This window comes from Hypomesus nipponensis, chromosome 6 (genome assembly GCF_054491055.1).
Source record: "Hypomesus nipponensis isolate SF chromosome 6, ASM5449105v1, whole genome shotgun sequence".
In the NCBI taxonomy this organism is placed as follows: domain Eukaryota; kingdom Metazoa; phylum Chordata; class Actinopteri; order Osmeriformes; family Osmeridae; genus Hypomesus; species Hypomesus nipponensis.
In genome coordinates, this window is record NC_140366.1 from 11,438,195 (window position 1) to 11,718,861 (window position 280,667).

The window sequence follows — 280,667 nt, forward strand, 5'->3', positions numbered from 1 at the left end:
CGGTGTCCCTGAGCGTGGCGTCGGAGCAGAGGAAACACCCCAGCTGGCCCCGGCTGGACCGCTCCAGCAGCAAGGGCTACATGAGGCTGGAGGACCGGGAGGAACCAGGGGACCGGCTGCTGGCGCCCCCTGTGGCTGTGCAGAGGGACTACACCAAGAAGGAGAAGCTGCTGATGATCTCACGCTCACACAACAACCTGAGCTTCGAACATGACGACCTGCGGGGCAGCCACCTAAAGAGGGGAACCTCAGAGACCCGGTTCTGACCCGCTGGACCTCTAGAACATGGAACAAACGAACCCCAGTCATGCAAAAGGGGACCACAGTCATGATTCAATGTCTAATATGGAACACTAAAATGTAACCTTATACAAAGGATAGTTACATCTTATATTGACATGGATCATTCTAACAGAACATAGAAACCATACCTGGCAATGGAACTCTGTGATGGAATGTTAGAGCGTGAGGTTCTAGAATGGCCCAAGTTGGTAGGCTACAGGTGTCAATAGGTTCTCTATGTCCACTATGTTTGTCAGATGGACACTCAGGTAGACTCACAAGTTTGATGGGAGACAAGCCACAGAGGTCTTAAAGGTGTGTGTGTGTGTGTATGTGTGTGTGTATACCTGGATGTGTGCAAGTGTGTGCAAGCATTTGTGCATCTGTGTGTGTTTAAAGAATTGTGTTACAGATATGTGGGGGAGCTGATGTGAATTCACTAGCCCACGTTGACAGTAGTTTCAGGGGCAGTTGAGGTGGGGCTCACAGCCCTGGTGTTGTATCAGTGTATTTACCTGTCCTGTTGTGTTGTTCCAGCATCGTGCGACAGGTAGTTGTTTGTTTTCAATGCTCAGTGTACACTTTTGAGAGTTAGCTAGATGTTTTGTTGCTTTAAAAATATTTATTGTTCTCCAAACACATTGTTATGTTTGGAAAGGCAAGAAAGGAGTCTAAATGTACATCAAAATAATTTATCAGAATAAAACCAATTTTTTTCAGTTAAGAGTGTCTGTGAGGACACCTCCTCTCTCTATGCTGTGAAAGTAGATAACATGTTTCTGTTATTCTAGCCACTGATGTGTAACCCAGCCTTCTGTGTGTTAGCAGAACTTGTCAGAGTCATTATCACATTGTGAACACTTCCAGTCCAACTGACCTCCAGCTCTGCTCACCTCCAGCTCAACTCACTTGCATCCCTCCTCACCTCCTGCTCTCTTCACTTACAGCACTCCTCACCTCCTGCCCTCCTCACCTCCTGCCCTCCTCACCTCAAGCACTCCTCACCTCAAGCCCTCCTCACCTCCTGCCCTCCTCACCTCAAGCACTCCTCACCTCCTGCCCTCCTCACCTCAAGCACTCCTCACCTCCTGCCCTCCTCACCTCAAGCACTCCTCACCTCCTGCCCTCTTCACTTACAGCACTCCTCACCTCAAGCCCTCCTCACCTCCTGCCCTCCTCTCCTCCTGCCCTCTTCACTTACAGCACACCTCACCTCAAGCCCTCCTCACCTCCAGCCCTCCTCACCTCCTGCCTCCTCACCTCCTGCCCTCTTCACTTACAGCACTCCTCACCTCAAGCCCTCCTCACCTCCAGCCCTCCTCACCTCCTGCCCTCCTTACCTCCTGCCCTCCTCACCTCCTGCCCTCCACACATCCAGCCCTCCTCACCTCCAGCCCTCCTCACCTCCAGCCCTCCTCACCTCCTGCCCTCCTCACCTCCAGCCCTCCTCACCTCCAGCCCTCCTCACCTCCTGCCCTCCTCACCTCCAGCCTTCCTCACCTCCTGCCCTCCTCACCTCCAGCCTTCCTCACCTCCAGTGCTCCTCACCTCCTGCTCAGTTCACATGCAGCTCAGCTGACTTCCAGCCATCCTCACCTCCATCCCTTCACACCTTGGACCCATCTGTGCGGAGGTTTAGTATCAGGCGGAGAGAGGGCAGATTAACCCTTGGCCCTTGGTCTGATGGTAACCTAGGTAACCGGGGGGTTTGGGAAGGTTGGAGGAGAGTTGGAGACTGTGGTTCAATCTCTGTTAAGATGTGTTGGACTCAATCAAAACGCCTGTTACTGCCAGAATGATGGTATTGACTCTTTGATTGAACAGTGTTGACCATCATGGTGTGTGTCACCAGAGATGTATGTGTTAGAGGAACTTGTATATACATGTTGGGTATTGAACATGTAGGTGTCTGGCGTCTTTTGTTACTTCAGTTTCAACAGACGTCAAGGATAACATTATTTCACAAGAGCAACACCGCAAACTACCAAGAACACTAACAAAAACATACCCTCCCACTCTTTCTCGTTTTTCATCACTCTCCTCTCCTCACTTTCATGTGCACACAAAGTAGAGAGCTACCATACAGAACATGGGTATTGCAGGGCATATAAGAAGGGATATAAAAAACTGCTATTGTAATATTTTTTTCCCTCTATTTAGCACTTTCGATATATGTCTCTTTCCACTCCACATCACCAACCCAATTCTCCTGCATTAGTCTATAAAGCATCTTTTTATCCTATCTCCCTCCTGTCTCTCATTTGTCTGAGTGGTTTCTCTTTTACCCTTCAGCCTCTTTTAAAAGAATCAGCTTGTCGGCATGAATCACTGGGTAATCCTGGTGAGACCCTCTCCCTTAGCGAGTTGACAGGAAGGCCCAGAGAAACCTGCAGAGCACTTCCATGCAAATCCGGAAGATAATAGGAGTAGAGATATCTCTGATCTTCTAAGATAGTAGAGTTTTCCCTCATCCTCTGTGTTGTACAGTTACCACTAATCCTCCACGGTAGATTGGTTATCTCTATTATCTCTGATCCTCTAAGGTAGTATAGTTATATCTGGAGGATCCAAATAAAATCTACAACATGTGGTTGCTTAAACCCAGCTGGGATCTCTGAGAGGGCCTGAGAAGATTACAGTTGGGGTTTTAGAAAGAGAGGATAGGGTTGTTTGTTGAACACCCAATAAAATTGCTCTAGAATAACAATTCACCAATGATAGGTTTAAAGCATTATGAGTCACACCACACACAATGCTGATGACAAGATCCAGTCAAACCATGTGAAGCCCCAGCTGCTGGGGAGGTATCTGTCTGTCCTTGGTTACAGCATGTTCACCTCAATGCCTCCAGACTCCAGTAAGCTAAGGGATTATTTGACCCCTGTTTCCTAATTAGCAAACTCTCCCCAGAGATCACTCAACCCCATCCCACAGAACGCTATCCTCTTTGACCTGTGTGTGTGTGTGTGTGTGTGCATGAGCATGTGTGTGTAACGGTAAGCTGTCCCCAGGGGAACACAGGGATTCCTCTAATGATGTCTGGAAGGACGCCCACACTCTAACCCTTTCCCCGGGCTTCTACCGGAGCTCATTATAGATTGACTTTCACACGCTTCCACACACACAAACACACTTGGACACACACACACACCTGCTGACACATACAGACACACATATCTTGGGGACACCTGACCACAAGAATATGAAGCCCCTCTATGGTAGCATGCAGCCGGGATCTGGAGCTTCCAGTACCCCAACACACCAGCTCAGAGGATGAGCCACCACTGTTAATATTTCATCCTGCTGGTCAATATTGTAGTGATGGAGAGAGGTCTGCCATGGCCTGTCTGTAGGCTGGCTGTACTGCAGGCCACCTGGGAGCTCTCTGAGACTGGGGGGTTATTGGGAAGTGTTGACCACTCAGATATGAGATGTGTGTGTGTGTCTTTCTAGAAAGTCTGGGAAACACATTTTTCATTTCTCTCTCTCTCCCTTCTCCCTCTCTCTCTCTCTCTCTCTTTCTCTCTCTCTCTCTCTCTCTCTCTCTCTCTCTCTCTCTCTCTCTCTCTCTCTCTCTCTCTCTCTCCCTCCCTCTGTCTCCCTCTCGCTCTCACTCTCTCCTGACAGTCTACATCTGTTTACATGTTCCTCTCCTGTCACTGCCTCTGTACTTGCATGTTAACCTCTGACTTAATGGTACCTTCTAGAAATAGTTACTTTTGTCACCTTGCCCAGCTTCAGCCTCCAAGCCTCTCTCCTCTCAGCCTCTAATCCTCTCCTTTCAGCCTCTCTCCTCTCTGCATCTCTCCTCTCAACCTCTGCATCTTTCCTCTTAACCTCTCTCCATAGCCTCACTCCTTTCAGCCTCTCTCCTCTCTGCATCTCTCCTCTCAACCTCTGCATCTCTCCTCTTAGCGTCTCTCCATAGCCTCACTCCTTTCAGCCTCTCTCCTCTCTGCATCTCTCCTCTCAACCTCTGCATCTCTCCTCTTAGCCTCTCTCCATAGCCTCACTCCTTTCAGCCTCTCTCCTCTCTGCATCTCTCCTCTCAACCTCTGCATCTTTCCTCTTAGCCTCTCTCCATAGCCTCACTCCTTTCAGCCTCTCTCCTCTCAGCGTCTATCTGCAGCTTTTAGCTCTCAGGTCTCAATCTGTCAGGTCAAAACTATGGTGTAGTTTCTGTTGGCTGGCTGGCTCTGCTCTGCTCTGCCTGTTGGGTGTTATGTTTCCCAAAGCTAAAAGGTTAGTTCTATGGACTTTCTGTCAGGTTTTGGAATAGATGGTTATAACTGCTATCTGCTTGTTATAATGTGGTGTCCTTCAAGCAGTGGAGGTGATGTAGTTAGGTATCAGTCAGGCAGAAGCAACCAGAGAGAAGCAGTCAGAATAATCCATCCAAAAGCAGCCTTTCCTTAAACAGTCAATAACAGCTCACTCTCTGATCAGCTTCAAACACTGCATGACTCACAGAGCATGTGTGCTAATACCCTGGTATGCTAAACCATCCGGAGACATCTAGAGATCAAGGGACTTTTTTAATGTGTGTGTGTGTGTGTGTGTGTTTGATTGTGTATGTGTGTTGGGAGGGATCTTGTCAGTCTTTAAATACATTTAAAATGTATATGCATGTGTTTTTGTGTGTGTGTCTGCTCACGTATGTGTGTGTGAACATTCTGCACTGTAACCATCAGAATGAGAAAGAAATGATCTCTTCATCTAGCGAGCCATTCAGAATGCAGCTCTGCTCCCTCTTAGCCTCCTGGGAAATTAGTCTGGTGATCACTGTTCAGGTGCAGCGTGGGTAGGATGTAATATACCACAATCCGACTTCACCTGGGACTCCTTATCAAAACAGACCACTTCCTGTCACACATTCTCTTAGTTTGAGCTTCCTGAATAAACACCAATCGTATAGGTCTTTTCACGCAAATTGAATCAACAGTCCACATTTGAGATCTCAAGTACAAATTGAGAGTGAAACTGTGTTCATCTTTACCCACCACTAATGCAGATTGTGTGAATGTTTATGTATTTATGTGTGTGTGTGTCCACATGTGCATTTGTGTGCGTGTGCGTTCTGCATTCCTTAAGGCATGGTCTGTGTTGACGTCAGAGCCTTGTCATGTGAGTGGAGATGAAACATATCATAGACAACCAGTGACAAACAGTTCATCTGCAGAGTAGTTTCTCATATAACGATGAACGAGGAACACACAGCATATGACTACTGCGGACTGTATACAAACATATACAGCTGTGAATACTGTATATAAACAAATACAGTGGTTCAGGCTGTATATTAATAGGCACAGACGTGCATACTGTAAACAGACAGATAGTGACTCATACAAGAGTGACTGTCATGGTGGCTGCTCATAATAGGATAAGTGTCCCAGCTCAACTCAATGATTTATACGTGACTCTCTTTCACTTGGCCAGGGGAGAAGCTGAACAAGGAGCAGGGCTGGGTGGACTAACACGCTGTGTGTGTGTGTGTGCGTGCGTGAATGTGGATGGAGAAGGACTATAAACTTGAGCCAAGATAAAAACAGTTTTACATACTAACCCTATTCTATTGTACTCCACATGGAAGTGTTACTAGTCAATCGGAACGTGTAGCTGTAGTTTATCAGGGGTAGCTCTGAGAGGGTAACGACCACCTGGGGGGCCGTCGATGTCCTACCAGGGGGGTTGAGTCACAGACCCACTTCCTCTCTTCCTGCCCGAGCTGACATCAGCCGCCAACACGTCCAATCACAGGGGAGGAGGTTTCTGACAACCCTTACACTAACAAGCTCATTAAAGTTTGGAGGAAGAGAGAGAGAATGGGAAAAGAGAGAAGTGAGAGAGAGGGGAGAGTGCCACAGACCGCGTCTCACCCACCCTCCTCGGCCTCACCCCGCTCACTTCCCCATCTCACCCCTTAGCCATCGTTCCCCACCCTCCACTATCTCTCACCCCACTTCTTTCTCCCATCACCCCCTCCCCTCCCTCCCTCCCTCCCTCTCACCCCGCCCTCCGTCCTCAAACCCTAGATGCATCATCCTCCATCCCCCATGGAGGTATCTCCCCTCTGCAACTATCCAACTATCTGACTTGGTACACCCACACACACACCCACACCAGCTCATCATCCTCTTCCTCATTCATGTGAAGGAGCTGTACTGAGTGGCTAAGTGCGTGTCCTCCATGCCCAGTCCCTGCCACAGCCATCCGTTGTGACACACATCTGTGACATGCCTGATGATAAAGTCAAACGCTGGAGGGGAGAGGCAGGAAGCAAGTAACAGGATGGTTGCTCCCTGAGAAGCGCTGTCCCTGCCAGCCCTGCAGAGTAATACATGCTCCATTACTGGTGGAGTCCAATATCTAACCAGCGCAGTGCTGCTGGCAGCCAGGCAGATGGATCCATCTCTCCACCCATCTCATTTTAGGAAACCATTTGTGAGACGGAGGTGACGGAGGGAGGCAGAAACCATGAAGACTCTGATTGGTTGTAATTGGTTCATTTCGACAACTGGCCCCATCCTCCTGGTGAGAACACAGCCATCCACCGGAGCACTGGGAAACACACACACACATTCACACATACAACCACACTGATGTATCTATCTCATCCTACCCCATCCTTACAGACCTCTCCACTCTTGGCAGACCATTCACATGTCTCCATGGTGATGGTTGCCATTCCAACACCACGTCTTTGGTATTTTGATGATCAATAGGAACAGAACCATACACGTTTCAAAGGTGACTGTCTTTTCCAACTCTCTCGGAGAGTTGGTATTCACATACAAATACTGTACACATGTACAAACATACACACACAAACATGTCCATACGCACATACGTACAGACAGGTTCTCTGTTTTTATTAAAGTACAGTTGAGCTTGGCACACCAGCAGCCCTCCCAATGTCTCCCTTTCACTCCTTTTTCTCTCTTCACACTTCACTGACTTTTCTTTCTCTCATCATGATTATATAAATATTTCATTATTCGATGATGCACACCCATGGAATGAATAATGTAGAGCCTGAGCATCAACATGCCTCTGCAACTGCTTCTGTGTGTGTGTGTGTGTGTGTGTATGAGAGAGAGAGATACGGGGGGGGGGGCAAGATTCAGAGGTCAGCTTAGTTGAGGTTTGGTTTCTCTGACTCACAGTCATTGGCTGAATATGTTTGAGTTCAATCTGATCTCACAAACTAAATTGCCTTGCCATGTGTGTATGAGAAAGAGAGAGAGTCTAATCATCTCTGGCCAATAAGGTGTAGGTAAAGTGTAGCTTTATTGACCCTTAAAACACATGAATTGTATGTATTGCTGGCCTTTCCTTGACTTCACTTTACCTCACTCCTCTCCTTCCCTCTCATCCACTCTCCTCCGCTTTCCATTATCTTCCTCTCCTCTACCTCAGTCTCTGTAGGGGTGGTCATGCCCTCCAGGAGTATCACAGTAATGAAGCTCTAAATTAGAAAGTTTAAGAGGATTAATACCATAGTAACCTTCATATAGTACACCTTTTAATCCTAAGAGATGGGAGTGGGGAGGAGTAGAAGAGAGAAGACCGATGAAGAGAGGAGGTTTATCGATTCATCCTTTTTGGTGACCCCACTTGAAAACATAACACCAGAAATGTGGGCAGGATTACACTTTCATTATATTTAAATATATTAAATAGTAGTGATTTGAAGATCAACACTGAATGGTTGAGAACCCCATGACAGCTGAGGACAGTGGGACCTGAACAGTTGCCTTTCAAACAGAGCCGAGCTGCTCTGATGCGCATGCCGTTTCTATAGCAATGCTCTTTGCTGCTGGAACCCCCCACAACCTCAATCACACCCACACTCACACAAACACCCGCCCCTCCTTCTCCTCCTCCAACAAAGCACAACCAGCAGATTAATTGCCAATTATCCCATTTGTTTTTTTCTTCTTCTCTGTGTCATTGAATAGACATGACAGATGTGGTGCTGTGTGTTTTATACTAATAATATACTGGACATCTGATGGTATATAGCTTTTTTTGAATTCACAAAGCTCTTTTTCAGATACTGTTGTCTTGAGGATGACGAGTGCGTCCTGGGTAATTCAACAGTTTTCTTTATCTTATCAGTTTGACAGAACCTGGTCAGCTTGTTTCAGAAGAGGTGCTGTCCAGCTTGTGTTTTGGACGTGTCTGTTCTGAGCAGGTTATAAAGGAGCTGTGGGAGGAGGACAGGGTAACATATACAACACAGGGGAAGATAGGCCATCTGCCTGCATTGGTCAGTAGAGGATCATTGGAAAGAAGACTGCCTCACTACATAAACAAGTCTGATAGATAGAGAGCTGTGCTGCCCAACCTCACAGCCACATCCCTGTTCTGGAGTTAGTTACTGGTAGTGGGAGTCGGGAGAGAGAGAAGAGGGAGGTATGGAGAGAGAGGGGAGGAGAGACATGAGAGATGGAAGTCGAGAGAGGTAGAGATAGGGAGAGCTGGAGAGAGACAGCTGAGCAGGAGAATGAGAGATAGAAAGGACTGAGAAAAAGATACATTTGACAAAAGAGAGAAGAAAAAATGAACCTTCTAATGCATCTGTTCTGAGTTATTAAAACACATGCCTTCTCTAATCAGTTCCGTCCCTGGCTGGGTTTGTCACTGAAGCAGGGAGGAGTTCTGAGTCTCAGTGGGCCTGGATCCCCAGGGCACAAGTAGATAGATCCAAGATGAAGAGACCTCAGCTGGCAACTGCTAATCTCTGATTGGCTCCTCTCCACAGTCACCAGCCAATTGAGACAGCAGAGCGGCCAGCTGGAACACTGTTCTGTCCTCTGGTGTTGACTCGTTGGATCTGTTTTCCTGGCATTCTCCTCTTCAAATGTCTGGCTCTGTTCTTGTGGTCAGAAGCAAGGGCTTGAAGAGACCTCGCACTCCTTCATACACTATCTTTTCGTGTTCTCTATTGCTTTCTGTTCCTCTCTAACTTCCCCCTTTCTCTCCTGCTAGGACGAAGGCTGAGACAACAGAGAGGCTTGCATCATCAGAGGTCTCCTCAGGCAGCCCATCACAAAGGTCCCGAACCTTAAACAGACAACAACAATCACAACATCACACCCATGATTACAGACAAGACATACATCTTTGGCTCCCTAAAACACACACACACGTACATGCACGTACACGTGCTCCCATGCACATACACACCTACACTGTTGCGTTTCTGGGACGTGGCTGCATGCGGTGCTGGTGGTTCTGTGTACAGCGTATGCAGACTGACAGGCATGTGTGAGACGTGAGAGAGAGGGCAGATGGCGTGATGAGACGCTGCAGAGAGACAGAGACAGAGAGTGGTGACAGAATCAGAAAATGGTGACAGATAGACAGCCCTGTGTGATGTGAGAGGGTGGAGTGACATGCTGAGAGGCACAGAAAGAAAAAATGAGAGACACCGAAAGAAAGAGAGAGGGCTGGACATAGGAGGGGGAAAGAAGCAGGAAAAAGAAAGGAAGAGAGAGAGAAAGGAGGAGAAAGAGATGCAAAGAGAGAAAGAGAGGTATTTATTTAGGGTTGACAAAAAGTGTGTGTGGCTTGCCTAATTACAAGCTCTGGTTGGTTAACAATGTTTTCTAGCGCAACAGGAACTTCCTGTCGTTCTGATTAAGACCTCTGATTGGCTATCAGCCCTCCAGAGAGTTATATTTAATCCTGATGATGATGATCATTAACAACGCTTTGGTGATTAAGACACTGATTACAGGGAGGGCAGAATCGCAGATCACATATAAAATATATTATTAATACACAGACTGCTAGGCAGTCCTCTACAGATGTGCGCATGAAATTCTTAATCCCTGATCAATCAGTGAAGAGGCGTATCTATAATCTGCTAAATCTTGTTGATCACCTCTCAGCTTCCCAAGACTGTAACTTTGACTTCAGTTGCTAGGGCCCATGGAGTGACTGCACGTGGGCATTAACAAAGATCTAATATTTCTGACATACATGCCAAAAAAATTGAAAAAAAGGAGAGATGTCTGGAATGAACACATAAAGCTAGGAGTCTAAAGACCTACAAACACAATACAGGTTTCACTTTTTATCTGAACAATGTTTCTGATCAGATCACTTCACTTCAACAGCCAAACAATCACTCAACAGTCAACCACACTTTCAGAAGATCTGATCCATCAACGGCCAATGACGCCCTCACAAGATTCCAACAACCAATCACACACCTTCACAAGAGCCAATCTCAGTGACTCTTGAGAGATTACATAATCATCATGCATTAATGATCATACTCATACGGTTAAGAGGTCAACGACCCTCCAGCCCTCCTCCCTCTTCCCCTCTGGGGTAACCATTAACCCTCTTGGTCAATCCTCTTAGTAATCATGGGGTTGGTTTAGCTGAACAAAGTCCACAACATCATCATTAGCTGTCTGTGGCAGTGCTGCTATTTCTACAGCAGAATACTTGGCGACAGAGACAGACAGAGTATTGAGAGAACATCGAGACACATCAACTCCTACCAGTTAGACCAGCAGAATAGGCTTCCTGCTACTTGGTTAGCCCAGCACTACAGTTAGCTCACTGCTAAAGAGTAAGCCTAGCACTACAATAGAGGTAACATAGCACAACAGTTAGCCCGCGGCTAAGAGTTAGCAGCCTTCACAGCTATAGTCAGAAGGTGACCTAGTATCTCCATCTTTCTCCAGACCGACCAGGCTGCCAGAGGAACCTCCAAACCTGCCTTCACGTTCTACTGTGGGACACATTTCTCTGACCAGGACCTACCTTGCACCGTTCTATGGTGGGACACGTCCCAACACTGCTGCTGTGACCTACCCTGCAGTTTCCTACCAGACACAGCTCTCCAGTAGCAGCCGGGTTGCCCTCTGACCCAGCATGGCCCTGGCCTCCCTGACCCTGCTGCTGAGAGAGGCCCCTGGCTGGCTGCTGTGGGCTGGCATCTTCCTGCCTGTCACTCTGCTGCTACTGATGCTGCTGCTCTTCCTCTGCTGGAGGCTCAAGCTGGGTGAGACACACACACACACTCACAAGCACACACACTCACAAGCGCACACACACACACACACACACACACACACAAACACCTACACTCCAAACCAAGGTGAGACACACAGAAACACAGCTAGTGGCTTTGCACACTTCATGATCCAAGCTGATCCACGCTACTTAAAAGTCTAACACTGGAGAGAAAGTTTGTCCGAAAAAAAAAGCCTGTGTGGGTGGAGGCTGACTGGTCGATGCTCCTCTTCAGTTCTTCAGTATTGATGCAGTTACTGAAAGAGGTCCAACTCTGCTGGGAGGAAACAAACACACACACTTCTCTCCAGCCTCCGAACACACCTCTCTTTAGTCTCACCACAAACACACACCTGTCTTTAGTCTCACCACAAACACACACCTGGTGTAACATACACAATATCTCTCCACAGTTGAAGAGGAGCTAGACTCCGCCCCCAACCCCAGGACCACTGCCTATAGCCTGGCCTACGGACATCTGCCTCCTAGGAATAGATGGAGGGCGGGGACACAGACACACACCTGAGACCTCTCTCTCACCCCCCCCCCCCCCCCTCACACACACACACACACAGAACATACACGTTCACTGAAGAGACCGTTTCTCACTATTAGAGTTCTGATCAGTAATCAAAGTGACATGTTAATCCCGTACCATGACGATAGACACTGCTATTGATCTGTGATTAATGTGAGAACCGGAAACACAATCAGGCCAGTCAGAGAGGTCTGAGTAGAGAATAACAACCCTTTATTCCAACAGTGTTACAGAGAGAGGGGGGGGGGGGTGCAGGGGGGACGACACACGACACAATCTTCAAGCTGCTAAAAAACTATGATTGTATGGTCTACACAGGGTTCAGGTCACATGGGGGGTGGGGGTGAGGCTGGTCAAGTAGAAGATCGCCATAGCAACAAGCTCCTCCATCGTCTAGTGGTAAACTAATATGGTGGCAGTTCAATTTATCATGTGTTTCTTTTTTTAGTTGGAAAAAAAACTTCTGAAATATATTAAAAATATTTAAAAGTGGGAACTAGAACTCAGCTCTAAAATCAGCTTACAGATGAGAGAAATAAAAGATTGAAAACAAACAAAAAACAAATTATAAGAATGTTTCTCTACGAATATGTTTCTTACTTATGGTCCAGAAAAGTTTTGGAAAAGTAAATACGATCCCAAGCTGCCCAGTGTTAAAATGATCTTTATTTATTTGTGTTTGTGTGAGGGAAGTAGAGGGATAGTAACTGCCTCTAGTGGAATGTTCAGACTGCATAGTAGAATGCTGAGTGTGTGTGTGTGTGCGTGTGTTTGTTGGCACTGTTCTGTAAATGTACAAGATGACACAGTGCCCCATCGTCACCTCCATTGGTCCCTAGGAAACTCTCCTCCAATTACAATTGATCTTCCTGCTTCCTCACCCCCGGTAAACTGATTAACGTGTTACCATGACAACACGGCACGCCAGTGGGTTCCGAGCTCCGCCATGCCGTCCTACTGGCCGGCTGACTGAATGCCATGGGCGCAGGTAGATGATGTCACTGGACTGTTCCCTCACTCTAAGAGCATCTGTACATAGGGAAGGTGGTATACAGGACCATGTTCTATCCTAATCCTGGCCTCTCTCATTCTCAATATGGTAGACATTTCTTCTTTTTGCAAAAAGCACTAAAAAAAATAAAAAATAAAGACAAGCTACGAATGTTAGCTAAGTGGTTCTCTTCAGAATTATGAAACAGGAAGGTGTGAGATGCACAGACACAAAGGAGGGTCAGTCTCTCCTCCTCTTTCCTCTTCTCCTCCTCCTCTTCTCCAGACAGACTCTCTGACACTGATGTGGGAGTGACAACATACATCCATATATGGACCTGACAGGCTCTTCAACTCTGGGATAGAGAGAGGTTGGTAGAATGGTAGAGGGGGAGAAAGGAAGGGGGAGGGGGTAGAGAGAGGCAAAGGGTTAAACCTGCATCAGCCAACAGTGGAGCTGGACCAAGCTGGTGAATATCCCCCTGGTCAGCTACGGAGACGTTCTCTTCACCCTAGTCCTCCCCCCTCCCCCCTCCCCCTCACCTCAATCCTCCCCTCTTCCTCACCTCAGTTTTCCCCTCCTTCCCCCTCCTCCGCCAGTTCCGTCTCCTTGTGAACTACCACCCTGGTCACTGACATGTCAGGGTGCTGCTCTTTGGCCTCCTTGATGGCCTGGGCCAGGGCCTGCAGTGGGACACCACCACCACAGGGGGGCAGCATGGCCGGGGAGAGACGGGACACCAGGGAGTTAACAGAAATAAAGGAGTGCGGCAACAAAGGCAACCAACAAACAAACAACAACAACAACAAAAACTGAGAAGCAAACGAGCAAACCAACTAAAGATGGATGTGGGGTTGGAGGAGCAGGGAGGGAGTGAGGAGGTCACATGGTAGAGCTGGACGCCTGCCCATGCAGGACCCTGGCGGAGGGGGAGGGGGGGCTACACCAGGGACGTGTGCTGGTACCTCATGTATAGATTCTGATATCTGCATACCAGCTGTGTTTTTTTTTTGGGGGGGGGGGGATCTTCTATGACATGATGCATACCAGCAAATGGTATGGTGCAGGGTTGCTATAGCAACTGTCTCTAGGGTTAGGGTTCAGCCCGGATCTGAGGATGTTTCATCGCCTGCGTGAATGCAGCAGTGTATGACAGACCTTGTAGTTCCTACAGAGGGAGTAGTGTTGTTCCCCCTGAAAGGCTTAGAGGTGATCTCTGTGTGTGTGTGTGTGTGTGTGTGTGTGTGTGTGTGTTTGAAAGAGAGAAACAGAGAGAGAGACTGCTAAGACTCCTAAGAGCTAGAGTGTGTGTGTGTGTGTCTCACCTGATCATGGTCAATGTCAGAGTCTCCGGTTATGACAATGCGTTTCTCAATCCTGGTCTCTGATAGGCCGCCCTTTAGTGTCTAGAAACGACAACAGGTTCTTATTGGTCAAACCAAGAACCAATAACATGCTCTCAGTTTTTAATTGATGGAATAATTATTATTCCATTGCGGTCAGCCATAGATAACAACCAGGCATGATTCCTATTACAGCACTATAGCTAAAATTTCTCTCCCTCAAGCATGTGCATCATGAAACATCTTGTTCTCGAGATAGGCATGTGGTGTATATTTGGATTTCCTTTTCAATAATAAACAATAAATCACCAGAAAAACATTGTTTTTCGTTTCTATTTTCTCTCTGGTCTAGTGGAGTCAATTCAATCTTTACACTGTAGGACAGTCACCAAGCAACCGCTACCAAAGCAACATTACTGTGGATGCTGGTAGATATTTGTTGAACATGAGATTAAATTGTTATAGATCCAGATGGGGTTTTCTCCTCCTATCCTCTCCACTCCTGTCCTCTCCTTCTCTCCTCCTATCCTCTCCACTCATGTCCTCTCCTTCTCTCCTCCTCTCCTCTCCTCTCCTTCTCTCCTCCTATCCTCTCCACTCCTGTCCTCTCCTTCTCTCCTCCTATCCTCTCCACTCCTGTCCTCTCCTTCTCTCCTCCTATCCTCTCCTTCTCTCCTCCTGAATCCTACTGTATACGTTAGGCCTGAAGGGTGCAGAGGCCAGAATACCTTATGAACAACACACACACACACAGAAAACCCTACAGACCAGGGAGAGAGCTAGTCTGTTACCATGGAGATGTGCAGTTACCACGGTGATTTATGTTGTTACCATGGTGACATGCATGTGTTTATCCTGGCGGTGTCACTGTACAAATGTGTACCTTCAAGATATGAATAATGATCATTTGTGAGTGTATCTTAAGGAAGTGTGTGTGCGTATATCTTGGATATCTATGTGTTTGCGTATGTACTTTGTTGATGAGTGTGTGTACCTTGGTGATGTGTGTTGTGGTTGTGGTACAGAGAGATTCAGAGGTGATGGTCTGGGCTGTCATCAGAACACCTGGCTCCCCATCGGCTCCCCCGTCCAACTGACGAGACACACACACACACACACACACACAGTTACATTACACAAAGAACTCCCCACTGAAGGTGGCAAATCAGTGCATGAATGCAAATAAATAGACAGTAGACAGTAGAAACATATAGCTTGGACTTAATCTAAGACAACCACAAGCACATACACACTGCAGAGTGTGCACATACACGCTGACATCACGAGAGGACATGTGGTAGAGGGGCGGTATGTTTCTCTCCAGGAGAGGCGACCATGCCACAAGATGGCTGACGGGAGAACTACGCTTCCCAGAATGCACCACGCAGACAGGTGCAAATGCCTCAGCCCTCTGATTGAAGCGGGAGCTCAGGTGTGGGAGAGAGAGTACAAAAGAGGGGACCCACACACAAAGTGGGGGGCAGCGTACCTGGCACAAACTTTGAGTTTGATGCCAGAAGAACTTCTTGCGTATACCGTTGGTAGGATCCAAATGAGGAGCAACTTTATGAAGCCTCTGCTTTGCTTTAACTTATGTTTGCTTCCGGAAATACTTTTTTGTTGGTGAATAAACCGGTTTCTTTGTTTGAACACACTTTTGCCCACTCGGTCGGGTTGTGACGCACTGCCCTACACCCCGACCCCGCTCAGTGGTCCAGCCTCTCATGATACCACAACACTGCAGAGTGCACACACAGTGCAAGGCTACCTGTGCAGCTTCGTAGGTGATGGTCTTGGTCTCTGTGTGGACGATAGGGACCTCCTTGGTGGCGATCTCGGTCTTCTGAGCAGCAAAGGTGTCGGAGATGGTCACCATCTCAGTCTTCACCACGGGGGGCTGGGGGAGAGAGCAGGAGTTAGGTTGGCACACATACACACACACACACACACAAAGAGCCCCATGCATAAAGCGTGTTCTACCACAGTAATACCACATGCAGGGAGAGGCAGGGTCACCACATGTCATCTCAGCTTTTACCAGGACCACAACATGAATACACACAACAAGCAAAGCTCCAATCTAGCCACCCAAACACCACTTTGGCTCGAGCCGACAGCCTATCGCGTGCAAGCCGTCTTGAGCGAAACCACATGCAGATGACACGAACAATGCTTCTTGCATTACTGATAGACATGAGGAAATGAACTGAAAACCGACATCACTGAACACACACACATGCAGTTATTGAACCCAGGGATGAGCCAATGATCACAGAGATGACCCCCGGGATGAGCAAACCATCACAGAGCAGTTTCAGGAAGTGGTTGGGAGAATGATGTTCTTGAAAAGGCTGTTGTCATGGTGATTTAGACCCAATAGTACCCATCATCACCCCAAACACTTAATGAAGACACGCACACACTATCAACAAACCACTGTTCACAAGTAGTTGCACACACACAGCATGCAGTAAAAAACACTTCTACTGCCATGCATTTCTATGTAGCATTTAAACACAGGAGAACCCCAAGGAGATCCCCAGAGGAACCCAGGAAGAACACCAGAGGAACAAGAGGGGGTATGGAGGCTATGTCACACAGTGATGGAGACAGTAACAGTAGAGTCGAACGAAGCAACAGAGGAGATGGTAGACTGAGACCAGGCGACCCTAAGGCAGGGCTGAGAGCAGGACTGCCCTGCTCGGGAGCTGTTCTGGAGCTGGGAAACTGAGGGGGGAGGCGGAACGACTGGAGCAGCAGAGCGGCAGGAACAGCATGTACTGAGGAGGGGGGAGGCAGCGGAACTGGAAGAGCCAGTGTGTATGAAAGTGGGTGTTTGGAGCAGATACACGAGACGGTGGGAAAGGTGTGAAGATGTGCATGTGGGTAGGTCGCGGGGTGGGAGGAGCTACAGGTGCGTAGGCAGTAGGAAGGGGGCAGGACTTTGCACTATGCAGCTCTGGGATTGGCCAATTACCTCAGAGCAACATATAACCTGGGGTTGGTGGCGTTCCGTCTCTCCATTTACTCTCGGCTCCACCTCTTCCTCTTCCAGCGCAACCAATCCGGGCAGGCCCTCAGAGTGGGCAGGGTCTTGGGGGTGGGCGTGGCCATTGGGGGCCTCTGCAGGGGTCATCATGGGGTCATCGGTGCTCCCTTCCTCCTCTGCTACAGGCACCGCCTCTGACACCAGAACAACTGCGGGGGATTGGTCTGTCTCAACAATGGGGGGCTGGGACTCAGGGAGCTCACATGCTTGTGGTTCTACTTCATTTTTCTCCTTTTTCTCCTCCTCTTCCTTCTGTTCCTCCTGTTTCAGCTCCTCTTGATCTTCCTCCTGTTCCTCCTTTTTCAGTTCCTCTTGATCTTCCTCCTGTTTCAGCTCCTCTTGATCTTCTTTCTCCTCTCTCTCCTCCTCCTCAGGCTCCTCCTTGATCTGGTTGACGGAGGTGTTGACTGTGACCTGAGGATGATACTCTGCCTCGTCCTCGTCCTCGCTCTCACTCTCAGACGACATGCTTGCCCTCCTCGTCTCCTCTTTCACTTCCGGGTTGGCTTCCTCATGTACTTCCTGGTTCACTTCCGGTTCCACTTCCTGTATTGTTTCCTGGTTCACTTCCGGTGGCACTTCCTCTCGAGGCTGCTCAGTCTCCACGGCAGCGGTAACCACTAGCTCGGGGGTAGGACATGGCAGCTTGTGGGTCTTCCTGACTTCCTGGATGACCACTGTCTCCTCTACCTCTACCTCAGCCTGCTGTCACCATGGCAACACACACACACGCATGGAGAGAAAAACAACAAAACCGAAATAAACACCACAGAACTCAAAAAACAGCAATTACAGCAACTTAAAGACAAAACGACACGATGGCTGATATGAGCGCTGCAACGGAGATGACGCACGAGAGGTCACTGCCTCCAGAGAGAGATCAAGAGGGAGGGATGTAGAAAGAGTGAGACAAAGAGAGAGAGAGAGAGAGAGAGAGAGAGAGAGGGGGGGGGGGCTGCAGAAAGAGAGACAAGTAAGTGCTGGCAGGTAGGATGGCTGTAATGAGAAGGATAGATGATCTGAAGGTTAGGGATGGAGGAGGTGTGGAGGGGTTAGAGGATGGGGTGGGGGGGGGCAGTGAGGACCACCTTGCTGACGTCTTTGAGGTCAGGGAGAGTCAAGTCCGTTCTGGGTGGAGTTTTCTGTAGAGGAAGAGAGGTAACCGTGGCAATTGTTACTCAAGTTAAACATGACCTCTACCATCACAAACACACACACAGACAAACAACTCTCACGCAAACACATACGTAAACGTACACACACACAAAGCAGGCAGAAAACAGGCAGTCAGAAAAAGAGAAAGATACAGATAAGTGTGAATGGAAGAAATCAGCCATGCAGTAGTTACTGGTCAGCCTGGTGGGATGTAATAGGTCATCACCACCATAAATGAGGTAGCATGTTATTTAGCAGTTAGCATTGCAATTTAGCATTAATATCAGAACACTAAGGTTAGAATGGTAAGCTGCACCTCAGCAGTGAGCTGGGTTAGATCGCCCCCTGCTGTCTGTCTAGAAGTACTGCAGGAGGTCGCCAGACCAGAGCAAACGCTAGCCGGGTTATTGAACAAGAGGGAGTTGATCTCCTCTTCAAAGCTCTATACAGGGCAGAGGCACACAGAGCAGACAGGTCAGAGCCAAACAAAGACGGCCAAACAGACACAGCGAAGAGAACAGAATGAAGAGATGGAAAAGCACGAAGGAAGAAAGATTACGAAGATTTGAGTGAAAAAAAAAAGAGCAGAGGTTGTCACTTTCACGATCAAGCAAAGAGAGCACTGGAAAGATGTTCACTCACACGCACACATACACTTGATCTCATATCCCCAACTGGCAGTGTGTGTGTGTGTGTGTGTTTATGTGAACCTGTTACTCGTTTAGCAAGGTGGAGAGCTCAGATGTGCACACATGCACATGTGACACCCCTACACAGTGTGCATGTGAACATGTACCACTAGACCACAGCAAACACAGCGCAACTGAAACTGAGGCGAGTCCTGCTGAAAGGAGAGGGAGGTGTTACATTGGTGCACGACAGGAAGTGAGCAAGCACAGGAAGTGAGGTGAGCACAGGAAGTGAGGTGAGCACAGGAAGTGAGGTGAGCACGGATCTAAAATACAGCAGTGAACGATCAGACAGCGAACACGCCGACAGGGGCAGTCCCGGAGAACAGTGGAACATCACTTCCTGTGTGAGGTGAAGAAAACAGACATGGCTGCACCGTCACACACACAGTCTCTCAGAGCAGAGGCAACAACCAATCAGACAGCAGAGAGAAGCTTAGTCATTGGTTGAATGTTCACAGATGTGAGCAGTCGTTGGAGGACTGTTCAGAGGTGAACATTCGTTGGCAGAGAGCCGAGACAGAACCTCTGGTCGTTGGCTAGTAGGTGAGAAGCAAGACAGAGGTTCCATCCCAGTTGGGATTGTTGGTCTATAAAACTCTACATCTATACAAAGACAGGCACAGACACACAGGCAGACATCCAGTCAGTCAATCAGTCAGTTGATCCGATAGACATCCAATCAGTCAGTCATGCTAAGTCCTTACATCCCAACGGCCACAGTGCACATAAACACAGCTCCTAGAAACACAGCAGAGATGCAGTGGAGATATTGTACATTCTAGAACAGCATAGACGTGGCTAAAGGGGAGGATCCACATCCCACCCTGCCACACACACACACAGAGAGAGAGACGTGCAGACGGCTCAGGGGGAGCACACAGGTTCCGTACACTGACAGATACACACTAACAGTACGGGCGTGCGTGTGCGGCTGAGGGGCGGGCGGGCGACAGACGGACGTACCCCTGGTCCCTGCAGCCTCAGGCTGGTGGCCGGGCTGGCCGTGAGGCGCTTCTCCCATTGGCTGGGACGAGGCTCCGGCGTGGCCTCCATGAAACTGCGTTTTAACTCGCTAATGCTAGCCTGGTGCTTCAACACCTCGTCCTGAGTCTTATCCAGATCCTAGCCCCCCAGGAGAGGAGGAGAGACCCCCAGGACAGGACACCCACCGCAGGCCAGGGGAGGAGGAGAGGGGGAGGGGTGGGGGTTGACACGGGGAAACAGGGGACATTAAAAGTACATTAGTCTGTCAACCAGGAAGACATCATGGCCGCCTGGCCTCACTGAGCCATAGATGGAACTAGTTATATTTTGGGATGATGTTGATGCTGCTACAATGGTTTGGGATCAAGTGGGATTGTGGAGAGTGACTATGACCCCTAGGGGGCGATGCAGAACTACAGATGAGTGTATGGCGCGTGTGTGTGTTTGTGTGTGTGTGTCAGGCAACAGTGAGACAAGGCACAGCCACCATTTGAACCCTTCAGTTCAGTAGGACAGTGGACACCCTCTGTAGACCAGACACTGAGTAACCCTAGAGACCTGGAACCCTCAACTCTTACAACCCTGAAACAAAACTCTTAGAACCCTGGAACCCAGATCCAGAGACCATGGAACCCTGGAACCCAGGTTGTAGTCCAGCTGGTTCTATTCTAGCCTAGCTTGTTCTACCCAGCTGTTTGGAGCCGAGCTGTGCTGCCTCAGGAGAGAACTGACCCAGCAGGATGACAGGATGAAGCAGATACTAATCTGAAAAGGGGCCAGGAGCCATGGTGACGAGGTGTCGCTGTGCCCCTCCTCCATGGTGGAGCCTGAGCGGCAGCAGGGGGGGGGGGGAACCTTTTCCCAGTTCACAGGCCAGCAGGCCCTTGATTCCTCAGTGTCAGGTCTCTGGCAGGGGGCCAACGCTGGTGTATTTAGTGTGTTAACATCAAACCACACGGACTGACACAGAAGATCACTCCAAGCCAACCAGAGCAGAAACCCCCCCCCCGGGGAGGGGAGGGGGGTGAGCAGGAGAACTGGGTTAGTCTGGTTAGACTCTGTTAACACCCTGGGAGATCAATACAACCAATTACCTGATCAATGGAATCAATACAACACAGAGGACGATGGCTGTGAGCTAGACAAGCTCCACCTGACCCCCTCCCCCCCGACAGCGGGTCAAACACATGCACCCCAACCCCTCCACCCCCCGCCCCATCACACACATGCACCCACCCCGACCGAGAACACCCCGAACCCCACACGACACGCCATCATGCAGGGCTTCCCAACACACACACACCTCACACACATGCGGACACACACAGAGCCTGAGAGAGTGAGAGCAAGCAGCCTGGCAGAGAGAGGTAGAGGTTGGGATCATTGTCTCCCAGCAACAGCGCGGTACCAACCTCCAACATTAAATTGCTATGTCTGACATAAATATTGTCCCCCTGCACTCTCAGCTTGCTCTGTGGATCAGAAGGAGGGACACGTGAGGGGGAGGCGGGGCAGCTCAGTGTTCAACCAATCAGCAGGCAGAGGTCACAGGTCAAGGGTCACCGTGACCTTGACCTTGAGGTAGCGCCATGATGCTCTAACCAGGGTCACCTGTCCAGGGCCAGTGTTGTAGCTGTGGAGGGGGTGAGTACCAGCACTGCTGTGTTCAAGTCGGACAGAGCCAATCAAATTGTCTCAGGAATAGGCTCATAGTGAACAAATCGTATTCCTGGTTATGTCATGTGACACTAAGGTGTGATTGGACAGGACAGCAGTGCTTGGTACCCATGTTCCCATGACAACCAACACACACACAAACAAAACTTGCTTTTATGACTGCAAACAAACAGCATCAGAAAACAACAGCAGAACCCAGCGGCAAAACAAAATCCCAGAGAACGAATCACAACACAGACAGGATGAGAAAATCATAAACCCCCAAATGATTGACAAGCCAATACACCAACAGATACTCAGTCACTCGACTGGTTAATCAATCAACCTGGAGCTGTGCGGAGTTTGTCTGTCCTGTCTTCTGAGCGCGTGCGGGAGAGAATGATAGGTTAGTCAGTTACCTGCCCTACCCAGACATCTGTACGCTAGCTTAAAGGCATGATGGGAAAGAGGGCATTGCCCTGACAGACCTCACTGGTCCCAGTGGGAGTGGCCGCAGCCCCAGGCTCCGCCTCCTCTACCTGCATGATCGTTGTCAAGGGGATGATCGTGGGGAGAAAAAAAACGGTGAAATGGATGACGGGAAATGTGCCGTTTCTCTTTCAGCCAAAGAGTCATGTGACTGATGGGAGTCGCATCAGACTCCTCCCACAGCAGAGTGAGGCATGATGGGACGCGACGATGGCACATGCTGGTCTTGGGGCAAACCGGGGGCGTGGCTAGTCTCGGAAGCCTGATCTCATTAGGGGATTGAATCCAATAACAAGTGTGCTTTCTGTCACCAATGCCAGGGTGTACTGTGCCAGGGTTGAGTAGCTGAGGGGCGCTGCAGTGTGACCTGAACAGGGACACTCCATCCTTCAGACAGGTACGTTAGAACAGAGGACATCTACGTGCTGCTTACAGGACGCCGGGAGGCTGACAAACAAGCTCTCTGTACATGGGGAGGGACTCTCAGGTGAGGGGTTAGACAATATAAAGAATTTCGGTCAAACCTAACCAGGGCTCAGGGGTGGAAGAGGGGAGAGAAGAGGAGGTGCAGCACATTCAGCATTACAGGAAGAGCACGCAGGGGGCAGAGAGGTGTGTGGGGGGGTGGGGGCAAGGGGGGTGGGTATAGTATAGGGGACAGTGGAGGCGGACAGGTGTGAGAGGAGGAGGGGGAGGGCGGGTGAGGGGCGGGTGGGGGGGGGGATACTTTACGCAGCAGGGTCACACAGCTCAAGCTGCTGGTAGCACTGAAGAGGGCTGAGCGTGTGCGTGTGAGGGTAGTGGTGAAGAGGGCTGAGTGCGTGTGTGGGTATGACATCATCCACATCAGGGAAAGGGCTCGAGCAATCTGCTTGCAACTCTGAGCAAGCCCTCAGACGATTGGATGCCCTGATCTCCAAGTAGCAGAGAGTCAGCGCAAGAGGCGGGGCCAAGAGCAGAGCCAAGACAGGTGAATGGCTTGCAGATAAGAGAACAGCCAATAGGAGCAAGAGGCAGGGCAGGAGTGAGGAGGTCGAGTTGGGGAGGTGGCACTGCAGGGCTGCAGGCAGACTCAGGCTGGAGAGACGGAGACAGCCATCTTTAACCACACCCTTCAGAGAGAAGCCACCCCCCCACTGGGAGGCTGCATCTGGTGGTTGGTCAGCAGGCTCTGCCTCTGGCTCTGGACTGAAAGCCTGGGGGAACAGGGTGGGGTTCATGGAAAGGGGAGGAGCCTCTAGAGGCAGGGGGAAGAACTGTGCAGCAGTCATGGAGTCTGCAAGCGGCAGCTGGTGGAAGGGGGAGGAGTCAGAGCTGCCCAGGAAGTCTGAGTCCGGGGGGTCTGGCCAGGAGGGGGCGTCGTCCTCCGAGATATCTGATAGGACATCGAGCTCCGAGATGGTGTCGAGGGCGGGGGGAGGGAGGAGAGGGAGGAGGAGGAGAAGGAGAGAGGGAACATGAAAATAGACTGTGGGGGTGAGGTGTACACACACACACACACACGTATGCGCACGCACGCACGCACACACACATGCCAGGTGCAGGTGCATGCAACATTGGGAAGAAAGCATAGAGGACCACAAACCCAGAGAAAGAAAGGATGAGTGTGGTAAACCATAGGGAGAGGAAAGGGAAAAGAGGAGAGGAGAGAAACACAGCATTAGTCAGTGAGACACAAGGCCACCAGGTCAGGAGTCAGCATAGTGGGGTCAGACAGAGGGAAGGGGGCAGGTGGGGGGAGTATAGGGTGTGGTACTACAGTGCAACAGAGAGTGATATCACCAGTAGGCATGCAGAGTGCAGAAACAGAGAGAAAGAGGATCTATAACAAGACCTGCTATTGGACGAAGGCATCCGTAACCTGCCCTGCTATTGGATGAGAACATTGTTACCCTGAGCTGCTATTGGACAAGGACATCTGCAAGCTGACCTGCTATTGGATGAGGAGCTTTGTGTGATGAAGCCTTTTCAGCACAATGTCTCTGTCAGAAATGTCTCTGTCAGAATCAGTCATCTGACAGCCAATCACAGCTGAGCTTCATTAAAGGTAACGTGGTAATAGGCAGAGTATAACCCATGATGTCACAAAACCTGGGAGCTGGACACGTGATCATGAGGTAGCAGCAGCTGTAGGTGGTCTGCTATTCCTGGGGGGAGGAATGTGTTTGAGAGTGTGTGTGTGTATGTGTGTGTGTGTGTGAGAGAGAGTGTATGTCTGTGTGTGTGTGAGAGAGGTTAGTTGGTCCCAGCAGCCTGCTCTTTCTCACCTTGGAGTCAGAGTTGAGTTCGAGGGCGGGGTCATGTCCGTTCTCCCCAGGGGTGGAGGAGAAGGTGGGGCCGGAGTCTGCGTCTGTCACATTAATCACTGGAGCTGGAAGGAGGAGAGAGAGCACACACACACACACACACACACACTGTCAGGTTATCATGTTCAGACACATCTCAAGCAGTAGCACTGACTGTCCAGCAGAGGGCAGTCTACCACCGGGAAAGTCTCAGTGTTGTTTATCTTCATCTTCTCTCCATGACTGAAGGATGGATACACATTCAGGGTTTGTACAGTGTACTCTACAGATAGAGTAGCCATTCCTAGCTTGTAAAGTAACTTGGCCTACATGTACAGCATATTCTGCATGTACAACAAGCTACACTTAGAATTAGAACATCTATCACTATAGAACAGTGTTTGACACCTCAGCTGTGGAGCGGCTCTGAAAACAGTCAGAATTAGGAAGCTGTTATTCCTATCAGATGGTGTTTATGTTACAACTAGAGCATCTTCATGCACATGCCCCTGTGTCTGTGTGTGTATTGAGCATGTGTGTGTGTGTACATGGCAGACTGTATGAGAGTGTGTGTGTTGTGTGTGAAGTGTGACCACCCACGGCGTGATAAGACTACACTGGACGTAGCCATATGGTCGTCATGGATTCCTGGGGCTTAGCTGTGATTGGATGATGCAGCAAGAATGCAACCTGATATCGTCATTACGGGCTGGAGCAGCTACGCTCTATGCATGCACATGCACTCTACAAACACACACTACACACACACACACTGCCCCCCCCCGCCTCCCTTCAATGTACACAACCACTCCCACACCTCCACACCCCCATGTCTACTGTACGCCCTCCAAAAGCTCTCCTAACCTACACAAACACAGCCTCTCCTGTTGGTGTAGTGAACCCTCTCCAGCAGGCCTCTCTCCTGTTAGTGTAGTGAACCCTCTCCAGCAGGCCTCTCTCCTGTTGGTGTAGTGAACCCTCTCCACCAGGCCTCTCTCCTGTTGGTGTAGTGAACCCTCTCCACCAGGCCTCTCTCCTGTTGGTGTAGTGAACCCTCTCGAGCAGGCCTCTCTCCTGTTGGTGTAGTGAACCCTCTACAGCAGGCCTCTGTCCCGTCTGGACACGCTGAGCCTCCCCAAGCAGCTCTCATTTCCTGGTTCTGACCCAGTCCCCCCTTTCCCCACCCCCCAGACAGGAAACAGATGCTGCTGCTATTTCCTGTATCTAACCCTGACACACTGTGAGGGACGGGCTGCTGTCGCTGGGACACTCCGCCGCTCCGCTCCACCAGACTGAGCATGCTCAGACACGCTGAGCGTGCTCATGCAAGAGATTCTTTCCCTTTGATCGACACTTCTGTTGCGCTCGCCCGCTTTCCTCTTTTCTTTCTACTCTCACCTATAGCTCTGCCCCCCATTCCATACTTTACCCAGCGGGTCTACGCTTCACCTATCTTGTAGTGCCATTCCCTACATGTGTGAGTGCGTGTGTGTGTATGTGTGTTATCGACTGTTATCAGCTGTCCAAGGCTATGGACCAGGTATGCAAATACTACCAACCTAGGGAACCACAATGGTGTAACTGTGGCGTGTACCGTGAGAGAAAGACATGTGTGTGTTCCTCTAAGCATTGGTGTGCAGAGCATGTTCATGTCTACAGAGAGTGTGTGTGTGTGTGTGTGGCAACATGTGTGTCTACAGTGTGTGTGTGTGTGTGTGCAAGTGTGTCTCTCTGCAGTGCACGTTTCTACAGTGTTTGTGTGTGTCTGCAGTGTGTGTGTGCGTGTGTGAGTGAGTGAGTGTGTCCCACCTCCATCCAGGCTGCGGGAGATGCGTTTGCTGGAGGTGCGTTGGAAGTAGGGGGCGGGCCGGTCTATGAGGGAGCTGGCCTGGCGGCTCTGGGCCTGGGTGCGCCCGCTGTACCGGAACTTAGAACCCAGGGTGAGGAACTTGGCCTTGGGGGGCTGCTCTGGAGCCGTCAACCTGAGAGACAGAGAGAGAGGACGGGAGGAGGGGGGGGTCGTGTTAGTACAGAACACACACAGGCGTGCACGTACATGCAAACTCACGTTTTATTTACTAGACAGACGATGTTGGACGCACACAGCTTCCCAAAAGAGAAGGTCACTGAAGCCAACCAGACTCATGTGTCTGTGTGTGTGTGCAAGCGTGTATGCTCATTCAGGCCAAGTCAAGAGGAAACAGGTACATCCTTATCAGTCCTATCGTCAGTGTCTGTCTACTACAGTGAGTGAACCCTTAGTCCTACTTCCCAGATGCCCCTATCCTCTATAGTTTTAACCCTATCCTCATACCATTTGACACAGCAGCAGCAGGGCCTCCTTACATGTAGAACAAGAGAGAGAGAGAGAGAGAGAGAGAGAGAGAGAGAGAGAGAGAGAGAGGGAGAGAGAGAGACAGACAGAGAGAGAGAGAGAGAGGTACAGACAAAGGGGGAAGGGTCTCAGGCCAGATGTGTGCTGATATCTCTACGAGTCTCTCCAGTAGTATCAGGTTTCCACCCTCCTCCAGATCATCCCAGTAACCAGTATGTTTTAACATTGTTAGCATTGACAGTCCATGGACCAGACCATTAGCAGATGGAAGGGTGGGTGGACACTTGAGGGTTTCTGGCAGTGATTGGCTGGGCAGTGCCGAAGATGTCACTAGTGTGTGGAGGGGCTGGGTCTTGGTCTTGGTTGCCGTGCCAACAACAACAGGCAAGATTAAACTGTGGAGATCACGGAGTCGTGTCTGCTTTCTATTTGGACTGGGCCAACACAAACACACACACACATACATGCACAAACACACTCCAGGTGGAACCTATTTGACAGAGGCGTCGCCAAGGGCTTGTTGGGCTGGTAGGACCGGAGGGACTTTCATCACTCTGCCTGTCTGCAGTGTGGAGGTCTGTGTCTTCAACAGACACAGAGAAATGACTTCCTGCAGGATACGACATGTCTGTGTGTGTGTGTGTGTGTGTGTACACGCTGCTCTGATTAGGTGGGAGACATGGCTGGAAACCCTGCCTCCTTAGAGACCAACCAATTACACACTAGACTGAGAACACACTCCAGATAACACACAGCTTAGCATGCTTCATAACAGAGATGGAGGGAGGGAGGGAGGGAGGGAGGGAGGGAGGGAGGGAGGGAGGGAGGGAGGGAGGGAGGGAGGGAGGGAGGGAGGGAGGGAGGGAGGGAGGGAGGGAGGGAGGGAGGGAGGGAGGGAGGGAGGGAGGGAGGGAGGGAGGGAGGGAGGGAGGGAGGGAGGGAGGGAGGGAGGGAGGGAGGGAGGGATAAGGAGAGAAAGAGGTTCAGAGTGACGGAAAAGGAGGCCAGAGGGAGGAGAGAAAAAGAAAGCTCGATAGAAGGAGAGAAATAAAGAGAGTAGGACTAAATAAAGAGAGGGAGAGCGAGATTGAGAGAAAAAGGGAGATTAAAGAAAGAGGAGTCGATAGAGAGATTGAGGGAGACAGACTCAAGAGAGAGTAGGAATACAGTGTTTCCAACAGATTAGAAAGCAATTTGTGGCGGGGGGGGCATTCTGTTTCATGTCAGACTGGGGGGGGTCAAAATAATTCCTTAGTTAATAATTTGTTACACAGAACTTTATTATATTAAATATTAATCCAAAATGATTCACACCTTCACAAAATTAACAACAAACAAATAATTTCTGAATATGCAGGTAGCAACGCAAGTGCTAAATAAATATTTAACTGGTCGGCTCCATGACGCCAGTAGCTAGCTCCTGAGACTTCGCACCAAAAGAACAAAGGGGAACCTTTAATTAAGACATGTTCATAGCTACCTAGCGAAAAGTAGCCTCAACTTTCCTAGACCTTTAGCTACGGCACTAATGCTGAAGGCTCGCTGATATAGCTGTCTGTCTAGAAAGGCGTATGTATGCTTCGTTGCTAACGTGTGCAGACGTTGTGACGGTGCGTATGTGAGAACGACGCGTGAGTGACAGAGAGACGGAGGGAGAGCAGGGAAAGGAAATGCAGCTGAACGAATACGCTGTGTGTTTTAACCTAAATAGTTTTAGTTTTTTTTTATGTGCCGGCTGGTGTTGATTCTGTGGCGCACCGCCACTAATTAGTCTATGTGTGGGAAACACTGGAGTGGATAAAGCGAGGGCCAGCAAGAGAGAGAAAGAGAGGCTGAGAGAGACATAGGGAGAGACGGAGGGAAGGGCAGTTACCTAAAGAAGGTGTGGTGTTCCACGCAGACCTTCCACACCCTCTTGGCAGCACGGTGGTTGGGGAGCTTGAACCCCACGGTGCTCTCAAACTGCTCCATCTGGAACCCACAGGAGAGGGTGGGGTGACCATGACAACAACAACCTCCCCCCCCCCCCCTTCAACAGCTCCCCCTCCTCCTCCCCTCCTCCCTACCTCTCCGGGGCGGATCTTGATGTAGAAGTTGTTCCTCTTGTAGGAGATCTTGAGGATCTTGGGCCAGGCGAAGCGGTTGATCCTCAGGCGGTCCTTGTAGATCAGCAGCCCGCTGGAACACACACCCAGCATGATGTCCACGCCCTCAGAGTCCTGCCCACACACATACACACACCAGGCAGAGACACATGGTTAGATCAAGGCCCGGAGCAGGGACAGACAGTACTACATCACAGTCCAGAGACAGGCCGGGTTACATTATGGAACAGGCAGTCAATACTAAGTCAGTTAGTCGGATGACATGATATTGTAAAAGGGGTTCGAGTAGCAGCCTTCTAGGCTTGAGAGATAAGTGAGTGTGTGTGTGTGTGTGAGAGAGTGTGTGTGTGTGTGTGAATGTGTGTGAGTGTGCATGTGTGTTAAAAGCAGTGAAATGTATTCTGCTGATGACCAGACAGGCAGGCGCCATTCCAGACACCCATCTTTAATCTCATTATCTAACTCATCTCTCCCAGTCTACACGGTCCTAAAAGCCTGTACAATTATGCTAGCATTTTATAACATGATATGATGCTAGCATGTTATAACATGATATGATGCTAGCATGTTATAACATGATATGATGCTAGCATGTTATAACATGATATGAAGTTAGCACGAGGACAGAACCAGGCCTGGTATGAGGTCATTGGCGAGAGCGGGCGCATGGCTGATGATGTCACCTTGGCATGGTGCAGGTCCACTCCATACATTGAGAGCTTCTTGGCGTTTTCTAGAAACTGGGCGTCGGCCTGCGCTGGCGTCATCCCCCTGGAGAGCAACAAGTGAACAACAACAGATGAAGAGGACAGAAACAAACAGAGCACGGAGACATGCACGCCTGGTCAGCGGCTCCAGTGCTCTGGTCATGACGTGTTCCACACTGGATGCGTCTGATGTCTTTCTGTCGCACTCTCTCTGTGTGTCTGCATGGCTGACCTCTACACTGTGTGTACATGTGTGTACATGTGTTTGTGCACGAGTGTGTTTACCTGTGGGTCTTGTGCAGCTCCACCACCTTCTCCTCCATCTCCTTGCCCTGGGCCGAGCCGAAGGTGAAGTCGCTGACGTAGTCCAGGGGGCGGGACTCGTCGCTGTCATGGTCACCGAGCTCGGCCTGCAGCGAATAAGACCCCAGGAGGGCGTGGGTGACGAAGGAGCAGGGGAGGCGGCCTGACGAGATGTCCTCTCGCAGCTGGAGGCACAGCAGGTATCTGGAGGGCGGACAGAGGGTGAACAGCTGTGGCTGAGTCATGTTATACACCTCCCCGTCCTGGCTTCTACCATGATCGACCATGCATGAGAAACCTGGGGGTGGTATGTGTGTGTGTGTGTATGACATGAGCAGAAAACCCTGCAGTGTCTATCCAGTGTAGCGGCAGCCATCAAGCAGAGCACTTCCACGGCCAATTACACTCTCTGGCCTGGGGCTCTGGGACATCCAGAACAGGATGTGTGTGTATAAGTGTGTGTGTGTGTGTGTGAGAGAGAGTGTGTTCCCCAGTGGGGGTCTGTGTGCCTTATCGACTAGCTGTGTCAGGGTTAATAGATGTATCTGCAGCCAAAGCAAAGACCTCCACTCCTACCCAGAACCAAGGTCACTCAGAGAGAGAGTGTGTGTGTGTGTGTGCAGATGTGTGTGTGTACCTGGTTATATCCTCAGTAAGCTGAGAAGGGTCTGGAGGATAGAACTTGACATTGAAGGAAAACTGCCAGTTGTTGTCTGGAGAGAGAGAGAGAGAGAGAGAGAGAGAGAGAGAGAGAGAGAGAGAGAGAGAGAGAGAGAGAGAGAGAGAGAGAGAGAGAGAGAGAGAGAGAGAGAGAGAGAGAGAGAGAGAGAGAGAGAGAGAGAGAGAGAGAGAGAGAGAGAGAGAGAGAGAGAGAGAGAGAGAGAGAGAGAGAGAGAGAGAGAGAGAGAGAGAGAAAATACATTCCATGTCAGACAGAGTGAGTGACGTGTTAGTAATTATTCACCAGATAGACACGTGGATCAGCTTTGATCTTCACAACTTCTCCAATTGGTCCAGCTGTGCATCGGACAGTCAGACACACACGCACACACACTCTCCCTGGTTTGGTTATATCATTAGAGACGAAATATCTTGCCTGAAGCAGACTTCAACATTTCGCCCCTGTATTCCTCTCTCACCTCACCAACTTCTCTCTCTCTCTTTCTTGCTTCCTCTCTCTTTATTAGCATCACATGACTCGACTTGTGAGATGCCTTAGAGTCAGAACCAACACACACGCACACCTCACCTGTGGAACACACGTTGTGCTAACAGCCCAGGCTGTAACCTTGCAACAATAGACCAGCACAGCTGATCGCTAGGATGATTAAGCGCTTGCGGAGAGGAAGACTGTGAGGATGGATGAAGGCTATCCCTCGTCCTCTGGGACCAGACACAGGAGGTTATGTAACGACCGGACACATGTTTCATGTAAGAGACTCTGGGCTTTACTGGGTTGTCCAGTAGGGTTAGAGGTGGGTCCACATAGATACTGGGTTGTTGTTGATAGGTTTGGTGGAGTGATTTCGGATTGGACACTGGACTCCCTCACGCTCTGTCCTCTCATGTCTGCAGAGCATGAGAATGAGACAGACCATAACACAACTCTGACCTTTCCAGTTTCCATTCAGATAAAAACACATTCACACAAACTCAGTGGGCCTGTTGCCAGGGGATGCGGGAGATAAGTCATTAAGGAGGAATTCCAGAAACAAGCCGCTCCTCCCCTGAACCGAGCCTGTGTGTCCTGATGAGACACTGGGCCCACTGTGCCCCCCCCCCCACCCCACACCCTGAGGACCTGGGGGGTCAGTGAGGCCAGAAAAAGGCTGGTTCTGGTCCACATTAAGAGAGCTGGAATGTGGCCTTGATAGCAGCTGTTCCACATTGTAAGATGTCCTTTAGATCATTCTAGAACAGAGTCTATGTCAATGGACTCATAAAGATCAGAATAGAGCAAAGATTTGACTGTCCTGGAATGATCTGTTCATTACAGATCAGGGCACTCAAGAATGAGACCTTTCTAGAACAGAGACTATGTCATTGGTCTCAGGAAGATCATTCTAGAACAGAAGGGAATGTGTTCATGAGCTCCCAGGATCTATCACGGCCTCCCCTCGTTCTCTCTCAGACACAGGACAGGCAGATAGATGGGCAGACAGACAGGCAGACAGATAGATGGGCAGGCAGACAGACAGCAGGTTTATCTGTCTGTAGGTCTAACACTCCAGCCTCTACACCGCAGCCCTTGACTAACATGAACCAACAATGAGAACACTCATTCAGAGAAAGAAAAATACAAATCTGCTACATTCCTTCTTGCTTCCCTCAATTCCTCCTTTTTTTGTCTCTCTCCAGTCCCTCTTTCTCTACTCCTCCCACTTTCCTTCTCTGTTTAGATCCCTTCTCAACCCTTCCACTCTCTGTCCTTCTCTCTCTGCCCCCCTCATCTCTCTATCCCCCCCCCCTTCCCCTCTTTCTCTCTCTGACGGGATCCACAGTGCTGCCGATTATTTGGAAAATTCCAACCCAGAGACGACATCACAGCAAGACCATTTCCTTTTCTCTCTTCAGTCTGCCCCCAGGAGACCAGATCAGATGTTCTCCAGCCCCCAACTCTGTAACCCTCCAGCCCCCAACTCTGTAACCCTCCAGCCCCCAACTCTGTAACCCTCCAGTCTCCAACTCTGTAACCCTCCAGCCCCCAACTCTGTAACCCTCCAGTCTCCAACTCTGTAACCCTCCAGCCCCCAACTCTGTAACCCTCCAGTCTCCAACTCTGTAACCCTCCAGCCCCCAACTCTGTAACCCTCCAGCCCCCAACTCTGTAACCCTCCAGCCCCCAACTCTGTAACCCTCCAGCCCCCAACTCTGTAACCCTCCAGTCTCCAACTCTGTAACCCTCCAGCCCCCAACTCTGTAACCCTCCAGCCCCCAAATCTGTAACCCTCCAGCCCCCAACTCTGTAACCCTCCAGCCCCCAACTCTGTAACCCTCCAGCCCCCAACTCTGTAACCCTCCAGTCTCCAACTCTGTAACCCTCCAGCCCCCAACTCTGTAACCCTCCAGTCTCCAACTCTGTAACCCTCCAGCCCCCAACTCTGTAACCCTCCAGCCCCCAACTCTGTAACCCTCCAGCCCCCAACTCTGTAACCCTCCAGCCCCCAACTCTGTAACCCTCCAGTCTCCAACTCTGTAACCCTCCAGCCCCCAACTCTGTAACCCTCCAGCCCCCAACTCTGTAACCCTCCAGCCCCCAACTCTGTAACCCTCCAGTCTCCAACTCTGTAACCCTCCAGCCCCCAACTCTGTAACCCTCCAGTCTCCAACTCTGTAACCCTCCAGCCCCCAACTCTGTAACCCTCCAGCCCCCAACTCTGTAACCCTCCAGCCCCCAACGCTGTAACCCTCCAGCCCCCAACTCTGTAACCCTCCAGCCCCCAACTCTGTAACCGTTCAGCCCCCAACTGTAACCCTCCTGCAAACATTTGCATCCTTCCTGCTCTCAATCCCTCTCCCTCCCTCATGATAAAAATGTAAATGGCCTTAGTGGTCGACAAGCCAATAAGAACTCAGCTGGTGAAGCACGCAAACCAATCACAGCTGACATTAAGGTGTTTAGACCAATCAGAGCCGGGCGTGTGAGCCACAGCAGGCATGGATTGGTGGGTGTGAGGTTGGGGCGAATTACAGGGTGGGGAGGTGTAGAGCTCTAATTAGAATGGTATGTAGGGTAATGTAATTGTAGGCATGCACACATACACACATACACACACACACACACACAGAGAGAGAGAACTCACTGCGGATCTGGCGTTTGATCTCCTTGGTAGGGTCCAGCCAGCACTACAGGAAGGAAGCACAAACATGGTGACTTCAACTTTGACAGGTGAAAAACACACACGTTCACATTTGCACTCACAATAAAATGATTTCTAGTTGTTTCTGTTGAGTCGGCATGACTATTGGCAGGTCTTAATATACAAACAGTTTGATTCTGTAAAAGTCTGTATTACAAATGACACTGTGTTGAAAGAGAGAGAAAGACAGAGAAAGGCCAACTTGGGGTGAGAGAAAGTTAAAAGAAAATCTCCAGTCCAGTCCAGCTTCATCCAGTCGAGTCTAGTCCAGCCCAGCCCAGTTTAGTTGAATCCAGTCTCGTGTAGACTAGTTCAGTCCTAACCCTGTGGCCAGCTGCAGCTCTGGCCCTCCTCCAGCAGACAGACATGGCTGTTATTATCACTGTGGCCTACCAATCCTCACTGTAAACACACACCCACAGACACGCACACACAAGTGCAGACACACACAGACCCATTCCACACTTGGCACACCACAAACACGCCGCTCTCCCTTCTTTTCTCTCTCTTTTGACTTCTTCTCTCCTCCCCCTCGGTTGGTTCCTCTGGGTTAGGGCTCCTCTCCACAACAGGGTCATTGGGAGGGTACTGTCTCCTGCCTCAGGTTGACAGATATGAGCAGAACTTATGGTCAGGAGAGGAGCAGGTCTGTACCTTCTGGTCAGCGTTGTCTCTGTAGCTCAGGCCGAAGTAGTCCTTCTCCAGCAGGTTAAGATGCTCACACACCTTGAAGAACAGGAACTGGCCCTTGGCTCGTTTCTGGAGGACAGAGAGAGGAGGGGTCAGAACCTGGTCATAACCTTGGAATTCTGCTTAACTAGCACACCAGCATAGAACATAGCTCAGCCTGAGATGACAGGGGGATTGAGAAAGAGAGAAATAGGAGAGAGTGAGAAAGATGGGCGAGGGAGAACGATAAAGAACACAGAGATGGGAGAAGACAGAGAGAAAGATATATGGAGAGAGGAAGAAAGATCTGTGGGCAAGAAGAAAAAGAGAGATGGGTGGAGGAGAAAAAGAGATGGGGAGAGCAGGAGGCACTTTAACACATCATTCACAGTTATTTTGAACGGCAGAGATGGTAAGGAACACAGTGTTCACCCAAAAGGTGTGTGTTGTGTGTATGTGTGTGTGTCAGGCTAACAGGAGGTAACTGGCTGAAAGTTCCAGTAAACTCTGGAGAATGCACACCCACAGGGCAAGGGAGGGGTGTGAGCTGACATTTACTCTGTAGACGCACACACACACACACACACACACACACATATACACACAGGCACACAGGCATGCACACAAACACGCAAGCACACACACACACACACACACACATATACACAGGCATGCACACAAACACGCAAGCACACACACACACACACACATATACACACAGGCACACAGGCATGCACACAAACACGCAAGCACACACACACATATACACGCACACATACACACACAGGCACACACACACATAGGCACGCACACATGCGGACAGGCTAACAGGCAGACAGAGAGACAGACAGTGTGCCAGTGTAGCAGGCCCGTGGCCTGGGCGCTGGGCAGTATTAGCGGGCGCAGCAGAACTGGACCAGCCTGGTATTACAGGACAATCAGAACAAAAGCCTGTGGATCTGCTGGGCTGGGTCTGGTCCTGATGGTATTTGGGCTGAATGGCAACAGGGACAAAGAAAGAACTGATCTGACCTGACCCCCCCCCCCCCTCCCTCACCACCACCTCCTCCTCAGGGACACATTCCCCAGTCTAGCCTGGAGGGCAATAAACCCCCCCAGTTCTGACCCTGACCTATAGACAGGCTGAAGAGAGGACCCAAGACTGCTTCTCACCAGCCCACTCTGAGATCTGCTCTCTGTCTGACTGTACAATGTTACTAAGGCTCTGGGGTCAAATTCACATTCTATTTGATCTTACCACTAAGAGGTCTCCCAAATAGTAGCCAACAGCTTACTTACTACGCCAACAGTGATTGGCTGATAGAGGATGCGTCTCTATCAGTAGTGTTTTTCAAAGAAGTACAATAGAAGGAGGTATCAGGATGCCAGATTCAAATAAATATGTTAGGTGGCCATAAATAGGCCAAGTCTCGATGATTTATGAAACCAAGAATAATATTCTGAGAAGTCATGTACAAGTTTAGCATCTAAACTTTTGTGAAAAAAAAAAAAAAAAAAGAGTCAAACTTCATGCAAGAACAGCTTTTACTTCTTGCCCAACTTATGCATGGGGAAATATGCCTGCAAAGAAGTTCAACTTTCCCACTTCTGCCGTTTTAGGATTGTTTGTGATTTGGTTTTAGTCACATAGGAGTCCTATTGACTACACCTAACTTTTCAAAGATTTAGGAGCTGGTTTTTAACGTTAAAATGCTTTGAGTAATTCCCAAAGATTTAATAGTCCTAAAACTAGGACTGACACGCCCATTATTTTTGAGTTTCTCCTAAATCAAGTTAGGAGCTGCTTTTAGCTCTAACATGTTTTGGAAAGTCAGTCCCTACTGATCTGCTTGGGTGTTAGTGTGTGTCTTTGTGTGTTAGCGTGATTGGGACTTGTGATAGTTTGTCAACACTATGTTTACACCTTTAGTACACATGCAGACACGAACAAATGCACACACACCCTTCTGACCTGTTTGGATGAGCGAAAATCCACTCACTTAATGGATTGTATTGATCTTATAAAAGCCATGTGCTGTTCCAGGACTGTTGCTGATTGTTGCCGGACTGTTACTGGTTATTGCTAGGCTGTTCGGGTGTAACTAGGCTTGGTAATAGGTGCACTAGGTGCTACACTAGGTGTTAGAGATGGGTGCAGGTGCAGGAAGGGTGTAGCTGGGCTAGATGCTACGCTAAGTTTTAGAGAAGGGTGCAGGTGCAGGAAGGCTGAAGCTAGGCTAGATGCTACGCTAGGTGTTAGAGAAGGGTGCAGGTGCAGGAAGGGTGTAGCTAGGCTAGATGCTACCTTGATGCTATCCTAATTGTTAAAGAAGGATGCAGGTACAGGAAGGGTGTAGCTAGGCTAGATGCTACCTTGATGGTACGCTAATTGTTAGAGAAGGATGCAGGTACAGGAAGGTGTAGTTAGACTATGTGTTACCTAAATGCTATGCTAGGGGTTAGCCTCATTAAGATTCTTCCAGTGGTCCCTGTAACCCAGTGCAGGTTGTTAGTGCTGAGGACCAAGGGCAGCTAAGGATAACACACACACTGTAGTGTGGCTTTATGCTGGATGCAGCACCATAACCAGAGGGACTAGTCTGCAGGGTTACATGGAAAGTAGGTCAGCTGAGATTGCTGGCATTTTACTACTGAGCACACACACAGACAGACACACAGACACACTTCCTCCCAGATGGTGCAGGGTGCTCGGATATGTGAGGTGGTGTGATAGGTGTGGCTCTCTAGGCCAGCTTCATGAGGGGGGGTTGTCCTGGTAACACATTTAGGGATGAATAATGCAGTAGGTCGGGGCAATGGTGCCACACACGTCCACACACACACACACACACCTGGCCAGACCCAGGATAAAAACAACCAGTCAGACTGTGATCACACTGACACTTTCTTTCCTCCTCCTCCTCTCCCTTCTCTGGGGCTGACCCTGGGTCTGGGTCTGGGTCTGGGGTGGAGCTGGAGCTGTGGGGTTAGGGAGGGGAGACTGAGACCGGGTCTGGGGTGGAGCTGTGGGGTTAGGGAGGGGAGACTGAGACCGGGTCTGGGGTGGAGCTGTGGGGTTAGGGAGGGGAGACTGAGACCGGGTCTGGGGTGGAGCTGTGGGGTTAGGGAGGGGAGACTGAGACCGGGTCTGGGGTGGAGCTGTGGGGTTAGGGAGGGGGACAGGCCTCGGGGGACGGGGGTTGGTTTGCTAAAATAAAGTTTCCTCTGTGGAATGCTTTGTTGTTCCCTGTCTGTTTGTGAACGCTCCCATGGCACTGAGAGGGGAGAGAGAGAGAGAGAGAATGAGAGAGAGAATGAGAGAGAGAATGAGAGAGAGAATGAGAGAGAGAGAGAGAGAGAGAGAGAGAGAGAGAGAGAGAGAGAGAGAGAGAAAGAGAGCGAGAGAGAGGGGGGGAAATGGTAAAAGAGCGACGGAGGTATGCAGAGGGAAAATTGGAAGAGAAAAATGGAAAGAAGGAGCAGAAGGGAAAGATGAAGAGATCGATGAAGAGAAAGGACATAACATGCCATTATAAATATGCCCATGGCTTCTGGATGAATTCACTTCAACAATGGCTGATAATGATTCTGAGCCTTACTGAGGAGGACAAAGCAGGGCCTGTTCAAACACCAGAGCAGAACAGAGTATTGTAGAGCAGAGTATTGTAGAGGAGAGTATTATAGAGCAGAGTATTGTAGAGCAGAGTATTGTAGAGGAGAGTATTGTGGAGCAGGGTATTGTAGAGGACAGTATATGTAGAGCAGAGTAGTGTAGAGGAGAGTATAGTAGAGGTATGTATGGTAGAGTACAGCAGAGTAGAGCAGAGGAGAACAGAGAAGAGGAAAACAGAACAGAGGAGAAGAGAGTTAGGCCCAAGTACAGTAGACTAGTGCACAGCAGAGCAGAGCGGTATAAGCAGAGCAGAGCTGTATAAAGTACAGACTAACAGAGTCAGGAATAGAGAATAGAGATGACAGCAGATGCTGCGGGTCTAATCTGACAGGAGGGGGAGGGGGGGGCAGCTCAGTTAGGATCCCCCTTTAATACCCTGGGGGGTACACACCCACCCCTGCACCCCCACCCCACCCGCCACCAGACAACCCCCTGCAGAGCGTGCTCTGCCTTTACCCAGGACATCCCTTCATCACACATCACTGACGAATCAGGAACTGAGGAGGACTTTTGATTACCTCGTTACATCTCCTAGGGAACCAGTATAAACATGGCAAGTATGGAAGTCCCCTCACGCTACACTCCTTCAGCTGAGGACACGACACAGAGAGGTGAGAGGAGGCCAACACCCAGCAGCCACGCCCTCTCAGCCCTCGTCCTGTGCAAAACAACATTATCTAGAATGTGATCTCTCCAATATTGACAGCATGTGTGCATGTGTCCATGTTCTCAATTTCATCAATAAGACATTAGCTGCCACTGGTTCAGCTCCCCCACAGCAGTAACACACACACACACTTCTGACCATTATGCTCCATCACAGGAAGACAATTATGAATCTGACAGCAATAACAATAACAACAACAACGTCACTAATGTAATGTAACCTAGGGCAACGACACAACATCCACAACCACACATCAACATCCACAACCAACATGCTAGTCGCAAGTATTCCAGAAGTTCCAATCACACTCACGAATCCCTTAGTAGCTTGTTCAGCGACGGTAGCTGTGTTGCTGGAGTTGTCTGTGTCCCTAGGCTTCCACTCACCTCCACCTCGCAGGGGAACTGGGTTCCGTCCAGCATCGTCACGTGACACATGGCCACCTTCATCTTCTTGGTGAGCTTGAGAGGAGACTTGAGGATGGAGTGGCCCTCCGGCTTGCAGCTTTTGTCCTCCTCCTTCTTCTCCTCCTTCTCTTCCTCCTCCTTTTCTTGCTCCCCCTCCTCAAGTGGCTTGCTCTCCTCCGCTCCCTTCTCTACACACTCCTCTTTCTCCTCCTTGGCAGGCTGCACACACAAACACAAGGATCAAGAGAGATAAGAGATATAACCGACCTTCAACATGAACAGAGAGCTCCGAGTCACCAGATCTGCAGTAGTTATACTATCAGAACCAAGTCCTTGCTTTGTCCATCCCTCAGTGTGTGTGTGTGTGTGTGTGTGTGTGTGTCTACATGTCTGTGTGGATGTTTTAGTGAGTTGAACCCTCAGAGAGTTCTATCAAAGAACAAGAGTTTCCATTGGCCAGATGTCTGGGGGTGATGATGTCATGGGAGGAGAGGAGGGCGGAGGCCTAACCGGGCCAGGATGATGACCTCAATGCTCAGGATCCCTCTGATCGGGTCACAATACTGACCACCACACATAGCAGCTCAGAGACAGGCTCTGGATGGAAGTCGGATTGGACACATCAGGGCGGGTAAGTAACATGGTGTGTGTGTGTGTGTGTGAGTGAGTGCTTGATGAAGTCACTCTGGATAGGAGCATCTGTTAAGCAGTTATGTTTTATTCATTTCAGCTCAGACTGTTCCAAGATTTAGCAGAAATGGGTTCTACAACCCTAGAACAGCCATCTTCTCTTTCTCTAATGGAGCAGCCATCTTCTCTCCCTCTCTCTCTCTCTAGAAGAGCAGTCATCTTATCGCTCGCTTTAACAGAGGATCCATCTTATGTCTCTAACAGAGCAGGGCCCAGCTTGTCAGTATGAGCTGATAGCTTTTGACCTTGGTGAGAGAGGGAGAGAGAGAGAGAGAGAGAGAGAGAGAGAGAGAGACAGAGAGAGAGAGAGGGAGGAGGTAGAAGAAGAAAGACAGAGAAAGAGAGGGTACGAAATAGAACTGGTCCCACAGGAGGAGGAGTCAGGAATCAGGTCATGTGACTACAAGAACTACAAAATCAGGCGTTCACCGACAGATGACTGACAGCTATATCAGATAGAAAGAGCACAATAGACAGTTTGTGGATGATCAAAAATAGATCAGAATGTTCTAGAATGTGTTTCCATAACAACGGCATAGTACCTGAGTGTCTGCACTGCCTGTGGAGTGGCTCTCCTCCTTCTCTCCTTCCTCTGACTTCACTTCCTCCTTCTCTTCCACTTCCACTCCGTTCACTTCCTGGTTTTCCACTGGGGGTTCTACCGGAGGAGAGGTCTCTCCCACTTCCTGCTCTGCCTCCGCCTTCTCCTCCTCCCCTTCTACTGTGGCCACCCCCCCGTCTGTGGGCGTGGTCTCCAGAGGCGTGGCTTCCTTGGGAGTCACTTGGGTCTGGGACTTCTGCTTCTTAAGCCATGGAGGCAGGAAACGAGAGATTCCCTTCTCCTTCACAGGTCCCTCCTTTTCCTTCTCCTCCTCCTTCTTCTTCTCTGGTGTGGTAGCTTCAGGAGCTTCCGGGGTGGTGTTCTCAGAGGGCGCTGGGACTTCCTGGTTTTCCTGCTCAGGGGCGGGGCTGTCGGTGGATTGGGCGTCAGCTGATGGAGCGGGCTCCTCCCCTTTCTCCTTCTCGGGCTCCTTCTTCACCTCAGTTTCGGATCCCACCTCTGTTGTCATGGCGACCGTTTACACTGGTAAGGGAGGGAGAGAAAGGTTGTGTTACGCTGGATGTGTACATAAACAGATATCACAATAGTCGTATGATAATAGCAGTATCGGGTGCAGCACTAACTGTCTCCTGTTACACTCTACAGAATCCCTTTATGCATCTCCATGGTAACCTGAGAGGTATAGGACATCATTTAACTACTGGAGCAGAGGTGGGAAAACACGAGTGTGTTTTCACACACAGCACGCGCACACAGGCTCAGCCATAGCCAGTCTTCAACCCAAATATCAGTGACACTGCTAGGTCCTCCTGACACTCATTTGCCATGACAACAGGGCTGGGGGTTTGGTCCATCCTCAGTCTCCCTGCTTCAGGTCAGTGTCGCCATGACAACGTCGTCTGAACACAGTTAGGTCACCATGATGAAGTGATACGCCACATGCAAATGAGGATTTCCATGACAAGTGTTGACACTATCAAGCCTGGGTTAGAGACTCACTTTAATTCAACACTCAGTCAACGTGTGTGTGTGTGTATGGGTGTGTGTATGTGGGGTAATGAGAGGATTACACAGCTCCCTAGAGAACTATATTCTGTTTCCATTCAGGGGTCTATTAATAGAGCAAGATTTTCATGCATGAGAGGAGTGGGTGGGAGAGGAGATGAGAGAAAAGAGGATGTGTGTCTGTGCGTCTACTTCCGACAGCCTTCAAACTCCCACCTCAGCCTGTACTGACCACGCCTACACCGTAGCAACATGCTATTGCAACCTCACTCACCCCTAGTAACAGGCTGTCCTAGCTCCACCCACCCAGGCAGCCTAGCACTGCCCAACTTGTGCAACAGACTAATCCCGCGGCTGTAGATGAAACAGCACCAACTGTCACAACCAATCACACTCCAGCTCACAAAATGGCTTCCTATTACAGACCCTGACTCATGCTGACACACCCTCCTCTGTGGCAATATCATTAACCATATCAAACAAACATGCTTAAATAGACACACTCACATACACATAAGCAGAGCGAGACATACACACTCACAAACAAAACAAATATACTGGTGACAGTGGTGTGAGCTTTACAGTGGACAATCCTTTAGTTCAAAATCTCCTGAGATCATGTGACCTGCTTGGGTCATGTGACTGCATTTGTACCTGATAGTTTGTCAGGGTGTAGGTCGTGATCCAGCACCTTCAGCTGATCGTGCCTGTGGGGGTGTGTGGGGGTGTGTTTGTGTTAAGTGATGAGGGACAAGAGATTTGGGATTATCCTTAGTCGGATCAAACACCTTTCAACCCTGCTGTACGCACATGCACACACGTCCACACATGCACGTGCACACACACTTCACAACTACACAGAATTACTGATGACCCCACAACTGTCGATTCAAACCGAGATGTTCTGAGAACAAATGCTCTCCTAAAGAACAAGGAGTCCTTCCTTGTTTTCATCAATGAAAGAGAGAGAGAGAGAGAGAGAGAGAGAGAGAGAGAGAGAGAGAGAGAGAGAGAGAGAGAAAGAGAGAGAGAGAGCGCAGGTCAGAGTTAGTCACGCTCTGCCTTGGCTCTCTCTCAACCAAACATAGGGCAGCCTCTCCCTCTCTCTTTTTCTCTCCCTAACCTTCTGTCACCCCCTCCCATGGCCCCTTCTCTCTTTTTCTCCTCTATCTCTCTCTCTCCTCTCTCTCTCTGCTCAGTCTCCTCCCACCTCCTCTCCCTCCAGTTCCCACAGCGCTCCAGGACAATAGGACTACCATGCTCTCACAGTCTCTCACTGGCTAGAAAACACTCCTCCAGCCTGTGTGTGTGACTGTGCATGTGTGTGTATGTGTGTGTGTGTGTGTGAAGGGACTGGGAATGGACATTTCCATGCCCCTGTTCTCTGTAGCCAACAGTACCCCCCCCCCCCTCCCGTCAGTCTATGTAGGTTAGGCTATAAAGTGAAGTGTTTTTGTGTGAGTGTGTGTGAATGTTTATTGGGTGTCCTCTCTATGTACGGTATAAGTGAAATGTTTATGAGGCTGGTTACGTAAGGCTGTTGTACCATCTGTAGCCTATCCCACTAGCTTCCTGCTTGATAAGGAATCTCCAGCTTATACAATCCTCATCCTCTCCAACAGCACCCTGCCCTGGGTGCTGTCCCCTCCCCTCATCTTCTCCAACAGCACCCTGCCCTGGGTGCTGTCCCCTCTCCCCTCATCCTCTCCAACAGCACCCTGCTCTGGGTGCTGTTCCCTCTCCCCTCATCATCTCCAACAGCACCCTGCCCTGGGTGCTGTCCCCTCTCCCCTCATCCTCTCCAACAGCACCCTGCTCTGGGTGCTGTCCCCTCCCCTCATCTTCTCCAACAGCACCCTGCCCTGGGTGCTGTCCCCTCTCCCCTCATCCTCTCCAACAGCACCCTGCTCTGGGTACTGTCCCCTCTCCCCTCATCATCTCCAACAGCACCCTGCCCTGGGTGCTGTCCCCTCTCCCCTCATCCTCTCCAACAGCACCCTGCTCTGGGTACTGTCCCCTCTCCCCTCATCCTCTCCGACAGCACCCTGCTCTGGGTGCTGTCCCCTCTCCCCTCATCGTCTCCGACAGCACCCTGCTCTGGGTGCTGTTCCCTCTCCCCTAATCATCTCCGACAGCACCCTGCCCTGGGTGCTGTTCCCTCTCCCCTCATCATCTCCGACAGCACCCTGCTCTGGGTGCTGTCCCCTCTCCCCTCATCCCTCCAAGGCCACCCCGTGCTGGGATACACTTTCTCAACACCTTCTCACACTGTTGTTTTTAAGCCTACTGGGCCTAATTAAACTACTGTCTACCCAGTCTCCTTCCGCTGGCAATGAACCTGTCTCCTGCTAAGTGATGGATGACTACGCGAGCTCACAAGCATTGCGGTAACTGAGGGGATGGCTATGGTAAACAACATGCACTAGTTTGCATAGCTAGCTCCTCTAGTTAGCACTCCAGCTTATTAGCTCTTCAAGTTAATATAGTTAGGTCCTGCATACAGCACAGATTGCTTCTAGAGCACACATGGCTAGTTCCTAGAGTTAGCATAGCTAGGTTCTTTAACACACACACACCTAAGTCTGGATATTGCCTGCTTGGTGAGAACTCGCAAGGGAGTAGAGAGGGCTTGTTTTTCTAACCGTCTGTGTGTGTGTGTCTGTGAGTTGTTTTGCTAGCTCTCTGTGTGTGTGTGTGTGTGTGTGTGTGTGTGTGTGTGTGTATGTGTGTGTGTGTGTGTGTGTGTGTGCATGTGTGCATGTGTCTCTCTTCTAAAGGATCCACTACAGACAATCTCTACCCCACCCGGCACAACCTAATAAAAACACAAACACGCACACATCAGAGATATCACTAGATTAGTTGTATGTGTGTGCGTGCAAGCTAAAGTACAGGGTAAACATAATTCACAGCAACACCACACGTGTAATCCTGTCTGCATGCACACACACACACTTACAGATGAAAGGCATGCAGTGAGTGAGCTGTCACCTGAAACAGGCCACATAAAACAGCCATAACCTGACAATGACACGCCATAAAGAGGCAGCGAGCACACCCTCGTCACACTGCTGGTGGAGTTCCACTGAGCACCAGCTCCCCTCACCAGCTCCCAGTCTACAGACCACTGTTGGACAATATGGATCCAAACATTACTGAACTTTATCAAATCATATATAAATCTGTGGCCCCTGTTGCTTTAGAGAACGCTACAGCCAGGTCTACAGTCTCTCCCCTATCTCTCTCTCCATCTCTCAAACAAGAGAAGAAGACAGGCACCTTATTCAACACCTATTGAAATCAGCTGACAACACATTCTGTAATATATAACATAATCACATTTGACATAAAACCCATGAGCCAATCTTAAAAACAGACAGGCAACTACACAGAAGAACAGCTAGACAGGCAGGCAGCTAGACAGGCAGGCAGCTAGACAGGCGGACAAGCAGACAGACAGGCAGCTAGACAGACAAGCAGCTGGGGCCTGTCTGTGTGAAGGGCTCTGGTCCGACTAGCTCAGTGATCCTGCAGCCCTAGCCCTTCTTGCTGCTATTCTATGTCTGTGTCGGAGACATACCTTACCGTGATCTCTCTCCCCCTGCCGCTCGGTCTTGTCCTCCACAACCTTCCCTCTTCACCTCTCCTTCCTGCTCTCCCTCTCCCCCCCTCCTCTCTCTCCTGCACTCGCTCAGCCTCCTGCTGTTTTACACACTGTCATTACCACTCTGTCTCTCTACAGCCCTGCAGAATGAGGCCAGGGCCAAGAGAGAGCGAGGGGAAGGGAGGAGAGACTGGTGGAGATGGGAGAGGGGATTGTGAGAAAGAGAGGGATGAAAAAATAGTTCAATAGAGACAGTGAGAGAGAGAGAGAGAGAGAGAGAGAGAGAGAGAGAGAGAGAGAGAGGGGGGGGAGGAGAAGAAGGAGAAGAAGAAGAAAAACGTGAGAATCAGGGGAGTGAATGAGGGCTACGGAAAAAGGGGCATAGAGGTATGATGAAAGAGAACGGGAGAGGGAGAGAGGAAAGAGAGGAGAGGAAGAGGAGAGGAGGAGCAGCCGATCCCTACAGCTTGTGAATGTGCCTAGACATGGTACAGCCACACTCCAGATGAGGCTGGTGGTGGCTTCAAAGCACAGGACGCTCATTCATTCATGACCTGGGCCAATCCTCCTGGTCTAGTCAGAGAGCAAGACCCCCGCCCCCTTACAGACCACTGCTGTCCGGGTTTTAGAGGGCGTTGCTAAGCAACCTCAAGTCCCTGGTGGAGCATGTGGTTACCTGGGCGATGGGATCTAGAGGAAGAGGAGGAGGAGCAGGCCAGCCTTACTGCTGTTGCTGTTGGTACAACCTAGTTTATACTACTAAACCTACATGGTGGGTTTACAGGATCACTCGCTGACAGTGCGATGCCTGGTAGTGTTGATATACTGTGCAGGAGCATAAGTAAAGCAGGAGGTTAAGTGGTCACTGTTTACTGGTCTGTTACACAAAGTGATGCTTTTTCTAATGGCCTACTGTCAGTCAACAGTACATCCTCCCCAGAACTCTTACAAAACCAACCATGACCATAACCCCAAACGTTTAGAATACTGGTCCTTAAAACCCTTTACTTAAATCCCAACTTTCCTAAACTATCCCCACACTGGCCTCCCCTCCCCCTAGCTAACCCTGCATGGCAGCTTGCTGAGGTCATGTAGAGGGTGCTGTTACCATGTTAACATGCTCACATTCTGTTGGTCTCCGAAATGACTCTCATAGGCCCCATTCATTGCTGTGGCAACAGGCTCCACCCCGTGTGATGACCTCTGACCTGCAGTCAGCAGTCAGGATCTCCGGACCCTGCACCCCCACCAGACACCCACCGTAGGACACCATGACACCAAGAACTGTCTGTGCTGGCCATGGGAGAGATGTGTGGTGGGATCAGGTCAGCCTGTGTCTGTCTGTGTGTGTGTGTGTGTGTGTGTGTGTGTGTATGGGGGGTGGGGGGGTTAAAGGGAGGGTCTGAGTGAAGATGATGTCATGCTTGGTGCTTCAGTTGACGGGCGGTTCCCTGTTCTCTCTCCGCTGAGTTAGAACCCCCCCTGGGAGAACATCACAGCTGGGTTCTAGTTTGAACCCTGACCGGTATCGCCTGGCTCCAACCCCACCTTAAGCCCAATGGGGGCTCTGGTTCTGGTCCAACTCTGGGCTGGACCTCAAAATGCCTCAGCTCTCTGGGGACAAGGAGGGGAGGGATGGAGACAGACAGAGATGTGGAGAAAAACACAGAGAGAGAGGCCTGCTTGACCAGAACTCCAGGTGAACCAACTAGCCCTAGTCAACTACTAACCACACCCAGGCAGGAAGGGGAGCATTGAGGGATAGAGAGAGCTATGGAGGACGGGGCGGTGGGGAGGGAGAGCGGGGGGGGGGGGGGGGGGGGGGTTGTGGGTCGATTTCTAATGGCCTCTCGCTACACAGATGCAAAGCTGTTCCCTTGGTAACAGGAGCTACAAGACTCACATCCCTATACAGTTCAAACAGCCTCCGTCCAAAACAAACAAACCTAACAACAAAACAAAAAGAACACCGCATGAACCTTCACTAAAGCGGCTGTTTGGCTTCATGTTTGATCAGACAAAAGATGGAGAAATTCAAAGAGCTTTTGATACCTGTCCTGTCCTCCCAGTTGTCTTTAGACAGAGAGACCCGCCCTTTCATACCCCAGTCCACACAGCTACACAGCAGAGATAGATAGAAAGAGAAGAAGGAAGAAAGAATGAAGAATGAAGGACAGCGTGAAGAATGAAGAGACGGAGGGTGGGAGGAAGATTGATAGAACATGAGAAAGAGAGAGATGGAGGTAGCAGAACAATCCAGTAGCGGAAACTACTATAAAACAGCCTTTATTACTGAAGAGTATATTTGTGTGTGTCCGTGTGTGTGTGCACATTAGGGGCATAGAAGGGACATATATTATTGATTATAATAGATATTATTATCAGCCAGTACAATGACAGTGGACATGTGTGTGTGTCCCAACCAATTAGAGATCAGTTATCCTGGTATCAGCCACTCACTGCCCCCCCAGACCCCTGGGGAAACAGGAAGTCCTGCCACACAGTGACACGCTTCATCCTTCCCTTTCAGGCCCCTCATTTCCTCCTCTATCTCCTCTCCTCTCTCCCTAATCCCTGTCATCCATCCTCTCCCTCCCTCTCTGTCGCTCCCTCTAGTAGTAACACTGAGCCTCTTTGTCTAAATCACTTCAAAACAAGGGCTTGTTGCTCACACCAAACATCCCTTATCCATGAGAGGAGGACAGGAGAGGAGGAGGACAGGAGAGGAGGAGGACAGGAGAGCAGGGAGAGGAGAGAGAACAGGAGGAGGACAGGAGAGGAGAGGAGAGGAGAGAGAACAGGAGGAGGACAGGAGAGGAGAGGAGAGGAGAGAGAACAGGAGGAGGACAGGAGAGGAGGGAGAGGAGAGGGGGAAGAGGACAGGAGGAGGACAGGAGAGGAGAGGGGGAAGAGGACAGGAGGAGGACAGGAGAGGAGAGGGGGAAGAGAACAGGAGGAGGACAGGAGAGGAGAGGGGGAAGAGAACAGGAGGAGGACAGGAGAGGAGAGGAGAGGAGAGGGGGAAGAGGACAGGAGGAGGATGGGAGAGGAGAGAGGACAGGAGAGCAGGGAGAGGAGAGAGAACAGGAGGAGGACAGGAGAGGAGAGGGGGAAGAGGACAGGAGGAGGACAGGAGAGGAGAGGGGGAAGAGGACAGGAGGAGGACAGGAGAGGAGAGGGGGAAGAGGACAGGAGGAGGACAGGAGAGGAGAGAGAACAGGAGGAGGACAGGAGAGGAGAGGGGGAAGAGGACAGGAGAGCAGGGAGAGGAGAGAGAACAGGAGGAGGACAGGAGAGGAGAGGGGGAAGAGGACAGGAGGAGGATGGGAGAGGAGAGAGAACAGGAGGAGGACAGGAGAGGAGAGGGGGAAGAGGACAGGAGGAGGATGGGAGAGGAGAGAGAACAGGAGGAGGACAGGAGAGGAGAGGGGGAAGAGGACAGGAGGAGGATGGGAGAGGAGAGAGAACAGGAGGAGGACAGGAGAGGAGAGGGGGAAGAGGACAGGAGAGCAGGGAGAGGAGAGAGAACAGGAGGAGGACAGGAGAGGAGAGGGGGAAGAGGACAGGAGGAGGATGGGAGAGGAGAGAGAACAGGAGGAGGACAGGAGAGGAGAGGGGGAAGAGGACAGGAGGAGGACAGGAGAGGAGAGAGAACAGGAGGAGGACAGGAGAGGAGAGGGGGAGAGGACAGGAGGAGGACAGGAGAGGAGAGAGAACAGGAGGAGGACAGGAGAGGAGAGGGGGGAGAGGACAGGAGAGGGGGGAGCGGAGAGGAGGGAGAGGAGGACAGGAGAGGGTTAGTCCCACTGTTGCTACTCCACTAACCAATCAGAGAATGAAGAAACCATCTTGTTGACACAGCTTGAGTTGAAGGGAATTATCCCCCCCACACCCACACACACAGAATAGTATGACCTTCCAATAGAGAAACCCATCTCTGCAGACAGGGTCACCTGATTTTCTAACGGTCCTGCATACTGTCCTGCCTGGTCTAGTCTATCCTACCTGGTCCAGTCTGTCCACCTGGTCCAGTCTGTCCTATCTGGTCCAGTCTATCCTACCTGGTCCAGTCTGTCCACCTGGTCCAGTCTGTCCTATCTGGTCCAGTCTATCCTACCTGGTCCAGTCTGTCCACCTGGTCCAGTCTGTCCTATCTGGTCCAGTCTATCCTACCTGGTCCAGTCTGTCCTATCTGGTCCAGTCTATCCTACTTCGTCCAGTCTATCCTACCTGGTCCAGTCTGTCCACCTGGTCCAGTCTGTCCTATCTGGTCCAGTCTATCCTACTTCGTCCAGTCTATCCTACCTGGTCCAGTCTGTCCTACCTGGTCCAGTCTATCTTGCCTGGTCCAGTCTGCCTGTGCTGTTCCTGCTACCCTGCCTGGCACATGACCTGGTAAATAAAATAATCTGTTTTTCACTGGGTCGGATGCCCAGCCAAATCAGGCTCCCAAATTAGTGCCACATTCCCTTTCTGCTGTTATCTGTCTTCTACTCTCACTGTGAGATCCCTGCCAACCAACCCCCTCCTCCACCAGAAGCAAGTCCCTGACAGTGTGTGTGTGTGTGAGTGTGTGTGTGTGTGTGTGTGTGTGTGTGTGTGTGTGTGTGTGTGTGTGTGTGTGTGTGTGTGTGTGTGTGTGCGTGCGTGTGTGTAATCAATAGTCATGTTTTACTGTGGCTTTTGTCAGTGCTGCAAATGAACAATGAAAGCAGCTTGTAGAGAACACGTTTAGATGACAGACCAGTTCTGTATGGAAGGAGACTAACTAACAAGAGAAGGGGTGAACATCTCAAAAAGAGAAAGACAGAGAAAGAGGGGAAGAGAGATTATCAGATAAGCAGCCAGGACAGATGCACACAAAAAGTGGTGACATTCAAGCCTGGTTTGTTTTCTCTGTGCTGAGGATCTATGTGTTGTTCTGTGTTATCTTTGCATGTGTGTGGCGTGTGTGTGTGTGGTGCGTGTGTATGTTTGTGTGTGTAGTGTGTGTGTGTGTGTGTGTGTGTGTGTGTGTGTGTGAGAGTCCTGGCCAACCTAAAATGATGTGACAGTTAGTGTGACCAGCAAAGGCCAGGCAGGAAGAGCAGCCCTCCAAACTGGATGTTCCCATAGCCCTTCCGAATGGTTGGGCAATGACACACACACACACACACAGCTCAGCAGATCAGGATCCATGAGGAGACACAGCGACATGGTGGCTGGCCCCGCCCGCTCTGACAGGAAGTTCACGGTGGGAGCCAATGGCAGACTAAATGCTCTCATCCCCTTGTCCAATCGCAGGCTGACGTTGTTACCTGGAGCGACAGGTGGGCTGAGTGTTGGTATGTCTGCCTCCTTAGATGTAATTTAGACTTGGCCCATCAGGGTCCAGCTGACAGCCTGGCCAGAGCACCTACCCTCAGCTAGTCCCACCTTCTGGACCCTGGAGAACACTGCCATGGAAATGTAGGATGCGTCACAAGTCAATCAAAATGACTTATCTATCCAAAACCGCATTTACCAAAGACAAATTGCATCATGGCCACATAGTAGGTTTTTGTCTAGTGCTCACTGCCACACTAACAGGAACTACAGGTGTAAAGGTTTCTATTTGCATGGAACAATGTAGTAGTGTTAATGAAGTCCCCTTTGGCCTACGGTAGCAGCAGGAGACACTTGCTGGCAGGGTTACAAACAACAACACCCATACAAAGGTAGCTACAGTTTGATAAGAGGAAGTCACTCTTATTTTTCTCCCTGCCAACTTTCGCTCTTCTCCTCCTACTAAATTATTTTCCTGTCTCATCCACTGTATATATTTATCTCTCTAAGATAGAAAGAAAGAAAGAAAGAAAGAAAGAGAAGGACAAGCACACAGGGACACGTGCCCCAACCTCATTGGCTGCTATCTGCTTTAAAACTGGGGAGATAAGAGCAACCGTTCTGCCTCCAACAGATCCAGTTCATGCAGGATTGTTAGAGGCTTTGTGGTGATTTCTGTACAATCAAATGATTTGGTTACAGAATGACAGCAGTGTTGAAGGAGGATCTATGTCCAATGTTTGGACAGATCTAAGACGGATGTCATTGGGAAAGGGACCACGGGGCCATGAGACAGCATGTCCCCCTGACAGAACCAGAGCTGGACCTGTCCTGTTCGTCACCTCAAAGATAACCCTCTGACCCTCGCACCCAACTCCACTGACCACCTATCAGAGGCCAGCGCCTCGCAGAATCACACAATACAGCCCTGTCCCCGGCCAGTCCGGCCCACCATGCTGCCTGCTGTAATTAGGACAGCTCCGCACCAAACAATCAAGCTAACCCTCATTAGTCACTACGACACAGACAACAACAAAGGGACTTCTGTTCCGGTAAACCCTCTCTCCCCCCAGGGAAGGATACAGGACCTGTGCCATGTCAGCTTAGTAAGACTGGGTCTGACACAGGTTGAACCCCGTTCAGAACTACAGCCTGAAGCCCAGGTGTGTAACTCACCAGTCGCTCTGCACACCTGCCCTCGCAGCCAAAGACTGAATGATTCCTCTGAACTCTGCAGTGGCACCGTCTAATCCATGATCTAATTAACTGTAATCACAGACCACTCTCATCACCACCACCTGTTCTGCTGCCAGGAGGCCAGGAATGTGACCTTATCTAGCTTTAGGTGATCCAGCCGTGTGATGCTCCATTCGGAGCCAGCAGCACTCCCCTGCACTCCTGTGTCTCAGCATGATGACATCACAGCCATGCCTCAAAGAGGATTAGACCTAAGTCTGGACGGGATAGCCATTGTCTCAATATGACTCATCCATGCCAGCTTCACATAATAATAACCCAGACCATGACAGAAACCATGAAACTACATCTGCAACAGTTAGTTTTCCCACTGGAGATGTTGATGATGTAGCAGGCTCTACCAACCCAGCCATCTGGCCCAACCTCACTTCTCAAGTAAGGTCCTTTGACCATCTCTCTGGTCTGGTTAATTTAAGAAAGTTGAGTTTAATTTAGTGGGAGAGCAGAGCTGTGATATAAACGCATGGATCTCCTCTCCCCTCCAGACCACACACCACTCTTGACTACATAGCATGACAAAAACACGGGGATTATGGGTTAGGTTTGGGGGAGGGGAGGGGGGTGCAGCCTCTTTGGTTATGCTATATGGGTTTACTGCCAGGCTGGTCTCTTGCGGGTCCCGCTACGACTCAACCATCTGTCAGTACATTGGACAATCCTATGGATTTGGTTTGAAGTCCAAAAATGCACACCAACACACACAAACAAACAAACGCAATGAACAGGTGGCTAAATATTTGGAATCATTAAAAAATTCTGCGGGTTAATTAACCAAATAGGCTATCTCAATTCTGACTTGACATGCCCATAATGTTGTTACAAGTGGTCAGCATCCCAGTACGCGTCACACGGGATCTTAAGATGGCGCCAGGGAGTCGAGACCACTCTGATCGCTGTTCAACAAAAGAGCAGTAAGCCTACGGAATTACCTCATAGAATTGGACACTATATACAAATCATTTGCATAACGGTGTGATGAAAAGCTAGAGTGCTACTTTGTTTTAGTGTTGACTGTAGACACATTTACACTAGCAATTTGCCTATTGCTGACTAACTAACGACACGTGCTATTTGTAAACCAGACCTTAGTAAAGCACCTCATGAGGTCATTGGAAAACAACTTTAAAACGTCTGGATACTACTGAATAACATATTTGACTGAATTCTGTATTTTAACAATAAAATGAATAAGGTAACATTGGATAACGTTAAAAAGCGCCATAAATGCGCATCATTGACGCTAAAGGCGTTAGCAGATGTTGCAGATGTGCCGCGCTGAGAGGAACACTACTGGACGCTCGTGCTAGGAGCGACATCCTGTTTGCAGTCATCTAAACCAGTAACTCCATGACTTCAATAACTTTACGCAAGCATGTAATACATTCCATGCGTTGCTTATAAATCATGATGCCATCGAACAGCTAGCCCAGTGCTAAAAAGAAGGGAAATCTATAGTGGCTATAAACAGGTTGTGCCATGCTAAAGAGTAGATAGCGGATCACCAGAGAACAGCTAACGTTGGCATTTACACCGAACCACATTTAAGAGATTTTTGCTTTTTTACCTTTAAATGCACTGATTTGTTTACAAGATAACCCAGTTACGAGTGTAATTAACGGTGTTTTGTCTCCAGCGAAATTATCTTACCAGCGGTAGTTCCGTTGAAGATAAAATCGAACTTTCTGGACGTGGTCAGCCAAAAATGCGTCCCTCACAACCTGAATGTCCCAGGTCTCAAATTGAAATTCCCAGACCTGGGTCTAGCTGGGAACGAAGCCAACTCTGTCCATCACACATTGGCCCGCCCAGTTTAGGAAAAAAAACTATATTCTCCATTTTCATTGGCTGCGGCGTTTCCGACGTCGAATAAATAGCAATATGACTGGTTACTGAACGTGTCTTTCTTATTGGTGGTTTGCATCTACACATCAATGGGGATCACTGGAAAATGTGTTGAATTAGCGCCTACTGCTGGCAGTGTTGAGTAATTGCAACATGTGGGTCACTAGAGGGAAGCTTATTCATAGCCTTAGGTACAAAATTACGGACATGATTTTAAAATGTCTTGCTTGTTTTACTACTCTGTTTACACCACAACATTTGAAGGCAAGGAATATTCCAAAGGGCTTACAATAACAATGTTTGGTCTATAAGTTATTATTTGGGTCTGGTACCGTTAAAGGATTCAGCAATCAGACCCCAGGCCCGAGACTGCACTGACCTCACTGATCTGGATGAATGATCACAGAATAGTTGATGGCACTGTGTTGTCACGTTCCACTCAGTAAGTAGGGTATGGGTTTAATCATGACTTTAGGAGCACTGACGACTTAATAAAGGCTTTAGTAATTATCTTGAGGACGTAGTAATTGTAAAACTATGCATGTCAGTGCAAAAAGTGAAACACAAATTGACCACAGTTATACTGGTTATGGGATCAAGCATCACACATATGCACACACGCATGCACAAGATGCACACACACACACACAAACACCCAACACAAGCATACTAAATGAATATGATAAGAGTATTATAATGCACAGACACAGAATTTGTACTTCCTTGACACACAGACAAACCCACGGTGTAAATGGTAATTGAACTCATTGCATGGTTGTAAACAGGAGCATGTTGGAGAGCATTAAGGTATTATAGCATCATGTGATTGTGGATCATTATGTCAACACAACAGCCTTATATCTCATACATCACACCCACCTCTTTCTCACACACAAGCACACACACAGCACACACACAGCACAGCACAGCATGCAGACACACACACACACACACACAACTTGCCAATACCGAGTTCACGTACACACATAAGTTCACTAAACACATACACAGTTGGCAAACACACAGCTCGCAGATACAACCAACTATCACAGACATACCAAAACACACGTATGGTAACGTGTGTGTGTGTGTTTGTAAAACATGGTAACACATGGTAAAGACATTATTCTAAAGAGCAGAGATTATGAACCTGACCTGTACAGGCACCCAGAGGGGATCATCACTAGATGAATACAGCATCATGTCACCGCAACGCTGCACAAGCCACTAATTATTCATACACTCACTGCTCTGGACAATCCTCAGACTCAACCCTGCAGCCTGCACAGTGTTGTGTTTGAGGAGAGAGTGATACTATAATAATATGAGAGGGGTATGACCTCCTCCTACAGTAAACTCACCAGCAGGGCATGTCCAAGTCCAGGTGAAGGAGACAGGTGTAGAAGACAGGTAGGTTCCATTAGGACAGTCCATGAAGTGCATGAGAAGAAGAACAAAGAGGAGTTAGAGAGGCATCTTTATCTATCACACCATGACACTCACTCTGACAGGCTATAACAGGTTAACCCGTTTCATCATAGGACACCTACACCATCAGGAAGCCAAATAAGTCATACACCTACACTGGTCTCTGCTCAAGCCACCAAAGAGCAAAGGCAGTCAGACAGGTCTCTTCCCGTGCTCCAGTGACGGTGGTCAGGCTCCTCGGTGGCAGGTCAGTCCCAGAGACTCTGCTCCTTCCTTTCTGGACGCTCAGTGAACACAGGCTTCTCCCGCCGGATTAAGACCAAGAATTATCACAATCCACCATCTGGCTGGCCGTTCACATCAAACGCAATGCATCAGCTAGCACGGTACTGCCTGGATGCTGGGCTGGGGCTGGGTACTGGGGTTATTGTTGGGTCGGGACTGGTTGATGTGGTTAGGCACGGACCAGGAACTGAAAATAGACCTGATGCTAGCCAATAAGGGAGCTGGTTTTAAAGACATGGGATTAGGGACTGGGGGAGGGGGGGTGAGAAAGACAGACAAATAGGGGAAGAGAAAAAAAGGTAAAGAAAGGGAGAGAGTAAGTGCAAGAGAGGATGAGAAAGAGAGCAAGAAACGGAGAAAGAGGGAGAGAGAGACAAAGAGGGAGAAGGAGGAAGGGAAGGTTATAATGGTCATTCCTGCAGTGACTCCTGGGATGTTAAATCCTCTAGTGGTGACCTGTATATGTCCAAACTGGACAGCACAGCTACAGGTCACAGAGACCACATCCTACCAATCAAGGATTTGTTATGTGGTTATGTAAATCTTGATAAGTAGATCAGCTATTGCCTTATTATCTATTTGTATTTTTTGTAATATTTGTATTTTTTGTTTTTATATTGTACATTACAGCAACTTTTTTTTATTGTACATTTTATTTAATTCTAATTCCACTTAGTACTGCTAGTTTATGTACCCTTAGTATAAATAGTCCACATATTTACATTTTAGGTTCCTATATGTTTATTGTATGCACCTTCCTGCCAAAGCAAATTCCTTGTCTGCACAAACTTTCATGGCGAATAAATCCCATTCTGATTCTGATCTGTTCATGGATTTTGTCTACTTATTAATCCAAATGTAAGTGTTCCTACTGTAACAATATTGTGTTCTGACAGTCGCCGGTCTAGGATAAATTAGTAGTATGCGCCTGATTTAATAACAGACAGCTATTGGTATATGTTATCTTTGTTTTCCTTTTCTGACTTAATGTCTAAGAAGACGTTGCTATGCTTTGCTGTGTCTGAAATTGTCATTTTTTAAGTTGAGGTGTTTATTAAACTCTCTGTCAAATCAGCTGGTTGTCAATACTTACACACCCCGGACTGAACTAAACTGACAGTCACATCATTCTAGTGTGTTCTAACTATCCCTAACTAATCTCCAACCATTATCAACTACTACTTTTGACTGTACTACACAGGTAGAACTTCACCTGTATTACACAGCTGTACAACACAGGTATTACCCCACCCGCACTGCACTCACCCATACTACACAGGTACTACCTCACGTATATTGCAGGTACTATCATACCTGTCTTACACACGTGCACTACAACCTCCCCTGGACTACCCACCTGTACAAGACAGGTATTACATCCTCTCTCACTCACCTGACTAGGTAGCATGATGGATATGGAGAAACACAGGCCACCGGTATTATTTTAAACCCAACTGGTCCAACCACTGCACCTGGAACAATGCACAGCATTCTCTGTAACCTGAACCAGCAAGAACGCTTAGAACGCACACAATGGAGCCTGGGGTTGAAGTTGTTTGTTCAACACACAATACTACTGATACCTGAGATGAGAGAGAGAGAGAGAGAGAGAGAGAGAGAGAGAGAGAGAGAGAGAGAGAGAGAGAGAGAGAGAGAGAGAGAGAGATAATAACAGGTGTGGTGCTGCACTTTTCAAGGAAATGTAATTAATGATTTAACTTATATATTTAGAAGATTTTAGAAGGGTTTTGCATTTAGAACACCTTTAGTTTGTAGCAGCCTACTGCTATTAATAGAAGGAGGAACTATTTTGACTGAGTCACCAAAGATTTCAACCAGTTTATTTATTAAGTCCTGTCTCTGGGACACTGGGAACAGTTATTAAGTCTAATGGACCGGTCGAATTTGTACACTTGAAAGCTATATTTACACACACAACACCCAGGATACTCTGTTCCTGTCTCTTTTCTCCAAATGCTCACAAGCACCTTGAACTTGTAATCTGAGTTTCGGCTAAAAGGTGTGGTAATGTGTGCTCTCCCGTAAGATACCCAGTGTGGATAATGTTCCTGGCATTATCCTGGCCGCATATGTTGAGAGCTCCCCCTAAGGTAATGTCCTAACATTTTATCCAGGCTTGTTGCCCATGCGCAAGCATAGCCCTAACCTTAACCCCAGAAAAAGCTTGCGGGACAAACTAACACAGCTCCTACTCTGTACTTCCTGTAAGTGTGAACGGACTATAAAAAAGTATCACAGAGCAGAAGGAACTAACCAAAGTAACTGTATTTATTACGAATGGTAATAGACTAATATTAAACATTATATTTTGAATCTCCTGGTAAGGTACCAAAGTGCGCCACGTAGAACACATTAAGTCAGCCACAAGAAACGAAGAACTGATTGGAGATGATCTGGGTCTGGAATGTGCCATCAAAGTAATGCTGATGATTCCAACATCCTTGCCGATGCATGTGACATATTTCATATGACTAGTTCAATAAAACATGAGAACAGGACAAACGAATAGAAAACCATTAAAAAGACGTGTCACAGTACCAGTAATGTCCTCACAGCTGGATCAAAATGCCTGAGAATGTCATATGACATTGACTTTTATATTTGCTTAAAGCATGTGTGTTTTGATCCTTTGGAGTGTCCGTAGTAATATAATGCTTAGTTTGAAGATATAGAGGTTGCCAGATTATTTAATAACCCTCATAATTCTTGCATGTAGAATTGTGTCATGGTGCTACTAGAGGGTGAAAAAACATGGCAACAAAGTATTGCTATCCGCTAGAAGTATGGCTTGTATTTATGGTTTGTTGCTGTTCTCACAGCTAACATAAAACATATATATTTTATATATTTGATTAAAGGCGTTGTCAGTGCATGTTCAGTCAACGGAACGTGCTGGTTAGTTGTGAAGAAAGCAGCCAACGAGCAAGTTACTTACGACCAGTACAATCAAAGATCGGTGTGTTAAAGCATCGCCAGACAGCGGTATAATGCTAATGACTCACAGCTGGCTGGCCAACTTGAGTTTGGGTGTTTTTAACAGGTGGTCATTCGTTTGTAATATTATCTTGGACCGACAGATTATCAAGAGTGAAATGACACGACACCTAATGCTGCATTACCTCATTCCTAATGTGATCTAATCCCGTTTAGGTTGACATGTTCGCACGTCACAGCATCATCATATCAGTCAGAGGGATTTGTGCACTGCGAAGAGGATTCGCTGCAGCCTGCATAGTTGAAAGAGTTGCTCAAAGAGTTGCTCAAAACGCCACAAACAGGGTGAATTCAACCACAACCACTTGTCAAAATACCTTCTTAATCTCAGTGTTCGCCGGGAGACGGGTCAAACTGACCGACATGCTTCCCGCCAGCATTGGCGGGGCAGGTAGCGACGCTGGGGGTCTGGAGACTGGCACGGTGCACGACTGTGGCCCGCTGTCAGTGTCAACAGGGGGAACTGAACCGCTCCTATCCGGACCAGGAGACAGTCATCTGCAGCACAGAATCAAGGAGGCAAGCGCCACAGGTGAGAACTCTCCTATTGCAAATCCGTTTCAGTCAGACGCAGTATCAAAATAGATAAACCATTACTACACATACAACTCATGGCTTTGACATGTAGACTGGTTGATTTTTTTAAATTAAAAGCATATTTGATCCATGGTTATTTTATAATACAGTTATATGTAAGTGACATTATTGTCTACCTAGTACTGGAAACTGCTACACTACTTTTACTAATGTAATACTAAGTCATGTAGGATGCATGAGAGAAGCTGGGTAGAGACAGCAACATGGCCTGGAGATAGAGGGCTCTTTGTCTAGTGTCTGTTGCTGCCAAGGTAATTGTCTGTGTCATGGGTGAATAATAGGAACACTACACCCTCACACACACTCATACACACCCACTGTATCACAAGGTACTGCTTTGTGTGAAGTAAAGACTGGAGGGGGTCTTACGGTCATAAACACATTCTGAGAGAGAGAGAGAGAGAGAGAGAGAGAGAGAGAGAGAGAGAGAGAGAGAGAGAGAGAGAGAGAGAGAGAGAGAGAGAGAGAGAGAGAACAGCCTCAAAAGAATGTTCGGTTTACACAACATATGATTAGTGCTTGAATCACACATACAAGCACACTCACACACCTAGACACATTTACACAAACCCAATGAACAGACAGACCCTCCCAGCGCTTCTTGTGTTTTATTCTGTTCATTGGTCAGATGGCAAGGTGAAGAGGACCAATCCTAGAGCCAGGAGGGCTTGGGGCCGGAGACAAAAAGAATCAGATTGTGACAGTGTGATGTCCGAGCTGCCATTTAGCTCCGCCTCTTCCTGGAAGGATCTTGGATGTGAGTGTCGTTCAGCATTCTAGGACTGGACACTTGCTTTCTCATAGGTGTCTGCAGCACTAGCCCATGCCTAGCCCCAGAGTAACCCAGTCCCAACCAATAGCTAGGTTTGGGCTAACCATAGTCCCAGTCTATATTTAACTGCAAACTAACCCAAAGCTATCTCTAGGCTTACTATAGCCCCAGTCTATAATCTGAGGCTAACCCTGTAGTCCCAGCCTATGTATAGCTCTTGGGTAACCCTAGTTATAGAAAGACACTCTGTATAACTCCCCCCCCCCCCCCTCATAGTCACCGGCCCCGAGGAGAAGCAGAGGAAGAGGAGGAGAGGAGAGAGTGGCCGAGTGGAAAGTGAGGAGGATGCTGAGAAGAAGAGACTGAAGAAGGAGACTCTGAGGCCAAACTATTTTGTGTCCATCCCCATCACTAACAGCAAGGTACCCCTAATCACCTTCTCTTTCTCTGAGAGGGTTAGCTGGGTAAATATAGCATGGTGGTTGCCAGGTTTGTCACAGTAGTGGTTTTACTGATCTCTCTGCTCTCTTATCCCTGGGTCGCCAGGTTCACAGTATGACCATCTGTGCTGCTTACTGGGATCACCAGGTTCTGAGTGCTGTCCTTTTGTGCTCGTGTAGATCAGCGAGGGTGTAGCTGATGTCCAGGAGGCGGTGCTTGAGAAAGACCCTAGGCTGGCGCGCGTCATGATACCAATAGGAACTCTCCACCTCACTCTGCTGGTCACGCACCTGGCCAATCAGGACCAAGTAGACCTGTGAGTGACTCCACTTTCCTGGTGTTGTTTCCCATTAACAGGCAGACAGGCAGACAGGAAGGCAGAGTGACAGGCAGGTTGTTAGACTGACAGAGAGGCAGTTAGGGTGACAGACAGACAGACATACAGACAGGCAGGCTGTAATTAGACAAGGCTTTTCCTGTTTCCTGTCATGCTGTACTGATGCTTTATCGTAAGACCCTGCAACAGGTCACCCTATCATCCAATGAGGAGGGGGGCGGGAGAGATATGGAAGGCTTGTGTGTGCATATGTGTCTTTTTGTGTATGTGTGAGTGGGGTAGGCTTATGTGTGTGTATTAAAAAAAAAGAGGCTTACGTGTGAGGAGAGCCAGGAAGCAAGCACAGCAAGGATTAACAAGGTTATCTGTTTCCCGCCAGAGCGGCGTCCGCCTTGACCCACATGGAGGCGGGGCTAGCGGGGTTGCTGGGGGGGCGGGACCTTGTCCTGCCATTCTCTGGCATCGGAACCTTCAGGAACGAGGTGGCCTTTGTGGAGCTGGCACCTGGAGGCCACACACACACCCTGGCACAGCTAGCTGGTGGGTATTAAGGCTCTGCTCTTTTACTACCTCTCCTCTTCTTCTCTCCTTCCCTCACCTCTGTATTGATTAGATGCCAGTCTGACAGCAGGATAGGGTTGCTCTGCAAATAGCTGACTGTGACCACAGTGCTTGTGTGTGTGATTGGCTGAAGACTTGACGAGGACGGCGTTTGAGGAGAAGGGTTTGTCTGCAGGAGACAGCCGAGATTTCAAACCTCACCTGACCTTCATGAAGCTGTCCAGAGCTCCAAAACTACGATCCCAGGTACCTCTACCTTCCTGTCCGTCTCCCTGCTTAACTGTCAGTCTCTCTGTTTAAACATTTGTCTCTCTGTTTAACCATCTGTCTCTCTGTTTAACCTGTCTGTCCATCTGTATTCTATCTGAGTCCCTTAATATTCTGGTTGTCTATAGTCCTGGCTCCCTGTCAGAAAATGGTCTCTGACTGACTCAAGACATGTCCTGTGTGTGCGTGCGTGTGTGTGTGTTTCCTGTTTTCCCTGAGTGATGGTCCTATGGAGACAGACAGATGAGAGGAGGGTCAGAGAGGAAGACAGTTTCATCTGGTCTCTGGCGGTGGATGATGGGTCCTGTTTCCTGTTGTAGTTATCGTCTTTGCCAGATGCCCAGGACCCTGGAGACTGTGTGTGTGAGCGCGTGAGTGTGTGTGCGTGTGCGAGTGTGCTAGTCTCTTTGTAAACCAGTCCAAATCTGAGGTCAAACATGAGCATCCTCACGTCTCTGCTGTTCCGTGAGTGTGTGTGTGTGTGTGAGGGCTGGGCTCTGTGAACACATTCACATCTGAGGTCAAACATGAGCATCCTCACGTCTCCTCACTTCCTACTGTGTGTGTGTGTGTGTGTGTGCAGGGTGTTAAGAAGCTGGATCCAGGGCTCTACTCGTGCTTTTCCCAGCAGTGTTTTGGAGAGGAGAGAGTGGTCAGGCTGGACCTGTGCTCCATGTTGAAGAAGAAGACCCTCGATGGATACTACCACACCGACGGCTGCCTCCACCTCAGTGAGTCTCTCTCTCTTTCTGCCTGTCTCCCTTTTCCTCTGCCTCATCCCCAGTCTCTATCTCTCCCTTCTCTGAATGATACCTCCTATTTATCTCGCAGTTCTTTATCCAAAGAGCTATCTCAGAGGCCATAATCACAAATCTGATTATATAATATGATAATATTATAATTCTTTACTATGTTCTGTGAAGCTGCCAGGGGCGTGGACGTGATTGTCACGTTTGAATAATTTTCCAGTTTGGCCATCAGAGGGGGCTATGGCCTCCTTTTGTGTTCCCTGGTCCACTGGTAAAATAGAGACCTCTGGTGGCAGGGTGAGGAACTGCAGCCGGTTTCAGCTGACTGCTACACAGCAAATAGCCTATGTTATTTTCAAATGTTATAGATAAACCTTATTTTTGCTGACCTGTTGTTATAGTTGATGAGCATTGCAGCCAGAATGCTCAACAGTAGGACAGCCTTTATCTTAGGTATTAAGGCTTTTAGTCTTGTCTGAGCTTGACTACAGCACAATATCCTAACATTGTGTGTGCTGTGTGTTGGACAGGATGCTGTGATGTGGCTGGAAGCCTCATGGCCTGGTTTCTACCGGCATGATTAGACAAGATATGAGAATCAGCCATGCGCATACTGACACATACACCATAAGCACACACACTGCAATGGCACAAACGCACACACTGTCAACACACACACAAATAGACACTGTCCACGCACAAGCCTCTATGACTTGTCTCGTTACTCCCTGACTGCTCTGTAGGCAGGTCCTAGAGCTGTGTGTGTGTGTGTGTGTGTGTACGGTCCTATGTGTCTGTATAAATGTTTGGCGACTTTGTCCATGTGTCAGTTTACTGGTCTCTGATTGGATTACAAAATCCACGAATCATTCTGCTGGTAAATAATTCAGTCATTGCCGTCTGAGGATAATAATGTTCATGTAAAAATCAATGTCATGCTGCCTCAATAACTGTCTAGAGGACAGTTATCGATCTCCGGCTTGGTATGTGTCCTGCATCCTTTCTGCTCTCTTCATTTCGGGTCCCTCTCTCTTTGTCCCCTTCATCATGTCTTCCTTTCCAGCTTTTTTCTCTTTCTCTTGCCCTCTTCCATTCCTCTCCTCTCCCTCCTCCCCTGTCCTGTTCTTCCCTCCACCCTCTCATATACTCCTTGCATGACCTTGTTATGTTGTCACCTGCTGGTTGGTAATGCTGGCAATTCTCGGGAGGCAAACAGTCACGCACGCGCAGGGACATACCTCTAAGACAGATCTTAAGCCTTGTCTGTGGTTCCATGATGTCACACCCAGGTTGTGTGCGTGTGTGTGTGCGTGCACGTGCGTGTGTGTGAACCTCTGTTACCATCAGTAATCTAACATTGTGGAAATCTAAGTTTCCCCTCTGGCTGCAGTGCTGATTGCTGGGTAATCCAGCTGTGATCTCAGGGCTGTAATTTACTGCTGTGACATCAGAAAGGATCAGCTGACAGATGTGATCCGGCTGGATCATTTGATCTCTGGATCTCCCTCAGCACAGCATCCTAACATGGGATCAACACTAGGAATAGGATGGAATTAAACAAACAAGGTGAGCTAGAAAAGGAAGGAAAGAGAGAGTCTGCTTTTATACTGTCAGACTAAGGGCTGATTGAAGAACAGCATGCACACACAGAGAGTACTGTGTAGATATCCCACTCACAATGAAAAGGCCAGCAAGATGTAGGTCAGAGAAACAGTTTTTTTCTAGACCTCCCCTCTCTCTCCATCTCTCTCTCACCCCCTCCCCCCTCTACTCTGTCTATCTCTCCTCTTTCTGTGTTTTTATACGGGCCCCACATTAGTGATGGAGAAGACCTAACCTTGGGGGATTTACCTGAACCAACCCGAATTCTGACTAGCTACCCTAGAGAAAGGAGAGAGTGAGAGAGAGAAAAGGGGGGAGGTAGAGAGATAAAGATGTAGAATAGGCTGTGGTTCATCTCAAATTATGGTTTTCTCCCTCTCCCCAATCCCTCTCTCTGTGTTGTGTTTGCAGTATAACTATACTACGTGGGTGTGTGTGTGTGTGTGTGCCATTGGCTATCTGCTACTGCGTTCTAAAGATAGGAGCATCTCCTCTCTTCCCTGCCTGCAGGGCTAGCAGCACCACATGATGTTGTTGTTCTTGTGGTGGACAAGGTGTAGCCTGTGTGCCTTGTCAGCAACACTGATGTGTCTGACCCCGTGTCCACAGTCACAGAAGGATCATCAGTAGCTGACACAACTTTCTGATGCATTCTGCTGATGTCACAGCATGGTAGTTTACCAGTGTGTTTCATTCTGATGATGTCACAGCATGGTAGTTTACCAGTGTGTTTCATTCTGATGATGTCACAGCATGGTAGTTTATCATTGTGTTTCATTCTAATGATGTCACAACATGGTAGTTAACCAGTGTGTTTCATTCTGATGATGTCATAACATGGTAGTTTACCAGTGTGTTTCAGTCTGATGATTTTATAGAGTGGTGGGTTCTGAAGATGTCATAGCATGCTAGCTGTGTGTGAGGTGAGCTAGCCATCATGAGGAGGAATGAACTTCAGCACTATCTTCTGTGCACAGCTGCTTATCTGTGTTTGAGTGTGTACCTGCCTTGTGACGAGATTTGACGGCACCATACTGAGTTGACCTTCACAGAATCAGAGTGTCGTTTCCGAAGACGCCATGTAAAAACACGTACACACACACACTTTAAAGACTCCTTAGAAGTAGTGGAGTTAAGCCCATGAAAATAAAGCTTGACTGATGCTGCCTCAAACAGCTCCTCTGGTATAGTGCACCAATAGTCTCGGGTACAAACCTCTATTCTAGTCCATATTACAGTTGTAGTCTATAGTACACCTCTAGTCTCTGGTGCAGACATCTCCTCTAGTGTATACTGCTTTAGTCTTTAGAACATAGGCTACATCTCATCTAGTGTACAGCTCTCCTCTCTAGTACAGACAGCTGCTGTAGTCTCTTGTACAGACACCAACACTGGGTAGATATCACTACAGTATAAAACACCCTCCATGTGACCAACACATGTGTTGACTTCCACCACAAGCTGTATGTGTTCTGTAGCAGCAGCCTTTGCCATGTTGATGAAACCTGTAATTACACTCAATAGCTATTGATGTGCTGCAAATGCCATCGTTTTACCACAATAGGGCGTGTGTGTGTGTGTTTTGAGAATAGCAGCTGTGTGATGGGTGCCACTGTTGGAGTCTGGGAACTGTAGTCCTACCGCACAGATGGTCCACCTGTGTGTGAGTGTGTGTGTTTGTGATGCCAGTATTGCAGTACTGAAGGTGAGTTGTAGTATTGAGAAGTTCAGAAGGCAGTTCTGTGTCACTGGGCATCAGACAGGCATCACATTGACACGGGTGACAAGACTGCTGGAGTTACAGAGGAAGAAGGAGAGAAAGGAGCTGGGATTCTGTTTCTGGTGTGTCTTTCTTAGAATGTTGACCAGCCAACCAGATGGCAGCTCATAACTCTGGGGAATGTTGGCCATCCAACCAGATGACATGTCCTAGCTCCGTGGAATGTTGGCTAGCCAACCAGATGACAGCTCCTAGCTTTTTGGAATGTTTCCCAGCCAACCAGACTAGAGCCTTCTCAGTTATGTCAGTCCCATAGCCTTCATAAGGAGATGTTATTCTCTTAGAAACACATGAAAACAGCTGATGAACAGGTTGAAGCTCTATAAATCATTAGACTGTTGAACATCCTGTCCCCTTATACATTCAGCCCTTGTAGTTAGTGTTGGTTTGTTCTGGGTTAGCACAGGGTAATGGCTAAAATAGGATTAGGGATAGAAGGGTTACGACAAGGCTAGAATGAGCTAGTTTATAGTACATGGGAAGGGTTAGTTAAGGACTAGTGTTAGTTTGGGGTTAATACATGGTCAGGGTTGGGCTGCGTTAAGTGTTAAAACAGGGTAAGTGGTAGTAAATCAATAACCTTTAGTCCTCTGGTTCATTCAGTCATGTAGTGTTCCCTCATTTGCATGCATTACTGCTGCTGTCTGAATGAATATAGCATAATCATTATTAAACCCTGTCTCCAGGACAAGAGATGAAGAAGAGAGAGAGAGAGAGAGAGAGAGAGAAGGAGAGAGAGAGATAGATGAAAGGACAGGAGGAGAGACAGGAAAGAGGAAGAGGAGGGGCAAGAGGGGAGCACACCAGATGTTGAGGATTCTCCACAGAGGTGTCTACACAGATTCCCAACCCTGCACACACAGTAGTAGCAATATAAAGCCATTCACAGGCAGTCGCCCAGTTGCAGGCACCCATCGCACACGCAGAGACACACACGCAGACACAAAACATACATGCACACACACAGCAAGCTGCCTGCTGGCCATTCCAAAGCAATTATACAAGGCAGCGAGAGGGAGGTGGGGCTTGAGCCCCCCCTCCACCCCCTCTCTCTCCACGCACACCCACACACCCTCCTCTGTGTGTCGGAGCAGAGCAGAGCAGAGAGCGAGATCAGCCCTGGGTGGTTTGTTCATCTGGCACTGTGAGCCGGCTGGAGAGGACTGCTCTGACCAGGACGGAGAGCGGGAGCGAGACAGAGAGCAAACACACGAGAGGAAGAGGATAACGAGGGAGTAGTGAGAGGAGAGCTGAGGAGAAGTGCAACCATGGGCCAGCTATGCTGCTTTCCTTTTTCCCGACCAGAGGACAAAATCAGTAAGTGGCTGGCTGGCTGGCTGGTTTGCATGGGGATTCAATCAGAAGTGACAAATTTCCAGGATGATTCATGTTGCGAATGATCTTTACGGAAGTAGGTGTGTGTGTGTGTGTGTAGCTGTGTCTGTTCTAGTACTTTGTATCCACGGTATGTTATGTGTCAGGAGTGTATCAGCTGAAGGTTGGGTTCCTAGCTGTAAATCACGCCATAAACATGCTTGTTAAGATACACGGTTGGACCTTGCTACCATACCAACTATTTGGACTCACATCTGTGTACATGGGAAAGGAATACAGTGTTAATGTGCCCCAGAGCTGTTGATTACCAAGAGCTCTCTATCTCTCTCTCTCTCTCTCTCTCTCTCTCTCTGCATGGTCTCTCTCTCTCTCTGCCTGGTCTCTCTCCCTCTCTCTCTGCCTGGTATATCTTAAGCCCTTTCTGTCGACATTGTTTTAAACTCTGTGCAGCCTGCTTCTCTGACGAAACACTAACACTGCAGCTAGTCTCACACACACACACACACACACACACTCACCAACACACACACACACATCACGCTGGCTGCCCTACTTCTGGCTGGGGGATGGAGCGGAGCGAGAGAGAGAGAGAGAGGAGAGAGAGACGGGAATGAGGGATAGGGGAGGAGGGGAGAGAAAGGACAAGAGGGAAAGGAAGGGGAGAGATAAAAAAAAAAAGAGAGGGAGGGAGGGATGGAGCATGATGAAGGGATGGGGCGAGAGGGACTGGATGAAAGGGGAAGAGAGAAAGAAAGGATGAGGGGAGGAGTGTGAAAGGGTTAGTCGTTCAAGTCAGATGTTTCACTGGGTATGTGACAACAGTTGCCCCTCGCGGGCAGCTCTGTGATGATGTGTGTTAGCCTGCTGATAGCATGTGTGTGTGTTGTTCTAGCAGCAGCAGTAGATGTGCTGTGGCTCAGACAGCCAGACACTAGGATTCACAGGAGACGGGGGGGGGGGGGGGGGGGGGTACTAGCAGCCAGGGGAGTCGGGGGAATATGAAGTAGCAATGTTGTAGCAGAGCATGCTGGGTAGTTCCGGTCTGTCTCACCATGTGTGTTTCTGCCGCATCCTTTGTTCGTCTCTATCTACCTCATCATTCTCCTCCCTCTCTCTTTCTCTCCCCCCCGACCTCTCGTTTCCTCCTTATCCTCCACCTCGCTCTCTTTCCCATCTCTTTTTCTCTCCTTCCTTCTCTCTTCTCATCCTCCCTTTTTCTCCTTTTTACTCTCCCTCTTGTCCTCCTGTCTCTCCTTTTGTTGCTCTCCTCCTTATCTTCCCTCTCTTCCCTTCTGAAACTTTCTCACCCTTTTCATTTTTGTTTTTGTTTCTCTATTGATTTGTTTTAGTTTATACTCTACTGATTTTTCTCGCTTGCTTCGCGAGAAAAATCTGACACACACACAGACTTTGTTGTGCGTATTCAAGGCCAGAAGTGTTGTGAGTATTCAAGGCCAGAAGTGAGTATGTGTAAGCCTAGTCCCTATGGTGACAGAACTCTGGTACTTTAGCACTCCAGATTCAGTATGAAACACACAGGTCCACAGCTCCACTGTAGGGTTGGACTGAACACCAGCTGACGAGGCCATAACAGGAGATTCTTCTCTCTCTTTTTCCTTCCTCCCTCTTTACCATCCATGCTTCCCTCTCTCACTTCTTCCTCTGTTTCTCCGTCCCATCTGGTGACCTGTCGGTGTCTGTCCGTCATGCGGGGGGGACGGGGGGGGAGGTCGTGTGTCAGGATCTCACAACATGGAAACTCCTTTCGTGAGGAAATACCAGCGCTCCTCCATCCCACCCCCTACGTCATGACCTTCTCCTCTCTCTCCTCCCTCTCCTCTCTCCCCTCCTTCTCCTCTCTCTCCTCCTTCTCCTCTCTCCTCCTCCTCTCTCCCCTTCTGCTTCCCCCCGTCCTCTGCCTCAGAACCCCTCCCTCCGCCCTTGCAAACAGAAAACAGCTCTTCATTGACACTGTCAACCAGGGAGCCAGAGGAGGGAGAATATGTGGACGGGAGATTTAAGGGGGGAAGAGCGAGAGGGAGCGAGAAAGGACAGGAGAGAGAGACAAAGGGTCATAGTGTCATGTCTGATACTTGGATAGTTTAAGTTAAAGCCCCTTGATGTGTGGCTATCACCATGGCAACCAGACCTAAGTCTCTTAGGATGTGAAGTCTCAGTCTGGCTTTTTGCATGTCCATCAGTCTGTCTGAGTTGTACTGTACAGCAAGGTTTGGCTGTTTGGACAAGACACCCCCCTATTGTGAAAGATGTTGAAGGCTGTTTAACTAGCCTCCAGCCTTATCTTGTGTACTGTGTGTATGTAGTCCTGATTTGTGTGTGGGTGTGTGGGTGTGTGTGTGGTATAACAGCAGGGTTGTATATTCATGTCAGTGTATTATCTGGGTGGAGTGATAATAATGATTCTTCATCATAAAGCTGCAATCAACATTACCTGTGGGAAACAAGTGTCTCTAGCTGCCGATGACCTGTCAGATACGGTGAGCGTTTGCTTTGGTCTGGGTGGAGAGCCATGCAGGGTTAGCTCCTGCTGTGTGCCAGGACAGATTAATCAACCCAGATCCTAACCTTACTGTAACTCAGCAGGAGTTTTAACAATCTGTCACTGGCTGCTGAGATTAGTGTATGCTCTCAATCTTCCAATCATAATCACTCTCAAATGTGTACCTGTGGACCAATGAAAATGCTGAAACAATAAACGGTTTAGACCTGTGCCCCTGATTGGGTGAGATGGAGTGTGATGTCATAACTGTTCATCCTTTTGCCAAAAAGCTTGTTTTTAGTTGTTTATTGTTTATTTATTGTTTTTATTTTGCAGATCTATTTCACACCACTCCTCGCGCTCGTTCAAGTACGTGTCTACTCTGCTCTCCTCTTTTAACTCTCTCCCTTCCTCTGTCTATTCTCTATGACTCTCTTAGTCTATTTCCCACTTTCATCTCTCTCCACACCCCCTTTCTCTCTTTCTTTCACTATATCTCTCTGTCTTACATCCCACCTATACAGCCTACCTCCTTCACCTGACCTCCTACCTTCCTTCGTGGAGGTCAAGCTAGGGTAGGGAGGTTTCACTCCACTTTGACCTTCACCAGGGCCAAAGGGTCAGAGGTCAGGGTATAGGTTGTAGCTTGATGTTAGCAACCCATATCTGGTTTGTTTTGCTGTGTCTCTAGCCTTGCCCCTTTCTTTGTTAATGTCCCTGTGCTATTATGACATCCCCAACACACCTGTCACACTGACCAATCACAAAATAACAGTGGGCACTGAGAAAAAACTGTCCAATCCCAGACCAATTTCAGATTTCTTATAGACCACACCCTTGATATGTTCAGTGAATGTTCACCCAGTCACTTTGCCTTGATACAGCTGAGTTTAAGGTGTGATAGTCTGATCCCATGGCCATCTGGCTCCTGTGTGTGTGTGAGAGTGTTGACCGCCCTGTGGTCTTTCTGCTCCAGGTGGGAAGAAGGGGGCGGAGCCAGATGATGCAGAGCTGCAGCGAATCAGCAGGAAGTTGGTGGAGGAGGCGGTGTTAAAGGCTGTGCAGCAATACAAGGAGGAAGCGCATCATCAGAACGGGGGCGGTCCCACAGAACATGCCACCCCCCCCGCAGCTGACAACCTAAACACTAATGTTGTTGCTATGACAACAACAGACACGAACCCAAGCAAGTGACCGTGGGTCATCCAGCCAGCCAGACCCGGAGGCTTAAACAGCCAGCAAGCAAGCCAGCTAACCAGTCATCCAGCTAACCAGCCAGCCAGCTAACTAGCCAGCCAAATCTATACTCTAAGGCTTGACAAGTTTACTAACAGCTTACTAGTCAGCTGGCTGATCAGTCTGTCAGTTAACCAGTCACCCAGCTAACTAGTCAGCCAGGTAGTCAGTCAGCCATCTAAGTAGTTGAGTTGACAGGAAGAGTGGGAGTGCCCAGCGTAGGAGGAGTTGAAGGAGAACTGAAGACCTTTTGGATTACTGACCCTTCCATACAGCTCTACAATCTTTGTTTCTCTGACTGCACACTACCTCCCTCAATCCCTCTGTTTTATTGGGCTGACCCCAGACCAGACACCCCAGACCAGGCACCACACCCCAGACCAGGCACCACACCCCAGACCAGGCACCACACCCCAGACCAGGCACCACACCCCAGACCAGACACCACACCCCAGACCAGACACCCCAGACCAGGCACCACACCCCAGACCAGACACCACACCCCAGACCAGACACCCCAGACCAGACACCCCAGACCAGACACCCCAGACCCGACACCCCAGACCCGACACCCCAGACCCGACACCCCAGACCAGACACCCCAGACCAGACACCCCAGACCAGACACCCCAGACCCGACACCCCAGACCAGACACCCCAGACCAGACACCCCAGACCAGACACCCCAGACCAGACACCCCAGACCCGACACCCCAGACCAGACACCCCAGACCAGACACCCCAGACCCGACACCCCAGACCCGACACCCCAGACCAGACACCCCAGACCCGACACCCCAGACCAGACACCCCAGACCAGACACCCCAGACCAGACACCCCAGACCAGACACTCCAACCTGACCCCAGACCAGACACCCAAGACCAAACCCTGGGGCTGGAGGAACAGCAGATTCCTCTCCAGGTCAGAGGTTAGTGTACATCTACATCCACCTTATGCTGTGCTAAGACAATCACCTAGCTACAACAGCTAAAACCCTGACTCCTGACCTCTAACCCCTTACATCCTAACCTTTCACTACATAATAGTACTGTGTGCGTCAGACCTGAAGCTGTACCCACTGTCTGATCATGCACACTCTAAAAATATAACACGCTGTGAGCCATGTTTACATCCTTTCTTACTCCTGTATCCTCCTGGGCTGAGCTGTCATGAGGAGGATGACCATGGTGACAAGGATGAGAGTTTGGTGTGTGTTTGTTTATCTTTTGTGGGACAAACTGTATTTCTTATTCTCTAAAAGACTAGAGGAAAGACAGGGTTTTTTTTCCACACTTTGAAGAATTAGTCTGGAGATTTCTGGGTAATGGAGTTGATTGCTCCTTGCTGGACTCACTCCACCATTACAATGGTCAGCACAAGGTGAGCAGAGCTATAACTAGCAAGAACACTACACACACGACAAGCTACAGACAATGCTGTTGAATTAAGAGGAAGGCTTTAGTACCACAAACTGTAAAGTACATTTTATATTTACCAAAAGAGTGATTTTTAACACACAAAAAAAAATGTTTCTGTGCAAAACAAGAGCAGCATTTAATGCATTTTGGTTTTTATTAATTTTTATATGATTTCATTTCTGAAGAAACCAAGGTTAAAATAACCACTAGGGAAGTGGCCTTAATCTTGGGTTATGAGACAGTGCTGGGTGTCAGACCTGGCTGGAAGGTCCTTTCAGTTCCTCCCTGTACTATCACCACCAGAACCTTAATCTGTCTGCCCACCCTGACACATGCTGTGTGTGTGCCTGTGCGTGTTAGTGCTCGAATGTTAGTCATTTTATGTAAGTGTGTGTGTGTGTGTGTGTGTGTGTGTTGCTTGGGTGGGTGTCATTGTGTGGAAGGGTGTGGATCTAAGCATGTGTGTATTAAGGTGTGTGCATCATTTTGTGTGTATTATGTTTAGCCACATTGACAAATAAAATCAGGAAATGAAGTTGGAGCCAATATCCTTTGGAGTCTGTCTTGTTTCTTCTGAGTCACTGGTGTGTGTGTATGTGTGTGTGTGTGTGTGTGTGTGTGTGTGTGTGTGTGTGTGTGTTTGGGACTGTCAGTGTGTAGACAACACCACTAACCCTTGACTGAAATACCACTAACCCTGGAGCTTTTATTTTTACTCTGTGGTTCTATTTAGAGAATTGTCATCATCCAAACTGCACCCCATCTGCCCTGCTGAGAAGCTATAGGTGTGTGCATGCAGGCGTGGATGGAAGTGTAATATGGGGACTTGGGAAAATGATGGGGAGATAACATCACATGGGGAATGATAACATACTTATCATGGTATAGATCTGCTTCTGTCTGCTTCAATCCTGACTCCTCTCTCCTGTATCTTGTCTCCAGACTCTTCTCTTCCTGTCCTTCTTGACTTTGGGTTCAGGTCCCCTGTGTGTGTGTATTCCAGTCATGACATATTCATAAACAAACTCCATTATTTAAACCACTGCTCCTTCACTATGACATTATGAAGTCTATTTTTGATGTTTTATAAAGGAACAACTATGCTCCTGTTGCCAACACCCACTCCCTCCCCTCTGTCATCCCCTCACCCCTTCTCTAACTCACCCATCTTCGTCTTCTCCCTCACCTCCTCTCATCCTCTTCTTCATCCTTCCTTCTTACCCAACAGACAGTGAAGACATTTCCCTGAAGTCCCTCTGACAGCAGAGAGACAACAGGCTATTTATGTAATGTGTTTGTGAGTCCAATCCCTTCCAGATCGGTCATGTGTCTATCTCATGATCCCATGAGGTTACACACACACTCACTGTTGATTCTCACACTCACTCACTCTCTCTCTCTCAAACACAGTGGTGTCAGTGGTTAGGGGATAACTGGAGGAGGTAAATAAACAACACAAGTAAAAGATGTGTCAAGTCATGAGGGACATAGAAGTTAGAAAGTAAGAGCAAGGCAGAAGGGGTAGAGGGAGTCACAAAGTGAGAGTGAGAGATAGATGGAGGGAAAGTTCTAGTCTTGTGTGGTCATCCTCTGCTATTTCCCAACCACAGGAGATACTAGCAGGCCACTGAGCAGAGATATGTGTAGACACCAATAAGTAGAGACCAGAGGATAAACCACAGAGTAGATTTCAGACCAATATGCAGTGGCTACTGAGTCATTCATACTCAAGGGAGACAGTGTAAACTCTTAGATATATATAAAAAAAAGAGAGACTGTAATAATCTGGTATAATCAGCTATAATCCAGCATAGGTTAATGTAATCTAGATCCAACCCCTCAACCTCTAATCAACCTGGTCACAATGACAGTGCTTCATTACTGGAGCTCCTGCTCAGCTAATCACTTAACCTCCAACCCCCTGAGGGCAGCATCGCGCCTGTTAGGCTGCCACACCACGCCACACACACACTTCAACTCCTCTCATCTACTCTGCTTCAGAAGAAGAGAGATGGGGAGGTAGAGAGACTGCGGAAGATGAGAGGAAAAAGAGAGAGAAGGGGAGGGAGAGACGGAGATGAGGGGGTAGGTAGAGGGACTCACACAATCCTCTCCCAAACTAAGTCTTTTTAAAACGGGTTTTGTTCCAGATCAGACTAAATGTTAATGTAAGCAGAATTTGTGTAGATTTGCAGAGGAATGACAGTAGAATGACAGGGGAATTGGAACTCAACTACACCCAGTCCGCTCATGTGAGGTTGTCATGGCAACAAGCGCCACCAAATCAACACGATTAAGTGGGTGGCCCACCAGAATAAATGGACCCACTCAGCAAACAGATTCCCTCTCTCTCATGTCACATCAGGTGATGCCATCGCACAGCAGCATGTCACATTACCCGAGCCAGCGCTCTGTCTGTCTGTGTGTCTGTCTGTCTGTCTCCTTCCTCCATATCCCTTCACTCCTCACTGGTCCTTCTCTGTAGAGCCTCTGTGGCACATGGCCATGTGTTAACACACAAACACATTCATTACCTTGATGTCATGTCCCTAAGGCTTGGCCTTCATGTGGGCCTTCACTGTCTGATATGATAATGGCTGTGGAGAGCTGTGTGTCTGTGTGTGTCTGTGTGTCTGCGTGTATCTGTGTGTGTCTGTGTGTGCCTTACTTCACCATAAGTCAAACAATAACTGGCTGACTCTGAAGGATGATTGGTACTATAGCTGTTCAACAACTGATTAGGTGACACCCCACGTCCTTCAAAACGTATTACACATCCCATAATAATGATTATGACCTCCTCCTGTACTGCTCCTGACAAGAAAAGAGAAAAGGAGAGGTTGACACATAATTTACAAAGTGCAGTGCCAGGCCAGAGCAGCACTTACAGGGAATAGGACTTTGCGATAATGGTGTCACTAAGCTTCACAAGGTTGGCTGTGTGGAGGATTACTAGCAAATGCAAGTCCTGCTGAAGCTCACACATGTCTGACAGGCAAAGTGGCCCATGTTAGGTAGATGTCCAGATGTTCCTGTTACCATAGCAACACTCGCTGGCAAGAGGTTGAAGAATTTGTGTGTAGAAGAGGGTTCCTTTCAGCCATTAACAAGCGTGGAGCGCTGACTGACTGACAGGGTTTATTTCAGTGGGAAATCCCTTTGTTGCTACCGTCAACTGTTCCTTCCGTCAACCTCTCTACACCTCCCTCCTTCTCCCCCTCTACTGTGTCCCTCGCTTCCCTCCATCACCTTTACATCTCCTTCCCTGTCTGTGAAATGCTCTGGTTGGGTATGCTGATACACACACACACACAGATCCACAAAGTCCTTGTCACACTATTTCCCTCCTCTCATACACAGTTAATACTGGAGCCAGCAGAATAGGACAATAATGAGCTTTATTATAAAATGTGTTTATTGGTTACTATAGTAACGTCCATCATGATTGGCAGTGGGGTCAGAAGGCACCTGACTGTCTTTTTCTCGACCAATCGCACACCATAGATGCGTGTGATAACAAAGACCAGTCCACCAATGAGGGACCAGAAATCAGCTACGCTGACCTCTCTAACAGTCTTTATACAACAAAAACACTTTGTGACCAGCAATAGAAAATACACTCTAACATTAGAAAGCTACAGGTTATACAAAGCAGTCAGTCAACCAGTAAATCAGACAGCCAGAAAACCAGCCAGTCAGTCGGCTAGCCAGCCAACCAGCCAGTAAACCGGCCAGCCAGCCTCACTGGGCCACAGACAGGGGGACATTGGAGGCTCCGGGGGGCGTGGCCTGTGTGGAGGGGGAGGAGACAGTGGTGGGGGCGGGGGCAGCAGGCTCCATCTTGCTGCTGTGGGTGATGAACCTCAAACGCAACATCATGGCGGGACGCAGCGTCAGGATGATCTTCTCCACCTGTCACACACACACACATCAGCAGGGCTCTCATTCAACAGACGCTGGACCAGACTGACATCACAGTAAGATCTCGGCCAGGGGGAGGGTGGTACCTGGTCTTTGACGCTGTCTCCAGTGAACATGTATTTGATGTGGTAGAGGAAGTCACAGATGGGATCCATGTAGGAGAGGTGATCACTGTGCTGGTCCACCGCCTGGAGCATCTCATAGAACGCCACTCCGATCTACACACACACACACACACACACTCTCTCTGTTATGTGTGTGTGTTCGCAGGTGTATGTCTGTGAGAGTCTGTGTGCATGTGCGCGTGCATTCAAGTGTGTGTGGGAGAGAATTTGTGTGCGAGCGAGCGTACATGCAGGTGTATGGGTGCGCGAGTGGGTTTGTGTGCATTCAGATGCGTGTGTCCGTCCGTGTGTGTGTGTGTGTGTGTGTGTGTACCTCCAGCATGCAGCGCGTCCTCTCCTGTTGGAAGCGTTGCAGGAAGGGCCCCACCAGGTGGTACACGTACAGCAGCTGGAACTCTGTCTTCACCAGCGGCTTCAGCACCTCCGACAGGAACCTGCAGAGAGGCTGGGTCAGAGGCCGTGTGCGCCAGTCCCAGAAGAGTCAGTGTGGGTGGACACACCCCACTGCCCCCGTCTCCTCATTAGGTGTTCTGAGCCTGCCTACACACACACACACACACAGATAGACAGAGCTGACAGCCTAGGGACTGGAGCATGCTTGTCACTGTCACACTGAGCTTAGACACACACACACACACACACTCTCCTACCCTAAGCCCTCCACAGATTGGCTGAACGAGTGTGTGTGCAGTGAAGGCTGTGTGAGACAGGTGCAGTTAAAAAGGGGGGTGGAGCAGCAGAGGAGAAGGATGGAGGGGTAGGTCGAGGGCTCAGGTCCTACTTGGGGATGAGTGACAGCTGTCCTATGGAGGAGTGGTGCCAGACAGCATGGGCCAGGGCCAGCACGTAGCTGCAGTACATCTCAGAGTAGGACTGGTGGCAGGCTGTGAAGTCCAGCAGCTGGAAGGGGTAGCCCACCCACTCGGACTCTGCCGTCAGGGCCGGGGAGCCTATCACGCTGACCAGACGGTCGTGGAGCACGATCCAGTAGGGCTCCTGGAGACACACACACACACACACACAGCTTTAGTTGAGACTATTTTTCTGTTGAGTGCTGCAGCTTCATGTTTATCTCTGGTCACCAAGGAAACAGACTGATGTGGATTTATGCTGTGTGTGTGTGTGTGTGTGTGTGCATTCTTACCGGCAGGGCAGTAATGACCAGTCCTATGGCGTTCATCCAGGCTGTGATGTTCTCACGAGGCACCAGTGGCTGGCTGACAACACACAGACAGACACCCACACACAGACACACACAAGAGCTGCCAAGTAAGAAGATGTATTCTGACAGAGAGAAGAGCCTGACCAGTCAGTGGGTGTTAGGAACAGGATAATGATAATAATCATCCAGATGGTGTGTGTGTGTGTGTGTGTGTGTTTCTGTGTGTTTCTGTGTATGTACCGTATGGGTGTCTCTGTATGTATGTTTGCTTGTGTGAGTGAGTGACCTCTGACCTCTTGAGGACCACAGCCAGCAGGGCGTTGCCCACGTCCTTGCCCGGTACGGCCAGCGCCATCAGCTCCACGCAGGTCACATGGAGCGCGTGAGCCGCCGGGTTGGGGAACTCGTTAAACCGCCAATCACAGTTGGGGAACGGACCAGGTGACTTGCCGGCCATGGGTGGGAGGAGTCAAGGAGGGTAAACACAAGTGACAGCAAGGAGGGTGTAAAACAGTTTTACTGAAGTGCTGGTCAACGGTGCAACCGTTCAGAACGCGACCTTCACTTTGCGGCCACCTCTAAACCAATCTCTTTCTACTCTACTCTCCTGTGGACCGGGAGGGAAGGATATTGTCGACGAGCCGTCCAATCAGCTTGCAATAGTAGGTGTCGTCGGGGATCCAGACGTTGTCGTCTCGGGGGTTGACGCCGCACTTGAGGTAGGTCTCGCTCAGGCACCAGCCGGGGGTGCGGTTGTCCTTGAGGGAGGACATGATGGCGTGCACCAGCTTCCTCTTCAGGTTGGTGCGCTCACGCAGGTGCCGCTCGTAGTAGTGGAGCGTGTTGTACAGGTAGGTGACCGGACGGTCTGGGAGGGGAGGGAGGGGAGGGGGGAGGGAGAAAGAGAGGGAGGGGAGGGAGGGAGAGGGGGAAGAGAAGGAGGGGAGGGGGAGGGAGGTAGAGGAAGGGGAGGAGGGAGGGAGCGAGGGAGGGAGGGAGGGAGAGGGGGAGGGAGGAAGAGAGGGAGGGAGGGAGAAAGAGAGGGAGGGGAGGGAGGGAGAGGGGGAAGAGAGGGAGGGGAGGGGGAGGGGGAGGGGGAGGGGGAGGGGGAGGGGGAGGGGGAGGGGGAGGGGGAGGGGGAGGGGGAGGGGGAGGGGGAGGGGGAGGGGGAGAGAGGGAGGGAGGGAGGGAGGGAGGGAGGGAGGGAGGGAGGGAGGGAGGGAGGGAGGGAGGGGGAGGAAGAGAGGGAGGAACAGAGGGAGGAAGAGAGGGAGGGAGGGAGAAAGAGAGGGAGGGAGGGAGGGAGAAAGAGAGGGGGAGGGAGACAGAAAGAGAGAGCGAGAGCGAGAGAGATTAGAACTACTGGACTCTACTGTACAGGACTGACTCTACTGCTCTGTGGTATAGCATGCTGTGTCGTTCCCACCCCCTCCTGGAGTGTGCTCTGCTCACCGTGGAACTTGTAGAGGCCTCCCAGGTGGTCCAGCAGGGTCTCCAGGGACTTGGAGACGGGAAGCAGCTCCAGGAAGCGGTGGATGACGATGTCGAACACGGGGAGGAAGCGCAGACACACGTTCCCAAAGTAGATGGGCAGGTACTGGGGCTGCACCTGCATGGGCGGGCTCACCTGCTCCGCCAGACCCTCAAAGTACAGCTTCTCTGGGTACTTCTGCACGCCACCAAACACACACACACAGTTAGAAGAAACACACACACACAAGGGTCCAGCACACACACACACTGCCATACATGGCATAAACACTGTGTTTGAGAGTGCTGGGCCACACACACTCAGCCTGTTTGAGGTAGACCTGCAGCAGTGTGTGTAAATGTCATGCTGCTCCAGCAGGCCAGAGGTGAACTGGGAGCAGAGATCTGACATTTACTACACTGTCTCCTGGAGCACCAGCAGCCAGACCTCCCACAAACTCTCTCTCTCTCTCTCTCTCTCTCTCTCTCTCTCTCTCTGCCTCTCTCTCTCTCTCTCTCCTTCCGCCCCTCTGTATTTACCAGCCTGACCCCCCTTTCTTTCGCTTTACCGGCCTAACCTCTAGCTCTCTCTTTGCCACCCTGTCTCTCTCTCCTCTCGCTCTCTATGATCCCATTGTCATCCTGTGTTATGACTGGCCCCGTGATTAGTCCACAGCCTGTACATGCTGTAATGGTATTGGTCCATATGATTAGTCCACAGCCTGGACATGCGGTCACATGACTGGATTCGGCCGTACCTTGTGGTAGGTCATGTGCTTGGTGTGCCAGTCACTCTGCAGCCAGTGTTCCGGGGCATTCTCCTTCACAAAGTCACTGACTCGGTTCCTGAAGTCGTTGGGTTTGAGGAGCAGCAGCTGGATGATGAAGTAGCACACCTGGGCCTCGTTCCCCTCGTGACTCCTCATCGCCTGCGGGGGGGGGGGGGGGGGGGGGTGAACATGGGCGCTTGTGTGGATGTTGGTTAGGGGGTGAACATGTGTGTGTGTGTGGGGGAGGGGTGAATATGTCCTCGGGGGCTGAAGCGCTGGCCTTACAAACTTCTGGTTCATAGCTTACAAATGAGTTTTTTGGACAGAGATGTAGCGTGCGTGTGCAGAGTGAACGTGCGCGTGTCTGTGACTTTGTGTGGGTATAAGTGTCTGTGTGTGTGTGTGTGTCTGAGTGTGTATGTGTGTGTGTGAGAGCGGATGAGTGTGTGCGAGAGACCCTGCGGGGCTGTGCTCCTACCAGGCAGAGGATCAGCCTGTCCAGAGTGACGATGTTGTACTTCCACACCATGTCGTTGAGGATCTCGATACACTTGTTGAGCTGCTGGCCCCCGGCGGACGTGGAGAACTCGTACACCAGGAAGTCTGCAAACGTCCGCACGTGGGCCACCAGCGCCCTGGCCCCGATCCGCTCCAACACCCTGGGCAGCAGGGAGGGACGGGGTTAGTGCCCGCGCACGCGCTCACACACACACGACAGTGTGGCGCTTTGCTGTTTATCCTGAGTCAGATGGTAGTATTGCTGTGAAGACAGAGGCCATCTGTCTCTCTGTTACACATCGTCATTAGGATTCAACAGCAAGCTGCTGCTGTAAACACACACACACACACACACAACTTGCTCACTCCCACAAACACATGTCGTACACCACCTGCTTTGGGACCAGCCTAACATGCCTGCCAGCCTTTTAAAGGTCTGTCCTTCCTCCAGTCCTGCTAGTCACCTGCATACCAGCCACTGCACCAGCATCCCCAGTCTAGCATCAGTCTAGCACCAATGGAGCGTGGCCTTGCACCGGCCAAGTCTGACTTATATCTCCCTTTCTTTCTCTTCAGGAACAGAGCGAGGGAGGGACAGATGGAGAGGAAGAAAAGGGGATAGAGAGACAGAGACAAAGAGGCTTAAGAGAGTGGGAAGGAGAGACCGCTGGAGAGCGGTGGATGATGATTAGATGATGCAGAGTGGGGGAGAGAGAGATGGGGGCCACCAGGGAGTGATTGCAGTGTTTAGCGGGAACATAAAGCATCTCTGGAGGGTTATATAAACATCAGACTGTGATAATGACGCTCTTACGGCTGACACAAGGATTAGCTGAGCTCTCCATTCCTCTCTGGCCCACTCTGCCTCTCCCTCTCTAACTTTCCTCCCTGCCCTGCAACCTCACCTCGTGAATTGGAGGCGGGTGGGACAGAGTGGCCTGTCTGGCTACACACGTTCTCAGATCCCCCAGGAGAACCGTCACCCTGTCACTGGGAGGCTGACACGAGCCCCAACAGCTACTGACACACACACACACACACACACAACCCTCAGCTCAGCACCAGAATGACAAGTAGGGTGTGTGTGTGTTTGTGGGGAGACAAAACTGGCCTTTGTCTGCTCGGGGCCCAGCTGCACCCTGGGAGAACAAGCTCCGATCCCACACCAACTTAACATTCAGATCAGCCAATCAGAGACGAGCACACTGTCAAGAGGACTGCATTGATATGACAGACATGTGTACATCCCTCTCCCGCAGGTCAACATGCACATGAAGCCTCTCCAGTATGTCTGGTTTGTCCTTACCCACCATTAGCATATCTAGAAGGTGTATTATTTACTACAGCCCATCTAGTAGGTGTTCATACCTGAAGCCTATCTGTTAGGTCTGTATCAGCCTGCCGCATACCTAGTGAACCCTATCTGGTAAGTGTATATCTACCTGAACCCTATCTGGTAGATGTATATCTACCTGAAGCCTATCTGGTATGTGTTTATCTACCTGAAGCCTATCTGGTAGGTGTATATCTACCTGAAGCCTATCTGGTAGATGTATATCTACCTGAAGCCTATCTGGTAGGTGTTTATCTACCTGAAGCCTATCTGGTAGATTTATATCTACCTGAAGCCTATCTGGTAGATGTATATCTACCTGAAGCCTATCTGGTAGATGTATATCTACCTGAAGCCTATCTGGTAGGTGTTTATCTACCTGAAGCCTATCTGGTAGGTGTTTATCTACCTGAAGCCTATCTGGTAGGTGTATATCTACCTGAAGCCTATCTGGTAGGTGTTTATCTACCTGAAGCCTATCTGGTAGGTGTATATCTACCTGAAGCCTATCTGGTATGTGTATATCTACCTGAAGCCTATCTGGTAGGTGTATATCTACCTGAAGCCAATCTGGTAGGTGTATATCTACCTGAAGCCTATCTGGTAGGTGTATATCTACCTGAAGCCTATCTGGTAGGTGTATATCTACCTGAAGCCTATCTGGTAGGTGTTTATCTACCTGAAGCCTATCTGGTAGGTGTATATCTACCTGAAGCCTATCTGGTTGATGTGGTCTGTCTCCAGCAGCATCTTCCAAAGCAGACACAGGAAGAGGGGGGGGGACCCCTGCATGGAGAAGTGTGTGATGATGTCATTCTCGTTGGTCATGGACTTCCACTTCCTGTACTCCTCCTCCACGTTCTTCTTCAGGTTGAAGCGGCTCTCCTGGGGAACATTGTTCTGCTTGAAGAACGCCTGGGAACACACACAGGAGAACATGTCAGGACACCAGGAATGGATATTAGCACCCACCACCCACCACCAGCGGGTGATTTTGTGTTGTGGCGGGTAAACTCGCTTCACCTACCGGCCACCGTGGCGGGTAAATAAAATGATTACACAGCTGTTCTTAATGCTGTAGAATGCCCCATTCACTTGCATGGGGCTTCCCAACGTTATTTATTATTTTTCGATAACAGACCGTTGCTATGTATTACTGACCGCTGTCAAGAGAAGTGGCCTTTTGCCTCAGATTCACGTCTTTCGTAACACTCCACAAGTAGTCCGTTAACTTTTCAACCCCAGCGTACTCCGTTGCTTAGCGACGTCAACTGATTTGAAGCCTCAAGAATGTTCAATGTCTATGAAGTTCAACGTCTTTGGTGAACTATTTCTCTGCTGATCAACACTATGAATGGTAACATATAAATTGTAAAAAGACACTGTGTTCAGTCATTGTTTTGGCAAGTAGCCGTGTAATAAGCAGGATAATGTATAGAACGCTGTTGTCATTATCGGGAAAATAAGCCCCTTCACAGCGAAGCTACACCCCTCTGCTTCGTGTCAGGGTGCTGTTCGCCCGTTGTGGAAGAAGAACGCTCAGGAAAGCACCTCTGATTCTGATGAGCTGAAGTAAATTGTACAGGGAATGAGGAGGATGGGTGGAGGAATGTTAGTTTGTTGTTTAATCTGCCCTACATTAAAATTCCCTTCCGCTGTTGGCCTCCTCAACAAGGCCAACATTTAATAAAATGTATATCAGTTCGTGGTTTGTGAATGTATAAGAGAGAAAGAGAACGTGTCAGTGTTTCATTGAGACTTGAGATGAAATAAACTGCTTAAGTATTGTAGATCTTGCAGTATTAATTTCCACATGCAGTTACACATTGTCAGTTAAAAACAAGAAAGGGGCTGGTAAAAACATTGAGTGGCCGGTAGATTGTGAAATCCACCAGCCACAGTGGCCAGTGGCCAAAAACCTTCATTTGCATCCCTGCAGGACACACAGGGGAACATGACAAGGGAACCGTGTCACTGGGGACAAGGGTCAGAGGTGGGCAGCCAGGGTGTACCTGCAGAGGTGCTGGGAAGCAGCTAAGCGTGTGTGAGGCCCAGTTGTGAGGAGTGAAGTTCATGATGGTCTGGAGGATGTCCTTGCACCAAGTGCCCTGGATGGAGTCTGACCCTGTGAAGAAGTCTGGACAACAGAGAGAGCTCAGCTCAGGTCCAGCCAGGACAAACTTCCGGAACACCAGCGTACAATCAAACATGAGAAGTTTGAACACAGGCATTAAATTAAAGTGCACCCCAAATTACAATCCAACAACAGATTAAAATTGACTCCGGGTAATAAACGTAGAGTAGAAATGACTAACATTTGAATAGCGGTTAACATAAGAGCCAGGTTAATCCAGGGTTCTAATCCCACCTGTGACATGAGTGGCCCTGGCCAGCGTGAGGATGAGCGCTCTGTTAAGCTCCTCCGACTCAGCTGACAGGACGGTCTTGGGGTCGCTAAGGAAACGGGTAAACTGAGGCTGCACCTCCGAGCTGCCCAGAGCCGTGATCAACCTGAGTGCCGTGCTCTCAACACTAGGAAAACACACACATACACACACACACCATGTTCATGTATGGCTGTCATGTGGCTATATTGTGGACATGCATGGTCATCCTACATCATCCTGGTTGCACCTCGCCACGATGGTGGTTGTAACATGGTCACATTCTGAGAGTGTTCGTAGCGGTTGTGGGTGGAGGGTGTTTGGGGTGCTGGTGTCGTGGTGGGGTCGCGGTCGGGCGGCGGCGGCACTCACCACAGATGGAGCTGGTTCTGGTTGGTCTGCGGCACGGCTGCCAGGGAGTGCAGGTGAGACAGCAGCTGGACGCGGTAGTGGGGCTGGATGTGGTGCATGCGGTAGCTGAACATCTCCAGCAGCGTATGGAGGATGCCCCACGCGTGGGACTTAAACACATTGGGCAGCAGCTGACCTGGGAGGAGAGCGGGAGGGAGGAGGAGGTGCAGGGAGAGGAGAGGAGGTGGAAGAACACTTTCAGAATATAATAACACAATAACGGACTTCAGGAAACATCTGCGTGCGTGCGTGCGTGCGTGCACACTCACTGATGAATCCCTTGATGCCCAGAGACTCGATCTCCATGTAGACCAGCAGTCTGCTGTAGGTCTCCACCAGGGCTGGGGCCAGGGCCACGCTGGACTTGGCATGGGCCAGCTTGATGACCCGCGTGGCGATGCTGTGGATCAGACTGGAGGAGGAGGCCGAGTTAGAGGAGACACACTCACACACTCGCTCTGATACACACATCTCACACAACCACACGCGCCTCACACACCCATATACACACTGGTTCACACCTGAACGCACGCACACACACACGTAAAACAGGGAAGCAGAAGGCACACCTCATCTTGGCGTGCACAGTGAGGGAGTCGAGCAGGTTCATGGGCAGCGGCGTGACGGAGCCCGAGGCGGTGCAGTTGGTGCCGGGCAGACTGATCCTCATGGTGCCGTTACCGTAGATGGTCTCCACCAGGACGCCCATGGGCAGGGTGAAGCACTCCGAGTTGGTGGAGTAGGCGTTACACAGCAGGGCGATCTTGTAGTCCGTCATGCCCAGAGACTTGCTGCGAAGACTCTGCTGGAGGAACCTGGGGGGGGAGGCAGGGGACACTATGTAAGTCTGCCAGTAGAGAGGTATTTACACAGGTGTATACAGGGGGAGGCTAGGTATAGAGATATATTGAAAGGTAAATATAGGTGTAGGTAGAATTTTGTAGACTGGTACTGTAGGTAGGTATATAATGGGGTGGGTAGAGAGGTGTAGAGAGGTGCTTACTCATGGTGCAGTTTGAGAGAGTGGGGGATGGGGATCTGGAGTTTGGAGTTGTCATTCTGGGCCTTGCGGTTCAAGTGGATCCAGATGCAAGTCATTGCAAAGGAGTGGGTGGACTGGGGCTTGTTGATGTCTGGTACAGGGATACACTTGAGACACATATACACACATTAGGTCATTTGGACACATTCCTCGCATCAACTCATCCTTAGAGTATCTCCGTTCCAGCCAAACAGACACACACAAACACACACACACAGCTACCTCTTTCTCTGGGTAGAGCAGGTCAAACAGTTTCATGACGGGCAGGAAGTCGGCCAGCGCGTTCTTCTGGATGCTTCCTGAGATGAACTGCAGGAGGACCCACATCAGGTGGTCCCGCCCCTTGATTAGGCCCCGCCCAGCCAGCTGGGAAAAAAACAGCACAAGTCACCTCCTGTCACCATCATAATGGCCTACTTGTGCAGGAATGTGTGTGTGTGCGTGTATCTAACCTTCTGGTGCAGAGACAGCACCATGTGGGGGAAGCTGGCGAACTGGAACAGCACGAAGAAGATGAGCTGGGAGGAGAGGTGTTGCCATAGCAACTGGCTGGTGCCGCCGTCGTCGAACTGCTCCTCGGTCTCGGAGCGCTCCATGGCGTACACCACCAGGTCCACCAGCTGGTCCTCCAGGACCGGGCAGCGCTGTTTGTGCTGGGGGGGGTCAGGGGTCACAGAGGGTCAGGGTGCCCTTAGGGTTAGCCCTCCTAACAGGGACCATGTTCGGATTCTCTGGAAAGTCAACCTTCCCTTGAGGCATCAGTGACCTGACAGGATGGGTGTCAGCGGAGAGTGCTGCCACCACCCCTTCATGTTAGATCTGAGATCCCCGTCCAGTAACAGGAGGAGGAAGGAGGCTTCAGAGAGAATGGAAACACGGCCCAAACACAGGCTCACACACTGGCCCAAAACACCGGCCCAAACACCCCCAGAACACGCCAGGGGAAGACGAGAGCAAGACCATGAACAGGATCGCTGCAAACACAGCTGACATCTCACACACAGCTCAACAACATCATACTACTCACACGGCAGTGCTGGAGCTGGACGCCACTCACACACACACACACACACACACACAGTGTGATAGGAAAACAGCACAGCACCACTGCCATAGAAAGCCCTGATCCCAGAGAAGCACCAGAGCACAGAGACTGTTCTGTGCAGAACACTGACGTTCATATGAGAGGAGCTGTTGAGACAAGCTGGGGTAGGATTGACAAACATGTTCCCTCCAGAAGACATCTTGAAGTATTCAACAGTTCAACGGTTGCTGCTTCTCTAGTTCATCTCAAGTCAGCTTTTATAAAGCGGCGGTCTGCCGCCCTCTAGGGGGCAGAGTGCAGACTACGGGTGAAAGCCGAGGCGCGTGCCAGTGTTCTGGTGCGAGTCAGGCTGTGTGCTCCAGTGTCGCCTCTCTGTGGGGGAGGAAAGGGATGAAGGGGGGGGGGGACATGCAGGGAGGGGCACACGGCCATTCATATCAGCAACACTGGCCATGAGCAGAGCAGCAGAGAGAAGCCCTCTCTTCTCTGTCTGGACATGTGGACAGGAGGCTTTATCTAAAGCAGCCCAGCCAACAGTACGTCCCAGCAGATCCTGATAAGTCAGGTGAGACCCGAGGTCAAACAGCCTTCACTGACTCATTCTGGAGACGGTGGCGTCCACAGCGCTAGAGATCACTTGTCCAACCTTTTCGTTCTTTCATGTTAACAATGGATACCGAAACCTCATGGCCAGTTCTTTGCATTCCCCATAAGGCATCTGATTCTCTCATTGTAAATAACACACACACACACAAACACACAAACACGTGCCTGGAGGAGAGACATTGAGGCATGCAGCAGATCAGGGCTTGAAATTAACAGCTCTGTTCATTCTCAGGTACGCCTTGACAGGTCTCCATGACAACGTCACTGGCTCAGGATTTGAAAACAGCCAAACAGATATGAGATAACCAGGAACCAGATCTGATATGAGATAGCCTCCAGGAACCAGAGCTTCAACATGGAAGATGCTGCTCCTCTTGATACCTGAGCAGCTAGAATCCAGACTACAGATTCTAGATTCATGCAACAGCATTCTACAGGTTCAAAGCAGGTAGGGTGGAAGGAGAGGGTTTTGTTGTGTCTCCATTTGACAAAAGTGTGGGAGGGAGAGGAGCTGGGAAAAAAAAACAGAGACAGAACAAAAGTTGTTTTTCCAAGTGTGTCCACTGCAGTGAGGCTCCTCCACTGAACAGGTGAGACTGGGGGGCTGGGGGGAGGTTTGGACACGGTACAGCCTGTGAGAGCTGCGGATCTTAGGCTGTGTGGACAGACAGCAGCAGATAGCAGGACAGGTGTGGACAGCAGGGACCACACCAGGAGGTCAACAGCAGCACAGCTGGACTGCTGACCTCGACACAGAGCTGTACCTGTCTGTCTGTCTGTCTGTCTGTCTGTCGATCAGACCCCTGTCTGCCTGCAGCGCCAGCTGAAGTAATTTCAAGCCCTAGGGTTTGACTCTAGGAGGAACTCCAATCATGTGGTTAGTCACAAACAAGAGTAGGGCTGAGTCATTGTGAACATACCTGAGCAATGTTCAAGGTCTAGAGCAGGGAGGGTGGCAGGGCAGGACAGAAGTAGAAGAAACAAGAAGAGACACACAGTGACTAGGAGGCCAGGTCCCAGACGACCTGGAGATCAGCACGCCCTGACTGACCATCAGCCTGCTCAGCCAGTCAGCTGGATCCCTGACAAGTGGAGGTCAGAATCAGGCAGCAATTCAGTCAGCCAATCAGTGGTCCTCTATATCGGTGAGGAGGGAGGAGGATGAAATAGTCATCCAGCTAGTTAACCAATCAGTCAGGGCGCACCGATTTGAGAGATCTGGGGTCTGGTCCGGCAGAATCAGTTAACTGGCCTGCTAGCCAGTCAGAAAAGAAGTATTCTGGTAAAACAGTCACATAACAAGCCAGGCAGAGCATACTGAGGATGAACGAGTCTCGCTGGCATATAGTCAGAAAGGCATTCAGTCAGGGCTATGGAGGTTATGGGAGCAGTCTGGCCTGGTAAAAAACAGTCATCCAGCCAGTGAAGCAGTCAGTCAGGGCATACTGAGGTGAGACAGCTAGGGTCTGGCCTGGTAGGAACAGAGCAGTGGTGCTACATACCTCAGGGTTTGGCCCACTACCACCAACTATAGGAAAACGTGTTTGATTGGCTGGCCCTCCTGAACTTCCTGGTTGTACTACTATGCCCATGTTACCATGGTGAAAGAGGAAGAGAAAAGAAGAGGAGGAAGAAAAAAAGGAGGTAGGAATGGGGGAGGAAGATAAGAGGGAAGAGGAGGAGAGGAGAAAGAGCAGGAGAGGGGGGTGTTGGAGGAGGAGGAGAGGAGGTGTTGGAGGATGAAGAGGAGGATGAGTACCTGCTTGTTGAGGCCCAGCATGTTGCAGACCATCTCTCTGGAGTAGGGCTGTTCTAGAACATAGCGCAGCAGTCCTGTCTGGGGCTCAAACAGGTCCTACACACACACACACACACACACACACATAGTATCATAAGAAATTGTAATATATAAGAAAGTATATGTATTAATAATGTGTTGTAGTTGCGTTATTATCATTGCAGCACCGTGCCTGGTAGCTGGAATGAGGGTATTTTGTACTGTGCCTGGTTCCTTGACTCTAATCACTATAATAGTTAAAACTATACACTACGCACTATATCTATCAATCAGTCAGTCAGTGAGTGTGTGTGTTGTTTCCAACCTTGTCAAAGGGCAGATTGCCACGCAGTGGGAAGCGGAGGGTTGTGGGGTCCAGCTTCCAGGAGTTACAGATGGCTCCAGAGTTGTTGACCACTGGAAGCAGACTGCATCTGCCTACAGGCACACATGGAGACATACACTTTAGTAGACACGCGTACACACAAAAACAAGGTGGCGCACAAGCGCACAGACATACACAGACAAACACACCGTAAAAGTCCATTAGATGAGCTTGGTATCTGCTTACCACAGATGGAGTTGATCCTGGCTGTGGGTCTGAAGCTGTCCACAAAGTCTGACAGGAGACTGCCCAGGAGCTGGAGGAGGAGAGTTGGGGATGGTGAGAAGAGGAGTAGGAAGAGGAGAGGAGAAGAAGGGTTGGGGATGGTGAGAGAGGATGTAGGAGAAATGTTTTGCAAGGACATAGTGTCATAACTGTTCCATGGTAGTGTTCACATGCTGTCAGGTTGTGAGAATGCGGTGAAGCAGTGGAGGTACCCAGTGTGACAGTGTGCCTTCAGGGTACAGCTTCCTGATCTCAGTGATGGCAAAGTAGGCAGGAAGCAGACAAGCATTCCTGTCCAGAATATACTCTACCACCTGAGAGAGAAACGACAGGTCAGGACACGACACCTCCCGTATCTCGACATGTTATTTACACAGCTAACATATAACAACATGTTATTACACAACCCCTCCTGTATCACAACACAGTATTACACAACACCTAGAGGGTGGCAGCTGTGTGTCAGGCTGAGTGTTACCTCTCTGGCAGCCAGAAGCTGTTGGACCACAGCAGAGCTGACGGTGTTGGGGATGGTCTGGATCTTATCCAGCACTGCCTTCAGCAGGTCCCTGACTCCCTGTTGACACACACACACAATACTTGTCACCTGGCATGGGATGAACAGCACAATTCCAACTGGACGATCAATCCTCGTTCTCAGCTTTAAAGGTCCAACCGACCCTATATATTGATGTCATTGGCAGAAGGCTCACATGTGATCAAACTATGGATCAAGAGGCACGCTTCTCTTTCCAAAGCTGTGTGTGCTTGAGAGTCTGACCTTGTAGTCCACCCCTCCAATGATCTTGCGGATCAGTCTGAAGGTGAGCGCCCACAGTTGGGTTCTCTCCCACTCCAGACTGTCTGAGCTTATCAGAGCCACACACACCATCCTGAAACACACAACAGGCACTTTTAACACAGACACACACACACACACACACAATCTCCTGCAGCCTCAGAAGCCCTAGTGCGGGTGCAGGTAGGAGCCGAAGCAGCTGACAGCATGCAGCCGCCATCACATGTTCTTGCCTGGGAGTCAGCAGACTGGTCTGCACAGCGTTCACCAGGCAGTCGTACAGGAAGGAGATGCGCTTGGGGCTGTGCTGCCCATGGATGAATCTGACGATCCACTGCACACACTGGTCATGTGAGTCCTGGGGGTGGGGGGGAGGGGTAAAACACACAACAGAACCAGCAACAAGGTCAACCACTGAGATAAAACCTCACTTAAAAATATAAATATATTAACATAGTATTGTCGGTCTATAACAGGAGATAAGGTGTATGTGGTGGGTAACTGTCTATGGTAGGGCTAAAGGGAGGCTTAGATCTGCCTGTGGTTAGGGTTAGGCTGAATGTTTGGATCAGACTCACCTGTGGTAGTGTGCCCCAGTAATGCCTGAAAGCTCCAAGGCAGGTGGAGAGTTTGGTGTTTTCATCCTCCGGCGTGTCAGTAAACATGCTAAAGAGATGGGCAGTGAACAAGGGAAATGGAGAGAAGGAAAGGGGAGAGATGGATAGGGAAGAAGAGAGGTGGAGGAGAGATGGAGAATGGAGAAAAGAGGAGTGGAGATAGTGAGAAAGGAAAGCAGAGAGATGGAAGAGTCAGATACCTCTCCAGAGACAGGACTGGGTCAATTCAACAGGGTCAATGCCTGTTCATTCGTTAGCTCACTAATATTGGCTTGAGCCGTCTTACCCCGCAAAAACTTCTTCAATTGCCTCCGTTTTCTGAGAAAAAGAGAATAACCATGTTTATTCACGTGTTACTACACAGTGAGCACCATCAAAAACTATGAATAACAATCCATGTATTCAACGCTCCCATCAGTGCAAACAATAGTTCAGTATATGTGCGCAGATGTCAAGCTTTCTAGCTTGAAAGATAATACAGCTATCGTGCGAAATGAAATGCATGCGGTTGACGAAATAATGCGCTCGTGTTCAATGTGAACGCCTGTCAAGTTATTTTGATTGATAAACAGGCTAACCAACCCCCTGTTTAATAGATGGATGTGGGCTAACGTCAGCTACAGCTAGCAAGCTTGTCCATTATTAATGGCTCTGTTGTACAAAAAGTGAACGTACCACTACATCCTCAAATATGCTTTGAAGCTGGGTTTCCATTGAGATAGACATGTTTTAACCGCGTAAAGCAAATTTCAGTACAACATGTCATAAATCACTTTGTTTCATAGCTCCTTGATATCCTACATACACTTGCTTGCAGACTAACAACGGCTCACTCAATGGGCCGGAAATCATGTGTTGCCACCTGATCAACAAAACGACTAGACACAAAATGTAGGACTACATGGTTCCGCTTAGTGCAAGTTGGCATACCGGCCACAGGATGGCATTAATTTGCGGGAAGAACGGCTAAACATGACAAACCGGTTGACGAAGTATTTACTGTCGTCAAGAATGTTGATGGACTAGAACATCTATGTTATTTCTTTATTATGTGAACAACCAAACGTTGCCATTTTGGTAATAGATATGCTGTGGGCCCACCAGTAAGCACTGCTGTAATGTTAAATGTCTTTAACATTACAGCAGAGGCCCACAAAATAGTTAATTCATACTTTGTGACTTTTCAGAGGCAGCCACATATATCAGACCTGTTGGTTTCACATTCCAGCTACGTCGTCTATAGCTACGTACAGTAAGTAATTAACCCCGCCTTTTGACGCTTGCCCCACAGGCTACCTGTCCCAGGTTTTGTCAGATTCCAGAGTCTGCCGCGACACGAGACGCAGGAAGGTATCCTCTAGTCTATGTGAATAATTTAGGCTTAGGCTATTTGTAAAGTTGCGTCTTTAGTTTAGGCTTGGCGTCGAGATGTCAGACAACAAGATCGTAACAACGTGTTTGTGGTGGTTTCATGTTTGAGGCATAATGTTGCAAAATAATTTAATCTGTGTTCTCCTCTTCACCATCGTCCAGACGGCAGGTGGGCTTTTCTAACCACATCAACATTGTAAAACATGTATTTATTTGGGGCATTATGGGTTAAATATTATAGACATTACTCAAAATAATTTATTTGAAAATAAACTATTGTTTATTGTTGTTAAAGTTTTAAACCTTTTAGCGTAACACTCGCTGCAGTGTTTAGGCATGCTGTTGAAACCGGGCAATTATTTCTTACTTGTCCTTCGGTGGAACTCTGTTATAATTGGCATTATATTAATCAAATTATGTCAGAATGATGTTCATTGTTTTAGCTAGAATTAAACAGAGCTAAATACCTGAAAAAAAAAAAAATGTTCATTAGACACTGTTTCACTAGTGGTTAATTTGTAACCAGTGCCCCAGAACCAAATGCTGAACTGAACACGTGCAGGTGTGAGGCAAACAGGAAGCAGAGGTGTTGTGGTCTTCAGCAGGAAAGAGAGAATAATCTAATTTTGGGTTTACTGTAGGATTGACAAAACTGTTTCAAAAAATCTTCAATCACTGTGGCTTCCTGTTTGTCTCCTGTGTTCGTCTGTCTCCATCTCTGAGAGCACAGGGAGGATCTTAGAGACCTACTGAGTAAGTGAAGAGATTCCATGCCCTCTAGATTCTGGCTGTGGGAGAGGAGATGGGACCTCTATCTTCTTTCTGTAGATGATGTCAGAATAAAAAGATGGCGACTGGCCTAGTAGAGGTTGCCTGAGAGAGAGGAAAATATGAGATCTGCCCTCTTGGCTTTATAGCAGGGCTTCCAATGTCGCCAACATAGGAAGGGAAGCAAAAAAATGATTCAAATGACAGTTTGGTTTCTTGCTTCTGTGCATGTGTGTGTGTGCAGCAGTCTCTCCCCGGTCCTCTCTCCCCGAGCCTGTGAACCTCACATTCACCTCCATCAACCTCAGGAATGTGCTCCGATGGCGTCCAGGAGAGAAGTCCCCCGACAACACCCATTACTCTGTGGATTACGCCATGTAAGCTCATCTGGACTTGCAGCTTCGCTGTTAACCTCTGCCTGTCTAGGGTTGGGTAGCATAGTGTCAACAAGGAACAGTGTGTGACGAGAGAGCGTGTGTGTGTCACCTTGTGGAATGTGGAATCATCTGACGAAGGACTAACCACCATCTGGCTCTATTTTCTGTCCCCCAGCTATGGTGACAAGGAGAGCGGAAAAAAACGATTGAACTGGAGGGTGGCGAGGCTGTGTAGGAATATTGCCAGGACCTGGTGTGATCTGACCAATGAGACAAGTGACCTGGAGGAGGGCTACTTCGCCAGGGTCAAGGCGACAGCCACCAACACCTCCTCTAAATGGATCATCATCCAGAGGAGGTTTGACCCCAAACATGACAGTAAGCAACAACAAAAAAGAAAGCGATTGAGAGAATGTGTGTGAATGAGTGAGAGGGAGAATGTGTGTGAAAAAGAGAGAGCATGGGGGGCAGCATGGTATCCTAGGTATCATCCATCATGTGCCCTTCTCCCCCCAGCTGTGTTGGGTCCACCGCTGGTGTCAGTGAAGGTCCAGGACACCAAGGCCAAAGTCTGGCTGAGCGGTCCGATGAGGTGGCCTGTCCAGAACCAGACCCCCCAAGTACCCATGAGCCGGATCTTTCCTCAGATGACCTTTAACCTCTCTGTCTACCACCAGGACAGCAACCGGACGGTCAGCTCTCTTCCTGTTGACCTCAGAATGGATTTTGTGCACAATGCTGTTTAACACAACTCATGTTGCTGTAGTATGATCTAATAAGATGAAAACATGTAGACAATCAGGGAATCCTAAATGTCTCAATATATGCTAAATTGTACCTTCCTGTGTGTACTGTAACCTTTCCCCCTCGGTTTACTCAATGTATGTGTGTGTGTGTATTCCAGCGCCACTTCCTCATCTCCCTTCAAAGCCTGTTCTATGAGTATCCTCTGCTAGAGTATGACAAAGAATACTGCTTCTCTGCCAAGGCTAACTTCTTATCACTTCCTTTGGTGTGTCTGGCTTCAGAGTGGCACTGCATACACACACCCCCAGGTATGACCTACACAGTCACCTACACACCTACCCGTGTATTGCAAACCACATTGACACCTAGAAAATCTACACCTACACAAGGCTTGGTTTGTGCTTCGAACCTTGATGCTAGCAACCTTTCCTCTAACATTTGAGTCAGCCCAGGAATTCAAACTGATCCAGTTTCATTTACCAGGTATCATTGAACTATAACCTAGCCATATTGCAGGCCTGTTTCCTACAGGGCAACATTCCTTTTATTGTACTCATTCCTCAGGGGTGCGTGTGAAAGAGCAAGAGACAGAAAGAGAAAGAGAGGGGAGAGATAGAGAGTATGTGTATATCTGTACCCCTTCCTCTGTATGTGCTGTATGTTCTAACCTCTCTACCTCTCCCTCTAGACCCTGTGGTTGGTCAGATACTGCGGCTGCTGCTGGGAGTTGTAGTCCCATCCGTCTGCCTCTTCTTGCTGCTCCTGACTGGCTGGATGCTATACCGTTCTGTGCAGGGCAAGGAGCACAAGAGTCCTCACACTCTGGTGAGACACACACATATACATCCATACATTTATCAATTAATTCATGTATTCATTACTTTATTGATGTATTCATGCCTCATGAATGTCCTGTTCCCCCCGACCCCGCTTTGCACCCACAGGAGATGTCCCATCTACAGACCCCCCCTCGCACCTTCAGCCCAGAGACAGTCAACATTATGATCTTCCACCTGCCTACTGAGAGCACCATGGAGATGCCAGTCGCCCCCAAGCCTGCCCCCCTCTTCCCCACCCTGCCCACCCCACCTGGCCAGAGTGACACACTGTCTCTGCCCTCCTTTCCAGGCCAGCGGCCTCCCTGCACACCAGCCCCAGATGCATTCTGGGAGGTAGAGGTTCCGGAGCACAAGAAGGAAGAGGTAGACTATGGCCTTGTAGGGTTTACCTCAGAGCAGGAGGGCCAGAATCAAGGTCAGTACCGGAGTCAGGATCAAGGCCAAGGCCAGGGTCAGGCACAGAGCCAAGGTCAGAGTCAGTACCGGTGTCAGGATCAAGGCCAAGGCCAGGGCCAGAGTCAGGGTCAGTACCGGAGTCAGCATCAAAGCCAGAGCCAAGGCCAGGGCCAGGGTCAGTACCGTAGTCAGCATCAAAGCCAGGGCCAGGGCCAGGGTCAGTACCGGAGTCAGCATCAAAGCCAGAGCCAAGGCCAGGGTCAGAGTGTAGAGAAGCCAGACGTGGAGAGTATCAGGGCTGGGGTACACCTGGAGAGAGACCTCCGCACAGGACTCTTCCATATCCCCCTGCCTGGCTCTCAACTGGGGCTGGAAAGATGGAGGGAGAGAGAGGGGGAGAGTAAAACTCTTCTCCCCTATGCCCCCCAGCTAGGCTCTACGGTATTGAGCTCAAATGCTCAACAACGGCAGGGCAGCGTCTGGAGATTGCCTCCTCAAAGCCAGGAGCGGGATGGGAACAGTAAAAGGGAGGAGTCACAACCTTTGCTGCAGACCAGGGTCAACTTGTCACTGTCCCCAGCCCAGACACACAGTAGAGTCAAGGAGGAGGAGGTCAAGGAGGAGGAAAGGTTGGAGCAGGAGGAGGAGGAGGGAGGACACTGTGTTGACTGGAGCCCTGAGACTAGAAAGCTACACATCCCATTCCTCCCTTTTTCCTGGGACAAAGTGGAGGCGGAGATAGGCACAGAGAACAGGATGGAGGGAGGGATGGAGAGAGGGATAGAGAGATGGATCGTTGGAGGGATAAAAGCAGAGGGTGCTCTGGGACAGATAGACCCAGGAGAGATCCTCCCCAGTGTGATTGTGCGCCAGGCATCACAGGAGAGCGAGCCAGAGAGTGACATCACCAATCTCCAGAACACCTGGAGTCTCCAGATCAATATAGACTAAAAGCACGACAGGTCAAGCTACATGGACCAATGGAAAATCAGATAGCATCTACAGTACATAGACAAAGAGGACACCAAATAACCTCAATATCAGAAACAGGAATAGGAATAGGAAAACAAAAACACAATGTCATGATGCCAGCTGACTTCAACATTGAACAATGTGAGATTGGATAACTTATTTTGTATACTACACTTTAGATAATAATCATGTTGAGTTGGTTCAGCCGCCAAAAGAGATGAAGCAATTATGTTTACTCTCTGTGATATTCATGTTACTGTTTAATTGTATTTATCTAATCTATCTAAGCACTTTAACTGTTGCTGTCTAATTACCTCTGTTAAAGTCTGCTGATGGCTTGAATTTAAAATCGTAATATAAACTCCATTTTATGATAATGTATTAACATAATATTGTAGCGTGAAGGAAATGCTGAAGGTGCCTACAGCCACACACCTGAACACAGCCACTGTAATGAAGGAACACACCGTATGAGTAGTAAAAAAATGTATTATATAAGAATGTCGTTTTATTATGTTTTATGAAGCACTAAATCTTCCCATGGCGCGAACAGTCTGAATGCACATAGGCAAGCTTCGGCCCTTTGATGAGATACAATTGAAAAAAACAACTAAAACAATTGAAATTAAAGCAATTGAATGAAACAATTAATGAACTAATTTGAAAAAAACTGTTAATTTGTTTAGAAAGTGACTTTCAGAACTTTTAAACAAAATACAACATGTTAATGAATGCTGAATTAGATTTCCAACTTGATTAAAGAAGCGTAAGGACAATGATTATTGCCCCCCAAATAGCCGATCATGATTATTCGATTCTCCAGTAAATTTGAATTGACAGTCTAGTCTGCTCTGTCCTCTGGGTTTGTCAAGTCAAACAGATGCATGGCTGCTTTGGCAGGGGGAATGTTTTTAATGGAATCACTTCCTTATTTTAACTGTTAACAATTTATTTCCAGAAAGCTTCACTGTTACTGTGTATGCTTGTGTTTTTTTAAAGATTGTTTTTATATGCAAGTTATGATTTCCACCCTCAAATGGTTAATAAAGGTTTATTTGAACTGAATTTCATCAAGTTGTGTTTACATACAGGACATAAACAAGTCATGTGAGTTTGATCAGGAAGACAAACTAAACACAAATGTTTGTCCCTGCAAGTTGCCCTCTCTTCCTCATGCTCTCGTCTCCTAGCTGCAGAACAAAAGCCTCTTGTTTGACGGTCTTTGACAATCACCTTAGAGAGAGGAAGTGTGTGTGGGGGGGGAGTGGTGTGTGTGTTTATGGGAACCAGCAGAAACTTGATCTGCTCCAACAGCAGGTTGTGTTCAAGTGTGTTTTTGAGGAGGGGCAAGAGAGCATCTCTGATATGAGTGTGTGGTGTGTTTGGCTGCGAGGTGGATGCAGCCAAATGTGTTCAGCTTTTAATGAGGCAATCACCCCTTCCCTTATTCGCTTCCTTTATATAATAGGAATGTGGGAGCAGGGGTGGTGGAACGGGTATGAACTAGACCACAGCATCTGTACAGACCACAGCACCTGTACAGACCACAGCACCTGTACAGACCACAGTACCTGTACAGACCACAGTACCTGTACAGACCAGAGTACCTGTACAGACCACAGCACCTGTACAGACCACAGCACCTGTACAGACCACAGTACCTGTACAGACCAGAGTACCTGTACAGACCACAGCACCTGTACAGACCACAGCACCTGTACAGACCAGAGCACCTGTACAGACCACAGCACCTGTACAGACCACAGCACCTGTACAGACCAGAGCACCTGTACAGACCACAGTACCTGTACAGACCACAGCACCTGTACAGACCAGAGCACCTGTACAGACCACAGTACCTGTACAGATCACAGTACCTGTACAGACCAGAGTACCTGTACAGACCACAGCACCTGTACAGACCACAGCACCTGTACAGACCACAGTACCTGTACAGACCACAGTACCTGTACAGACCACAGCACCTGTACAGACCAGAGTACCTGTACAGACCACAGTACCTGTACAGACCACAGCACCTGTACAGACCAGAGTACCTGTACAGACCACAGCACCTGTACAGACCACAGTACCTGTACAGACCACAGCACCTGTACAGACCAGAGTACCTGTACAGACCACAGCACCTGTACAGACCAGAGCACCTGTACAGACCAGAGCACCTCTACAGACCACTTCAGATAAAACAGAGTGTGTCTCTTGTCCTACAGAGACTCACATTCAGCATGAATGAATATGTGTAGTATAATACTTCTCCAATCAAATGATGTCACTATCACGCTGTGGTCAACAGGGGCCATGGGTGTCCTGTGGTGAAAGCACAGCTCTGAGGAGATGAGCTGGCACCCGATACCAGATGAAAATCATAAACAATAAAACTGGTTCAAATTATATATTGAGGGCTGTATGCGTGGTTGCGGGTGTTTGAGTATGTATGTGTGAGTATGTGCAGGTGTATGTGTGTGTACACAAGTTTGTTTCAAAAACGTTTAAACAAGGAATCCCTGAACTTTATTGAGAGCTCCAGGTTAGGAAATTGTCACATTGTCTGTCTGTTCTTTGTTGTGTGAACCTGTCAGGTATTTCCTCTATTGTATTGTACCTCTGCAGTTCCCAGAACGAGTCTGAACATGTTCCCAATCTGAGGTCAAAGGATATGATGGCACACAATACAGAAAAAGCTGTTTAGAATGACGGGACAAATTAGGGAGGACAATAGAGGAGAGGAGGAAGAAAGGAGGGGAAACGAGAGGAGGGTGAGAGAGGGGAGGAGATTCAGGGATTGTGAATAAGAGAGGAACTCTGTTCATGCTTTGAGAATGCCCCACACGATGCAATTATATGATTTTTTACTTATTTAATATCACATAAATTTGCCCAGAATATTCCTATTGATCCAATTGATGATAGGCCCATCATCTTTATTTATCTTGCCCTCTAAGGAAGCAAGTACATCTATATCATACACTATATGAAACACTGTACACTCATTTAACCACTAGAGAGCGCTGTATTCCTATTCCTCAGCCACCTCCTCTCCGCTCCTCTCTCTGAACAGGCTGTGGGAGAGCAGATATGGACTTTAGTTGCTGAGAGACGATTTCATGCTCAAACAAGTGTCATTTCTGTTGAGATGTGATAGCAGGGAAGGCAGCTTATCTGCAGTCTTTCTGTCCAAACTCAACATCTGTCTGCTGTTCTGTTATGCATTCATCCTGACAGAGGAGGAGAAATCTTGCTGGTCGCTGTGCTGCTGATTAAGCTCAGCTATGCAATTTTTATGCAGTGAGCCTGGAAGTCGAGGATATGGAGAATTACACAGAGACTCCGTCATTCAAAACTGTAGGCTTCGCTTTAAACCAGCCCACCCGCACCAACATACCATCAAAGTAAAGTCATCACACACACACGTGCATACACATACACACATGCACACACACACACCCACACACACACACTCCTCAGAGGAAGATGAAGGAGCTTACAGTATTAAGTCAGATTACTTATTTAATTTCAAAAGAGGTGAGAAAGAGTGTGTTTGTGTATTTGTGTGAATGAGTGTGTGAGCGTTTGTGTAGCTCTGTGTTATCTTTCTAAATGAGTGTTTTTATGTTTTACTGAGTGAAGATATAAAACTGGGCATGGACTGTGCTCACATGCATTTGTGTGTGTGTGTGTGTGTGTGTGTGTGGAGGTGGGGTGGTGGAAGGGGACATACTACTGTAACAGCCTCTGTCAATTCCTATGGACATACATGCGCACACACACACACACACACACACACAGACACACACACACATGTACACATCCCTCCCCCCCAGGTCTTTTACAGAGGCTGAGTGATCATAGTGATCATATCCCCAACAGGAAGTCCAACACAGGATCATCCAGCTGTCACACTCCTCAGAAGAACCACATGGACCCCCCTCTCCCCTAAGCCACCCCTCCCAGTGCTGTGGAAATCCAGCGTACAGGCTGTGTACAGGCTCCAATCCCAGGAACAGTATGTGCTAGTGTGTGTGTGTGTGTGTATTTGCTTCTGTACATGTGTCATCTTAATGTGTGTATTTGTGCAGGCTGTGTGGGGTTGTGTGTGTGATATGACATCATGAGTGCGGCGCTGCGGAGACCTGCTGTGCTGTGTAAACACAGGAGCATTCATGTTTAATCAGCAGAGAGGTGACAGGCGGGCCACTCACACGATGCGTTCAGCCTTTGTTGTTGAATGAATAACAGCCACAAAGGAAGCCAATAAGAGGAAATGAGTTTTGGACTCCTAATAAAGGTGCCTGCCCACATTACATCACGCTTGTACCTGTGTACGCTTAACAATCTTCTGACACCACAATGTTAGAAATCCTGAGTGACGGATGGGCAGTCACACTGTATTGGCAAGGTTAAGGGGAGGTAGTGCAGTGTGCTAATGTAGGTTAGAGGGAGATAGTATACAAAAGTAGGGTTAGAGGGAGGTGGCATATGAATAAAGTTTGAAGGGAGGTAATCAAATCGAATTAGCACTCCACCCCCTCGCCCCTTTCTCTCTCTCTCTCTCTCTCTGTTCACTTCTCTTCCTGCGTTCCTGGCTCCAGACAGCAGTTGTCGTATGTCTTGATTGGTCTGTCCTCCCCGGGATGAGAGGTCTTATCTCAGCTGAGTTGCTGGCTGTCTGAGCACACTCGGTCCCACCTAAGTATTTCGAATGCATTCTGGGATGGATTCTTCGGCAGGAAAATGCTGACGGGACATATAGGCTGGAGCCAGACGATTACCAGTGTTCTCCCTTCTTCTCTGCCTCTCTCCTTCTACCTCTCTCACCCTCCACTCCCTCTCTGTCTCTCTCCTTCTACCTCTCTCACCCTCCACTCCCTCTCTGTCTCTCTCCTTCTACCTCTCTCACCCTCCACTCCCTCTCTGTCTCTCTCCTTCTACCTCTCTCACCCTCCACTCCCTCTCTGCCTCTCTCCTTCTACCTCTCTCACCCTCCACTCCCTCTCTGTCTCTCTCCTTCTACCTCTCTCACCCTCCACTCCCTCTGTCTCTCTCCTTCTACCTCTCTCACCCTCCACTCCCTCTCTGCCTCTCTCCTTCTACCTCTCTCACCCTCCACTCCCTCTCTGTCTCTCTCCTTCTACCTCTCTCACTCTCCACTCCCTCTCTGTCTCTCTCCTTCTACCTCTCTCACCCTCCACTCCCTCGCTGCCTTTTCCTGGTCTCTGTCTCCTCTAGTGCCTTGCATTGCCGCCTCACAGCAAAAGGTCTTGGGTATAATTCCCACACAGGGCACTGTTCGCTGCTCAGGTGGGCTATCTTCTGGGCCTCCCTGTTTGGAGTTTGCATGTTCTACCTGTACTCACATGGGTTTGCTGCGCAAAAGTATCCTGATATTAAGACATGCAGAACAGATTACTCTCCTGCCTGTGTACCTGGCCAAGACATGGGGTGAGCACTTAAACTTGGCCCCTGATAGCCGTTGATCTGGCTGACCACTGCTCCTGGCTGGAGAGGAAGGTCAGCAGGATGGGACAAAGCAGAGAAAGAATGTCATCAATGGACACTCTCCAGAGTGTGTGTTACACAGAGTGTGTGTTGCCACTCCCTGCATGGGTGGGAGTCAACTGTCTGCCTAATAAACATTTCTTATTTTCATTATCCCCCCCTCACATACACACACACATTTCTAGAAGGTACTGTGTAAGGTATCATTTCAGTTTTAACCTCCCCCACCATCCTACCACACACACACAGATATGCTACAACAGTTCCTCCCTCCCTCTGCTAGTTGTGGTCTTCACAGTACAGTGACCCCAGAAAGAGCTGCTCAGGGCCTCCAGAGCAACAGCTCGTCCTCCCGGGGTTCCAATCTCCTGCTGACATCTGTGGATAGATGAAGTCTACAAGCAATGATCTCTAACACAAACACAATTACCTCATATCTCCCCTGCAGCATTTTGTTAGGTCTGTATTGTTTTGAGGTTTACTGAACCCAGTCTATTTGTAATTCAAAGATATTCTTCACTGGAGAAGGCTATTACCCTGGAAGAGATGAAAGAAGAAGTCTGGCACACAGGTTTTCATAAAAATGATTTTTTTTTAAATGATACTTTGCATTGAACATGCAACTGGACCTTGCTGTTGCTCCACTCTCAAATATCACAATGTTTTGGACTGCACAAACTCTGGACAGGTGTTACAATACGTGCAAATTGAATTAATATTACAAAATAATAATTCATCCTATCAACCCACTGTTGCACAGAACAAGCCATTCAATTCAGCTGGAGTCATTTGTGTGACCTTTTGTGGTGTGTATGTATGGGATGTGTGTTTGCATTTGGTGTGTCTGTGTGACGTTTGTATATGTGTATGTGTGTGTGTTTGTGTGTGTGGTGTCAGTGGTTGTTGGGATGTATTATTTTAACATTAAACTTTTTACCATAAATGTATGCCTTTATGGATCAACCACAAACACATCTTTTATTAATATGACTGAATCAATATAAAACATTTAAACATCTCTCTAAATGTTTTGTATAAATAGACAGTATATTTCCTCCAGTTCATATAAACAGGTAATCTTCTTAAAAATACTTTGTTTCCTGAAGAGCTTGTCTTACAGATGGACCATTAAACACCACAACAAAAACACACTGATCTAGAACCTTCCATCTCTGCTGCAGGCCTACAGGCAGACAGACGAACGGACAGACACTACATGCACCCTCCGTCTGTAGAAGAGAGAGATGGAGAGAGAAAGAAAGAGAGAATGAAAGAAAAAAAGAGAGAGAAATACAGAAAGAGAGGGACGGAAGGAAGAGAGGAAATGGCGAGAGGAATTACGACAGAGGGAGAAAGGGAGAGGGAAAGAGTGAGGAAAGAGACGGGGGGGGGAGAGAAAGAGAGCGAGAGAGCAAGAGAGGGGACGCCCGTCATCAGGGACTCTGCACCTCCATGTTATCTATCAGAGTGTCTTTCTTCATAAACTGCAGGTTCCGGACGGACCTCCAGACCCCAGCGTAACTATCACTGACAGCCTGTCCTGGCCCCGCCAGGCCCCCCAGGCCCCCCCGGGCGGCCCCAGAGTCCAGGGGCTGGTTCTCACAGTGGAAGGCCTCTCTCTGCATCTCCAGCAGCTCTGCATCCGTCATGACGTACTGCTGAGGGGCGTCTGCTGCCTCGGCGGGGGGAGCAGCCAGCTCCCCGTTCCCCAGCCCCCCCTCGTCTCCACCCCCGGGGGGCTTCTCTGTGTAGGGCTGTCCGGCGGGCCTGTCCTCCTGCTCCGCCCCCTCCAGGTCCTGGTACAGGCTCTTCCTCTGGGTCTCATAGTACTTGACCACGCAGTAGATGATGGAGCCCACTGTGTTGACCACCACGCCGGCCACAAACAGCCGCGTGGGCTCCACGTCGGTGAAGGCCACCATGCCCACCGTGATGGTGGCGATGCTCTTCACCACGCCCACGAAGCTGGTGGTCACGGCCGAGTTGATGTAGGTGCAGTGGAGCGTGGTGAAGTTCATGGCACAGCCGATGACGACGCAGAACACAAAGATGCCTGTGATGTAGGGGTTGTTCCAGCCGGCATAGGTCCACATGTGGATGGCATCCATGCTGACCAGGGAGCACACCAGCAGCACCGGGGCCGCCATGATGGCAATGGCGTACTGGGCGGTGAGCGGGCCGTAGTCGCTGTCGCTGCTGGTCTTCTGGATCAGGACCAGGTAGGAGGCGTGGATGATGACTGCCAGCACCCCTGTCACGTAGCCGAACGGATCGCCGGTCAGGTCACCAGCACCTGGAGAGGGACGGACGGGAGGGAGAGGGAGAGAGGGAGAGAGAGAGGGAGAGAGGGAGAGAGGGAGAGAGGGAGAGAGAGAGAGAGAGAGAGAGAGAGAGAGAGAGAGAGAGAGAGAGGGGAAGCGCTTGACACAGTGTTAAACTTCACACACATCCCCACCCAACGGCAGTAAAATTACAAAACTTATCCTGAAGAAAATACCGAATCTAAAACTACAGAAGCGTATATACCAATACATTCTCAGAAGCGCTTGCAAGGCAATACATTTGATTCAATTGTAATCACTGCAAATCATGTGCGTAAAATCAATATGTGGGTCCATTTTTCGGATATAATTCATTCGTTTCAAAGTCCATACTTTAATTACAAAAAGACTGATCGGTCTTACCGGCTAGAGCAGCTCCACCGGTCGTGATAACCACTGCCGTGATAACTCCCACGGATGGGATACCGTTTTTCAAGATGCAGACTCCTATACCGAGCGTAACGAGAGGTAGGCACCGTTTAAACACCACGTACATAGGCAGGCTGAGTCCTTTGAGAGACCAGAGAGTCAAGGTGGACTGCAGGGTGGACAGAATGCAAACCCCCCCGAACACCTTGGCCAGCTGCAGACTGAAGGGGGGGATGTCCACTTTCCCCAGCCTCCGCAGGATCTCCAGAGTCAGCGCCGCGGTCGAGCTGGTCAGGAACTGGATAAGAGTGAGGTAGTTGAAGTGATAAGTAGTGATAAGAAATTTTAACAAAATGTTCAAAGATCCCGAGAAAAATCCGTGCGCCACTGCGACTGAGATGCCTAGCAGACGACCTTTACAAAGTTCCATGGTTGAACTCTGAAATCTCCCGTTACGCGCGAACAACACAAGAAAGAGTATACAAATACAACGAGTGAATGTGCGCCCCCAAGCCCCGTGCAACAGACTGGTCCACAAAGGCTGTACTACTGGAGCGCGCGGCTGTAAATGTCTAAGTTATTAACGTCAAGCACAAATCAATTGGCTTCCAAGACCCCGTCCGTAGAAGAAATCAGAGGTGGATTCCAATAGGGTGAGCAGATCTTTTGGGGTTGGATATGCTGACGTGTTCCGTTTGAATGCGCGTTTTCATCAATTAGCTGACCTCTTCAGCGCTCAATTCAGGGGATTCCAGCTTTTATAGTTTGGCCGCATGCTGTGGTCAGCTCGACATGCAGAGCATTTATGGAGTACAGCCCGGTACAATACAGTTACAGTGCACTGTACAGTCCTAAACCAGCGCTTCCTTAGAGCATGAAGGGGGTAAGGCGCAACACTTGGCGCTGAACTTGCTGAGTGCAGTCTGACACTGGTGCCGCACAGCGGTAAGCTTTTGCCTTCGAGACGGGCCCGGGGAGAGGAACAAACCCACTCACCGGGACGGACTTTCCCTGTTGTATTTACATATTGCGGTCCCGTTTCCCCCCGGACCAATTGGAAAGCTCGACAGGCGCATGAAATCGTCATAAATTACACCGCTGTGTTCTCGCCCCGTGCCGAACAGCAGACTGCCTACTGGACAAACTGAGTCGTTTGTTCTCTTTATTATTCAACAGCAGAAAGCGGCTTTGAGTGCATGCAGCACCGTTATCTCAAACCCCGCGCGTCTGTCCGTGATTGATCCTTCCTAAACACACAATTAAAACTGTCATTTGGATGACACTATCCACACAATAGGCATGGAATCATGTTCACAATGTTTAATTAACATAAACAGAGGCATGCTCTCGTGATATCATAAAATCAACTCTTATTTATAAATTATACAAAATCCTGTTACCGTGTACATATCCATGTAGTTTATTTAGCTCAGTATCTGTTTGCGCTTAAGAGCTCAAATCAGAACATGATTAAAACAATAATAACCAGGTCTAATATAAATTAAATGAATGCACTTTTCTGACTGAGTACAAAGGAAGACAGCAAATCCATTCTCTCCAAACACATCAGTTAATTACTGATGACTCATTCCAGCCGAAGTCACAGTAAATTGTGGCCTTCTTCAGGCCCTGTCATCTCCTGCCACTCTGCCTCAAATAAAACCCTCAAAGAGATGGAAGGAGAGCGGGGCTGCACGGGGAGGCGGATAGAAAACCCGTTATGTTACGAATATTAACGGAGAAAAAGTAGTCCCCTGAGGACTGTTCGTTAGGTTCATGACAGTTAGCAGGCGCCTGTTTGCAAAACTAATTCACCCGCGTTAAAGCGGAGGGAGACATGTGATTGGCTAAGGTCTCTAGGAGGGCAGAACCTTTTTCCAATCACCAGACAATACATTTTCATACAGAACTTAAGTACATAATATTGGTTGCACTCAGAAAAAGGCACAGTACACACACACATGCACGCACACACAGAAATGCATGCACATACAGGCATGGACACACACACACACACACAGCTTCTTTCAGTAAGGCAAGTGGGGAGGAATCCCCCTCATCATCATCAATATTGCTCCCTCTACAACAGGAGGTATATGTGTGTGCGTGAAAGAGAGAGAGAGAGAGACAGAGTGTGTGTGGGGGGTGGGGGGATACCCCAGCAATCTTCTAATAGCTTCGCTATGACAACCATTGTCAAGTTCTGGCAACACCACTATTGCAGTCACTGCGGTGATGGAGCTTCATCGTCGTGCCAACAGTCCTGGGCCCAGCCCTGTGATCAGGTGACCTCTATGGAGGGCTGGGGGGAGGGGGCATGGCCAGACAGGGGGGTGTGTAGACCTTCACAGTCTCATCCCAGGAACAGTCCACCACCTGAGAACACACCACACTTCAGTTACCACACACACACCATCACACACACTCCCTCACGTCTCTCAGGTTCCAAAAGGTTTTCCACACACAGATACACTCCCACACACGCCTGCCCGCTGACACTCAGAATACACAAAAACAGGCTTGAACTCACATGTAAACACACACACAAACACACAAGCTTTCCCTTTCTTAAGTAGCCCTTTAAGGGATGCAATAACAGTTGCCATAGAGGTTGAATTATGATTAATCATAGTGTTGTTCTTATTGTGTTCAACATGGTACAGAGTCTGCTAGTTAAAACAAACAATCACCCTGCAATTTAATCCTGCTTTTGAAGCACCTTCAAAGACAGTGGAAATGGGCTTTTCCAGGCAGACTATACTGGAGAACACAAAGGGGTTTTGTGATCACCTAAAGCTTTCTAACCAAGATCACGGACTGACTCTGGCCACACGCTTTCATCTACCACTCTAGAACACAGACACACACACACTCACAGACAAAAGCTGTTTGTGTAACATGTTCCTTTTAGTTTAACCCAACATTAACTTCTCCTCTCCCAACTTCTCTACTCTGTGTATATATCTGTGTGAGAGAGTGTGTATATGTGTGTGTGTGTGTGCGTGAGTTCATTATACCAGAGTGAAGACTGACACGGTTGCCAAGTAGCTAGCCAATGACTCATCCATTGAGGGAAGAAATACCCTCCATTAATTACTTTAATGCAAACAGAGAGGAAACACAGGGCAACACTGCAGCAGAGTGAGGAGAGGAGGAGGAGAGGAGGGTAGGTACCATCTAGACACTAATGGCCCCTCCCCTCCCTCCTCCATGGTAGGTACCACCTAGTCCAACCGTCACCCTACCCAGGTGATAAATGACCTACTGCCAGGCAGCCACACAGGCAGACAGGCTGTAATTACAGGACTGCTTAAGGGAGGGGGTGAGGTCTTTAAGACGAGCGACGAGGCTTCCTGCTGAGAGGGGGATGTGGACTATGGGTGTGTGTGTGTGAGAGGGGGGGGGGTCAGCTGCTCAGACCACTGCACTACCTGGACAGGTGATCCATCAGGTATAGAGAGAGGGGGAGGGAGGAAATGGGAGGGGGGAGAAAGACAGGAGTATGGGGCTAGAGCAAGAGGCCAGAGTAGAGCAGAGCATAGTAAAGTAAAGAATAAAAGAGCAGAGAATAGTAAAGTAAAGAATAGAAGAGCAGAGAATAGAAGAGTAGATCACAGAAGGATGAAGTAGAGAATAGAAGAGTAGATCACAGAAGGATGAAGTAGAGAATAGAAGAGTAGAGCAGACATGGTGTACACAGTTACTACCCCTAACTTAGTCACCATATAGTGATGAGGGATAGATGACTAGCACACTGGTAGCTAGTTGTAAACAGCAATTAGCCTGTCTAGGGTGCTTAAAGGTCTGTGTGTGTGATGGACAGCTCTTTGCTCCTGTTGTTCTTCCATCATGCTGAGTGGCTGTGTCAGTGCTCTGTACTCTCCAGGGAACACTGTGTGTGTGTGTGTGTGTGAGACAGAGAGTGAGAGACAGTGAATGAGAGAAAGAGTGTAAGAGAGCGGGCCTATGGTTCTATGTGTGTGTGGGAGAGAGAGAGTGTGGTTCTTGTGTATGAGTGTTAAAGCAGTGAGACAGAAGTCCAATGTCTGGAACACTGTGTGACAAGGTTTGACCAGGAAATTAAAAGCTGCCAATTAGAGGGACTGATACTGCCATTTCATCTTGGATATGACCACACACACAACAGACATGATACAAGCCAATCAGGCTGAGCCCCCATGAACAGGACAGGCCATGTGTAAACATGCATCACTACCACAGCTTAACCCCAACCACAGATAAATCCCCTCATGAATGAGGCCGTGTGTACATGCACGTGTGTCTATCCGGAGGGAGGGGAACGCCAGAGTGACATATCCAATTCCTGCTAAACACACTCAAGTGCAAACACACACTTGTTCTTCTCGCTCGCTCTCTCGCTCTCTCCCCCCCCCCCCCGAGTCCTATAGCTCGGTCCTCTCTGAGGAGTTCCTGCCCAGGTAACAGGACTGCAGGCACAGTGATGGAAGGACATGGACTGCACAGAGGAGTGTGTGTGTGACCATATACTATATGTGTGTGTGTGTTACCTGGTCAGGGATGTGCAAATTGAAGTCCAAGCCACAGACAAATTCTGAGTGATGCTCCAGGGTCTCCAGAAGGGGGTTGGGTCTGGAGTGGTCCCATAACCTGTCAACACATGCACCAATACTGGCCAATCAGACAGAGCTCTTATCAACATAAACTCTGACACAGCCTTATCAGAGGCAATGGGTTTGAACATAGCAGCTTATACGTATGGTAGAGCAGAGAGTGAATAGAGAAAGAGAGAGAGAGAGAGAGAGAGAGACTGGAGTCCAGGTCAAGACAATCAAGCTAATTGAACGTTGTCGTTTCTCAACTCGAGTGACAGCCGAATGGGGGCCAAAGTCCTGACACAGCTCTCTGCCCCCCCCCATTCCCTCCTAGCCTTGTCTAGCCCAGTCAAATGCTGCCCATAACAACCTAACCTTGACTAACCCTGCTTACAGCAGTCTAACAGAGCCTAGCCTAAACAATCCTAGTCTAACCCTATCCAGCCCAGCCTGGTTAAACCCACCCCAGCCCGGTCTAACCGTGCCTAACACCACAGAAGTCATTTCACCACCACTACACTCATTCACCCACTCTGCAAATGGAATGACATCACTCCTCCTTAAATAGTTCCCCAGACTCCAGCACCATTAGACACTGCTGCTCGCTCAACTGCACTTCAAACAATCTGCGAGTGGGGATTTCAACTGTGCTGATGAAGAACACTGCAACTGCAGAGCAGCACCAGTACTAAAATAGAGCTCGACTTTAGAACTGCAGTAGGGCTCCAGTAGTTAACACTGTACCAGTTGGTCCACGTCATTTCAATCCCTAGTAAATCCCACAAGCATGGTTTAGCTCTATTGTTTTTTAATAATAATAAAGCTCTTATTGATGTACCACCTTTCCACAACCAAAGATGACATACAGAGGAATACAACAAAAAGGATGTATGCACACACACATAAACACACACATAAGCACACACACAAAACTGACCAGTAGACAAAGGGAAAGGTGACTGGAGGGATGGAGACAAACATGCTGTGATCACATGCAACCTCGTCTGTGCTCCCATAGAAGAACTGAGATTTACACAGGTGACCACTTTTTTCACGCAAGTAGGTGGGTTTTGTCTTTGTGCACGGTATGCATGTGTGTGTGTGTGTGTGTGTGTGTGTGTGTGTGTGTGAGAGAGAGAGAGAGAGAGAGAGAGAGAGAGAGAGAGAGAGAGAGAGAGAGAGAGAGAGAGAGAGAGAGAGAGAGAGAGAGAGAGAGAGAGAGAGAGAGAGAGAGAGAGAGAGAGAGAGAGAGAGAGAGAGAGAGAGAGAGAGAGAGAGAGAGAGAGAGAGAGAGAGAGAGAGAGAGAGAGAGAGAGAGAGAGAGAGAGAGAGAGAGAGAGAGAGAGAGAGAGAGAGAGAGAGAGAGAGAGAGAGAGAGAGAGAGAGAGAGAGAGAGAGAGAGAGAGAGAGAGAGAGAGAGAGAGAGAGAGAGAGAGAGAGAGAGAGAGAGAGAGAGAGAGAGAGAGAGAGAGAGAGAGAGAGAGAGAGAGAGAGAGAGAGAGAGAGAGAGAGAGAGAGAGAGAGAGAGAGAGAGAGAGAGAGAGAGAGAGAGAGAGAGAGAGAGAGAGAGAGAGAGAGAGAGAGAGAGAGAGAGAGAGAGAGAGAGAGAGAGAGAGTGGAAGAGAGGCAGCTCTAATGAAATACAGCACAGTAATCTGCTTGGAGTAACTCAACCACTCACGACTCAGATCAATAAAACATAACATGGCACTGAGCCAGAACTCAACAGCTACACCGCCCACCCTCTCTCCCACCTTCCCTCTGTCGCTCTATCCATCTCTCTCTCTTTCTCCCTCTCCCACCCAACCTCTCTCCTGCCTTCCCTCTGTCGCTCTATCCCTCTCTCTCTCTCTCTCTCTCTCCCACCCACCCAACCACCCACCCACCCACCCACCCACCCACCCACCCTCCTTCCTTCCTTCCTTCCTTCCTTCCTTCCTTCCTTCCTTCCTTCCTTCCTTCCTTCCTTCCTTCCTTCCTTCCTTCCTTCCTTCCTTCATTCCTCTCTCCCTCTTTCCTTCCTCCCTCCTTAATTCCAAACTCCCTCCCTCCATGCATCACCCCCTCCATCCGCCTGTAATATTATTCTGGAACCTAGACGATGATCTCCATGGAAAGTTAATGTCTATATCCCAGCCCAGATGAAGACACTCATAAAGCGGATGCAATCTAGCCTTAAATTACAGGTTTTATGACCCTGGAGCTCCAAGCCGTCTCCCGGCTTCCCTATCGCCGGAACATCTCCGTGTTGGAGCTCCTGCTGCCTGGCTGTGCCTGCTGCTGAAGCCCCTCCCCCCTCAGCACGCCTACATCACCAGCCACAGCCTGCAGGATGCTGCATGTCATCATCACCATGGTCCCACAGCTGTTAGGCTCACCTGACAGTGAAGTCATAGGAACAGGAAGCCAGCTTTGTCGGACTGTACGGTGAAAACTGGAGAAAGAGAGAGAAAGAGAGAGAATGAGGAAGGGATTCAAAAAAGAGAGAGAGTTTAGGGACATAGGGGAGAGAGAGCAAACACTGTGATTTCACTGTGAGTGGATGATATCTGCGTGTTGTGCTGCTGTTCAGAACACCTGATGCAGTTCAGCTGAGTGGGGAGCAGGGCTGGGTGATTACCATGCCTAGGAGTTTGCCCCATTAACAGAACAGAGGGCACAGGAGACAGCGGAGACAGAGAGAGATACAAGGAGGCAGGAGATACGATGAGGCAGGGAACGCCAGCTAATAAACTCAATCTGTTGGACCTGTGGGGCCTTTGATTTAGCTTAATAAATTGCTGCTCTCATCTCACTCTGCATTAACCGGTCAGCCTCTGCCAAGTACTGCTAATAGCTCCTCTCTCTTTCGTTATCTCCCTCCTTCTTTCTCATCCTTTCTCATGATCTTTTTCTTTCTCCCTCTTTGTGCCCATCTCTCCTGGTTGCTCTACCTGTTTCTTCCACCACTGAATCTCCCTATCTTTCCCCCTTCTTTATCCAAGTCTGTTTTACTGTCTCTTTTTGTCTCCTTACTCTTCTACTATCTCACCCTCCTCCTCTCATTCGCTCTTTCAGCTTGGTAAATCCATACCGGTTGGCAGGTTTGTCCAGATAGTGACAAGTTCAGAATGAGGTGTCTGAAAGCCCTGCTGGATCGATTAGTACTGCCTGCTGAAACGCTGCTCTGGGATCAGCTGCCACTGCCTGAGAGAGAGGTCAGCACACTGGCCGTTGCTCCTTGCTGTGTGTGTATTTTGGGGATTTGTGTGTTTTTCCAGAGTTCATCCAGTATCATGTGACACCAGACACCCATTGTGCAGTGCGGTGTATGTCTGTGTGTGTGGAATGAAGTCAGTTCTGTTTAATCTGAGTAATTGGGGCCAGTTTAGCCGAGCGCACAGCTGGCCGGCGTTCCCTCAAACTCCATTAAACACATCTGTGAGAGAAAATCTATAGCTGTCACCAAACACACACACACACACGGGCAGACACCCACACACACACACACACACCCACACCGCTTGTGAGTAGAGCCAGACCACAGATGTCTGACTTGTTAACTCCATTTAGCTCTGCTCTTTGATCATGTCAAGTGCAGATACCCAGTTAGCACCGGCTATCAGTGAGAGCTCCTGTGTGTGTGTGTGCACTGTAGAATGGGCTGTTTCCTGACTCGTCTCCAACAGATTCTTAAAGCTCACAAACTGAGAGTATCAGTACATGTGTGTGTGTGTGTGTGTGTGTGTACCTTGACTCTGCGTACAGCATAGGAGTGTCCCAGTAGCTGAGACAGGGGTTTCCTAACGTTCCGAAGGTCCCACACACACAGAGAACAGTCCACCGCTCCGGTCACCAGCACATTCTGGAAAACACACATGTATATACACACAAACACACACACAGATCCACACACGCACACAGGGTTAACACAGACCGTAACACACTCAAGACTCAAGGAACTTAGATCTTAAATCTGTATGACGCAGGGAGGAACAGCATAGGGGTGGTACCTGGTCATATTTGCACCAATCACAGCTCAGGATCTCAGCATTGTGGGCAGATATGGCCAATCGGCATGAGCCGGATTTCACGTCCCAAACCCTCAGGGTGCCGTCACCTGCAGACATGGTCACAGGGTGACAGGGATGATACAGGACCTACTTCAAGTGTGTGTCTCCCTGTTCCCTCATAGACAGCTCTGGAGATCCTGAACCAGAGATTGAGAGAGGATCAGGAGAGGTGGAGGAGAGACATAGAGAACAGGAGCCATGGAGAGAGGAGCAATGAGATGAGCAGAGAGAGGAGCAGGTCTGGGAGGCTGGGTTTGAACTCCTGCAGTGTCCTAGTCACACATCACAGCTCTTCACTTAGCCAGACCTCTCCATGCTCTCCAACTGCCTGTGTGTGTGTACACGTGTGTGTGTGTGTGTACGTGTGTGTATCCACCTCAATGCTGTCTGGCTCCATCTAACACAGGGGCCCTGGAGCATGACGCTCATTTCAGGGGCCACTTAACCTCTTCCTCCTCCTCAGTATTGTGTGTGTGTGTTTGAAAGGAGAGGGAAAGCATGTGTGTGGGTGGATTCCTGGAACAGCAGAGACTGGAAGAGGGCGCAGTATGTGTGTATGCATGTGAATGCGTGTGTGAGAAGGAGAGGGGGGGAGACGGGGGAAAAGAGGGAGAGAGAAAGGGGGGAGAGAGAGGGAGTGGGCTCTCGCAACAGAGAAGGCCAGCCATGTGACTGCGACAATCCCACCACGTCAGCCAGAGCTACCCCAGGTTTGCTATAGGATACTCCCCCACTCTCCTCCTCCTCCCCTCCGCTCTCTATCACGCTCTCTCCTTCTCCATCTTACTCTCTTCCATCCTTCTCTCTCTCTCTCTCTCTTCTCCAACTGCATGGTATCCCTCCAAATCCTTTTTTTGATGTGTGTGTGTGGGTATTCGTGCGTGTGTGTTGTAACTGTTCCCTTTCCTCTGCAGTGGAGAATGACCTCAGCCAACGTTCAGGGTCTACTACACATGTCAATGGAAACCTGCAACATCAGCGTAACACACACACACACACACTTTCTCTCTCTGCCAAGCTAAAACACCGTACTAAGGACAGTGTGTGTGAAAGTGTAAAGCAGTATTTTTCCAAGCAGCCAAGTGTATATGGGAGAGTGTGAAACCTACTCATGTACATCATGTTCCATATAGTGGAGATGAAGGGTGGAATCTCCTCAGGCAGCTATGCAGGATGCATGTACATCTGTCATGGTTTGTGAGAGGGCCTGTGTTTCTGACTAACTGCTGTGATGGAGCTTTAGTTGAACAATCATTTCCCCCCCCATTCTTATCATAAACAGGATAGTGTCCACCTGGTCTCCCATCCTCTGGACCTCCTTCCTTTGTCCCTCCTTTCATATCTCCAATCTTCATCCCTACAACTCCACATAGTTTAACCCTCCTTCCATCACTCTCTCCATACTTCATCCCTCCTTCTGTCCATTTCTCCATTCATCCTTCCATTTCTCCATCTCCACATCATTCATCCCTCCTTCCCTCAATCCCTTATCCCTCCATACATCCATCCATTTCTCAATCCCTCTTCCCTTCCTTGCTTCCATCTCTCCATCCTTCATCTCTCCTTCCCTCGACAGTGTTCTAATTCCATTATGCTTCAGAAAGGACTCAGGCTGAGGAGAAAACCCTCTGGCAATTATGAAAGCAAATTACCATGGGGGGGATGGGGGGAGTAGGATAGGGGAGGAGTAGGTAGAGACATATGATGATGGAGGGTGGAGGGAGAGGATGGAGGGTGGAGAGGGGGTGGGGTCTGGGGAAGAGGAGGGAGGAATGAAACTGCTCTAAAGTTTGTACAGAGAGATTGTGAGTCTTTGCCTGTGTGTTGTGTGTACTGTAAGTGTGTGTGTGTGTGTATGTATGTGTGTGTATGTATGTGCCAATACTGAGTGTGTGACCTAGATGCTGGGGCGGAGCTGAGCCCTGATTGGTTTAGCTGCCATGGGCGCCCGTGATATGGTTAATTGGTTGGATCTAAGACGAAGATATTCACACACACACACACACACACAATCCTGGTGAGGGGGTGGGGGTTGTCTCTGCTACTCATCTTTGAGAAAGGGTGAGGGTGAAATGGGTATGGGAGTAGAGTCGGCGGGTGAGGTTGTGGGAGACCCCGATAAGAAGGCTTAATCAAGAGCTGAACAACACCCCTCCTCACAGATCCAACCTCTCACACACACACCACTTCTCTGTCAGTTCTTCAAAGACACCCCTCACCCTGAAGAGTCTCTGCCATGCCACTTCCGGGAAGCAACATTCCAACACTCACCCTCTGCCGAGCATTCAGGCCCAAGCTGCACCCATGACACACACACATACATACATAACCCTTCTAGAGTACAATCTTACTTAATACTCGAGCAGGTCTCTGACAGCATCCACTGCTGAGCAGAGGGCAGCAGGCGTACTCCCTGAGGGTCTGTTGCTGTCCCTGCTGAAGATGCTCTCCTGTTTCTACACAGCTGCTCTGGCGTCGTCTGTGTGCATGGTCCCTCCCTGCTCATCCCTCGGCTGAAGTTTCAGACCACAGTTGAGAAACAGGTCACCCCTGACCCACCACCCCCGGTGTACAGAAGCAGACACGATGGGGCCATTTGCTTGTGAGTGTGTGTGTGTCCATCTGTGTGTGTGTGTGTATGTGTGTGTATCTGAGTGTATAATTCTGTGGTATCGTGACATCAGCAGCATCCCCCCTGGCTCCAGGCAACAGGTTCAGCAGCATGGAAGTGTGATCATATGCTCTGTGTGTGTGTGTGTGTGTGTGTGTGTGTGAGACAGTGCATTCTGGTCCCATGACTGTTCCAGCAGATTTTTGTAAGATAACAGTGATATTCTGTGGTACTGAGGTTCAGGCTGAAGCTGGTACTAGGTTCCTAATGTTACTGGTGCAGGTACTGGGTTTGGAGCGAGGAAGGGTGAACTGTGTCAGAGGGCTGCAGGCAAACTGTGGAGCAGGACAGACTGATAGGATCTCTACTGCCGGGGATAATGGACCTGCTCTGCTTAATGACCACCTGTTAAGATGGAGTGTATCAGTTTGAGAGTGAGTGTGTGTGCGTGTGCATGTGTGTGTGAGATAGAAGATGGTGCAGGTGAGTATCTATGTTGATTGTCCACTCAGGCTAAACTAATCATACTGATCTATAAACTCATCAAACAGACTTCCTGTGCGATAAGGAAGACTGATAAAAGAGTTGAATTGCTTAACCTCTCCTCCTCCTCCCTCTCCCCTCCGCCTCTCCTCCTGCCCCCACGTATTCTTTCAGACACAGAGGCAGCAGAGAGTTTCCACGCACTAACCTGCTTAGGCAGCAGCTAAACAAAGAGGCAGGTTGGCAGCTAGTTGGTCTGATTAGACAAGCCTCCTGCTCCAGCAGAGGGGGCCTGCAGAGGCTGCAATGCCACCATGTGGCGGAGGGAGGTACATCAGGGTCTCCGACACAAGCTCACCTGAGGCTGAAGCAAAGCATGCTGGGATGTGGGGGGACCAGATGGTGCTGTAGATGACCCCCTCGTGACCCTGGAAAGTACACAGGGATTGGCTGCGGCTTGGGTCCCACTGTCAGAAAAGAATACAGATCAGAAGGACAGACACAATCAGGCAGACAGAGTGACACACAGACAGGCATACAGACAGAAATAGAGACATACAGACAGAAAGAGAGACAGACAGACTATTATTTTACTCACCACCTTAGCAGTGCGGTCCCAGGACCCAGAAACAACCAAGTTCTCATCTCGGGTCTGGCTCCAGTCGACAGAATACACCTAGGGGAACACAGGTTAAAACATGTTAGAGGTGGGCTAGGTGGTGTGTGTGTGTGTGTGTGCTTGGCTGCCTGCCTGACTACCTCTTGAGTGTGTTCCTTCAGAACCTGCAGAAGTCCAGCTTGATTGCCTAAGTCCCACAGCTGCAGGGAGCCATCTCCTCCCCCGGTCACCAGAACATGTTCGTTTCTCTCACTCCATGACACGTCAAACAGACCATCCGTCCACTCCAAACTTGGGGAGAAGGGTGACAGAGAGATACAAAATGACAGAGGGTTTTGAGAGAGTGAGAAGGGCTTGTTAACTCCCGCTGTGCCTGGCATCCTTCATTCCACTGCTCCCTGTTCTTCCCTGCTTCTCTTCCAGTGTTAAACCAAGCTCTGTCTGAAGTCTGGGTTATGTAACAAGGAGGTCTTCTTGGTCTAGTAGTACACTAGCTGTACTCGTCTGAGCTGATGTCGTTGGAGCAATAACATCAATAACGGTTCATTACCTTCTGACCAGACCGATGGCTGTGTCCGACTGCTCCAACACCAGCAGTGTCCCCCCACCTGCATGAACACACACATGCACACTACATGAGTAGGACTACACTCTCATCTATGTTGGGTCACCATGGGTCGTATCACAAGGCCCCCAATTAAGCTCGAAGATACGTTAGCCACCTGCTATTCCGTAGTGTTGGGACGTTGCACAGGCCAAGCGTGTGGGCAGGAACGGTGAGATCTCCACTGCGTAACCATGTCGGGCAGGGGAACGGAACGTTTTCATATTGTTCTCACCCCTGTGCTAGACAGCTGGGAGTACACTGTCACACAGAACTTCAGTAGATCAATATTGGATAGCGGTAGGTCTCCTCGAAGTTCGACTAACAGTTTTCCGGCTGAAAGTTGCAGCTTTGCACACTAAAGCCAAAAACTACGACAATCCCAAAATAATAGTCTGAAATGTAGGAAAGGGTATGCATTGTGTAAAATGCTAATAGGCTACGAAGTTTTTCGACACATGTCAATTGTTTTTTGTCTGCTACGGTTTCCACACACTTCCGTGTTTTCGTTGTCTGACAGGTCACCTTTTCGTCACTGCTATGCGACGAGCATCAACTGAACTAACAGCTGCCATGCTAACTTCAAACACAAGGTGGCGCCATAGGTGGCGCTGATTCCTCTAAAACGCAGCAGTTCAAGGTTATGAATGCGACTGCAACTTTGAAGCAGGGTTCGATGAGTGTCATGGTAATGAGTTAAGTCTATAGCTTTGGTGGAGTAAACAACCACTCGTGTTTTTGCACTGTGAAACAATATCAAATTACCTTAGGATCAGATGTAGGCCTAAGCTACAGGTGTCTATGTTGGCAGCCGACTGATGTTTATGTATTTTAAAAGTTACATTTCTATTCATGCAATTATATTGTTTTGTTTTTATAATAGGAGTGCTGGAGGGATCTAGTCATTGGACATAGCCTACTGTCAGAATCTGTAGCAAAACCCCTTACAATTAAAATGTCTTATTTCAGAGATCCAGCAACACCTTCAATAATTTTGGCTATTGTTTTAGAGTGGCCTATAGGCCTAATCTAGAATCATTCAAAGCGAATGAAAGTTGTTGTGATATGAACAAATTCTACAGAGCGTAATAAGACTGTTCTGGCTGTTTTTACAGTAACAAAGTAGCCTAGGTAATGGCATTGCCATGATGGAATGTTGAATTGAAAACATCAAATTCCTATCCGTATATTTAATAAATCATCCTACACGGTGCGAATAAACGAATAGCCATTAGCCCGTGGACCCTCCCGCCGCCTGACAGTTGGGCCCTAATGATGGTTCTCCGGGTCATGCGCACGCCAGATTTATGACGGTCACTTCAAAGCGGCTGGTGTGGCGTGAGAACGGGCCTCGGTAGGAGCAGATAACTCCTGGATTTATGGTCGGTGGCCGTTCCCATGCTTGTCGCCGAGCCAGCAGTCGCTGTTTGTCCTAATCCCCATTCACTTGGAAATTCAGATACTTTCTTCTCTTAAGAATTTAATGGTTTGACAGTGATTTACCGATGTAAATCTCTCTACCAGAACTGGGATAAAGGACATGGATTAGCCGCGTAAAGAGCCCCGTCTTGAGGAGGTGTGACCGGGTTGTTTTGCTTTTATATGCTGTTCAAAACAGCAGTTAGTCAGGGGCGGTCATACTGATGACAATGGTGTTGAAACTATTATTTCGAAAAGGGAAAGAACAACGGAAACAAATGTGAACAAACTCCTTACAGAGTCACTGTGTAAATTGACGTGCCACAACCATGGAATGCCAGTTTTCACACCACCATCTGAAAATACAACTTTTACAAAACATGTTTTCTCCATTTCAAGGTGATAGTGAAATTGAAGGGATTTTGTTTTCGTTAACATTTGTGTGTATAGTGAAATTGAAGGGATGTTGTTTTGGTAAACATTTGTGTTTGACAGATTGATGAGGAATTGTGCAATTATAATTACAATGTGGGTAGGATATATTTCTTTTATACATCTTATGAACAATACATCATAGTAGAGAGGTCTATTTCTCTCCATGAGAACAGATTGAACATTTAGCTTAGACTACTTTGTGGTTTTCCATTTGTGCCCTGTGAAAAAGGCAGTCCTTTTTAATAAAACATCTTAGCACTGGCACACAGTGGGCCCATTGTGGTCAGACAGAGAAAGAGAATACATTCTGTATGGGACAGATATTCAAAAACAGTTTTAATCAGTGACATCTGTGTAGCAGTTTGGGTTTTTTGCATAGAAAATGGTTACATCTCTGAACAAAATAAAAGCCAAAAGCCACACCAGTAACATGGACTGTAGCTATCAAAACACGGGGGGTTTCAGTCTGTAGGGTGAGGTGCACCTTCAAAAACATATTTACAAACGCGAGTTAGTAGTTTGTGGATTGGAAAAACACATTAAATGCTTGATTATCTCAGTAAAATATATCTGGACCTTTCTTAAAATGTTTGATCGGCTGATTGATTGATGATCAATTATTAGTACGTCAGCTGTGTGCAGGTTAACATGGTTTAAAGACAAACAAAACAAACTAAAAAAACAAACAATCTGTGTTATTCAGTGCCTCAATAAAGATCAAATTGGATTATGAATCTCAGAGTGGTGAGATAGACCTGGTGTGGTGTCTCTGAGAAGAGAGACCTACTGTTACGCTCACAGCCAGCTGGTCATTAAGATACTGTAGCAGGGCTGGTCAGATGCTGAGAGCAGAGAGAGTGGGAGCTCCAACGTCCCAGAGTCTCCCCTTAAGTCTCTCAACCAGTTTCTCCTTCAGTCTATCTCTCTCTCAGTCTCTCCCACAGTCTACAGTCTATCCATTTTCCCCCCCAAAGTTTCTCCATCTGTTCTTCTCAACCAGTCCACCAGTCTCTCCTTTAGATCAGATCAAACTATTTTATCCTTAGACAGTATCTACACCAGCAGAGTCTTTTAGGTCGCTGCACCAATCAGAAGCTCCAAAGGTTCTTGTTATACCAATCAGAAGCTCGAGGCTGGTCCTTTGTTAGACCAATAAGAGGCTCTGAAGGTCCCAGCCAGGTGTGTGACTCAGCCCAGTCAGAAGGCCCCCACCTCTGTGCCCCAAGGTCTGTAGGGCTTCCTGCTTGAGCTGCTCCCCTGGGAGGTGGAGGTGCTCGGGGAGCTGGAGGAAGGGGGGGGGCTGGCGGCCACCATGGCCAGGGATGAGGCACTGATGCTGGGATGGAAGATGGGGAAGCCCCCTGGGAAGGACAAGGGGAATGTCTGGGCTGCAGCAGCAGCTTGGACTGTGGCAGACAGGGAGAGAAGGGAAGTGGAGAGGGCCGGCCCGCAGGGAGCTACACTACCAGTAGAGGGCGCTCTGAGGGAGGAGTCTGTTAGGGATGAGAAAGTGGCAGTGAGAAGGGCAGAGGAGGAGGAAGAGGAGCTGCGATGGTGCGGTCCCTCTGGCAGCCTGGAAGGGGCAGTGTTGCTGTCTGTGGAGGGCAGGGCGGCCTGGAGGAAAGCCCCGGTGAGGGGAGGGAAGGCTGCAGCCCAGTGTGGGTGGAGGGCGTGGGGGGGGTGGTGGGACAGGGAGGAGCTCATTGCTGCAGACGCCTCTCTCTGGGAGGCGCAGGAGGAGAGGTGTGAGACCAGGCGCAGTCGCAGAGGGTCACTGCCTTCCAAACCCTCCACGGAGCTCAGGTAGCGTGCCACCTCTGTCACACACTCCCGGAACCCAATACTCAGGAAATCCATGGCCAGGGAGTGGGCGTCAAAGTAGCCTATAGACACACACACAATTACAGGGAATAGAACATATGGAGTGACAGGTTTAAAAAAGCCCTGGGCCTCTCTCCTGACCCCCCTCCATCTGTGGGCCCCCAGTCTCTTGGGCCACACTAGCTGCTGGATGTTTGTATGTTTGTTCTGTCTCCCTTGAGTTGCCGTTTTTACACTCTGCTGAAACCCCAAACAAGCCCCCAGCAGGACTGCCTGTGAGCACTCAGCCCTGCCCCTCCCGCGGGTTAATGAAAGCAAACACAATTCCAGGGTCAAGTGCCCCTTTTGTCCCGCCAGCGCGTTCCCACGAGCTCAATCCCGACATTATCTTTGATTTCCCCTCCTTTTAATCCCGTCAAAGAGAACTGCCCCCCCCCCCCCCCCCAGAGTTTCACCTCAAATACTGCCGTTAACTCATCAGGTCCTTACCTTTCCCGCCAGTGGCCTGCAGCATCTTCAGGTGGTCCACCGTCATCTGTAGTATTTCCGCCTTCTCGAGCTTGGCTGAACCCTTTAACAACACACGGGTTTAGTTAAACGTTTCTCAGTAGGTCTACTGTCTAGTGTCCGTTATGAAACCCATCCTATAGCCTACGTGACAAAAATCTCTGTAGGAATCTGAACAACACAACGAGTCCTTCCAGAAGGTCACATATACCAACACACCTGTTTTTCGAACGCGGTTGGAACCAGTCGCCGTAATTCTGTTAAACTGTTGTTTATTCGATCTCTCCGCCTCTTTTCGATAATCTGGGGATGCATGTAGAAGCATAGGCTACTTGTCAATATTAATAAAAGTAACAAGAACAAAATACAAATAAAAATGACTGATGCTTGGCCTACCAATAATGAGTAAATTATGAAGTAGGCTGATTATGCTAAAAATTATAATAATAAAGCCTAATTTGTAAGCTATTAATAGGCTATAGCCTACCAAAACTTTAATGATAGGCTATTTTGTTTAATAATAAAGTTATTTAACGCAAACATCAATAACTCTATGTTTAAAAGACTTTACCCCTCTTCTTTTTTTCCTGGCCATTACTTGGGACGTGGTGGTTGGAGACCCGCACCTGATGAACGAGCCATTACTGCGCCTGCGGGAGAAGAAGATCATAAGGACCAGGTCTGGTAGCTTATCATCCCTGACTCTGGGGCTCTTTGATCAATACAAGAAAAGGTTAACGTTGGAACTTTTTAGAACTCTAATAAACTTTTACACACTGACCGAGGATTCGCCTGATTCACATTGACTGCTAGAGTTCCATTGGATCATTATTCTGCCACTTTACAATCTGAACATCCTATAGTTAGCCTACATCCAGTCCTCAATATTGTTGTAGCCTACAATATAGTTAGGAGACTCTTTATTTTCCATCACCCTTTGCAACTTTCCTGCCTCTCTCTTCTCACCCCGAGTAGTTATTCTCACTGCCGACATCGATGGTTTCATCCATGTCACTGTCGGACGTGGTATCCTCACTGGGCCTCTTCATGGTGAACACGCGGTGTCCTCTCCGGAGCTGTGCGTGCGTTCAGGTAGACTCGACTGGTGGGGTGACCGTGCCCTCCCCTCTCTACAGTGTTCCCACGGACCGGCGGAGCCTCGATCACACACTCTGAGCAGCGCACCCGCCCACGTCCCGGGAACACCCACAACAGGAAAAAAAAATGCGAGAGCGGCGTGGTTGAGAGGAGAGGGTGCTGTCGCCACGGCGCAGGTCCGTGTGCTCCCTAGATATTCATCTCTCTCCCAGTTCTAGAACTGCATAGAAACAGCCGCCGGCTGCAAGGAGCGTGAGAAACTGTTTACATGGAGCGCGAGCCATGACACAATAACACGGCACGGACGTACAGCCTCTGGTCTGAAAGGCCGTTTAGAACAAGACTCAGGATATAACATCGGGTTGTTTTAGTTAAATCACATTATAGTTAACTTAACAAAAACCGTTCCTGACCATGTTATTAATTTCCCAATAAGACAACAAAAAGGGTAGGCTACACAATGTTTAAGGACGTTTCTCCTCAATTTGTTGATTAATAAAACATTCACAACTGTTAAATAACTTCTTGAAGGTGAGTTGTTGAGTGGATAACAGAACAGATGGGGGGGGGGGGGGGGGGCTCAGAGTCTCTCCCACAGTAGAGCATCTCTGTGGATCTGACATCACCCCGCAGTCCTGGGAATGTGGAGAGGCTACACCTGCACTGGAGGGTGGAGACAGACAGAGAGAGGGGGATGGGACAATGTGGAGTGGACAGAGAGGATGAGAGAGAGATGGGAGGAGAGAGGGACAGAGAGAAAGAAGAGAGACACACGGGGGGTGTAGGGAGTTAAAGGAGAGGGAGTAGTGGTAGAAAATCAGCACTAGACTTTACCTAACATGGTGGGGTGGGGGCAGAGCTAGACCATAAAGAGAGGAGATTGCTTTGAGACCAAACAGACTGTAAGATCTACATCAAGTTAGAGGCAGCCGGACTTGGAGGTAGTTGGAGTCGAGCTGAACACAGCATTACTCCCATCCGCATGATGGACAGACTCAGAATCAACAAACTCAACTTCCGATCAAAGACCAAGTTGTTTTTTTGTTTGGAAACAAACAGCAATTAGTGGTCAAGAGAGAGAGGCACCAGCACCATAAGCCACCCTGAGGGTGAACATATATACACAATCAGGCACACACACACAGGCACACACACACACACATGCACAGACTGTGTTGCCAGTTGGAGTCTCCAGCAGTAGCTATACAGGCTGCAGGGTTAAAGAGTGAAGACAGGGCATTGTGTGGAGCCCAGACCTCCTCCCCCCTCCCCAGGCAGCCAGCCAGAGAGCAGGCTCGTTCCCACAGCTCACCCCTCCACGGTGAAACCTAATCATCGTGAGAGGAGGCCAGGGACACAAGCAGGCTGCTGCCACACAGAGGCTAGCGGTGGCCGCACCACCAGCTCTCCTCTCCTCCCCCTCTCCCTACTTCCTCTTCTCTCCTCTCCTCTCCTCTCCTTTCCTCTCCTCTTCTCTTCTCTTCTCGTCTCTCCTCTCCTCTCCTCTCCTCTTCTCTTCTCTTCTCTTCTCTTCTCTTCTCTTCTCGTCTCGCCTCTCCTCTCCTCTCCTCGTCTCTCCTCTCCTCTTCTCTTCTCTTCTCTTCTCTTCTCTCCTCTCCTCTCCTCTCCTCGTCTCGTCTCGTCTCTCCTCTTCTCTTCTCTTCTCTCCTCTCCTCTCCTCTCCTCTCCTCTCCTCTCCTCTCCTCTCCTCTCCTCGTCTCTCCTCTCCTCTTCTCTTCTCTTCTCTTCTCTTCTCTTCTCTTCTCTTCTCTTCTCTTCTCTTCTCTTCTCTTCTCTTCTCTTCTCTTCTCTTCTCTTCTCTTCTCTTCTCTCCTCTCCTCTCCTCTCCTCTCCTCTCCTCTCCTCTCCTCTCCTCTCCTCTTCTCTCCTCTCCTCTCCTCTCCTTTCCTCTCCTCTTCTCTTCTCTTCTCTTCTCCTCTTCTCTTCTCTTTTCTTTTCTTTTCTTTTCTTTTCTTCTCTTCTCTTCACTTCTCTCCTCTCCTAAGTGTTGTTGTATGGCCTGTATATAAACACTGAGAAGCAGCTCTTCCATACAAAGCAGGGTTGCAGAACCATGCCAATGGTTGACCTTTCACACGTTTATTTTGCCATCTTTTTCTTGCTCTCTCTGTCTCCCTCATTTCTCTTCCTCTTTCTCCCACACCCTCTCTTTCTCTCTCTCTTTCTCCACCCTCTCTTTTCTCTCCCCTTCACTCTCTCTTGGCTGGGGCAATAAGGGAACATTTCTAAGAAAGCCACACATGCGTGTTATCCTCTCTACTTCTACTGTGACCAGCCTGTGTGTGCCAATGTGTATGTGTGTGTTACTGTATGTGTGTGTGTGTGTGTGCAGCATGTGTTCATGACCTCCTGAAGTAGACACCAGTAGATTGTCCTGTCATCAACCTCTAATAGTCCCCAGCCCTGTGCACTGTCCCAGATCCCCCTCACTCTAAAGGCCCCGATATTCTCCAGTTTCATTCTTGTACGTATGTATGAACGCCATGCAAACAGTATCGCTCACATTCTCCACTGAGTACTTTATGTCTGGATGTTTAAAAGCTATGTCCACTTGGAGGCCGTTCAGAAACAGAATGTGTGCAAACTGACTGTAAATACGTTGACAACTTCTTCCAATTTGGCACAACGATGAACATGGCGACAGAGAAGGAGGGATTGTTACGTAAAGTACGGATTAAGAAGTCGACAAAAAACTTTCCTGTTTGCATCTTGCAGAACGTCAGAATATCTTTGGTGCACTGCTCCCCGATGTCTGTTGGGATTGGTTTTGCGTTGGTATACCACCTTGCTTCTGCGTACACTCAAGCCATTGTGAGATATCCACAAAGTCTGCACAAGAAGAATGCAGAATACACCTACACATCCTCTAACACACTCTTCTGACTCTCGTCCAGTTCTATTAGGTTCTCTACCTCTTGTCCAGTAGTCTGTCAAAGGTTCAATATTTCCTGGTGCTGTATCCGTCTTTCAGCCTTGGAAGAGGGCAAACTATTGGCACCACTGATAAAGACTCTGGGCAGAGACCTCAAGACAAACACACATACACGTGTACAAATACATACACACGTGCATCGTCACACACATGTACACAAACACACTTCAACAGGCACACATTCTGTCGAATATCTGTCAAATCATCTTTTAAAGCCTTGGTACGTGATGTGGCATGATGCAGTCATGTGTGGATGTGTTTGTGACAGTCTGGGTGGATGTGTTTGTGACAGTCTGGGTGGATGTGTTTGTGACAGTCTGGGTGGATGTGTTTGTGACAGTCTGGGTGGATGTGTTTGTGACAGTCTGGGTGGATGTGTTTGTGACAGTCTAGGTGGATGTGTTTGTGACAGTCTGGGTGGATGTGTTTGTGACAGTCTGGGTGGATGTGTTTGTGACAGTCTAGGTGGATGTGTTTGTGACAGTCTGGGTGGATGTGTTTGTGACAGTCTGGGTGGATGTGTTTGTGACAGTCTAGGTGGATGTGTTTGTGACAGTCTGGGTGGATGTGACAGTGTGTAGGTTCATCTTTGAATTTCCCAAGCACACAGAAGGATTCTTCTCATCGTTAGCATATCAGCCCAAGCCCAAGCCCAAGCCCAAGTCCAAGCCCAAGCCCAAGCCCAAGCCCAAGCCCAAGCCCAAGCCCAAGCCCAAGCCCAAGCCCAAGCCCAAGCCCAAGCCCAAGCCCAAGCCCCAGCCCCTACTCCAACCCCAGCCCTAACCCAGCCCCAGCCTCACCTTCTACCCCAGCCCTACTAGCCCAGCCCCAGCCCCAGCCCCAGCCCCAGCCCCAGCCCCAGCCCCAGCCCCAGCCCCAGCCCCAGCCCCAGCCCCAGCCCCAGCCCCAGCCTCACCCCAAGCCTCAGCCCCACCCCATCCCCAGCCCCTCCCTGGTATCAGTGGTTCCCAAGGCTGGCAGCCTGGGAAAGGCAGTGTGGAGCAGTTCCAACATCAGCATTACTGCATTATTGTTCTTCCCCGCCCCGCATCCACAGTACACAATGAAAACAACACACACACATACACACTGCTGCAGGCACCATCAGCCTGCCTCCAGTAGACATTGTAAACAACAAGAGACGCCGTGACAATGGCCCCCACTTCCTGAATATGCTGTCTTTTCATTGGTTCCACTGTGAGTATGCCCTCGTACTATAGGATGAAAAGAAAAGCATACTGAACGGACCTGAGGAGTTGCTGTCATGGCAACAAACCTGCTAATCCTTCATCACTGATGTTTAAACCTCTGTCGGTGTGTCACGACTATATGTCAGCCCAATCCTTCTAAAGTCTACTCTGACATAGTGAGTGTCACAACAGAGTTAGAACAACAGCAGCCTTCTCATCATAACCCTTGCTACTCTCTGAGGCTATCATTCCCGGTCTCTCTTTCTGCTTTTATACTGCTGTGAGCCCAGACCACTACCCCCAACCTCCCCCTCCTCCTCCCTCTCTCAGTCCTATCAGGTCTTTATTGGGGTCGAAGGTCAGGAGGAGCGTCCTCAAACAGGAAGTGCCCAGCGTCTCAGGAGTGAATTATGGTGCGTTGGGTCAGAGCGCCGGCCACCAGTCGGATATCCTGCTGAGGGAGAACATGTCAGCCGGCCTGCTGGCGTCCTCCCGACCCAGGCCAGAATAATACAGCCCTTCCTGCTATTCTCCATCCAGCACACTGCACCTCTCACTCCAACCCAACTTCTCTGGCCTGCGTGGCTCTGGAGAATAGATCTCCCCTGGCAAGTTCTGTAGTGTACATCTCTCCCAACTAGTTTTGTAGAGTAGATCTCTCCTGACCAGCTCTGTAGAGTATATCTCTCTTGACATGTTTTGCAGGGTAAATCTTTCCACCATCAGAGAAATGTAGATCTCTCCCATCAAGAGTCCTGTCTGTCCTTTCAAATCATGTGTGTGTGTGTGTGTGTGTGTTTGATTTCCTGAAGTAAATGTGTGTGTGTACTTTGTGTGGGAGTGTTCTTCACCCTACTGTTAAATGAATGAAACAAAGCTCCTACTGTCTGGTTATTACAGGCAGGTGCTCCAACACTACTACTTCCTGTCACATGGTCTGACTCTTCCTGTCAGGATGCAAGTTAGAGGAAGTCCTGGGGGGTCCCCCTGATGCCCCCTGCCCCAGACCCCATAGTCCATTGTCAAAACAAAATAGAGTGTTCATTTATAAACAAACTTCACAAAATCCCTTCAAACACCTGGTCCAGTAAAACTCCTGCCTGCCTCCTGACTGACTCTATGAAGCATGAGGGCAAACTCTTCCTCGGTGCTGAGGTTGATGACTAACTGTTGTTGTCTAATCTCTTGAACTAAGACGAGACGCATGCTGTCCCACAACCCAGGTCACACACACACACATGTCCAATAGTTAATCCAAAGTTGAGTTAGCAGGAAGTGACCAAGGCCAGCCCTATCTAGCTGGTGCTGAGACAGAGAAGAGCAGACAGCCTGCAGCAGACTGTCTGACATTCAGGGTCTCCAGACTGGCCATCCTCCCCTCTCCCCTCTCCCCTCTCCCCTCTCCCCTCTCCCCTCTCCCCTCTCCCCTCTCCCCTCTCCCCTCTCCCCTCTCCCCTCTCCCCTCTCCCCTCTCCCCTCTCCCCTCTCCCCTCTCCCCTCTCCCCTCTCCCCTCTCCCCTATCCCCTCTCTCCTCTCCCCTGTCTCTCACACATGCATTGTGCTGCCCCCTCCCCCACACACACACATACACACACTGCCACACCTCTCCACTACTCCCAGCTTATACATGAACTACTGCACATACTTAACCTCTAAACCTTTCTGCACCCTCCTCTCCCCTTCTCCCCTACCATCCCACCCTGTCCTCCTCTCCCCCCTCTCTTCTCCTGTGTGCTGGGCCAAAGGCAGGAGCGAGGTGGGGGGGGAGGGTTTGGGGGCAGCTGAGAGGTGACAGACTGGGAGAAGAAAGTGGTCAGTGCAGTGGAAGGGGGGGTTGCAGACTCCAAATCACTGACACGTCCACAACACACTCCTCACACACTCTGCTACGTGCTGGAACCCTTAGGAAGGTTAAGGAGGTGTGTGTGTGTTTAGGGGGGGGTCAGCTGTGACTGCAGAGGTCCAGGCTTGGAACATACCTGTCATCAGAATGCCCCTCATATCATACCCTGGAACATCTCCACCCTTTCACACCCCCGAGAAACAAAGAGAAGGGGGTGGGGGGGCGGAGGGAGGGAAAGAGAGAGAAAGAATAAAAGAAAACTGTGTTTGGGAAATCTTCCAGACTCTTCAGCTCTATCTCTATACTGGAGTGTGTGTGTGTATGTGTGTGAGTGAGTGTGCATTGCCAGGTTTATCTCCTGTAGAAGAACAGGGAGGGGTTGACAACAGGAGTCTGTTTTACCAGCAGACATCAACGGCCTGGCCTGAAGGACATCTCTGTATGATGGAGGAGTGGTGTGTGCGTGTGCGTATGTGTTTGTTGAGTAAAAGAGAGAGATAAAGACACAAAGAGAAATACAAAAAAAAGAGAAAAGGGGGAGACTGTGTGCTTAACTATGAGTCTGTGCCTAGCTGTGTCTATGTGTGCCTAGTTGTCTGTGTGTGTATGTGTGTGTGCGTTCCTAGCCAGGTCTTGATAATAGATGGCAGGTTGAATAGCTACGATTCATAAATATGTTTGTTCCGAGATGCCCGGGCAGCACTGCTGATCTCATACGGGTGGGGTTGTTTGTGGCAGTGGGGCTGGTCAGTAATCAGCTGGTCAGATCAGCGCCAGCCTTAGAATGGACCTGGAAATGGAGGGTCATTGTTCCAGGGGGCCAGCAGAATAAACCAACAAGCCTTCTGTCAGGACACACAGCTGGGAAGGCTTCAGCTCAATATCCCCCTGGCCAACGTCTGGATGGATGGATGGATGGATGGCAGGGAGGGGTGCATCCGTTGCTGATAGACACATTTGACACAAACCACATACCCTCACACAGACACACACCTTGTTACAACTCTTCTCTTCTCAATTCCCACAGAGAAACCACTGGTCCATGACTGTGCTGCAAGAATGTGGCTGAGCTTCTAGTGCATGTAGCTGCTGTACTGGGGCTCAGTTTGTCTTCTCGTGAATATACAGTATCTGCTGTACTCTTCATGAATCATTTAGATTCAATTAATACCAATTACCTTCTCTGCTGTAGTCTCATGAAACCCCTCTCTTCATCAGTCCTCCCCCCGCTGGTGCACACAGCTGCACAGCTCTGCAGCAGGAGCCCCAGAGCAGGAGGCTGTCCCCCCCTCCCCAGAGCCCCACACCAGCCCACCCCCACGACAGACTCTGCGGCCAGTGGGACCAGAGAAGTGGTGGCAGTAGTGGCAGAACAGGGGTCGGGATGGGGGCTGTGATGGGAGAATAATAGCCCCAGGGTGGACCACGCGGGGCAGGAAGTGGCAGGAAGGGTGTGGACAGGAACCCGGGGCAGCTGGAGCGCGGGCGCTCGTCTGTTCCCACAGTGTTTGAAGTGCGGGCACAGTGCGCCCTGCGCCCGCCAGATAAACAGACGGGAGAGAACACTTGTTTGTGTTTCACATAACTCCTTAATGAGACACAGCCATGACGCCGGCGGGACCCTGGGAGAACAGCAGATGGGAGGGAGGGAGGGAAAGGGGGAGAGGAGGAGGAGGAAGGAGCAAGGGGAAGGACGAGTGGACGGGAAAAGGTGAGGGGGAGAGAAGGGGGTTGAGGAGAAGGAGAAGAAGAGGGAAAAAAGGGGAGGGTGGTGAGGAGAGGACAGCGGAGGAAGGGAGGAGAGGAGGAAGAGAGGAGGTAGGGGAGGAGAAAATGGTAGGGAGGAGTGAAGCGTGTGAGAGTGTCTGTGTGAGTGTCTCTGTGTGTGTGTGTGTGTGTGTGTGTGTGTGTGTGTGTGTGTGTGTGTGTGTGTGTGTGTGTGTGTGTGGTGGATGTATGTGTTGTGGATGCATGTGTGAAAGCAGTATGAGAATATAGCAGTCTTTCTACACAGCTTCAGTAGGGTTGGTCAGTCTATGGCAGCACTTTAACTGTTCAGTCAGGATCATATCCTGAGCCTTTCTGTGGTGGAAACAACAGACACCATTGTGAGCTGCCATTGTCCTCTGGTTTATATATAGAAGGTGATGAGAGAGATACCACTACGCAGTCCCTGGGGTCTCTCTCTAGAGGTCTCCCTGGAGGGAGACCAGGCTACCCTGTCATTAAGGTTTGGCTGCCTTGAACCATCTGCGCCTCAGAATGTTCAGATTGTTCATTACATTTGGCCAGGCAAATCCCCACCAGACTAATCTTAATAAACATAACCAGCTTAACTGAAACAACTAACCATAATACAAACAACTACCTAAAGCCCTTAACCTAACCCATGTCTGTCTATCACAGTGATCCAGCCAAACCCTAACACCAACCATCAACTATCAGCTGGTTGACATGACCCACTTACAGGTGTGTCCAAATGTGTGTTCTACCCAAGTCAGCCCTCAGGACTGTCTCCATGAACACCTCTGACTATATTAGCATGTCATTAGCATTATTCATGAGCGATTAGCATGGAAATGGTTTCTCTGGTCTCCTGCACCTCAGAGAGCAGCACAGGGTCTGAACCCAGAGTCCACATTCAAACACTGGGTGGCACACAGAGAAACTAACTCAATCTGTCCACTTTGATGCTGGAAGAATATTGATTAAATGAGATCAGAGAGAGAGGGGGGAGAGAAGGGGAATGAAGAGTGAAAGAGAGAGAGGGGGGGGGGGGAAGGATGGCCTGTAGCGGCTGACAATAGTCTTTAGCTCGTCCACACCGCCCCTCATTATGCTAAGCGAACCAACCACTTACACGGCTCTGCTCTTTACTGAAGTGACCTTCTTCACAGCAGGGCATTGTCTGAGATGACCCTACACGTTCCAGGGATAGCAGGGCGGGGAATCTGAGGTTGCAGCACATTCTAGAGAGGGCTGTGTGGGTGTGGGAAAGACCCCCCATGGTCAACTCCCCCACCCCCAGGATCAGCTGATTGTCACACACTTCCACACACAGCGTTCATGGTGAGGTGTGGGATGCCCATCAAGACATCATTAGGAGTCTTTGTAGCCTCAGACTCAGCCACGGTTCTGAATGAGCTCTGATAAAGCCAGACCAGCAGGAGAGACAGTGTGTGGGTGGGATTATCCACATTATAGCCGAAGTTAAAGCAGTCTTTATGAATAAAACGGAACAGAGGACCTTTCCTCCTCTAGTTGCCATCACAGCCTGCGATGACTAGCAACAGGGAGCCTACACATATGACTTGCAACAGGTGTCAATATGACCAGCAACAGGTAAAGATATGACCAACAATATGTAAAGAAAGGACTAGCGACAGGGGCAGATGTATGTATGTCTGGGACAAGTGTAAATATGACTGGTCACTCGTGAAGGTATGACTTTGGAGCTCACATTTAGAAGCAGGTGATAAACACAGGATCTGACTGAAGCTAGAAAGAGGACTCCACAGGACTCTGGGTTCCCATTGGATAGAACTGCAACCAGGGGAAGGGTCCTGTTTGTTATTTCCTCGTTTCCATGGCGATGTAATTGGGGCAGGTTGTCGGATGGCACAAGGCGTCGTTTCCGCGACAACACAGTGTGATGATTGTTGATAGCGGCGATGGTAATTGGGTGTTGATGTTGTGATGTCAGCACCTCCCTGTCTTTCAGCAAATCAGAAATAAAACATACATTAGGGTGGATTTTGGTAAGCAAGGTTAGGAAACAGTGTGTTTCACAGTGGTATTATGTATGTGTGTGTGTGTGTGTGTGTGTCTGGGCCGTATATGCTGCAGCATGTCATGGCCAGCAGCATATAATTGAGTTACTCTCTGCTGTGTGTGATTGTGTGTGTGATCTCTGATTTCCAACTCTAAAGCCGGACCAGTGTCCTCCATAGCATGAGTCAATCAGCGGTAATGGCTCTCTGACAGTCAGAAGGACCAATCCTCTAGGATGTTTCCTCTGGCATGTGTCAGACACACACACACACACACACACACACACACAGAAACACCTACACACCAGGTTATAATCAGTTGTTCCCAGATTGCGGTAGACTTTTCTTATCACTCTCCAGACTAGGGTGGTCCTTCCCCTCCTCACAGTTTCAAACGATCTTAGACAGCTGATAAACACACACACATACACACACACAATACTGTCCAGGCCTCAGACTACACTCTGGAACCCAACTCCTCCTCTGTAAATCACAGACTATAGTACTGCCTCTCTACTCTAAATCAAACGTAGTACTGCTACCATACTGCAATTCATAGTACTGCAGTACTGCTACCATACTGTAAATCATAGTACTGCAGTACTGCTACCATGCTGTAAATCATAGTACTACTGCTACCATACTGTAAATCATAGTACTGCAGTACTGCTACCATACTGTAAATCATAGTACTGCAGTACTGCTACCATGCTGTAAATCATAGTACTACTGCTACCATACTGTAAATCATAGTACTGCAGTACTGCTACTATACTGTAAATCATAGTACTGCAGTGCTGGAACTTGGCATGTCAGTGGCACTCCACTCCTGAGATTGAATCTATGGTTTGGTTTCTATTGATGGGAAAAATAGAAGTATACACAGAGAGAGAGAGAGAGAGAGAGAGAGAGAGAGAGAGAGAGAGAGAGAGAAAGAGAGAGAGAGAGAGAGAGAGAGAGAGAGAAAGAGAGAGAGAGAAAGAGAGAGAGAGAGAAAGGGGCATGGGCAGAGTTAAATGTGTTTCAGATAAAGAGTCTCATTCATCCAGCAGATGAACAGGAAGGTGGATAGGGCCATAACCATAACTATGTGGGTGCAGATTAAATCTTCCCAGGATGCCTGATTATCTCACAGATACTACTATGTTGTTGAAACGACCACACTTGCCTCTACTCAATCATCATCATCCTCACCACCACAATTATCATCATCATCATCAACACCACCACAATCCTCATCACCTGTCCCTTCCTCTCCTCTCTCATGGTTCTCCTGCCTGTGAGTCTGTCCTAAGTGGCCCACCAGCCACCCGTGGCCCTCCCAGCCCCCCTAGTCTCCCTGGCCCCCCTGAGTTACAAAGGTCTGTTTGTAGCCCCCCCCCCCCCCACTGTCACTCACATCTCCCCCTGCTGTAGCCCTCCGACACGCTACAGTGCCAGCCCACTGAGGTTGCACCCAGGGCGCTTTCTCACACCCCCTCTCACACACACACACACACACACACGTTCTCTCTTACACACAAACACTTTCACACAGACAGACACACTCGCACACACACTCCATGGATCAGGTGACGTTCCCACAGCTCTGCTGCTCCCACTGCTGATTCAATAGAAGCATGTCTTGGAACACACACACACACACACGTCTGCACCACCCTCCCCCCCGTGCACACACGCTTGGACCCCTTCCCCCTACACTCATACACACACAATTACTTGCACTCATCTACACACACACATTTTCTCCCACAGATCTACACTTATAGTGACATACGTGGCGTGTTAACTTTCAGACGGTGGAGATAATGTTATTACCCAGGACACCCACCAGCGTCTACACTCGACAACCAGCGTGGCTCCCTAGGCATGCTGGCCATGGCCACAATCACACGCATGCTGCGTGTAGCGTGTAGACTGGCCTGACTAGACCCTGAGACACGGTCACGCTCGTGCTAAACACAGGAACCTCAGCTGACCGGGCTGAAGGTCACCGCCACACCGTGACTCCATCTCCATGGTGACTCCAGCATCACAAAGCCTGTCCGTGTCACCTAAATGCACTTCTCTGTCACCAAGCCGTCTCTAGGGGAAGAGGGGAGCTCTCACTGAATTGCTCCTCCCAAGGTTTCTTCCATTTTTGCTCCTAGGGTGAGTTTTTCTGGGAGTTTTTCCTTGTCTTCCTTGATGGTTTAGGTTGGTTGAGGGGCAGTTCTATGGGCGTATGTGAAGCCCTCTGTGACATTGCTTGTAAAAAGGGCCATACAAATACATTTTGATTTGATAAATGAGTACTCTAATATTGTTTGTAGCCATAATAGCTGGAGTCAGTATTAGGGATGGAAACCATGATATAGTCTATAATGATGTAGTCAGGTGAAACCCCAATGCAGAGTCATATAATGGTCACCGTCTATGTACACTTCTGTTGCCATGGATCCTCCGCTGCTGCTCGTTGCCGTGACGCTGGGGTCTGTATAATAGACTGTAGCTGAGCGCGCTCAATTCCACTTCCAGCAGTTGTCAGGGCGATGCCCAGGCTGATACGGTGGCGACCCTCCACCCTCGCTCTCCGCTATCTAGATCTGGGAGCGTTGCCATGGCGTGCTCACACACTCCTCTCGGCCCACAGAGCCTAGGCTGCACACACACATACACACACGCTCACTCACAGGGTGCTGGCCAGGGGAATGCCAGCAGGAAAGGTTAAATGTTGTCTTTTCATGGATAAGATCAAACAGCATGTGTAGTGTGGACAAATGTCCTTTATGCCTACTGTGAGAAGGTAGTTACCATCTATTAGGGAGAGATGGATTAGGGTGAGAGGGTTAGAGTGAGAGGGTTGTGGTTAGCATGAGAGGGTTAGGGGTATCTGGGTTTAGGGTGTAGGTGAAGAGGTTTATAGGATTAGGGTTAGACTTGTTCTACTGGGGTTAGAGGGTTAAGCTTGGTTCCACTGGTGTTAGAGGGTTAGACTTTTTCTACTGGGGTTAGAGGGTTAGACTTCTTCTACTGGGGTGAGAGGGTTAGGCTTGGTTCCACTGGTGTTTATGATGAGAGATAAACACAAAATGGGAAAGAGTTTACTATGTTGTTCTGGACTATGAGTCCCTGGGGACTGTCGTGATTTGCAATGATGTTAATCACTGTGTGTATATGTGCGCATTTATGGGTCCACACATATCCTGAAAGGCATCTTGTGGTGGAGGGAAAGACAATAAAAACAGAGAACGTTTCAGTGGCTCTGAAGAGAGACTTTGAAGCTGAGGCTCCTCATCTCTGGCACTAACTCTGTCTGACAAAACCAAACCAAATGAAAAGGAACATGTAAGCGTATGGAGACAAAGGAAAAGAGAGAGAGAGATAGAAACAGGAAGAAAATAGGACAAGTAGAGAGAGAACGATAGGCGTTGGATTTTTGCTAAGTTGGTAAGTGAGTAAGTGGTGCTGAGGTCCCCACACACACACACACACACACACTCACAGAGTGTGTGTAAGGAAGCAGTATCTGGAGTGTAACGAGGCTGTGAGAGGCAGCGTCGCTCTCATCAGCTCTGTTTATTGTTTCAGGGTGAGGGTTAGTTCTTCTCCTCCACACTCACATTGTTCTACTGGGTCTGCTCCCTGTTCTCAGGACCTGCACACGGCTGGCCGGCAGGCAGGCAGGCAGGCAGGCAGGCAGGCAGGCAGGCAGGCAGGCAGGCAGGCAGGCAGGCAGGCAGGCAGGCAGGCAGGCAGACATGCAGAAAGCAGGCAGGCAGACCGTGTTTCTGCATGTATGAAGTCCTGGTCTAAATATAGCAGTCTCTCTCGTCTCTATTCTCCCTCCAGGCATCGGCTCCTCTCCCGGGGGAGTTCAGCCTGGGGCTGTGTGAAAGAGAGAGAGACTCATAGGCAGATATAGGAAATGTGTGTTTTTGTATGTATGTGAGGATGTGAATGTGTAATGTGTGTGTGTATGGGGAGGGAGGGGTATGTGTACTGTATATGTGTTTATGTCTATGTGAGGGATAGGTAGGGAGGCTGGAGACAATGTTTTAACCTCCCATGAATCTCTGATTATCAGAACATTCAGTAGCAGTCAGACAGTAGTTCCACCGTGTGAAGTGTGTGAACGTGAGTGTGTGTGTGTGTGAGTGTAAGTGTGGAACACAGTAGAAATATTTGGTAAAAAATCCGAGAAATGTCACTGATACCAAGTCTATATGAGGGACACTACGGAGTCATGAAACCATTTACCAGTCTTACATCTACTGTGCCCAGCTATTTCACACCTTCTTAATCTGATCATCTGAGTGTTTCACTGGTTTGATAAGAAGCATAACAGAGTTTACCTGGCATGTGTCTTTCACCAGAGACCCTACAGTCCAGTACCAATCCAAGAACAGATACTGTATGTCTACTGTCATCACCAGCTACATACACACACACCCAAACACACACACACACCAGAACAGATTAGCACACACTGGAAGGGATCACCTAGAACATGCCTAACATTCCAAGAATTTTCCATCCTTATTCCCAGACTAATCCACCCGGGACTATGGACTAAGGAGCCGTCTCTCTTTGATGTGGGGCTGGAGGCTGCTAATAGACTGGTGAGCAGGGTTATGGAACTTATGTAATTCCCCTTTCCCATTTTTATCTGAGCTTGAATGAAATAAAGAGTCGGTTACACCCACTGGCTCTCTATAGATAACAAAGAGACTCTGATGTGAAAAGGCTCGTTATCAGTTGAGATAAGTTCTGATGATTCTAACGAGCTAAATTAGAATTTCAAGGGAAAGCCTGTGCACGTAGTCTCTGGATTGCTCCAGAATCAGATGGTTATCAGGCTGAATTTCTCATGATTCAGCCTGGTGTGTTTTTGACCTAGGTGTTTTGATGCTGAGGTTCCAAGCAAACACAGTGTGGCATTATAGTGAGTCTCAGATCCTTTGAGGATTTTGTGGGTCATGCGGTCGAAAATAAGGTTCTCTATGTTCTGTGGTTTATGTTGTCTAAAATACAGTGAGTCCTGAGTTTCTGTGGTTTATCTATCTGTCATTTGACATTATAAGTGACAGCAACAACCCACCTTCTCAGGAAGTCCAGCTCTAGCAGGTTTAAGATCAGGGCACCTGACTTGTGACCAGTAATCTTGACATGTTGTGAGTCAACTGCCATAACTGCTGGGTAGTCATCCTGAAACACCATGTCTAATGCTAATGCTAACGCTAACGGTAAGGTTAAACCTAATCCTACAGTAATAAGTTGCTTCATGTTATTCAGCCATCAATAAAAGTGCCTCAGCTAAAGCTACAATTTCAGGCAAATCAATCTTAACATAAAGCTAAGATAAAGCCAACAATGGTCAGCTATAAGCACAGGAATTATAACAATTTAAGATGTAGGCTACATTTGTAACCAAATCATAGTCCAGTATATATTATGCATGGCATTGGAAGCAAATTGAAAGCTAAATGACCATGACAAAAATCACAATTTTAATTCTTCACCCTTGGAATTTATTGTGTTCACTCAGGAAGAGGTTCAAAGAGCCAGTTAGCTGGCTCCTTAGCTGAAGAGCTAAGGAAGGGGCTAGATCTTGGGACGGGGCGAGAGCTAGGACAGGGCTAGAACGAGGACAGGGCTAGAACGAGGACAGGGTTAGAACGAGGACAGGGTAAGAGCTAGGACAGGGTTAGAACGAGGACAGGGTTAGAGCTTGGACAGGGTTAAAGCTAGGACAGGGCTAAAGCTAGGACAGGGTAAGAGCTAGGACAGGGCTAGAACGAGGACAGGGCTAGAGATAGGGATGGGGTGAGAACCAGGGACATTGTTCCTCAGTGATCCACAGGAGCCCTGTTTGAGCTGACAGGAAGAAGGCAACAACAGTTTAGAGATGAAAGGAGCTCCAGCCGGGGACCCTGTCATGCCCCCTGAATGCCCAGCCAGAAGCCCTCCCCGGGGGGTAGGGACTCTGATCCTCTCCCCTGGATCCCCCAGTGCCCCGGTTCAAACGAGACTGTGAGAGTTCAAACGTCTGATCTATAAAGGTTTGTCTCTGTGTTGGCGGCAAGCATTTGAAAGACCCTCATGCAGACATATGTTCACACACACTATACAGGCACACACCACACACATGCACACACATCACATATACACACACACACACACAGGCAGGCTTACACTCACACTGTCACACACACAAACACTAGCAAGCAAGACACACACACACACACCCCATCACATGCTCCGAGGCTAAATCGTCCTGACCTAAGACAGCACCCACACTGACTATGCCTTCTGTTCCCAGGCTGCTTTGACAGTCCTGCCACTGCCCACAGTCTCTCTCTCTCTTTCACACACACACACACACACACACGCACACACACACACACGCACACACACACACACACACACTCCATTCTCAGTCCCCTCACTCGATCCTTTCTTTCTCCTGCTCCCTCTCTCAGTATCACTCCTTGACTCTCTCTTATTTACTTTCACTCACACGTATATATATATATATATATATATATATATATATATATATATATATATATATATATATATATATATATATATATATAGAGAGAGAGAGAGAGAGAGTTAAAGATGGAGAGAAAGATAGAGATGGTGAAATATGTGGAAAGAGAAAGGTAGAGATAGATGAAGAGAGATAGATGGAGAGAATTGGATGAAGAGAGAACAGGGTATTTACTTTTTGTTCTTCAGATGGTGCGTTATGCAATAGTTGTGAGGTGGCGTTCACCAGTGCTGGACAGACAGAGGTCCCTGTGTCCCACTGCTGCGTGTGTGTGTGTGTGTGTGTGTGTGTGTGAGAGAGAGAGAGAGAGAGAGAGAGAGAGAGAGAGAGAGAGAGAGAGAGAGAGAGAGAGAGAGAGAGGGTGGCACAGGGGGCGTCACTGTGGCACTGTACTGGGAACAGGGTGATCTGGAGGGGTGGGGGGGCGTGGGAGCAGACAGACACGGGGAGGCAGGTCTCCTGGCTCGACAATCTTTCTGTCCTCCCTCCCTTCCTCTCTCCCTCTCTCCCTCTCTCCCTCTCTCCCTCTCTCCCTCTCTCCCTCTCTCCCTCTCTCCCTCTCTTCCTCTCTCCCTCTCTCCCTCTCTCCCTCTCTCCCAGTGACAGAGCAGGGTTGAGAAGTGGGTCAGTGGAAGGCTAGAGTTACTCTGACGATGCTGTCTGTCTGGAGACATGCCACACAAAAACAACACAACACATTCACACAACTACACAATAACACTGCGACACAACACTGTTCTGGAGACAAACAATAATGTTTTGTTAGAAATATCTTCAAGTGATATACAGCAGTTCAAATATAGCAGATGCCGTTGTGTTGTCACTACAACACTTATCATGTTAAAGTGAATCAATTACACATCCACTACACTTACTCCTCTTTGACTCTCTGTCCCTCTCCCTCCTCCTCTCTCTCTCTTCTCTGCCACATCCCTGAATGCTCAAAGACCTAAATCAAAGAAGAGAAGGCACATGAGGCACAGTGTCCCTTTTCTCTTACTTTCCTTTCTTCCCTCCTTTTTTGCCTCACTTCTCTTCTTTCATCTTCCCTTTCGTCAGGAGGAGACAGCTTTACAGCCCCCCTGTGGAGCTCTCCTACCCTCCTGTCATACCCATCCCTTCTCACCCTCCTCCCCTACCCCCATACACGTGCAACACATATTCCTCCTCACCAACCCTCCCTGCCTATTTCTCTCGTCCTCCCCTCCTGTTCTATTCTCCTACATTTACACTTACCCTCCTCTCTCAATCCCCTCCTCTCCTCAATCCTTGGTAAGCACCAAGGGTACACACGCGCACACGCACACACTCTCAAGCACTGGACGCAGGGTAGTACCACATTCTCACGAGAAACTGAGTAGTATCCCAACAACGTCCAGTGTTCGCATCAGCTCTAGCAAAAAAGTGAGAGAGAGACAGAGATGGAGAGATGCAGAAATCCCCCTGAAGAGTTCCCAGACCTGGTTTAGTGCTGAATCCTAAATTTAGAAGCCCAGGGGTCAGAGGTCAGGAGGACGTCTTAAAATCCACCACAAATCCTTGCTGAGATAAATATAGAGGAGACACAACTGAGGAGATGAGCTGACACACACACACATAATCACACACACATAATCGTACATACACACACAAACAGACGAACATCCCCCTGTGGTATGGATGGAAGTTGAAGAATGGACCAGTGAGCAGAAAAAGGAATGGAAGAGGGAAATTGAAAGATGTTGTTGTGACAACACTATTATATATAATAACAGATAATATTTCAGTCTGACACATACACACACAAACACACACTTGCAGTAAAATCTTGGCACAGATTCATAATGAATGCCATCTTGTCTGAAACGGAATTTGTTTTATGGAAGTCGTTTTACTTCATGTGTTTATACATGTTTAACTTCACAGGTAAACTAAACAGTGGAAGAACCGTGTGGAACCTGAACCAGATTGTCCAATAATTTACATATTTTCAATTTGTTCCAAATACTGTGTATGCATATCTGTGTGAGCATGATGTGTGTGTGTAACATGGGGTCCTGTGGGGTCAAAGGCCATCCTCCAGATACTGGTCCCAGGCCCAGCTATTGGCACAACTTCCAGGATGACACTGACAGTGCCATCATCACTAGAATACCTGCTTCCTGTATCCTGTTACCAAAAATACTCCCTCACACACATACACCTTCCTGTATTGTCTCCTGTTGTCACTATGAGATTGTCTAGAGGAAGCCATGACAACACTGAAGGCAGACCTACACCAATCAGACAGCGTCATCTGGCATGACACACCTCCTGGAAGTCACATCATTGCTGCGTTAAGAAGGAGAGGATGCGATACCACAGAGGAAATAGGACCCAGAATAGTCGCTAGACTGTATATGTTCCATATAGAGTCTGTGTTTTGGTGTGAGTGTGTGTTGTGGTGTGTGTGTCATGTGATGATATTGTCATGATGTCATGGGAGGGAGAGCCGTGATGTTCCTCTTGCAGACACATAGTCTGCCTCCTCAGTCAAGGACACCACAGAAAAGAGGAGGTGGAGGAGGTGGAGGAGGAGGGCAGCAGGCTCAATATACTAACTTTGTTACCACAGAGAGAGTGTGAACATGGCATTTATCTCGTAAACAGAGACATCCGAGATCTGAGACTTTCCTAAGCGCCCCCAGTTCTCTTTCTGTCTTGTTTTTTCTCTATCACTCTCTCTTTCAAACACACACACCCAACAATGCTGGCCTGTATGGTGGATGGTTCAGTCTACCTGTCCTGAGAGAGACTCACTTCAGACTGTTTAGAATGTCCTGACCCAGCCTCACTCTAACCGTGGGCAAAGGACCCAGCCTGTCTACCTCCACTAGAAGACTAGTTAAGATAAGACAGAAAAAGACAGGCAAAACTACAAACCCTGTCCATAGCAGGCTCTGAAGTGGCTCAGGTTTGTGTTCTGCTTGTAAGGACCTGCAGGTTAGTGTAGGCTGACACCTATCTGCAGTGTGGTAGTATGACATCCTTGCAGTCTCATTCATTACAATATAACATTGATTTAATAAATAAATTGTCATGTTCCTCAAATCAAAATAGGTTTGATCAGACTGGTGACACAAGAATCATTAATGCAAGACATTATCAACCTGTGTACTTAACACTTAGATGTAGCCTTACCACTACGGTTGTACAATACCCATGCTGGAATCCAGTAATATTAGTATGTCTAAAAAAGATTTAGTGTGACCTGCATCCTAATAACCATTATACTGTGTCATACTATTTTTTAGGGTGGATACTACACACTTTATAGTATGGTAGTATGGGACAAAACATTGTAGGGTGCCAGCTGGTCACACTCTGATGCAAACATACAGGCTACAGTAGCCTGCCTGACATGTCATTCACACATTCAAATGCACAATAAACAAATACTGGAAATATCAATCAAGCTCCTTCAACACAAAAACACACAAACTTTCAGATGTTCATTAAGACTAGTTTACATGACAATAGATATTGAATGATTTAGGACCCTGATGATTAAAATAAATCATGTGTTTCTATACTTTGATTGACTACATGCCTGTTAATGAATTAACCCATGTGTCACAAAGAGCAACAGGCGATCAGATATAAGTATAGCTGTGGTGTTCCAGTGCTAGTCATACAGCATGTTATCATGGTTAAAAAGAGACAGACACAAACCCAATGACAATTCACATTCTCAACAAGAGTATTAGTTTTATTTTCCATCAGTGCAGTTATAGCTTTCACTTTCAATTTGTCTTCATGTACTCATTTGTTGTTGGTGTGACCATTTCCTTGAAATCAGAGACTTCAGAGTGTGCAGAGATCCAACTACGCTGCATAACTTATATCAGAGAATATGGTTTCAAGAAATCCCAAGATAATTTAGACAAGATTCTTTACATAATGTATCACACCATGGAGGAGTTATCTTGTAAAATATATTTTTTTTTTATGTGCAAAATTACACGTTATTGTGTTACATTTGTTAAAGGAATCATTGGATATTTAGCATGTAGGTCAATATACATACAGCACCCTTGAGCACACTGTAAGTGCATTAGGATAAGATAACTTATCTTTGGGGAGAAACCATCCTGTCCACTTGATTTCTCTTCCTGGTAGGCTTGTCAGGTTTTTGTTTATATGATTTCCCTAGGAAATAGATACAGACAAGCCATTTAACGTAATTTGGAAATAAAATGTATGATTTCAGTAATAGGAAAACAGGTTTAAAATGTGTACTGCAAGGAGTTATTTGTACAATGTAATTGTGTGTTCCATTGCAAAGTGGTCAATGACACTGGAATTTGAACTTGTATTAAAAAATGTAAGGTATGTCCTCTACTTCTGATGCAAATACATTTTTACTAAATTCTACATTGGACATCAATAAATATTTACTTTCATACACAGTTAAATGACTTATTCACAGCTACCTTTGATTTTCTTCCTACACATGGTTACAGCTTCCTTGTTGTGACGACAATGAAGTAGTCCTCTCTCAGATTCATGAAACAGGCAGTACACTGTGAGGATGACATCACTGTGGGTCACATGTCTGCTGCTGTCAGGTACAGTGTAGTCTCGATTGAAGGTGTGATGCAGAACCACTAGGACAACTGGTTTGCCAACTAAGAGAGGGTGGGTGAGAGAGAGAAATTATAATAATGGAGATAATGAACTGTGTAATTTAAGACTGTGTTAACCTGCAAAAAGATGTTGCTGGAGGAGGAATATTTCAAGCCTCAAATCAAGTTAGGCTTAGTTTAGTCTCAATCCCTAAAACCATCTCAGGTACATCTGTTTACATTCCAATAATTATCTAGGACTGGGCTACTTGCTTATGGTTGAGAGGGTATCAGGATAGTTACCTGGAATACTCTGCAGAGCACTCTCAATGTCAGTCCCACTGCGAGTGATGATTGGACAGAAAGCCACAATGTAATCATAGTCCTTCTCACTCCTCTCCAGGCATCTTCTACTAAAGAACTTCTGCTTAGTAACACGCTTCATGAACTGGTCACTAGCACCCATCGTATCTCCTATCTTGATGAACTTGAGTCTAATCTTCGAGTCACGTGGTCTCCCTTGAAGAGCAAAGGAAATCTCACTGAGATCACTGCATGTCAGTGGAGCACATGGGTTTCTAACATGATTTCAGTAATAGGAGAACAAGTTTAAAATATGTACTGTAAGGAGGTATTTGTACAATGTAATTGTGTGTTCCATTGCAGAGTGGTCAATGACACTGGAATTTTAACAGCTATTAAAAAATCTACAGTATATCCTCTACTTCTGATTCAAATACATTTTGTCTAAATCCTACATTGGACATCAGTAAATATTTACTTTGATACATAATAGTTAAGTGATTTAGGCACAGCTACATTTGATTTTCTTGTTACCTTTCTTGTTGTTTCCTGTCGACTCAGTAACACGCTCCATGAGCTGGTCACTAGCACCCCTCGTTTTGTCTGTCTTGATGCCATGGAGTCTCTTCGAGTCACGTGGTCTCCCTTGAAGAGCAAAGGAAATCTCACTGAGATCACTGCATGTCAGTGGAGCACATGGGTTTCTAACATGATTTCAGTAATAGGAGAACAAGTTTAAAATGTGTACTGTAAGGAGGTATTTGTACAATGTAATTGTGTGTTCCATTGCAGAGTGGTCAATGACACTGGAATTTTAACTGCTATTAAAAAATCTACAGTATATCCTCTACTTCTGATTCAAATACATTTTGTCTAAATCCTACATTGGACATCAGTAAATATTTACTTTGATACATAATAGTTAAATGATTTAGGCACAGCTACCTTTGATTTTCTTGTTATCTTTCTTGTTGTTTCCTGTCGACTCAGTAACACGCTCCATGAGCTGGTCACTAGCATCCCTCGTTTTGTCTGTCTTGATGCCATGGAGTCTCTTCGAGTCACGTGGTCTCCCTTGAAGAGCAAAGGAAATCTCACTGAGATCACTGCATGTCAGTGGAGCACATGGGTTTTTAACATGTACTGTAACTAATATTGTTGAAACAGATATGAAAGACTACTTTCATGTTTTAAAGTATAAATATATATTTGTTAGCTGAACATACTGTATCTAATTATTTCAGGATACAATAGTAACATGAGGACACAAGCTATAAACCAATGACAACTCATTCTCAGTCGTTTTGTTTTACACCAATACGCTATTTTTATTGCAGAGTTATAAGACAGTGGGATCACAACAGACAACATTGAATATTGGCAATTTTACAGTTAATCTATGATTTGCCATAATGTAACAAACATTTTGTGTAAAATTCTGTGACATTACGCAAAATAGAAATAACTTATTTTCCCTCCAAAGCAACAGTTCACTCCTGACTGTGAAGGAGTTCTTCCTCCTCCTCAGTGGGATTAATCTGGGACTTTCCATCAAGACGATTACGCCTTGTCAAGACCCCGCAGTCATCTTCGGGAAATGAACAATGTAAGAGGTGTTAGTGACAATCGTCATTTGGATCCCAATCATTTGTTTTCATTATCTAAAAACAAATAAATTACATCTTTTGATCATATGAAAATAATTACACTTCAATAATTTACTCCAACCTACCCCGAAATATTTCAGTGTAGCTTTACATATTTAAAACTGTTGGGTTTAAGTTGTAAATATTGAAAAGTTACATATACATTAGTTACACAATTTAAATACCCTGAAATGTTCACAGAAGCATATGGTCAGGTAAGTATGCAGACATAATGGAAATAATAATACACAATGTTTCATACTAGGTTTACATGAAATCTGTAAATCTTTTAAAACATTTGTAGCTTATTAAAATGGATGATCCAAATAGAACCTACATGCAAGCCTAGTCCAGATCCAACATCCAACTCTCCAACATCCTCTGAAGAGAAGTGTTTTGGTGGAGCACCTACACGGCTGGGGTGGGCACCGGCATGATATCTACAGGGGAAAGTAAACCCATTGTTTAATTAAGAGGGAATGTAAACCCTTCTTTTATTGTAACAACATATGTAGAAATGAATATTGACAATGTAACATACAATGAAAACAGCATATTGGTGTCAAAAAACGACTGAGAATGAGTAGAACTACATTTGTAAAAATGGGTTTGATGAAATTTAACATTTCTAAAAGGCAACAAAACCGCTGACTGGAGAAAGAAGGTTTCTCCTGTGTTGACATTGTCTATTCACATGCCATGACGCACCATGCAAACAATGTAACCACATTTCAGGCATTGCGCCCTGTCCAATAAATATCAACTGAAACAAATTTGTTTTTAAAAAACAAGAAAAACCTACGATGGAAGCAAGTGTGTTTCTCATATATCCATGTATGTCCATAACCAAGGTGAAACACCAGACAGGGATCCAAGGTGAAATAATGTTCTGAAGAAAGAAAAATATATCACACTGGTTACAAAACAATGCCTCAAATTGTGAAATGTGCATTCTTTGTGAAACATTAACTGTATGAGCTTGTAATAGTTCATTTTTAAGGAAACCCCTACTGACAGTGCCGGTCCTAGTACACTCGGCGCCTTAGGCGAGATGTATGAACAGTGCACCCCCCCCACCCCCCCGGGGCCGCAAATCGGGGTGCTGCCCCCCAACCGCAACACGGATATGTGACTTGGCGACCTATGCTGGTGGTGCGGGACGGTTAATTAATGGATGAACTTCGGAATTTGCCGCCCCCCTCTTGATGCCGCGCTTGGCGGCTGCCTAAGTCGCCTATGCCTAGGACCGGACTTCCTACTGGCATAGAACATTTCTTTATGAAAATGGAAAATATGCTATATGAAAATGCGTTTGTTGAAATGTGACTTTCCAAAAGGACAATAAAGCTTTAGCATCTCACCCATGCACACATCATAACTCTGAATCTCTTTCGACTGCATGATGACATGCCCTGGCGGGAACCAAAAATATTCCTTTACACTTCTGGAAAATGATGCTAACTGTACAATGTGCACATTCTGTAAAGCACTGTTGTACGTATGTGTGGTACAGTCAACTTTTTTCTTTTGTATAATGCAATTTAAAGCCATATTTTATCAGACAACATTTAAAAAGACACTGTTTGGTCATAACACATTATAATGATAAGACATTGAATACAATTAAAAAGCAAGGTGAAATAATCAACCTCAGCAGGCCTGTTCAGCTTCTTCAACACTTTCTTGAAAGCTTCTTCATTCTGGCGACACTCCAGTAGCCCGTTACAACTTTCATGGAACAGACAGTCCACTGTGAGGATGACATCACTACTGGTCACATGTCTGCTGTTGTCAGGTACAGTGTAGTCTGGCTTGAAGGTGTGATGCAGCACCACCAGAATGACTGGTGTGCCAGCTGATAAGAAAGTAGCAAAGTCAACATTGAAACACTACTGAAAATAAAAATTATTGTACTTTTTCATTAAATATGTGTTGTCAAATTGCATAGATGTTTAAAATAAACAAATTGAGGTAACATATATCGCAGTTCTAAACACTAAAATGATATATATCCTAACAAGTCAAACAAATTACAAAAAATAGTCTTGACTGCTTACCTGGGATTTTAAGCATGGCTTCCCGAACATCCATACCAGCTCCCAAAATGATCGGACAGAAAGCCAGGATGAAATCACAATCTAGTGAATTCACCTGAACAAGGCGTTGCTCAATAAGACGCTGGATAAACTGCGTGTGAAAATTGCGAGTGTTCCCCGTCACGACAGAAAAGAATTTCTTCATGTGCTTTTCCACAGAAATGCCGGAACTCTCTGTGGTAAGATGAAGAGGAAGTGATGTCACACTCCTCAGCTCACGCAAACATTTTTAATTTCCAGTGGTCATCAAACTATGGGGCGTAAAACCTAGAGGGAGTGCCAAGTGATAGCGGAGGGAGGGTGCTACAGTGACATAAACTAATTTTCTTAATATTATTCAGAAAATTAAATAGGGTGGCCACATGTCGATCGGCTTAAGTTTTGTGGGCAAGTAACATTCAGTCGTGGTTTACTGTAATACCCTGTATGACATACACGTACAGATGTCATCACACAAGGCGCCACAGAAAAGCTTGATGTGGGAGAAGTTTAGTTGTACTAGACACCATGAGGACTGTGTTGTAATTCTATTCAGGTAATTATAAAAGGCTTGCTCAAGAGTACTCTATAACCATTGTTTTAAACATAGTAGTGATTTGATATTCTACATTTACATTTACATTTATTCATTTAGCAGACGCTTTTATCCAAAGCGACTTCCAAGAGAGAGCTTTACAAAAGAGCATAGGTCACACATATTCTATACAAGAAGTAATTACCTCTGGATGGTGCATCCTGGACATCCTGCAAGAGAGAAACAAGTGAAGAGGGATGGGTATTGGGATGCACCACATGACTTGCATTTACAGTTTTTGTTAAGTGTATTCTAGACAGTTATTTTGTATCTATTGCTCAAGTTTAGTTTCTTCACAGGATCTCAAAGAGTTGTCTAGAAATCCAATAATAAGGATGAGACACTACCTCAAGTTGGCATTTTTTCAGAATCTTAGAAACAGCTTTGTCGTTTTGAGAACATTTCAGGAGTCCTCCCATGGTGGTGTGGAACAGACAGTCCACTGTGAGAATGACATCACTGCTCGTCACATGTCTGCTGCTGTCTGGTACAGTGTAGTCTGGGTCATAGGTGTGATGCAGCACCACCAGGATGGCTGGTTTACCAGCTGAGGGAGGGTGAAAGATGGAGTGTGTGTGTATGAGGGAGAGAGAGACAAATGGATAGAGACAGAGAGAGAAAGAGAGAGAGAGAGAGATAAGTCAAAAAGAGAGAAAGGAGAACACATCAAACAAACACAGCAACATTTTGTAACACAGATGTGTCCATATCACCTTCAATATCAAATGAAGGCACTTGTGCTTATTATAGACACATTATAAGCAGTTTTTAGTTTAACTTAGGCTGTGTTACAGCACAATGACTCTCCAGAAAATGTCAATGTAATTGCCCTCCAAAGTCCGGCCCTACCTTCAATAAATCACAATCACTTTGTTCTCTATCTTATCCTCATATAACTTAGAAAGACAAGATTTCTCACATGGAATCTTCAACATTACGGCATCCATATCGGTCCCCAATCGAGAAACTACTGGACAGAAAACCAGGTTGAAATCCCCCTCCTCCTGTGAGCGAACTTCAGTCAAGCCTTTTTTGGTTAGGCGGCCATTCAACATCACGTCTGCCCCCCCAATGCCCTGGCACACCAATGGGAAGAATCTCCCGGATCTACCCATTTTGGCTCTGCAATAAATACAGAAACATCGCCATTCAATGGTGAAAGGTCAAACAGATGTATGTGTCACCGTGCCACCGTGGCAAATGTTTAAAAAGTCACATCAGGCCGACTTTCTGTTATGAATACACGGTCAAACTGAGAGAAAGAAAATTGTGTAGCCGAGTTTTAGTATGACTAGCCTGACATTTACTATTTATAGGAGGCCTATTGGCATATTTGGAAGAGCAGCCTACAATTCTAGAAAACTTAATGGACACAAAAAGCATGTAAGTATGGACAAGCTAGGCTATCTAGGCTATTCAGCAATTCATTTGAACAGATGTTTTGCTTTGCTTGCTAGTTCACTGAGGCTATATCATATAATTCTGGTCGGATGGCATTAAAATGTTCCCTACCTAGCATTTTCAACTTTTTATGGCAAACATGCAAAAATTACCTGAATTCAAAGATAATGGCTGACGATCGATCCCGTAGTGTACTTGCCCCGCTGATGTTTTTTTTTGAAGTGGACTAGCTTCATCGCCTAAATGAAAGTGAAAGTTACCATATCAGACAGAAAGATATTACGCCATCAAATGTTTTTCATTTATAGATGAAATGGGAAAGCAAATTTTCAGCGCTCCCTGGTGGTCTAGTGGTTAGGATTCGGCGCTCTCACCGCCGCGGCCCGGGTTCGATTCCCGGTCAGGGAACACATTTTGTAACTATATATTTTTCACTCAATCAAACTTGTCTATTGTCGTGAAAATGAAAATTTGTAATAATAAATTAGATTGTAAAATAAATGTTTGATATAACATAAAACAGACAAATTGAATGTCGTGCCCCCTTTACTATAGCTGAATTATACAGTTTAAAAGAGCTACACAAAATTCCCACCTTTGGAAACCAACTGCTCGCCCATCCGATTCGATCTGGAGCCGGGTCTGTGTCTGCTTATCTTATTGGCTTAAAGTCGATTGATCTTCAAAAATGTCCTTGCCGCCAGATGGCACTGTATACAAGTTACAAATTAAAGGGCATTAGAACAATAAGGAGTATGATGTCAGGAAATTAAAAATTTAGAGGATGAGGTAGAGGATGTCAGGCGGCTGAGCAGTTAGGGTATCCGGGTCGTAATCAGAACGTTGCTGGTTTGATTCCCGCCCGTGAAAAATGACATTGTGTCCTTGGGCAAGGCACTTCACCCTACTTGCCTCGGGGGAATGTCCCTGTACTTACTGTAAGTCGCTCTGGATAAGAGCGTCTGCTAAATAACTAAATGTAAATGAAAATGTGATGTTTTTGAGGCATCAACTTCAACCCAACGCAATTGTCATATTTCATCCTCCATAAAAAGCTATTAGATCACAGTCCTGAGAAACGTGCTTCATTGTAAAACCGTTCTCACATACATGGGAATAAATAAAGAGTTTCTGATTCAGGCAGGTAGAGGGCGAGAGAGATCAAGAGAAAAAGAATACGCAAAGAGAGAGAGAGAAGTGTAACAGAGAACGAGAGAGAGAGAGAGAGAGAGAAGAGAGAGGGGGAGAGAGGAAAAGACAGAAGCCTACAAGACAGAGATAATGTGTGCTAGTAGAACCTTGGTCCCTGAGCACTCCAAGGTGGAAAGAGACAAAGAGAGGGTGAGAGACACACACACGCTGCCAGAGACAGCCATCCAGCCTGCTGATTGGACAGTGCAGGGTTTAACCAGTTCCTGACTGGCTATGTATCTTGGCAGTTATTTTGACAGCACTATCGCTGAGAGGAGGAGATAAGCCGTCTGAGGAATCGCCATGGCGCCGCTTTGTCCCTCCCCCAGCCCACTCAGACGACCAAGCCCCCCGACTGGAGCAAAGCATTGTGGGGGTTCTTGGTGGAGAGCGGGGTTTTTGTTGGCAGAAGCCCCGGATCTCTGGGAAGCATCGAGCTATCCCTTCAAGATCCCCACTAGCTCCAGTCCCTGTGTGACTGACAGACTGCCAGTACCCAGGGGACAGTGGACCAATCTGGGGTCTGAAGAACCCTGGGAATCCCTGGGAGGGAGTATCTGGTGCAAAATGAGAGAGAGGAAGAAAATACTTGTAATTTAAAAAATATATATGTAATTTAAATAAGTTTATTTGTCACCTATTTAAAATGTGTAGGGTTTAGTGTCGACATAGTTGTCTTATAATGTGCCTATAGGTGTCATGTAAGCGCACAAGACAAACAGACAAACAAACGCACTGACAGACAACAGACAGAAAGACCAGTTAGTACAGTAAGCAACCCTATGAGCAAATAACCCAAACAAAAACAAGGCATGGATGAGCTCCTGTAAACTTTTGACTCTTTGCTGAGTAATGTTTTCAAGATGTGACTTTGTACAGTCCCGTCCAAAAGTCAGGGACTGTCAGTGGCTCTGGCTCCCTGGTACGCAGTCTGTCTGTCTTCCCACTAGGTCATAACAGCAGTATACAGCTGGCCCGGCCACATACTCTGATATTAGAATTTTTACGGTACCGTCCCACTTGGGCCCACAAACAGCTTGGTACCATTACAGAGGCAGCGTTTTAGGATTATTGCTACGAGGCAATAGAGTATGAGATCAAAGCACTGCACACACGCGCACACACACATAAATGTGCGCACACACACACACATGCAGGGAGGGATTTATGCACTGTAGCAGGAGAGGAGCAGGGTTGAGTCAGGGAAAACAGGAGGACAAAAGGGCAGATGAAGCATCTATGTGTGTGTATCTGTCTGTTTGTGTGTGTGTGTGTTTGATGAATATTCTTTAATCATCTTCAATACAAAGGATTGATAGAGCCCATGAATAACATAAAACTATATTATGTGCTTGGGTTTTTATTATGAAGTTATCAAATGTCCTCAATACAAAAACTAGAGAGAGAGAGAGAAACAGAGATAGAGGGAGAGAGAGAGAGAGAGAAAGAAAGAAAGAAACAGAGAGAGGTAGTGAGAAACAAAGAAAGAAAGAGAAGGTGGAAAAGAAAGGAGGAAAGGAAAAAACTTTAGAGGACGAAATAGTAGAAGATAAAAAAAGGGGATACTTAAAAAGGAAGAGACGTAGTTCAAATCTCTAGATCCTCATGGTACAGTAGGGCCAGACAGTGTTAAATTACCCCATGTCTTCTCATGGCTTCTGAAGATGATATCCACAGTCCACACCGAGGTCTGAGACTGGCAAGGCTGACATGTTAACCTTGGAAGAGTTTTAAAATAATGTTGCTCAGACGTCCCATCCTCACAGTTTAGACTACAGACAAAGATAACTTCAAGCACATGGCAGTGAGAGGTCAAATTCTGTGAAGAAAAACGGCCCAAGAATATATTACACATAACTTGACTGATGCAATATTGTAGGCCAATTTATTGTAACATTGAGTTATGTAAATAACTTTCTGTTAGATTTTATCATATATTTTACACTGCCAATAATTACAGCTCCCAGAAATGTGCACTGACTTCATTAAATCTCTCATAGGTGGATGCATTTTCCTTTTATTTAAAATTATTCACAACTAACAAACTAATGTGATCAATTATAAGACTTATTATTGACAACGTGTTACCAGACACAACCCCTTACAACAGACTAGTAATTCTAAACTTGTACATAGTTAGAATTTGTGTAGAGTGGCCACTTAGCAATATAAACTTCCAGATGGGACTGATTTCTACGCAGTGTTGAAGAGGCTGAGAGAGGGGGAGAGAGTAAAAGAGAAAGACAGGGAGGGAGAGAGGGAGAAACCTAGGAGGAGAGGCACTTCCAGAGAGACCCAGGTAACAAGACCGCTGAAGAAGAGGGAAGTCAAACTCCCATACGGATCTGTGGTGGTCTGTGGTGCTTCTTTGGTGGTCTGCTGTTATCCGCAGTGGTATGTAGTTGGCTGTGGTGGTCTGTGGTGGTCTCTGGGAATCTGAAGTGGTCATGTCAAAGTACATTTGTCTAGAGAGACCTGTTTGGTTAAAAAGCACATACATACACACACACATACAGACACACACACACACACACTATCTCTTTCAAGTACACACAAGCAACCCTACTGTAACCCATCCAATAACACAACACCTAGTGTCAATCTACCAATCAGTTAAAGCCCTATAGCCTGTGAACTTTGACCTGGGAACTAAGCAGATGACGAAAGGTTATCAATGCAAGGTTACAGTGCATCACAGTGAGATGGCTTTCCAGAGTAGACAGGTGAGAGAGACATAAGTACAGGTAATAGTGTATTAAGAGCATGTTTTTAAAGTTCCTGAATGGACATGGTATCAGACATGTATGTATGTATGTATGTATGTATGTATGTATGTATGTATGTATGTATGTATGTATGTATGTATGTATGTATGTATGTATGTATGTATGTATGTATGTATGTATGTATGTATGTATGTATGTATGTACAGTATATACTGAAGACCCACATGATACCTGTTGTTTACCTTTGCAGACTCTCTCTCCTCTGCTCTCTCTTTCTCTCTCCCCCATACTCTCTCTTTCTCTCTCTACCCCCTACTCTTTCTCTCACTGCCCTACTATCTCTCTCTCTCTCTCTCTCTCTGTCTCTCTCTCTCTCTGGGTGTTGCTTGTCACATGATCATGATGTAAGAACACAGTTTACTCTTCTTATCAATAAGTGTTGTAACAAGAAGGGCAACACAGAGGCTGACTCCACGACTCACACACTCATACACACACAAAGACATTTACACATACATGCAAATATAGTACACACAAACAAAAAGAAACAAATGAATACACCCACACAGATACTTTTATGACACTGTCTTCAGAGTTTATGGAGGCATTCAAGTTTGCTATACTCAGCAGACAGCAGACAGTCACTAAATCCCAGCCATGCATTCCTGTACAGAATATGAATTATCACTGAGGGGTCAGTATAAACGAGGGTGCAATAAGTCATCTTTTCATGCAACATAAAGGCAATGTTCCTCTGCGAGGTTAGATGTATGGTCAGGATTTAAAGGTAACATGAGTGTATTCTAAGTGTGTCTGAATGCTTACATGTGTATGTCTGTCAACTAGGGTATGTGTTTGTGTACTTTATATATGTCTGTGTGTGGTGTGTGTTTGTGTGTGTGTCTGTGTGTACTGTGTATGTGTGTGTATACTCCTCCACACTAAGGCTGCTTCGAGCCACATCACTCCATCATCCCAGATATGGCCTCAGGCTAGATAGCAGGTCTGCAGGCGCACAAGACGTTATGTCCACTCTGTCATGTTTACTTACAATGATAAGCTATGATGGATCCCCCACCAGCGATAGACGCCACAGCAACACACACAAACACACACCACACACACAGCATATTGAAAATCCCCACAATTTTAAACCACTCTAACATGAAGCACCAAACATATACACCAAACACTAAACATGTCTTGTATTGAACACATTCCTTTCATCCAAAGACATAATACACACGCGCACACACACACACACGCAGCAGATTCAGACTGGCTTTGCTCTGCAAACACAGTCTTTGCGGTTTGATGTTGTGTGATCTGTGATCGTTTGGGCAGCCTGCGTAGTGTTTTCACTGTGTCAGTTTACTTTACTGTGGCGTGAGGCCATGCGGGGATCAGAGCACTGACGGCTCGCTCCAACTATCCTGGACCAATTAAAAAGACTGATGAGGCCCCTGCTTATCAAATCATCCAGGGTGGGGGGCCAGGGAGGTGGGGGCCAGGGAGGTGGGGGGTTGAGGAGGGTGCATGCAGCAGGCAGTGAGTGGGTCAGAGGAAGTAGGGGACATACTTATGTGTGTGAGGTGAACTGTGTTAGTAATTGGTCCAATCCAAGCAGTAACACACACAGATATAGACAGTAACGCATGCAAATACACACTGAAACAGAAACGTATGCAAACACACACTCACAGAAACGTATGCAAACACACACTCACGGCAACACACGCAGACACACACATATTCAAAATACACTGCTCCTCTTGTTCACCCCTCCCATCCTCCCCTGTCCGCTTTCCTTTGGTTTCCTCCCTTCTTTCTCTCCCTTTTTTGTCAGTTATTTACACCCAAGGACGCGTCAGACGCTGAGGAAAGCGAGGGAGTGAGCGGCTGACAAAGAGAGTGAGAGAGAAGTAAAGGGAGAGGTGAAGGGAGGGAAGAAAACGAGCATCTCCCAGACACTGCTCATCCGCCCATCCTTCTCTTTCATGACCCCTTTCCTCTCTCTCCTCCGCCTGCTTTTTCAAGGTCATCCTACTTTTCCCACTCCCTGCTGGACAGAGAGAGGTCAGAGAGAGAAAAGAAGAGATAGAGAGAGGGAGAAAGATACAGGTCAGAGGGAGAGGGAGAGAGAGATAGGAGAGAGAGAGACAGGAGGGAGGAGAGCAAGAAAAAGAGAGAGGGAGAAAGAGAGAGAGCCAGCTAAACCGTTACAAATCTTTCTGCTTATCGGGAACAACACACTGATAACCGAGTCTCCGCTCCCCCAACCCACCAGATTCATCTCCCAAAACATCTCACACACCCGTAGAAAGATCTAGAAATATGGAGATAGGAAGGAGGGATTGATGTTGCAGTCTCAGATCCACTGGTGCAAGAGCAGGGAGTGTGACCATGGAGAGGTAGAAAACACTGTGGCCTTTGTCAAAGCAGGAAGGGTGGGTTCTGCTTCATTGGATATGACAGTGATTTCTGAAATAATAACTGTCAAGATTTACGTACATTGGGTTTTATGAAATACAAGATTGTGTGTGTGTGTTGAGGGACAAATAACACCTGCAAGTAATGATGTAAAACTTGCCACCTGTATACCTTACATCTCATCTCCTCTAACAACAAGTACCTGTTGTCACCCCATCTGACACACACAAACATACACACACACACACACACATACAAACACTTACACAGTATTTTGTAATGGTACATTAGCCAGGGCTAAGTGTCTCCACAACCCGAACCCAGCCTCTAGCAATTTAGATCCCCACTGAATGAATGTACCCTCTGGGTGAAGCGGGCCTCTGGTCCATCTTTTATGGAGATACATGGGCTGAACCCTGACAGGATAAGCCCAGCCACTTACTATCACACTAAATGATGACCTGTTTAATACTTATTACACGGCCAGTTATGTAATAAAGTTGCGTATTTATCATGTGGGGTTGTAACTGTGGCTCGTGCGATTCCTGATTCCAGGGTGGAGAGTTTGAACTCTGAGGATCAGTTTAGAGGTGAAGAGGGCTTCTCTGTGACATTTAGTTCAGTTAAACACAGTTTTTAAATAAAGTTCAGTAAAGTTCCATGACGTTAAATAAAGTTTGATAAAGGTCAACTGTCACATAATGCAAGGAGTATCTCTGGCACAAGAGGGCTAAATGTAACAGTGACAAGCATCAGAGACGAGATGTGAAGCTGACCATAGATCATACAATAAACATCTTCTATTTTGTGTTACCATTCATGTACTTTTCTATTTGAATAAATTATGATTACCCCATAATAAACAGACAAACACAGACACGTACAGAGAAAGACAATAACATATGAAAGAAATGATGGAATGGTTCTGGTTAACTATACTGTGTGTGTGTGTGTTTTTGTGCAGATACATGGATGCGTGTTTGTGTGCATGCCTGTCAGGATGAATGAGTTTGTCAGTGAGTGTGTGGACATGCAACACACTTTCTTCTGCGTGCCTTGGTGTGTGCGTATGTGTGTGAGCGGTGGACGTGCAAGGTTGGCGGGTCACCACGGGCCCAGCCCCAGGTTCCCACAGCCTGGCGGAGGCCGTCTCTGAGGTGCTATCAGCCTCCGTCTCCGGCCCCCCGGACCTCCAGTCCCTGACGTCAGCCTGGTCTGATAAGGGGCTCCGCCATGAGAGGGGGGGTGGACGAGAAGGGGAGCAGGGATGAGGGAGAGAAGTGTGTGTGTGTGTGTGTGTGTGTGGAGGGGGGGGGGGTTACACTAACAGAGCCAGCCCTGGATAAGGACACAGACAGATAAGAGAAAAGTGTGGAGCCCTATTGTTTCCACTGATCCTTCGGAGGCTTCAACTTCTCTTTCTTTCGTTCTTTCTACTTCTTTCTTTCTTCATCTCTCTCTTTCTTTTTCTCTCCCTGTCTTTCTATCTGTCTCTCTTTTTCTTTCTCTCTTTCTTTTTCGGTCTCCCTCTTTCCCCTATCCCTCTATCTCTTTTCTTCCCCTTTCCAACCTCTTTCCCCCATTTTCTCTATCTTTCTCTCTCACTAGTTATCTCTTTACCTCTCTTTCTTCTCTGTCTCCCTTTATTTACCATGCTTCCCCCTCTCTCTTTCGACTCTTCCTCTTTCTCTATTTCCCTTGGCTCCTTTCTCTATCACCCTCTATTCCACCTTTCTCTGTCTTTTTGATCATTGTCTCTCTCGCTCTCTTTCTCTCTCTCTCCAAAAAATAATTATTATTCTCTTATTGTAGTCGTGCGTCCCCGGCTGTCTCTGGATTGAGGCTTCCTGCTCTCCAATGGCTTCCTGCTCCTGTTGTTGCTGTCTTTCACCATGATGTGATGGGGAGGGAGGGGGAGGGGGGGTTGATGGGGGGGGGGTGCGAGACTTTGAGTATACGGTAAGACGATACACAGTTTTCCTAGAAGTTCTTAAATAAATAAATCGTTAATTTTTGTTTCTCCTTCTCTCTATGCTTCCTCTCTATCTGCCTCCTCTTTTTCTCTGCCTCCTCTCTCTCTCTCCTTCTCTCTCTTTCTCTCTCTCTCTCTGCCCCTGTAGACTCATGCTAGTCTCGAACCTCAGCCTGCTCTCCTCTACCCTCCTGTCTTGGTGAACCCTGGATGACCCCCCGCTACCCTCTTGATGACACCACAATCGATTGTTTTGAGGATTCCACTTCACCTCCACCTGACCCAAATTACCCCTACCTTGGCACTCTCTGTAACCTCACTTTACAAACACACACACAAGCACACATACACACACACAAACACATGGATTCACGCACACCTCCCCACTGCCAACCACATCGTGTCGCCACTGAGCCTCATCTTTATCGTGTTATCAGCCATGTGAGTGTGAGAGTGTGTGCGGGACCAAGTGTGTGTGTACGATCTTGTGCATGTGTGTGTGTGTTTGTGTAGTGTTTGCTTTCTAGGCCCAGGCTAGCGGACTTTGGCCATGGCTTATCATTGGGAGAGGTCCTGGGATCCCTGAGTTTCCAACACTAAAAATACACCACTTAACGGAGCCTACACACATACACACACACCTACGTAACTTACTACAGAGGATCATGCAATATCAAATGGTAGGTTAAGGGAGAAGGAGCAGAAGCAGGCAGGCAGGATCACATGACAGGTTGAGAGGTGATATTACAGTCAGGTGATGAGGAAGTACCCCTACCAGAGCAAACCTATCAGGTCAATTTAATTAAGTTACAAAGAGACAGGGCAAATTTGAAATACAAGGAGTTGCCATACATTAATGTGCTGTTAATTATTAATAATACTCTTAAAAATTATATGTTTATAAATAAGTGTTTGTAATATAGCACTAAATAATTAACGTTAATAATGGGGTACTGAACATTTATTTACTTTTCTCTTCAGAGTGTGACCATACCTACAGCTTGAGTACTTAGTTAATTATTTAGTCTAAGTCAAACTTCTAGCTAAATAACTTTGTGTGTGTGTATGTGTGTGTGTGTATGTGCGTGGGTGTTGTGTGTGTGTGTGTGTGTGTGTGTGTGTGTGTGTGTGTGTGTGTGTGTGTGTGTGAGCCGCTGAAGCCCAGGTGTCTTGGTGAGACGTTAGTCTCCACAGCCTGACCTTACCTGGTCAAACAGACCTCCTCCACAAACATAGATAGCTTGGCATAACATGCACACATACACACACACAGTCATTGGACACACTTTGTGGTGGTCCAACCCAAAGGTTCCCATCTCACAGAGATTAATACCAATTGTTTTATATAAAAATCCATGTAGTTGAGCAGACACTTTAATACAAAGCAAGAAGCAGGGAGGGATTTGAACCTACAACCTTTTGGGCTCCTGAAATGCTTTACCACTGAACTACGCCCATCATCGTGTGCGTGTGATGAAGATAGGGAGGATGATGAAGAGGTAGACCTAGTGCCAGACATCAGTATTAGTGCTGACTGAGCTCAGGTTACAAGAGTCAGGTCTGGAGGACAGCTGACACACGTAGCTGCAGACAGACCTGCTGTCAGCACACTACCATTGATCTGCTCTGATAACTACCTGTTCAGATAAGCATGGAGAATGTCTGTGAGTGAACAACAAATACTAACCCCCCAGACACACACACACAAATGTACACACAGCACACAACCCACTGGCACTGGGATCTGCCATTGATTGGCTTTGTTTCTTAATGATGTTAGATAAATGCTGACACACACACACCACACCACACACCCCCCCCCCCAACACACACACACATACAGCTACAGAGGAAAAAAAACGTGTCAGCATTGCATAGTTTGAATGTACAAACTGAGTGTGAGGTTCCTGATGGTGATTAAGTAGCATCTGATGATGATAATAAGGAGTATAATCAAGGGCATCAAGGTGGGGGGAGAAGTAAGACAAACTACTCATGGTCCTAATGAGTGGACGGCCTTTAAAACGCTGTGTTGAATGAAAAAGCGGAGTTGCAATCTTTTCATGGGGCCCAAGATTCTTAACAGCGCCTCTGTTGATGATGATGATGATGATGATGATGAAGAAGAAAAAGCTGATGAATGCGTGTGAGTGTGTGAGTGTGTGTGTGTGTCTGTGGGTTGCAGTCCCAGTTCTGTTTCTTCCTGCTCCCTCATTTGAAGACTTCTTCCTGGAGCCAGTAGTTCTAGTGGGGGTCCATCTGTATGTGTGTGTGTGTGTTTGTTGGTGTGTCCAAAGGAAGAGGGGCCACAGTGGGCCACTGACCCCTGATACAGGGTCTCAGCCCCAGCCAAGACGGGGACAGCTTTCCTGGTGCCTTGTCTGGCTGGAAACACACACACACACACACACAAATCCTTCAAGTGTCCACATCCAGTTGTCAGAGAGGATTCCAAAAATATGCAACCTGACCACATGAGCAAACACACTCTCTCCCTCTTTTACACACACACACAAACACACACAAACATACACTAACGCACACTAACGCACATACCTTCAAACTGGTCCCAACACCCGATCTCATCCTCCACCTCACACTGTCCCCCCACACATGCACATTCCTATCTGCTACCTCACCCAACACCTCATTCATACACACTGACAGCCCACACACATACACACCCACATACACAATTGTGTCCACATGCTCTGGGCTCTGTCACTGAGTGTCAGTGATACATCTATGGCACGTGTAAATAAACAAACAAAAACACACTTCACGTACAGAGCGGGCACCCACACACACACACGCAAACACATACAAATGAAGTCTACATTTCCAGTCATGCTCCATGGACATCATGCCAAGTCATGTAATCACTTTCCCAGATATATACTCCTAACCTGGCTGATGGTGAGTCATTCGTGCAAGTCCTTCCAGAGTGTTCCTCCAGCCACAATCCAGGTCCAGAACTGTGTATAAGACAGCCATTCTGGCACCACTATCAGTGGTAAAGTTATACATTGATGCTGCCTTGTTTCCAATGGAGTAATATTGGTCTATTTGTCTCGACTCTGTCATGGTGGGGGTCAAGGACAGCAAAATCAATACTGTAAGAACAAGCCCTGGGACCGGGCACACCCTTTCAGAACACACACAAGCAAACACGGAAACATATGGACGCAAAGTTTAAAGTTTGATACTCTTCCTTTTGACAACACTGAAGTGTCTCTAATGGGTGAGAGAGGGGAACAGATAGACAATGAAGAAAAGTAGAGAATGAGAGTGAAAGAGGAAATGAGAGAAGACGATATGAGATGAGAGGATGTAGGGCAGAAAGTCAATATTTTGATCATTCTGATCAGGCAGCTATCATGGTTACTCCTTGGTGGGCAGCTGTAGCCACAAGGTTGGGGACCTAACCCCATGGAGAGAAGAAGGAAACCCTGAGCGATATAGAGAGAGAACTTTTTCTGTGAAGGCTGACCACCCGTCACTGTGGCCACGGTGACAGCCAGAAACATCCTGTTTTAAGCCAATGGCCTGATAGCTCGATAACGTTTGCAGGACACACACACAAGCATGTATCTCTTGATCATCGCCATTTTCTTCCAACCTGGCAGTGTGTCAGTCAGGCTGGAAGAAAACTGCTTCCCTGGACCCTAATGATATAGGTTGATTGCAGGTCACAATCCAGCACATCAATTGTTTTCATTTTCAAAATGTTACACATTTTGTAAACAACATTTCTGATGAAACACAGTGTTTTGGAGGCTATAAATATCATGGATCATATTACAGTATGAGCCACATAAACACAAAAGTGCTCACACACACACACACATACACACAGGGGTAATTTAGATAACTCTGCAATGTATGAATGTAATCATTGGTGCAGATTGTGAATTTACACACACTATCTCTGTAATTCAATCTCACACACTAATAACTCATTCCACTACTCTCTGTAACAAATGCATCTGTGTGATATGTTCACCTGACTTTTCTGTGACAGGGAGGGAGTTGCAGGTTCTTCCGACGGTTTTAGAGTTCTTAGAGACACAGTAATATACTGCAATGAAAAATACAATAGACTATTAACCTATGCATTAGACTACCACTGAGAGAGGCCCGCGCGCAATAGCATATTATTTGGCACAAGCCAGGTTCCTGCAACGCGTCACATAATTCAAAGCAAGACTGTCAGAGGGAAGTGGCCGGACAATGAAGTGGCCTCGTATGTTTAGGTCCACAAGTGTTGATGACAGATATTAATCTGTCCGCGGGGACAACAATTTGCTCGAAACCGGTAGGCCATACTGCTAAAGACTTGGCTGGCGTCGAGAGCTGGCCCTAGAACTCCTTAACATTTAACTATTCTTTTCTCTTTGAGAAATGTGTTTGAACGACATTGACCTCTTAATGATGTATGAAATAATTTATGAAGTTGTTGTTTTTTGTCATTTTTCATTCATTCATATTCATATAAGCCTATTCGTATAAAAGTTGTAAATTGTTTTTATTTTAATTACATGTCAATTTCAGAAGTATACTTTCTATTAAATCTGTGGGAAATTAAGGGGTACGTTACGATAAATCATTTATAGAAAAAGTTAACAATATTCCCATAATAAATTAAGGGTTTATGTACCAGCATTATCCGATATTCCCAGAATTATTAAATCTGGACTGATAGGCCTGCAAACGCTTTTCAGAAATGAAAATGTAAAAAAACTCGGGTAGAGGTAGGCCTGAATAGTTTGAAGTGAAGGGATGATCAATACAGTTTTTTGTTTCCCGACCTTTTATCGGATCTTGCTGATTGATTCCAGGCTAGAATTATACTCTGCGCTAAAATGGACGTGCCTGAAAAACATGAGCAACTGTGACAAATTGCCCAAATCCTTTTGATTTTAAGAAGTGAGAGGAATAATTGCAACCGTGTAGCTTCTATCATGCGTGAATGTGTTAATGCCTAAAGTGTAGGGCTAAGTCATTGCACTTTCCATTTTCAATGAATACGATTGTGGGTGAAATATAGGTTATATTCAGTAGGCTATCTACATCTCCAAATTATGTTAGCCTATGACTTAGACCAAAATAGTATTTAAAAAAAAGAACATTACAATGTTCATGAATTCATTATATTTAGTTGACACAAAAATGTCAAGTGACCACATAGCCCATAAGTCAATTTAAGAAAAAATATTTTTTAACGAAAAAATTAGGTGCAGCAAAGAGGAAGGTGAGTGCTTGAGCATAGACAGAGTGAGAGAGAGAGTGAGAGAGAGAGAGAGAGAGAGGGAGAGAAAGAGAGAGAGAGGGGGGGGAGAGAGAGAGACAGAGAGAGAGAGAGGGAGAGGAAGAGAAAGAGAGAGAGAGAGGGGGAGAGAGAGAGAGAGAGAGAGAGAGAGAGAGAGAGAGGGAAGAGAGAAAGATAGAGAGATTGTGACAAAGAATCTGGAATCTTGATCATTAAGTGGGAGAGGTAGTCTAGTTTGTATCTCTGCTCACCACTCTCTTTCTCTCATATTCTCAGACCCGTCCTGATGCTGCAAGGCTCTACGGAATACTGTTTTTGAACCGAAGACCAACGTTGAGGGTACCGAGAAAACTTTTTATTGCATTACAGTCTCGCGCGTAAGCAAGTTCCGTGCGGGAAGGGCACAGGTAGGCTATCAGCACCGACCACCGACGCGGATGGTCCCCCCAAGACGAGGATATGTACCAGGGTATAACCATGACAACCAACCACGGACCTCCGTCTTACGAGCACGGTTTTCTACACAATACCGCAGCTACTTCACCGGTGTACGTGCCCACCACTAGGGTCACCCCCATGATTCCGACGCTGCCTTACCTCCAGACACACGGGACCTCTCAGCAGAATAGCCCCGTGTCGAGTCATTCGGCCTGGACGCAGCCTTGTGCTGAGTCTGTGCCGTCATATAACACTCCCAACGCTCACCATTCTCCAGTGTCCTCACGCTTCACGTTCTCCACCAGTCCGCCACTTTCCTCTGGGGTCGCCGCAGCGAGGGAAACGGCAACTTACTCAACCCCTCTAACTATATCTGCCAACGGGAGGGACCACTACGGGACACGCGGCCTCACCGGGTCTTACCACAGCCCTTACCCAGCCTACATGGGCCCAAACATGGGTGGGACGTGGGCCGCGTCACCCTTTGACAGTACCGTCCTACATGGTCTTCAGACGGGGGGACCAAGTGCTGTCAGGCACGCCAACTTAGGTGAGAGAAAATACACTTTGTGTTGATTTATCGTTCCATATACGACATAAAACTCAATTGATTTTGAATTCGTAGGCAACCCAGCCGTCCCAAATCAAGATTGTCTTTTTTTTTTTATATTAAAATATTTTAATAATCTTTATAGCCTAGGCCTACTGTAGTGCATAGTGGAATAATAGCTAGTAAGTAGCAGGTATATTGCTTTTGAAGCACCAGCCATAAGATACAAAATAGTCTCAAGATGAGTCCGATTCTGATTACCTATTGTATATCGATTATTATAACTAGGTAAAATAGTCTATAAGGCTTACAGCCGTTCAGTCGTGATCTTAATCGCCCTCCATGAAAATCCAACATACCTTAAGGTTGTCAATGTATCCATGTTGACATTTTCCTAAACCAAGGACATTTATTGCACAGTTAATAATAGGCTGTTGGTTTTGTAGGCCATTAGTCTTTGCCTATTGGTCTTAGATTGAGTGGCGCAGACTGTAATGCTATACTTCAACTACTTTTACGCATAGCCTACCATTGAACAAAACGTTTGAAAAAAGTGACTTGTCTTATTCGAAAGATCTACGTCGTTGATTTCTGCCAAAGTGGACATTCACAAAAGATGTTTGTGTCGTTATGAAAGATTAATCTACATGCTGTATGTCGCTTTATAAGCTTGTATAAATAACCGTCCTCATATGCCTGAACCACGGGAGAAAAAAAAAATCTGATCTTAAATTGTTTTTTGTTGTTGTTGAAGGATTCAGAAAAACATAGATAGGCTAATCTAAGCAATACAATATAGGTCTATATGATTAAGAATGACTAATTGCTTTTATTTAGTTTCCATTTCTTTTTTGTTTGCAGAGTGGGTACATATTGGGCAAATCGAATAGCCTAGTGATCAACTACCCACCAAGAAAATATTCAAGATGTATTGTAGGCTGAAATATATTACCTGAAATATAAAGGGAATGTATAGTCCACATAATTATTGACATTTTACATTTTACTTAGCTTAATAGGATGTCTGAGCTTAAATTGTACTGAATTTGATATAATTTCTTTAGATATCATATACTTCCATTGCTGTCGTTATAGGCCTAAATAGGCCTACATGTTTTATTCAAGCCATGCGTGCACATGATCCTCATTCTCGTTTAGGATTATTTTAAGACAATGGGCCGGTAATTAATCGTATTTCGTTCGTATTTACATGTTTTCTTCAGTTTTCTTTTATTGTCTTTAAAGTAGCAGAATCAAATATTTTAAGTAACATTTAGGTATTTAATAATAGGCCAGACCTAATGCACGGCAATGACGCAGGCGATAAACATTTTTTATAAGAATAATTCAAACAGCACTTAATAGCTGTTGGCAAAAATTTGACACACCAAATCAATATTCCAAAAAGGAAATATTATAGGCTAAATTATTTTGAAGCGACAATTTTTTCGGACTCCAGGATCGACTTTCTATTCATCTGTTGCTTCACAAAATAAAAAGATTTTCAACAGAGTTCTACCTAAGTTTAGACATAAAATCTATTATTCTTAATTATTGAACAGGATATTCATAAGGAAGATTTAACGGTGGAAATACAAAAAAAAAAAGATTAGTAATTTGTCTGTTGCACCATGGCGGCTGCAGGTGTTTGTGCGGGCCTGGTTCACACTCTTTTCAGATAAGAACAAAATGCCACACATTACAACGCGAATGGGAATGTAGGCCTACCCCCAGTGTGTCTTAATGCCTGCACAATGGACTCTATGCCTAAATAAAGTATACATGTAACAATAACTTAATAAATACAATTTCTTAAAAACTGTGTTCTAGACTGCGCTATTTTACTCATTTAAGAAAAACAGACATTTTCCTATGAAATCAACAGAATAAGCGGTGGTACCCTAAGATGAGTTCTATGCCCAGGCAAGGGGGGGGGGGGGGGGGGTAGCCATGTTTTGTGCAAACAAAACATAGCTAAGTGGTGCAACATGGGCTTTCACAGAAGCAATCTGCTTCATTTGAACAGACAGCTGCTAATATCTTGACTTGGGATCAGTTTTAGTTGACAGTGGGTATTGATCTGCCCTGGTGGTAGGTTCAGCTGTACTCTGGACACTCTCTTATCAATTGCCACCATATAGGATATGAGTTTCACAACAGAGATCGATAGTCAGCACCTGTGGGTGAACATAGTTCTCTTACCGTAAGAATTGACAGGGTATGTATATTCACTTATCACATTATTATTGTTGTTGTTATCATGTTACATGTGATTAGTTCTTCTCTCAGGAGTTTGCCTGTACATCACTGCTATCTATGATATGACATAGAAAACTCCTTAAGCCGTTTTTGGATCCAAATGACGCAATTATCATCAACATATCTCCTGAGACTAAACGCAAGGGTAGCAAAATTCCACATAAAGTGTATTATCACATGTTGATCAGTGATTGACAAGAATCAATAGCTGTGAATGAATTGGTTGAATACTGACATTGCATTTAGGTAATTTGGTTTGTTAATCTAAAACCTAGATTTACATGACTGCTGAAGTATGTAAATGTGATCAGTCCACTGAGCAGGTGGTGGCCATGCTTTGGCTACAACAGGGTAGGGTTAGACCCTAATTTCTCACCTGACTGAGTAAAGGCACTGTTAGATTAAATCACACCACTGTCCAGAGAGCTGGGGAGAGAAAGAAAGAGAAATATAGACAAACAGAGAGTGAGAAAGAGACAAAGACCAAGAAATTGTGTGTGTGTGAGAGAGAACAACATACAGAGATAGAAATAGAGGAAGTCTATACTTTAGTGAGGATGTGGATGGAAATTCAAATGGATTCTCCCTTTCCTCCTTTTGAGTAAAAAAGAACATTAGATTTTTAAGATTATCAGAATATCATATATGTAAATGTTATACTGTTTTAGCAGTAGTGGATTATTTAAGTTTCAGATTCCCCTCAAGGTCTTGATGATGTCAGTAGACTGGAGTCACAGCCAAAGTCAGAGCATTGCTCATGTTGCATTTGAGGATGCTTTTATTTACTTTTTGCAAGTTGAAGCAAAAATACTGATCAAACTTGTTGGTCCTCGAGAGGTTGTACTTTCACCAATCATTTCTTCTGGATTGTTTTGTCGATGTGTACAGATCAAAATCTAAGAGTCACTTGTACATTTTAGAATGATACTCTAGAAACACTATAAACTTCATATTGAGACTGGCATGTGTCCTCTCTGCTCCTGTGGAGATAAAGCAACACTGTGGCCGGTGTACAGAGGCACACACACACCAGCAGAACTGTTGTGTATTGTCTTGTGTTTCTGCAATGTGTTGGCTAGCATCTTCCCTGGCCCAAGGACGCCCTGCCCTGGCCTACTCTGCAGCCCCATAGTTTTGGCGTCAACAATGTAGGAAGTCAGCCTCTGCCTCCAGAAAGGGCTGCTCACACATTCCTCCAGAACGCCCCACACAGAGATAAAGAGGAGTGCTACAGGATAGGATGTTGATGATATCCATTACAGTAATGTTCCAGAAAAATTAATTACACGTATATTATACATACTTGCTATGATGTTGTGCAATCACAGATACAAATACAGAGACACGCACATATAAACATGACACTTATAATCATTATTTTACATTTAAAAATTAGGTTCAGGAGACTTTCATCACGCATCTGTGAATTGTGTTAGATATTCAGTCATAGGGTAAGTATACTATTGGACAATGGAGAACAGAAAGCGACATTGTTCATCAGCTGCCCTTCTGTGGCTGTCTCTGCCTCATTGTCTGAGTGACTAAGAGCTCTCTGGGGAGATACTTTCTCATGTCTGAGAGGAGAGAGTCCAGATAACGTCCATCAAAGGCCTACAGTAAGTGTGAGGAAGAGACATGGATGGGAAAGAGAGAGCAAGACTGATAGAAAGGGAGAAAGAGAGAAGAGGGCGAGTGAGTGTGTGTGTGAGAAAGAGAAAATGGGAAAAGAGAGAGGGAGCGAAGCATAGCAACAGCAACTGTGTTAGAGCGATTGAGAGAAAGAGAGAGAGAAATAGAAAGTGAGAAATACATGGGGACAGCAACATGGTGTGAGAGTGATTGAGAGAGAGTGAGAGTGAGAGAAAGAGGGAGAGATAAACGTACTCTGGGTTTGGATCTCTATATCAGCTCTATTTCCATCCTGGCCCTTTATCAGAGGCTGGTCCGTCAGATAAGCAGGGTTACAGAGTTCCATTGCAGCTGTGTGTGTTTTTAGGGCAAGCTGGGAGACAGCGCTCTCTGCTAGTCAAAAGATGCAACTGTCAACAGTAAAATAGATGTTCTTAATCTTTGGTTTAATCTTAATCTTAAACTTTGTGTCCCTGTTGACATAATTGAGCTCTGGTGCAAATGCTGATGTTGTCCTCTCACTCTCTCTCTTTTTTTATCTCACTCTGTCTCTCTGTCCATCCCTCCATCAGAGTTGTATGATGACTTTTCTGAGGGTCGTGAGTGTGTTAACTGCGGGGCTATGTCCACCCCTCTGTGGAGGCGAGATGGTACGGGCCACTATCTGTGTAATGCCTGTGGACTGTACCACAAGATGAATGGCATTAACCGACCGCTCATCAAGCCTCAGAGGCGACTGGTGAGTCCCAAAACACAGCTCCTCCTCCACTCCACTTTCCTCGCTTCTATCATATCCCTTCTTTTTTACAGTCCTTCCGTCTTTTCATGGTCTCCTTTTCTTTAAATTGAATTCTTACCTTCTCTAATCCTCAGTTTCGCCTGCTAGATCCCACTTGATGAGCTAAAGTGATGTGTTTGTGGTTGTCTTTATTTGGGATCCGGTTACTAGTTCTTACTGTAAGAATAAAGATGACTGTGTGTATTTTTCTAAAGTCAGGAAGATTTTATGTTTGTCCGTGCTGTGTGCAGTCTGCATCCAGGAGGGTGGGTCTGTCCTGCACCAACTGCCACACCACCACCACAACACTGTGGAGGCGCAACGCAGAGGGGGAGCCCGTCTGCAACGCCTGCGGTCTCTACATGAAGCTGCATGGGGTGAGAAAGGGGGAGAGAGATGTGGAGGGGGAGTGAGCAGATTGTGAGTTTAAATGCAGGGGATAGAAAGAGAGAGAGAGGACGAGAGAGAGAGAGAGAAAATAGAGAGATAGAGTGTGGTGGAAGCGTATCCACAAGAATGGTGGATATGATTCTTAGTTTTGGATCTGGGTTTATAAGTATTACACAAGAAGCTGATTGGAAAGAGAGTTAATGTACACCTCAACAAAAATCATGACCAGTTCAGACACACAATAATACTAGCACAGATTCACATGAAGACACAAAGACATGAAGGTCAGAGGATGGAATTGATCAAAACTATAGATAAGAAAGTAAAAATAAAGATAACATACAGCCAACAGGTGCTCATTATTCGGCAGACTCTTCATCTTAGACACAACAACATTCAAGGACTTATCATATTCAGGACTCCTGGAAGCTACAGTGTAGGCCTCCAAGGTCAAGTACAATGGTTCTCTTGACCCCAGTACTCACTTTACACCCAGTGCTACTGTAGAACTGTCACTGATGTACAATGTAGGTCAAGGTAGAAACACATATATATATGAGTAAATAATGAAACCGAATACATGAACAGACACTGTATTATGGTAATATAGTAATACATCTACTGATTGGGAATAAGATAAGAAAAATAAGCACGTAGAAAATCCTTGATTTCTCCCACAAGAGAGAGAGAGACAGAGAACAAGAGAACAAAACATAGAGATTGACTTACAGAGAGAGGTTTCTTGACATGCATACATTTTCTTTCAAAGTCCAGATGGGAAGTAGGAAGTACTGGAATGTCTCTGTGTCTTCAGGTTCCTCGTCCCTTAGCTATGAAGAAGGAGGGAATCCAGACTCGCAAACGTAAACCCAAGAACCTCAACAAGACCCAAGCTGGTCAGTACCTAAATATATCATTTTGTGTAGTGTGTCTGTGTGTGTGTGTGTGTATGTATGTGTTTGTATGAACGTTTGTGTGTTTAGATGAGTGTGTTTGCGTGTGTGTGTGTCTGTGTGTTCCCTTATAACGGTCCCTTATCTCTGTGTAGGAAGTGCAGCATCTGGTGACCACACCCCCACCAGTACTCCTGTTGCCTCTAGTAACACAGAGGAGACCAGACAGATCAAGACTGAACCTGAGACACACAGCCTGTACTCACATCCCAACACACACACCCAGGTGAGCTCATGTTCTCTCAGAAAACACATACATACGGCGCACATAACACACTCTCTCTCTTTCTCGCTCTCGGATCCATCTCACATCTCTCCTTCTCCAGGTGTCAGCCCTCCCTGCCTACATCACCGCCCAAGGAGGGGCCCTCCCCCTCAAGATGACCCCTGGGGGTCATGGAGGTGCATCAGGCTCCAAGAGTGAACCCTGGAACAGCCTGGTCCTGGCCTAGAAGAGGGCAGCGCTCCCTACAGGTTCCAACATATCTCAGACCCCAGATCCTCAAAAACAGACCCAGTAGCCCACAGTAGACCTGCATGGCCTCCACCACAAGCCAGGTCCAGAACTAGGGTCTCTAAAGGAAGCGGAACCAAGATCTGCAAAAATTATTGTGCTGTAAAAGGGTGACTGAACGGATCAATACACTCAGAACTGCTGATCAGCATTGGTAGAGATCTATGCTGGATACTCAAGTTTAAGGGTCAATGGTGGCTGAAAAGCTACAGAAGCTTTAGACATGGTTGTCTTCATTCTACAGCTCACAGCAACCTCACAATTGAAAAAGACTACAATGCCAAAAACAAGAAGAAAACAAATTTATATTTGTTCCTTTTTTAATTATTTCTATTTACTGGTTTCTCTGTGTAAATATTCTGTCATTTTCTTGTTTCATATGTCAGTAATCAAATCAGAAAAAGATATCTTCTAATATCGTCCAGACTAAGACTATACCATCATCGGACATGGTAAAGGGGGTGCTGTAGGACTGAGCCAAGTATGTTTTGCAGCAGCACATCAATATGATAGCAAGATGGCAGACTGACATAATCTATAGTTGTGGACTGTGAGTGCTAGATGTGACTCCAGTTAAAAAAAAAACTGTCTTACAGTTTGTCAAGAGGAATTCCCTTGCAGAACTACAGTCTAACACGCTCCCTGAAGAGATTATATAGTATGAAACAAGATGAAGTACATCGCTCCATGCGCAGTGTTGTCTCTAAAGCAAAACAATAACATATACAATTTTAATTATTCTTCTCTGTATTTTTACAATGCTCTGAGGCATAACCAGCTACTTCCTCCCTGAGTGATACCTTGAGTATTTTTTCTAAGATACTCGCTACAAAAACATACACAAACAATTTGATGTCTCTAAGACTGCAAACTGTCCTGTGTTAAACTACCTATAAGAAGCTGATTGAGGTGAATGTGATTAGTTGTTTGTTTGGTTGAGTGGTTGATAGCACATTCACCCTCTACTGATCAAATGACAGGGGTTCTCATTTGATGTGTGAAGGCCTTTTTTGATTTAAGAAACGACAACTGGAATGGACAAATCATTCAAGCAAATGTTTTAAATCATCAATTCTAATGTGCTACAGTGTAAATGTTTTTTTTAGATCAATGTAAAAGTATGAAGCCACACTTCCTGGTTAGAAATCAACAGAAGAAGAAGGAAACCTCTCCATGAAGAAGCTCCATGCCTTTATTCTATAAATAATGTTCCATAGTTCATGTGGCTGTTTTAGAAGAGACTTTACATTCTAACATCAGATACTGTAAGCTCTTCACCTTCTTACATTTCTGGTGAAAAGCCTAGGGATTGTGTGGCATGGGATTATGTGGGAAATGGTCACAAACATGTAATTTACCATTATAGATCTATGAACATTATGTTAAAATTCCACTCCAGTATAATTGTATAACACATATTTGTGAAATTCTGTAAGTAACTTTTAATAACACGTACACTCTTACAAAAAAGGGTTCCAGATGGGTTCTCAGTTTGTCTCAGTGGGAAAACTGGAAAATTACTCCTTTTAGAAAAATAAACTTTAGTTTGACCTTTTTTTGATAAAAAGGTTTGATTCACTGTTTAACTCAGTGATTTAACCAGGATCCAGAATGGGTCATTCAAAGGTTCTTTCAAGAAGCCTGCCACATGGATTATGGTAGAACCCACTATGGTTCTAGGTAGCATCTTTTTTCTAAGAGTGTACCACTGAGACACAGTTGAGATGGGCCTGTGTATCTTGCTGATGTCGACGTGCACTAAGGCTGAACCTGATACTGATGTCCTCTCTGTGCACCTGTAGCTCTTTGAGAATTGTAATAAAGACAAGCATATATTTTGACATGTGTTTCAGTGTTTCTATACATAATATGAATAACAGTTTACAAATAAAGATAAGGTACTCAAAGGTTCTATAAATATATTGGAGGCTCTTGTAGGACAATATTTCAAGGAATATTTGGAAAGAGAACAGAAAGAAGACAATATTTTCTGTGTCATATCATTAAAAAGCCATCCCTGGGCACTGTTCGGCCTGCCAGAGAAGACCTCTTCTCTGGCTGATCTGCTCTGTGCTGAATGTACAGTATATGGTTGAAAAACAATCACATACAGAAACAATGTTTTCCACAATTTAGGATTTGAGACTAGCTTTGTCATCTGCTAGCTGTATCCGTCCAATGTGCAGGTAATGTTTTGTGACAGCTGTGATGTCATGGATAAAAAGTTGGACGGTGCACTTGCTGAAGTTCTCAATCAGCATTTCTCTTAGAAACTCAGCAAACTTATCCTGGACCATGTCTCTCCAGCACTGCTCAAACAATGTTCTCATCGTAGCACGCATTGTGTCACATATTTGCAAGTTAAAACTGCAGTCCAGGGTGAATGTGGCCCCTTTCTGAAGGTGTTCATGTAAAGAGTATGTTTCGTCCGACAGAGAAGAAGGCAGAGCTTCAAGCATGGTGGACATTTCTTGTGCCAAGAGGTCTTTCTTATCTTGCAAATCAGAGTTGGAAATACTGGACATTTTTTTGAAGTACATCTTTCTGTCCTGTTCTTGCATAGTTATACTCAGAGGGAATTTCATATTCAGTGCGTTTGGCCCTAGCAATTTTCTAATGGCAGAGTAAATATTTTCACACACAAGAGACTGGTCACTCTCAGTGCTTTCCTGAATTGTCTTTAAATAGGATTGATAATTGCCACTCTGACATATATACTCAAACTGAGGGTAATTGATGTCTCGGAATAGGTTTTCTTTTGTCCCTTTGAACCCCCAACACTTCTTATAACCAATATGGGTCTTGACACCATATTGAGTGTACCACTCGAAAGCCTTCCATACCAAGTTTAACATGCACGGTTCTGAATTTCTGGCCAAACAGGGACTGTTCAAGGTGAATATGAACACAAGCCAACCATCCACAGATTCAATTAGCTCCTGAGTTTGTTTAATGATGGTATCTTCGCTGTGCTCTCCATTCCTATAGTTGGGATAGTAGGGTCCATAAAGGCAGATCTCTTCAGGCTTCTCTATGGCAGCCCATGAGTGTTGCTTGTCCTCCCAGCCGCATTCTTCTATGATGTCATCACGGAACATCAGAATCTTACTGTTGATAGAGTCTTCAAGAAAAACATCATTGACAGTCTGCCCAGACTTGAGGTGTTCCAGAACTCTTTCCACTGACTTCTGTGTGTCGGTCCAGGAAGATAACAAATCCAAAATACTTTTTTCATTAGTTTTGTCCAGGGCTCCATTGTCCAAACAAGTCTCTGCTTGTCCCAGCTCATATACACCTCTGAAATAACATGACAACATTATAAACATAATTTTCTTACAGTTTGTTTTGATTTTACACCAATGTCATTCCAATCAAAACAATTAATTGCAGCCAAAACTAATTCATTGCAATGTAATGAATATTCACATCACTTAGCCAGTGACTCTACTATCACACTCAATTGGCAGCATCAATCAATCTTCCCCCACCTTCTCCATTCCATGGCTGGTCCTTTTCAGTCTAGCCGGAGAGCTGGTAGGCTAGGGATAAAAGATATAAGAGTCAAGAGTTTATTTGAGGGGAGGTTCGGATGTGTGTTTTCCCACCTGGAGCATTTGTGGTTAGGATACCGGTTTGACAAGATTCATTCAGGAGGATCATTAAACTGTTGAACGTCATGAAACTGTTTTCACTTTTAAACGTACGTGACTATGCGTTTAAATTAAACCCAGGCCACTGATTAATGGCCATAAACACATTTATAATAGTACAACATTTTTGTATATATACTGAATGGAGGACAAAGATGAAATATGATAAATAAAAATCATAGTTTTATCATATAGGTTACTTTTTTTGTTTCTCACAAGAGACAAGTAAATATAATAAAGGTTTACTCACTGGAAATGTTACATCAAAGAATTTGGTTGAGATTCACAAAACGCTATACCCAGTCCCAGTTTACTTATGCTCCATGTCAATGTTGTCTCTGTTACTAAACCAGGTGGGACAATACCACAGTCTTACCTGAAGTTTTAATACTGTAGGTAAGATGTTGTTGACCTCAACAGCTGCAATGATCAGCAATACTAGCAAGTCCGTCTACAGCAGAGTAAAAAGAAAATGGTTAAGAACACAGGTAATAATTATGCGTCCCTTGCATATCCAGACTGCTTATGGAAAGCCTGTTGGCAAAGCAGTGAGCTGAAACGTCTCAGAATCCTAAAATGCTGGGTGGTGATGCAGCCCTCATCTTAGCCAATCAGAATTCTCAACAGTTCACAACTTGTGAAGTGACATCACTGTTGACTGATACATCCAGTCAGTGGAGTCCATGTTTGGTCGTAAATTGTAGTAATAAAACAGTTTCACCTCTGAATGATAACATCTCTTCTCCTTCACTCGACTCGGACCAGTTGATAAAACTGATCCCATGATCTTTAAGTTTTATTTTTAAGGTGAACTTTATCCAGTCACTGCATGTTGTTTATAGGCTCCCTGGGCCATGCACTCTGAAAGAGGACGGAGAACTGAAACAGTGTAGATGTCAGAGAAAAACTACGATAACATACAGCCAATAGGTGTTTGTTATTATAGGCAGGTGGATCCTACATCATAGAACTGTGACTGTCATGAGAACACAGTAGGTGACAGTAAGAGCACACATACAGTATACATTAAATGGATAATGTGACTGAATATATGAACAAATGACAGGGTAACAGCTGGTCTACTGATTGTGATTAACCAATGGGAAATCCAATTTCTTCCACACCTGAATGCCCTTGATCAAGGCATCAAGCTAATTATTTTTGGTTGCTTTAGGTCAGTAGCTCTCCAAACCTGTTTCTGGAGGGCTACCCTCCTGTTACATTCCAATCATGTTACATCATTCCTGGAGAGCTGCCCTTCTGTAGGTTGAAATTGATGAAGAAAGTGTTTTGTCCGTCTCTTCATAAACGGAGTGACTAAGTTCAGTTGAGTTCTGGATTTTCATAAGTATTTATCAATCTGCAGATTGGGAGAGAAAACCAGACCTCTGACAATAAATGACAACACAACACCAGGCTTAGGTCTCAATCAAGTCTCTCTCCTCTCTGAAGGACAGAAGACCATCTTTTATAGGGCACAAGAATGTAAACATAGATAGTGACAGTCAGGCAGAAATGACGTTACAACAATCTCAGAGAAAGAGATTCACAGCTCTCAACACATGACCACTCAAACTACAGAGTTCATAGTTGGAGCTTTCCTTGTAGTCATGACAAGGACCATTTAGCCAGTACTTTCTCCTGATCTCAAACATCTATTAACCCTGACACATAGACACAATCTACTCTTATTAATAGCAAGCTTACATGAGAACATACTAACTAGTATCCAATGACTAGTTCTCTTGATTAGTGAATAATTAAGCACACAGGAAATCTAAATTTCTTCCACAGTGACATGCATAGATTTCAATGACTGTGTGTGTGCATGCCTAAAGATGAAACTATTTGAAGAATCTCTACACACAAACAGGGATGTGTAAGGTGGAGGGGTGTGACAGAGAGAGAAAAGTCATTTTACATAATGACAGTAAAAGAGAGAGTGAGACAGAGAGAAACAGAGAGGAGTGGAAGGAAATGACGAGAGAGGAGGAAGAGAGAGAGTGAGGTTCTCCGTTGTATTCTTTCATAGTAAGGGAGTCTACATCATACTACAGGTCACTGTAAGTCAAAGAGAGTGTGTGTGTGTGTGTGTGTATGTATGTGTGGGAGAGATTTCAGGTGTGTGGTGTGTGGGTTAGAGAGATACATTGTGAGAGAGAGTATGTAAATTAGAGAGTGAGTAAAAGAGAGAGAGAGAGAGAGAGAGAGAGAGAGAGAGAGAGAGAGAGAGAGAGAGAGAGAGAGAGAGAGAGAGAGAGAGAGAGAGAGAGAGAGAGAGAGAGAGAGAGAGAGAGAGAGGATCAGGTACACTCCTAGAGTTCTGGTAGCCAGGTAGTCCACTAGATACTTAGCTAGCAGAGGCACAGCTTATCTGGCACTTAGGCCTGCTGGCCTGTCCTGGATTCAAGCTCAGACATCTCTACTTGGTGTAATCCATTACTGTCAACTGCAGCACGGTTGCCTTTTTTCTGCGGCCTCATTGATAAATAAAAGTAAGCCTCTTTGAAAGTCAGCGCAGACTTCATTTTAATATTGTTCATGCACAGTGACAATGCATGCTTTTTTTTAAGTTGCCATCAAGACTATAGAAAACATTTACATTGCCACATAGGTTAAATCGATTTGGCAACACAAATTTATTAAGGGACAAGCATGAATTCTAATTCAGCATAAATACGACAAAATAACACACTCAATAAACAGAACTCCAGCAGACAACAAGGTGGTTGTTCAGACTGAAAGGTTTAATGTACAGTCAGTGTGACAATGTGGTAAAAATGTAATGGCGTGACGGTTTCCTCCACTACAGTACGGATGGTCTCTTCGGTGATGCACAGAGCCAATCAAATCCCTTGGTTTTATTGGGGCGGGGCCTCACCCCAGACGCTCTCGTTATTCACTGGTCGCTTAAAACTGAGCCGATGCTCTTCTAAGCCAATTGAAGCCGTCAGCCGATCTCACGACTTCTTGTAGGCTACAAAGGCGATTTCGCATCGCCTGCGTAGAGTTTGAATGGGATAGAAATTGGCAGATCTTTACACACACCTGGCCAGAAAAGGCTTTCAGTACAAACGAGCATCCTTGGCTCTCAACCACTAAAGACACAAACATGGACATCGTGAAATCATTAGGACACCCAGAGGAAATATTCAACCTGTTCAAGTTTAAAATGGGGGGCTGCCGCACTGTAATGCCTAAATTGGACTATGTGAGTAGAAAGGACCTATGGTCTTCCTCAAACTGTTGCTACGAAGCAATTCTAACTTATGTACAGTGGTACACCATGTACATCTGAGATTGGCTACAACTCACTGAATCGCATTAAGTACGGTCTCTAGAATAAACGATAGACAGTAGGCTAGTCTATTACACTTAACCCTAGGCTAAATGTGTCCCGTTTTACTTGGCTATACAATGCACCAGCATCACACACAGGCTAGCCTTATGCAAAGCTAGTCATGATTCTCCCAAAAGGGAGCGGGAAATGAAAATGCGTCAAGACGGATAATATCAGCAGAAAAACCTTGCATGTCTTATGTTTAGGTAACATATACTTTAAAGACGCACTATTTCCGTAACAGAGAACACCGGAGAATATATCCAAGCATAAACAATAAAGACGTGACTATTATAGTGGTTGAGACCCAGTATGAATTTGTTAAATCACATATTCCACCGGCCTTGGTCCACGTCAAGGAAGAGGATGACTCGGTGGCTGGGATTTATGCCTTAATGAGCTTTGAGAGTTCACTGTAGGGAAGGGATGCAGTGCGCATGTTTGACTATTAAGTCCCACCTTACCACTCGGTTTGACCTAGAAGACCCCTGGCATCACGTGTAGACTACTTATGCTATAAATCCAAATGATGCGAAAACCTTGTTATGTAACAGTGCATATGAGTCGGGTGTTGAGGCTTCAGCTGAAGAAAAAGCGAAACTTGATTGACAGCAAGCTGTTACTATCGAAGTAAGAAAACGTAAACTAGTGTGAAATATGTATATAAGCACACAGTGGCAAGCAGCATTTTCTGGCGATATGGACCGTCGTAGGTATAGGCTACCTGTTTTTACCATTACCTACCGCAAGGTGGTAGCAGATTACCACTGCAAATCACGTAGACAACTCCCTTTTTTGCAGTGTTATGGAAAGTCTTGTTTTCAGGAAATTTCCGATGTATGTGCATTATATTCAACCATGAATTAATGAACAATCATGAGTACATTTTTATAAATATGTTTTGGTGCTGCATTGAGTGGCAACTGCAGCGTTTTACGTGTGTGCAAGGTTAGATCGACACGGCCGCCTGAAAGTCATTTCATGTGCTGTTCATGTGGTGCCTGCTAGGTGCTGCTGGCCTGCTTCCAGTATTTCAACAAGTAGGTTAGGAAATACTGTAGCTTGTGTGTTAGTTGAGGTGGGAGGGGCTCCTTACACTTCTTAACTGGAGGCAGCGCTGCACAGTTCCGCAAGTTCAAAGTGTATGTAGACTGACTGAAGTGCATGTAGAATCACATTGCTGTGGGTGGGATAGATAGACCCATCCTCCCATTTTTCTCTCTACTCGGGAAGTGACGCCCCTACGCAGAGCACACGCTATTATTACGGACCTTCTAGCTTTAACGTTCCACAACACCCATGTCCTCTACTGCGCACTTAATACGTTTGTTGTGGTTGTGAATCATGAAGGTGTCCAGTTATTGAACATGAACGCCTGAGCGGTTTCATCCCTCTTATGGCCGGAGCTTGCTGTAAGTGTCCGGTCACCCTCTCGGTGTTCAAACGCTCGTTAACTGTCACGCCGCGGAGCCCTGGACCCGCCTTGCGGTCAATCTTCTCCGGGGGAAGGCGCGAGCGTGGCATGCAGGAGGGATGTTGGGCCGCCCGGCCGATCCTGTCGAGAACCGCAGCTTCTTATAGACAACCCATGTTTCTCTGTGTCTCATGCCAGGACTCAATGAGGGACAGTCTGCGGACATGCTACCTCTACCTAAATCAGACCAGTCGAAGTTTCGCCGCTGTTATCCAAGCACTAGACGGAGAGTTACGGTAAGTTATTTGAGTCAATTTTCTCCAAAACGTCCCCTCAGGTACGGGGCGTGTCTCCAGAATCCCTGGACAAGCAGTGGTCGCCAGAATAGGCATATTGTCAACCCGTTTGGACGCGTACACAACTTTAGACCGTTTTTGATTATTAACATTGACCTTGAGTGCATTTCCTACCCTTAAATGCTTAATGTAGTTCTAATAAAAATAGCCTACTTATAGTCCATGCCACTGCACGCTTTAAATGTGATTTAGTATCTCTATGTCTGTAGACATAGAGGTACGGCTGTAAATATCTTGGGAGAGGGACAGCAAAGGAATCAGATCATGTTATATCTAGGCCTACCCCCATTCACAGCACTGCCACTATTTTAAGACCCTGTTGAGTTTACAAAAATGACACAGCTGTTTTGAAAACAAATAGACTGTTTGTATACATGCGTGCTTGTTCATGTATGTGAGTGCAATTAATTATGTGCTTTTGAGGGATTTTGCTCATGTGTGTTTACAATTTCCCTTGACCTTTTGTAGATGAGGTCTGACAGCTGTTCTGAATGTTGTCAACTTATTCTGCAGAGCAGCCAACACTAGACTTCTCAATTTGGAGTGTTTAAACTTCAGACACTTCCCTGTATACTTTAAACGCATGCAAAAATACTTCTGCATAATAATATTGATTCATTTCCCTCTGTCTCCCTCCTTACCTATTTCTCTCTCTGCCTCTCACTCTATTGTCTTTCCCACTTCCTTTCCAGACATGCGGTGTGTATCTTCTACCTGGTCCTGCGTGCCCTGGACACTGTGGAAGATGACATGAGCATCCCTCTGGAGAAGAAGGTGCCCATGCTCAATGACTTCCACACCTTCCTCTACCAGGCTGAGTGGTGCTTCAAGGAGAGCCAGGAGAAGGACAGGCAGGTCCTGGACGACTTCCCAACGGTCAGTGGACCCTTCCCATGTGACCCTGTTAAACTGCTTAAAGTCACTCAGTGTAAATGTATTGTATTATATGTATTCATACAGCCTCCCTTCAGGCCTGTGGGTAGATACCTAGTCAGCCCACTGTAACAAATATGTGTTAGAAGACAAGGGTCACTCACATGCTTAGTTGTACCATGTTCTTTCTTAACCGATTGTAAAAGACAGCCAGGCATAGCAAGTGTTGAACAGCTGTATCTGACCTAAATCAGGTCTTCACCTGTCTCTCTCTCTCTCTCTCTCTCTCTCTCTCTCTCTCTCTCTCTCTCTCTCTCTCTCTCTCTCTCTCTCTCTCTGTCTCTCTGTCTCTCTCTCTCTCTCTCTCTCTCTCTCTCTCTCTCTCTCTCTGTTTGACCTCACCGTGAACCCTGCAGATTTCTCTGGAGTTCAGGAACCTGGGTCAGGAGTACAGGGATGTCATCTCAGACATCTGCCAGCGCATGGGGGTGGGGATGGCAGAGTTCCTGGAGAAGAAAGTAGGCTCCATGAAGGAGTGGGATCAAGTGAGTGTTGCCTCAGTATTGCCTTAATGCTGCCAGAATGTTGCCTCAACGTTGCGACTTGTGAACACTAGATGCCCGTGTTGGGGAGTAGTTTGGTAGAAAGAAAATAGTTCCTACATGAAAGCAACATTCCTCTCCCCTCCCTCTGTCCTTCCACAGTACTGCCACTACGTGGCGGGGCTGGTGGGGATCGGCCTGTCCCAGCTGTTCTCAGCATCTCAGCTGGAAGACCCTGAGGTGGGCGGCGACACAGAGCTGGCCAACTCCATGGGCCTGTTCCTTCAGAAGACCAACATCATCAGAGACTATCTGGAGGACACACAGGAGGGGCGGCATTTCTGGCCACAAGAGGTACGAGCCGGACGTTTTGTCGGATGGGCAATCGCTCACTGATATGTAGGACATATGGAGGAATGTGTGCATTTTTCCCCATGTGTATTCCTGTGTGTACCTCTGCCGGACAGGCATGGAGCCAGTTCTCCTCTCGCCTGGAGGACCTGGCCCAGCCTGACAAGCTGCACTCTGCCCTGTCTTGCCTCAACCTGCTGGTGACTGACGCCCTCCGCCACGTCCCCGACGTCATTGCGTACCTCGGCCGACTGCGCAACCAGAGCGTCTTCAACTTCTGCGCCATACCGCAGGTAGCCAATCACAGAGCCAGATAATAATGGGGGCGGGGAGCTGATAACGTTTTGTTTGGGCAGGCACACAACAGTTAGCATTTGCATCACAGCGGGCACCCGTCATTGTTCACAAACAACAAAAATAGAAATAGAATTTACTATTTACCATCAGGTGAATTCTATTCCAGGTTTTACAAACCAACTCAGTTGTTTATTTCAAAGGTGTTGTTCCCCTTCTGTCCAGGTGATGGCGATAGCGACCCTCTCTGCATGTTACAACAACCCTCAGGTGTTCCAGGGTGTGGTGAAGATCAGGAAAGGACAAGCTGTTACACTAATGATGCAGGCAACCAATATGGCCACCGTGCAGAGCATCATAGCCCAATACAGCCAAGAGGTTTGTGTGTTTGAGTTTGTCCTCTTCCAACATCACCCTCGCACAATAATTATACAAGGTCATCCATTAAGAGTAGAGGGTAACTTTTTTTAGTAACTGGATTGTCTCTGACCTCTCTGTCCTTCCAGATCCTCCAGAAGGTGTCCGTGTCTGACCCCTCCAGAGACCAGACTCTGCGTATCCTGACAGGGATTCAGGAGAAGTCCTCCCTGTCCCAGTCCAGTCTCCCGTCCCGCACCCACCACCTCTCCCCCATGTACCTCTCTGCTGCCATGCTCCTCGCCGCACTCAGCTGGCAGTACCTCAGTACTGTAGCTGCTGCGCAGGCTCCGGGAACCTCCGACATGAAGGGACACTGAGCCTGGCTTTAGCCCAGCTCACCCTCATCCTTTCTTGGGTGCACAGACTGAGAACACCTCCTCTCTCACTTCCTTTTGGACGTCTTGTTCTCCTCTTGTCATAGGGATCTCCAGTCTCTTACCAAGCTGTCCTGTTCAAACCCACTGTACACTTTATGACCGGACGCCTCAGATCATTTCAAGTAGTATCTGCAATACTTCAAATACTTAAACTGTAAAGAGTGTTTGCTTGAGTCAGATGGATTGTGTTTGGTTTTGTTGGAATCAGCCAACTGGATCATTTATGCCAGGCAAGACTTTTGGCCCTTGTTTGTTTGGGCCAGACAACAGAACAGGATTGTTGTGTTGGTATGTTTGACAGTAATGTACCGTAATCCATCTTACTTCCTGTAACCCGCACCATATGAACAGGTAGTTAGACACAGTAAGTGTTGATTTTCTTCTTGTTTATTTTAAAAATAAAATATTTGTTTTTTAGGAAACCTACAAAACCTAAAACATTTTCCATGTTCCCTGTCAGGTTGAGATTTTTCAGAGCAATCCTTTGTTTATTTGTGGACATTTTAATTGATCCATTGATGTTTTATTTTGGATATAAGGGATTTCTTTAAAAAAAATACATATAATATATTATAGAAAGATAATATTATTCACACTTTCATAATTGTCAGTGTGATAGTGTGGGTTACACTTTCTGATGTGTTGGCGTGATTAGGAGACAAATCACACAAGCAAATACACATTCACAGAACAACACTGCTTTTCTTCATCTCAGTTCTTTAATTTGGTTTTCTAATCAGTAGTCAGTCCTAATTTAATATGTAATCTCACAATAATGCTCTTGTTCCTCATGTTGTAGTCTACATTGAAGAGGCCAAGTCATATTCACTATAAATATGGATTTAGTTTCCTCTCATGATATTACCTTTGGTCCCAATAGTCTGTGGTTTTGTTCAGGCAGTTTCCCACAGTAATCTTTGTTTACTCATGGGAAATGTGTGCAAACGTAACATTTACGTTTGTGCAGCACTTAAATCCAAGTTTATCTTTCTTTAACTTAGACCTAAGGATTCTTCCAGATGAATGGAAGTTGAGGACGAAGTGAGGAAGTGACTGTAGACTGGGTTTGGCTGGGGGACAGACAAGAGCGCATAGTAGAGAGTGCAGCGACATAGGAGATAGCAGGCTGCTAAGTGTCCTTAAAGCACAGCTTTTGGTGAGTAGAAAGACTAGACAACTTCATACAGAGCCAAAGGAGACTTATAAACATTGCTATGTAATGTGATAATTTGATTTGTAAATAATTTAACAAATATATACAAAATTAAACCCTGTGTGTCCCTGTGTGTTCTCTGGTTGCAGTGTGTGTGTGTGTGTGGGGGGGGGGGTTCATGTTGATGTCTTGTCGACAGTATGATGAGGATTTGACAGTTCTCAGAAAGTCTGAGGAAGCCCATATCTCCAGCCGAACTTGTCACACTCCATCTAGTCCAAGGTCCCAGGATCAGCTGGGCTTGTGTCATTCTTCATCTAGTCCAAGGTCCCAGGATCAGCTGGGCTTGTGTCATTCTTCATCTAGTCCAAGGCTCCATGGTGAATGCACTGTGGCCAAGGCACTGTTTTATCCTTTGGGATATAGATCAATATTGTCTGGTTTGATCTAACTTAGACCTAACTAACTACCTATCTCCTTCCTCATTATCTAACTTAGACTTAATCATTTAATTTGTGATTGACAACAAACTATATTATGACATAGAACTAACTACCTTACATTCTTAGCCTGGATTTCTATGAATAAATAACTGTACGTACAGGACAAGCTCTGTTTAAGCAAACTGTGCTCCAGTCTTGACACAGAAGAACACAACACTATCTTGGCAAGGCTTCTCATAAGGTCCATAAGTATTGGCCATCCACTAACATTTCCTATGTCATATTTGTTTATGAAAGCACAATGTTGGCACAAAAAAGCATATCAGCCCACAAATTTAGGACCCTTGGTACAATTATGTCAACCTTTGGAAAGACACCTGTCTAGTCATGTGAGTTTTATGTCAAACGTACCAAACTGTCAGGTGACACATGTTAAGGTGTCCTGTAAAAAGGAACAGTTGGTGGAGAAACAAAGCAGTTTGAGAGTGTTTCAGAGACAGAGCTGACGTGGGAAAAACAAAATATACAGGTAACTTTTGAAGATTTGCTTTTGGTTTGTTGATTTGATTCCTGTGTTAGTCTGACTTCTGGTGCCATAGTCTTGATGTCCAGGAACAGTGTTCAGATCAAACCATTTTTGTCCAGCAGTGTGGTCATGCAGTATAGAGACACAGATATTTCTTAATTGTCTCACCATCACATCTGTGTTAAAGAAATACATGCATTGTACTGCTTTTTACATTTAGTCATTTAGCAGACGCTCTTATCCAGAGCGACTTACAGTAATTACAGGGACATTCCCCCTGATGCAAGTAGGGTGAAGTGCTTTGCCCAAGGACACAACGTCAGTTGACACGGCCAGGAATCGATCTGGCAACCTTCTGATTACTAGCCCGATTCCCTAACCGCTCAGCCACTTGACTCCCTCCATCGTACACAGCTTGCTATTTCAATCTATGAAAATGAGAAATATATGGAGCATAAAGTTAGATTTCAACAATATTATTTGTTTCTGCCATCTGCTCATTTCCATTTCTGTCTTTCTCTCCCTTTCTCTTGTCATCACCCTCACTCCCCACCTTCTCTTCTTCCTCCTCTCCCACACACACCACCTCCTCTCTCAGTTCAGGATGCATGCCCTGGTCCTCCTCTGCTTCCTGGCGGTCTTGTCTGCTGGCTGGGCAAGGCCCCGCCACCCTCTGCTCTCCTCTGAGATGATCCAGTACATCAACAAGCTCAACACCACCTGGAAGGTGAGACGCAGGGAGGATTGCAGAACTATGCATCTGGGTCAAATTGTCAAAACCCAAGGAGATATTTAGTATATACAAAATGTTGCATTCTTGTTGGTAGCGGTAGTAGTTGAAGTATTGTTGTTACTGTGTATTCTCTACATGACATCCCCACTAATTCATCTGTCTTTCTCTTTTCCTTTGCCTCTTGCTTTTTCTTATCTGTTTCTCTCATCTAGGCTGGACAAAACTTCTACAATGTTGACCTCAGCTATGTTCAGGGTCTCTGTGGCACACTGCAGAACAAACCTACACTGCCTGAACTGTGAGTGCATGAGACACACAGAGGGAAAAGTTTATGTGAGAGAGAGAAATTGGGGAAGAGATAGGGAGGAAGTAGATCATAAAGAAAGATAGAGAAAGCAATAGACAGTGAAAACAAACTGAATTAATGAAAGAAAAGCGATTGAAAGAATAAACCTGTGTGTGTGTGTGTGGGTCTCTGCCTCACTCTAACCCATGCCCCCCCCTCCCCTAGGGAGCATCCAGCTGGAGTCAAGCTGCCAGACACCTTTGACGCGCGGCAGCAGTGGCCTAACTGCCCCACCATCCAAGACATCAGAGACCAGGGCTCCTGCGGCTCCTGCTGGGTGAGAGAGGAGGGGGGCACTGAGGGGGAGGGGACAGGAGGAATGGAGGGGTGAAGGAGAGTGAGGGGGGGGTGTGGAGTGAGAAAGGAGGATATGCATGGAGTGAAGATAAAGGTGAGTAGGAATACATAAATCTTAGCAGATTAAAACTGTTGTTTTGACTAGGTTTACAGGTCACCATAAAGATAAATTGTTGAGCATTTACCCTCAGGCCTTTGGAGCTGCAGAGGCTATCTCCGACAGGTTGTGTATCCATAGCAACGCCAAGATTACTGTGGAAATCTCTGCCGAGGACCTCCTATCGTGTTGTGCGGAATGTGGCATGGGGTGAGTGTTTGTGCGTGTGCAACCTTTATCTTATAAAGGTCAAATGTAATCCCTTGGATTAATGTCAAAAACGCATAGCTAAAATGTGTGAGTGTGCACAGGTGCTTCGGAGGCTATCCCAGTGCTGCCTGGGAATACTGGGCTAAATCTGGGCTGGTGACTGGAGGCCTGTATGGCTCTAATAAGGGTGAGCTTCAGAGACACCTGCTGCTCCCAACCTACCTGTTTGTTCCTGCGAAGAGTCCTCCATACAGAAATATCAATGGGTCCACTCAAATATCTATAATGGAGAAATAGACCACCAGACTTTGGCTTTATTAACCTTTTTGGTGTATATAATATTTGTGACATGGTTTCAAATCTTAGATCAATGGTTTCAAATCTTTTGTGTGTATGTGCAGTTTGTACATACCTTAATTTGATATGGATGCATGTATGTGTGTGTGCGTGTGTGTGTGTGTGTGTGTGTGTGTGTTTGCATGTGTGTCATACAGGCTGCAGGCCCTACAGTATCCCCCCATGTGAGCACCACGTCAATGGCACTCGTCCTCCCTGCCAGGGCGAAGGGGACACCCCAAAATGTCAGACCAAGTGCATTGATGGGTACACCCCCGCTTACGAGAAAGACAAGTACTTTGGTAAGAGTTCACTCTGAGATGTATTGAGTATATTACAGTACTGAAATACTTTTGCAGGTAGCATATACTGAAACTCTGTGTTTTGTGGCAGTGTGGTCATTAATATAACTGTTGGTTCAGTCTCCATTTACTAACATTTGACAGGGTGTGGAGTAGGACAATGATTTGGGTATGACAATGACAATGGGTGCAAAAACATGTGCATCAAATATGAATCAATATACACATTTATTATAACTATATAGTATAGTATTACTAATAAAACATGTATATCAGCCCTGGTACAGCTTTTGTGTCCCACTCACAAATTCACTTCTTCTTCAGTTGTTGGTTCTCACCTCTCTGTTGCCCCCTGCAGGTAAGAAAACATACTCCGTGCCCTCCAAGCAGGAGCAGATCATGACTGAGCTGTACAAGAATGGGCCTGTGGAAGCAGCCTTCTCTGTCTACGAGGACTTCCTCCTCTACAAGAGTGGTGAGAAAGCATGTCTCAACTGCACACAAACTTGAATACAAATCCATGAACTGGTTCCAGTATATTCAGCCATGTCTATTTTTCCTTCTGTGTCGCCAGGTGTGTACCAGCATTTGACTGGGGACATGCTGGGAGGTCATGCCATCAAGATCCTGGGCTGGGGGAAGGAGAACAACACTCCCTACTGGCTGGCTGCCAACTCCTGGAACACAGACTGGGGAAACCAAGGTACTGAACATGCAGAGCTTGCCTTGTCATTGGACTGGATGACATTGTCACGCCCAACCCCTTGAGATCACAAAAGCCTGTGTTATCATTTCATTCTACATGATTTGATACAGGATGTAAAATAGTATTTTTATTAGACTGTAAAAGGGCCTTAAGTTGGAATTTAAGACTGACAGTGAGCAAGAATCTGACGTGACTGAGTTAACCTTGACACTTCTTCACCATCCCTCCATGCTCTTATTTTCATGTCAGGGTTTTTCAAGATCCTCCGCGGTGGGGATGAATGTGGCATCGAGTCCGAGGTGGTGGCTGGAATACCCCAGCTGTAGACTGCACTACTGGAATCAACAGGACAGTCCGATTTTGACATGGCTACTTATATTTGTCTGTATGTGGTCTGTCATACGCAAGCCTTCTTGGTTTAATAAATTCATTTACTGTGAAGTTTTAGTGGCCTTACTTTAACAGGCATTAGTTCGTTTTTAAAAGGTAAAGTATACATAAGCTACGATTTATTCCATTGGAACAGATACCAATCCAAACAATGTAAATAAAACAAATTTCAATTTTCTTTCCCTTGTTTTCAATATATTGCCGTTTTCAGGCCAATATCGATCAACAAGATCCATTTTGTCTCAATAAAAGGTTAAATAAAAAATTGAACTACAAAATCTAGCCTGATAGTTATAGTGTTTGATTTTATGAATGAACATTCAAACAAACACTTCATTTTCACATCGTTAGAAAATAGAATTGAATATAGATGGAGTAACAAAGCCATACATGGTACAGTTCCAAAATATTAATTGCTTAGAGATATTGTTCAGCATTTTTCACACATGCTAAACAGAACATCGTCTAAAATAGAGATGTAAAAGCATCACATCAAGTGATAAACAGGCATATCATACATGTATATGTAATATATATAAGCAGTATAAAAGAGGTACATTGGTAGGCAGACCAACAAGGCATAAACAACTGTAAACATTTCATATGTGCTTTTCATGACGCCAGCATCACCACGGCTCAACCGCTAACTGCCATTGTCAAGGCAGGGTACAAAATAATTGGCATGATAATACACACAATGACAATCTAAAACTCTACAAGTTTCCTAAAATATGTATTTTGACCAATCTTAAAGTACAACACCTGTATTTTTCAACCGGTAGACATTGGCAAACCACAACACATTAAATGTGTACCTCTACAATACAACCCAGGCTACTTGTCATGGCCGTGGCAGGTGAATAACAATGCACCATGTTGGTAGTAGTGTTTCCTCAACAACTTTGCTTCCAGTTGTACGAACTTCACCAACTGTCCATTTTTGTAAAGGTGGTTGTAGTAACTAGAAGGCACTATGTATCATCAACACAATGACACTTAGCAGAAGTATTTGTTTTTTTTCCCAGAGCCAGCTCCCGAAGAATTCACAAAGAGGCGCCCTGCATCTCCAGGTGTTTGGGACAACAGAGTCTCCAAAGTTGTCCAGCTTGGAGCTCAAGTGCTTTGACTCACAACAACAGCTGATTCCTGGTGGAGATATATTGTGTCCATCAATTTCTCTTTACTCTGTGGCAGTTAACTGTTCTAGCAGGGGGTTGGCTTCACTCTCTGGGGTCTTAACGCTGTCTGTCCTGACAATGCATGTGGGCCGGTGGAGGTTGAGCATGACCATGAGCTGCTGCCTCTCCACGCGAAGCTCCTCTATCTGGGCCTTCAGGTCTGAGTTGACCATCTCCAGCCGCTCCGATTCCTGAGGAGACAGAGCAGACTTTGACACAACTTAACTAATAACACAATTATGAGCAACTACATAGCCGTGTAGAGACTGTGCTTGGTGATATGGTCTATGAAATCATAAAAAATAAATTATGTTTACAATGTCCTCAGTGCCCCCTCTATGGGTGGAGATGAAACGTACCTTTTGAAGGAAGTCTGTTCTCTCCTTCTTTTTGTTCCGGCAGCGAGCTGCGGCCACCTTGTTCTTCTCTCTTCTCCGTTTCCTCCTGTCGTCATCCTCCTCCATCTGAAACATGGGGGGGGGGGGGAATACAAGGTGATTACTTTCCTTGATTAAAAAAATAAAACACATGCAGATATGGTAAATATTTGTGGCCATTTTCTTTTAATAGAGAATCTCAGATTTCTTAATAACAAAGTCTGCATAAAACAGTGCCAAATTATTACTTTCGAAATTTGGATTCTTTAACAATAACCCAGATTGAAATCATTGATGTTATGCAACACGTAAACTACTACTCCTAATGTCCATGTGGGGGCGCTACAGGTAAAGTAATCTGAAACAGTTACAAAGAGGTCAATTCTTTCTATCTGTTTAATATTCCAGTTGGATTTCATTAGTCCACATACAATGGCATGGAGGAGAACAAAAAAAAGGATTCCTCTTTTCATAACAAACCCACCCAACAACACTCTTTCGCTTCAACCTGCACTTCAATCTTTCCTCCCGCTTTTAGTCCCTCCCTCCAAGTCTCCCCCTTCCTCACTTCTTCCTTGATTTCCAGTGTCCTTTTCCCTAGCCTCCCTAGGAAGTGGAGAGGTGAGAGCATTGCGCCCAGGTTGCGGAAGTCGGCCAGCTTGAGCTGGTCTGTCAGCGTGGTGGCAGGGATGCCCGCCAGAGGCCCCAGGCTGGGCAGGGAGCCTGCCGTCAGTGAAGGGTCAGGGATCTGTCCCGGCATCATGTCCTCACCACCCTCCTCCCCCGCTGGAGAGGAAAGAGGAGAGAGAAGGAGAGGGTGGGGAAAGTAAGAGGGAGAGAGACTGGTTAGGACCCAAGTTATTTTTGAACAATTATTTTGAATGGCACACCCAGTGAAGCTTTGGAATCTGGCTTTTGTAGGATACAAATCCATGACCTATACAAAAACTCCTTGTTTTCTGTGGGAATGGAATGATTTGGATATTCATTAGATGTTTCTAAATGGGACTGATTCACAAGATGATCAAAAGTCCATGAGGACTCAAATGTGGCTGGGATTCATGCATACCATCCCAACCACCAGCGCTGGCTTTCAACAATAGGGGGCAATTTGAACAGTTTGACCACAGCTATTCCTATGCAATCAAGGAAAATGGAGGAGTAAAAAAAAGTGAGGGAAACAGCAAGAAATAGGAAAAAAAAGAAAGAAAAACTGTTTACTGGGCAGGGAGGAGGAAGTAGCTGCAGAATGAAGACGTCTCTCTAATTTACTGGAGGACCAAGACTGAGAAAATTCCTGATGGCCAAATAAAAAACAAATGCTGCAGATGTGAGCCATTTAGGAGCATCAAGTCTGCCCATCCCTGTGTTCTCCACAGAACACAGTGAATGAGAGAACCGCCAGGACAACATCAGAATCTTGTAGAAAAGCATGCTCATCATGTAAAATGTATGGTTGAACATGGTTACTAAAATATTTTATATCTGGGGCAAAAACAGCTTCCATGGTGGTAGAATTTGATTTGCCTCAGGATACAAAAAAAATGCATTAATCCACAGATTTAAGCAGTGAAAGTATCTATTATCTATGGGCTTTACTGTCCGTGACAACAGCTCACATTTTTCTGCTGAGCTACATACTGAAAAATGTCAGTACAATAGAAACAGGTAAGTATTTCACTATACAAAAAGGCATCTGTGCTTGTCTAGCTTGATAGCAAAATGTGCCCATTTGTGAACAGGTAATTGTATGACTGTATTGAGGGGAATGTATTTTTAGTCGCAAAACTAGACCTAAAACAAAAGCCAGACGGAAGGTATAAAAATAAATAAATAAACAGGGTTATGTAACCCTTATTCTGACAATCTCCTCCCAGCCACAGACTGGTCTTTAAGTCTTTCTGTGTTGCACTGCGCAGGGAGTTTATTGTCGGGCAAATGGAATGGAATCAAGTGGGCGTAGTTTTACTGGGTGGTGCAAACTGTACTGTGGTGCTACTCTATTGGTCTGTCACCAGTTCCAGCTGCCCGGTAACAGTTTAAGGAGAGACTCTAATTGGAAGGAAAATATTCTGCTGGTTGAAAACTGTTTAATTTTAAATTGGTGTCATAGGAACCTCTTAGGGAGGTGTAAAAAGACTAGATTTAACCTTATCTACCATTGCTTTTACTCATCACATGCCATAAAAGAAAGGGCAAGGACAGAAGAATAATACTATATTTGCTAAGAACAGGTTCTTTAAAACACACAGAATCAGTCGTACTTCAAGTCCTAATCACTAACATTAAGTAAGAAACTTTTCTGACTGTTGACCAGTCATTAGGCTGAGGAAGACAACCATGATGGTGGACGACTACATTCTCCAGCATGCACCCATGTCATCTGCCAGCTTCTGCCAGCATGAATGTGTTCCCTTCAACAAACAGGTTCTGTAACCAGTCTCCCTCACCACATTTGCACAGATACACAACTGCCCCCCTCCCACCACCACCACCACCCCACCTACAGTACTTGATCTCTTTAAAATACTGCATTTGGAAGGGAAAGACCCCCGTCTCACTGTGTGACCTGTTCTAACATGCTAGCCTAACTCTGCAGACTTCCTGTTTGTCTAGCGTTCACTGTATGAGGTTAGATCACAGAACAGAACAGTCCACAGAGACATGCCAGCCTGAGGGCAGCAATGTTCACACTGAGAATGACTGGAACAGACGTCATGATTCCTTTCAATTATCAGGCATGAAATGAGCTGTCTTTTTTTTTCTCTCTTCAAACCATTTCCCTGGTGTTATTTCTGACGGGACCTACTCTTAACAACTGATTGGCATTTTCTAAATTGAGCTATTTCCTTTGAAATGAAAGTTTATGTTCAGAATACTCAGTCTGTTACAGATTCTTCTAATGTTCTTGTTCACTGCTCTTTGAACAAGCAGCCATTAAAAACAGACAAACTTTCATTTTACAGTCTACTTTGTTTACCAATGAATGTCTAAACACGCTTAAACTCCAAACAAGGCCCATAAAAGACCTCCAAGAAGTTGACCCGTTCATCGTACCCCAGAGCTGATTTTACACTTATCAAAGAGGGGTGTTGGAGGGGTGATTTTTTTCTTTCCTTTTCCTCTTTAGTTTTTCAATTTCTGTCACCGATGGCCGGCTGCCCAGGATTAGCAGTCATTGTTTGATGATGCAACGCCTCAACTGTGTTCACGCAGTCGAGCAGAAAAGCCGCTTCCACGGCACGGACCCAATCTGGGACAAAGACACCCACATAAGGACTGGGGGAGTGGGCAGTATTGTCCAGGGCTGCCCAGAAGAACCAGGGGCCAGCACATGGAGGGCGGGGAGTGGAAATGTCATGCATTAGTTATGAAATATAGACTCAAACTTAAGGCCGACCCTGGCAGGGGCCCAACAGAAACCTCATCTAGGCCCTGACCAAGAGGTGGGTGGGTGAATGAGAGTGTGTGTGCACACGCAATTCAGAGTGTGTGTGTGCCACGAGTGCAGGTACATTTGCCTGGTATACACTGTCTTTATATAGTATATATGCTTGGTATACACTGTCTTTATACAGTATACATGCTTGGTATACACTGTCTTTATACAGAATACATGCTTGAACACCCCTCGTTTCTCACTCGCATACTTCATCTGTCTTTAGGTCGACCAAATGGGTCCATTTCCTGCTTCATTCCTGAGGGCAATTAGGAGCTCCAAGGCTGAGGAATTCAGCCCCTCACCATCAATACCTAGCAGCATGACTGGAGTTCCTATTATCCTCCTCCCTACAAGGGATTGTGTGTGTGTGTGTGTATCAGCATGTGTGTCTGTGCTTGGTAAAAAACAATTTATTACCCTGCATATTTGCTTTTTCAAAAGAACAAATTCAGATCTATTGAAACATAGTGATGTAACAACATGGCAGCTGAAGAGAGGTGCCATAGTAACCTCTTAGGTCATAGTTCAGATTTGCTAGCTGTGTTAAAAAAAAATATATAATTTGGTAAAATACCTCAAACTTTGTGCTGTGAGGCTTGTAAAGCTCACGTCTCTAAGAGTCATGACATTATCAAAGCAGACATGCTTTCTCAGAGTGCTCCTTTGATCCTTGTTTGACTTTACCAGCTCTCACTTTGGACTGAGGCATCACCGGGCACCATCTCTCACACAAAGTCTCACACAACTCTGTGGCATCCAAAAAACACACCTTTGCCGTTTGTCTAACTACTGTAGGTCTGAGATCTCAAAATGAACAATGAGAGTGAAGTCAAGCCACGTTTTGCTGAACTGGCCATGGCCTGAACAATCATCATTACATCTCGCACTCAGACAAGATATGTGCTGAGTATCTGACCCAACCTTTCGCAATCCTCTAGAGAGCCAGAAGAATTTGCTATTTTGCAGGGACATTACAATATCTTAGTCCCACAAAACCCTTGTTATTTTATTTTCACATTGATAATACACAAGCATGAGGACCGGACAAAACAAAAGGGGTTCTCAATCTTGTGGTCATTGAACTTCTTGGGTGTGACTGTGTGACTGACTTTGTGGACAAAAAAACAGATGTTTTACTGCATTCATTTCTCTCTCGCTCCACCCCAAGCGTAAAGCAGGCATACAGCACATGCACACATTGGTGGAACCAAAAGAATGAATATTTAGCTAAATTGATAAATAGGTAAATAGGTATCTCTCTGAACACCTGCTATGGAAACCAAGGAGCAGTGAATAGGTTTCAATTTGTAGATTTTGAACACTTTTCTGGAAAATCTACAACAGCTGTAAGCCTTACTCTTAAAGTTATTATAAGTAACTGGTCAGAAAAGGTTCCTCACCTCATAACTCTAAGAGTATGTTTAAACGTGTCTCAAATAACAATTGAATTAGGAAGAATAAATTATAGTTTAAGTAATTTGTCATGTTTGCTCTTAAGATGACTGTTTTGATTTACTGCTAAATAGAAGGTTTTGGGAAATTCAGTTATCAAAAGACTTGGTAGAACTTGTATCTTTACACCTAATCACCAACTGGTCTCTCTGAATCTGTCATTAATGGCATTTACAAAAAATTAAATTGTGGTTGTCAGAAGATTATGAAAAACTTGCAGCGGGTACAAAATGTCAGTACTGACATTAATTTCCTCGTCAAATCCTGATGCAAATCATCCACTAAGGAAACTAAGCGTTCTCATCCACTTGGGTAGACTGTTGTTATGAACCACACACCCACAGTAACAGTGCTCTACATGCTGTCCTGCCTTCCTGTTTCAAGGCACCTGCATTTCTCCATCTGGGTTGTGTTTGGAGTGTGTAAATATGTGTGTGTGTGTATGTATATATGGAGAGTTAACTGCATGACAAAATGTTGGCAATTTGACTAAACCTTAATTAACGTATAGGCCAAACTTGCCAAATAATAGGATTTAATGCTGCCTGTTAAAGCAATCATCAGATGATGCAATCTGTGGTGAAGGGCTTCCACCATGGCCGACACGTGGCCTCAGACGTTTCCTCATGTCAAGCTGACGTTTGCTGTAATCAAACAACCAGGATGCACGGTAAAAACAGCAGTTTGTTTTTGTCACTGTGAAGTTACCAGTTTATTCACCTTGTTTTATTTTATTTTAATTGTTAGTTCCTAGGATTAGTTAGACTACTGTACTTTTATACTTTTTGATTGAAGATCCATACATGTTTATTGCTTGCACCTTCCGGCCACAGTAAATTCTGTGTTTGAGTAAACCTACATGGTGAATAAAACCCAATTCTGATTCTGACCTTTCATGACAGGTCCGAGTATGGGTACTTTAGAAATCTTTACCTTTAAATTCTTTGTCATGGTGTACAATAATAATTTAATGAGAAATAAATCCTATCCTATGTGTGAATTATAAACAATACATGCAATTTAATATAATATTAACCCCTAAAACATCTATAAAGGCTACATGAGTGTGTATTTGAGTATGACTCAAAGAGACATGACAAAAAAGGCTTATCCCAAAAAATCAACTCTAAAGCTGACATGTTGTGACTACAACATGCAATCTATACTTGTGTGAGGCTAAGAAATGAGTTTCCCTTCCAAAGGTTCGAAACAACTAAAGGAATTTGGAAATCTGGAAAGTGTTGAATATTACCTTCTCTACCTCAAAGACTTGTAAAGCCCTGAGTTTTCTGCTATAAACGTGTTATTCCAACTCAGAACCTACATGATGTAGGCTACACTTTTTTTTCAAGGAGCCCACTTCCACAGTGGTGGTTGGGTCAACACAAAGGTCACATGCCATGAGGACTGACTTTTGGACATCGAAGAGACCTTGCAAATCCAGAGATACAAGGACTTGTCAGGGGGCTCCCAAAGTCATAGTGAGTCACCACTAGCTGTTACATGTAACTCGTCTGCTGTAGTTAGAGTGCAGCCTGGCTCTCTCAACCCTCCAGAGAGAGGCACTGGAAGGCATTTCTACCTAAAATAAACCAGTGCGCGCCCACGTATCCCTCCTCCGCCCCTGCCAGCGTGCGCTGCCTGTTGGCTCGCCAGCCCTGCCCCAATACACGGCGGCGTTCAGTTTCTGCATAAACCGCGCCACTGATGTGCCCGGGCAGGCACTTGGGCATTTATACAACCCCATTACACAGAAACACACAGAGAGTGGGGCATGCAGTTAAAGTCATACCGTGAAGTATCCAAACATTCATTGAATGACACACACACACACACACACACAACAACATATACATATCTTAACTGACTGAGCTCATCAGTTAAAACATGATGCTCATTCTAATGGCAGATAAGCCATGTAGTCTACAGATGAGTTACTAGTAGGCCTAACTGTTGGCTAACTCATATGCAGTCATTTATGCATTTAGAAGACGCTTGTAATTAGTCAAATATAGATAACCCTACCAGTGAGGTAGGGGTACCTGTGCCTAGAGGTAGATATCTCAGAATATTTTATAGAATAGAGCAGAATATACTATAATACTCTGACTTTACAAGTAGTCATGCTCACTGACAAGAGTTTGAGTCTTTATCCCAAGGAAGATGTTTCAGTTCACAGAGACCATGTCTTAAAAAGTGCTGCACTGAAAGCCAAGCACCCGATCAAAACACCATTGCCAGTTCCTTGACAGCTCCATGCTGTGTGATATGAGCGACTAACTTGCTGATTCTGAATGTTTCCCATATAGGCTAGGCCCAGTCAGTCTGGCAAGCATTCAGGACCCCATTCCAGATGAGTCTCACATACAATGCATAGTTAGAGGGCGTTTTCACATTTGAAAGTGTAAAGATTAAAGTTTATAGAAAGGAAGTATCCTCATATTGTGAAAGGTGAAGATACGTTTCCAGAAGATATTTTTCGTAAGTAAACTATTAACAGAGACAATTTCCTTCCATGTCCACTAATGAAAGAAACTTCATAAAGCTGAATTAGAGTAGCTTAAAAATAATGAATTAAACACTTACTTCGCAGTTAGTCTGTAGACCTCTAATCTATGGTATAATGATGTCTGGAGGCTGTAAAAAAAAAAAAAAGTTTGAGAAAAAAGTTGGTATACCTAAATAATGTATATACACACACTGATTAAAAAACACAATTTTGCCTCAACTGCAACAACGTAGGTGAGCTGCAGGGTTTAAGATCCTAGCCATCATTGCTGACTTTGGGAACAAACAAAAAGCCACTCATAACTAAAGAAAGCGTTTTTCCCTCCTCTCCTGTCTCGCTGAGCGGTGTAAATATTCCTGAAAACTCTTAACTGTTGCGTCTATGTAGGCTACGTTACATAATGATCGGCTGATGAGACAACTGAGATTAACAGAAATATATAAATCCAGTTACAATGTAACAATTACAAATGGGCAATTGATAATATTCCAGCCACACGTGATTCTACTACTGCAACCGTTTATCGTTACGTTGTTCCACTTGAGACAACACGGTTGTAACAATGAAGCCCGAGTTGAGCACAAAAATTCGGCATGAAAAGCGGTAAGCTATGATGGCTCTACAATCGACATCCGAGTCCTTTAACATTGGTAGCCCATCAGATTGTTATGAAATCAAATGATTTGTTACTGGTTTAACATAAACCATGAACATTCTATTATTACAAAGACCATAGCCTAGTCTACACTGATTTGTTATAAAAGGTTTCAAATAACGATAAGGGAATGTAAAAGTAAATGAAAACTGTGAAAGTTACTTGACTTTCAGCTTAATTCAAAATGCCAACTTTCATCACAGAGAAAAACGTGTTTATTTACCTATTCGGGGTCCAGAATCGGAGACGATGATATAGCCTTATAGAATCGGATGTAGATGTTGAGACTAAAAGTCGTTGCATCAGACGGTTTAAATACTGATCGGTATCTGGGAGGGCTCAGGAATGCGGAAATTGTTGTCCTAGACGTAAGCATGGATGAAATATAAGAGGTTGTTCGCTCCACCCCTAGCAACCAAAAAAACACAGACAACATACTGAGAGGAAACTTCTGGCTATGTCCGGAGACATAGGCGTAGTTTACCCACGTAACTTGAAGTTGTGGCTGTAAACAAACATTTTCGGCCTAAGATATTAATAGCATTACAAACAACTAAATGTTGCAGTATACCGTGCTTTACAGGTACACCAACAGTACTTGTGACCTAGTGTGTCAGTGTGGTGTGTGCGTGTGTGTGTGTGTCTGTCTGTGTGTGTGTGTTTGTGTGCAGCGGAGCAATTTAATAAATTTAGCTGTGGAATTTGACGCTACTTCCATTCACACTCTTGTCACTTCACCCTATGGCACCTGCTCATATCAGGTATTCTGGTATTCTATTTGCGCACTTCTGGGCTATCAATAAGACATATGTCTACCTTTTGCAAGTGACCCATTCAGCATATACCATCAGTGACAGATGTTCACAACTTTCAACCTCTTTAACTATAAAATAGTGAAACTAATCAAAAAGTATTTTTTTCAGCAAGTTTGCTTGTGTTTTCTTAACAACTGACATGATATGGCAAATCTACACATAACAATCTGTTGTTAGGAACAGTTGAAGGAGCAGTGTGTGGGGAGGTAGAAGAGATGTCATTAACTTCATCATTTAGTGTAACTCAGGAACATTCCAGAAAAAAACAGCTGGGATCGAGATGACTGGTATGGCACATGTTGTCTCCCTCTAGTGGCAAAACATTGATGTTGACCTCGAACATCTACAGTTTTATGAAATCAGTTTATATGAGTGGATTCTTGGATCTTTGCATGGACTGCACCAATCCTACCTGCACTGTGATCACGGTCTCTTTTATTTGCACAGCAGATATCATGAGAGCCTCTCATTGGTGCGTCAGTTTGATGAGGGTTGAAGGGCAAAACAACAAAATGTTTTACCTGCCAGTTCACTATTGCATTCCATCACTCCAGCAGACCTTAAACCATTGAAACACATCCACACACTTCCTATTTAGGCTAACGTGGAATTAAGGCCAAGCATTTTTTCCTGAATATAGAGACTTGTGTGAGTTGTAACTCAATAAGAGATAATAGAAGAGCTTGTGTTGAGTTTACTGAACTTGTCATTGAAAAATGTAATCTTGTGAACTATTTTAAGTGAAGAGTCTACAAATCAGCATGCCATGTTTGTCAACCCCGTCCCTTGTCAGGTTGCATAAAGAAACGATATTTCTATGCAGCCCTGGTGAATCTGTGTCAGGATGCTAGTTTGATTGTCTTGCCTGAGTTGAAGTGACAGCACTACACTATGCCCTCTCAGCCGTTCCACCTGGAACAGCCAGGCAGCATTGCCATCCGAACCAAACTGAAATCCCCCCCTGCCCCCCTTACCCGATACTTTTTTTAGATTCTAATTTAGTTCCGCTGTGATTTATGTCTAGATCCTAGGGGGAAGGGGGGGGGGGTGCGTCATAGTCTCTCCAAACATAGATGATGAGTTTGGGAGAGGCATTTCACGACTAGAGGGAGGAGGAATATAAGCAGAAGTGAAACAGTGGTGGGGAGAGTCTTACACAGAGTCAAGGGATCTGGCTGTGTTGCTCTGCTTCAGACCCTCTACAGACCAGGATGCAGAGCACATCACGGACGGGCCCTCTCTCTCGGGTCTGTGAAGCAGGTAGCCCACAGATATTCATCAGTACTGGGAGCCACATGGCTCCTGTCTAGTTGGCTCTTCACAAAGGATAAAATAATAATAATAACAATCTCTTATGATTTCATTTAATTGAAAGCACACCAGTCTCAGCATGCAATATAAACATACAGTCTCATACATTTATTGAACCTAAACAAATCAAAGAAACGTGCTAGAAATCGTTTCTTAGAACGTCCCCTGTTTAGGCTGGAGATCTTTCATCCTATTCAGAATCTATGTTCAGAGTTCACCAATTGTGTGAAGGAGAACAAATCAGCTGAACAATCAATTGTTCCCGGAGGAAAGACAATGAAAAATGGCTGTTTAATTATTACATTTATTTTGCCCATTTCAGTCTTTCCACACACTTGCCAAGGCCATGATTGCCTCAGTGCAACTCTACTGTATATTTACATTAAAACATGAGGTTGGGCACCATTGCCTGCATCTCCATCAAATATGAATGGTGTGCTTAAGTGGTTGCAAGTATAAGATAAACGCATTCATCATTCTGTCTAAAGGGTGAGTGTCAAGGTGTAATAGCATTTTGAGAAACCGTTGAGTTTCATGTTCACATTATTTCAAAACAGGAATTTTTACTCAAGCATGTACTGTATGATAAAAACATGCCAGGAACTACTAAATAATGAAGTAAGCTTCCACAAACCAAACATAATCAAGACAGTACCAAGTGTCCAAATGCACAGCTATATTCTCAATCCAGAAGAGTTTTGGCTGATGGGGCAAATTCCTGGTAAACACACACACACACACACTCCACATACACAGACCCCTCCAGACACACACACCTCCAGACACAAGCCTTGACTCATCTCTCTCTCATCACCCTGCAGACACTACAGACTAGCTTCCTCTTTATTAATGCCACCTTTCCAGAAATTATCCTTCCTTCCCCTAACTTTTAAATAATCGCAGACATACAGTTATCAATCACGTTAGCGTCTGTCTACCAGTGTATAAGTGAAGCTTCACAAATGCACTTCTATTAACAGATGTTCCTTGTTCAGCTGGTGGACATGGTAAATGCATGCGTAAGCAGATCTTTAAGGAACTGAGATGTAGATACTCACGTATATTTAAATGAGGAGGTAGGCCTTGTCTAACAAAACCTTGCAGGACTTCCACTCTGAAGTCAATTATTTACACTGAATTTCATTATTCTATAGAAATACTTTTCATCCTCATCACTATAACTGTAAACACATCCATAAATTGTAGGCTATCCTTTGGCATGTTTTGTGGCCCTAAAAATGTTATTGGATCTGAGTGTTTAACCTCTCTGAGCCTGTTGTACCAAGCTTTTGTATCTGGCCTGCATTGGGAGGCTTATGCTCACAGAGATCCTGTATGTCATGGCAGCTGTCTCAATGACTGTGTAGATTTGATCTACAAATATGGTTCACAGTCAACAGGTCATACCGACTGTGCTTAAACGTCACCCACGCCTGATTGATGGACTCCAAGTCTTCACTCATATGACAATGATTTATCTTTATAAATATAGTGCATCCTTAGGAATATTACGGTGGGTAGGAAACTGGTCATGAGGAATAATCAGGGTGAGATCATTCTTTTGGAAAAAGGAACGCACAGTAGCAGGAGCATGAAATGTCCTACATCCATTTATGTAAGAATGCTTCTCTGTGTTGGACATAAGATGCCAGGTGATTTCATGGTTGGTTGTAAATATTGAAGATATGTCAAAGGAAATGCTGTTTCCTGAATACATTGCAGATATTTGAGTCTAAGAATGGTAAAAGTAAGTTAAATTAAATAAAATTTAATAAAACTGCAAATACATTTAAAGCAATTACAAAGCTAACATGTTACAAAGTTACAAATCTTACATACGCTATGATTATTGCAAATCGGAGAGAAAGAGTAAGAGATTAAGAGCAAAGAGAAGGCAGAGCTGAGATACCGTATGATGTCTTCTGTTATTGTACTAGTGTTTCTGATGTACTAGTGTGAGTGAAGGTAAAATGTTGCCCAAAAAAATATATAATTGCATAACTGTTGTTAAGGTAGACTATTCTTCTATCACCAACACAAGAAACCTGTTCTAAAGTCACTCAATAGTTTGACATGATTGGGTAGCTAAGTTCAACTGTGTTGACTCAAGACACGTGATCATGTTTGGTTTATGTTTTCTGTGGTGGTTGTGGATCCACCTATGCATCCTCCAAGAGGCTCAGGATTCATTTCAAACTGACATTTACACCCTGGTGAAGAAAAGCTCAGCAGAGCCTCATGACAGTTTAATGAGTGTTGAATACAGGGCCTGTTTCATACTGGATCCCTTGACTCTGGTGGGCATGTTCAGTGGTGTAGTCGATAGTGGGAATACTGGGGATACAGTCAGTGTAAAGTTGGCCTGACGGCTGGAGGCACGATGGAGCATCGGAGATACCAGAAGTTTGTTGTATGCCACACAAGGAGGTCCAGAAATCTCAAAACATTATCATACTGTGTTAAACACTGCATAGTGCAGTATGCCTCTCCTTTGGATATGGAGTAAGGTAGGTGGTAAAACGGATTTGGTAATTATTTGCAGTCTCACACACAGAAACACTGTGGTGGGATTTGTCACTATGTACTTGCATTGATGCAAGGCGACTATAAGACAACTGAGCGAGACTTCAACATAAACACCCACCCATTCTTCCGCAGACGCAAAAAGCCTTCAAGCTTAGGGGTGTATGAATGTTTACTGCCAGTGAGTGTGCAGCAGAGAGCCTGATCCCAGCTGAGAGACTCTTCTCACACACAAATGCACAACTACGTTCGCAAGGGTTCTCTGCACGAATTGAGGCTCATTGATGAAGTCAGTTATATTTAGACTACACATTTAAAAAACGTGTATTTATACATAGAAACTGCGTTATACTTGTTCAAGAACCAATTTGAGACTAAAGAATTAATGGTACATTTTCATACAGATTTGAGGAGGTGGTTTAGATGAAAGTTTGGTTTTTTTTTTAAGAAAAAAAAATGGTTTATTGTAGCCTACAACTCCATTTCGTCCTTGCACTGTGCTTTCGAGTGCCGCTGTCGCTCACTCTGGAGGACTAAAGGAAATGCACAAACTAATGTCCAATGAGAAGTAGTGTATTTAACACGTCTCGACTATGTTTGCGGCTTCTGGTGTCAAGTCTTATCGTTGGTTTTCTTACCGTCAATGCTACAACAGCGGGTCTGTCACTCATGTAGGCCTACTGGACTTAGCTTTGTCTTTTTCCGGGAAAATCTTCGATCGTGAAATGTGACACCGTCTCCATGGAAACAAAACAACTGAACTTCCATTTATGGACATGGAAGTGAACGTCTATGCGTGCAGTGCAAATACGTTGTGACGTACTGCAATGCACGTTCCGTGCCCTACATTCAAATTCCCTTTACAGTGTGAATAGTGGAACGAAACCCATTCCCATGGGTTCCTATGATCTTGTTGCTCCCTTTAATTAAAAAGATATAATTAAATCCCTGGAGTACGTTAGTTTATAAATAGAAGGGGAATTTGTATGTAGTGCAAAATCGTCAGTGTTATGACTGGAGACAAATTGGTCAACAAACAATATAATTCATATATTTTTATTTGTAATTTTTTGTGTTCTATGTTTTGCATCTGAACAACAAATCTCAACTTTGGAGGTAAAAAAATAAACTATATCGTAGAATACATCTTAATTAAGTACATGGCATGATGTTTTCATGGAAAACTTGAAAAAAATATCACTTTCACCTCATACAGTAAAATGATGAAACTGTTCACACATGACTAAAACTGTAATTCCATTTGTTATAACACAATCTGTTCACAGTGTCCACACAAACCACAATCTATTTTCATATTACACTTAGGGATGACAAAACACAAACTTGTTCAACCTTTTTAAATCCAAACGGTTCACATTTGCATGCAATTGATATAAGAACAAACCAATATCTCATTCAAGAAAAATTGCACCAATTAAATCTGGAAGAAGTCAAACACAGTCATAGTTAACTTTTAATTTCATTGATGTAACCTTTGGTGGTTAGGATTTACACAACAGCAAACAAACATTACAAAACATCATTTGAAGGAACCATATAGACTGGTAAGTTGTTTTTGAATAACTGTATAACATATCAGCCTAACAATTGCATAACAGTTTTACAAGGCCAAAAGTGTGGGAGAATGAAGACTATCTTTTGTGAACTCTGACCTCCCCAGGCTACTTTTGAGGCCATCGAGGCTCTCTGCCAAGAAGTCAATCTCCGAGCAGCTGAAGGAGAAAGCAGAGCGGTAACTGCTACAGGTGGGGCTGGAAGACACAAACGGGGTACTGAGGGGTTCAAGGTCATTTGCCACTGACTTATACAGGGTTTCCCAGTCAGAGACGCAGAAGGGGCCTCCAAGGTCAATGTCAGGTACGGACACAGCCGTTTTAGAGGTATTCGTCAGCTCTAAGCTTGGGACTAAGTCCTCCAAGTCGTCTCCCCTCAGGTCCTTCATGGGCTCCTCTATGGTGGCAGTGGCGCACAACAGGATGTTGGAGTTCCCCAAGATGGCCGTTGCAGAAATGTTAGGGGCAAATGCTTCAATGTCCTGCATCAAGGGGCCCTCCAAGGCTACACCTCCCTCTGGGAGTTTGCTGTGGTCTAATATGGAGAGTATGCGAGGGGAAGCCGGAGGGTCCTGTAGCATGCTTTCAATATCGCCATCGACATTGGACAGTTTGCAAGTGGGTTGGTGGGAAGCTAGGATCTGTTCCAGTCTCTCTTTTTCTTTCAGGAGGTCGGCTATCTCGGTCTCCAGTGCAGTCTTATCATCCTCTAGCTTGTCTGTTTCCTGCAGGGAAAAGCAGATACCCAGGTAAAGACATGTTAGGAGGAATAGCTGACAGAGAGTATTTGATAAATGCTGCCCATCCAATTCTTGAAGGGCTTTGGCCAGTCTGACTTGGTTGAATGATGTTATGCATGTGATGTGAATATAGAATTAAGTATAAAATAGTATTACCTCACGTTTCAAAAATATAATACTCTGTGTATCTGCCTTTTTCAAAAGATGAGGGGACATACTTACAGCTTGTAAGGTATCTGTAAGCTCCCTCCGCCTATTGCGACACTTGGCTGCCGCAATCTTATTCCTCTCCCTTCTGATCTTCCTCCTCTCATCTTCCTCTGAGGAAGGCTGAATCAATCACAGAAAAAAGGAAATATTTAAATACGTATACAGTCTGGCCATCTCGTCGCGTCTTGAAGTTGGCACGGAAATATATTGGCATGGACAATACATCATTTTTCCGCAGTGCATGTGTTTAAAATACACCGTCGTAGAAGATTCGAGTGCGTGCTGTCTTCAACCCCAGACTGCGTTCAATTCGTGCGTTAAATGCTGCACTGTTGGCGTGGTCGAAGCGATAAGCTTTTCAAGTGTAATCACTATAGCTCTGTACACAACTGTATTTAAGACCGTATATTAAATGTACCTCTTTTTTGTGTTCCTTCTTGCCTGTGGACTGTCTCTTGCAACCACCAGCTCTATGAGAGGACTGTACGGCGCCGTGCAATTTCCTTGGTTGATTGCGGCCAGGGGAGGGGGTGTCAGATGTGAGGACTGTCGGCTGCACCATCCATTGCAAATCCGGGGAGGTAGAGATTGCAGTCACAGTGGGAACAAAGGTGGAGCTTGACGCACCTGTTTCTGCACAAACATCCTGCAAATAAGGCATAAACAAACCGTTCACTTCATATTGCCATTTCAGATTGATCATGAAGGGGCTTTCGTCGGATGCATTTATCTTTGACCTTCATTATTGTGCTTTAGGTAAACGCATCAATCATTTGAGTGAGAATGTCAACGATGATCAGATAGCAGCCTAATGGCTGATGTGTCCACAAAGAAAGGATACATGTTGCCATTATCATCAAAATCGATCAAATGTGGATTTTAGAATAACTTTTGACGTCGACACTGACGCAAGAATCAGTAATGCACAATACATTAAAATACGAATTGTGGATGGCTATAACAATTGTTCATCGTTATCTTTACCATTTTATACAATCTATTTGTGTCTTAATTTGGTCGTTATCAAGTCTCCATTAAAACAATATTAAAGGTCATTAGAAACGTTATAGATGTTTTAATTGGTATACTCAGACATTTTATCGTTGTTGTTACTGATTGGAATGACAGGTCGATACTTTGCATATTTTCTGTCAATGGAGGCGTGCATTTTAAATCGGAGGGTGTAGATCAATAACTGTCAGTGATTTAATCAGTGATATAATTTAGTCATGCAAACTAGGCTACAACATATTTTTTACAAGGAATATTCAAAGCCTTAGGGTTAGTTTTCCTATTTATTTTTGCCAGTTTTCCCGAAACATTAACCGAAATCTGTATACAGGCTTGTACCTTCTGGCTCGTGCCGTCCGTAGATGATGCGCTAGAAAGCGAGTCTGGAGAGTTCTGGCTGCACACGGGGGTGTCCCCAGCAGACGATGTCGTACTACAGCTGGACGACGAGTCGTAATCAGGGCTTGAATCGGGATACATCTTTTCCCCAGGTGGCAACTGTTCTTCTGTAAGTAGTAAAATACCTCTTTTGCTGTTCTGATTATTCAGAATTCACTATCAGTGTTAGAGGTTCACGTACATGGTAACTGTTCAGACAGTGGAAATCTCCTCCTTTTATAGTGAGCTCGAATTTTATGAATGAAATCGGTGTGGTGAGACAAAACCATTTCAGAAAGAGGGGAGGCTGATGGAAAGGAAATAAACAGGTAAATTGTTGCAACAAAACAACTTTACTGAGTAAACATTATATAAGGCAGATAAAACTGTTTAGCTTTATCTGAACGTATTACATAATTCAAGTGTTACAAATTGAATTAATGTTTAAATTACATCCCCCTTCAAGAAAACGGTGGATGAAATCCCCACTTTATGAATGAACTACGTCACCATGCAGAATTTGCATTACGTAGCCTATACGTTCATTTTGTGCACACATCCCTACATTGAGCACATAGGCTACTTTCATAATAATGACTAAACTACATAGTAGTCCCCATCAACGATGCCAAATTCACGCACGTATAGTGTGTTGGGCTACATTAAAGCAAGTAGGCTACCTTTGTAATTGAAATAACGTCACAAAACATTGCCATGCGTTCCAATGCGGTTCCACTGCAAAATGCAATTATGTTAATCCAGCGTCATATATAGCCTACACATAATATACATACAGTGGATTTTATGTAGTGTTCTAATCATTGCATAATAAAGCTGGAGATGAAGGACTCACGCCAAATATTGCTTTTTTGCTGTTAAACCAGCATGTAGATGTCTCTGTATGCATGGCCTGTATAGCTATTATAAATAGTTAATGATTTTTCGAGCCGAAATTATGCCATTTAGTTCTAAAAGTTATTAATACCTTGTCATTATGGTATTACACAGCCAGATGGATACAGCTCCAGCAACAGACTTGTCGCTGTATCGCGACAGCCAATCACAAAGAGGACCGTTAGGACCATATATGGTATATCCGGTTCACATGGCCGCACAAATCCCTCTATTTCAGCTAGTGCTATGTCGTTCTGTTTCAAACAAAAGAAAAACTAAAGTAAGCAGGATTGCAATTACAACGGATGAATTATTTAAATTATTATAAAAATAATGGCCACGGATCTACGCTATAGCACACATTACAGCACCCATTTACTTGCGTTCAAATCATGACTGTTTAGGTTGTTAAATGAATATCGTCCATACTCAAATCTCGTGAATTGTGGACGAGAACCCCATTGTTCAAATTCGATGACCTCACAATGCTTTCAAATGAGACTGCGAAGTGAACCCTGAAATACTAGAGCGGTGCTCTTCCCGGCAGTCACGCCCCCTTGGCCCCTTTACCGGCATGTCATTAGGGTGGTCGTTCATTAGGTCGCCTTTGAAGAAGAAGGGGGCGAAAATGTAAAAATAAATATAGACCCTATCACTTCACCTCAAAGAAATGTTTTAACTTGGGGTAACTTAAGACTGAATGTGAGAAACTCTCTGAAGGGGTCTATTTGAGGAAAAGGATGACATCAGAGCTTGAATCAGAATCCGAAGTGTTCAACTGACAGATCGAATTCGGTAGAGGCTTGTTATTGGGAATTACGGGGCGGGGGTGGGTTCTGAAGAGCAAACAACTGTTTGTAGGCTATCTATCACTGATGCTATTTATTTTAAACTCAATAAAGGTTGACGGGAAAACAACCATTTGCCTAGCCTACTTGATAAAAACGTTTGTCCAGAGACAGTAGCCTACAGCTATGGCTATTAACAACGCATAGGCCTAAGTTTATTTTGCCGACTGAGTACACTGTCGAACTAACTCAAACCTGTTGGTACACTCTTTTAGAACAAACATTGCAATTATGCACTTTAGTCAAATGTTCTGAATAAAGCTCTAGCAAATTCGTTTAGATACCTAAACAAACAATGTCCGTGACTGCGGAGGCAGGGTGTCCCATTCCACTTGCTCAGCTCCGAAAAGAGCTATGCAAACCGAGAGCGTCACTGACGCGAAGGGGTGGGGCGTTGTCAGGGCAACTAAGAACTTTCAACAAAACATCAACCTGGGAAACGCTGCTTGAAGTTAGGAAACCAATGAAAACGCTGATACTACGAATTCAGATAGAGTCGAGACAGCCATTGTGGATACCAATACTTTCTATAACATGAACATTTTTGAACAATATTTTTGTAATTGTTTTTATCCGAAATTGAAAACCCCATATTTTGAGATATTCCATCCATGGCAATTTAATCCAGCCTATTGGGATTTTAGACTGTCGTATACGTATGAATACGTATACAAATAAAGCATGACTCAATCATGAATTTAATTCAATTTCGAATTGTAAATGTTTCAACTTACTTTAAGTATTATTGAACATAGCCTATAAAATGCAATATAAATATAAAGGCCCTTTTGTTTTTGTGACGGTGCAGTTATATTTTGATGAAGTAAGCAAACCTCTATTCCTGAGGGAACACCTTTGGGTTGATGAACTAAGGAGAGGCTGCGAGGTCAAACCAATACAATAAAAACACACCTTTCCTGCTGTACACGCCCAATACACGTCTTTCTGAGAATTGCGCGCGCACAGGTACACACATTGCCGTTGGGCAAAACATGCGGTACAGGAATGTTGTTGGGGCTTGAGAAAATAGCCTCCCTCTTTCTGTGTAGCATACGGCCAACATTTTTGCTCAGTTTGTACACAAATGGAAAAGTACCACAACATCTGCGTAGCTTGAATATATAAATCATCTTACCCCAGTAAATACACCGGAATGCACTGATAAGCCTGATCGTAGAATTGCCTAATGTTTGTTCTCAAAACTTCAAACTTCGAATGCATTACAAAACTGTACTAGTTATCACATACTACTTATAATAGTATGGAAGTTCCACTGTCTTATATACTTTATTCAAATCCAAACCATTGATGAAACAACATTAGGAAAACAACAGTTAGACTACATATGTATTTAATTCATATAAACATGACACCTGTTGCCATTTTTGACCATATCTCGTAGTTGTCCCGTGCTGTCTTCACAACAACCTCTTGTTTTCTTTACGTAACGTCACATTACTGCGTTGAACAGATTATCCTCCCCTTCCAATCAGGGTCCGCCTTTTTCACAGGATGCGTACCATATAAGGCAAATTACGTATTGGGGTTCCCTTCTGGAACGTTCCATGTTTTAGGAATGGGGAACTTGTCGTTTATAGACATGCATCTCTGGACAATTATTCAAAAGAAAATCATATTTAAGGAAACAAATTTAGTTGTATTTAAATAACTGTGCGTTACTTCATATAATTAGCATTCGTCTTTTGTAGATAGATTACAAATTACATTTGACTTGTTTTGTCGTATTCCCCTCCCCTACAAAGATGGTCCCACCTTCTTCGCGTCAGTAGGCTTTCCTCTGCTGAAAAAAAAGAAAGGAAGACCAGGCTATATAAACCCATTGAGCAGTGAGAGATGATAGTCTAACTTTGAGCAACGTAGAAATCAGCACGATAACACGGGACCTAAACTCAGGACTTAAACTGTCAAACTTGCCAACGGAACACTTTCTTCGAAGACAACGTCAAACCTTTCAATCATTTTTCATTTTCGTGATCTTCTGAAACGATGATGTACACCGCTTTCAACACAGATTGCGACTCTTCATCCCGCTGCAGCACCGCTTCTCCAGTTGGTGACAACCTAGCATACTACCCTTCTCCTGCGGGATCATATTCAAGCATGGGATCTCCCCAATCTCAGGTATGTAATACGCATTGCTTATTTAATTGAAGAAAGAACACAACGATTCAACTTTTGCTCAACCTACCAGAACCAGAACAACCAAAATGATTGATTAAAGATTCTATCATTTTGTGTAAGATGCAGGCAGAATTATATGCATCAAAAGTCCACTATAGTATGTCAAGTTGATGGAGCATTAACTCTGTAACAAGGCACGCAATCTTCATTCACCAAGAAACTCCAGAGAGATGTTTAACGTCATAGCTTACATCACGGGGATATTTATAGACCACCCTGCTTTATATAGACCACTAGCTTCATACATATGCAGTGCATTGCTTTACCCAATGTCTCCAATATGTCCTGTTCTGACCAGCGTTTCCCTTCATTCCCTACAGGACTTCACTGACCTGACAGTGCAAAGTGCCTCCTTCATCCCCACAGTCACAGCCATATCTGCAAGCCCAGACTTGCAGTGGATGGTCCAGCCGCTTATTTCGTCAGTGGCCCCTTCTAACAGAAGCAATCCCTACAGCTCAAGCCCCAGCCCATCCTATTCAAGGGCAGCAATGAAGTCCACAGGCAACAAGGGCCACGGTTCTTCCAGGAGGAGCAAGATGGAACAGGTAATTATCATATCCAAGAACTGGCAGTGAGTTACACAAGAGGGAGTGTCCCTGTAAATATAAAAAGCAGCCCTGTGTCCTTTAAGGTTACATATGACATAGAGATAGAATCAAAGAGTTGAGAAATAATGTGACTGTTTTTCTTTTTGCCAGGTTTCAGCTGAGGAGGAAGAGAAAAAGAAAGTCCGCAGAGAGAGGAACAAGCAGGCAGCAGCCAAGTGCCGCAACAGGAGGAGAGAGCTTACCGACACTCTCCAAGCTGTAAGTATTCAAATACACAATCCAGTGAGACTTATCGTATATTTACAATTAATCTCCAGTGCTAAAAACAATGTTAATTGACAGTCAAATTAACAGTGCTTCTCCTTCTTGATTGGCAGGAAACTGATGAACTGGAGGATGAGAAGTCAAGCATTCAGAACGATATTGCCAACCTACTGAAGGAGAAGGAGAGGCTAGAGTTCATCCTGGCCGCCCACAAGCCTATCTGCAAGATTCCCTCTGACCTGGACTCTGGATTCCACACCACTTCCCTCTCTCCCATTGAGCTAATCCCACAGCCCCAGAATACCATTACTGTGGCACCCACCAGCCAGGCCACCACCATCTCCACCTCCATCTCCCTCTTCTCCAGCAGCCCTCTCCTCTCCAACGCCTCTAACACCAGTGGTGCAGTCAAGATGTCCGACCTGGACTCCACGCTCGAGGAGTCTCTCGACCTGCTGGCCAAGACAGAGATGGAGACGGCTAGGTCAGTGCCTGAAGTGGATCTGTCCAACTCGCTGTACAACCAGGACTGGGAGCCCCTCTACACCTCTGCCAGCAATGACTTTGAGTCCCTGTGCACACCTGTAGTCACCTGCACTCCCTCCTGTACCACCTACACGTCTTCCTTTGTGTTCAGCTACCCAGAGGCAGAAACCTTCTCCACCTGCGGTATCGCCCACAGGAGAGGCAGCAACAGCAACGATCAGTCCTCCGACTCCCTCAGTTCCCCCACCCTGCTAGCTCTGTGAAGACACTCTTCCTTTCAAAGTAACACTTTATCCAGAGCACACGTACTTGATGTTATGTAGATGTGCAAATAACAAATTGCAGGGCTATGGAAAGGACTTGTACTACCAGAAAGCAAATCTGTTATGGTTGTTATCATTATGATTTGTTCGTCATCTGAACTAACTATATAAGCCTACTTGTCTCTTCTTATGTAGCAAGTATAAGCATGTTTTATCTACTACCACCTAATAGTCTCAGTTTACAAAATAGACAATTTATATTAAATGTTATGGTGCTAGATAACCCAAGTTGTTGTAGTGTTGCTATATGTTGTTCTGAGCAATAGATATCTTGAGCTATTTTGTTTTCTGGTTGATGGAATGTGAGAGTATTGTGTTATTTAAAACATGATGTGCTTTAACCATGGTCTGAGTGATGTAACTTAGTATGAAAGTTTTCTGTGAAAACGTTAGTGTTTTTAATTTATCAAATCTATTTTTTTACATAGTGTTTAAAGGGAACGCAATGCAAACTGTTGATCATGTTTGCAAACCTTGTAACAAAATAAATATATGACATTTAAATATAGCCTATTTTGCGTCGAATTGTTGTCTCAAGGCCTGTCTTCCTTGGTAAGAATGCAGCCAAATGTAGGCCTACTATTCCAGAATAATCTAGCCTGGCTACAACCAGACTGTGAAATGCCTGCTGCGCTATCTTATCGACTCTGAAACACCCAACCTTTAAGGAGAAATGCCATGGAATCGCTTTACTTGGGGGCAATTAAACGACTGTCTAATATTAGACCTCGTAAGAGACAGTGGTCTATTTCTCCTGCACCTCACAGCGTTGGCTCTATTTATTGTTCCGTCTGTTGCCAAGGTTGACTACGCGTCAGAGCTCTTACGTCAGTGCGTTCTTTTCCATTTTTTACCCTCTAACGCTGGTGGGCTGACGTTTAACTTCCGTGCCCAAATAAAGATTTTGCTTCTTTTCCCGGTTCTCAAACATCGACGATCAGAACATGTACTAGAATTATGGCTGTATAATGTGCCAGATACTGATCTGTCTGAAATGTGAAATGTTACCCATAAGTCTTGCTTGAATATATCCATAAACAATACGTCCAAAATAGTCACAGTATTTGCCAGGCCAAGTAGTAAACGATTGTTATTACTGATACTTCATATTGCCCTTTTGGAATTTAAGTCTGTCTCACCTGTTCGTTTCTCATGAAAAAATAGGATCATAGAAGATAGGGCGACAGTTCTACTTCATTTCAAATTCTTTCCTTTTAAACACTATTCCAGATATTTCATTTATTATTCTGTTATTCTTAGAACTGTACAAACGGACAGACATACTTGGGCCAAACTGAGTGTCTGGGTTAGCAGTACAAAGGCTAGTAGCCTGCTGTTTTTTCAGGGTAAAGTGATGTTTATTAATTATTGATATCAACCAATTCTTGCATCTCTTTGCTAATGCTAAAAAAGGCATTTTAAAAGTACATGAGATGTTTGTTTTTTTGTATGTAAAACATATAATCATTCATCATACAGTTACAGTCATACTGAAAGTATATGGCTAATAAACAACTAGATGTGTGTGTGTGTTTGATTGTGTGTTTGTGGATGGGGGGTTAGCTGTAATCTATAATAGAATACCTTTGTTCTACTGTGACAACAAACCAGTTAGAGCATGGTTGGTAAATTGACTCCAAGTCCCATCAAACTCAGACAGATGAATCAAGCGTCTGACAGGTAATTCAGATATCAGGTAGGTGAATATGGTGTTGCCTGGTTTGGAATGATGATGTCATGGTTTTTGTCCCAACCACAGTGTTGAGGAAAGATAGAAGACAAGAATGATTGTTTAGAATGTATGATTTCATGATTTGTCAACACTCTGCAACCAGAAATAATTAATGCTAATCAAGAAGTATGATTACCCAATCATTCTGAAATTGAATGGTAAAATGTGTAAAAAGGTGAGCTAATCATTCATGGTTAAGGACCATACAGTCACTATTAGCTCTTATTTCCCTCTGGTCTGAAATTTCCCTTGTATAGATATAATTGTTACATGCATTTGCTCAATAACTCTACCGAGGAAATGTGTTGTAAGTGTCCTTGTGCACAAAGGGCGGAAGTCAACACAGCATAACTGCCTTTGCGCTGACTGTTTCAGGCCTGTATGTTAGACACACCCTTTTTGGGCAACACTCCTGAGATCACACCCACTGTTGCACTGCACTCACTATTGCATCACCTATCTAGACTCCTCCTAAATGCAAATTTTCCAGGGAATTCAGTCAGATAGCACCGAAGAGATTAAAGACTGGTACACTCTGAAAATGTAAAATTACAGTAATATTGATCCTAGCCTAGAATCTATAGCAGTTCATAATTCTCAACCCACTCTACTTAATAGGCAACCATTTTCTATGTCTGTGTGAGAAAAGCACCCAGTGACCCCGGACTCTTGTTTCATAAGCATGTTTCAGTGGACTCTGAGTGGGCTATTCAATGGCTGCTCAATGTTCCCTCACACAAAATATGTGCTTCCTCCTAGCTTTGGTGATGCTCCTAAATGTGATAAATATGTACCAACTTTCTCTATTAATACCACTTGCCAGGCTCTGGGAGATGGGGCAGTTGCAAAAATAGCAGGTGCTCGCTGCTTCTTTTAACATCAGCATCAACAGCAGTAAAATTAGAACACTGTGACGCCAACCTGCGTCGGTGCTCCTACCCAGGGGAAGAGGCAGGCAGCGTACGCCTGAGAAGGAGAGGGGAGAGAAAAAAAGGAAAAAGGACAAGGAGTGTGTGTACGTGAGAGAGGCTGGGAGGGAGACAGAGAGAGGTGGAGAGAAAGAGACGATAAGAATGAGGGAGAAAAAATGCGTGAGAGAAGGAGGTATAGGGAAAGACAACCCTGGCTCAATGATTTTGTTTAGTGCAGTGATGACGGATTAGCCAACATGCCATGACAACAAGAGCCCGATTTGGATTGCTTCCATTTTCACGGAAGACCATCAACTGCCATCTCTTGACTCTCAAGTGCGCAGATGTTTAACGCTTTGGAAATCCGGAAATATAACTTAATTTCCTGCCTTAGTGTGTGGGTATGATGAACAACAGTACAATTCACTGAATGTATATTTTACTCGTAGGCAAAAACAATAAAAAATTCAAAAAATAATATTTAAAAAATCAATTTCTGATGTAATGGTGCACATATGTCAATAGGAGATGGCTGGGTCAAAACGTCATGTGTTGACATTCACCTTTGAGGCCATGTTTTCCATACTGTCAGAGGGATAGGACAATAAATGACAATCCTGGATACTGATACTTAAATACTGGATACTGATGCTTAAAGATCCCATGACATGCTGTTGGATGCTTTTCTATAGGCCTTAGTGGTCCTCTAATACTGTATTTGAAGTCTATTTCCCGAAATTCAGCCTTGGTGCAGAACTACAGGCCCTACGAGCAGTCCCACGATTAGTTTTGGGACCTTTAAAAACCAACATTGGCAAACATCCACTTTGCATTTCCAACCCACTATCAGTGGCAGAAGGTGTGCTATTCTCATTGTGTCTACAGCATGAGTAATAAAGTCACTGATCCAGATAGTGAAAGCCCTTAGATTTACGGTGTGGAGACACTCTTGCGTCATTCTGTCTACCTGCTTTTGAAGGTGCCATAATACTTAACGTCTGACCTGGCTAGTGACGCAAGCAGGCTTTTTACCTTCTCATCTTGTGAAAATGGCGGGTAACACACGTTTTATTTCAAGCATTTCACTACTTCAGCACAGTCCTTCAGGGAAATCCGGTAGAATGTAATTAACCATTGCTGGGTTGGGTGAATTGACGTTAAAGTCGGTGAAGACTGCAAGGTGTGTAGGACTTCACTGTGTGTCAGTATGTGACATGCATTTCTGAGTAGTTACTTAATGCACTAAGGAAAAATACTGAAGGGGCATCTCTGTCCAATGATGACTGCTTACTCTGTGACAGGCTCTCCGCTAAGCAGAGAGCATCGAGTGCCGGATCGCCTCTTGGGAGCCAGTGAGGGGATGTTTCCCTGGAAACTGGACAGCTCTGTCAAACGTAATTGGGTAATCCCTGTGCCGCTGACAACAAAATAATAGCCTTGGGGATTTCTTAATACCCCAGTGAACCCTGAATATGATATTCCTGTTCTCATACTGTTGAGGATTAACCCACACTGCTCTGGCTGTAATGCAATGCAGAACTGGAAAAATATTTATCAGTATGGGAACAAAATAAAAATAAAATAGGCATAGTTTCTGTGAAATAAAAATGGCACACAAAAAAACATGAAAATAATATCATATAAAATAATATAATTAACAAGAAAATAATAATAATAATAGTAGTGCAATTATTTGCAGTGGTGCAAATAATTGCACCACTGCTTCTGTGCAGTGGTGCAATTGAAGCATGTTGGATATTTTGCCATGGAACAGACATGGTCCTTTTATGGTAACTTAATTTGAAACAAGACACAAAATGATAACCTAATTAAAACATGTTTTTTAAATCACAAATAAAAATAGAGGCATATTTGTTTTCAACGGCTTTGATTGGAACTGGAAGACACGGTGAAAACCTAGTCTATTCATTGTCCGTAGTACACCAGCAGTCCATAATGTGTTGGACTTGTAAGTGTTGCAGTTAATCTTGGCTGGATTTCTGGGTACAGTCAATAACGATATTTGCATTCTAAAATACATGCACATATCCCTCCTGGACAGCGGTTGCGCTATTGAACTGCCCAAGCCCGTCAGTTTGATTTAGGGTAGCTACTGTTTATTTCGGCTAGCTTGCTGCTTGCTAGTAGCTAAAAGCCATGGCTCGGTTCGTTTTCTTACTGCTTTTACCGGTTCTCATTGAATCGGTATTTTCAATTTCATTCCATTTACCAGTTAACTCCAGGAAGTGTTTACGGGAAGAGATCCACAAAGACGTTCTCGTCACAGGGGAGTATGACATTTCCGAACAAGCGAACACCAAAACAAACCTAAAGGTGAGTTTGGTGGCGAGGATGGCGCAAAGCCAAGCTAGCTTAGCAGAATACTGGTTTAGTTGTTAGCGATGTAGAGCTAATCGATTGATTTAAACCAGCTAGGCTAGCTAGCATTATTGGGCCCTGACTTGGCTAGCTAGCTACCTATGTTAAATACACATTATCTTGCTATCTATCAATTAAAGAAAACAACTTAAATCTAAAGTAGCTGGGTGAAGTTAGCTAGCGAGTGACATCTTTACAAGCTTCGTCCAATTATTAGTCTGTCTTTTCTATTGATGCTATTAAGCTACTGAGCTAGCAGTAGCACTAGAACTGTGTTGTAGGCCTGACGTGCCCTTCCTGGCTTTACACTTATGCTAGCTCTTGTCTTTATGTTTTTGTCTGTGAACTGTGGATTAATTTTGTACACTCATTATACGGTTATATATTGGTTGCATATCAATGTTTAAATATGGTATCTCTGAAATCTGTGTTGCTGGTGATTTACTTTTGGCAAATGCACCTCTGCCTGTTCTGTCACTGTGGTGAACTCTTATTAGGATGTTACACGTCAGTCTTAGCCCAGTTGGCCTAACGAAAACATTTTAGCTTGCTTCCCACACAGCTAGCTACGTTTAGCAGGCTAGCAAGTTAGCGTCCCTTATTAGATAAAAAAAAATATGAAAGAATGACAAGCAGGTACGTTAAAACATAAATAACATAATCACTTTCAATGAAATGAAATGATATTTACTTGTTCGATTTGTGAAAATAGTGGGTAGACCCTTAGCTACAAAATATTAGAAAACGTGCACCATCTGTCAGATCATTGGTTTACAGAATGTAACTCAATGTATCACTATGGGCAGTTGTTGGGCATGTATTCATTTTGTAAGTAAAGGTCAACTGTATATAAATGATCAATTGTCTGCTCGAATACGGATGTGGTTTACTTAGGAAGGGTCTGATATCAAGTCTTAATATTTTAGATTACAGATTCCTCGACTCACACCCTGTACTCCAAGGAAGATGCCACGAAAGGAAAGTTTGCCTTTACTACGGAGGATTATGACATGTTTGAGGTGTGCTTTGAGAGCAAGTCTCCAATGGGTGAGTAGACATGCAGTCAGCCATTATTTTGTTGTTAGAAAAAACTGGTGATTATTTAAATATATTCAGTTATAGAGCTTTGACACTTCAGTCTAGTAAGTTAAGGACAATAGTTGTCTAGTAAGTTAAGGACAATATTTGTCACGTGTCTCGCATACTCCATTTAAAAATTATTTAAGCAAAATGAACAATTCAGGTTGAATGTGACCAGAATTTTGGCTTCAACTTGAATCTGTGTCTTATGTCAAACAGGAACTGGGAGGGTCCCAGACCAACTGGTCAACCTGGACATGAAGCATGGGGTGGAGGCCAAGAACTATGAAGAGGTGAGTAGTTAAGTTTGAATAAGATTTTTTTCTTTAAATGAAGTAAAATTGCTGCTTGGCATTCTAATTTGACTTACTCCTTTGTAAGTGTAACGTTTATAAAATATTATATTTATGCCACATCATACATATGGAGAGAAATGAATAGGTACATTATTCCCTTTTAAAATTTGAGTTGGGAAAGCAAATGCCAGATGACTCGATTTTAAGAAGGGGGGGGGGGGGCTGGGAAGCCCTCTAGACTGAGAATCACCCTCTACCCACTCAGACAGATATACACACCACACACTGCTGAGTGAATTCCAGTTACTGAGTGGGCAGGAGAACGGCAGCGTATTGTGTGAATGTAGTAGGCACGCCTGTGTTGGTGGATGTATTATACTGGGTCAGCCACATGCTTACGTACACAAGTATGCCTGAAGCCAAATGCGTGTTATAGTAGACAGCAGAACAAATCTAGGGCCAAGACGTCCAACACGCATGCACAAATGCCTACCAGTTACACAACATTTGAACAGATTGTTCTATTGGCTTGGATCTCTCCCAGATGAGATTACTTGTCTGTAATTACTGAACATTTTGCAAGTTGGCAAGCAATGAGTAGAAACTTGTTTAACCTTATACTTTATGTATCGGGCCTCACATATAAGCTTTGAACTTGTGAGAAGATGAAACATGAAAGAACAAACTCTGTGTTCTCTTGGTTACTTTATAAAAACAGAATCAGTTTGTCCTTGGCATTGATTGCTACATAGTTTTAGAAATATAGGAGCTCAAGAGGGCCATCTACTGGACAAAAGGTCATAGCATAATTAATTCAAATACAGTTGGCAATTATATACCGTTCCCTACTGACCTTCAAGTTTATTTTTAAGGTTAATAGGGTGAGGTGGTGAGTCCCTTTATCTAATCCACGTGAACATGATGTGTTGTTGATTGTTGGGTCTTATATCCAATCAGATTGCTAAAGTGGAAAAGCTGAAGCCCCTTGAAGTGGAGCTCAGGAGACTGGAGGACCTGTCAGAGTCCATCGTGAATGATTTTGCCTACATGAAGAAGAGGGAGGAGGAGATGAGGGACACCAATGGTAGGAATACTGAAGGTCACTCACAACATGAATGTATCAATCTCTGATAAAAGGGAAACAACTCCAAGAATTACATTGCTGATATTTCTTTCTATTAATTTCAGAGTCTACAAACACCCGTGTTTTGTACTTCAGCATTTTCTCAATGTGCTGTCTGATTGGCCTGGCCACCTGGCAGGTGTTCTACCTCCGTCGCTTCTTCAAAGCAAAGAAGCTCATTGAGTAGAGTGGCCCCCACCTCCAGAATTGCCGCAGGGGAAGCAGCCAGCCATCTTTGCATCCCCCCCATCCACCCACCTCAGACTACCTTCAGCAACCAGAGTGATAGAATGGCGCAACGCTAGTTTTAAATGGTGTGAAAGGGTACTATGGGTATCAGTCCTCTGCAAGTGGAACACCTGTGCGGAGATTTTGTTTTTTGGGATGGAGTGTTAGGAGCGTAGCTGATAGAATCAGACAGGGGTACATGTACAGTATAGATTCAAATCTTAAAGGATAAGTGAAATCTAACTTATGTTTCTATCTGCAACGTTTGGAATATTGCATCCTATAGAATAATTATTTAATTTTTTGCTTGAATCTGTCATTTAGCGTGTACAGTTAGATTTTCTTTTTGCTCAGTTTATCTGGTTTGAATGGATGTACCAGGAGTAAATGTTGCCCTTCAATTGTTCTCTTTGCCATGCCAAGCAAACTAGATCACTGGTGCCCATTTGTGCTAAGTGAAGGCTTCTATAGACATCGTAAAGATTTGGTTTCTCTGTAGAGGAAACTTTGGCAACCACTGAACTTTTTGTGTTTTGTGAGTTAATTTACATTCATTTTTGGTAGCTAAATTCAACAGCGTCTTTGTTTTGATATTGTGATTTACAGTTGCTATTACAGCTGTTTCAGGGGGTGTGAGTTATCAGGAAAATTATATCCTCTTAGTTTAACAGGTCACGTTTATCAAAAACCCTTGCATGTTAAGTTACTTTTTACAAAAGAAGTGTCACAAGTACACCCTTTTCATTACCAACCAATGACTTCAGAAACAAGCTGGTCCTTTTTGTTTCTTCAATTAGATCACATTGGGGGTAAAGAGTAATTCTCAACAGAGGGTTGTTATTAATGGAGGCCATTTAGCCATTTGACATGTCAGCTTTGAAATGGTGAAGGATATGTAGTAAAAAGAATACATTCTTCGCAGTGACAAGCCCCAGGGTTGACGTGCTTAATTTGCATAGTTGCTCACATCATGTAAAGTGAGAGTATGGCACCAAATGATCGAACATAGAAGATCTATCCAGAAATCTTTTTATTTGTATTATTATAATTCAGGGGTTTGGTTTACCTTGGGATACGTGGAGGTTAGAATGTAGTTCTCCTTGGTCACTTTTACTACTGCATCTGTGGATGGTGGAGATTTTTTAACGGTGCATTTTACGATGTGTACGGTCAATGATTTCTATGTTGATTGCTATACATTTTATAAAGGTTTATGTTGGGCTTTTATTCAATAAAATATTGGATAGATTTACAAAACATTCTTTCGTATTTCCTTTGTAATTGCCGAATAGTTATACTGTACTCTGTCATAAGATCACACGTACCATGATCAAATGGGGGGTACGTGTACGCCGATGCCGGGGGTACGCAGAGGTAGGCTACAACGTCAACGGGGTACTTGAGAGAAAGTGTAAAATTGAAAAATACCATAGTTAATCATGAAAATATTGTTATTGGTACAAACATGGGTATAGGAGGTACTTAAAATCAGGAAGATGAGGGTACTGAATCCAATAAAAGATTGAGAACCACATATCTATAAATAACAACCAAATTCTACACAATGACCCGGAAGCTATCACCGACTGCATGTCCGGTTTTCTCACGTCTGATGTAAAAGTGATGAAAGTCTAACAAGAAAGAACTGTTAGCGTTTTGAAGAGTATAATTTCTTCTAAAAAAACAAGAATATGCCCGGACCTGACAAGGAAACAGACCTTACGGAGCGAATAGAGGCGTTTTTGGCCGATTTGAAGCGTGGAGGTAGTGGAATGGGACCTCTCCGTGGCTCAGGGGAAACTGCCCGAGAAACAACAGCCTTGCTCCGCAGAATAACAGCACAGGCACGATGGAGCAGTGCAGGTACACGACTTGTTAGATTGCTGGCGCTGTTAAATAGACATAGCTACTATAGGTGTTTAAGTAAGTATATGATCACAATTTTTAATAGACTGACAGCTTGGTATTCTGGGTTAGTACTGTACACCTGTTCTCCATTGTGACAGCTGTCAACCGTGGATGATGGTTTCAAATTTTAGTAGTAGCTCTAGCCTGCTGACTTATTGTGTAGTTAGTTAGCAAGAGAGCTCGTGAACCAAGCTAGCTATTGCGCCAGATTAGCTAGTTGGCTAGTTGTGCCAATGTTAACTCCCTGTGCCATTGTTGAGTAGCTACTGGTTCGACTTGTTTGCTTAAGCGTAGGGCGACGGAATTGTAGTAGTTGAGGTTTGAGGTTGACTTTACATACGACGCCAAATGCGCATCATTTGAGTGAAATGCATTGTATTAAACAACACGTTAAAGATATTGTCTTTAACATGTTGTCATAGGCGATCTGATGGACATTCTTCGCAAGGAGGGGAGGAGGATGACAGCCGCCCAGCCATCAGAGACCACAGTTGGCAACATGGTCAGACGGGTGTTGAAAATCATCAGGGAAGAGTATGCCAGGTCAGAATAAATTATGTCCACCAAGAAGTCAGGTCATCACACTAAGTTTAGTTTTTCTAATTTATGCTTGCCATATGAATCAATACAGTGTATAGAGTCACCAGTAAGCGGGACCCCAAGTCTCTATGGCAACACAAGTCATTTGCAAGGGGGGGATGAGTAAAAGGTTTGGAAAGCACTGATTTAGGTAGTCCTTTATCTGACCTCTCTTTCATGCCTTCACACCACCAGGTCTCGAGGCAGCAGTGAGGAAGCTGACCAGCAAGAGTCACTTCACAAGCTGCTCACATCAGGAGGGCTGAGTGAGGAGAACTTTAGGCAGCAGTTCCCCCCCCTGAAATCTAACGTCATTGAGGCCATCAACGAACTGCTCACAGAGCTTGGTAAGAGCAACCCTTAGTGACTGCTATAGGGAATAGATGCAGTCAGACAGCAAGCCTGTTTAAGGGGTTCTAACTGAAGCTTGAGACAATAAACCATGTGGAGGTATGTAATTACATATCACCTGTCTCTGCTTTTCTCGACAATTACCTCTCAGACTCCTTGTAGGTCTGAGAAGACGTAACTGAAATAGAGATGTTATCTAAACAAAACAACGCCTTTGGCAAACTGCCCTTTCCCTTGTTGGAGTGTTCAGAGCCAGCCAAGCATGATCATCAACTTACAGTGTGACATTTTTCCAGAGGGCACCACAGACAACATTGCCATGCAGGCCCTGGAGCACATCCATTCCAACGAGGTCATCATGACCATCGGCCGCTCACGCACCGTGGAGGCCTTCCTCAAAGACGCCGCGCGCAAACGCAAATTCCATGTCATCGTGGCAGAGTGCGCCCCCTTCTGCCAGGTACTGTCATGTATCTTAGCCACCTGTAAGGTATCCATAAGGGCATGATATACCACAAAGTACATCAAAGTACAAATAACTGTTTCTCTTAATGACATCACGCGTTTCAATTCTATTTGTTGTTCGTAAACACAGTTATCTCTCTTTGTCTCACCAGGGTCATGAAATGGCTACTAGTCTCTCAAAAGCTGGTATTGAAACAACTGTCATAGCAGATGCAGCCATATTTGCTGTCATTTCACGTGTCAATAAGGTACATATATATATATATATATTTTATAATATTGTTATGACAATTTAGATAACCTAAGGTGGTTGAATGTGTTAAGATGACCCCATGGTGACCTGCTTCTTTGAAGATGGTGAACAATTGGGAATCTTCCAGAACTAGCAGTAGATTCATTGTAATCACTGACTATTTCTCTCCGTCTCTCCAGGTCATCATTGGTACACAGACGGTTCTAGCTAACGGAGGGCTGAGAGCAGTCAATGGAACCCACACGTTGGCGCTAGCTGCCAAGCACCACTCCACCCCCCTCATCGTCTGTGCCCCCATGTTCAAGCTCTCCCCACAGGTAGACCCAGCATTGAGCACTTGCATAGGACCCAGCCACCTAAGAAAAAAAACTCCACTGCTTCATTAAGGGATTTAAACATTTCTGGGTGTGATGGTGATAATAACGTGTGCATTCTTTGTCCTCAGTTTCCAAATGAAGAGGACACATTCTACAAGTTTGTCTCCCCACATGAAGTGCTTCCATTCACGGAAGGTATGACGGAGCACAGAAACACCCTTATATATTCATTTATTGCCAAAAAGTCTTTAAGATATAACCTAACTGACATGGCAGTAGCTGGAGCTGTTGAACTCTCAAGACTGGCTATTTCTTTTTTTTGCAACTTCTCTTTCTCACCTCATCAATTCTCAGCTCCTCACTCCTTATCATCGTCAAGCCAAGCTGTGACCAGTAATATTTTGGAGGTCTAACTTTATTTCTGTTTCCTCTGCCCCCCTTCCAGGTGAGATCCTGTCCAAGGTGAACGTGCACTGTCCTGTATTTGACTACGTTCCACCGGAGCTCATCACACTGTTCATCTCCAACATTGGTGGCAACGCCCCCTCCTACATCTACCGTCTCATGAGTGAACTGTACCACCCTGAAGACCACGAGCTGTAATCAGTGGTTATAAATAACTATAATAAAAAAGGTTGATGCAAACTCATGTTCTGGTTCTTTACTGAAGGATGGTCATTTGTTTGTGTATCAAACTAAATTACAATTAATTTTGAAGTTAGACATTTTCATCAGTACAGGCTAACATACAGTATAGGTGTGTTTCAAGGCTGTAGCCATGGAGTCAACATTGGGGGAGACATAACATTTTTTATGATAATTTCAGACAGCGTACCTGGTTGCCTGTCGTAGCACATTTATATTTGTATTAATATTTTTATATAAATATTGGGGGGGACATTTTGACCAGATTTGAATATGATTACATATGATTAAGGCCTTGTTGTGTTTTCCTTAACTAGTGTATATATAGGTTTTTTTCTTTCAAAAGAGACGTGGCTGTTATAGATCATTACAGAAACTGCATCAGTCTGACATTGGATTGCAGTGAACGGCTGAAATAAATTGAAAGACTGCAATGTCATACACGGTGTAATCGAGAACACTGCCCCCTACTGGGTATTATAAGGAAGTATAATGAAACACGAGAAATTACAGCAGTTGACCGGAAGGAGGCAGTTGGCTGTAGAGCGTTTGGAGTGGGAGATCACCTATTTGTCGACCCCCCCTCCCTCAAAATAGTTGCGCCAATATGAACAACGTTTTCTTTGTAAAAACACAAAAGGAGACTGAGTCCCGCTATATTGCTCAGGCTGCACTACAGCGTCTATTCACAGGCGCGATCCCACTACTGAGCGGCACGGGGGCTTTGGCCTGCTCCGTTTCCGACCTGGGCCGGTGCACCCCTCCTTAGACGACCTGGTGGTCCCGGGCTCCCCCAGGAGCACCATATCGATACCGAACTTAGTGCGGACACCCGATCGGCATAGTGCACTGCAGCTCAGAACTCCTGAGCTCAAACGATCCGCCAGCCTCAGCCTCCCAGTAGCTTGGATTACAGGCGCACGCCACTGCACCCGGCGAGTACTCAGAAGGTTTTTAGGTCTTTTGAATCTTTGAAAGAGATTGCGCAATCGGCAGCATACTGTGCTCTGCACTGCACTCTTGTGGTGACATGTGGATTTACAATTCACGGTTGGGAGAGAGGGTGCACCTTTCACTGCAACATGAAATGTTGATTAATATTATATTTCACATACTAGTCAGAATTATGTCAATATTATGGTCGTGACCGGAGTTAAATGGGTCATTCCGTGAAAAAGGGAGATTTTGTATTCCACCCGCAGATTTTTAAATCACTTTCATCATAGCTCGCATTGTCTTCTTACTGTTTGAATAAATATTTGTTTCACCGAAATGTATCTACTGGTGAAGTTTTGGAATGGAGCTGATTTTTCCTGAAGTCATTTTTGCTTACTTAAAAAACACTCGAACATGTTATGCACCAGCAATACATTTTCCTCAATTTCCCCATTGTGGGACGAATAAAGGTAGGCTATATCTTATTTTGACAGATACATTCCTCTTACTGTTCCCTCGGACTTAAGGGAAAGCTGAAGAGTCTGTCCAAAACCACTGTAAAAGACTACAGACCGGTCTGTCTGCTCACATGATAGATTAGACTGCACCATCACTTTGGAAGATTAACTTTTCACTCTACAACCTGTCTGTTGTTGGAGACGCCGACGCTGAGCTCAAGAAGCTAATCCGAGTAGTTGCCCATGGAACACCTTGGCCATCATTACGGAAGATGGACGATTAATTGTTAAATCTCATAAACCTGCCCGTTGTCACAGGCCACAAATGAGGCCACCTGAGGCCAAGGGCTATTTAAGAAGGTTAAAAAGCTGGTTCAAGTAGCAGAAGGAGAATTCTGCTGCTGCTGAGAAGATGAAGGTAGAGGGTGATATATGTCTCCTTTTTACTGCTATAATTGTTTCTGTTAATGGTGGTAATCTACCTAATTTCCTCTCTCCTTCTCCAAGTTGTCTCTTTCCAGGACCAGGTGCGTTTCTTCTGGTGCTGCTTCCCATATTACTTCAAACTCAAAGTATGGATATATTTTTGCACACCCCAACCTGGCCATACCCAGGCCATACCCACAGAAATCCTGGGGCTTCAATTTTCTGGAGGAGCCATATAAGTCTAGCACTAACTTGTTAATTTACAATTGAACCTGAAGCTAATTCAAGTACAACTCTGTGTACATGTTAACCATAGTCCTATGTACACGTTAACCTTAGTTCTAGGTTGGTTTGGATGTCCAGTTGCATCAGGACAAACCGAGACTCAACGCTATATCATGTTTTTCATCCTATTACAACCACGCAATGATCATCAACCCAAAATAACAGACACATGAAAAAATTCACAATCAAAAGACAGACACTGACATGTTGATATGGGGTTCTTTTTCTTTTACTCACCCTCACCCCCAGTAAAAAAAAAAAAAAAACATAGGTCAAGAGTACAGCAACTTACAAAACCCAGTTACAGTACCTGTTAAGTTCTATTAAAAGTAAGTTTCACAAATAAAATAAAAATGAATTTAAAGATGAAATTAAACAACAGATTTGATAGTGTGATAAATCCAGAAGAGCAAAACAAAGCTGCGATGCTTCTTGCACAGCAGCAGCACATCAGGGCCGGTAAGGATCTCAACTACAAAAAGGGGCAAACAAAACACGAGTTAACTTACAATACAACCCCATACCTGCAGTCCAATGGTCATATCATAGTTATATACATTATATTTCACTGTATTGATTAGTAAATTATACTATACCTGCATAGTCTCAGCGCTCTTCATGTGTGTATGTGTATTGTGTTTGTAGTGTGTGTGTGTTCCTTCCTACCTGCTCTGAGTTTTTGTCCATTTGAGGGCGTGTCTGGGAGGTACAGAGGTGGAGGGGTGGTAGAAGGTACACCCGGTACGCCTGCACTGGGCTGCAAACCTGCAAGGCTGCATAAAAAGACAACATGTTAACATCCACTCTGTTCCTGCTTTGGTGACTCCACTTTTCCACTCAGAATAACAGTGCCAGCTGCACTACCGCTTACAGGACACAACTGTAATGTTCAATACTTCTGGATGTAGATACTATTGAGAATCTACAAAATGCATCTTAAGTCAAGGTCTCAAAGAATTGTGCTCCAGAATCACACGCATAGGGCGGTCATGTGTACTACCTTGGGGTGGTAGAAGGGGCAGTCCACCTTCTTACACTCTGGGAAGAAGCGGCACACACTAGCACTCTGCGTCTGTGGAGCTGGAGTAAAGAGAGCTGGAGTATAGACTGAAGGGGAAACGGGAACAGGGCTTCAAAAACTACACATCTCAAATGGCTATCATGTCCTTAAACCCATTCAAACATCCACAATCCTCTCCAACCCATTCAATAACAAAAACTCATGCTGATACAGGGATTTAATTACAGGTAATACTGGCTGCTGTGTGGGTGTGTCCTCCTACCTGGTCTGGGAGGGGGGGCGGGGCCTCTGCGGCTCACGTGAGTGAAGGGGCAGTCTGGCTTGGTGCACTTAGCATCGTATTTACAGTTGGGGTGGACGAACAGACATTTCTCTCCAAACTTGCAGTTGGGGAATGTCCTTCCATGAGACAAGAATGAAGACAGAAGAGATTAAAACAGAGCAAATGTGCATGCCATATACCTATAGCCGGAATAATCATCAACTTCACCATTCTGGACAAACACAATTGTAAAATGATGTTAAATAATGAAGGGGTGTACAGCAAAAGCAATATTCAGACCTTGCATATTCAAATCCCATCTTCAGAATGTTTCACCTGTGCCGTCTGTGTTCACTGAGTACTTACTTGCATTGTGTGGTAGGATGGTGGTATAAACAGTCGTCTGCACTCTTACACACGGGCCAGAACTTGCAGCGTTCTAGAACTTTCTGTCGTTTGACAGGGACGGCCTCGTCTTCCCCCATCTCCATCTCTTCCTCTAGAAACGGGGGGATGAGATGGAGGCCATGACTTAGGAAGAGTCATGTACACCATGTGCAGTACCATCTGGAACAACCACATCTCAACCTACCCCCAATGTCCTGAAAGAGCCTTACCATCAGCAAAGAGGGCTCCATGCTGGAGTCTCTGGTGGATGCTCAGTTTTGGCTCACGGTTCAAATGGATGGCTGCTTCGGTTACGGCGGTCTTAGCCACTCTGGCACCGTCATCCGTCTCCATGTCGCAGTCAACGAGGTTCCCAAGTGGGCTGGGGATGCCGTCCAGCGTCACGATGAACTTGGGACTAGCAGAGCCCAGCACAGAACCCTTCTCCTTACTAAGGAGACACAGAGTGGGAACAAAACCCTTCAACTAGGAAGAGCCACAACACTCAGACCAGAGGCTGAGTTTAGGTCTACAAGAAGCACAGCACTGACAAGCTAACTATTGTGAGCGCCTGGTAAGAGGGCAAGGTTGAAAGAGGCGAACACTGTATGTTGTGAGTGTACCTGGCCTGCACCATGCAGCAGGAGAGGGAGTGTGTGTACCTGGCCTGCACCATGCAGCAGGACAGGGAGTGTGTGTACCTGGCCTGCACCATGCAGCAGGACAGGGAGTGTGTGTACCTGGCCTGCACCATGCAGCAGGAGAGGGAGTGTGCGTGTGTACCTGGCCTGCACCATGCAGCAGGACAGGGAGTGTGTGTACCTGGCCTGCACCATGCAGCAGGACAGGGAGTGTGTGTACCTGGCCTGCACCATGCAGCAGGAGAGGGAGTGTGTGTACCTGGCCTGCACCATGCAGCAGGAGAGGGAGTGTGTGTACCTGGCCTGCACCATGCAGCAGGACAGGGAGTGTGTGTGTACCTGGCCTGCACCATGCAGCAGGAGAGGGAGTGTGCGTGTGTACCTGGCCTGCACCATGCGCAGTGTAGCAGGTGTGATGTCCTCCTTATCCAGAAGGCCCAGCCTGCTCCTCACAGATACGGGCTCCTCCGCCAGGACAGGCCTGCTCATGATGAAGGAGCGCGTGTCCAGGGCCTTGCTCTCTTGCTCCTCGGCTACCGCTGCCACTGAAGCACAAAACGCTCAGAAATTCATCCTCTCTTCTATAGCAAAATACTGGGACGTTACTTCACAAGCTCTACAGTTTGAGAACTCCTGGTCCAGACTCCAGTCACTTGGGTAGTGCAGGTTCCACCTACCTATGTCAGAGGGCAGCGTTGTGGCGTTCTCCTCCGGCAGGTCCAACTGGAGACGGGACGCCAGCGATCTCGACTGAACTGGAAGGGAGAGGACATTGTCTCAAGATCAATATACCTTTTGTAATTAGCAGCTGCATTACATGAGATTATAATTAATCAACCAAATACACCCAGAATTCTAATGTCCGGGGTGATATGTGACCCACCTGCATGCCTAGGGGGCTGGAGCCCGGTGGGGGTGTAGGTCTGGGGCCGAGGAGCCAGGCTGTGAAGGTGTTCCTGGACCAGCTGGATGGCGGCACTCATCTCATTGCTGACCATACGGGTTCGGGGCGCCACGGGCACCGTCTGCTTCTGGTGGACTGGAGGGAGGAGGAGGGCAACATGAAGAACATCACAACTCAGCCAAGAGCTTGTGTTTCCCCACTGCTCCTCTGAAGGTCTGAAGATGGATTAGTATGACCCTCCGTGATCGCCAGTCAAGTGTCACTGGGTCAGAGTTCTCTTAAACCCCTCTAGTCATGTCGTATCACACAAACTAACTATCAATCAGCTAGCAAGGGAAGCACATGTACCTGTTTGGTAAGCTGTTGTCTTGGAGATGGAATCCTGTGCCTCAGAGATGGCTTTGAGGAGCAGGTTCTTATTGGCCTGTTTGGCTGGTGGCAGGGAGGGTCTGGAGGAAAACATACGACACATTCATACCCCAAGCTAATACTACTAAAGGCTTGAGCATCAGAATATTAAGTTATAATTTAAAAGATAACCTTAAATACAAAGATGACACTATTCTCTGACAATTATTAAGGTGGAGCCACTTTGAGACCAGTGGTTCTTTTTAAAGCCCTAAATGCAGTGCTAAACAGTCCCACAGACAGCACCACCACTCACCTGCGTTCTGGTTTCCTAGGCAGGGAGACCCGGCTCGACATGCTCCGGGCCCCGTAGCCTTCATCTTCCTCATCATCATCATCTTCTTCATCCTGGTCGTCACTATCCTGAGCCTCGTCTGCCGCTCTGCTCACCCGGACCACAGAACTGGCTACTGGCGCCTTGCGTTTTCGTGACGCCTCCTCCTGCTGATGCTGTGAAAAAGAACAGGATTCGGTCAAACACAGGAAGGTACTAGAAGCTAGGGTTACTGTGGTAATGACTTATGATTATCAAGGTGTACATTCATAATTGTAAGGAGCTTTACAATGGTGTTATGGTAAAAAAAAAAAAATTGTGGTGGGCATATATATATATATTTTTTTATATAGATTAATCTCACTGTAATCTTGGCGTTATTCTAGATTAGATTAAAATGGCTCATTTGAATTCCGCCGAAGGCATTCAGAATGTGTACTACCCAAATAATGACTAAAAGTAAGTCTTTGAGAACGGGTTTCTCAACCCAGGTGGCACATTAGACCAGGGGGTCATCTCCTGTTTCCAAAATGCATCACAAACTGCTTGAGAAAGCTGTTCTACTATGATAATTGGTGATGAAAATATGTTCAATAAGATGTACTTGTGTTTATTAACTGTTTATTAGGTTAGTTAGCTTGGCTGATAAAGCTGTGGTGACGGGCTTGCCTCGGTTGCACTCAAACACAGTAGTTTGACGACGACTCTTCCCCTGAGCTACATCAGTGCTTGGCCCGGCATCTTCCGCATCAGCTAAGGGATGCTTTGCATTTAGGTGGTATTTGAGACTAGAAGAACTCCTACAGTAAACTAATTCCGCATAGTACAAGGTGCAAACAACTTTAGTCTTGTCAAGGTTTCCATTGGGAAGCTTCTTAAATATACATTTTCTCTTAAGCAAACCAGGCGGCTTCATAGCTGCATCCATGTTAGCACGTCAAGTTTGATGTGATTATTTCATACACACAGGTTTGAAGACTCGTTCTCGCCCCCTCCAGTGCAATTCGGCTAGGTATACATCCGTGCTAAAATATCAAGGTGAAAGTCATCATAGCTTGCGTAGTATAGACCCAGCTACCAACCCAACTGAGAATAGATTACCGGCGATTTAAAAAAAATGTAACGCCCGATAAGTCTCACGTTAACGCAGCACGTTAACGCCGATAACGGCCCACCATGCAAACCCTTGGATATTCAAATAAGTTGTTAGTCCCCAAACATTTTAAAAAGCTGCAGTTGCTGTTCAACATACCCTACTACTGCTGGCCCCATTTCTGGAGGTCCTGTTGCTTCTTCGGTCCTGCAAGGCTCCTTCCTGGTGCCTGCTGTGTGAGGACCCCTCAGAAGACCTGTAGGTGTCTGCAGACCTGCCGGAGTAGGACCTGCCAGGCGGGGGTCTGTAGACCTGCGCCGTGGCACGACTGGAGTTGCCTCGCATGCGACCACCTGGGACGCCTACCTCCACCACGTCTGTGGCAATGAGGTCATCGTCCAGTTCAGGCTTGATGTCGATGACTGCTTCAGAGGACGGCGGCTCCATCATGGGCTTCACAGTGGATGTCAGGCGGGAGGACATCCGCTCTGCTGCGGCGGCCCTACAGATAAACGACCATGTGTGACCATGTGTGACATTAACCCACGGTCGTTCATGGCGGTGGCGGTAGGTTGGGGTCAAATCTCCTACTCCATCCAGATTTACATGTATATGTAATTACTTAATGTTTACTGAGACAAAAGCCAGAGCAACGATAACATGTTTAGCTAGTATGAAAAACACACCAGATTCATGGTCACTGGAAATCCCCATCTGTTCAATGGCAGTTCCCCTACATAGCTTAAAGAGCATGTTCATGTTTTTGAACAAACTAGAAATAATGGTTTGGCAGTGTTGTGTTATCAACCAGTCAACTTAAAAGTTTACATTCCTATTCTTCGTAGTCTATTTGAAAAGAGCCATTGATAGAATGAGTTTTTAGCTTGGCACCTGTTGAGCCAAGGTTATATTTAATTTTGCTCATGTTACATAATGCCTCCGTCATGAAAAGTACAATGTCTCACATGGCCTGTACTCCGACTGCTAATTACTCAACAATAAACTGATCCAAAATGTTAATATTCCAGACCTTATGATGACCTGCAGACACTCACCTTGCATGGTGATCATGGGCAGAGCTAGACACACGGGTCTCTGCCCTGTCAGAGCGTGTGCTGGACACAGCAAGGGCTTTTGAACCCTCCCCCTTCCTGACTTCACTCCCCAAGTCATGACTCTCAGCAGCAGGAACACCACTATCGAAGAGCTGGGGTCTTGAAGTTGCTGGCTCTACAAACAGATAAAACATCACAATATCAGCTACAAGGCCATCACAATAAGATGCATTTTTTAATAATCTTTTACAATCAATAACCGCTTTGACGGTGGGATAGTATTTTGGGGGACTTACCCACTGCAACAGATCTTAGTTTCTCAAGGACACCATGCAACCTGCAATGACAACCAAACCCAAGCAACTCTATTGACATATTACCGCAAGGCGAATACATAACTCATTGAGAAACACTCAAGTCACGTCGCATAGAAGAAAATCTGCTAGTTACCAGACAGTAAACTTGATAGTGTTGTTCCCAAGAAAGAGAGAGAGGTCATCTGCCATTTGTTGGGAAGTCTTCTTGTTCGCCACCATAACCATTATGTAGTCAGGGAGTTCCTCGTCTGAACAAAACAAAAAAGGTTAGGATAGCTCAATTAAACAAATCTGTCAGTTTCATTCATATTAGTAGGGGCAATATTTTAAACCCGGCTTCAAAGCACTACTCTCCATACTTACCCACATACGCTCCAAGTTCCTGGAGCTTGCCCTTGATGGCCGCCTGAAATATGGCATTACAAAAAGAGAAGTGACTTTAGATCTCTCGTTGGTATCAGTTGAATGCATGCACCCGCTTTTCCAATCCAGATCGAGCTACAAGCACACACTGTACTGCTATTCTACAACATTTTTCTCCTGCGTAGCTGGCTGCCCCCACCAATTGCTCCTAAACAAATAACTTCATGAGCTAGTTACAAATGCATACAACAAGTTGGGATCTAAATATTTGCTACCTCAATAGTTGATACAAAAACTGTCAATCTGGCTATCATATCACAACCACTAGACTAGATTAGACTACAATGAGCCAAATAGGCTAACCATGCTAACAGTAGCAAGCTAGCATACAACCACACACGACTATTACATTACGTCTTACCCTAATTTTCTTGCTTATCTCTGTCCCAATCTCCATATTTTCAACCTGTGACAAACAACCGATGTTATTTTATTAGCTTGCTAGATGCAACAGTGTACTTAAAACTGAGTAGCTCGAAAAATGCTACAGCAGTACTATGTTCTTGCAGCTAGCTAGTTAACATAAACCGACACAAACACACCATCAACCGAAATGCAGTATGGGACACGATGACGTCGAGTTGACTGACCAAGCCATAGACTGTATAAAATGAACCGTGGTTATGGTATCCTCAAACTGGATTGTTAACATTATGGTTCTTATCATGTTCATAAAGCCACATTTTCAAACTCTATTCCGTGGTTTACAATATTTCTAATATACTTTAATCTCTTGATAGAATCTCTTAATCTACTACGAAATAACATAGCCTTAAAATGTTATATACTATTCAATGAGGAACTGTTTTCAAATCTCTCTGCTGCTCTAATTTATATTTATCTTTCTATTTTTTTACTGTCTTGACTTTAATCTTAATTGTCATTATTGTTTTTGTATCTTATGTTTTTCATTATTGTATTTGTAAACGGTACCTTCTGTATTTGTCACCTGATTGTTCATTAATACAAAACAAATATCTTATGGGAAAATGTGGCCTTTATTGTTAATCTTTGTTTGGTTATGGGTAAATACCATATTCATAAACCGAAATTGCCTAAAGACAAACCAAGCTTTTTGTTATTCAAGACAGATATGAAAAAGCATTTTGAGTGACTACTTGGCCTGAAAAACAGTAAAGCAAAATGTACTAGGTTTCTATGTGAAGCTTTTACACTATTAAAGTGATGATAACATACCTGTTCCTTTTTTCTGTATTTTTCTGTGTATACTATGTTGGAAACTACTGCTGTCAACAATTCTTATTGTTTGTAATGTGAGTGGCATTTATCATAACATTTTAACAACATAACTTAAGTCATTAATGAAGAAAAGGTATGAGAAAAGAGAACACATTGTGGGCCAAAAGCAATCTTGAAAACACTGGTTTGTTATGCTGTCAAAGTTATTCAAGCAAAACGGGTGCTGTTCGTGGGTTTACCGAGACAGATGTTGACAAAGTCCTCTTAAAACACCTTGTCATTATTTTTCTCTTCATTACATCACACCAGTTTCTTTAGCCTTTTTGTACCAGTCAATATCCATTTCAACTAATGTTGTAGTTTATGACTATGTAACCACCCCGAACCAAACCCACATCACTCCTCTGAGGTTTACTGTGTTTTCCCTCCAAGATGGCTTCCTGTTTTGCAGCCGTTCAATGCCAACCAACAATGAGGGGAAGGATCTCGCTCCCAGTCTAGACAAGCGCCTAACACACACTCTCGCTCTGTGGGGCCGCCTGCTTGAGGTGATTAAGGACATTTGCAGTGTCTCAATGGTGTTTCTAATCTTACACATACAAGGATGATCTCTACACAGAGACTGTGTTTATTCTTTTTTAATTATACACTTCTGAAAGTGTATTAGAAAGAATTCTTCAGGTGCCTCCAAAGATCTGCTATGTGGTTCAAAGTCTGGGCTTTGGCTTGGTACTGGAGCTCCTCCTGGCTGTTGTCATGCCGACAGCTGGACCATCACCCCAGTCTGAGGGTGATGTGCACTTTAAAGCGGGTCTTCTTTAAGGCTCCGTCTGTTTTGGCTGTGGTTATCCATTCCCTCAGTCCTGACAAGTTTTTCTGCCCCCGTCATTGGCAAGGGTCCCCATCCCCATGATCCTTTGTAGGAGTGGTACTAGCCAGGTGATGGGCTATATCTGGTTCTCAAGATGGAACAGTTTTGAGTGGTGTACAAATGTTAGGCCAGTTAATTAAAGTTTAGACCTGATAATATTATTTCTTATGCTTTCAGTAATTCTCTCATACACCTTTCACTCAGGTGTGCCTTTTGTCTGTCCACTCAATCAAGGCATGCTTGACAGAGTGCCACTACAATCGGATCTTCAGGGTTTCAGTTTTGAGTGACCGTTGGGTTCTTTCTGACAGAGGCCCTACTCATACTGGTACTTAGTTTGGCTGGGCGGCCAGATCTAGGAAGAGTCTTGGTGGTTCCAGGGCACTGTGGAGGGGGAAACAGGGATACAGTTAGTGAGTAACTTTGTTTTCTACAAATCTCCTCTCTTGCTTACCCAAAAATGTCAATATCAGATCACCCCATTTAGGATATACTGACAGGATAGGAAGAAACATACATTTTTGGCAGCCGCTTTTCTTCGGTAACAGAGCCCATAGACTTTGAGGTGGTTTTGACATTCAGCTTTCTTTTGGCCCGTTTGATGGTGGCAGGGAGGGTCTGAAATAACATGGAATACTCTTAGTGCAGTTACTGCATCAGTTATTATTTACTTTACTGTTCCAGTAAATGCCTTCATGTGCTCTGTCAGTATTCTATAAGTTTACTAACATAACTCAATCACATTGAGACCAGTGGTTCTTTTTCCAAGAGAGAACTATAGAATCAAACGTAACGACAGAAAGTAGCAGACAGTAGCACTACTCACTTGCATTCTGGTTTCCTAGGCAGGGAGACCCGACTGGAGACTCTCCTGGACCCGGGGTCTTTATCCTTCTCAACGTCACCTTTCTCATTCAGGATGTTGCTGTCCTGCGCCTCATCAAGAGCCTTGTTCACTTGGACAACAGAGCTTGACGGATGCTTGGGTTTCCACAACAATGTCTACTCCTGTAGAGTGGCAGCAAAACAGAAATTGGGGTTATTATGATATGACATTTAATAATAGTGGTAATAACAACAATAATACATGCCCCACATGTTTATGAATGGAAGATGTTATACAAAGTTCTTAATCCCCACACCAGGCATAAAAAAGTTTTAGACAGTGTGAGTTATTTGCTGTACCTTACTTCTGCAAGCACTGTTTCTGGAGGTCCTACTGCTGTTTCTAACCTGCCGAGATTCTTCCTGGGCTTTGATGTGAGAGGATACCTCAACAGATCTGCAGGAGTCCACAGATCGACTGGAGTATTTATAATAATAATAATAATATTAAAGATAGAATAACATGGCCACCTGATGCAGTTTATTCTAGGACATGAGTTTATCTACCAACATAGCTGTTGCCTGGAGTCTGTAGTACAGCATCAAAAAGTTTACAACTCACTGTCTAATCAGAGAGACAATGTTAACATCTTTACAATAAACAGGTCTTCACTGCTCTTCTTCATGAAACACTCACACAGGGTCCAGGGTGGAACTGGACACCGGCCCCTCGGAGCCAGACAGCGAAATTCTTAATCCCTCAAGGACACCATCCAACCTGCAATGACAAGAAATTTAAATATAGTTAATATTTTCATATTGATAACAGGTCTAATGTTTTTATTATTTTACATTCAAGAGCCTTCACATGCACAAATCAGACCTTGCTCTATACCAAACCATAAACAGTAAAGCATTGTTGCCAAGAAAAGAGAGAGGTTGTCTGCTATTTGCTGGGAAGTCTTCTTGTTCACCACCATCAGCAATATGAAGTCTGAGAGTTCCTCCTCTAAATGGAAATAAATGAGTTAGTGCTAGGTAGGCATATACTTATCAGTTATTCTGCTCTAGTGAGCTGTAAGCTTATGAGATGCTGTATGAGATGTATGCTTAAATTAAGTAGGCTACAACCGGTACCACATGTATACACATCTCCACCAAGGTCATGTAGTTTGCTTTGTATGGCCTCCCAAATGAACAGATGTTAAGTTATGTTAAATGTTAAAAAAAAACAATTGATTTAACTAAACTAATCTTAATAAATGCACGCAGTGTTGTCTGACAAGCTGTAGTAGTAGCAAGACGGCCGTCAGAAATCGTGTCCTCTGTGGTAATGGCTGTATGATGACTCTAAATCAGAAACAATGGCTCCAGATTGGTATGACTCGATGAAATAACTACCCAAAACAATCTTTCGACGTTTTAATACCTTTGGTTTTGCAGTTACGGAGGGAACAAACATTCTTAATTTTTTTTTATTTAAATGTATTTTTTTGTGGGTCACACATTCTGACGGCCGTCAGAAATGGTGTCCTCTTTGGTATTGGGTTTATGACGACTCCAAATCAGAAAATACGGCTCCAGATAAGTGTGAATCGATGAAATAACTAACCCAAACCATCTTTCTAAGTTTTAATTCCTTTTGGAAGCAGCTACGGTGGGAACACACATTCTTAAACAATCATTTTTTTTGTGGGTCACACATTCTGACGGCCGTCAGAAATGGTGTCCTCTGTGGTAATGGCTCGATAACTCTAAATCAGAAACAATGACTCCAGATTAGTGTGACTCGATGATAGAACTGCCCCAAACCATCTTTCGACGTTTTAATAGGCATTCTTAAATCTTTTTTATAATGTATTTTTTTTGTGGGTCATTCATTATGACGGCCGTCAGAAATGGTGTCCTCTGTGGTAATGGCTCTATGACAACTCTAAATAAGAAACAATGGCTCCAGATTGGTATGACTCGATGAAATAACTACCCAAAACAATCTTTCGACGTTTTAATACCTTTGGTTTTGCAGTTACGGAGGGAACAAACATTCTTAAAAAAGATTTATTTAAATGTATTTTTTTTGTGGGTCACACATTCTGACGGCCGTCAGAAATGGTGTCCTCTTTGGTATTGGGTTTATGACGACTCCAAATCAGAAAATACGGCTCCAGATAAGTGTGAATCGATGAAATAACTAACCCAAACCATCTTTCGAAGTTTTAATTCCTTTTGGAAGCAGCTACGGTGGGAACACACATTCTTAAACAATCATTTTTTTTGAGGGTCACACATTCTGACGGCCGTCAGAAATGGTGTCCTCTATGGTAATGGCTCTATGATGACTCTAAATCAGAAACAATGGCTCCAGATTAGTGTGAATCGATGAAATAACAACCCCAAACCATCTTTCGAAGTTTTAATTCCTTTTGGAAGCAGCTACGGTGGGAACACACATTCTTAAACAATCATTTTTTTTGTGGGTCACACGTTCTGACGGCCGTCAGAAATGGTGTCCTCTATGGTAATGGCTCTATGATGACTCTAAATCAGAAACAATGGCTCCAGATTAGTGTGAATCGATGAAATAACAACCCCAAACCATCTTTCGAAGTTTTAATTCCTTTTGGAAGCAGCTACGGTGGGAACACACATTCTTAAACAATCATTTTTTTTGTGGGTCACACATTCTGACGGCCGTCAGAAATGGTGTCCTCTGTGGTAATGGCTCTATGATGACTCTAAATCAGAAACAATGACTCCAGATTAGTGTGACTCGATGATATAACTGCCCGAAACCATCTTTCGAAGTTTTAATACCTTTGGGAAGCAGTTATGGTGGCGAAAAACATTCTTAAATCTTTTTTTTAATGTATTTTTTTTGTGGGTCACACATTCTGACGGCCGTCAGAAATGGTGTCCTCTGTGGTAATGGCTCTATGATGACTCTAAATCAGAAACAATGGCTCCAGATTAGTTTTACTCGATGAAATAACTACCTAAAACAATCTTTCGACGTTTTAATACCTTTGGGAAGCAATTACGGAGGGAACAAACATTCTTAAAAAAGATTTATTTAAATGTATTTTTTTTGTGGGTCACACATTCTGACGGCCGTCAGAAATGGTGTCCTCTTTGGTATTGGGTTTATGACGACTCCAAATCAGAAAATACGGCTCCAGATAAGTGTGAATCGATGAAATAACTAACCCAAACCATCTTTCGAAGTTTTAATTCCTTTTGGAAGCAGCTACGGTGGGAACACACATTCTTAAACAATCATTTTTTTTGTGGGTCACACATTCTGACGGCCGTCAGAAATGGTGTCCTCTATGGTAATGGCTCTATGATGACTCTAAATCAGAAACAATGGCTCCAGATTAGTGTGAATCGATGAAATAACAACCCCAAACCATCTTTCGAAGTTTTAATACCTTTGGGAAGCAGTTATGGTGGCGAAAAACATTCTTAAATCTTTTTTTTAATGTATTTTTTTTGTGGGTCACACATTCTGACGGCCGTCAGAAATGGTGTCCTCTGTGGTAATGGCTCTATGATGACTCTAAATCAGAAACAATGGCTCCAGATTGGTATGACTCGATGAAATAACTACCCAAAACAATCTTTCGACGTTTTAATACCTTTGGTTTTGCAGTTACGGAGGGAACAAACATTCTTAAAAAAGATTTATTTAAATGTATTTTTTTTGTGGGTCACACATTCTGACGGCCGTCAGAAATGGTGTCCTCTTTGGTATTGGGTTTATGACGACTCCAAATCAGAAAATATGGCTCCAGATAAGTGTGAATCGATGAAATAACTAACCCAAACCATCTTTCGAAGTTTTAATTCCTTTTGGAAGCAGCTACGGTGGGAACACACATTATTAAACAATAATTTTTTTTGTGGGTCACACATTCTGACGGCCGTCAGAAATGGTGTCCTCTATGGTAATGTCTCTATGATGACTCTAAATCAGAAACAATGGCTCCAGATTAGTGTGAATCGATGAAATAACTAACCCAAACCATCTTTCGAAGTTTTAATACCTTTGGGAAGCAGTTATGGTGGCGAAAAACATTCTTAAAAAAGATTTATTTAAATGTATTTTTTTTGTGGGTCACACATTCTGACGGCCGTCAGAAATGGTGTCCTCTGTGGTAATGGCTCTATGACAACTCTAAATCAGAAACAATGGCTCCAGATTGGTATGACTCGATGAAATAACTACCCAAAACAATCTTTCAACGTTTTAATACCTTTGGTTTTGCAGTTACGGAGGGAACAAACATTCTTAAAAAAGATGTATTTAAATGTATTTTTTTTGTGGGTCACACATTCTGACGGCCGTCAGAAATGGTGTCCTCTTTGGTTTTGGGTTTATGACGACTCCAAATCAGAAAATACGGCTCCAGATAAGTGTGAATCCATGAAATAACTAACCCAAACCATCTTTCGAAGTTTTAATTCCTTTTGAAAGCAGCTACGGTGGGAACACACATTCTTAAACAATCATTTTTTTTGTGGGTCACACATTCTGACGGCCGTCAGAAATGGTGTCCTCTATGGTAATGGCTCTATGATGACTCTAAATCAGAAACAATGGCTCCAGATTAGTGTGAATCGATGAAATAACAACCCCAAACCATCTTTCGAAGTTTTAATACCTTTGGGAAGCAGTTATGGTGGCGAATAACATTCTTAAATCTTTTTTTTAATGTATTTTTTTTGTGGGTCACACATTCTGACGGCCGTCAGAAATGGTGTCCTCTGTGGTAATGGCTCTATGATGACTCTAAATCAGAAACAATGGCTCCAGATTAGTGTGAATCGATGAAATAACAACCCCAAACCATCTTTCGAAGTTTTAATACCTTTGGGAAGCAGTTATGGTGGCGAAAAACATTCTTTAATCTTTTTTTTTATGTATTTTTTTTGTGGGTCACACATTCTGACGGCCGTCAGAAATGGTGTCCTCTGTGGTAATGGCTCTATGATGACTCTAAATCAGAAACAATGGCTCCAGATTAGTTTGACTCGATGAAATAACTACCCAAAACAATCTTTCGACGTTTTAATACCTTTGGGAAGCAATTACGGAGGGAACAAACATTCTTAAAAAAGATTTATTTAAATGTATTTTGTTTGTGGGTCACACATTCTGACGGCCGTCAGAAATGGTGTCCTCTATGGTATTGGGTTTATGACGACTCCAAATCAGAAAATACGGCTCCAGATAAGTGTGAATCGATGAAATAACTAACCCAAACCATCTTTCGAAGTTTTAATTCCTTTTGGAAGCAGCTACGGTGGGAACACACATTCTTAAATCTTTGTTTTATGTATTTTTTTGTAGGTCACACATTCTGACGGCCGTCAGAAATGGTGTCCTCTATGGTATTGGGTTTATGACGATTCTACATCAGAAAATACGGGTCCAGATTAGTGTGAATCGATGAAATAACAACCCCAAACCATCTTTCGAAGCTTTAATACCTTTGGGAAGCAGTTATGGTGGGGAAAAACATTCTTAAATCTTTTTTTTTTATGTATTTTTTTTGTGGTTGACACATTCTGACGCCCGTCAGAAATGGTGTCCTCTGTGGTAATGGCTCTATGATGACTCTAAATCAGAAACAGTGGCTCCAGATTAGCGTGACTCGAAGAAATACCCAAAACAATCTTTCGACGTTTTAAATCCTTTGGGAAGCAGTTACGGAGGGAACAAACATTCTTAAAAAAGATTTATTTAAATGTATTTTTTTTGTGGGTCACACATTCTGACGGCCGTCAGAAATGGTGTCCTCTATGGTATTGGGTTTATGACGACTCCAAATCAGAAAATACGGCTCCAGATAAGTGTGAATCCATGAAATAACTAACCCAAACCATCTTTCGAAGTTTTAATTCCTTTTGGAAGCAGCTACGGTGGGAACACACATTCTTAAACAATCATTTTTTTTGTGGGTCACACATTCTGACGGCCGTCAGAAATGGTGTCCTCTATGGTAATGGCTCTATGATGACTCTAAATCAGAAACAATGGCTCCAGATTAGTGTGAATCGATGAAATAACAACCCCAAACCATCTTTCGAAGTTTTAATACCTTTGGGAAGCAGTTATGGTGGCGAATAACATTCTTAAATCTTTTTTTTAATGTATTTTTTTTGTGGGTCACACATTCTGACGGCCGTCAGAAATGGTGTCCTCTGTGGTAATGGCTCTATGATGACTCTAAATCAGAAACAATGGCTCCAGATTAGTGTGAATCGATGAAATAACAACCCCAAACCATCTTTCGAAGTTTTAATACCTTTGGGAAGCAGTTATGGTGGCGAAAAACATTCTTTAATCTTTTTTTTAATGTATTTTTTTTGTGGGTCACACATTCTGACGGCCGTCAGAAATGGTGTCCTCTGTGGTAATGGCTCTATGATGACTCTAAATCAGAAACAATGGCTCCAGATTAGTTTGACTCGATGAAATAACTACCCAAAACAATCTTTCGACGTTTTAATACCTTTGGGAAGCAATTACGGAGGGAACAAACATTCTTAAAAAATATTTATTTAAATGTATTTTGTTTGTGGGTCACACATTCTGACGGCCGTCAGAAATGGTGTCCTCTATGGTATTGGGTTTATGACGACTCCAAATCAGAAAATACGGCTCCAGATAAGTGTGAATCGATGAAATAACTAACCCAAACCATCTTTCGAAGTTTTAATTCCTTTTGGAAGCAGCTACGGTGGGAACACACATTCTTAAATCTTTGTTTTATGTATTTTTTTGTAGGTCACACATTCTGACGGCCGTCAGAAATGGTGTCCTCTATGGTATTGGGTTTATGACGATTCTACATCAGAAAATACGGGTCCAGATTAGTGTGAATCGATGAAATAACAACCCCAAACCATCTTTCGAAGCTTTAATACCTTTGGGAAGCAGTTATGGTGGGGAAAAACATTCTTAAATCTTTTTTTTTTATGTATTTTTTTTGTGGTTGACACATTCTGACGCCCGTCAGAAATGGTGTCCTCTGTGGTAATGGCTCTATGATGACTCTAAATCAGAAACAGTGGCTCCAGATTAGCGTGACTCGAAGAAATACCCAAAACAATCTTTCGACGTTTTAAATCCTTTGGGAAGCAGTTACGGAGGGAACAAACATTCTTAAAAAAGATTTATTTAAATGTATTTTTTTTGTGGGTCACACATTCTGACGGCCGTCAGAAATGGTGTCCTCTATGGTATTGTGTTTATGACGACTCCAAATCAGAAAATTCTGCTCCAGATAAGTGTGAATCGATGAAATAACTAACCCAAACAATCTTTCGACGTTTTAATTCCTTTGGGAAGCAGTTACGGAGGGAACAAACATTCTTAAAAAAGATTTATTTAAATGTATTTTTTTTGTGGGTCACACATTCTGACGGCCGTCAGAAATGGTGTCCTCTATGGTATTGGGTTTATGACGACTCCAAATCAGAAAATACGGCTCCAGATAAGTGTGAATCCATGAAATAACTAACCCAAACCATCTTTCGAAGTTTTAATTCCTTTTGGAAGCAGCTACGGTGGGAACACACATTCTTAAACAATCATTTTTTTTGTGGGTCACACATTCTGACGGCCGTCAGAAATGGTGTCCTCTATGGTAATGGCTCTATGATGACTCTAAATCAGAAACAATGGCTCCAGATAAGTTTGAATCGATGAAATAACTAACCCAAACCATCTTTCGAAGTTTTAATTCCTTTTGGAAGCAGCTACGGTGGGAACACACATTCTTAAATCTTTGTTTTATGTATTTTTTTGTAGGTCACACATTCTGACGGCCGTCAGAAATGGTGTCCTCTATGGTATTGGGTTTATGACGATTCTACATCAGAAAATACGGCTCCAGATAAGTGTGACTCGATGAAATAATTACCCAAACCATCTTTCGAAGTTTTAATACCTTTGGGAAGCAGTTATGGTGGGGAAAAACATCCTTAAATCTTTTTTTTATGTATTTTTTTTGTGGTCACACATTCTGACGGCCGTCAAAAATGGTGACCTCTGTGGTATTGGCTCTATGACAACTCTAAATCAGAATAAATGGCTCCAGATAGTGTGAATTGATTAATTAACTAACCCAAACCATCTTTCGAAGTTTTAATACCTTTGGGAAGCAGTTACGCTGCAAAGACAAATATTTTACAAATCTTTTTATTTGTATTTTTCTTTAGTGGGTTACACATTCTGACGGCCGTCTTTTCATATACTATTTTGCCATTTTGTGGAGGAACCCGCATCGCTGCTTGCAGCTATATTTTATTGATTATTTCCGCCTTAAACTCTATGTCTTCAATCATCTTTAATTAAATACAGAAGTATTTGCTCGAATCTTCTTCATTGGTTCGTATCCGAAGTTACTGCATTCATTAACTGATAACGCTTCTGCTGCTGATATGTGGGACGCATCTAATGACGATTCACGCAAGGTTGAAACTACAGCAAGTATGTAGGCTACATTAATTTTTTTGTTGTTTTTGTTGATGATGTTAGGGGGGCATATGTAGTATCCAACCAAGACATGACTCAACAGCTTCATTACCATACAACAAACCACAAGATGTCAGCAAAGACCTATACCTATTTCATCCGTTCTGAAGCCTGCTGTTTCAGAGGCCGACAGCGTGTCTGGAATGGAGCAAAGGAATCAAAATTACTTAGTTAGCAGCGGCGGAGATAGAGATTTTCATTCGGGGTGGCAATGGGGTGGCAGAAGTAGTTGGGTGTCCTCCCCAGGAGGCGAATCAGACCCAAAGTAGGGGTTACAGTACTCTCTATGGTAAATGAGTAGGCTAAAACATTGTAGTTTAAATTAAACAGTAACATTAATATTATTTATTGAAATGTTCTGTAATGTACAAATAATATTTTTCCATGGGAAGATTGAGGTTCATGTTGTTTAATTGTAACTTGTTTCACTACATGCTCTTATGGTTCTTCCCTTTGGGACTATTTTTTCATAATATATGATTCATGTTTTGGCTACCCGCAATGTTTGTGGCTATCTCGTTGTTATGATTAGAGACCTATGCACTTTTGTAAAGCTCTCTCTTGGAAGTCACTTTGGATAAAAGTGTCTGCTAAATGCATTTAAAAAAAAAGTATTTTTTATTAGGGTGACAGCTGCTACCTCTTGCCACCCCTTAGATCCGCCACTGTTAGTTAGTCCCTTGCTAATTGTAGTGGAAACTTAGAAACCATAGTTGGTATGCTCTATTGAAAATCTATGAGCCAGCGCAGTGGGGTCAGGATCTGCCAAGCAAACGTGTGCCCTGATGCTGTAAAACAACAGGATGACAATATTTGTTCACCAATCAAGACCGTGAGCAGGTAAAGCAGGTGTCTTAATGGGCTAGGCTGCACCAAAATTCTGTACCCCCTGATCGCGTCTTGAAAGATGAAATGTCTGATTTCTGAGTTTCAACTGGTCATGTTCAGAAGTCAACAGGGGTGCACATCCCCCCTAAACCCACATCACTCCTCTGAGGTTGACTGTGTTTTCCCTCCAAGATGGTTTCCTGTTTTGCAGCCGTTCAATGCCAACCAACAATGAGGGGAAAGGATCTCGCTCCCCGTCTAGACGAGCGCCTAACGACACACTCTCGCTCTCCTTTTCTATTGATGTGTCCCCTGCATTGAAACACCGCTAGTGTCTTGGCTGATTGTAGGACTGAGATTGACGATTGAAAATAAACTCCTACCTTTGTGAATGTACGTAGTATCCACTGATCTCTGCTCATGGAAGACACACAGCATGTGCTGCACTGCCCTAGTCACATTGTATTATAGAAAGTGACCTTCAGAAGCTCAGCTCAGCCTTTTTTTTTGGAAATAGTAAAGCAGGGATCTCAAGTCTCACGCATTCGCTGTGAAACTCATGCAACACCTTGTATTTCTTACGCATTTCAACCATTAAACAAGTAAACTCCCTGTTCAACAAGTAAATCATGACGACACTACTGACTGGAGACAGCTTTATAGGTCTCACTTGTCATCAACCTACTTTTGCAATATCTACTTAGTGTTAAGTGGGGATTTCAGACTTTAGTGCACCTCCCTCTGAGCACACAACAGAACCAGGGTCTATTAACTTTAACTTGTAACCTTGACTTCTCTCTGTGAAGTTTTCTAATCTGAACCTGGACTCAGTTAAACTGGTACAGTATGTATGCTTCTGGACGTCCTTGTCCATGAGGTAAATTTGCAACCACTTCAAACCTTTATGCTGAACTTTATGTTTGATGTGAACACCTGTCCAGCAGATGTATAATGTTTATAGGTTTAGTGTTGAAGTGGTTAGGGTGCTGGAACCTCCACCACTTCAGTGGATAAAATGTAACCTGTGTGTGTACACACACACACACACACACAAACACACACACACACATGCATACACAATACCACACACAAACACGCACATGCACATTGTCATCAGTCAACCCCTAGGCCTCTGTAGGCGACTGTGGTTTCTTTACTTCCTGGTGGTTTGAAGACAGTTCACACACACACACACACACACACACACACACACACACACACACACACACACACACACACACAAACACACAGTGTCAACCAAACCTGAGCCTTTTTCTCCTGGATCAGCTGATGCACTTCCGAGAATTCTATCACTTCTCGTGGAGCTGCAACAATAGTGCTTCCTGCAGCCACCTTGTCTTGGGCTTGATCCAACAGCAGTCTATGTTCCTGTACCCTTTGGAACTCATCACCTGTCAATGAAGGTCCTCCTCTGGTCCCGAGTCTCCTTTCACCAGCGCTGAACCTCTTCATCCGGCCTAGAGGCGGTGTAAGAGGAGACTCAGGAGAGGGAGATGGAGAGAGGGGGAGACAGAGCAGACAAAAGGAGCTTACAGAGAGATGCGTTAGGAGGTAATTCACTGCACCTGTTCTGGCTGTATTCTGTAACCTGACACAGGCTTCACTGGCTGACATGACACCTGTGTGTGTGTGTGTGTCTGTGTGTGTGTTAGTGTATCCAAATGAGTGTCTCTGTCTGTCTGTCTGTCTGTGTGTGTTTGTGCATGTGGGTGTCTGTGTGTGTATGAGTATGTGTGTTTGTGTGCGATTTGCCGTGAGACTGCTGCAGGATTCTTACAGTGACCACACTGTTCTTCCAAGAAACCCTTGCTGTCCCTCTCTAATTGGTCTGAAAAGGCAGAGTCAGATCTGCATACATAACAGGGAAACATGGGAACTGGGCAATCTCATACAAAACCACCAGCTGATGTATCAGGAAATGTAACTGGCCCAAAGTTTAGCTTGCAACCAATAATGCCAAAGACCCCGGTTAGGCTGTTGAGTTGTAACAAACTATGTCCTACCTACATAAATGAAAGAAAACCCTTCATATTGGTTACAGTAATTGCAATACAATAAAACCTGCACTATGAGAAAAGTATAAATGCCTCTGACGCAGGGGGAAACAGTGAGAAGTTCATACACTGATGCAGCGGGCCGATCTTCAACCCCCACACATTCCTCCTGTGGTAAGACTCTGCAGTACCAACCTGGCCAGGAGATGATGGACCTGAGATTTACAGCTGGCTCTTCCACTGTTGCCAACGCTGCCCCCCCCCCCCCATCTTACCCCCACAAAGAGGCCTCACGTGCTGAGTTACAGACTGAGTCACGGTGACTCACTGTGTGGAAGCTGGATCCCTGCCTTGTGCTTGTCAATATGATGTAGTGTTGTTATCTAGCAGATAATTATAGGAGCTGAAGAAAAATGTGTGAGGGACATGACTGGGATCTGAAATGTCTCCATTCTAGGATTTTAACTAGGTGGGACTGCAGCTGATAGTTTTACGTAATGTTTGTTGGTATTATAGAGTTACTTTCTGTCCTGTGTATATTCAGTGTGTGTTCTGTTCTGTCTTAATCAAGAGTACTTTATTAAAAGTTAGAGTATAAAACAATAAATATTGTACAACTGCTTGGACCAGATAGTAATCGTGATTCATTAATACATATAAGCATGTTAAATAGCTGAACAGCAAGCACATTGTGTGACTGGACTGAGAGGCTGAGCTCCTCCTCCAAGGTGGTCATGACCTGTGTGTTTGTGGCATGGCAATGCTTTATCTCTGTCAAACATCTGACTCGGCTGTGCTTGCAGCTTCCCATTGAGCCATGCTGGAACGATGCCAATAAAGTAACTGGGGCCAGGGTTAACCACACCACTGTAAGCCTGAAACGAAGCCAGGCCTAAATTCTGGTCATGATGAAGTCAATGATGCATTGTTTATCGTAAAGGATTTCAATACTCCGAATGATTATAAAAGTAATAAGACCTCCGGGGTTTTTTGAGTTTCCTGTTGTGTTTTTGTGGCTGTCTCTTTGCCATCACTTGCTGCTGAAACCAGTTGTGTGGTGAGTTTATCAGTCAATCTCGCTGTTGCCCTTCCTTATCGCCTCCTCCGTATTGTCGACTATACACACTCACTCAAAGGTACACACATACAGATACGCACTCATGCACACACACACACACACCAGCTTAAACAAGCGCACACATACATGCACATAAATGGTACACACGCACACGTGCAAGCACACACAAAGGTGCATACACAAAGGTGCACACACAGATTCACAGTCATGCATGCATACCATCACCTGCACTCACTCATGCGTGCATCAACTGCAAATGATAATGATGAATCATTCATTTATCCATCATACAAATTATAGTATGTTGGATGTCCAATGATAGAAAGACTGCCACCCAGTGAACAACCTTTCATGATGGTGTGAATCTGTCAGTCAGAATGAACCAGTTTGTGAATGACAGGCTTGGTTTGCAGCCATTCAGAGGTTTCCAACACAAAACACAACTCAAAGGTCTAGTCTTGGCATGCCATACTGAGTCATGTGGAGCCGTCTCAGTTGATTGCATGTGCAGCTGTTTGGCTTCAGTGTTTTTCCCTCCATCCGTTTGAATACAGAACATACAGTTTATACAGACTCTTTTGTTTGCAGATAGTTACCATGCCTGAGACCTTATAACCAGAGTGGAGATTCTCCAGACATCTGTTGGTCCTCCTGACAACCACTGCGAGGTTTGGTCCCTAAAGAGCTTCACAGTATGATGGAAACACATGTTCTCCAGAAAACCTGTTCTTACGCATGCCACCATGTCAAGCAACACCCAAGACACGTTCAACCTTTCAAAACTTGCAGAAACATTCTGTTTTCGGAACGGATGGTCTCTGGTTGACGTTCGGACTATTTTCTTGGATGTGTGGAGCTGATTTGTGTGTACAGCCGACTCTCCTCATCCTCACCCATTGGTGTGTTTGCTTACAGAGAAGGCTCCTTGGTCTGCCTGATTAGAAAACCACAGGATTGTTTGAGCAGCTAAGCAGTTTTTAATGGGAGAGTGAGACAGATACTACATCAGAGGGGTCTAGATGAGACCTGGGGAAGGAGGGCACTGATCATGTTGGGGAAGCATGCTGTGTGTAATTACAGTAATAACAGGATGCTGAGCTGAGCTTATCATCAGGACAGAGGGAAAGAAAATGTGCGATGAGATATCCTCTGGAGCTACTCTACGTGCTGTGTGGATAATACAGATCTAGCCGCTGGGTGTTGAGATACAATATTCATTTGCAAACATTATAATTAGTGGCATGCTGTGTTTGTGAATATATTAAGATGTCGAACTGGAAGTGATTCAAGGGTTAAGATAATCAGTTTCTTAACCAGACAATAGAAAGTTTGAAACCTCTTCTCTCTTCCCGGGTAAACATCACGTGACCTGGTGGGATTGTGTCACACCACCTCCTTGTGCAGCTTGTGGTTTTCTCAATTGACAGCAGGTTACCCTCCTTCATAACTGAGGGTGTGTGAGTGTGTGTGTTTGGCTGAGATTGCTGTAGGGGGGCTTATTACGTGACATCCTGTCAGCAGGAGAACAGCCTATTGTATTGTATGCCAACCCCCCCCCCCAACCCCCCCCCCCCCACCCCCCCACCCCCCTTTGGGGGCTTAACGTTGTCAGCATTGTGTGCTTTGTTTTGTAGGTGATGTATGTATGCATGCATGCATGTATGTATCAATCTTTCTGTCTGTCTGTCTGTCTGTCTGTCTGTCTGTCGGAAAGGTGAAGGTGAAGGTGCTTGGCATCCATCTATCTAAAATAAAGGATATCTAAAGTGCTCAACACCAGCATGTGACTACCCTCAGGACAGAAATCTCCCATCTCCATGGAGACTTACGACTCACCTAACACAAGTCTGGTGAGCTTTACGTAAACTGTCATGATGGGTTCACAGGGTAATATGTGTGTCTGTGGTATGTCTGGCCTGTGGGCTTTAGACTGGTCTGGGATCAGACAGAGTTCAGAAACTCCAGTGGTCAGCTCAACAATGGTCCGCTCAGTGTGTGTGTGTGTGTGTGTGGAGAAGGGTAATTATGGGTTTGGCTGCCATGTTTGAACCTTGACCTTGCCCCGTCAACACATCTATCAACATAACCATTAATGAGTCAACCCGCTCCTGCTATCACCACCTCTGAACCCAGCCATCTCACTTTCTCTGGTCAAGGGTTGGACAAAGGTAAGAATATATATTTTTTAATATAAACATTTTTGTCAAACAAAGTTATCAAACAACATAATTGTTTATTATTAATTATACAGAGATGTATTTAGTTCATTTACTATTGATACATTAATTACATTAATTAACCAGACAAACACATTTTTACTCAATGCATATCCTATAGATTTGAAACCAACCATGTTTCACTGAATGCCTCTGTATATATTTACTGTAATATCACCAGCAACCTGCACCACCTTCTGAGCAGGATTACAGTGAGATCACAGGGGTTGGATGGCAGGCATACACGAGGTTGGGTGGGGTCGGATGGTAAATATCGACAGGATGTGAGGTAAGCAGTGTGGGGAGATGGAGGGGATAACCACCTCCTCAATTTGTCTGGACTCCACAGTCTTAGATTTAACCCTATCTCTCAGCCCCCCTCTGGCACCCTGGCCCCTCCTGACCAGTGGGTATCATCGTCCCTCCAGCAATGTGGATGTGGGCAGGGTAAGGTTCCCAGATGAATAACCATGTTGACCACTGTCACGTGAAGAAGCAGGTGAGGACACTTGAGGAGAGGACGTCGGGTTTAGGGTTTGTTGACAGCCTCAAATGAAGGAAAATTGCAATGACCACCTCAATCACAACTCTGATGCAAAACAAATCAAACGAACATTCGAATACATGATTTCTTTTGTAAACCAGTCGACTTCAGAAACCTAAATTTGCTCACTGTTGATCCACCATGTCCATATTCACTGTTCTTCCAGATAAAAATTGGTCGTAATTTCAATAGAATTGTTCCGCTTCTGTGGTTAATCCTAAATGAGGGCTTCTCTAATCATGTTACTGGCGTCTTACAGAAATAAAGCCTTCTCAAGCATTACCCTCAAGCATGCCAACATCGGACTGGCCACCCTTTTTTCTTTGGTTCTGCTTTCAGAGAATTCCCCTTTTGGCTAATGTCACTGTCATCGATTTGGGTGATTTGTGGGGAATGTTTCCACTAGCTGTCAAGTGTAATTAGATACCAATAGCACGTGAAGCACCTAAACAATCACAGATTGGCTGACCTGCCTTAGATCAGCTAACCTACACAAGCTAACCTGTCCTACTTTAACTGACTAGTTGACCTGTCATAGACTACACTGGCCTGGTCTTGTGTGTTTCTGTATGTGTTTCTTTTTGTCTGTGTGTGTGTGTGCGTGTATGCGAATGTGTGTGTATTTTAATCTGCATGCGTGTATGTATGTGTGTGTGTGTGTCAAGGTTCAACTGAAAGCTGAGCGTGACTGCAGTGTGTGAACCCCCCAGGCCGACTCAGAGGGCTCTAATGACCTTGGGGTCAGAGCTATGTTTAATAGCATGGCCCATTCCTGGGTAATTACAGCCCATGGACGTGTCTCCTGTATCAGGAGCTCCAACATACAGAAAGCGTGTTTGTGTGTATGTCTGTAGGGGGTCTGTGAGTCTGTGCATAATCACGCACTCCATAAGCACACACGTTTTGTGTGTTTCAGTGTAAAATAATATTGCCTAAACTACTAAACTCACCAACATTCTTTTTGATCAAGTTCTTCTAACTTCCGGAAGTTGTTCTAATACAGTGGGTAAGTGTAAGGGTTTCACAGTATCAGTCTCTCACTCTGTGGTCATGTCTGTGGTCCGATCTGTCAACATGTTACTTTGTTTTCACAATTTGCTACCGCTTCAGACTGGTCTGGACTCTGCTGCATGGTCGTACAGGATAGGACCATGTTTACAGAACTTCAGCACATTCTTAAAAATATCTGGGATTCTTTGAAGAACCACAAATGATCCTGCAGGACAGGACTAGGTTTACAGGACTGCAGCATGGCTCAGTCAAACTGAAAAGCTCTGATACCTCAAGGATTCTCTGCATACGAAGACAGACTGGGTATCCATTCATCTATAGACGGTGCACACTCTTGGTATCTCTACATTACTGGTGAACGTCAGCTCAGCCTGTGAGGAGAGGAAATGTGCCAACGTGTTGGTAAGGTCAGATAAGGCAGGTCTGACACATTATGATATGATTCACCACATGCCCATATGACCAAATTCTATGTCCTGAGTGAGTTCTTTGTCCTCACAATAACAGTATAACACCAGGAGCCAAAACCCCTCTTTCCCATCATCAATTCTCACAATAAATGCAATTTTTAAACAGATAATCACTTACTGATTTAAAGGGAACATGAAAGCAGCTTCAGACTCTCAATAACAAATTGAGGGCATAGCCACAAGGCATGGCGACTAGCCCAGAGTGACTGACAATAAAAGGCTTTAGATATTGAAAGATAAAAGAACGGCCCAGTGACTTGTAGCTGTGCGGTGGTCCGTCCCCACAGGAGACTAGATAAACAAAACACACACAAAGTTTCAGCCTCGTGTCTATCGACTAACCACATTGTCATGTGAACATGAACATCTCCCAGCCTCGAGTGGAATGTCAAAAAAAGAAACATTGAACATTGAAATAGGGTCTTAAAGACTCTATGCTTTATTCTGCCTGGGAACCATAGTACTCAAACAGAGTAGTCAGTCAATGCTTCTTCAACCGAGACTTTGTCACTGGGTTTGAGTTACTGTATATCATCATCTGTCAACATCAGGCCACAGGGCAGGAAACCCACAGGATTGGGTGACTGATTCACTGAGTACAACGTTTACTAGGACTCGTCATCTGCAGCACCTGTGCTTGGGAGGGGGGAGGGGGGTTGATGGTGTGTGGGGGTGCAGGAAGGGCTGTTGGTGGTGGTGGGGGTGGTGTTGGTGTTTCAGGGTGGTATTATTGGTGTAGATGGGGGCTGTGGAAAGGTTGGGTGGTGTTGTTGAGGTTGATTTGGTGAAAGTGTGTCACGTTGTCACAGTGCAGCTGGTATAATGGGACTGACAGGACTGCTGAGAGAGCTGCGTCCACGGCAACGCTCTGAGAACTGCCTGCCTGTCCACGGCAACAAAGCACTGCGGGCCTCGACCAATCAGCAGCCTCCCAAGGTGACAGGCCTGGGCCAGGTCTTCCTCTCGCTCTGTCGCTATGGTTGCTGCGGTTTTTTTGTTTTCCTGAGAGAGAGAGAGAGAGAGAGCGAGAGAGCGAGAGAGAGAGAGAGAGAGAGAGAGAGAGAGAGAGAGAGAGAGAGAGAGAGAGAGAGAGAGAGAGAGAGAGAGAGAGAGAGAGAGAGAGAAAAAGAAAGAAAGAAAGAAAGAAAGGAGTTCACTCATTCAGTAGAGAGCAGTTATCTCCCTGGAGGCAGAGATTTTATCTAACACTCACCATGTTTGTGCATGAGTGTATCTGAGAAAGTGTTCTAAAGTTAACATTGTTCATATTTGCACAGTCAATATCCGTTTTGTTTGTTGACATCTGTGGATGATGACAACACTGGGCACAGTGTGTCTGAATGTGAAAGTAACACTTGTAGATGAAGTTGATTTACAAGTGTGACAGAAACTGGTAGATGAGGATGAGTCTTGCTAATTTTCTGTGTGTGATCATGAGAGTTTCTCACATGTGTGGGTTGAGAGTACACGCATCTGCGACTGTTTGTGTAGGTCTGGGGTTGTGCCTATGTCTGTCTATCTGTGTCTCACTTCCAATCCTGTCTGTCTGATTGACTGTCTATTCCATTAGAGGAGCAACATTTTTATTTTTTTTATCTGTTAGTATTCTGTATTCTGATTTTAGTTCCTGTTCTTATGTTTTTTTCTATACATTTTATTTGGTTATTTGGGGAATTTTTTGTCAGTTAAAGGAATAAAGGCAGAATTTGAGAGTAGGCTTCCTTGTTCTGCACTCCATTCTTCTAGGTCCCAGGTTGTGGTATTTAGACAACCTGACTTGTGTTTAGATTCAAGATTGTCATTGTTCTCCTGTCGTTTTCCTCTGGGTCGAAAAGTAGATAAGGTCTTCGAACAGCTAAATATCTGTGAAAAGAGACAACCACTCACAATGGATTTATTGTGTGTGTATCCTGAGGTGACCCCTATTCAGTGCGTGTTTGTGTACGTGTGTGACTGTGTGTCTGTGTGTGTTATTGCTGGAGCTTGTTGGAGTCCATCTGGGCTCCTGGACTTGGTTGCCTCCTCTAGTGCCAAGAACAATACTCCTTCCTCTGGTGGGTTGGCTGTTTTGCTGGCTCTGCCTTGCAACTTCTCTCTGCGTCCATCTTGGCAATGCACCACAGCCAGTTCAGAGACAGTGTCGGGAAACTTTGAAGGTACATGAGATGGAACACTTTTGTGCTTTTTTTCAACTCCCATTTGGTTCAGTGGTTCACCCAGAACTTAAAGACTTTAGTTTGAGCTCTTTAAGGTATTTTGAACCTGCTATCAATAAGTGCCTTGATGTGATTGACATCATTATTATCAACATGCTAGAGACACAGCTGCAGAGTGTAAAAACGACATGATCTGATCCTGCTTTCAAAGAATACATTTAATCTGAGAAGTCCCATACCATTTTTACATACTCCATTTCAACTACCTGTGTGAGTGACCCGCAATAAATGGCCATGCTGTGAACACGCAGACACACCCACGAGTTAGCATGCTTCCTTTTCTTACCGGCAGATTCCTATCAAGGTCTTTGCACGCACACACTGTTTGGGACTTGACACTTTTAGCTCTGTGTTCAGACACCGTGGCTTGTGTGGGCAAGAGGTGTGAGACATGCCGTTGTCTGTGATGCCGGTGTCTGTAACCAGTATCTTCTGTTCTCTCCCAGAACTTCCAAACAAGTCCTTCAATGGTACAAGAACGGTTGGTTTTAATCATCTGCCAGCAATGTCGTTCAGATTTTGATGTGGGCAAGGTTATCAGAGCCTGCTGTCCTCTCAGCAGAGCAGACAGGGCAACAGTCAATACTTTGTTCCAGTTACAGACTGTTGGTATGGAATGGGTCTGATATTGTCAATGTCCCCATCAAGCTTGGTATACCTGAAGGTTGATTTCTACAGAATAATTCTGTGTTTGGTCATAACCTTCCAACACCAGAACAGCAGGGCACCACTGAGCCAGTGACATCACTCACACAACTGCTGGGATTTGATGGTCATCTCAACCACCTTGTCTCACTTCAAATACAAAGCCTACTTTTTCATTGATTTTATGTTGAGTTGCTACTACTGGGGAATAATCAATATTTCTTTCAAAACTTTATGGCAGTTAATACATAGATATGAATGCTTATGAAATATGTAATTGCAGATTACGGTAATTACAGTAACAACGCAATTGACAGTTAGTGAAGGATTCCATGCATTCAACAAGCCTTGAACCCCTTAGCCCAGACCTGTCCTGACTGTATATTTAGCTGTAGTCTTAGCTGGTAAATCATCTGTTGGCCTTGTTAAGCCTGGACACACTCACAAACCATCACAACACACTGCTGGTCTGCTGTTCCCACGACCACCAGTCCTCTGCAGCTGTGCCCCTCACCCAGAGAGGGACAGGTGGACGTCTGTCACCATGGAGATGGACTACATACCCTCGTTACTGCTATTCCTATATGACCTTGACTCTTGTGAGAGGAGAGTGGGGGATCATTTCTGCATTTCTTCAGTTTGTAAGCCTCAAATGTACAGATTTGTATCTACATGGTTTATATTTAGACCAGTGTCTTCAATGTGTAATGTGTGTCTGGGTGATAAGCCATCAGTGTAAATACACGGCACCACATGCCATATGTCGCATTATTATTAATTTGCCAACCGGCATGCACATACACATCCACTTTCACATAAGATAACCACATTGTCATGAAAACTACCACTGCAGAGAAATTGTTAAGTATTTGTCCTTTCCCGTATCTTTTCTCTGCAGACCACCTGCCCTCCAGCTCTCATGTTTTATGGCTGTTCCAGAACCTGACCTACGACCCCTGGAGAGGTTTGCCTTGACCCTAGCGCAAGTGCAGCGTGGCCCTGGCACCAACCAGGCCGCGTGCCACGCATACCTGCAGCCTGGGCGTACCGACGGAGCAATGCCCTCCAGCATGCAGGACACAAACAGCAGCTGCAGCACGTGTGTGTGTACGTGTGTGTGTTTATGTATGTGAGTATATGTGTGTGTTTATGTATGTGAGTATATGTGTGTATACAGCATGTACTGTATATGTGCACATGCATGTTAATTTACAATAAACTCTTGCACATAACATGTACCTCAGCACTAGCATGGAAGGTCCATGTTTGCATGTGTGTGTGTGTGTGTGATCGGTATCTTTATGCCCCTCTACCCCCTCATACACATAACTGAGCATTAGCAAGGAATGTGTGTGTATGTGTGTGGTTGTTTGAGTGTGTGTTTACATGTGTGTGTGTTTTTGCGTGTGTTTTAGTGTCCACTTACAATACCCCCCTCATACACACACCCCAGCAGCACTGAGGCAGTGTAACTCTAGCTGCAGATGCTGATGGAGATATGACTCTTTAATGAGGAGGGCTGGGTAGGGGTCGTTGTGGAGATGCCAGACTGGGTCAAGGGGCCCTCAAGGGCTCCTATAGGGCAGTTGTCTGAGACCAAGCCAGGGGAGAACACAATGAGAGATGCTTCCTTGTCTTATATTCCTCTGCATGATATGGGCAACAATAACAAACCCCCTTCCATCATGCTATTCTAGGTGGAGCAGGCCCTGTGAAAACAGGATATCCCATTCAGTTGTGGTTGGTGTGCATGTGTACATGTGTGTGAGTATGTGTGCGAGTGTGTGTGTGTGTGTTTACTAGACTACAACAAGTTATTCTTTTTGGACAACCTTCTCTGTCCACTTTAGCTTCTTTTAAATTCTTTACAAGACTAAAAAACAACAGTACGAACTGGCAAGTGGCGGTTTGCTGTGTTTGCACTGCACTGAGTGTTTAGGTTGACTAGGGGGTCAAAGGTCATATGGGTGAAGCATGGGGTCACAGCTGGTGCAGCTGATTGCTACTCTGGTCACCAAAACAACCAGAAGACCAACGCAGTCCAGCTCACTGCTTGGGTAAACAAACTGTCTCTTAGTCTTCACATCCGCACCCACCTTTAACCCCTTTCTTACATCCCTCCCTACTTATCTATCTATTCTTGTTTCAGATTGTCTCCTGTTTGTGCTCTTTACTGTTCTATCGCTTTGTTTCTTCGCATCTTAGTCACTGTTTTTATTCTACTTCTCCATTCATTTATAGATTTGTATGTCATGCAGCATTTCACACTTAAGTGACAATAACTACCTTGTACATAACAATACCTGTAGCAACAACATTATAGTTTCTTATGTTTACAAATGATTATGATGATGGTTCAAGTGGTCAGTGTGTGTTAACACTGATCTTGTTTTGGTGACACAACTTTCAACTGCCCCTTAACAACATTCACCAACCCCTTGCAACCCTCCCCCACGTGCCTTCTTAAACTTTTATCTATACTATTAATATTTAGTATGATTCAAATACATGACAATGCCAATACAATTGCTTTGTAGTTACATGGTAGTTAATGTAACTTGAATGTAAAGAGTATATGCTGTAAGACTGTATACAATATGTATTATTGTCCCGTATTCATACAAGCCTCCCTCCTAACTTTTTCCTTTCCTGTACCTCTTTAAGTCTCTCCTTTCTTTTCTCTCCCCCCAGAGAGAGAATTCTTCATTCCTCCCGCCTTCCCTCCGTCTAACATCTCAAGTTACCAGTCTCTGAGTTTTACTGTCAGCTTTGTGTGTAAACACAAAAAAAGAAAGGAGAAAAAGAAACCCCACAGAGATCTGCTGAGTCTGCAAGGGAGCTTCAGCTGGTGCCCCAACCCTGTCAGGTCCACCCTCCCCTCCCCTCCACGGTTCTCAGCTGACACTGAAAATGAAAACTCTCTGACCTCCTAATCTGGAGGTTCCCTGAAACGAAGTATCTCTGTTATCATGTCTTCTCTTGGAGAAATACTTTGGGAAGTTTAAATACAATGGAGATTTAACAGAAAGCTTGAGAAACCTTACCTGAGAAAACACATTTTGGCTGCTCATGTGATCTTCAGACATTAGTAGCGAACTATGAGCCTCAAACTGTTGACAATTGAAACGAACATACATCTGCTGGTTATCCTCATGTCCTGTAACGCAACCCACCCTGACCAAGACAAATGAACAGAAATGTGAAGCCTGAAAATTACATGAATTTCTACTTTTACTTTTAAGCTCCATAACTGCCTGTTTAAATGAGATCCATATGACTCACGCTAATATTACACTGACCTTTATTCCTACACTATCAGTGTAACCAGAGAGTGAATCACGTGTAAACTGAAACCAAGTCAATTACTCTGAATCACTTGGAGGGTTCATAGTGAAGTCTGTTCCAGCAGTAATGAATGAGTTGTTGTTACCGGGGAGGGTTGTGGAGGGCTGGCTGCACGACAGGTGCCCTCAGACTCCTGTGGTACAGTTACTCCTGAAGGACAGTGATGTCACCACCTAAGGGTTAGATAAGAGTGTGGTAAGTCCCCTGGGATGAGACTGAGGAGACGGAGGAGGAGGACCTGGAGGAGTGACAGTCTTTATTAGGAGTCGTAAGCAAAGACTTAGATTCTCAATACAAAACCACATAAATATGGCCTTTCTTTATTTCTTTTTCTTTCTTTCTTCAGAAAAACATTTAAATTTATAAAACAGTGCGCAGGCACATCCCTCTCTAGTTTTCCCTTATAAATCACAACCTTGAAATTAAGCATGAGCATCTCTTTTCCCACCCAAGTCTTTAAAAATGGTCAGTGAAAAAAATATTAATTGATACTGAATCCCTGACTGCAATGACGGCAAATCCCAACAGACAACCTACAAAACAGAGTATGAAATTGAAGTTGTTGTAGGTTGAACGGTAAAAAAAAATATTGTTTGGCATGATCATTTTGACAGTAATTTGCAACAAATAAGTGATAAAATATATGACACTGTGCAAATCTTCTGGACTGAGGCAACACTCTCAGTTTAAACTTTAATTAGTCTTCACGTTCACTCACCTCAATATTTATGAGAATACATTTCTCAACATGTAAGAAGTGTTGAATGATTACAGATTCTGCATCAAACTGAGGGGTTGTTTTGCATGAACAGATCTCCGTTTGTAGTGTGCACTCCAGGGAACTCTTCATATGTCATTTTTAAAGGGTATTCTACGTTTCATCCTTCTGCCATCAGAGTCGCAGTTTCCCATTTTTCCAGTTTTGTGCGTCTGCATAGGTTAGAGACAGAGTAGAGGACCGCACATTCTCACGTGAAGTTTGTTAAAAAAAAAATCAAAAAGTTTGCGTTGGAAGTGGCGCACGCGTTCTTTTGTGCACATACCCAACGTTTATAAATGAGGCCTCAGATTTGTTTTCTCCACAAAAACCCCATTCACACCACAACATTTACAGTATCTCCCAACCAAACACTAGTCACAAATCCTTATCTGTGTATGCGTGTCTGGTGTGTGCGCTAATCTGGCGTGTTTGACTGTGTTGACTTCAAAATCAACCTTTACAACTACTACTTGTAACCAAGAAACCTTTCTCTGCAGCATCTGCATTTATCTTCTCCCAATCCCTGTTTCCACTGTGTGTGCGTGCTTGTTTGCATGTGTGAATGCATATTTATAGAAATTTGGTTCAAGCAGCTGGTTATCATTACTCATGTTTGTGTGTGCTCTGTTCTGCTCCCTCCTATTGCCTTCTGTAATGGTCTCTGGAGCTAGGGCCTGCTTCTGGGCAGCACATTAATGCTCTCTGTCCTGACTCTTCTCTGCCAGAGAGAAAACAATCACCATGATCACCTTCACTACCCAGCAGGCTCTCTCATGCTCCCCAAGACACATACACACACACACTCACACTCACACACACACACACACATACACACACACAAAGTACATTGTCCATGTTGCTTGTTGTGACTTGGTGAAAACTGTGAAAACTTATTAAGATTGAATATGACAGCAACATACTGTAGCTTATGTAATGTTAACATATCAGTGGGTGTAACTTTGTAAACAAAATAGAGGCCTGCTAATAGGAAGTCTCCAGTATCAAAAGGTCACTCTTGGACCATTGTTTGGCACTGTGACATATTGCAGTTCATCCGAACATCATAGACAATTTCTATCCATTGTTATGGCTACTTGTCTCATTCCAGACACAACAGTAACAGGAGTTAACCAACCATACAGAATCCCAAGGGTTACTGTCATAATACATCAATTGCAGCACAAACTGTTCTCAGCCGTTTTAACAGTACCTATTGTGATAACATCACAATGATGATGGGAAAATATGCTAGTCACATGGTGTTAACCAAAGCCATAACTGAAAGGTCACTGTTGAAAAATAGATCATTGCTTCCTGTTAAGAAGAGACAGAATAGAGAAGTGATTGTAGGTTGTGAATGTGAGTGAGTGATGAAAAAAGTTAAGATTTTGCACGCGTGGGAGGACTCTCTAATCGTGTCACTGATACAAAATGTACACTTCCATTTATGTCTGACTCTCTATCTCCATGCCTTGTGTTCTGCCAAAGCCGATGCTACATTGCATTACTCAGATGTGATCACCGTGGCAACATGCTTAGCTGAACCTCCCGGTGCTGACAAGGCAGTGTTTGGGTGTTGCGCCAGACATGGTCGGGGTGACAAGGATACGTATCAGCCTAACAAAAAAACAACAACAAAAGGGTTTCCCGCCGTGCTCCACCTTTACAGTAAGAGCAACTGTCACCGTGAGAAGCTATGTGGGGACAACACATGCCTCCTAAAGCTACAAGTATGCTGTCACAGACTGACCAGCCAATACTGAGCCCCCGCCCTCACAACTGTCCTCCTGGACAAAGGAACACTCACTAAACCCCAACGATCTTCCACGTTGATGTAAAACAACATAACACAAGGTCTTGTCCAGCCGAAAGCTGCTATGAAACACAACCACGGACAACGTTGTTTCTGTTATCTGTCTGTATGTATTGAAAATATGTAATCGGCATGTCATTTACTTAAATGCCTGGACATGTGGACCAGCGAAACCGCTTTAGGCTGACATCAAAGCTTATGTTTACTTATTGAAACATTAATTTAAACATAATTGTATTAGATTGTAAATCAGGTAATCTGAAGGTATTCATGTCACATGCCCCTTGAGGACAAAAGTATTCTTGTTCTATATACTCCAGACCCTGAATGATCAATCACACAGTGAGAACCAAACAGTCACAGTGTCACCACTAATGAAGGCCCTCTCCCTCCCTAACAAACTGCTCAATTCAATTGTGACTCAATGTGTGGAATTAAGCAATTCCATACCAAAACATTCCATGTATGAACAGTCCAACAAGCTGACTACAGACCCAGCCTTAATCTCTGCCATGTTCAGAGTGAAATGAAGGTATGTCTGTCCAGCTGTGTTGTCTGTGTGTGTGAGATGGAGGTGGGGTGGAGGACAGAGAGCATGGCAGAAGCGTGCCACATATGTGAGTTAACAATCTTTCAATGTTGGAAGATGGAATGCCAAGTACAGTGATGACAGTTCTATTCTGTCTTGCATAGCTTGGTTGAGCACCTGGCCTTCCTGACCCAATAACAGGCCGTGGGAAAGTGTACATGGAATCTTCCCATTGCTGGTAGTAAATTAGTGGTATTTTCTCTTGTTAAATATTAAGGCTGTAAAGCAAGAAAACAGTATGACTTTCATTTGAATATTTCCATGTTTGTTTGGTAGCAACATCATTTTTTCCTTACAGCAGACCTTCTAGAGTACAGTAACCACATCCCCAAAGCAGTAGACATTCTTGTGAAGGTATTGACAGGTCTTGACTGGGCTTCTCGGAGGTCTTGTGATCACCCACAAGGTGCCTGGGTAGCAGAAGGGGTGCTCAACAGTTGAGAAGGAGTTGGAAGAGGGGGTGGGAAAGCAGAGACACGTGAGTGGCTGGTGTGGCGAGGGTATATTTATAATTATGTTATTGACTAATCCGAGTTTTGCATTGGATTAGCAGATAGGTGTCAGGTGTGGCCTTTCCATGGTAATCAGGTAGGTAGACAAGGTGGCAGATGGGAGTTGGTGTGGTCTTCTCCAAAATCTCATTTATGTCTCACTCCATTTCTAATAATCACTGGTCAGAAAAGAGATGCTAATAATACCGCGCCCAGTGATGGACTGTACATATTATTCATGTTGGCTCCTTCTTTCATCAGTAAAAGCCATTATAGCATTTGGTTGTCTGCCCAGCAACACTAAATCTACTGAGTCCAGTGTTCCATAATAGATTCCTTCTTGGCTGGGCTGTTAGCACATTAAACTGCCGTGTAACTCAAGTACTGAAAAGCACTCAGGGAAGAACATAGCTGATTCAGCAGGCTGCATAACAAGAGGCTGGGGGGTTTAAATAGTCATACTCAAACACATTTAACACTCTGTATGTTAAAGACACATCTGACTCTTGATGCATCACATACAAACAGATCTTGAATGTGTTTTAAAGAAAACAGCTTATCTGGCAAAACGGAAATGGTAACTAAATATTGACATTTCTAAAACCTTGTAACAATTAAGCCCTAGGTTGCTATTTGGACATAAATGGTGAGGGCAAATCATGTGTCCACAAATGTGTTGAAATTCAAACACTGAGTTTGGGATTACTCATATCCCTTAATTGACAATATTTCAAATGACCACCATGACAGCACACTGCACTGATGCACTTACAAGATTTTCCAGCACACAGCTTTGACCTGTTGCAGTCCTGAATGCTGGTATACTGTACTTCAAACACGATACAGGTTATTCACCACTGGGCAGCTTGCACAGGGTTCAAATCACCCACACATTTTTCAAGAGCATCTCTGCTGAACACATCATTGGAACACATTACTGATTATGAAACATAGGAATACATTGTGACTACTCTCATGATTAGACAGATAGAGCAATTCTACAACCAGGTAAACAATTATTTTCAGGGAGAATTTGTCTTCCTTTTTCTCTGAGAGTTTTCAGGAGTTTCTCATTGTATTCTCTGAGGGTTTAGGTTGGTTACCATATAAACATCTGCTAAATTAATACATGTAAATGTAATGTCAATGATCTGTGGGTAACTGTTAAGCTCAGGGGATATACAAATGCAGTTTGATTTTATTTGATCGAGGACACCAATGCACTTGATGGACAGTTTAATTTTGTGATAGCTATCCCATTCCACTCAGCGCTCTGGCCTGGGTCAAACTCACATTATTAAAATCCAAAATCCAGATGTTGTTCTTTCTGGAAATGGGCCAGCCCACCGAGTCTCTTGAGTTAACCACAATCCTACATGGGGTGTCAACACAGGGGTCTGGATCCCCCAGATCACTAACATCCATTAAAGGCTTCCAGACAGTGCACTACTGCTGTGGAATAGAAATGGAAGGCTTTACCATTGGTATATGTTAAACAATGTGTTTTCTAAGTTTGGTGCTTAGACCAAGAAGTAAGCTGTCTTTCTTATCTTTGTGTTTTCATTGTGTCAAATATACAAAATGAGCTCTCTGACTTCTGTCTCAGAGACTTTGCAGCAGACCATGTGTGGACTAAGTGTCTTTGATCTATTCCTTATTTCAGTCCTATATCTTGTCCGGTGTCACTCTCTTTCCACTCAGCTGACTGAAATGCATATAATTTCTTAGACTGTAGCCACACTGTTAGTGGAGATTAGACTTTTCTTTCTTCCGCAACATACTCCTGAATGGGTTTCTACTCAGCACAGTTCAGTTCAGTCAGGATAATTTACCAGGATTTGATTGAGTTTTACAACATGCCATATTTGGTCTGCTTTACGACCGCTCTCTTCCCAAGAAAACCCATCTTGAGACCTCATCTCAACATCAGTGGCAGGGAGGTAAGATATCCATTATTCCCACTGACAGATTAAACAAAGACAGAACAACAGGTGAGACTGGGTGGTGGAGGGAACAACAATCTACGTAATCAAACTTCATCCATTTCTAGTGGGATGCATCAGGATGGACAATCTGTGGATTATTACAAGTGTATTCACAAGACAATAAAAATCACAATCATTAGATGAATTAAGAAGATTACAGAACATGTAAACTAATTTATAAATAATATTAATGTCAACCAGTTTTCAAAATGCGATTTGTCTTTTTTTCGCATGACCATGCCAAGGAATCGTGCTTGTGAACAACCCAGCCAAACCTTAAATATATTTTGGGGACAGTCAACCATAGTCAGCCCACAGACAGACAAACTACAGGTTTCAGTTTTTCTGGGCTGCTAAGCGGCACTAGAGTGTTTTCTCTGTGGTGGAGGACTATCACGGTGGAGGAATACTGTCTATGAGAACCAGTTGTTGTTTGTCTGAAATTTGTGCAACACATTAATTGGCCTTCTGGGAAAATATAAAATAGATCAAAATGTAAATCTCTCAAGCGAAGACCAGCTTAATATATATACAATAAGTTCACAACAAGGCTGTGTGATTATATTGAGTCACGGGGAAGTATTATTGGTTAATGGTGTCACAAGTTTCATAACATGTAGCACACAAAATGCTTTTATATGAGATGATCTGTTTTGAATGTAGCCTGCCTTCTTTTAGTGGCAGCCAATGGTCCCCGTCTGTGGCAGAGAAGCAGACTCAGCTGTGACCCACATGCCACAACACCAGAACAGACCTACAGTGGGAACAATTAGCCACAAATTGTACTCATTATGAGACCTCCTTAAGCCCTCCTCCTCCTCCTCCTCCTCCTCCTCCTCCTCCTCACACACCTTCCTCCCCTTTCCTCCTACTCCCAACATCCTCAACTTCCACACTCCTTCTCCTCCAACTCCAATGAGTACAGCAAAAAATACCTGTAAAACAGGTTGGTCTTGAAGGTCAGGCTTATGCCACCTGCTTTATTGCTCAACCTGAGACTCAAACCATCATTGTGTCCTAGTTCGGCTGGTTGTCCTCCTTCAGAGGTTGCCAAAACAACCTCATTATCCCCAACAGTGATGATGTCACAATTCACAGTGCAACATGCTGGATTAAGTTCAGTCTAAACCTCTTGTGCAATCAGATGTTTTCCAACTAACAAGTACCAATAACAAAATCCATGGAAAAGATCTGCTTTCAGTGGACATCAGCAAATGTAAATTAACACTTTTTGTGTGCTCAGATTTGAAACAGGTCCATCAGGTATCACAAACAACAACCAGACAGATGTTAACCCACTGTGCGGCGCAGAGACAGGCATGCAGAAGACAAGGAAATAACAGAGAAATCAGAGGGACCAAATATAGACAGCACAAAACAACAAACCAGAAATCTCTTTCCTTGTCTTGACTGGATGTGTTGGTGTCTGCGAGAGACATGATGAGCTCATTAGACCAGGTGTGGGGTTGTGTAACAGTAACGTGTCAGCCCCTTGCTGTCTGGACAAGCTGACAGGGCAGAGGGCCAGGCCACGTCGCATCAGGCCGGCCGGTCTCCAGGTGAAGGAACGTTAGGAGGCATTGTCTGGATCCCTCTGGAGTTCTTCTTTCAACGACCTTGCTGAGTGAGATGGGGAGGGAGAGTTAGGGGGAGGGAGAGTTTTATCAAGGTTCTTTGTGTTTTCTGAGTGTTGAAGCAGTCCAGGGCTTAGATAATAGAATAGGTTGAAAGCGTGATAAAAGTGGGCTCTGGATTTTGGCCAGAGGGTTGGTTGGTGTCACAGCTCACAACATGAATGAACCTTATCCAAGTTTAACTTGCAGGAACAAACAAAGCTAAAAATGAAATATGACAGACACAATTTCTGTGTTTGTGACAAATCTTGTGATTTGCAATGAAAATATATGACTTTCTGGATAATACAATACATTAACGTGTATATTACAATACATGATATAGTATCAGCAATGATACACCAAATCCAATTGAATCAGAAGCATAATCTGTAGCACATATGATTTACACCTTCTTATTGGGACCATAGAGCCATCTGTCAATCTTTCCGTCATCAAGGTTCAAATCCTGGATCTCTCCAAGTCTCTTCTCAAGGGAATTGTCTGAGGGATGGTGCAGTCAGGGCAACCCAAACCCTGGCAAATCAAAACCTTGGCAACCCAAAAAACTGGCAACCCAACACCTGGCACGGGTCATCTTGGTGTTGAAGAGAGACAGAAAGGAAGCGAGAGAAAAAGAGAAAAAGAGGGAGTGCAAACTCTCACCCAGCTAGTTGGCACTGAGATTCTCTGCTTGGCTGACTCCACGGTCAACCTCCTGAGCAAGATAACTGTGGATTTATTGGCCTGATACCTGAAACAGATTGAGTCTGGGCTTATAGCTCAGTGCTGAAAGAGAGAAAGAGAGACAGAGTGAGAGAGGCAGAGGAGGCTCCGTGCCAGGTCAGATGGAGAGACTGAGAGCAGGGCTGTGTCTGGTTGGACCTGTATGAGAGGCAATGTGTGGACACCAGTGATGAATAGAGAGGAGGAATCAAATGAAGTAGTTATGATGTTGGTTCTCACCGTTTGTATCACATACAGTACATGGTGGAGGGGAAGTTAGGAGTTTGAGAAAGCAGTTTTCCTCATGTGTTATGCTCCAGGATGGACGTCCTGATTAAAAGAGATAGATCAGATGTATTTTTAATTCACAAGCCATTGTTCTAAAATCCCTAATTTACCAAAAATGTGAGAAGATGCATTATTCTTCAGATAAACCTGAAATGCAGTTGAACAAATCAAACATTTTTTACTTTAGACTTTTCTTTTCTAGGACGATGGTTGTTGAAGAACATTGCATCTTCATCAGTTCTGTAAATCTCACGCTTGTTTCAGGAAAAAAGCCAAGCAAACACCATATACTTTACAGTAACTGTAAGGCTTGTGACAGTTTGTGTGATCATCCCATGGTAGTTATGCAGAGTACCAACAAAGCGGCTGGCCTCTAAAGGGTTAACCTCTCAGAGTTTCTATCACTTGGTTTATTGCCCTCGAAATTGGTCTCAGTTGGTCTGGAGAACCTGTGCATTTGTTTAAGAGGGCTGTCAGCCAAGCCAGCATTGCACCAGCCAGAGAAAGAGGCTAAGAGTGAACAGTGGGAAAGAAAGAGTGAGACCTAGTTTTTCAGCCATGAATTTGGAAGCACTAACCCCCCTGGCCAAACTTTTGCACAGTTTTTGCCTTTTCTTAACAAAGTGCAGTTACCTACTCGGGTCTCACATACACTCCATCTCTGAAATCGGAGAGTGGCGATAAACTTTGGCTTCCATCAAAGTGCTGGTGAACTCCATGAAATAGCCCTAACATTTTTTTAAGAGACTGGTTTCCTAACATCTTTACCCAGTGTCTGTAGACAAAAGCACTCACTTTTCCCCCTTCTAACAAAAACAGCACACGTTTTAAGGGTCCTCATAAACCACATTGTTTCCAGCGTGTGTCGCTCCCTCCGTGGTCAGAGCAGACCCAAGAAGTTCCCCCTCACAGGCTGGTCCTACTAGCCTCGTTAGGGGACATCTGCTGCCATGACCAAATATTGTTCTTGGCTCGTCTCTGCCTGACTCTGGGGTGAGAGAATGGAGCAGGATACTATTTTTACCACAGAGGGATAGACTGTGTTAACACACCAAACAATGCCTCTACTCCTCAGTGTTCCAGCTGCAGACCCAGGCAACAACTGCTGTCGATTGAGGCTGTGCAAAACAGTCCATCTCAGTACTCTCAGAGGGTGGACGAGAGGTTGAAAGGTTTTGGTGAACTTTTGACCTATCTACCAGCCTGAACTGGGATGGGGGGTCTCAAGGACAAGACCACTTACATATTGTACATTGCTGGTATCTTATAGACCCAGTTATGTTATTGATTTGTAAGAGGAGCAGCTCAACCATGTTTCAACCATGAAACAAACGCAAGAGTAAAAATGAGAATGACAAAATAATAAGATGTCTAAAGCCACCCAGCTCCTGACAACAGCCTGTCTCTCTTTCAGTTCACTTCCGTTCACTTTGCCAGCCAGAGCGTGTGGGTGGTTTTGTTTCCAAATTGATTGACTGCTAGATGGTTGTTTGTTTGACTAAGTTCTGCGGAGGCCTTACCAGTGGGAACAGAGACATCTATTAATACTGTAATCTGATGTGATGAGCAAGCAGAGTAAGCGAACCTAATGTCTTCCCTCTGAACACAATCGCTTTCCCTTTCCAATGTTTGCTTTTCTCTAAGCAAGCCCAAGTATAATTTCCTCTGAATGCCCTGACAAACCCCAGGTCCTGGATTAGCTGTGGATTTAAGAAGTTCATTTTGAGCTGGCAGCCTGAGTGTTCATCCCCGTCCAACATAGTGGAGAGATGTGGAACAGGATTTATAAACAATTAACTTGGGATTTTACTGGGAGAGTTCTTCTATGATGAAGGGACAGAAACAGTTTTACTGATATTCAGGGTGACCAGGCATTCAGCATTAGGTTGTCCATTTCAGACAGTGGGAAGGTTTTCAATGTTTTAGAACTGTATGAATAACTTGAAATGAGGGTGATTTCAAGGGATTAGACGGTGTCTGTGTAATAAATTGCTTTTTGGATGTTGGAGGGTAGAATGTTTGGTGTACAGATGTTTTATAGGGATTGATTTTAATCGTGAGTTTCACTGCTTTTCCTGAAAAAACGTCTGTGTGCATGTCTTTGTTTGTCAGCACTGATAGATGTGTGTGTGTGTGTGTGTGTGCAGGTGTGTGTGTGTGTGTGCAGGTGTGTGTGTGTGTGTGTGTGTGCAGGTGTGTGTGTGTGCAGATGTGTACGTGTGGAGGACTGTGTGAGGTTGTTTGAGTGTATACGTGTGTTTGTTTGAATGTAGGTCACCAAGGTTAACTCTTAAGAGTGCTTCTGTGTTCCAGTGCCTGTCTGCTGCCTTAAAAGACAAAGTTCAAACAGCAGGGTTGTCGTGAGAGGTGGTGGCTGCTGGATAATTGCTCAGTTGAAACACACACAGTACCATTGGTGGCTTGTTTATCCTGCAATAACTCAACCAGTCAGTCTCTTTTGTTCTTCTCCCAAACAGCAATGTTACCATGGGGCTAACACGTTCCATAAATACCCTGTCTGTCTACATCCACATTCACTGGGCATCACAACAACAACCAAGTTGCTTTCTGTGTACCTGTCTATGATTCATGCTTCTGACAGTCAACACCAACTCTCATTCATAATAAAAGAGCCTATGTGATGGTGGATTGAATCACAGGGTTGTTTTGCTTTTTGTATTTCACTGGTTTGGCTAAAGGGCCCAAGGGTGACATGGCGAAAGAAGCATCCGGTAGATTCTGCTGTGGAAGCTTCTCCTGCGTGGGGCTCGTCATTGATGATGGTACACTCTGACAAGCCTGCGTGACTCCCTGTCGTTATGTCACTGTACAAACTGATACCACTACCGGGAAGGTCTCTGGTGGAGCGGGCGCAACAGATCAGGCTGTTTGTGAAGTCAACAGACTGGATAATCTGGCTGTGACCCACAGGCTTCCAGCATTTCATAAACTGTTGTGTTCGGGAAGGAACACATAGACTCCGGAGAACAAACGTACACAGACCAAAACATCTCCAGTTTCTACGGGAACCAGAATGAAAGGAAACACAAGACGCAGGAGATGTTTTTTTGCCACCCAGCAAATAAAGCTTAGTGGATGTGATGGTTCTGTTGTACAGAGTACACATTGGGAGACTGCTGAAGTGTATATTACTCAGTGAACTGAGCTGTTTTGTTCAGTCAAAAATAAATTGCACAACTTGCTTTGAATCCCACCTTTGTTTGATCATCTTATCTGGTACGACTAATGAGGTGACGTGAAAGAGTTCAAATGACTAATGCCATCGTAGGTAGTATGTACAGTATGTTAAGTATCTTAACCCAAGCAGTTTGTTTGTAATTCTTAGCAGGTACTGTAAAGGGTCACTCATAATACATCACAATGAGCAATGTACTAATACACTGAGGAGCCGTGCCCATGTCATTCCATCCCTGTCGTTGCCCCTCCGTGTCCAAGGCAGCACATGGGAGACCTGACTCTCCAGAGGACCTCTCCCTGATCTCCAATAGACCCTTCTGTGCCACAGCTCATCTGGGTTGAATTAGACGGCCGCCGCCAGCATATAAATACCCACTTATCGTCCCCGTGGTTTACCATCCCCTGATAGAGAGGTCTGAGACAGGGGAGACAATAGTGGTCGCCCATGCACGAAGGCCGCTCCCCCCAACCCCCTTGAGGCATGTCTACTCATAGCTGCATTTAACTTTTATTACCCTGGGACTCTGATGCTCTCCACCCTGCGGGAGGGAGGGAGGAGAAAGGAATGGGTGGGTGGATGAGGGAGGGAGGTGCAGGGGAGGGAGTGCAGAGGAGGGAGGTGGAGAAGAGGGGTGGGGGAGGGTCAGGCAGGGAGCTGTTTGTTTTGATACAGGTCAAAAGGCCTGTAAAGCATGGATGGATTTGTAGAGGAAGGTTCACTATTTTCCTGAGTCACCTTCTGTCACATCTGCATGGACGTGTTATGTACTGACGCCTTGATTTGACTCTACACATAACACGTGTGTCCTTTTGGTCGGTCCGGCTTGGGACCTATTCTCAAAGGACAGGAAGTCCATTTCCTGAAGGATGGAACTCCGCCCTGTGTTTCATACAGGAACATATGTTTTGTTCCTTTCCATTCTTTATGATTCAGCTCTCTCATTCATGTATGTGCAGCCTGTTGTAGAGTGATATGAAGCACACAGTGTTTGGAGGGGGAAGGTGTTTGGAGGGGATAATTGAAATGTCACCACTCCTAGTGTTAATAAGGTAAAGCAGTGGGTCCAAGGTGATAACAAGATTCCTGTCAGCACATTTAGGTCTGCTGTCATAGTGTACTAATAGTTCTTCTCTGACACTCTCTTACACGGTGTAGACTCCAGAAAGGAAGGGGTTAACTAACAAACTAGGAGAGTGAGAGGGTGTGAGAGAGATACATGGAGACATAGAAAGATAGAGAAAGAGACGGAGAGAGAAAGAGAAATAGAGAGATAGAAAAAGAGAGATAGAGACAGAGAAAGAGAGAGATAGAGACAGAGAAAGAGAGATAGATAGAAAGAGAGAGAGTGGCTCTGGCTGAGTAGAGGCGTGACCCTGGGGAGATCAGCAGTATAGCCTGGGTGTCTCCCTCAATAAGCGCACCAGAAGAACAGAGAGGGCTTTGTCTGGCAGCTTGAGGGCTCTCTACAAAAGTGCTGATCCAAGCAGGCCCTCTCCCCCTCCCTCCCTCCCCTCAGCCTCCCCCCTCATCTCTATTCACCAGAGTCCCAGGGGACCAAGCATGTTGCTGGAGGGAGGAGGCTGGGGGGGGGGGGCAGGGAGAGGGTAGGGGGGGGTATGAGAGGCTGGGAGGGAGAAGGGGCGGGGGTGAAGGAGGAAGGGAGGGTGGAGAACTAGTGGAGAATTAGAGTGTTGAACTAGAACCTGCTTTTATGTGTGTGGAGAGAGCAGCATCATCCACCTTAACAGGGTTTTATGTTCCATGCAGCATCGTAGATAAAACTGACACTGACACTTCCCAGAGCTGTCAGAGCTTCACATCCCATATAGTCTTGACGCTGCAAAATTCCCTAAGTGTACTGGGGAGAGAAAGTAGATGTTGTCTACTGTTGTAAACTATGGTAAACTATTGCTCATGGGAGCTGACAGAAACTTACTAATGTTCAAAAGTTATGCCAGACTGGTTTGAAGAGAAAAGCCAAATGTCTGACTGAACACTGGTAAACTTATTATGCAACAAGCATGAAAGTGTGACAAATTACGGTGATAAGAACTGTATGTTCTTTCCATAACATAACACAAACAGTAAGATAACTATTTGAAAGTTATTTATGTTGGTATATTCAAAAGCCTGACTGTCCTTCAACACCCTAGGCTATTCAAACAGAAGCCTTGCGCAAACACTGTTCAAACACCAGTGATTTGCTTTTCACTATTTCAAAGTCCACCACAGGTGACATAACTACGACAACAGCACACAAAACTAACCCATCCTATTTCTGTGTTCCAAAAACACTGTACCAGATTTGGCTGAGGTACCACTCCTGAGGTAATAGTCCAGGCATTTAGTTTAACGAGGGAACTCGAAGTCTCAGTCAGTTTTGGGGTCATGTCTGTCTGCAGTCTGTCCAAACCAGCCAGTCAGACCCTGAAGGCAATTATCCACTCAGAACACAGGTGACACTTGTGTGAGTCACAGCTTATATAAGTTCTTCTCACTGTGTGAGGGGGAACCCCCAGCCTCAGAGCTTTATGAAATGCTTCCATTGTTTAAGGATGAATATTTCCACAGGGACTGTCATTAACAGAGTTGATCTCGACACTAACAACCAGCCACCTAAAATAGTTGCTTTCCGTTAAGGATCAGATTTGTTGATGCTTTAGCTCCTCACGATTCCTGATTTAAGGTGCAGAAGCACGTTTCGGTATAAACTTCCGTCATTAAGATGAGTGACCTACTTAAAATGTGTTTACATGTTTCATAGAAAGTAAATCATCATGAGCTGATATGACTGTGTTTGTCCTGCCAAGGTTTCCTACGTTTATTTATGTATCTATTTTCTCTCCTTTGAGAGTTCATGGTAAGTAGCTCTCCCATCTTAGATGGTTTAGGTTGCATTTGATCAAGTCTTTTTCACTTCATAACAAAACGTGTTATTCTAACAGCACAGCCTGCTTTTACTTGGGTTATTTTTTTGTGATCATTTGGATAGCAGTCAAGCAAAGATAAACAAGAGTCTTTGATTGTACATTTCAAGTAGAGTGTCAAAAATTGAATTTCTATAGATGCATTATTTATTGCTAACTTCTGTAAGGTTCCTTGGAGAAATAACATGAGACGTACTCTCAAGACATTTTCATTATGTGTGTCTGGTGAAATTGAACAAAGAGAGTAATACTAAAGGTGAGAGATGAACAGGAAACACAAGCAACTGGAAACTTTCTTAAAATTTTAATGAAAAACCCCAAAAATAAAATAAAAAATTAACCAAATAAAAAAAAAACCCACAACAATGTACCCATTTAACAACAAAGAAAATTCTGAGAAAATGTAAGATTTGTAGAGCCAAGCTCTTATGTACAGCATATTGCACTAGACCCCCCCCCCACCCCTCATCCCTCCCCCCCAAAGTTCCACGCTGACAACCGTGCGGGGCGCACAGAACAAAGTCTTCAAGATCTCACAGCCGATGTTTCACAAAACTGCTACATTTGGACTGGGTCTCACTTCATACACGCATGGATGTGAGATCGGAGACGGTTCTGAGCGCTCAGTGTGCTGTGAAGGCAATGACAAGAGACTCCTAAAACACAGTGCAGGAGTTCAACATAAGGTTGACTGTTCAGTTCATGTTATCCAAAGATTAATTGTGGTTCTTTCAGTTATGTTACATTCAAACTCTTAAGAAAAACAGATTTCAGGAATGTTGGACATGCATTTTTACTTCAAACACATCTATATCAAAAAAGCCCTTGAACTGAGAGAGACACAGCGGACTTGGTAAAAAATGCCACAACATTTAAAAAGCAATTTTTTTTAAAGGCAAAAACTCTTGATGACAGATTAATTTTACAAAAGTATGCAAAAGTTTTGCTATAATATGAAAACGTTTAAGAATTGCTGAAGTGAATTTTTGTTTTGTTCATAAAAACACAAATCACAGCACTTAACAATTGAGAATATGAAACCCTTCATGTAAAATTCCAAAAACCGAATTGAGAAAAACGAATCCCGATATTAAAGACACTGAAGTTTGAACGTTATCACAAATGTTTCAATTAAAAGGAGGGTTGCAAAAGTAGCTGTTTAGCCACCGGTGTGTTGACGTCAACATCAAACACAAGTCAACTACATACCCCCGTCCCTCGTACAAATAATACTGGGCACCTTGGTGTCTCATTCCTCCATGTTTCCCAACCCTACATTCCTACTAGACTGCAGGTAAAGCACAAAGACCTAGGCGAACTAGGTGTATCCAGCATTGTTTTGATCTAGAAGAGGGTCTAGAAGAGACAGATCAGGAGAAAGAGAGGTGCAACAAAAACACAGTTATATAAAAAGTATATTTTTTCCAGTGCATGTTGATAGCAAACAGTTGTTTTGATATTAGGAGTTGAGGGTGACCGGCTGGGACCTGTGTGAGTAGGGTCAAGGGTCAGACTGTGCCCTGGTGGGTGGATATGGAAAACCTGGCAACCGTTTCACAAAATATGGTATAAATGTCTATTCTATTGAGGGCACAAGACCTGCCTCTGTCTCCATATGGGAACACCTAGGAGAGGTGAGTGAGCAGTCTACCTCACGTTAAAAGTGTAGGATCGTGTGGCTGATAAGACGCTCACAAGGCACATTTGTACATTTGTACATTTTGATTGTCCATTTTGTATGATTTCTGGAGACCCACAGTTTGGGAGGCACGTGGCTTTTTTTTCTCAAAGGCCAACCTCTTGACTCACAGGCACAGCAGATCACATGGTACTGAATGCACATCAACTATGAAAAACAAAGAATCTGTACACATCTTGATATCTATACAGTAGCACTGACCAAATGTACACAAAATAAATTAAAATAAATTATTCCAATGAAAAGAAAGTAAAAAGACTGAAATGAAACAGAAATTTCTGAAAGTGCAAGGAGTAGTTAAGAGTGGTAAGACGATTAGTGAGTGAAAGAGAGAGAGTTGTCGAAGCTTCTTCAACTGGCTCAGTGTTCAGGGATTGCAGGAAACAAACTTTTGGTTCAGCTTATTCCAGTAAGTTGCGCTTCTGAAGACATTTCTCTCTCTCCTACACCAGTCTAACACTTACAACCAGAGCCCGGTGCTGACCACTCCTAATTCTATTTGGTCAGAAGCCGATGAAATCGGCCCATCATTGACATTCCATGACGGGCGTTATATGGCTCAATAACTACTCCCTGAAGAATATTAAACTAAGAAGAATTTTTTTTTTTTTATTACAGAAGAGGTAAACCCATCAGTGTCTTTAAACATATTCATATTATAATTTTTTACAAAGATGTTATTGTCTGGTGCAAAAACATTTAATTAAAAAACAAATGGTGGTTGTTTTGTTTCGAAATGCTGCTGTATTGCGACCGTTGTTACTTAGCAATCCAAGGACTTCCATTGAAAGGGTTTGATTCAGTCAGTGCTTACAGCAGGGCTTGTGGCCACTGCTGGCAAAATTCATTATCCAAGCAACCAAAAATCTGTTTTGTTTTATCTGAAAGCATTGAAGCAAAAAGTGAATTACTCTTAGAAGTGATTACTATCTTAGAAGTGATGCAATGAGAATGGGGGAAAGAGTAATAATGTTGAAATGTATTTCATTGAACTGACAGACATCCACTCTGAATTGACAGATTGCCTCAAGAGAAATGTTCTTTCATGCATTCCAATTTGATTGTAAAAATGCAATTGATACCTAAGACTTGTGTACCTTTCCTTGGCCACCATATTGCTCTGTTAGTCCTCAGGTTGCTGATTACAACAATCCGATCGACCACAGCCAACCCCTAGTGCAGCACAGATAACACATTGGTGCAACATCCCAGGATCAGTGTGTCTGTGGTGATTGTCAAACCAACCACAGGAAGAAATCCTGAAAAAGCTCTGAGAAAAGATTCATTTTTACTAGAAGATTCTAATTTTGGTGATTGTTCAGCTGCCTACTCTTCAGCTCCACACAGAGATATGAGATCTGAAGAACCAAACCTTTGGACAGATTTTGTGCTTGAGCTATGATTTTCTAATAAGGGCTTTCACAACCACTCGGTCAGAATAAATTCTCTCTTACACGCACGCACACACACAAACCTCTAAGCATGGTAAAGAAACCTTAAATTGATGCTCAAACAGAAGATCTGGCACAAAGTCAAGGTTACATCTTCAGGTTGACTTGAATGCAGACCTTTCCTACTATCTCAGCATTCTCAATAAATACAGATTCAAGTAGACATGCATTAATCCTGGCAAGAAGACAGATCTGATAATCATCTGGATCCACAATCCAGCAAATGTGGCCGTCTCAGAAAACACAAGAGTGGGATTTCAACCCGCTGGTGGTTGAGACCAGTGAAAGACACAGGTGAAGTCATTGTCCCTCCCTTCTGCAGTAGAGATCACTAGGACACAGTCATCCTGACCTCTCTCCAAAAACACTTCAACACCACAATCTTTAGGACACGCATGTTCAAACAAGCCAGTGTGGAACAGTTCTGTTTTTTTGTTTTGTTCAGAGAGTACATTTGGAGATGTGCCTGTCGTCATGTTTAAGAGTGGGTAACTTCAGCACAGGAACATCCAGGTCCACAGCTTGGTCCTCTAATAGACCACTTTTGTATTTCATCAACCTGTTCTCTTTTCCTTTTATAGAAACGTCCTTCCTACTGTGACTGGACAGAATAAGGCATTCCCAAGACTGACGAAGGTCCTTCAAGACATGAGATAGAAAAGGAAAATCCCAAATAAAAAGAGTTATTTACTGTACAAAATAGTTTTCATCTTACACATTTTTGAAAATATCTCTTCAAACTGAATGGCTTCTTCTTCTTCTAGTGGAGGCATAAAGAAAACGTGATTGAGTCTCTGTCCAGCAGCGACCAGCGCTTTCTTCATCTCATCTTATTCAACAAAAAAAAGAAATAATAAAACAAAAAAATAAACCAACAACAATCTTAGAAACCTCCAAACCCGTGTTCCATCATACAGTGCCATATAGAAGTCCGGTCCCTCGTTTTTGGAGGAAGATGGAGGGGAGCCCAGTGTGGACCCAAGGGGGCTGGAGAGGGGGCATCATCCTCATCTCTCCCTTCCTCTGAGCTGGGGGGGTACAGGGGCCTCTCTCTGGAACAGGAACCCGTAGAGGGCCATGGTGAGACGCATCCAGATGGGCAGCTGGTCCCTCTGATGCCTCAGGAACTGAGGAGAGAGAGAGAGATGGGGAGAAACCGAGGTTATTAGTATTGGAGTCAAACCCACATGGAAGTCCTTAACGTCAATCAACATCTCAATCCCCCATCTTTATGGTTATGAAAGTGTTCAGCTGTTTCTGGAAACAGTCAGTGTGGGCCCGGGTGATTCCTGGTTTCACCCTGATGCCTGTGAAGTGCAGTGCCGTGGAACCCAGACGTCTAGGAGCAACACAGAAGCAAGTTGTGTCCACAACAGCAGTTTGTGTTTAGTGTGCAACACGGCAAAGAAAGAGCAGTCTGGCTGCTAAGGAGAGGCCAGGACCCAAAGATAGGGAGAGAGCACTGACCTAGAGGCCTCCCTCCCTCTTCCTGTCTCTCACTCTGTCTTTCTCGCTTTTATTTGTCCCTCTCTCGCTCTTATTCTTTTACTCATCAAATGAACCGAACCATGAAAAACAACACCTGCAAACACCATAATAGAACGAAACAGAAGGGAAAATCCAAGTGGAGGCAGATCAGTAGTGACCACAATGCAAATCACACCTTTAAAACTTCCGGCCTTGTGCATCACAGTAAAACCCTCCAAGCTAGTCTAGTTCTCCTCGTTGCTCAGACAGCCAGGAACTGCTGCATAGCAGCCCCGTGGAGAACAGGAGCGATAAGACAATCACACTTAATAGGATTAGGGAGCTGTAGAGCCTGGTCCCAGTGATATGTCTGGCACTGGCTCCACCACACAGGAGTGTGTTTAAAGCTTATAGGTGTGACGCAGAGGCGATGGAAGGAGTTGAGAGAAGGGCCAGGGTAATTTCACTAACAGTTGGCAGAAACCTGAGGGAAGGGAGGAGAGATATGAGGAGAAACTGGAGCAACAACTCACGGACGAGAGGCTTTAGAAGGGTTTGAGATAACAGGATGAAGTCCATGTTATAGTAGTGCCGTTATAATTGACTGACATCAGCCTACTGCATAGACATGAGAGAGTGTGAGAAAGAGGAAGAGAAAGCGAGGAAAAGAAAGAGAAAGGAGCCATATAAGCAGGTGGGGGAGGGGTTGGAGGCTAGATGATACCTACATTTAATATGTGGTGTCTCTTTACGGCTTCTTGATTGATGTACACCAGTTCTGCCCAAATTAGACATGAGGTTCTCTGTCTGATTATAAACAATCTCCGTGCTGGTCCGTCTTTCAAAGAAAGCTTCACATATTTCATCACTTGTCTGTCCCTCCTGATGGAGAAGTTACCAGAGTAATTATTATAACAAGGCCCTCTTTCTGGAAAGGAAGCTGGCACAACTCTCCATCCCAAATCTGTCACTTATGCTGGGGAAGAGAAGCCCTCCAGGACCAGAGACATGAAGAACCTCCCGCAAAGACACTCTTCTTTTCTCTTTCTCTCTCATCTTCCTCTCTTCCCTCCCCGTCTCTCCTTTTACCCCTCTCTCTCATTGCTTCACTCTTTCATCTCTCTCCCCATCTCTCTCCCCTTCCCTCTCTCCCTCTCATTTCACCTCAGCTAAGCTCCCACTGGCTTTCTGAGCAGCCTGGCTGTAGATTGCAACGGGTTGCATAAGCATCTGCCAGTTTCGATCTCTCTCTCCCTCACCGTCTCTCTCTCTCTCTCCCTCAATCCCTCTCTGCCTCCCTCCGTCCGTCTCTCTCTCCCCCTCTTGTTCCAAAGAGCTGAACGAAGTTCTCTACCAGCCTAGCAATCAGTGTCTGCCACAGGCGATTTGATGCAGCACATGCAGACAGAACAGAAAGGAGCCAGAGCCACTAAAACGTAACCCTAATTGTCCCTAATTGTCTTAATGCTATGCTGTGCAGCTTGTTTAAATACTACCCTGGGCTTGTTTGACTTTGGGCTTCTTTCTCTGCACTCTTTCGGGGGCTTTAGTGGAATAGTACGCTCTTTTGTTCGGTCTTACAAGCTGAATACATGCTCAAAAGTGGTGAAACCAAACTGGGACAGGATTCCGAGAGGACAGCCTGGCGTGTTTACTTATGCTTATGAGAAAGGGCGGTTGGACATCCTGTACATGACAGAGGGGCATACTGTGGCTTTCTTTGCATGAGCAGTCTCCTTATCGTCCACACTTGGTAACCAAATACAGCAGAGTAGTCTAATGCCCTCTTCAAACCTGAGAGATAAGACATAGACTACAGAGACACGCAAAACACTACATTCCCCACAAACAGAACACAAACACTCCACCTCCTCACATCTCTCTGGTTACCGTATGCAACATACGAGCGCATAGGAAAACACATGCACTCAAACACAAGCAAACACAAACACATTTGACATTCACACAAGTCATCACAAGCACACATAGGCGCAAACAAATAAACATACGCAGGCACGCACACACAAATGTAAACACACAAGGACACACATACATTCGCGAACCGACAAACTGTGACACATTCTATAGGGAAGTGACTTCAAGAGGCTCACTACACCAGAGACCATTTACACACGCTGCTTTCGATATTAGACGTGCTATGAACAAGAATGTCCGTTTGTGTATTTGAATAACTCCTCAATAACCTAGCTGAAACATCAGATAACAGAGAGGTGATATAAAACAATGTTACCTATACTGTTCTTTGAGAACTAATTTAAAAGTGATTGCTCTTATCTTGCTCTGTCACACCACGGCAAACCACATACACATAACGAAACACACACACACACTGCAGTTAGTGGGGCGAGTGAGGTATTGTGGGTAGCTGTCACGTTACTGGTTGCGTCAAGAGGAATGACTCATTGTCTATTTATAACCTTGCATATAAACAGAGAGCCCAGTCTACCCAGACACAGTATTGCTAGCGCTGGTCCCTGTCTGGCAGACAAAACTCTACTTCTGCCTCTCACGCTCTCTCTGTCTCTCTTACTCTCTCTTTTAAGCTCTCACACTTTACTTACCATTTCAAACTCTCCTTCCCTTTTAAACTCTCATACTCTCAAGTTTTCCCTCAAACTCCTTCCCTCACTTGAAAAAAAACGCCCCAACTCCACTAGATTCTCTCTCTCTTGTCCTCTCTCATCCTTCACAGTTGAGCTGTGCTTATCAGCTGCACCTCATTGTTACACAGCCCACATGGAAAACACCCAGATAAGACCTTATATCCCCCCTCCCCACTTACTCGTCAACAAGATGAGGACCAGACATGAACTACTTGCCATGATACTTCAGTCAGCTTGACAGGCTTTTGTTTGTTGGTTTCCAGAGGGACAATGATACTGGCCCCAGACTGTCATTGTCCCTGACAGTATCGTCTCTGTCCCCAGAGAGTAAACACTCACAGTAAACCAAGCCTGAGGCTAATGGGCGTTTCGCCAACCCAGGAGGCACTGAGTCTGACTGAAGGCAGTCACCTGTCAACACCTCAGTTCGGCTGAGGCAGTGTGTGTACGTGTGTGTTTCAGTTCAGAGAGCTTCAGCTCGTGGTTCGGCTAGTACCATCTTCTACACATTTCCATGATGGAAATTCTCATGGCTGACTGCCAATTGATCTATTGATCTACCAAGGGGTTGCGATCGCCACTATTGTGCCTCAGGGTTTTTGCAAATGCCGTCCATGATTTCCTGCCGGGAACACCTACTACATCACCGACCATCTCAACACATTAGATCCCATCATGCCCTATCGCACAGGAAAAGACGGCTATAGCCATGGTGATAAGAAGTGATAGACGTTTGATATTTCAGGAAGTGGAGAGACAAACGTGAATCAGGTCAAGTCCTTCAACAGAAAGGACTAACCAAGTTAATGGAAAGCTGCTCTGAATCTCTGCCTCCATCATATTCTCTCTTTTTATTTTAAACGCTACAAAAAAAAGGTAGACAAGTGGATAAA

The 280,667-nt window shown here is 45.6% G+C and overlaps 20 protein-coding genes, 2 long non-coding RNA genes and 2 other non-coding genes across 56 annotated transcripts in view; 11 read left to right on the forward strand and 13 right to left on the reverse strand.

Annotated features, from left to right (window-relative positions):
• The window catches only part of tmem200a (transmembrane protein 200A), a 7,564-nt gene extending 5,382 nt beyond the window's left edge, over window positions 1–2,182 (forward strand). For both annotated transcript variants that reach the window (XM_084700673.1, XM_084700674.1), the window contains one exon: window positions 1–2,182. This exon is cut by the window's left edge and continues 836 nt beyond it. In XM_084700673.1, coding sequence (XP_084556799.1) covers window positions 1–266 — 266 coding nt within the window. In that variant the 3' untranslated portion in view covers window positions 267–2,182.
• Window positions 2,183–10,713: 8,531 nt separating this feature from the next.
• On the forward strand, window positions 10,714–12,503 carry LOC146287068 (uncharacterized). The gene is made up of 2 exons (XR_014758427.1): window positions 10,714–11,308; window positions 11,733–12,503. It is a non-coding gene; the product is annotated as an uncharacterized LOC146287068 (long non-coding RNA).
• Window positions 12,048–53,456, reverse strand: epb41l2 (erythrocyte membrane protein band 4.1-like 2). 10 transcript variants are annotated; one of them, XM_084699464.1, is made up of 22 exons: window positions 53,297–53,405; window positions 50,386–50,523; window positions 40,460–41,001; window positions 39,207–39,446; window positions 34,466–34,570; window positions 33,755–33,797; window positions 30,589–30,664; window positions 29,934–30,155; window positions 29,625–29,712; window positions 28,903–29,055; window positions 28,710–28,807; window positions 26,311–26,483; window positions 24,484–24,587; window positions 21,484–21,543; window positions 20,051–20,209; window positions 18,329–18,382; window positions 17,169–17,945; window positions 15,960–16,088; window positions 15,186–15,284; window positions 14,174–14,254; window positions 13,414–13,531; window positions 12,048–13,203 (listed from the first exon to the last, which is right to left on the reverse strand). In XM_084699464.1, the coding sequence occupies exons 3-21, from the start codon at window positions 40,985–40,987 to the stop codon at window positions 13,415–13,417; spliced, it is 3,306 nt and encodes a 1,101-aa protein (XP_084555590.1). In that variant the 5' UTR covers window positions 40,988–41,001; window positions 50,386–50,523; window positions 53,297–53,405; the 3' UTR covers window positions 12,048–13,203; window position 13,414. The 10 variants fall into 10 exon arrangements, with proteins under 10 accessions (XP_084555590.1, XP_084555592.1, XP_084555588.1 ...); XM_084699466.1 differs by lacking the exon at window positions 50,386–50,523 and having other exon boundaries at window positions 17,169–17,942; window positions 53,297–53,456; XM_084699462.1 differs by lacking the exon at window positions 50,386–50,523 and having other exon boundaries at window positions 53,297–53,456.
• Window positions 53,457–54,864: 1,408 nt separating this feature from the next.
• Window positions 54,865–57,784, reverse strand: LOC146287070 (uncharacterized). The gene is made up of 3 exons (XR_014758507.1): window positions 57,764–57,784; window positions 56,598–56,676; window positions 54,865–55,452 (listed from the first exon to the last, which is right to left on the reverse strand). It is a non-coding gene; the product is annotated as an uncharacterized LOC146287070 (long non-coding RNA).
• A 217-nt stretch (window positions 57,785–58,001) lies between these two features.
• On the forward strand, window positions 58,002–70,732 carry akap7 (A kinase (PRKA) anchor protein 7). 6 transcript variants are annotated; one of them, XR_014758502.1, is made up of 10 exons: window positions 58,002–58,265; window positions 58,376–58,751; window positions 59,445–59,573; window positions 59,865–60,010; window positions 60,209–60,345; window positions 60,746–60,906; window positions 61,061–61,173; window positions 61,778–61,925; window positions 66,012–66,154; window positions 66,420–66,591. XR_014758502.1 is itself a non-coding variant. In XM_084700474.1 (10 exons), exons 2-10 carry the CDS (start codon window positions 58,382–58,384, stop codon window positions 70,352–70,354), a joined length of 1,455 nt encoding a protein of 484 aa, XP_084556600.1. In that variant the 5' UTR covers window positions 58,002–58,265; window positions 58,376–58,381; the 3' UTR covers window positions 70,355–70,732. The 6 variants fall into 6 exon arrangements, 5 of the variants coding, with proteins under 5 accessions (XP_084556600.1, XP_084556601.1, XP_084556602.1 ...); XM_084700474.1 differs by lacking the exons at window positions 66,012–66,154; window positions 66,420–66,591 and adding exons at window positions 69,497–69,529; window positions 70,137–70,732; XM_084700475.1 differs by lacking the exons at window positions 66,012–66,154; window positions 66,420–66,591 and adding exons at window positions 69,497–69,529; window positions 70,137–70,732 and having other exon boundaries at window positions 58,002–58,181.
• A 4,463-nt stretch (window positions 70,733–75,195) lies between these two features.
• Window positions 75,196–91,220, reverse strand: med23 (mediator complex subunit 23). Of its 2 annotated transcripts, XM_084700151.1 has the most exons (30): window positions 91,062–91,220; window positions 90,673–90,704; window positions 90,348–90,435; window positions 90,003–90,127; window positions 89,752–89,863; window positions 89,449–89,547; window positions 89,183–89,284; window positions 88,932–89,001; window positions 88,686–88,798; window positions 88,343–88,438; window positions 87,504–87,521; window positions 85,385–85,585; window positions 85,155–85,298; window positions 84,894–85,039; window positions 84,460–84,705; window positions 84,160–84,302; window positions 83,852–84,026; window positions 83,464–83,627; window positions 83,108–83,232; window positions 81,805–82,010; window positions 79,743–79,923; window positions 79,253–79,423; window positions 78,477–78,693; window positions 77,656–77,892; window positions 77,318–77,483; window positions 77,007–77,079; window positions 76,644–76,858; window positions 76,176–76,296; window positions 75,824–75,955; window positions 75,196–75,728 (listed from the first exon to the last, which is right to left on the reverse strand). In XM_084700151.1, exons 1-30 carry the CDS (start codon window positions 91,110–91,112, stop codon window positions 75,558–75,560), a joined length of 4,140 nt encoding a protein of 1,379 aa, XP_084556277.1. In that variant the 5' UTR covers window positions 91,113–91,220; the 3' UTR covers window positions 75,196–75,557. The 2 variants fall into 2 exon arrangements, with proteins under 2 accessions (XP_084556277.1, XP_084556278.1); XM_084700152.1 differs by lacking the exon at window positions 87,504–87,521.
• A 137-nt stretch (window positions 91,221–91,357) lies between these two features.
• Window positions 91,358–96,911, forward strand: il20ra (interleukin 20 receptor, alpha). The gene is made up of 7 exons (XM_084699237.1): window positions 91,358–91,926; window positions 92,770–92,902; window positions 93,078–93,280; window positions 93,419–93,594; window positions 93,807–93,957; window positions 94,338–94,474; window positions 94,594–96,911. The coding sequence occupies exons 1-7, from the start codon at window positions 91,872–91,874 to the stop codon at window positions 95,833–95,835; spliced, it is 2,097 nt and encodes a 698-aa protein (XP_084555363.1). The 5' UTR covers window positions 91,358–91,871; the 3' UTR covers window positions 95,836–96,911.
• A 5,034-nt stretch (window positions 96,912–101,945) lies between these two features.
• Window positions 101,946–105,311, reverse strand: slc35d3 (solute carrier family 35 member D3). Its single transcript, XM_084700372.1, has 2 exons — window positions 104,058–105,311; window positions 101,946–103,666 (listed from the first exon to the last, which is right to left on the reverse strand). Exons 1-2 carry the CDS (start codon window positions 104,491–104,493, stop codon window positions 102,807–102,809), a joined length of 1,296 nt encoding a protein of 431 aa, XP_084556498.1. The 5' UTR covers window positions 104,494–105,311; the 3' UTR covers window positions 101,946–102,806.
• A 148-nt stretch (window positions 105,312–105,459) lies between these two features.
• Window positions 105,460–118,019, reverse strand: pex7 (peroxisomal biogenesis factor 7). Its single transcript, XM_084700373.1, has 10 exons — window positions 117,125–118,019; window positions 116,953–117,010; window positions 116,543–116,693; window positions 116,382–116,459; window positions 116,142–116,250; window positions 112,630–112,736; window positions 112,368–112,481; window positions 111,016–111,071; window positions 108,593–108,692; window positions 105,460–106,439 (listed from the first exon to the last, which is right to left on the reverse strand). The coding sequence occupies exons 1-10, from the start codon at window positions 117,228–117,230 to the stop codon at window positions 106,356–106,358; spliced, it is 963 nt and encodes a 320-aa protein (XP_084556499.1). The 5' UTR covers window positions 117,231–118,019; the 3' UTR covers window positions 105,460–106,355.
• A 1,037-nt stretch (window positions 118,020–119,056) lies between these two features.
• On the reverse strand, window positions 119,057–132,000 carry hey2 (hes-related family bHLH transcription factor with YRPW motif 2). Of its 3 annotated transcripts, none has more exons than XM_084700830.1 (6): window positions 131,734–132,000; window positions 122,155–122,360; window positions 121,760–121,838; window positions 121,408–121,491; window positions 121,171–121,252; window positions 119,057–120,743 (listed from the first exon to the last, which is right to left on the reverse strand). In XM_084700830.1, the coding sequence occupies exons 2-6, from the start codon at window positions 122,235–122,237 to the stop codon at window positions 120,058–120,060; spliced, it is 1,014 nt and encodes a 337-aa protein (XP_084556956.1). In that variant the 5' UTR covers window positions 122,238–122,360; window positions 131,734–132,000; the 3' UTR covers window positions 119,057–120,057. The 3 variants fall into 3 exon arrangements, with proteins under 3 accessions (XP_084556956.1, XP_084556958.1, XP_084556957.1); XM_084700832.1 differs by having other exon boundaries at window positions 122,123–122,360; XM_084700831.1 differs by lacking the exon at window positions 131,734–132,000 and having other exon boundaries at window positions 122,155–122,656.
• A 10,272-nt stretch (window positions 132,001–142,272) lies between these two features.
• On the reverse strand, window positions 142,273–149,465 carry LOC146287077 (uncharacterized). 7 transcript variants are annotated; one of them, XM_084699220.1, is made up of 11 exons: window positions 149,334–149,465; window positions 148,700–148,902; window positions 148,128–148,327; window positions 147,926–147,950; window positions 147,168–147,380; window positions 146,760–146,965; window positions 146,472–146,522; window positions 145,913–145,999; window positions 145,448–145,550; window positions 145,197–145,232; window positions 144,965–145,052 (listed from the first exon to the last, which is right to left on the reverse strand). In XM_084699220.1, the coding sequence occupies exons 2-10, from the start codon at window positions 148,893–148,895 to the stop codon at window positions 145,219–145,221; spliced, it is 1,095 nt and encodes a 364-aa protein (XP_084555346.1). In that variant the 5' UTR covers window positions 148,896–148,902; window positions 149,334–149,465; the 3' UTR covers window positions 144,965–145,052; window positions 145,197–145,218. The 7 variants fall into 7 exon arrangements, with proteins under 7 accessions (XP_084555344.1, XP_084555347.1, XP_084555343.1 ...); XM_084699216.1 differs by lacking the exon at window positions 145,197–145,232 and having other exon boundaries at window positions 144,744–145,052; XM_084699218.1 differs by lacking the exons at window positions 144,965–145,052; window positions 145,197–145,232; window positions 145,448–145,550; ... (2 more) ...; window positions 146,760–146,965; window positions 147,168–147,380 and adding exons at window positions 142,273–142,745; window positions 143,030–143,224; window positions 143,465–143,680; window positions 143,999–144,109; window positions 144,410–144,538.
• Window positions 149,466–149,517: 52 nt separating this feature from the next.
• On the forward strand, window positions 149,518–149,589 carry trnae-cuc (transfer RNA glutamic acid (anticodon CUC)). Its single transcript has one exon. It is a non-coding gene; the product is annotated as a tRNA-Glu (tRNA).
• Window positions 149,590–162,991: 13,402 nt separating this feature from the next.
• gata4 (GATA binding protein 4) lies at window positions 162,992–172,121 on the forward strand. 2 transcript variants are annotated; one of them, XM_084700282.1, is made up of 6 exons: window positions 162,992–163,757; window positions 168,218–168,384; window positions 168,639–168,800; window positions 169,628–169,709; window positions 169,862–169,992; window positions 170,093–172,121. In XM_084700282.1, the coding sequence occupies exons 1-6, from the start codon at window positions 163,229–163,231 to the stop codon at window positions 170,216–170,218; spliced, it is 1,197 nt and encodes a 398-aa protein (XP_084556408.1). In that variant the 5' UTR covers window positions 162,992–163,228; the 3' UTR covers window positions 170,219–172,121. The 2 variants fall into 2 exon arrangements, with proteins under 2 accessions (XP_084556408.1, XP_084556409.1); XM_084700283.1 differs by having other exon boundaries at window positions 168,675–168,800.
• LOC146287080 (uncharacterized) lies at window positions 172,085–173,814 on the reverse strand. Its single transcript, XM_084700284.1, has 2 exons — window positions 173,769–173,814; window positions 172,085–173,577 (listed from the first exon to the last, which is right to left on the reverse strand). Exons 1-2 carry the CDS (start codon window positions 173,780–173,782, stop codon window positions 172,413–172,415), a joined length of 1,179 nt encoding a protein of 392 aa, XP_084556410.1. The 5' UTR covers window positions 173,783–173,814; the 3' UTR covers window positions 172,085–172,412.
• A 3,107-nt stretch (window positions 173,815–176,921) lies between these two features.
• Window positions 176,922–183,166, forward strand: fdft1 (farnesyl-diphosphate farnesyltransferase 1). 4 transcript variants are annotated; one of them, XM_084700860.1, is made up of 8 exons: window positions 176,922–177,141; window positions 178,883–178,980; window positions 179,733–179,916; window positions 180,330–180,458; window positions 180,618–180,809; window positions 180,923–181,099; window positions 181,326–181,478; window positions 181,607–183,166. In XM_084700860.1, the coding sequence occupies exons 1-8, from the start codon at window positions 177,043–177,045 to the stop codon at window positions 181,835–181,837; spliced, it is 1,263 nt and encodes a 420-aa protein (XP_084556986.1). In that variant the 5' UTR covers window positions 176,922–177,042; the 3' UTR covers window positions 181,838–183,166. The 4 variants fall into 4 exon arrangements, with proteins under 4 accessions (XP_084556986.1, XP_084556988.1, XP_084556987.1 ...); XM_084700862.1 differs by lacking the exon at window positions 176,922–177,141 and adding an exon at window positions 177,800–177,900; XM_084700861.1 differs by lacking the exon at window positions 176,922–177,141 and adding an exon at window positions 178,526–178,682.
• Window positions 183,167–184,622: 1,456 nt separating this feature from the next.
• Window positions 184,623–187,544, forward strand: ctsbb (cathepsin Bb). Its single transcript, XM_084699780.1, has 9 exons — window positions 184,623–184,746; window positions 184,965–185,050; window positions 185,264–185,375; window positions 185,587–185,702; window positions 185,804–185,889; window positions 186,197–186,340; window positions 186,699–186,815; window positions 186,915–187,043; window positions 187,296–187,544. The coding sequence occupies exons 1-9, from the start codon at window positions 184,624–184,626 to the stop codon at window positions 187,370–187,372; spliced, it is 990 nt and encodes a 329-aa protein (XP_084555906.1). The 5' UTR covers window position 184,623; the 3' UTR covers window positions 187,373–187,544.
• Window positions 187,536–197,419, reverse strand: jdp2b (Jun dimerization protein 2b). 2 transcript variants are annotated; one of them, XM_084699779.1, is made up of 5 exons: window positions 197,273–197,419; window positions 196,472–196,522; window positions 189,560–189,777; window positions 188,974–189,078; window positions 187,536–188,805 (listed from the first exon to the last, which is right to left on the reverse strand). In XM_084699779.1, exons 3-5 carry the CDS (start codon window positions 189,752–189,754, stop codon window positions 188,617–188,619), a joined length of 489 nt encoding a protein of 162 aa, XP_084555905.1. In that variant the 5' UTR covers window positions 189,755–189,777; window positions 196,472–196,522; window positions 197,273–197,419; the 3' UTR covers window positions 187,536–188,616. The 2 variants fall into 2 exon arrangements, with proteins under 2 accessions (XP_084555905.1, XP_084555904.1); XM_084699778.1 differs by lacking the exons at window positions 196,472–196,522; window positions 197,273–197,419 and having other exon boundaries at window positions 189,560–191,147.
• A 5,394-nt stretch (window positions 197,420–202,813) lies between these two features.
• LOC146287084 (protein c-Fos-like) lies at window positions 202,814–207,708 on the reverse strand. Of its 2 annotated transcripts, none has more exons than XM_084700025.1 (5): window positions 207,638–207,708; window positions 205,573–205,739; window positions 204,641–204,868; window positions 204,235–204,342; window positions 202,814–203,997 (listed from the first exon to the last, which is right to left on the reverse strand). In XM_084700025.1, the coding sequence occupies exons 1-5, from the start codon at window positions 207,678–207,680 to the stop codon at window positions 203,320–203,322; spliced, it is 1,224 nt and encodes a 407-aa protein (XP_084556151.1). In that variant the 5' UTR covers window positions 207,681–207,708; the 3' UTR covers window positions 202,814–203,319. The 2 variants fall into 2 exon arrangements, with proteins under 2 accessions (XP_084556151.1, XP_084556152.1); XM_084700026.1 differs by lacking the exon at window positions 207,638–207,708 and adding an exon at window positions 206,597–207,149.
• Window positions 207,709–209,212: 1,504 nt separating this feature from the next.
• fosab (Fos proto-oncogene, AP-1 transcription factor subunit b) lies at window positions 209,213–211,687 on the forward strand. The gene is made up of 4 exons (XM_084700331.1): window positions 209,213–209,495; window positions 209,876–210,103; window positions 210,257–210,364; window positions 210,484–211,687. Exons 1-4 carry the CDS (start codon window positions 209,361–209,363, stop codon window positions 211,117–211,119), a joined length of 1,107 nt encoding a protein of 368 aa, XP_084556457.1. The 5' UTR covers window positions 209,213–209,360; the 3' UTR covers window positions 211,120–211,687.
• A 4,181-nt stretch (window positions 211,688–215,868) lies between these two features.
• On the forward strand, window positions 215,869–220,185 carry tmed10 (transmembrane p24 trafficking protein 10). Its single transcript, XM_084700640.1, has 5 exons — window positions 215,869–216,156; window positions 217,128–217,248; window positions 217,501–217,574; window positions 218,535–218,661; window positions 218,766–220,185. Exons 1-5 carry the CDS (start codon window positions 215,980–215,982, stop codon window positions 218,885–218,887), a joined length of 621 nt encoding a protein of 206 aa, XP_084556766.1. The 5' UTR covers window positions 215,869–215,979; the 3' UTR covers window positions 218,888–220,185.
• A 322-nt stretch (window positions 220,186–220,507) lies between these two features.
• eif2b2 (eukaryotic translation initiation factor 2B, subunit 2 beta) lies at window positions 220,508–223,446 on the forward strand. The gene is made up of 8 exons (XM_084700028.1): window positions 220,508–220,791; window positions 221,259–221,379; window positions 221,611–221,762; window positions 222,063–222,226; window positions 222,384–222,479; window positions 222,664–222,801; window positions 222,930–222,996; window positions 223,247–223,446. Exons 1-8 carry the CDS (start codon window positions 220,620–220,622, stop codon window positions 223,402–223,404), a joined length of 1,068 nt encoding a protein of 355 aa, XP_084556154.1. The 5' UTR covers window positions 220,508–220,619; the 3' UTR covers window positions 223,405–223,446.
• A 638-nt stretch (window positions 223,447–224,084) lies between these two features.
• On the reverse strand, window positions 224,085–224,383 carry LOC146287088 (signal recognition particle RNA). The gene has a single exon (XR_014762300.1).
• A 1,375-nt stretch (window positions 224,384–225,758) lies between these two features.
• Window positions 225,759–232,879, reverse strand: zc3h14 (zinc finger CCCH-type containing 14). The gene is made up of 17 exons (XM_084700810.1): window positions 232,698–232,879; window positions 232,277–232,319; window positions 232,047–232,161; window positions 231,893–231,933; window positions 231,597–231,771; window positions 230,701–231,043; window positions 229,431–229,624; window positions 229,115–229,215; window positions 228,746–228,901; window positions 228,540–228,617; window positions 228,245–228,407; window positions 227,452–227,672; window positions 227,201–227,333; window positions 226,835–226,971; window positions 226,552–226,658; window positions 226,218–226,324; window positions 225,759–226,023 (listed from the first exon to the last, which is right to left on the reverse strand). The coding sequence occupies exons 1-17, from the start codon at window positions 232,731–232,733 to the stop codon at window positions 226,020–226,022; spliced, it is 2,154 nt and encodes a 717-aa protein (XP_084556936.1). The 5' UTR covers window positions 232,734–232,879; the 3' UTR covers window positions 225,759–226,019.
• A 39,943-nt stretch (window positions 232,880–272,822) lies between these two features.
• Window positions 272,823–280,667, reverse strand: part of bmf2 (BCL2 modifying factor 2) — a 14,107-nt gene continuing 6,262 nt past the window's right edge. For 2 of the 3 annotated variants that reach the window (XM_084700795.1, XM_084700794.1), the window contains exon 4: window positions 272,823–276,810. In XM_084700795.1, the coding sequence (XP_084556921.1) occupies window positions 276,691–276,810 (120 nt within the window). In that variant the 3' untranslated portion in view covers window positions 272,823–276,690. The remainder of the gene's footprint in view (window positions 276,811–280,667) is intronic. The other variant, XR_014758545.1, reaches the window with a different exon arrangement.

What these genes read in the sequence shown, in the direction of transcription:
- eif2b2 (XM_084700028.1), top strand. Translation starts at nt 220,620, where the DNA reads ATGCCCGGACCTGACAAGGAAACAGACCTTACGGAGCGAATAGAGGCG. An exon ending in GGCACGATGGAGCAGTGCAG is followed by an intron (nt 220,792 to 221,258) that starts GTACACGACTTG and finishes ATGTTGTCATAG; the next exon opens with GCGATCTGATGGACATTCTT. An exon ending in TCATTTCACGTGTCAATAAG is followed by an intron (nt 222,480 to 222,663) that starts GTACATATATAT and finishes CCGTCTCTCCAG; the next exon opens with GTCATCATTGGTACACAGAC.
- pex7 (XM_084700373.1), bottom strand. Translation starts at nt 117,230, where the DNA reads ATGAAAACGTTCCGTTCCCCTGCCCGACATGGTTACGCAGTGGAGATC. An exon ending in CCAACACTACGGAATAGCAG is followed by an intron (nt 117,011 to 117,124) that starts GTGGCTAACGTA and finishes GTGTTCATGCAG; the next exon opens with GTGGGGGGACACTGCTGGTG. An exon ending in GCCATCGGTCTGGTCAGAAG is followed by an intron (nt 116,694 to 116,952) that starts GTAATGAACCGT and finishes CTTCTCCCCAAG; the next exon opens with TTTGGAGTGGACGGATGGTC.
- tmed10 (XM_084700640.1), top strand. Translation starts at nt 215,980, where the DNA reads ATGGCTCGGTTCGTTTTCTTACTGCTTTTACCGGTTCTCATTGAATCG. An exon ending in TGAGAGCAAGTCTCCAATGG is followed by an intron (nt 217,249 to 217,500) that starts GTGAGTAGACAT and finishes TATGTCAAACAG; the next exon opens with GAACTGGGAGGGTCCCAGAC. An exon ending in GGAGATGAGGGACACCAATG is followed by an intron (nt 218,662 to 218,765) that starts GTAGGAATACTG and finishes TATTAATTTCAG; the next exon opens with AGTCTACAAACACCCGTGTT.
- il20ra (XM_084699237.1), top strand. Translation starts at nt 91,872, where the DNA reads ATGTTGCAAAATAATTTAATCTGTGTTCTCCTCTTCACCATCGTCCAG. An exon ending in GTTTGACCCCAAACATGACA is followed by an intron (nt 93,281 to 93,418) that starts GTAAGCAACAAC and finishes TTCTCCCCCCAG; the next exon opens with CTGTGTTGGGTCCACCGCTG. An exon ending in ACAAGAGTCCTCACACTCTG is followed by an intron (nt 94,475 to 94,593) that starts GTGAGACACACA and finishes TTGCACCCACAG; the next exon opens with GAGATGTCCCATCTACAGAC.
- gata4 (XM_084700282.1), top strand. Translation starts at nt 163,229, where the DNA reads ATGTACCAGGGTATAACCATGACAACCAACCACGGACCTCCGTCTTAC. An exon ending in TGTCAGGCACGCCAACTTAG is followed by an intron (nt 163,758 to 168,217) that starts GTGAGAGAAAAT and finishes TCCCTCCATCAG; the next exon opens with AGTTGTATGATGACTTTTCT. An exon ending in ATCCCAACACACACACCCAG is followed by an intron (nt 169,993 to 170,092) that starts GTGAGCTCATGT and finishes CTCCTTCTCCAG; the next exon opens with GTGTCAGCCCTCCCTGCCTA.
- hey2 (XM_084700830.1), bottom strand. Translation starts at nt 122,237, where the DNA reads ATGAAGAGGCCCAGTGAGGATACCACGTCCGACAGTGACATGGATGAA. An exon ending in CCAGGAAAAAAAGAAGAGGG is followed by an intron (nt 121,492 to 121,759) that starts GTAAAGTCTTTT and finishes ATGCATCCCCAG; the next exon opens with ATTATCGAAAAGAGGCGGAG. An exon ending in GCAGGCCACTGGCGGGAAAG is followed by an intron (nt 120,744 to 121,170) that starts GTAAGGACCTGA and finishes GTGTGTCTATAG; the next exon opens with GCTACTTTGACGCCCACTCC.
- epb41l2 (XM_084699462.1), bottom strand. Translation starts at nt 40,987, where the DNA reads ATGACAACAGAGGTGGGATCCGAAACTGAGGTGAAGAAGGAGCCCGAG. An exon ending in TCAAGATCCGCCCCGGAGAG is followed by an intron (nt 28,808 to 28,902) that starts GTAGGGAGGAGG and finishes TGTGGGTTCCAG; the next exon opens with ATGGAGCAGTTTGAGAGCAC. An exon ending in TGAGGCTGCAGGGACCAGGG is followed by an intron (nt 18,383 to 20,050) that starts GTACGTCCGTCT and finishes CTTCCTCTACAG; the next exon opens with AAAACTCCACCCAGAACGGA.
- fdft1 (XM_084700859.1), top strand. Translation starts at nt 178,667, where the DNA reads ATGGCCGGAGCTTGCTGTAAGTGTCCGGTCACCCTCTCGGTGTTCAAA. An exon ending in CCATGAAGGAGTGGGATCAA is followed by an intron (nt 180,459 to 180,617) that starts GTGAGTGTTGCC and finishes GTCCTTCCACAG; the next exon opens with TACTGCCACTACGTGGCGGG. An exon ending in GGCATTTCTGGCCACAAGAG is followed by an intron (nt 180,810 to 180,922) that starts GTACGAGCCGGA and finishes TCTGCCGGACAG; the next exon opens with GCATGGAGCCAGTTCTCCTC.
- slc35d3 (XM_084700372.1), bottom strand. Translation starts at nt 104,493, where the DNA reads ATGGAACTTTGTAAAGGTCGTCTGCTAGGCATCTCAGTCGCAGTGGCG. An exon ending in CGGTGGAGCTGCTCTAGCCG is followed by an intron (nt 103,667 to 104,057) that starts GTAAGACCGATC and finishes GTCCCTCTCCAG; the next exon opens with GTGCTGGTGACCTGACCGGC.
- fosab (XM_084700331.1), top strand. Translation starts at nt 209,361, where the DNA reads ATGATGTACACCGCTTTCAACACAGATTGCGACTCTTCATCCCGCTGC. An exon ending in TGGGATCTCCCCAATCTCAG is followed by an intron (nt 209,496 to 209,875) that starts GTATGTAATACG and finishes CATTCCCTACAG; the next exon opens with GACTTCACTGACCTGACAGT. An exon ending in GGAGGAGCAAGATGGAACAG is followed by an intron (nt 210,104 to 210,256) that starts GTAATTATCATA and finishes TCTTTTTGCCAG; the next exon opens with GTTTCAGCTGAGGAGGAAGA.
- akap7 (XM_084700474.1), top strand. Translation starts at nt 58,382, where the DNA reads ATGTTCGCACGTCACAGCATCATCATATCAGTCAGAGGGATTTGTGCA. An exon ending in CAAGGAGGCAAGCGCCACAG is followed by an intron (nt 58,752 to 59,444) that starts GTGAGAACTCTC and finishes TTCATTGGTCAG; the next exon opens with ATGGCAAGGTGAAGAGGACC. An exon ending in TTCCTGGAAGGATCTTGGAT is followed by an intron (nt 59,574 to 59,864) that starts GTGAGTGTCGTT and finishes CCCCCCTCATAG; the next exon opens with TCACCGGCCCCGAGGAGAAG.
- ctsbb (XM_084699780.1), top strand. Translation starts at nt 184,624, where the DNA reads ATGCATGCCCTGGTCCTCCTCTGCTTCCTGGCGGTCTTGTCTGCTGGC. An exon ending in CCTGTATGGCTCTAATAAGG is followed by an intron (nt 185,890 to 186,196) that starts GTGAGCTTCAGA and finishes TGTGTCATACAG; the next exon opens with GCTGCAGGCCCTACAGTATC. An exon ending in CACAGACTGGGGAAACCAAG is followed by an intron (nt 187,044 to 187,295) that starts GTACTGAACATG and finishes TTTTCATGTCAG; the next exon opens with GGTTTTTCAAGATCCTCCGC.
- LOC146287084 (XM_084700025.1), bottom strand. Translation starts at nt 207,680, where the DNA reads ATGGGACACCCTGCCTCCGCAGTCACGGACATTGTTTGTTTAG. An exon ending in CGGACGGCACGAGCCAGAAG is followed by an intron (nt 204,869 to 205,572) that starts GTACAAGCCTGT and finishes CCTTATTTGCAG; the next exon opens with GATGTTTGTGCAGAAACAGG. An exon ending in TTACAGATACCTTACAAGCT is followed by an intron (nt 203,998 to 204,234) that starts GTAAGTATGTCC and finishes TTTTCCCTGCAG; the next exon opens with GAAACAGACAAGCTAGAGGA.
- zc3h14 (XM_084700810.1), bottom strand. Translation starts at nt 232,733, where the DNA reads ATGGAGATTGGGACAGAGATAAGCAAGAAAATTAGG. An exon ending in CCTAGGAAACCAGAACGCAG is followed by an intron (nt 229,216 to 229,430) that starts GTGAGTGGTGGT and finishes GTTTTCCTCCAG; the next exon opens with ACCCTCCCTGCCACCAGCCA. An exon ending in GACAACAGCTTACCAAACAG is followed by an intron (nt 228,902 to 229,114) that starts GTACATGTGCTT and finishes TCCTCCCTCCAG; the next exon opens with TCCACCAGAAGCAGACGGTG.
- LOC146287077 (XM_084699216.1), bottom strand. Translation starts at nt 148,895, where the DNA reads ATGGGTAGATCCGGGAGATTCTTCCCATTGGTGTGCCAGGGCATTGGG. An exon ending in GAAACACACTTGCTTCCATC is followed by an intron (nt 145,551 to 145,912) that starts GTAGGTTTTTCT and finishes TTTCCCCTGTAG; the next exon opens with ATATCATGCCGGTGCCCACC. An exon ending in GATCTGGACTAGGCTTGCAT is followed by an intron (nt 145,053 to 145,447) that starts GTAGGTTCTATT and finishes CATTTCCCGAAG; the next exon opens with ATGACTGCGGGGTCTTGACA.
- jdp2b (XM_084699778.1), bottom strand. Translation starts at nt 189,925, where the DNA reads ATGGATTTGTATCCTACAAAAGCCAGATTCCAAAGCTTCACTGGGTGT. An exon ending in CACTGGAAATCAAGGAAGAA is followed by an intron (nt 189,079 to 189,559) that starts GTGAGGAAGGGG and finishes CCCATGTTTCAG; the next exon opens with ATGGAGGAGGATGACGACAG. An exon ending in GAACAGACTTCCTTCAAAAG is followed by an intron (nt 188,806 to 188,973) that starts GTACGTTTCATC and finishes CTGTCTCCTCAG; the next exon opens with GAATCGGAGCGGCTGGAGAT.
- med23 (XM_084700151.1), bottom strand. Translation starts at nt 91,112, where the DNA reads ATGTCTATCTCAATGGAAACCCAGCTTCAAAGCATATTTGAGGATGTA. An exon ending in GCATATTTGAGGATGTAGTG is followed by an intron (nt 90,705 to 91,061) that starts GTACGTTCACTT and finishes TCTTTTTCTCAG; the next exon opens with AAAACGGAGGCAATTGAAGA. An exon ending in ACTGTGCACGCCAAGATGAG is followed by an intron (nt 84,303 to 84,459) that starts GTGTGCCTTCTG and finishes CTCCTCCTCCAG; the next exon opens with TCTGATCCACAGCATCGCCA.